This window comes from Furipterus horrens, unplaced genomic scaffold (genome assembly GCF_987537825.1).
Source record: "Furipterus horrens unplaced genomic scaffold, mFurHor1.1.pri manual_scaffold_3, whole genome shotgun sequence".
NCBI classification, from domain to species: Eukaryota; Metazoa; Chordata; class Mammalia; order Chiroptera; family Furipteridae; genus Furipterus; species Furipterus horrens.
Genome location: NW_028327173.1, coordinates 20,915,148 through 21,181,480, shown reverse-complemented (window position 1 = coordinate 21,181,480; position 266,333 = coordinate 20,915,148). Strand labels below are relative to the sequence as shown.

Below are 266,333 nucleotides of genomic sequence, written 5' to 3'. Positions count from 1 at the left end.
ACTGGAAATTGAACCATGGACCTTTTAATTTGAAGAATGACACCCAACCCACTGAGCCATGCCAGTCAGGGCTAGAATAGCCTTGTGCAGATTGGAGACTGTGGTACATGATGAAGGCAGAATTTTAAATCAGTGGGGCCAAAGGGTTTTTGGTCTAACATATGTGTTCCTGTTCCTGATCAGGCAGTAGTCTACTTGAAAGGCAGAGGTACTTCTAGTCCTGCCTCAGTATCCACTTAGGACACTCTGCACAACCTAATCAGATAATATAGAACAGTGACCATGGAGTCTGGAAGAGCCAGTTTCTGCTACCCATCCAATCTGACCACAAGACTGCTGGTGTACGTGGCTGGGTCATCTTGCTTAGAGTCATTTCTGCCTGGCTTGAGTTCAGACTGAATAATTTCTCTGGGCCCTTCTGCCTGGAAACATCTTGCTTTCTATGCATAGGAACAGTGTCTCAGGATGCAGTCAGCTTTACAGAAGGGGTCATTTGCAGGTCCATGCTTTGAGAGATTTGTAGTCATTTGTACCATAGTATGATTTAGTGACTGTGGTCCTCCTGAGAACAAGCATCTACTGACTGGGAGTAGGTAGACCAGGACAGCCATGAATGCAACCTCAAAGGGAGCCCTCAAGAAAAAATGATAGTAAGAGAAGGGAAGGCGCACCCAAATAATGTCTGGCTCTACTTTTTCTTTATTTAATCATCACCTGTGGACATATTCATTGAGTTTAGAGAGAGGGGAAGGGAAGGAGAGAGAGAGGGAGAGAAACATTGATCAGCTGCCTCCCATATACCCCCAACTGGGGACCAAACCTGCAACCTAGGCATATGCTCTGACCAGGAATGAACCCACAGCCTCTTGGTTTACAGGATGACACTCCAACAAAGTGAGCCATACTGGCCAGGGATCTACTGTTTTGAAACCATTTTTTTGAGCTGGCTGTATTTGGATGCCATGGTCTAAGTCTACTTCACTAGCTCTTTTTGTTCCCTGGTACAGAGGAGGCACATAGTAGGCACATTCAGATGCCTACTGAATGAATCAATAAGGGTAAGAAGGAACAAACCACAATCCAGTCTGTCAATTTGTTCTCTGTCAAGGGTTAGTGGAATGGATACAGATAAACTGGATTTATCTTTTTCCCTACTGGGTATGTTATAATCACTAAATCTCCATGACAACCCTATGTCACAGGGGCTATAATTGTTCCCATTTTACAAATGGAAAATCTGAGTTCAGTAATTTGCCAAGGGTCACACAGCAAGTAAAGGTGGAACCTAAATTTAAATTTATCTGTCCGACTCAACCTTTATGATTAACTGTCAAGCACTGGCTGAGTATTCTGGCCCTCGCTCAACAAAAAGCACCCAGTCATCCTGCTGGCAGCCAGCCCAAAGGTTGACAGCCCCTCTCCTGCTTGTTTCTCATGCCACTGTTATCCATGGATGCTGTGCAGAGCCCTCGGTAATATGTTTCTGAAGCAGGACAGAGAGCCTCTGATCTCTGGCCAGGATCATGTCAGTCAATTTCAACCTATTTTCCTAAACCAATCATAATCATTGTCATAAACACTGCAATAAGAAAAATGTCTCATGTTTGCCTAGAGATGGAAGGTTTGCAAAATACTTTCATGTTGATCATTTCAGGATTCCTAATACTTCATGGGGTTGGATGTCAGGTAAATTTAGGTTTGGCCGAAGAAAATAGAAAATCCAAAAATAACAGAGTCATAAACAAACATAGGTTTATTCCATGAATTATGTAGTATATAACACTGGAGGTAAGCAGTTCAAGTCTGGTGTGGCAGCTCCACAAAGTCATCAGAAACAAGGGACCTCCTCTCACCTCTGCCATCCTCTGCTCCTAGCTTCTAGCCGTATGGTCCAAAATGGCTGCTGGAGCTCCAGCCACATTCCCATGGCTAATATTTAACCAGTATACACAAGCATGACTAGACAAATTGTTCTTGGTCCATGTCCTGTTTGATTGATCAGTGCCATCTCCATACTGATTGTTAAATATTTTAAACACTAACCCTATACATTCCAAGCATCAGGGACTCAGAGTGAGACACCAGATGAACTGGCAGAAAGAGCATCGACCTGAAGTCAGCACAGTAAACTCCCTGAAGGCATCAGTTAGATGGAGACCCTGAAGTAACCAAACCCAGAAGCTGAAAGCAGCCTTAGGCATTGCAGGGTCAGAGCTGTCTTCAAGTATGGAAACTAATAATAACAACAGCCACCATTTACTGAGCATCTACTACATTCCAGGCACTGAGTTACATGCTTAACATTAATAATAGCTAAAAATGGTGTGGCTCAGTGAATTGAGTGCCAGTCTGCACACCAAGAGGTTGCTAGTTTGACTCCCAGTCAGGGCAAATGCCTGGGTTGTGGGCCAGGTCCCCAGCTGGGGGTACATGAGAGGCAACCACACATTGGTGTTTCTCTCCTTCTCTTTTTCTCTCCCTTCCCCTCGCTCTAAAAGTAAATAACATCTTTTTTTTAAAGCTAGCATTAAAATTAATAAAGATGTATTTGATCTTGAAAAAATAGCTAAAAATAATAATAATAATAATAGCTTACATTACCAGAGTACTTAGTATCATGCAGTGTTATAAGATTTATATAACCTTTAACCTTACAACAATCCTATGAGGTTTGTGCTATTAATATTACAAGGGAGGAAACAAGCTAGAGAGTCTAACTGACCTGCTCAAGGACACATAGCTAGTAAATGGCGCCCCTATGTTACATACATTTCCTCCATCCTCACAATCCTGCAAGGTGGGAATTATTACTCTCATTTCACAATTCAGGAATCTGAGGCCCAGAGAGGCCAAGTTATTTGCCCAAGATCACACAGCTGGCAAGTGACAGAGCCAGGCCTCAAACTCGGGGCTGTGCAATGGTAGGAACTTGAAATGGTGCAGCTCAGGGTCATGTTGGAGTAGATTCTGGACCCCAACCCTTGGGACCTCAAATTCTAGTTATTAGTAAGATGTCTGTCCCCTGACACAGAGGCAGGCAAGTCAGGACTGGTCTGTGCCTCCAAACCCAGCCCTGGACCTGACACCAAGCTGGGCCTCTTTCTAAACTCAAGTGTGTCGACTGTGTGATTAGAGTCACAACCCTTCCCTAGACAGATAAGATGCTAAGCTGCTGAATTGGGTAGTTTGGATTTATGTTTACTTTCACTCTCTTTTAGGCTGAATGCAAATGTGAAAAAATAGCAGTGTGCAAAAAATTAAGTAATCCACACACTTCTTCTCAAGCCAGACCCAAGTCATTTCTGACAAATGTGATGAGAATACAACCACCACCACCAAATTAAAAAATACTCAGCTGGAAATTCTCACTTTCTCCTGATGCTGTCTCCAGAGCCACCTGGGAGTGGAATGGAAAAAGGCTGTTGACTCACAGTCTCCAATGGTTCTCAGGTGGGTGGGCATCAGAATCATCTGGACAGCTAGTTAAAACAGATTTCTTCCCCCTTCCCCCAGAGTTTCTGATTCAGTAAGCCTAAGAACGTACATTTCTGAAAAATCCCCTGGTGATGCTGATGCTCCTGGCCCAGAAACCACACTTTGAGAACCCCTGACCTAAATGAACTTGAAGCACTGCAGATGAAGAGTTCAAAGCTGTGTACCCTTGAAAGAAAGCATCTGGCTCTCACCCCAGCCCCTCTCTGACAGGGAGGCTAGGTGGGACAAAAACTGGCCTGGACTGGATGGCTGTGCCTTCTCTAGATAGTAGGAGGACGGACTTCAGGGGTATGTAAACTTCAGTTTGTCTCCTGGGGCAACCGACATTGGCTGTGTAACCTTGGCAAAGTTACTTGTGTGAGCCGCATTCTATGCATTTGTACAATGGGCATAAAAGAGTGCCTACTTTCTAGAATTGGTGTAAGGAGGTCACAGGCATGTAAAAGCTCTTACCTAGTGCCTGGCACATACATTAATAAATGCATTCTAAGTAGTAGCTATTGGTATTATTACCCTGAGCCAGAGGTGCAGGGGTCCAGACGGAAAAAATCCAGCAATGGGTCAGGGGATACTACTGAGGAAGGATGGGAGAAGCAGGCCCACAGGGAGGTTTGGGAACCTGAGCTGAGGAATGCCCAGCAGGGGTCAGAGGCTTGGAAAGAGTGTCAGTGCCCTTTGATGGGGTGGATGGTGCAATTCCATTCCTTTCCCAGTGGTATTTCACAGGGCAGAGGCCAATGTGCTGAGCACTGAGTCATGCAAAGCTGACCCAAGCTGGACCTCTTTCGAAGTTGCTATAGTAGTCATGTTCACCTCTTGAAAACTGCTCACTCACCTCAAGGAAAAGTGGGGCCATCCAGCCATGTCTGTGCCTCTGGGCTCTCTTCTCCCTCGCCCTCCTCTCCCACTACTGACTGAACCATGTGCCTCCAGTTAACTGACCAATCAGAGACACAGAGACTGTGTTTGGGTGATAAGTCAGAACCAGGGTAAGTGGAATCCACTCCAGAGAGAGCCAAAGAGTGTTTGCCTCTGTCTCAGGCTTCTGGCCATTCCTGATATCTGTGAGAGACCCAGGGCCTTTGGATAAGCCCCTTCACAGGTCGTATAGCAGAATCCTCAATAGCATGGACACCAGACCTTCTTCCTTTGAAAGGCACAGCATTACTGCCTCTGCATTCTATTGGTAAAGTAGTCACAGAGCTGTTCCAGTCTCAACATGAGATGTGACCACACAAGGCATGAATGTTTGGAGCCTAGGTTCATTGGAGGCCATCATGGGAAACTAGCTGCCAAAAACCGATTTATTCTCTACATATCTGCTGCGCCCACTCTGTCTGAATCAATGTTATCATCTCTAACCCAGAGGTCTGCAATAACCTTCTAAGTAGTCTCCCTGCATACTCTTACCTCTTGCCAATCTAGTTCCCACACTACCACCAGTGTTCTCATTAAAATGCAAATAATGTCAAAATGCGAATTAAGTCAATCCTTATTTAAAAACCTGCAATGACTTCCCATTGCCCTTGGGATGAAGTCCAGATTCTTTATATTTTGTTTTGTTTTGTTTTAATTATATTTTACTAATTATGCTATTACAGGTGTTCCAATTTTCCCCCTTTGCCCCCACCCAGCAACCCCCACTCCCTCAGGCAACCCCCCAAACACTGTTCATGACCATGGGTCATGTGTAGGTTCCTTAGCTACTTCATCTCCTATACTGTACTTTACATCCCCATGGCTATTCTGTAATTACCAATTTGTATTTCTTAATCTCTTCATCTCTTTATCCTTTCACCCACAACATCCTCCCATCTGGCAACCATCAAAATCCTCTCTGTGTCCATGATTCTGTCTCTGTTCTTCTCATTTGCTTAGTTTGTTTTTTAGATTCAGTTGTTGATAGATATGTATTTATTGCCATTTTATTGTTCATATTTTTTATCTTCTTTTTCTTAAATAAGTCCCTTTAACATTTCATATAATAAGGGCTTGGTGATGATGAATTCCTTTAGCTTTACCTTGTCTGAGGAGCTCTTTATTTGCCCTTCCATTCTAAATGCTAGCTTTGCTGGATAAAGCAATTTTGGCTGTAGGTCCCTACTCCTCATTACTTTGAATATTTCTTGCCATTTCCTTCTAACCTGCAACGTTTCTTTTTCTTTTTTTTTTTTTTAAACTTTCATAAATTTTATTGCAGGGCAGTGCATAGTAAATGTGGCAAAATATCCCTTATAAAAGTATAAAAGTCAGCTTACAAAATTAGGCACTCTTGCCTGTCAACTAAAATGAACTAGTCCATAACTGCAACATTTCTTTTGACAAATAAGCTGACAGTCTTATGGGGACTCTCCTGTAGGTAACTAAATGCTTTTCTTTTGCTGCTTTTAAGATTCTCTCTTTATCTTTAATATTTAGCATTTTCATTATGATGTGTCTTGAAGTAGGCCTCTTTGCATCCATCTTGTTTGGGACTCTGTGCTTCTGGGACTTGCATTTTCTTCACCAAATTAGGGAAGTTTACTTTCATTATTTTTTCAAATAGATTTCCAATTTCTTGCTCTTTTTCTTCTCCTTCCAGTGTCCCTACGATGTGAACATTGAAATGCTTAAAGTTGTCCCAGAGGCTGCTTACACTATCCTCATTTTTTTGGATTCTTTTTTCTTCTTGTTCTGATTGGTTGTTTTTTTGTTTCCTTATGTTCCAAATAATTGATTTGATTCTCACCTTCATTCATTCTACTGTTATTTCCCATAAATTATTCTTTATTTTAATTAGTATAGCTTTCATTTCTGACTGGATTTTTTTAATGCTGTTGAGGCCCTCACTAAGTTCATTGAGCATTCTTATAACCAGTATTTTGAACTCTGCATCTGATAGATTGCTTATCTCCATTTTGTTTAGCTCTTTCTCTGGAGTTTTGATTTGTTCTTTCATTTGGGCCATATTTCTTTGTCTCCTCACTTTGGCAGCCTCTCTGTGTTTGTTTCTATGTAATAGGTAGAGCTGCTATGACTTCTTGTCTTGGTAGTGTGGCCTAACGTAGTAGGGGTTCTGTAGGGTCCAGTGGCACAGCCTCCCCTATCACCCAAGCTGGGTACTTGATGTGCACCCTTCATGTGAGCTGAGTACATCCTTCTCTTGTAGCTGAGCCTTGATTGCTATTGGCAAACCAATGGGAGGAATTTACCCAGGCCAGTCAGCTGCAAGGACTGGCTGTGACCACTGACCACCAACCTCCACCCTCTGTGGAGGATCAGCTGTGCAGGGGCAGGGTGGTGGTGCTCCAACATGGTCTGTAGCTTTCCACTGGGAGCACAGGCTCTGGGGTTTCCTGGGTGGTTCAGGCCAAGGTCAGCCCCAACCTGTGTTTTGCCCAGGGCACCCTGCCTGAGCTATAAAGCAATCTGAGATGGCTGCTATTTGTGCTGAGCTTGGGTATTCCCAGGAGAACCCAAGCTGTGAATCTAGGCTGGCTGCTGCTAGTGCCAGGTCTGGGACCACTTAGCAAGAGGTACGGGGGCTGGGGACTCGCTAAGGCTGGCTGTTGCTTGTTTATGAGGATTTAGGAAGTTCTGAATCATGAGCCAAGACCAGCCATTCATATGGAAAAGCAGCTTGGGTTTGACAGTATCTGGGGATCTCCAGGGCAAGGCAAACAGTGTTAGCCAGGTTGATAGAGTCTCAGGTATGGCACCTGCCTGCTGGATCTGTGGCTCTGTGGCTCTATGGGGGTAAGGTTCAGAAAAGGGACAGTGGCCTCTGCCCACCTTACTGTCTGGAAGATGCCAAACACTTCAGATCCTCCCGGTATGCCATGGGTGTTTTCAAGCTACTACCCCAGTGCTGGAGCTCAGAGGGAGTGAGCCTGTGTAAGTCCGTGGTGAGTTCTCTAAGAGAAACTGCTTGGGACTCTAGTAGTTTCTTCCACCGACTCAATTCCCACTGATTTTTGCAGCCAGAAATTGTGGGGACTTACCTTCCTGGCACTAGAACCCTGGGCTGGGGGTGCCTGGTGTGGGGCTGGGACTTCTCACTCCCAAGATAGTTCTCCCAAATTTTTATCTATCCGATATGGATGTGGGATCAGCCTATTGCATGTCTCCACCCCTTCTACCAGTCTTGATGGATGTGGTTTCTTTAAATCTGTAGTTGTCAGACTTCCATTCAACTCAATGGTTGATGGTTCTGATGGTTGTTCTATATTTTAGTTGTAAGTTTGATGTGGTTACGTGAGGAGGCAAGTCATGTTTATGTATGCCACCATCTTGACCAGAAGTCCCAGATTCTTAAAAAGCCTGTACGGCCCTCCATCAGGGACGCAAGTCCAGCTTCATCTCCGTGGGCTCCTCCTTTGCCCTGCTGCCACCATCAGGCCTCCCAGCAGCTCCTCAAACCTGCTACACTCTTTCGTTTCCTGGGACCTTCCCATTTGCTAGTCCCTTGGCCTCTTCAACTGACCCAACTTCTATTCGTCCTTCAGGTCTCTGCTTATGTCCTTCCTCAGAGAGGCTGTCCTGATGCTTTGCGTAAGTCAACACATTGTTTTTTGTTTGGTTGGTTTTTTTTTTTTTTTTTTTTTTTGCTGGGAATAAGAGAAAATCCAACTCAAACTGGCTCTAGCACAAAGTGAATTTATTGCCTCATGTATGAAGTTACTGAAGAGTCAAACTTCAGACACAGACTTTGCTTCAGCTCTCAGCTCTGCCTTTCACGGGGTTGGCTTCCCTCTCAGGCAGCTCTGGACCCCTGAACTATGTCTTCTTGGCCTTGTTGCTTGATGTGAACATCTGTGATTGGCCAGGCCTGAGTCTCCCGTCACCCACTCCCTGGCTGCCAGATGGGATCAGTATGGAAGAAATGTGGGGAAGGGGTATTGTTACCTGAAGAAGGGAGGCACGTTGTAGGCAGGTGAGAGGCACCGAAGCATTCCTTCATTCTCTTCGCCAGCACCCTGAATGTTTCCTTCATACACCCGGCACTCTCTTGTCTAAGGATCTTTGCACAGGCTGCTGCCTCTGCCTGGAATGCTTTTAAAAATAATAATAATAGTTAATAATAATAATAATATCAATCTTCTCAAAAACGTTTTATTCTGAAATTTCATACAGAAAAGTTCTAAAATAGTACATACTCTTCACCCAGATTCTCCAAATGTTAACATTTAACACTACTTGCTTTATCATTCTTTTTCTCTCTATACAAATATTTACATATGTCTATATACACATACATAAATCTCCCTATCTCTGTCTCTACCTATTTATGTAATTTATTTTTTCTGAACTGTTAGAATAAGTTGCCAACACAATTCTCCTTTACTCCAAATACGTACATTAGTGTGTAATCTACCTGGAACGTCTTTCCTCCAGATATCCATATGGCTCGTTCTGGATCTGGCACCCTCTCACCTCCATCAAGCCTTTGTTCAAAAGAAACCTTCTCAAGGAGGTCTACCTGATCACCCTTGTAAAATTTCAACCCACCCCCTTCATATGCACTGTTGTCACTCCTGGTCCTCTCATCCCACTTTACTTTTTCTTGTCTTACAGCACCTTTCACTTTCTAGGATACTTTAGAACCTATGTATGAAATTTATATATTTTAGGCTTCATAAGGACAAGGACCTTATGTTTACTGAAATATCCCAAGTTTCTAAAACAGCACATAGCAGATGGCCAATAACAATCAATCGATTGATTAATTGATTAATTAATTAGGCAACCCAAGGTCATGGCAAATGAATGGCACAGTGCTTTTCATCAGGCCCTGCCATGGCCTAGGCACTGCCCTCAGAGCTTTTCTCTGGTGTCCTTAGGGCTGCCTAGGCTCTCACTTGGCCCATCTGTGTGATACTGGTTTATGTAGACCCTACCCATTGTGGGCTGACCCAAATTATGAGATCTCAAGTTTGTTATTGTTACCTTCAACTTCCCTTTTTCCCTCCCTCCTCTACCCCAAAGCCACCCTTGGATGGGAGCCCTTGGAAAAGTCACTTCCCTCTGTGGAACTCACTTCCTTCTTCCATGACTCCCATGATCTCTGAGACTCTTGGTCACTTGGATATCATCCTCTAGTCTCTTTATATCATCACTTTAGGGAATCTGGGTTGAGACTGTGGCCTTTTCTCTGATGGCAGAAGGTGTGACTTGTTCTCACAGGGAAGAGATGAGAAAAGTATTCTCAGGTCTGGGGTTGCTGCTTGCCTGCCTCTCCATTTAGGAATCAGACAAATCTGGGTTTGAATCTAAAGCTGCCACACCCTGGTAGGTCTATGACCTTAGCAGTTTGCCCCAGTTTTCTGAGTCTCAGTTTTCTGCCCTGTAAAATAGGTTTAATAATATCTTCTTCAGAAGTTTGCTGGGAAGAATTAGTTAGAGCACTCTGCATACCACCTGACACATAGAAAGGGTTCTCAAAATAGTAGTTATTCTTAACTTCTGAGCCCTAAGTGCATGCCTGCAGGTTCACATGGGCGGGGGCAGGGGGTGTATTTCTAGAGTCCTCTCTGCACATAGGTGTGTGCCTGGGCACTGTGTGTAGCTGTTGTGGGGCTGTGGGTACTTAGGAGACCCCAGCTCCTGACTTTTAGACAGAGCTCCAGGCCCCTCGTTTCTGCATTTTGGAGACTGAGCCCAGAAGTCTGAGTCACAGAAAGCACTTGAAGGTTCCTGGGAAAGCCGTCCGGGCCAGGAGCACTTAGAAGATGTTTTCCCCACATGTTTAGTTTATTGAAATACTGTATGTGTCATTTGTAACTGCCAAAGAAATAACTCCCACAAGTGAATGGCTTAAAACAACAAATGTAATGTCTCCAGATCCAGAATCAGGAAACAGCTCAGCTGGGTGGCCTGGCTCAAGGTCTTTCATGAGTTGGTGGTCAAGCAGTTGGCCGAGGCTGCAGATCCCTGAAGGTGTTCCCTGGAACTGGAGAATCAACTTACTGTAAGCTCACTCACATAGCTGTTGGCAGGAGGCTTCAGTTCCTCGCCGCGTGTAGTTCTCAATGGGATGTTCAACACATAGCCTCTTCCAGAACAAGCTATCCTGAGAGAAAGAAAGACCAAGACAGAACAGTATCCATTATAACCTAATCTCAGCAGTGACATACCATCACTTCTGCCACATTCTATCAGCCACACAGACCAACCTGATACATTGGGGGGGGGGGGGGCGGTGTTATTGCACAAGGGTGAGCACACCAGGAGGCAAGGGTTGCAGAGGATTATTTTATTTTTATTTTTTTAGATAGAGAGGAAGGGAAGAAGAAAGAGAGGGAGAGAAACATCAGTGTGAGAAGCATTGATCGGCTACCTCTCACATGCAGCCCAATCAGGCCCCAAACCTGCAACCCAGGCATATGTCCTGACCAGGAATTGAACCTGTGGCCTCTTGCCCTGCAGAACGACGCCCAACCAACTGAGCCACACCAGTCAGGGCACTGAGGACTACTTTGAATGTAATTTACATGTGGTAAAATTCACATATGGTAAAATTCACAGATCTTAGGTGTACAGTTTGGTCAGTTTTAACTATCAGATATTCTCCTATAACCCATACTCCCAACCAGGTTTAGACCATTTTCATCCCTTCAGAATATTCCTCATTCTCAGAATATCCATCACCTCATGTCCCTTAGCAGTCCATCCGCCTTTATCCCAAGCAACTACTGATCTTATTTCTATCTATATATAATCCACAGTTTTGCCAGGTCTAGAACTTCATAAAAATGGAATCACACAGCCTGTGCTCTTTTGTGTCTGGCTTCTTTGCTCTGCATAATGATTCTGAGGTTCATCCATGCTGTTACTGGTATCAATGGTTCATTCCTTTTTATTGCTGAGTTAGGCCCTTCCATCTCTGTGTGATTCTGAACCCTCTTCAATGTGCCCTGAACCTGACAGCTCGTAGTTAACTCCTCATGTTTCTCCTTCTACTGAACTGTGACCTGCTTCAGGACAGAGGCTCTATCTCATTTAATTCTGGGTCTCCAACATGAGCTCAGTGCCTGGCAGGCAATAAGGTGCTGGGAGCTGTCACATCTGAGACTTGGAAGTGCAGCATGATGGGAAATAGCAGTGGAGAGGAAGGTGAGGGGGAGCAGGGCAGGCCAGGCCGGTTCACCAGGGCTGGAAATCACTCCAAGACCCAGCATCCACAGACCCCAGGAGCTCAGAAGGCTCTCCAATCAAACATTCTAAGACAGAGACGGAGTTTTGTTCTGACAAACACAGACGGACAGTGAGTCCAAGGCTGTTACCCTGGACATTACCCCCTGACCGCTAAAAAGCTCATTGACTGGGAACAGGCCTGAAAAGAAAGTAAAAATGGATTCTCCCTCTCTTGCTTCTCCTTCCCTTTCACCCAAACAATGTTTGAGCCCCGACCCTCAGACAGGGGTTTGGAGCCCCAGCCTCATGTGAGTACCTCTCCCCAGCCCTTCCCACTCACACTGGCCTCTCCCTTGGCAGGCCGTGAGAGACCAAGGCTGAGGCTCCAGCACCCAGTAGGCTTTCAGGAATCTCAAGGCCCCCTAGAGCACAAACTTAGGGATCAGAGTCCTGAGTCCTTGTTCTGCCACCTCTGGCTTTGTGACCTTGATTGGGTGACTTCCTCCTCTGTAAAAGGAGATTGTAACTTATAGCTACTGGGGTGAGTGCAGGACTGACTGAGGTAAAATGGCAGAGAAAGGGTGATGTGCCTTGGTGGGACAAGGTGTCAGTTAGACCTTTCCTTTTTGCTCAGGAAGGTAGAATTAGCACCAGAATCTGGGGCTGAGGACAAAAAGCACGAAGTGTTCCATCTTCCAAGCTCAGAGGACAGCTGGCTCCCCTCAGGGCTTGATAGGACATGACATTGCAGTAGAACCAGCATTACTCACGGGGCTGGAGGTATGAAAAGAAGCCACCTGTCCCTCTCTTCCTAAGGGACAATGCAGGGAGCAATGGATTGTTTCCTCTCCCTGAAGCAGGGCAGGTATATCCAGCTGTATTTTGCAAAGATAACCACCTTCCCACTTGCTCCTCTGCAATGTGACCCTATTGCTCCTTCATCAAGAGGACCAATCAAATTCCCTCCCCTTGATCCTGGGCTGGCCTTGGTGACTCACTTAAAATAACAGAATGCAGCAGTGGTTACCCCACGTGACTTCCAGACTTCTGAGGCAAGGCCAAAAGGAACCTTATCACTCCCTCCTTGGTCTGTTGGAAAACTCACTTTATAGATGCTCTCCCTTAAGACACTCCCTCTCAGAGTGCAGCTGCTATGCTGTGAGAAGCCAAGCCACGGGGACAGGCCACGTGCAGGTGCTCCAGGTGACGGTGCCAGCTCAGGCACTGGCCATGTGAATGAAGCAGCCTCCCAGGTGATTTTCGCCCCAGCCATTCAAGCACCCAGTTAATCACCCAGACGTCATGGAGCGGTGTGCTAGTTATCTATTGCCGCATAACACATTACTCCCAAATATAACAGCTTAAAACAACGAACATTTATCATCTCATGCCGTTTCTGACAGCCAGGAATAGGAGGGCAGCATATCTGCGTGATTCTGACTCAGGATCCGTCTCATGAAATTACAGTTAAGCTGTTGACCAGGGCTGTGGTCACCTAAGACTTCCCCTGGGGCTAGAGGATCCACTTCCAAGCTCATTCATGCAGCCGTTGGAAGGAGGCCTCAGTTCCTTTCCAGATGGGCCTCTCCATACTGAGTGTGCTCAAGATATGGCAGCTGGCTTCCCCCAGAGTGGGTGGTTCGAAAGACAGAGAGGCAGAAACCACATCTTTTATAACCTACTCGGAAGTACATACTACCACTTCTGCCATATTCTATTGACCACTCAGACCAACCCTGATACAAAGCAGGAGCGGGCTGTACAAAGGCAATGAATAATGAAAGGCTTGGATCATTGGAAACTATCTTGGAGGCTGCCTACCACAAGCAGAGCTCAGCCATTTGTGCCCCGTCGAATTCCTGATCCGCAGAATCCATGAGCATGATAAAATGGTGGTTGTTTCAGGCTGTTTAATTTGGGGTGTTCTGTTTCCCACGTTAACTAGAGCAGAGTCAAGGGAATAATTCACCCGATTTGCCACCAGAGGGCGACCGAGCTCTCCTTCCTGGTGGATGTGTGCTGAGCCACGGCACCTGCGGCCCCGCCCTGGTGCTACTGATATAAGGGAAAGGGCACTGGAGAGAGAGGGCCAAGGGTGTGACCAGGTGGTGAGTGAGCAAGAAGAAAGACAGAGCCTGCCCGTGTCCGCAGGCCCTGGGACTGGAGCTGCAGAGGGTAAAAGTGATGAAGGCAGCAGGCCTGCTGGGGGCACAGACATGAGCTGTGAAAGATCAGTCCACCGCCACCAACAGAGAGCTGTTTGGCACAAAGGCCTTCATCAGCATGACCTGTAGGACTCCCCCCCCCCACACACACACCATGTCTGTAGATAATGAGTTGAACAGCCGTGATGACCAAGAGGACAGGAGGAGAGCCACATTACAAGCAGTAGAGAAGGGGGTCATCCAAGGGCCAGCAGGGGTTACCTAAGGAAACGAGCCCTTTATTCCTTTCTGTTCCTCCTCACCAGAGGGCAGGAAAGCATACCACACTCACCTTCTCTTCTGCCACAAGTCTGCCTTCTGGGACTTTGAATCCAATAGCGATTAACCTTTGAAAATGAAAAGAATAAGTGAATGCCCAAAACAAGAGACTTCATTAATAACTAAAAGGGACTGAGTTTTGGGACCAGGTGGAGATGTCATCAAGGGGACCAAAGGGGAAAGAATTGCAGCTTACAGCTGGTAGACGTTATGTTTTTAAAAACTGTTAGCTTTACCTTTAAATGTTGATATTTCTCAATCAAACTAGTCCCAGGAGTCATTATTATTATTATTGTTATTATCCTTGACTCCTCCTCTTTCACCTTGTTCATTCACTCCTCTCTCATATCATACATTCATTTATTCATAAGCACTTACTGTATGCCAAGCACTCTGCTAAGCACAGCACTATGATAAGTACAGCAAATTAGAAATGCAGTCAATTGGTCATCATATCCTGTCCATTCAACTTCCAAATATTTCCCAAGTCTTAGTCCACTTCCCCGCCCCAAATGTCTCTGCCTTGGTTCAGGCCTCAGGAGCTCTCATTTGAATTATTTCCTTGGCTCTGATCTCTTACTATCCAGTCCATTCTCCATCCTTTTCCAGAGATCTTTCCAAAATACAAACAGTATCATCACTCCCTGTGGAAGATGACTAGCTGCTCCCCAGCATCCATCCTTCCTTTAGTAATAGAGCCTCTACATTTTAGCATGTCTGGAAAATTACATTTTCTAGCACCTTGGCTGCTAGTGATGGCCATGTGACTAAATTCTAGACAGTGCAATGTTGATGAAAGTGATGTGTGCAGGTCCTAGGTTATGCCACTAAAGGGATGAGGTATGTTTTCCATGACCCCTTTACCCCTCCCTGCTGGCTGAAATGCAGAAGTAATGAAAGAAGCTGGACCACAAGAAGGAAGCAATGTGCTGAAGATGTCAGAACAATATGCCAGAAGGACCCAGGATTGCTAATGATTGTGGAGCTGCCATGCCCACTCCAACTTCACTACCCAGGTTCTTTCACATATGAGAAGTAAATTTCTATCTTGTTTAAGTCATTGTTATTTTGGAGCCTTTGTGATAGTAGTTGAGCCTGTTTTCTAACTCATAAATATTATAACTCAAAACTTTTCCAGTGGCTCCTACTGTCTTCAATTAAGTCCTAGCACCTAAACCCAGTACCTAAGATCCTTTAAGATGTAGCCCTGTCAGCCTGATCTCATGTCTCTCTGTCGTTCAAACTCCATGCTTTAGTCCTACCAGACTACTTGCGCTTACCAAATGCACCAAGCTCATTCATGCTTCCAGGCCTTTGCTTTAACTATTTCCTCTGCCTAGAATACTCTTCCCCCTTCTTCTTTGCTGTTTCCTTTCTGCTCACCCTCCAGGACTCAGTTCTGGAGTCACATCCTTTATAAAGTTATCCCAAAAGCCCATTCCTCTCCACCCCAGATTAAGTTATGGGCTCTTGCTAAATGCTCCCATAGCACTTTGTGTTCCTGTCTTGTAGACACTAAATTTCCAGTCCCTAGCTTATCAGGAGAGCTTAACAAATATGCATCAACTGAATGAATGACGAAATTAACCAACCAACTTCATTTATAACACTGTATTATCCCCCTCTGCTCACTCAGTTGTCTGCCTCCACAATCATCTGAGTTCCCTGACACAGGTACCACAGAGTTCTGACTGCCAGGCATAGTAGGTACTCAATAAATGTTGTTCCAGGAGCACTTTCAACCCAGTGCCCTTTGCTCTGCATCATCGTTTTCCAATAGAATTTCTGTTTCATCCCACAAGGGTGTTCTCACAGTGTCCAGTGTGCAACATTTTCCAACAAAGTGTGTATTTGTTGCTGTTAATAGCATAAGCCTTTTCTTAGAAGGCTGGTAGCTTTTATGAAAATCAGCATTTGGCCACAGTGACCTCAAAACAATAGCTGAAAGGATCTGCTTTTTCAGATGGGTTGGGCTTAGCCAATTCTTTAGAAAACCATATCTAGTGTTGTGGTTTGGGTGTCAAAGGGACAGGAAGCATGTCACAGAGATTGGGAAGTGGGTTCCAGGTCAGGTGGGGCTGTGAAGCCCCCAAAGGGCACACGGAAAGGGGTGTGTTCTGCAGGTGGGATGGGATTGATCTGTGTAAGAACCTGGAACTCAAAGTCCATAGTAAGTAGGTCTTGGCCCACTTGGCAAGAGCCTCCTATCCAGCTTCAGTGAGGGATTGATCAGTTAGGATGGGCTAGGTTTTCCTACAGTAAGAAACAACTTGGCCCTGGCCAGATGGCTCGGTTGGTTGGACCACCATCCAGTACACCAAAAGGTTGTGGGTTCAATCCCAGATCAAGACACATAACTAGGCTGTGGGTTCCATCCCCAGTCAGGGTGCATACAGGAGCAACCAATCAGTGTTTCTCCCTCACATTGATGTTTTTCTCTCCAGCCTGCCTTTTCCTTTCTCTCCAAAATCAATAAAAACATATCCTCAGGTGAAAATAAAAAATAAAAAAGAATTTGGCAAGTCTCAGTAGCTTAAAACATCAAAATAAATTTCTTATTCATACAATATGTTCATTTGAATCAACTAGGGGTCTCTGACCAAGGGAGGCTCTTAGATACATAGGTCGATGGAAACTCCATCTTAACACAAGCTTCCATGATTGCAAATATTGAGGGAAAGATGAATCCTGCACTGTCTGTCAAAAGCTTCTAGCTTGAAGTGACATACATGTCATTTCTGTTCACATTTCATTGGCCAAAGCAAGTCATATCCTCTTGCCTAAGTTTAACAGGGCAAGGATATGTAACAGGAAGGGACATCAAATATCTGTGATCAGTACAGTCAACCACAAAAGACAATACTGTGTGGTGGGAGCTTTCACTAACTGTATAATTTCAAGCAAGCCAGCTGGGCTCCGTTTTCCCATTCAGAACATACAGATAATAAATAGTTCTGACATAGCAGAGTATTGTTACGACTCAGTGAGATTGTATGTAGAAAGCTGAACACAGAGCCTGGTATAAAAAGCTGTTCAATAAGTGGTAACTTTTAAAAAGATTTTATTTATTTGTTTTTAGAGAGAGTGGAAGGGAGGGAGAAAGAGAGGGAGAGAAACATCATTGTGAGAGAGAGACATTGATTGGTTGCCTCTCGCACATGCCCTGACTGGGGACCAGACTGCAACCTGGGCATGTGCCCTGGCCAGGACTCAAACCAGTGACTTTTTACTTTGCGGGATGACACCCAACCAACTGAGCCACACTGGTCAGGGCAAAGTGGTGACTTTTTGAAAATTAAATTATGATTTGCCTTGATTGTCAAAATGCAAGAGTAAAATGGAAACCCTGTGGCTATTTTCTTCATTGAGGCTAAAACAGTAAGAACCCTGGAGCTGCCATTTCTTTCTCCTACATGCAGAAGCTGAGGTCAGGGTTGCTTCTGTGGCTTCTCAGGCCAGGAATTTTGTTGGGCACAAACAGACAGAGCTGATCTCCTGGCCTGCTTTGGTTCTTGACAGCCAAGACCAATGTAGCGTATGAAGCAGAGCCACGAATGTGGCCAGCCAGGCTCTCTGGGGGCCAGCATTGGATTTGGGGGTTGCAAGGAGACCTCTCAGGCAGACTGATGCCTGGTCCTCCTTTGCCTAAGAAATCCATTCTGGGATGTGTGTTTTCTATTTGGAGCTGATGAGCAGGCAGGCATTTAACCAGCTCCTGCCTGAGTGATCAGAAGGAGCCAGGAGGGAACCAGACTCCTGAGAATGGGAGGTGGGAGCTTCTAACACCCAGAAGAACCTTCCTTCTGTGGGGCAGCAGCAGCTTACGTCTCCGTGTGGGACTTTGGAAGGCCTGAGCTACCTGTACCTCCATCTGGGAGCAAGCACATTGTCTCCTGCTTATCCAAACAGGTAAGTACAAGGCCATTCGTTAATTCTGTTATTTTTCAAAAAAGTTAAGCATACCAGTATCCTGATGGGACACCCACCAGGTTTATATTCTAGAGTAACTCCTCTGGGTGCAGAAGGGAGGAGAAACTGGAGACTGCAGGTCAGCCAGGACTGTTGTGATAATCCTGGTGAGAGGAGGAGGTGGCCTGAGCCAGTGTTGTAGCAGGAGGGATGGAAGAAGAAAACAGACAGGAGAGGTGCTGAGGGGACACAGTGGGTGGAACTCGCTGACCATGTGGATCTGGGGGAGAGCAAGGGGGGAAAAGAAGGAGTCAGGCTGACTCTCAGGACTGATCTAGGAAAGTTTTTTGTTTTTATTACTATGACATCAAAAGTAACTTGTCAGCAAATCTGACCGGAAAGACATTCCAATTTGAAAGATAAAGACTCTATTAATGCCTTTTATTACATGGGGCTGCCCCAAGCCATACTAAGCAGCGTTACCTAATATGCTGCATGCAGGTGCCCTGTATTCTTGTGTCCAAAGTCCAAACGAATTCCCAGTTTTGAATTACACCTGGTTCGAGATAAGGGCCTGAGGCAATTGGCAGCAGTGGATGCAGCAGCTAACCGCTGCACTGAGCTCCTCCCAAGGGGACCTGCAGGATGCCCTAGACCCCATTTGCTTTCCAGGCAGGATGTTACCAGAAGGGGACCTGGCCCTGTGTGGGTCTGCCTAGGGCCAGCCGGAAGTATGTGGGTTCTTGACTTCGCTTAAGAAAGATTTCACAACACAAGTCCAGGTGACTATGAGGCTGCTTATTAAAGCTGGGGACAGTGAAACAAGGACAGGCCTAACACAGAAGAAGCAACAGGAGAGCCCAGGCTGGGCTGCCTCAGCTCACTGGGAATTCAGAGAAAAGGGGGTCTTCAAGACAGATTCAGGGAGTTAGCCTGGGCGAAGCTGCCGCTGCCCATTTCTCCCCTCATTGCGAGTCTCGGGGTCCCTTAGAGTTCAGGAGATGTGTGTCTGTGGGGGAAGAAGAGAGGGAAGAAAAGGGGAAAGGGAATGAAGCAGCCTGTTTGTTCCCCAGAGGAAGGGCAAGAGGCTTTGTCTTGAGGCTTTTGTTTCTTGCAGGCAGTAATCTTAGGGGAGGTCTCAGGGGAGGGTTTCCGTAGAACATTCATTGGTTTTCCAGGTGTGCCCTTTCAGGGTCATGGTGTCCACTGATTGGTCAGTGATGGGGCAGGGAATCATCAGTCATTGCATTAGTCCTGGGAGCTGATCCTGGTGTTGCTCACCTGGTTTTGCTGCTTTTCTGGGCCTGGAACTGAAATACAACTGAGACCTAGATGTTATCTCTAAGGAGGTAAACTTTTGTATCTGGCTGTAAATTGCTTGGCCAGTTTGTTCAGCTATCTGTCTGTTTCCCTATTCCACTTGCCAAGGAATTTTCCTAGCTTCTAACTACCCTGCCTCAATCAGTCCACAGACATCCCCCTGAAGGCCCCTTTTAGTACACAGGTCGCTGGCACCCATCATTCCCCAACCCACAACGGGCAGCAAGACGTTCTGCTACCCCTTGCAGCACACCGGGTCATGAGGGGACCCATGGGGGTGTCTCAGGCCCTTGCTCTGCATCATGGGGTAGCGGAGGGTCTCTGAGGTCCTGTGCTTTCTTGGGCCCTTCCACCGACCCCTTGCCTCCAGAAAAGTGATAGATTCTCTTCTCTTCTAGGATGTCCCATACCTGCCTGGGAATCCTATCATTGCCACTCCACATACTATCCACCCTCAGGGCAGGAACAAGCAAGCCCCCAGGACCCACTTCTCATTCACCCAAAATAGTTCAGCCCTTTGCTTTCCTGGAGCCCTGTCTCCACTCTGAGCAAAGGAGTTTCCTTTCTGGCCACTGAGAACTGATTGTTTCTTCTGTTTTTCTTTTCTTTAAGTCAGGGCTTTAGCCTTGGGAACCCACAGATAAGGCTCTTTCTTGTACATTCTTCGCATTTTCTAGTGTCATTCCTGGCACAAAGGTGAAAAAACAGTATCTGCAGAAAGAGGTTAGTTAATACTAAAAGTGACATTCCAGCCCACAGGTAAACAGGCTGCTTCTTTCTAGAAGACACCTTGCCTTCCACATGGCTACCCCGATAGGTTACCAGCTCACCTCTCTCCCTCCTTCCCCTGAATAGCCCCAAGAATGAGGGATCTCGACTCATACCTTGCCTACCTCAGTCCACCCCCCACCCCAACCTCCAACTGAAACAGCTCCCTTGTCAAAGGTCACAGACAAACCCCTTGAGGCCAATTCCAAGGGGCCTTCCTCAGTCCTCTCTTTGACTGCAGATTGTGTTATCATTCAGAAATATTCACTGCTTCTTCACCTGGGCCCCTCCCAGTGGAAGTACATTCCAGGTCCCATTGGTTGCAGTTTGGCCTTGAGACTTGCTTAGGCACTGCCATGACCTGTGACATTTTGCAGCAGAAGCTTTAAGGGCTAACGTCATTGTCCTTTTTCAGTGCTGTGCTGGTAAATGTTTAACAAAACATTCTCTAGTTCACCACTTCCTACAATATGAACACTCCCACCATGACTGATTTCAAGTTACTAATATAACATCATTGAGCATGGCGTTGGGAAAAGATACACATCATAAACTCTTGCTAGTGTAAGCAGACACTATACCCATGAATCTTTCCCCTCTCCCCTGAGAACAACATTGTCCTAGCTAGGAGCTGCTCCTTCAGCCAGCATCCCTGATATATAGCGGTACCATAGCTGACCTGCCATTGACATGGAACCTTTTCATGTGAGCTGATACTTCGGGGGTTATTTGTCATTACGGTATGACTTGACTGACCACCTCTTTCCCCTCAAGTGCTTGTTCCCCAGATTTTGTCCTCACTCTCCTCTTCTCTCTCTACCCTCTCCTAGGACAAACTCATTTTCTCCATGGTTTTGACACAAGTAGCAAGAGGGAACATTTACTGAGGGCTTACTGTAAGTAAGGCACTGTGCTAAATACTTTACATCCATTATCGCACTCACTGTTCACTGTGATGCTGTGGGGCAGGTATCACCACTCTTGCTTTGCAACAAGAAGCTGAAGCCCTGAGGGGTTAGGTGACTTGCAGCATCACATAAGGTGCTTTTAGCAGAGGGTACCAGGATACCCAAATCAATGTGGCCTGAACATTAGGTGTTTGGTTCCCATCACAAAACCCTAGGGGAAAGTGATATCCAGGTTAGTGCAGCAGCTCAGTGAAGCCAGACTCTGGGTCAGCTTCTTGGCTCTCCCCTCATGGTCCCAGATGGCTGTTCCATGCAATGACTAAACATTGCATCCTCCCTCAACATCTGAAGGCAGGCAGGAAGAAAGCTTTTCCCCCAGGCATCTCTCTTTTTATTGGAGGGGAAACCTCCCCTAAAAGCCCCCAGGAAAATTCCCATGGTCCTTGCCTCCCCAGCCTCTTTTTTCTTCCCTTACCCTCCCTGTAGCTTCAACCAGGATGACCCTCTCCCAGCTCTGTACCAATCGGGGTTCTCAGTGGAATTTATTGAGTACAGGTATCCTCCACTTTCTGCAAGTTCATATACCGCCACTAAACTTTTATCAAAGTACCTGTTCCGCCAACTAAAAGGTATATGAAGAGGATTTTTGCTTTTATGGGAAAAAAGGTGAAAAGTAGAGGTAGTGCTGAGTGTTTGTTTTGCAACAAGCTGTTAGAGGCATCCTTCACCGCAGGTGGCTGTGCCATGCTCCTTCCCAGGCCCCCTGCTCTGCATCAAGCTGTCAGAGCTTTGAACTGTGTCTGTGAGCATCTGAGACTCATTTTTGGGTCTTGGTATGCTAAAAAAATTTTCCAAATATTGAATATTATAAATGAATGGTAATTGTTTCTTCGCTTTATGCCATGTTGGCTCACAAAAGTTCCCATATGAACAGTTCACTTTTGGGTAGCCAGGGAAACCTACAATATGGGGCGCTCACAAATTTCTCACATGGATAGGAACCAAAAGCAATGAGGCACTAGAGAACCTTTGTTGGACAGCCACTAATGACCACTGGCCACCTACAGCTGCTGGACTCTCCCCTCCCCTCCAAGAACAGGCTCTGCCACTTCTCCTCTCTCCCTCGAAGGGCAAAGTCCTGGGCAGGAACATCCCACTGGTCAGGCCTGGTCATGCATTCACTCCCCAGTTTTGAGGAAAGCAGGCAGGATTCTGTTCTTTCAGCTGCTATAGGATGAAATGTGGCTGTTTGCCCCCAAGTCCTTTGCAGTATAAGGTTTTCACAATATAAGAGGTATTCCTTTGTTGAGTACAGTGGCTTCTCCCAATTTGCCAGTCTTTCTTGCCCCCAGGCTTTTACACACACAGTTCCCTTTGTGTGGAATTCCCTTCCCTCTCCCTCTTCTCTAGGCAAATCCTCCTCATCTCTTTTAGATATCACTTCCCCTCAAATCTGGGCTGGGTGCCCCTCCATTGTGTTCTCACTGCAGCATGGTCTCCATCATTGGATTGTAATCGCCCAAGTTCTTGACTGCAGGTTCTAAAAGGGTAGACACTCTGACCTTGTTTACCACTGGATCCCTATCACCAAGCACAATACTGGGCACATAACATAAGCTCACTATATGCATGTTGAATAAATCGATTAAAGAATGAATGGTACCCCCAACCCCACCCCAGTCACCTATCCCTAAGACTCAGATATCCTTATTCTCAACTGGTTTGGTGTCAAGTTTCATTAATTCTTCCTCCATAGTCCAGGCCCTCCTTACCCTCCTCCTGGACCTTTGTAATAGCTCCCTGCATGGACATCTGTCATTTCTTTCTGCTCATGAGCTTGTCCCTCTTATTTTGGAAACTCATTTCCTTTTAGGGAACTACTTTCCATTCCAACCAGTCTTGAGGGAATCCTACTTGTCCAAGGTGTGTACATGGGATCCAAGCCAAGCCAGTGCTTTGAGTCTTGAGTAGAATGACACTGATCTAGAAAAGAGTCATTCCAATCAGAGCATTCATAAGAAATTCTTTGTTGGGTTTTGGGGTAGCCTCACCCAACTGAGGGATACCTATAGAAGTAAGACTGAGGGAGATCAAAATACCACCTTTATTTCTAAGAAAGCTGTCGGAGACATATCTTTAGGTCTGATAGTTAAATGAGCTTACTTATACTAAACCGTAAAGTTAACCTTCTCCACCTGGTGCCAGGAAACACTGGAAAATCTTAGTCTTCCCTGGGAAATTGAGAGCATGGAAGAATGGAACTAAAAACCCTGGTTCTTGTTGGTTCTTGTAGCCAGGCAGATCTAAAGGAGAAAGAGGGAAGAAAAGCTGAGTTGAGCTCCATCCATTTTCCCCAAACTCACCAATAAGAGAAGTCACTCCTCCTCTTCTCTGGGGAGGATAGATGGGTGAGGGGATTATTCAACAGGCAAGAGTGTTACTCTAAAAGATATCCCTCCACATGCAAAAAGCTGAAAGAAGGAATAAAAATTCCCCTCGGCACTGTCCTGAAAGCACCTGTGGCTCCTATGATTCCTAAGGCTGCTAGTTGTACAGCTGTGCCCTCCCAGTGAATTCCTAGTTTGCTTGCATCTGAACAGCATGTATTAGTTTCTTATTGCTGCTGTAACGAATACAAAGTTGGGAGTTTAGAACAACACAAATTTATCTTACAATTCCAGAGTTCAAAAGTCCAAAATGGGTTTTATGGGGCTAAAATCAAGGTGTCAGCAGAAAGCATGTTCCTTCTGGAAGCTTTAGCAGAGAATGTTTCCTTGCCTTTCCACTTCAGAGACTGCCATTGTTTATTGATCTGTGGTCCCCAGCCAGCAATCCCACTATTCTGAGATCCATTTATGTCATCACATCTCCTTCTCTGGTTCTCCTGCTTCCCTTACATCCTTATGAGGACCTTTGTGATTATATTGGGCCCATCCAGATCATCCAGGATAATCTCTCCATCTCAAAATCCTTAACTTAATCATATCTGCAAAGTCCCTTTTGTCACATAAGGTAACATGGTCACAAGCTCCAGGGATTGGGTCGTGGACATCTTTGAGTGGGGAGGGAAGGCTGGCTAACAGAAATTTTCTTTTATTTTTTTATTCATTGATGAGGGGAGGAAGAGAGAGAGAGACATCTGTTTGTTCTTCCACTCACTGATGCATTCATTTGTTGATTCTTCTATGTGTCCTGACTGGGGATTGGACCCACAACCTTGGCCTATTGAGATGATGCTCTAATCAACTGAGCTACCCAGCCAGGACTAACAGAAATGTTTCTTAACTTATCTTGCATTCATCTCTTTCTCTCCTCTCCAGTCTGTCCTGCAAGTGATCTTCACAAAATGTGAATCTGGTCCTTACTGTCCTACCTAAGAAACTTCCCAATTCTCCAAAGCCCACTGAATAGAAACCACAGCATGCCCTACTCTCTCTCACCTCTAAGGGTTTGCGCCCCATGTTCTCTCAGCCTGAAATTGCTCCCCACCCCAAAGCCAAATACTCTATCCTTCAAGGTCCTTCTCTTTCACAGAAACCTCCATGATCCCTCTAGCTGGAACCCAGCCGCACTGTGAGTCCCATGTGTGTAGAAACCGCCTATTTTGTTACCTGCACCAGCCAGTCAGACAGACCAGAGCTCAAATCTGCTCTGCCACAGGCTAACCAATCTGTGCCTGTCTTTTCTTTAAAAAAAAAAAAAAGTAGATAATAAAGAAGTTGCCTCATATGTAGTTGGTTTGCTGTGAGAATAAGATGAAACAGTGCAGGTAAAGTACTTAACACAGCACTGGTATGCAGTACCTAATAACAGGTAGATGGTAGCAATTGTTACTAAAATTAATAGTTGAGCCCTGGCTGGTATGGCTCAGTGGATTGGGCACCGACCTGCAAACTGAAAGGTTGCTGGTTGGATTCCTCGTCAGGGCACATGCCTGGGGAGCGGGCCAGGTCCCTGGTTGGGGACATGTGAGAGGCAACCAATTGAGATTTTTCTCTCACATCAATGTTTCTCTCTCTCTCTTTCTCCTTCCCTTCCCTTCTCTCTGGAAGCGAATAAATAAAATCTTTTTTAAAAAATAGTTGAACCACCCTGGCTGCTGTAGCTCAGTGGATTGAGCATCGGCCTGCGAGCCAAGTGTCGCTGGTTCGATTCCCAGTCAGGGCACATGACTAGGTTGCATGCTAGGTCCCCAGTTGGGGGCATGAGTTAGAGGCAACCCACACAGTGATATTTCTCTCCCTCTCTTTCTCCTTTCCCCTCTCTCTAAAAATAAAATAAATAAACAAACAAACAAATTTAAAAAAAAAAATAGTTGAGCCCTGATCAGTGTGGCTCAGTTAGTTTGGGTGTTGTCCCACAAAGCAAAAGGTCACTGGTTCGATTCCTGGTCAGGGCACATGCCTGGGTTGGCGTGTACGAGAAGCAACCAATCGATGTTTCTCTCTCACATCAATATTTCTCTCCCTCTTTCTTCCTCCCTTCCCCTCCCTCTAAAAATAAATAAATAAATAAAATCTTTTAAAAATTAATAGTTGAGTAAAAAAATGAATGAGGTACTCCTTCCCCTGGGCTCTCAATCTTCCCTTTATGGTCTTTAGTATGCCCCAAAGCCTAGAACATTTTTACGAATGAAGAAATAAACCTTTCACTGTGTGTATTTATGTGTAGTCTTAGTTGCTTTTCTCCTCAGGAGGTCAACATCTGGTAAGTATCACTGCAGGGATTGCTGGTAGAAAGGATAGGCTGCTCCTATGCCCCTTGCCTGGTGCCCTGAACAAACCTTCATAAACTCTGATCTTCTTGGATTGAAGTGAATTTTGGCTACATAAAAGCTTTGTTCAGCCAATATATGCTTGCTTTCCCATCCTCACCCTCACCCCCATGAACCCTGTGCTCGCTGGGACACCACCTTCTCGTTCCCAGTCCTGTGACTCTGCTACTGTGTGGCTTTGGGCTGGCACTGCATAACTTCCTGAAAAAGGGACATAACAAGCGCTGTCTCCTTCAAGGTCATGCATCCTTATAGATGTCCAGTGTGGAGAAGAAGAGTGAATGTTAGTTTCTTTTGTGAGGTAAAATAGAAGAGATCAAGCTAAAGGGATAACAAATTCATTAGCAGGATGTAGAAAATGAGTTACTATGAGCCTGTGAGGAAACGCAATTGTTTCATAATCACACTCTGGACTAGAGGTCCAAAGGGGCCCTTGGGGCTGGTCTTGCCAGAGTTCCAGTGCTTGCTCCATAGGAGGTGTGGATGAAACTTTCACACACCAAAGAGCTATAGAATTATTTCTCTGTCAAAGAAGGGTCATCTCTTTTGAGAAAAACTACCTTTTCCTGACTTAAAAAGTTCATTTTCTGGTTATAAAAGTAATATCTGTTTATTATAGAATTCATTCTAGAACTTTTTGAAAATATAAAAATGCAGCTGACATAATGACACTATACAGAGACCATCACTTGTAACTATCAAACAAGATTGGAGTTTTGTTGTAACTGCAATTTTGTATCCTGCTTGGTGAACGTTTTCCCATGTGATTAAATATCTTGGGGGTGGGGGGATTCGAGTATACAACTTTTTTACTATTTATTTAAACAATCTCTTATCGTTGAACATTTGGGATATAACCTTTAGGTTTTTTTTTTTTTTTTTTTGGTTTTCTTGTTTAGGCTTTTTGGCTGTTATAAATCGTACATTAAATACTTTGTTACACAAATCTTTACACATATCTTTGATTACGTCCGTTTAAGTTCCTGAAGTGAAATTGCTGGACCAAAGGTATTTGATACATATTGCCAATTTATTACTAAAACTGATTTCACCCATCTACACTCTCACAGGCAATTTCAGAGGGATCACAGGAGTTGCCGCTGTCATTAACTGTCAAAATGTGGGACTAGAACTCCCAGAGCGCTTCTTGTGTGGCTTCACTTATTCCTGCCCACTCCACACACCCGCCACGAGCCCCACCCCCACTCCGGATTATGATTCCCCACCCCTTCCTTACTCCCGCTGCGTGGTTGGTAAATTGAAGTGTCCGTCGCGCTCAGGGGCGGGAAAAGGAAACTGACAGGCGTGGCAAGGGACCAGTGTGAGCAGCAAGCGGGGAGTGCGTAGGTGCGTGGCGGTGGCCCGGAAGCTCTGGACCTGAGGGGTGTGCTAGCAGCTTACACAGTGAGAGGCTTCGGCAGCCATGGCTCCCAACGTACCCGCGGCTGAACCGGCCCCAGACAGTCCTAAAGGCATCCGGGCCGTGCTGCTGGGGCCGCCCGGGGCTGGCAAGGGTACCCAGGTGAGCTGCAGGGCCGGGCTTGAGGGCGGAGCCCATGGAACTCTCAAGGTCAGGGCGTCTGGAGGTCCAGATCGCCTCAGAGCAGGCTGATATCTGGGTTCCCCTGCCGGCGTCTGGGGTTTGACAGGGCGTTTGGGGGAGGGTCCAAATTGGAGGTCGGGGAAGTGTGAGTTCTGGAGGGGTCCAGGCTTGAGGTGCCGTGTTAGGAGATCTAAGGACTGATTAGATCTCTTAAGGAGTTAGAAGCGGAGCGGTTTTGAACTGAAGGGTGAGCACTGGACTGAGACATACAGGTTACAGCCTGAGTGGCGGCAGGGACCCCAGATTCCCTGCTATTTGGGAGAGAACTGCCCAGGGTTACATTCCAGGCACTCGGGGTGGGGGAAGCGTTTCTTACAATGATTAATGACTGAAGGGGGCGAAGCGTCTCCAGCGCGTGGAACAGAGTGGGAGCTGACGTGTGCTGAGTAGTACGATACTACTGCTAAGAGAAGTAAGGTATGACCTGCATGATCCAGTTGAGATAGGGGGTTGGGGGCTGGGAGTGGGTACTTAAATCTACAGTTAAGAAAATACGCCCAGAGAAGTTAGGTGGCTTTTCCAGTTTAGCGAAATTGACTTGATGGAGCCTGGAACCTCAGGACCCGTGGGCTCCGAGAAATTGGAGTCTGAGGTTACCTTCTGCATTAGCAGACTGTGGGGCCTCTCTTGGTGTCTGGAATGGAATGTGCCCATGATTAAGGTTGGGATTTGGAAACCCATAGGTTGGATTATCAACCTTTCCTGCCTAGTGTCTGACTTTGCCCCCAGGCCCCAGACTCTTGCTTGTTAGATTCTAAAGAGGGAATTCCTGAAAGTCTGAGCTGCTAAGTGAATGGGGTTCTGGGAACTGCTCTGTGCCCACTCTTTTCTTCCTACATTTGCAAAGATTGCAAAGTGTTGGCAAACAATCCATCTTTTGGCACCTGGTACATTACTTGCCCCTTGATGGGGTTCCTGGAAATGGATGGATACAGATTCATGTGGATGATGAGAAGGGATGTCTGGGAGAGTCTGTTCATTCCTTTTTTAGCTCTGGGTACAAGGTCAAGAAGGACCGTTACCCTTTATTCTCTTTAACCAGAGCTGATTCTTCCTTGGAGCTCGGTGTTACCTAATCCCCCTGTCCTTGGCAACACTGAGTCTCCTCTTTCCTGTTGCTTCCACCCTCAGTTATTAGGTAACCTGTAGCCTTAGACCTTGCAGACTTGCTGTGAGAATAAACAGGGTAGCTCAAAGGCATTGATTATTTTGTCTTAGTTCATATTGAAATTAATAATTTCAGTAGTTGTGAAGTGGACAGCCCAGCCCAGTGCTGGGACAATGGCTTTATAGTCTAGCAAACTCTGTAATTTCGAAGCCTGTGTTCTCTCCTGAAATATAGGTCCCCTGCCTTACTCATACAAGATAAGGTTGTCCCCTACCTTACTCATTCAGATAAAGTAGTGCCTGTTTAGACCAAAAGTTCACAAGGATGTTGGAAAATAATGTAATATGTGTGTGTAAAGCACCTGTAGGTATCTAGATGACAACCTGGCACATAGTAGGTGTTCAATAATTATTGATTCCCTCATCTTAGTAATACATCTCCATCTCCCTTCACCCCACCCCCAGCTTAGATGTATTTCAGTGTAGGATGATGTAGTTGGAAAGATTTGAAGTAAATTATGAGCTGATTTCTAAGGATTCAGATATGGCGGGACTTGATCAGAGGCTTTGTGGAAGTAGAGATGTGACTAGAGCTGGGACTTGAAGGAAGGGTAATATTTCCACAAGTCGCTTAACCTCAATACAGCTTTTTTAAAAAATATTTTAATTATTTTGTTTTTAGAGAGAAGGGAAGGGAGAAAGAGAGGGAGAGAAACATCAGTGTATGGTTGCCTCTCCCACGCCCCCAACTGGGGACCTGGCATGCAACCTAGGCATGTGCCCTGACTGGGAATTGAACCAGCGATACTTGGTTCACAGGCCGATGCTCAATCCACTGAGCCACAGCAGCCAGGAGTCAATACAGCTTTTAATAATTGGAACAATAGGAATACTGGAAGTTGTAGTTTTATGAAGTTAAAATAAAAGAAGTGCTCATGAATCAGAGGTTACAAAGTGGCAGCCTAAAGCAGCATTTAGCTTGCAGACGCTCCCTAACTTATTATGAAGAGTTTGAATACACAAAAGATGGGATGGTGACTTCCAGTTAAGATGCAGGTGTAGGTAGACACGCTTCACTGTCTTGTGCAACTGTAGAAAGAATTACAACTAGATCTCAATAAATAAATAACACTCAGAATCATCATAAAATCAAGCTATATGGAAGTCTAACAACCAAGAATTTAAAGAAGCCACATTCATCCACGTGGGTTGGAAAGGTGGAGTCGTGGAGATGAGGCAGAAAGGTGATGAGTGTGGCAGAAAGGTGGTGTGTGTGGCGCTGAGAGGAGGCAGCAGTGGCGGTGGTGGCAGAATGGATAGTCCCACATTTGCGTGTTATGGATAAAAATTGGGAGGGAGGGATACCTTGGCTGTGAGCAATCCCAGCCCCAGGCCAGAACTCACCACCCTGGATTCCAGCACTGGGAAGATAAACTCCCATTACTTCTGGCTATAAAAACTGGTGGGGATTGGGGCAGTAAAAGAAACTGCTGGATTTTCACATCTTAAAGGACCATCAAACCCCACTGCAGCAGCTGGAACGGTGCCTATCGCATATGGGATGTGGGTGAGGTGACTAGAAGTGGAGCAAGTGCCAAGCAGGCCTCCAGAAGCAAGGAGCAGCATTGTCCCCTCTCCTAGCCCCCTGCCCCACCACACACACACAGAGCTGCAAAGCAGTAAAGCAGATTGCCCTGCCCTGGCAACTACCTAAGGCTCTGACCACACACAATTTACATGTGCCTGTTCTACATAGACCACGCTATGCTAAGACAGGGAGTAAAAGCAGCTCTACCTAATACACAGAAACAAACAAAGGGAGACTGCCAAATTGAGAAGGCAAAGAAATATGGCCCAAATAAAAGGAAAAAAAAAAAAAAAAAAAAAACAGAAAGAGGAGTAAACAAAAAGAGATAGCCAACCTGTCAGATGTAGAGTTCAAAACATTGGTGATCAGGATGCTCAGAGAACTCATTGAGTATAACCACAAAATAAAGGAAGAAATGAAGGAAACACTAAGTGAAATAAAGAAAAATATATAGGGAAACAGTAGTAATGGGAAGGAAGCTGGGATTCAAATAAACGATTTGGAACAAAAGGAAGAACTAAACAACCAGAACAGAAAGAAGAAACAAGAAGTCAAAAAAATGAGGAGAGGTTTAGGAACAGTTGGGGCAACTTTAAACATACCAACCTCCAAATCATAGAGGTGTCAGAAGGAGAAAAGGAAGAGCAAGAAATTGGAAACTTATTTGAAAAAAGAATAAAAGAAAACTTCCCTAATTTGGTGAAGGAAATAGACATGCAAGTCAAGGAAGCACAGAGAGTTCCAAACAAGTTGGACCCAAGGAGGACCACACCAAGACACATCATAATTAAAAAGCTAAAGGTTAAAGGTAAAGAGAGAATCTTAAAGTTAGCAAGGGAAAAGCAGAGAGTTACCATAAGACTATCAGCTGATTTCTCAAAAAAAAAACTTTTCAGGCAAGAAGGGGCTGGCAAGAAGTATTCAAGGTGATGAAAAGCAAGGACCTATAACCAAGATTACACTATCCAGCAAAGCTATCATTTAGAATGGAAGGCCAGATAAAGTGCTTCCCAGACAAGTTAAAGTTAAAGGAATTCATCATCACCAAGCCATTATTACATGAAATGTAAAGGGGCTTATTTAAGAAAAAGAAGATCAAAACTATGAACATTAAAATGACAACAAACAACTATCAACAACTGAATCTAAAAACAAAAAAAACTAAGCAAACAACTAGAACAGGAACAGAATCATAGGATGGGAATCATTTGGAGGGTTATCAGCTGGGAGGGGGAAGGTGCAGGGATTAGGAAGTATAATTGATAGATACAAAATAGACAGGGATATTAATAATAGTATAGGACGTGGAGAAGCCAAAGAACTTATATGCACAACCCATGAACATGAACTAAGGGGGGTGGGATTGCTGGAGGGAAGTGGGGTATTTGATGGAGTGGGCAAAGGGGGAGAAATTGGGACAACTGTAATAGCATAATCAATAAAATATTTTTAGAAGAAGAATATGGGATGGTATAATGGGCCCCTGTATACCAATTATCCAGCCCCAACCAGCATCAGCTGGTGGCCACTTTCCCCATTCACTCCCTCTTTCACAAATTATTTTAAAGCAGCACCCAGACATTATAACATTTCATTTGTAAATATTTCAATGTGTATCTCTAAAAGATAAATTCTGTTTTGTAAACAAGCACAATATTCCCTAAAAAATCAACAATTTTTAATAGTGTTCACATTTCCCTTTGTCTCACAAATGAGACAAAGTGATCACTGTAAGTTTCTTAATTAACAGCTATCCCCTAGTTTTTATGCATGTGTGTGTGAAACTGGGTTATTTGTCCTGGTAGTCTCCCTCTTTCTGGGAATTTTTTATTGTAGCAACATGGCATATTTAACATCTTCCCCTTTCTTCTCTTATTTCCTATAAATTGGTAGTTTGATCATATATAGTTAAGAGATCTGAGTTCAATTTCGTGACCCACCCATGTCCCAGGTGGTGCTGGGCTGTCCATTAGGAGGCACATCAGGTCTGCTTGTCTCTGGTGTTCAGTGCCTGGTCCAGGAATTCATCGTGGGTAGCAAAATGGTGGTCTAATTATATCATTCTCTTTTTATTCGCTGAAATATTTCTATAAAGAGAAACTCTCATCTGCTATTTGGTATGGTTTGTATAGAAAAGGCAGGATAAATGCTTCAGTTGTTCCTTTTATTTGGCGGCTTTCAAAATAATAAGTTGAGCCCTGGCTGCTGTGGCTCAGTGGAGTGAGTGCTGGCCTGTGAACCAAAAGGTGGCTGGTTTAGTTCCCAGTCAGGGCTAATGCCTGGGTTGTAGGCCAGGTCCCTAGTTGGGGGTGTGTGAGGGGCAGCCAACTGATGTTTCTCTCTCACATCAACGTTTTTCTCCCTCTGCTTCTCTCTCCCTTCCCCTCTCTGTGAAATTAAATAAATTTAAAAATAATAATAATAATAAGTTGACCACACAGTTTTCAGTTGTGAGATTTCACTTAAAAATCTTGAGCTCCAGTTTCTCTTGAGAAGTCACATCTGGTGGCTCTGGGCCTCGATTCTGGCCTGACATGCCGTTGAGTGGCAAGACCACTTTGGATGGCGCATATGCTCTCCTGTACCCTGCATAGCCCTCTTTGGTGCCTGCTGCTTACATTTGACCCACTTCATTCATTTGCATTGCCTGCCTGGCCCCTGTTGGTAAATGTTTGCAATCTTTAATGTAAAATCCCTAGCCTAGGTTTGTGCCTAGTACCTGCTCAGTAATGTTTGATTTCTTCCCACTAGTATGCCTTTTTTTTACCTGCATAACTCATTTTATGTTGGTGTGACTGAAGTAAAATCTGTTTCTTATTAAACTTCTCATTTTTAACTAAAAATGTTTAAGCATTTTTAAACCACCTGCTTTTTCATCAACATAACGGTGTTTAAAACATTCAGAATATGTGGGTTTGTTATTTTATGTAAATGACCTTACTTTTCTGTCTGCCTTTTGGGGTTGGATGTTCCTACAGTGTGGCCAAAACGTAGGTTTGTTTTTGTGTTGTATTTGTCAGCCCTTCTTCACGTTTTCTTTCATGTGTCCAATCTATACCAACTCAAGGCCAGGCACACGTAGGCAGTTACCTGCCATCTTGCGGGTCAGGCTCTGTCAGTTCTGTCAGTGCAGTGACACTCAACATTGTGAGGCCCACACTCACATACCTCCTTTTACAGTTAGAAACAAAGTTCAAAGGGCTTGTTCTGTAGGTTACATAGCAAGTCATTGGCAGATCTTGCACCTGAATGACTCCAAAGCTCCTGCTCTTTCTGCTGCTATCTGCTACCTTGGTTAGATTTTTCTCCCACCCTATGCATGTTTTGCTGGGTAAGTTAGGGTGCTGGAGATGCAGAGAGCAGCCCTTGCCCTCAAGGAAGGGATGTAATATGCAAAACAGTTACCTTTTGCCAGTTATGTGACAGACCCCCAGCCAAAGACTTGGCATGTGTCCTCTTATTTAAGCCTACAATCCTAGGGGGTAGGTGCTATTGTTATCCATGCCTTTTTACTGGCAAACTGAAGCCCAGAGGCTGTGTCTTGCCCCAGGATTCACATAAAGTAGCAAAGGAAAGATTTGAACTCATGACTGATTTTTGAGTAGCAGAGTCACCATCTTACACTGTTGCTATTAATTAAGGTACAGAGGCAGAAATGAACATGTATGGAAACAATACATACTAGTACAAAGTACCGAGTGGGAAGTGGCAGGTGAGTGACTGAGATGCTAGGGTTTTCACAATTAGATCAAGAACTATAATTTGTTACAGTCTTTTGTTCTTCCTCCTACCCAGCCAGTGATTTTAGTAATAATATCCCCAATTTATAGATGAGGAAATAGTCTCAAAAAATCTGTGGCCTAAGGTTACATGGTAAATTAAGAGGCATTTTATCCTCACAACAGCTCTAAGAAGTAGAGGTTATTCCATAATCCCACTTGACGGGTGAGGGAACTGAGATTCTGAGAAGTTGAGTAACTAGCTCAAGGTCACACATCTATTTAGTGCTTTGGCCAGGATATCCATGTGCAAATCTGTCTGATTCCAAAGTCGGAGCTCTTTACAGCCCATCACACTGAAACCCTAACCCTTGCAGCCAGCAGGGAACGAAGAGTTAGCCTTCTGCCATGTCATATCTTCTCTACTGGAGCGTTCTTCCATGTAGCTGTAGAATCCAATCACCTGGGACAGCACAAGAGTCCTGTGGTTTGCGGGGGATACAAATAGAACAGTTAGGTTCTGTGCTGCTGACAGCACTTCTCTGGTGCTTTAAGCAGCCCTTCCCCTTGAACAGGCATGACCTCCAAATTTTTCACCCATGTTCATTTCAACAACCAAGGAGAAAGATTGCCAGAAAAGCACAGTTCCCTGGGTGTGTGGCCCCTGGGCCAGCCTGAAGGACCAGAAGGTTTACCATTGCCAGAGGGTTCTGAGCTTCATTGGTTTCCCAAAGTTTTTAAGGCCTTATCTGGGTTCTGTTTCACTATGAAGTCATGTCTTCGCTGGAACTGAACTATTCCATGAATCACAAACCAGAATTTGCTGGATCGAGCCCCATCTATTAAGTTTTTATTGTGTGCACCTAAGAAAACTCCCAAAGAACTGGTTTGAACAAGGATCCAACCCTATTTTTTTAATAAAACAAGTGAGCCAGAAAGCTAAGTATTAAGCTCCTTGAACTGATTCTGTTCCTCATGTGTTCTGCAGTCTTTTTGTTTGTCTTGGGGACGGGAGGTTGCCAGTACAAAACCAGTGTGGAGCTGTCCAGGATTTCTTCTTGTTCTAGTCTTCATTCTGATGTCTAGTCCACCAGACTATGAGCTCATAGAGGACAGTATCTCCATCTCCTATTCATCTGTTTCCCTGACTCCCACAAGGGTTCTTGAAAGAGAGATCAGTATGATAAATGAATAAATTCATTTCTGTATGAATGAATCTGGACTTAGGGCAAGGGTTACAGTAACAGCTAATGTTCACTGAGCACATACTATGTGCCTGGCCCTGCATAGGCTGAATTCAGTATAATCTCATCAACTCAATGTAACCTCCTCCATTTTACTTGGAGGAAATTTGAAACTTCGAAAGGTAATAAAATTTTTCTCAAGTCACATATCTATCTAGTCATTAGTAAACCTGAAGTCTGAAACTCAGTTTGATTCTGAAGCCCATGCTCTTAACTGAAAGGCTATATGCCTCTTAAAACTAATATTAAGTGCTTAGTGTTTGCCAAGTGTTCTTCACATATATCTCATCTGATCCTCACAGCTCCCTTCCCTGATGGAGCCTTTTTGCCTTCATTTTAAACAGATGAGGAAACCGAGCCTCTGAGAGGTTATGTGATTTGGCCAAAATAATGCAGCTGCCTAGGGACAGGAAGAAGAACTGTCTGTCTGTGGAAAACCCGTGTTCTTCACCTTGTCTCAGCTGCTTCTCAGGCCACTGGCCACAGCACTTGACAATCACACATTCAGTCCTTTCGCAGATATTCATTCAACACATTATATGCCAGGCATTGTGCTTTATATACATGAACTCACTGAAACTTCACAGCAACCTTTTATAATGGGGAAACAGAGGCTTATGTGTCACTAATGTGTCTAGTGGAAGTAGTGACAACAGCTAATATTTATGACAGCTTCCTGTGTGTTAGATGCTTTACATGTATTATCTCATGTCATTCTTATTATAACTTTATAATTGTTATATGTTAGAATATAATATAAGGTACTTTTATCCCTGTTATAGGTAAGGAAATAGGCATTTGCCAAAATTCACACAGCCAATAAGCAGCAGGGCCAGTTCACACCCACAAAGTCTGACTCCAGGGCCTGTGGTCATAACTGTATTTTGGTTTTTGTTTCCCCCTCACAGGCACCCAAATTGGCCAAAAACTTCTGTGTCTGCCATCTGGCCACTGGGGACATGCTGAGGGCCATGGTGGCTTCTGGCTCAGAACTGGGGAAAAAGCTGAAGGCAACTATGGATGCCGGGAAACTGGTAGGTCTCATGGTACCAGTGAATGTTGATATTCCTCAGAGTCTAGATCTGACTGCCTACAATGGTAGCCACTAGCCACATGGAGCTATGGAAATGAATTTAAATTCCTCAGTCTCACTTGCCATGTTTCAAGTGTGTGCTGGCCAGCACAGATACAGAACATTTCCATTACTGCATCTAGTTCTATTTGACAGCCCTGTGCTACGGGGTGTTTTAACAAACTGGCACGTTATATGAACTTTTAGAGTAGCAGGTCACTTGGTTTGTTCTGAATTTATGGCACTTACTTTATTCATAGTATTCTTGAAGTTCCTTTGTGCTGATGCATTTAGTATTATACCCAATTTTTAAGGCCAAAAATGAAATTCCCTTCCCTAGGCAAAAATTCAAGGATGTGTTAAAGAAAGGACTCAGGGAGCCACAGTGTTTTTGACCTATTTTGTGACTGTTCTGTGTCTCTAACAGAGGAATTGCTTTTGACAGACATAACTCTTCTTGTTTGGGGGATATAATAGTATTTTCTCTTGTTCCTAGTCCAGTTAATCTGATTAAACAAATGCAATCTATTATCTACTAAATCTTCTTTGATTAGTGCCAGAGCTTAATTGTAACGGAGTTGGTCTGGGACTGGGCCTCTGCAAATCACCTTTAGAAGTCATTTTTTGCTTGGCCCTCTAGCCTTTTTATATCTTACTCAGCATGTTGGTTAGGGAAGGTTCTGGGCTTTGCCTCCATTCCTGTTAATACTTCCTGTCAGGCTTTGAAATTCAGTACCTATGTGGAATGGTACCCCTGCCTGCCTGTGCTTTTCCTCCAGCTTTCCCTTCATGTCAGTGAGGCCTTGAGTCAAGCCAGAAAGTTAGATATTCTGGACTTTGGGTCTTGGCAAAAGATCCTTTACTGAGAAGAACTTGGGATGTGGCAATGAGATTACTTATCTCCAGCCCTCACTTCGTTACAGAGCTTATACTTTGTCCCCAAGTTCACAGCTGGTCCCAGGAGATAAGAGCATTAGCTACCTAGATGGGCAGCCTTCACTGTAATACTAGCAGGAAACTTTTTTCTCTCTGAAGGCCCAGGAGGAAAACCAGTTTTTGAAAGCTGGGAAGGGCCCCATTGGGGTTTTTGGAGAGACTCAAGGTGTGTTGGGCTGGCTCCTCAGTTCCTTAGTTCTAACCCAGTCTTGCCAATTCAGTGAAATTCTCTGTGGCCTCTTGTCCAGGGTGTCCTGGGTCACTTTACTGTGAGCCGAATCAAAATTGTGAAACAGGGAAAGTTGGAGCCTTTCTACATTCCAGTCAACCCCCACTGTCTCCTGCAGCAGTCAGGTTATACGGACACGAACTTGTGACCCAATGTCACCTAGTTAGTTGATTTAAACCCAAGGCTGTTCTGTTCTTGACTTCCAGGTGAGTGATGAAATGGTAGTGGAGCTTATTGAGAAGAATTTGGACACCCCTCCATGTAAAAATGGTTTTCTTCTAGATGGCTTCCCTCGGACTGTGAGACAGGCAGAAATGGTGAGTGAGTTGGTTTTGTATCACCATTGCATGATAATGAACTCTGACCCTTAATCTCTTAATTCCTTTGAGGGAAATGGGTCTGATCAAGCTCTGGTAGCTTAGGTGGGACACACACTCTTTTACAGCTTGACGACCTCATGGAGAAGAGGAAAGAGAAGCTTGATTCTGTGATTGAATTCAGCATCCCAGACTCTCTGCTGATCCGGAGAATCACAGGAAGGTACTTGTCCCCAGAAGGTCCCTTCTTTTCATGCTTCTTCAGAGATCAGTCAGAACATGCTCTTGCCTAGTCCTAATCATGAAGCTTAGTGCCATTTCAACATGGATTGATTTTATCGGTGGCATCTGCTGAAGTGGTGACATGGGTGGGGATGTGGAAAGAAGAACAAGGGATTTGAAGTCCGACAGTATCTCAGGTCTGTCGCTTTTTTACTCTGACTCTAGGCAAGTGACTGAACTTCTCTAAGGCTGTTTCCTCATATTTAGAATAAGGTTAATAATACCTGTTTGAGGAACTGTTATGCATGTTAGATAACAAAGTGCATGATTCGGAGCCTTGCTTTTTGTATGTGCTTAAGAAATGTTAAATTCTTTACATGTGTGCCTCTTTATTTTTTCTATATTTTTTCTTTTTTTAATTCTATTTTTATTGTTGTGTACCTCTGTTTTAGTGCTTTTTAAAATCTGATTTAAGTTGGCATTGCCATACTTAGCTGTAGGCTTTTTATTAATTATAAAAACAATATGACCATCTATACCAACTTTAGAAAATGAAGGAAAATTTGTTCATGATACAGCCACCTTAGCCAAAACCACTGTGGGGTTTTTTGGGGGAGTGGGGAGGAGCGGTTTGCATGTTTTGTTTTAAAGTGCTTGTTTCTAGCTCTGACTGGTGTGGCTGAATGGGTTGAGCAATGTGCCACAAACTGAAAGGTCACTGGTTCAATTCCTGTTCAGCGCACATAACATGCCTGGGTTGTAGGCCAGGCCGCCTGTTGGGGTGTGCAAGAGGCAACCAATCAATGTTTCTCTTGCACATTATGTTTCTCTCCCTCTCTTTCTCCCTCCCTTCCCCTCTCTCTAAAAATAAATAAGTAAAATCTTTTGGAAAATAAAATAAAGTGCTTGTATAGCAGTCAACAGTGAACACAGAAATGCTTCTGCATCTGAACAAATTTGTTCTGAAGCTCTCCTCTGCTTTAGCCGTGTTTCCTTTACCATATTTTACCAATCACTCTACCATCTGCTTTGAACCTTTCAAGAATGTGTTGAAAGCTCTCAGCCACTAATAGATCATCCCAGTCTCTTTTTTATTGTGGGCTTTAGTTTTTTTATTCCTTAGTCATTTTCATGGAATCTTATGAAGGTAGTCAGCCTATGTCATGGAACCAGACATCTATGACCATAATTTTTAATTGCTGTATGATTTTTCACAGATGAACCATTACTTACTTAATCGTTCCATTATTGTTCTACATTTGTGTTTCTTCCAGTTTTCACTGTTAAATTGATGCTTTGACCATCATAGTACATGTAAAATTTTGGATTTAATTAGGGGAAAACTGCTTTCTTATTGTAAATTTTATGACTTTAATTTCCTAATGAGGTTGAACATTTTTTCCATGTGTCCACAGTCTATATCTTCACGGAGAGAGGCAGGCATATAAACAGACAGCAGAGTATTAGAGGCCTTTTCCTATATGACTGTATTAGATACAGTGGAATCATCGTACATTAATTTTCTTTTCAAATGTCCAGATTTCATGTTTCTAGCTATTCCATGGCTTCTTCAGTCAGGAACTTTTATTTCTTTGCATCCCCATTGGCACAAAGTAGACAAAGTTGGTGTAGGCTGAGAAGTAGTAGGGTTGACAGGATGGGACATCACCAGGGCCGGAGTCCCTGGTGTGCAAAGCAGATGTTAACAGTACTAGGTGACACTGGGGGCCGCCTTTGATTCAATAGGCCCAGCTTCTTGAAGACCTGCTTTGTGCTCAGCACAGCACTCTGGGGCAGGGAGCAGGAGACGATAAAGAAGAGCAATATGATGCCCATCTCTGACCTCAGAGATACATAAAACATGGGCTGTTTAGTGTAGTGGCAAGTCCAAGAAGAGAGTCTGGGGGAGAGAGGGAAAGCCACCTAGAAGAGGTGTAATGTCTACCTTAACCTTCCTAGATAGAGAGGATTTTGGTGGCTTGCCCAGAAGGGAGTAGAGGCCAGAATGAATGTTGGTTGGGGGAGGGGTTCTAGCCAGGGCTAGTAGAAGGATGTCTGTCCAGAGTTGGAGGAATGGTCTGGGGGCTGGGCAGTAGAATGAGTGCTTTTGGGAAGGTAGGATGGGAGCTAGACTGGGGAAGGTCTGCCAAGGTAAAGAGGATAGATGTGACAGACTCAGGAGTCATGGCATATTCTTAGCCACTAGGTGTAGCAAAAACAACATTCTAGAAACATTAGCTTGGTCCTGGCATACAGACTAAATTAAGGGAAAGGAGAAACAGACAAGGACCCCACCTAGTAGCCTGACTGACCCCCCACGTGAAGTGAAGGAAGCTGTAACTGGGGTTGGCTGGTAGGGAACAGGAGATTCTGAAAAACAAAATGCAGGATTACTGTAGAGGGTAGAAGAGAGAAGACTCAGTCTCTTGCTTTGGAAGTGAGTGGTTTAGTGTGACTCCCCTCCCTCTTAGTGGAGGAAATGGGACAGCCAGACTGGTGTTTTCCAGGTTCATTCTGCAAACCAGCAACAGAGCTGGCACCAGAAGTCTGCTTTCTGCCTCCTGGTCCACAGTGCTGGAACTAAAAGTCAGGAACTAGCAGTTTACTGTGGATCTTACTTAAATCTGACAGGACAAGGGCCCCACTGTAGATATCTTCTGAATTAGCTCAGATATCAGTTCTAATAATTTTGAGTCATTATTTTATTTCTTGAATAAGTATGGTTGGTGGTTTGGGGTTTTAACTTATTCAGTGTTGGCTTTCTAGTATCCTAGAACCCGTTGGTTCTCCGGTATCATTAGCCTAATGTCTCATCGCCATTTTGTGGGTAAGAATACAGGTGTCTGGAGTGTCACAGTCAAGGTAGCAGCGGCTGTAGATTCCTGGCCCTTATCCCTCCATATTTTCATCTCCACCTCTAGGCCAGGCTCAGTGACTCATAGAGCTGTTTTGGTTGGTGCTTGACCAATTCCATTTTGAGAACTTGGAGACTGGGCTTTCTTTCTTTTCCTTTCCTTTTAAGGAATGAGCCTTGCATTCCTCTTAAAATGACGTTTGTGAGTGGCGAAGGAGCACTGTTGTAACTGGAGGGCTGAGGGAATCTGGGAGTGAGCAAGAGATGTAGAGAAGTGAAGAAGGGAGAGTCATGTTTACTGCCACCGGGCTGCTATGTGCCCTGCGGTCTCCAGAGAGTGACGCCCTCGCCATTCCCAAAGGGAAAGCTATAGCTGAGCCCAATGGCCTATGCTCTTCCTCCCCCTGGGTCTCCCAATGGTGCACCAGATGAACCCCTCCAACGACTGAAGTAAAGGAGGACCCATCCTTGCGTTACATGCTTGTACTCAGTGTAGCTAATGTGCTCTGCCATTACCTCACCCCCTCCCCAGTGCTGTAAATGGACGCACCTTTGCTATAAACAGACTACTTGACCCCTGAAAAATGCACTCTTGTTAAAACACATCACATTTTACACAGTTGTGGCTTTGTTAGTCTAACGCAGACTTTCCTAACTGATGAGCTGAGATATTGATCCCTTCAGTCACCAGAGCAGCTGAGCAGGCCTAGAGGAGCAAGAACCTTGAATACTCTGTTTCTGTGCCTGCAAAGAAGTGAAAAGTGTTGGGATGCTCTGGTCTAATAGACCTTGAGAGCTGCCATCAATGAAATAGGCAGACCTTGGTTGGCACGAAATTGGGAAATCACACAAACCTGAGCAAGGTTGCTGTGTTTGGCCTGCCTTCTTCCATTCTTAGGATTCTGGGCTCCTGTGGCCTGGCTTCATCCAGTCAGGGACATAGGCTTGTTGCCTAAGGGGCATGGCAGCCAGGCAGCCATGCGTGACCAGCTACATTGTCAGTGCCTACCTAATAAGTGCTTCTCCTTGGGCTCCTTATTCCGTGACGTTCCCATCGCCTTGAGTATTGCCCTTTAGTGGTTGGGCTCTCTTTCATTTATGTGATCACAAACATGTGCTGCATTGTCTCGTGGTGTTTGCTTCCATCCATAGGACATGTTTTTCCAGGAGCACCTTTCTGGATTTATAACTGAACTAGGTTAGAAAATAAGGTTGGTTTCTCTGTCCTCTGTCCCCCATAGCATTTTGTACAAATCTCTGTTAAAGAATTATCAGGTTTCTTGTAGTTATTTATTTCTACATCTGTCTTCCACACTGAATTAAGCACTGCTTGTGAGCTGGGAACTTGGCTCGTTGCTCTGTAGCCCCTGGATTCAGTTTAAGGCCTGAGTCAGACTAGGCACTTAGTAAATACTTGTGGAATAAATGGGTGAGTAGAATGAATGGCTGTGTGAGACCAGTACCAGAATTCCTCTTTCAAGTCCTGAATTAGGTACTTCTGTCAGCCTCTTCAGCCAGACACATGTTTTAATGTTGGGTCAAAATAGAAAACATATTCAGGCATAAGGCCAGTTATCTTCTTAAGCAAGAGGTGCCCATTGCTATGTTCTCTGCCAGGTTAAGGTCCTTGCATCCAGCCCCTCTTTCTCTGCATGTCATCTTGGAGACCGCTGTGGTTAGGGATACTTTCAGGCCACCTGACGTGTGTTCATTTGCTGTCTTGCAGATTGATTCACCCTATGAGTGGCCGTTCCTACCACAAGGAGTTCAACCCACCAAAGGAGCCCATGAAAGATGACGTATGTAAACTCAGGACAGGAAATTTCCTTTTCCTTCCTTCCCCTTTCTTCCTTTGCTTTTTCTTTTTTTCCATCTTCCCTTTATTCTACCAGTATTACTAACTTAACCATAAGAAATATTACTATCATGTAAATCACATGGGCTGTGGCTCATCTATATAGTGTGTCTCCAGGTGGTTTATTGCTTGACCTTGTGGTGGCTACCGGTGCCAGCTACTTCCCATTGCCCAGTTTGTACCTGTCTTTTGTCCAGAGCAGCACCTTTCTGACATCATGGTAACCTAAATGGTCAAGTAGTCAGGAGAAGGCTACTTGGAAGCTGAGAATTAGAGCCAGGATGGAGAAGATAGTACTAACGAGAAGTTTGTTGACCTGCTTCAGGAGAATGTCGTCTCTCTGTAGTGACTCTACTTTGCCCTACAAATTCAGAATATTTTGACTAGATCAACATTGCCAAATTCTTATGGCAATCTTCAATTGATTGCAGGTGTAAAAAGGAGGACCTCGTACGTGTTCACTATAACATTTGCCATAAATAGTCCATTTCCTATGTTTAGAGCATGCAGACAATGATAAGAATTTCCTGGATTTACCTTTGTCTATGAGACAAGTTCAGCAGGTCATACAGGTTCCAAAGCCATCATGTTAATTTAGTCACATTTCACCAAGTGAGTCATTCTACCATTCAGAATTCTTCTGCACTTCACTTGCTACTTTCAGAATGTTAATGGCCGACACCCTAGTAAAAACAAAATAACCTTAGACAGCTAATATTATAATTTCTAATGCAGCTCTGATTTAGAGGTACTGTCCTGGTCTAAGGGGCATTTAGCTTTCTTGCTTCGGTACCTAGAAATGTTCCTCTTAGAAGCTGAACAGCCTGAGCAAAAGCTGAGAGAAAGGCATTGTTTGGTCTCTCACAAGCCCCTTCCCTCAGGATTACTGTGTCAGGCTCCCTGACTTCTCTGGACCAGTTGGTCTGCTCCTGGGACCAACTTGCTGGGAGTGGTGAAGCTCTTTATAGTTCGTTATTGGAGAGGGTCTAGATTGTCTGTCTTTCCCTCTGATGGACTTTGGGATCAGACACCATCTCAAATCTGCATCTGGCATTAGATAAAGGAACCTTTGCTAACAGTCCTGGTCTCTCCTTGTCCTCTTCCTGTTCTCAGATCACTGGGGAACCCTTGGTCCACCGATCTGATGATAATGAGAAGGCCTTGAAAGTCCGCCTGGAGGGCTACCACACTCAGACTACCCCACTGGTGGAGTACTACAAGAAGCGGGGGATCCACTCTGCCATCGACGCATCCCAGACCCCTGATGTCGTGTTTGCAAGCATCCTAGCAGCCTTCTCCAAAGCCACATGTAAAGACTTGGTTATGTTTATCTAATGTTGGGTCTAAAAAGGCATTTCTTTCTTCTTCCTGTCCTTGTTGAGGAAATGAGTGGGAATGGCAGAGCAGACAGAAGGAAGCTTCCTCAGGCCAGCAAGAATATCATTTGATGTATTGATTAAAAAAGCACTTGCTTGATGTATCTTTGGTGTGTGTGCAACTCTCATCTCATCTGTGTATGTGGCCTGGTATAGGTATGTGTACACTCTCCTACTCTCCAAGTTACAGGCGAGGTTGCTTTACTAGCTGTTTACTTCTTTAGACATACCCGCGATTTTATTTTTTGACCAAAAGGAACCAACTCAGGTATCTGCTAGGCACCCCAATCCCCTGGTATTTATTCTATCTCCAACAGCTGATTAGAAATCCAGGTCAAGTGTAGTCAGGCAGGGCCAAAGTTCCTGGTGGCCGGTTGTTGGCAGGGAATTCCGCTTGTTTCTTAACCCGCAATGAAAAGCCACATGAGTCAGTGAGTGGACAGGGAACATTGATTTTTTTTTCCCCCCCTAAATGGGAGTCAAAAAGTACGTACATTAGAGATCCCAGAAATTACTGGAAGAGGTATCATAGAAAAATCCAGGCCGAGTTGGAATATGTCTGTGATCTCCATCACGGTTCTATAAAGTAGGAAATCATTGGGACCTGTGTTTGAAAACTGAATTGTGGCCAAAGAATTAAACCAGATGAGAGATCCTTTTAAGTTCAGACTGTCTTCTGAACCTGCAGGCTGAGATCTGAGAACAACCAATCCACATCCCCAAAGTAGATTTTGTTTTTATTTTTAATATTGCCTCTGTTTTCCAAGGATAAACAAAACAGTGACTTAAAGGAAATTTATTCTTGGATTTGTTTTGTTTAGAATCTATTCAAACCCGGTCACTCTCCAGGATATGAAACCCAAATGAGATGTATACCTTTTAAACTCAAACCCTCTCCCTTCCAGATCCAGTCCTCCACCCTTTCCTTCATGATGATGGTGGCCACAGACTCCCCAAGAAAAGATCACCCAAAAATAAAATTACCTATGACAGTAATCAACTTTTATGCCTAACCTCAGCTCCCCAGCTATAAAGCATTTCCTGGGTTCTCTGCTGGACCTTCTGGTCTCTGGTTTGATTTGTGGCAAACAGATGAATTAAATAGGCTGCTGTAAGGAGCCACAAAAGCAACAGCCTCTGGAAAAACCATTAGAAAATCTGTGGCAGATCCAGTAAATAATGCCTCCTGCCCTGGCGTAATCTGCTGACTCAATGCAGTGACTCTAAAGTACCCAGTCTCCACTTGACCTGAGCTCTCCTGCTGTCTATGGGACTACCAGAAGGCTTGTCCTCTGGCTGCCTGGAAGCTGGGCATGGGTATGTGGCCGTCTTGCCTTTCTCTTTGTCTGGTTCAAGTGAGTGTCTGCTGGCTCTGCTCTGCCTTCTATCCCTGGCTGTAAACTAACTCCGCCCAGTCTGGTGTGGTGTGTTTCTGGGAAGCACATGACTTCTGGGAATGGGCAAAGAAAAGGAGTGAAACCAAAACTGTCGGCTCTGTCTGCGGGGATCTAGGAATCTTCTCTGGATGAGGACACCCTCATGTATCTTAGAATCTACTCCCCTTTGACTGGGGACAGTTATAGGCACTTGACCTCAAAGTTGAGAGCCTTGAATGTTTGCTAACTGAATGTGCATGATCCTTGCTTAAATATTTGTCATCCATCCATATACATTCACATGTGCGCACCCGCACACACACGTGTGTGTGTGATATTCAGGCTGTGGGTGAAAACTAGATTGTGGGGGATGCATATGCCTTTTGGGGGGTAGTTAGGATTTGATTTTTGCTTCATTTAATTCCAGAGCCTCAACCTCAACAAGCATGAGAGTTTTCACCTGGCAGAGAAATCTCCAGTGTTTAATGCATTTGGTTGCTGGGGCAAGCATGCCAGCCTTCTCTGATGTTTACTTGGTATTTAAAAACCCATTTTGTTCTCTCTTGTCTTCCTCTCTATTTCAGCCTAGTAGCAGAAGGCCAGGCGAGACTGCACCACTGCTCATCACCCCGCGGCGTGATCCCTGCTCTTAGGTGCTGGGCAGAGGGGAGGGGTGGCCAGGGTAAGGATGGAGAGTCAAGAATGGTGAGGGGCTCAAGAAAAATATTGGAAGAGCAGCAGTGTTGTAGTGAAGCGATTGCTTTTACATATAGTAAGAGTCTTAAAAAGTATGAGTACTTAATTTTTTTTAAAGACTAATTGAAGGGTATAAGTAGAAATAGGGAGGTGTAGTACTATTTCTAAAAAATCAAGTTCTTGTTTACTCTGGACTGGTGACAGTATTTTTAAAGCCAGTGTCCCGAGTCCTCAGCTTTTATCTCAGAACCTCATGGGTTGCCAGGCCAGGAATGCAGATCAAACTGTTGTCCTGTCTGCCCAATAGCTTGGGACAGAGAGGGTTTGACTACTGACGCTGGTTCCCCACTCTATGAGATCAGAAATCATCTCTACATTTGAAAGAGATACAGGGTGTGCTCATGGGGGTAGTGGGTCAGGAAATCAAGTTTACAGGAGCCATAGGGAGGGTGGGACAGGATGGTCTCCCTCCCTTCCCGACTTACCACTGATTTACCAGTCCACCTGACCTCATGGGGAAGCGCTCAGCAACCACCCAGTGTGTGCCACAGCCCTACGCTCTTGCCTTCTTTCATCCGTGATGTGTGAAGGGACCTTTAAATAAATGAGCAAGTGTCCTAAGCAACATCATCCAAAGATTGCCTTTCCTGTCCTCAAATCCTGTGACTGGGATCACTCGACAGCACTGTGATGTATTTTCAATCAGGTGCCTTTCTTAACTGACCAAGTGCTGCCTTGTTTGGCCCCTAAATCAATAAAATATGTAAAAGTTTGTATCCCCTGTTGTGGTATTTTTTGAGGGGATCTGGGCTAGTAAAACAATATTGAATTCTGGCTCTGGCTTGGAAGCCCTTTCCTGTGGTCACTAGAGGCTGTAAGGTAGGAAGGCCCAAGCATGTGCTCATAAGACAAGCGTGCACCCTCTTGACCTTCAGTTCATATGCAGGTTTTTCTTGAGCCTGAGGACAAGGCAGCTTGGTCTAGTGGAGACAGCGCTGTGCTTGGAGTTCAGGGTGTGTACAACAAATCCCAGCCAGTCATTTACTCTCCTGTTTTCTTGTCTGAAAAGACTGGTGATACTGCCTTCTCAGGCAGCATCTTTTTATAAATGAAGTTTATAAGGAGAAGCTTTGCCCTGGCCAGTGTGGCTCAGTTTGTTGGAGCATCATCCCATAATCAAAGGGTTGCAGGTTCAATTCCAGGTCAGGGCACACGCTTCTGTTGCAATTTGGTTTCCAGTCTGGGCTAATACAAGAGTCAACCAGGCTCGATGCTTTTCTCTTGCATCAATGTTTCTCTCCCTTCCTCTCTCTCTAAAAGCAATGAAAAAATGTCCACAGGTGAGGGTAAAAAATAATTTAAAAAAAATTTTAAAGGAGAAGCTTTTTGCTTGGCACACAACAGACACAGGATAAGTGTTAGTTGGGTCCAAATACACACAGAAAAATATCTGTTTCCTGCCGGGCTGTGTAATTGTTGAGCGGACAGTTTCCACAGCCGAGAAGGCCAGTGCTTCTAATCCCTAAGCCAGATTTTTGGCTGCCTTTTCAGATGCCTCCTTAACACCCTTGGTTGCTTCTTTAAAAACCCATTTCTTCCCCTGGCAAAAATGAGCTTACATTTTTTGTCCAAACTGACATGCACTTTGGAAGGACTGCCTGTGCCAGTGAGGCTTCTGGGAAGCAACGGTGCTCCCTGAGCCCAGGGGCAGCTGGGCCGGCAGTGCCGCCATTCTTCCAGGCTCTTCTGGAGAGCAGCAGAGTCGTCACTGGCATATTAAGTCCTGCTCCCCAAGCCCACTCCTCCCTCTCTGCTTCCCCGCTTCCCCACCTCCACAGTCATTTTCAGGTGACCTCATGACTTACTTGCCCTGGCCTTTTCATTCCCTCAGCTTCTATTTATTTATTTATTTGTTTTTAATTAATTGATTTTGAGAGAGAGAGAAACATCAATCTGTCGCTCCACCTGTCCATACAGTCACTGGTTGACTCCTGCACATCCCCCAACCAGGGGTCAAATGCATAACCCTGGTGCATTGGGACTAACCAACTGAACCACCCGGCCTGGCCTCCGGAGCTATTTAAATGCCCCATGAAAGTTTTCTTCCCTTCCTTGATCATCGTGCAACAAACGGAGGGAAATATTTGTCATACCAGCCTGGGAGTCCTCATAGTATGATGAAAGTATAAGCTGAAAGAAGACCCACTGAGCTTGTTATTCTTTGGCCTTGGTTTCTGCATCTGGGAACCGAGATTGGATGAGCTAACTGCTACCGATCCCGCAGGGCCAGCGTGCCAGGGACTGCGATGGCTTCACACCCATGACCTCTCCTGACCCTCACAAAGCACCCAAAGCAGTCAGGACTGTCATTCTCCTCTTTTACAGGGGAGGAAACCAAGACTCAGAGCAGTGAAGTGACTCCTGAGGTCAGACACGGGCACAGTCAGGACTCAGACTGTCCCCGTGATTTGGTTGCCGAAGTGATTTAGTGACTTGCATAGCTCTATAGCAGAAAGGGCCTGTCCAGATGAGAGTTCTTTTTCATGGGTACACACACTGCCAAAAGGGATTTTGAAGACATCACTGGCAGTCTGAGGACCCAGGGTGTGCATCTTAGGTTCTCTCACGTGCACAGAGTGTCGCAGACAGAACAGAGCTGGATGGGGAGCAGCCCTTGGCCTCGTGAAGACAGATTTCAGCAGCAGCTCCTCCACCATGAGACCTTGGCCAAATCATCCCACCTCATCAGCAGAATGGAAATGGTTTCTGCCCCTCAGGTGTGCTGACAACACTAGTGACCAATTACTCACATGGGCCAGAAGTCCTTGTACACAGCTGGTGCTCAGTATATGCTGCTGGAGAAAATGTAGGCATTGGCAACACCTCTTCTCTCACTGACTTAAGAACCAGGCTAATGATTCTTAACCTGAAGATCTTCTAGAAGTCCATGGACTTATGAACTTGTGTGCAGAGTTCTGTATTTTTGTGTTTTCATAATTAATAATAGCTTAACATATATTTAATGCTTACTGTGTAGTAGGTTCTATATATGTTATCTCATTTATTCTCAATAACCTTGTGGAAGTCAGAACTATTAGCTCCTTGTTATGTGTGTGCATTTTGAGGTTCATACACCTAGGAATGGCAGAACCCGTGTAAGCCCATCTGTGGCTCCGCACTCCAGGCTCTTATCACTGTGTCAGTTGTTTTGACACCTGGCTGAGAGATGAAAGATTCTCAAGGCAATTGTGACACAGGGAAGTCTATGAGCCATGGATCTGAATGAGAGAAGAAATCCTAATAGGCTTGCTATGTCACAGGGAAGGACCTGAGTTGGGAGTGCTACCTCAGGTAAGGCCTTTTCTATTTCGGGATTCTTTCTTGCTATGAGTGCTAAAGCTCCAATGTACTGGATTTGCAAAGCTCTTGGAACCGCCCCTATCCCAGAAGGGGCAGGGGGGCGAATTCCTGTGGGAGAGAGGAGAGGAGAGGAGAGGAGTTGGTCCCCCTGTCACCCTCCCCACCCCCAAGCCTGGTTCCAGAAAGGGTGGCAACAGGAGTGTGTGTAGCTGGCTCTGCTTCCCCATATGCCTAGTGGCATTGCATTGTCCGTATCCCCAGGGGGGAATGCTGTCCCGCTCATGGAATGCAGCTGCTCTGGGTTTAGAATTGTCCCCAGCAATGGACAGTGAGCACCTCTCAGTCTGGGTGAGGTGCTCCTAGCAGAGAAGAGATGGGAGGAGAAAGAGAAGGTATCAGAGGGTGAGGTCTAGACAAGACTTAGTTAGGCCCAGGTCCTGTCCAAGCCACCCTCGGGTCACACAGATCTGCCCTTTTGGGTAAAACTGCTATAGAGCAAATCATTACGTTGTATGGTGTCCCTTATATAAAGACTTTGGGGACAAATCTCGCTGAGCTTCATGCTAGGAGATGATTTTGCTTCCCAGTTAGTTGGTCTGCATTCTTAGACTAGGTAAGAACTGCTCCCTTTTCTACCGTGTTTCCCTTTTTGCCCTGGCTGCGAGGAAACGCCCCTTGTGTTCAGTTGCTATTCTGTCCTCTGCCAGGGTTTCTTAATAAAGTCCTTACCCCAACTCACCCAACCTCATTTGTTTTATGTTTGGTGTTTTTGTGTTTTTATGTGTGCTGTAAACTGCCTTGAGTCTATTTTGGAAAACAAACAGTGTAAAGAAAGGGCTCATTATGTGGTACAGGAGGTCAGACTGCAGAGAGGAGGGTGGAGGAGGTGGGGTCAGGGCGGTTCCCCGTGGAAGATGGGGCATTCCAGGCAGAGGGCACAGCCCCCTAGGGAAGGTCCAGAGGCTGCGGGCACTGAGGGCTGCTTTAGTCTATATTTGGCTGGAAACAGTATTTTTCAAATTAAGCACAGGGACAACAGAAGAGAAGCTTTTCAGCTCAAGAGTAATGTCAAGAACCCAGAAGAGCAGGATACCAGGGTATGTACGCATAGAGCTGACAGCCCACCTTAAGCCCTGCCACGTGCCATAACTTCCCTCCTCCCAAACATGCCACCGCATCCAGGCTTGACCATGAACTAAGGGACCCTCTTCTGTGAGACTCAAGAAAGGAAGCCGTCCGTGTTTTTGTGCGCTCTGTATTCAGTCATGTGCCTAGTGATGCAGGCATGAGTTCTGGAGTGACAAATGACTTGATTAGGTCTTGGCGCTGATACTAGCTCACTGGTACCTCTAAGCCTCAGTAAACTCATCTGTAAATAAAATGAGGGTCATAGCACACACCTATGGGTGGCAGAGTGATGGCCAGTACATGTTCGCTAGCCAGCAGCTCTGGCTCAGCAATTCCACTTTGTCACTCTATCCTAAGGAAATGACTAAGTTATGTGCAGCATTTTTTATTACAGAGTAAGGATTGGAAACAACCTAAATTTCAAACAATGGGGGAGATCAGCTATGATTCATTCATGGGATAAATAGTATGCAATCATGAAATTCTGTAAATGATTTCAAGACAAAAGAACTTCATGATTAACTTGTGTAAGTAAATCGGTTATAAAACAATAGAGAATGGTCCATTTTTAAAAGTAAACTTTTTATTTTGGAATAATTTTAAGTTTACAAGGAACTACTAAAGATAATACAGAGGTTTTCTGTGTATATTAGTAGACTCTATTTGTTTTTTACCAGTTCTTCCATTAATATTCTTTTTTCTGTTCCCAGACCTACCCCACATTGTATTTAGTATTTTTATGGTTTTGCTTTTTTTTTTTTTTTAAGTTTAGGTACATAGGAAAGCAGCTGGAAAGTTATAGATGAAAATATTAACTGGGATCATAGCTGGCTGGTGAAACTAAGGGAGATGTTACTTTAAATTTTTTCTTGAGTCTTCTAATTTTCCTGTTTAATGTGTCCCACACTAACAAACAATAAAAATGAATGCCTTCAGGCTGTGCTGGTGCCCTCTGCAATTGCACCTGGTATGGCTACGCGGCATGGTGATTACTTATTCATTTGTCCTTTTCAGATAGAAGGAGGGGCCGTGTCTGCTTCATCTCTTTCCCCATCTTGACGCACAGAGTCAGGAGGAGGCACTGACACCTGACTTGACTGTGTGAATGAGTGAAGTCAGAGAAGTTTATTGCTACCAGCTTTCAGACACCAGCAGCATTCCTTCAGCTCAAGGAACCCCCAGGCTAATGTTTCCCATACCTCTCCCTCAAACCCCCCACCTCTGGGAACTCTTGGCCAGGGGATGGGTTTCTGGGGCATTTATTTTCCCACAGGAACAAGGTGCATTCAGATAGTAGCCTAGCAGGTAAAGGCAGCCCAATTTTTAAAATATTTATTTGATACAAAAGCTGTCCCCAGTGACTTGCCTTGGCAAACTCCTAGTCATCTTTCAAGGTGTTGCTTAGCTGCCCCCTCTTCGGAAGCCTCCCCCTACCCACCTGAGCTAAGTTGGTCACTCCCTGCTCTGTTGTTACTGTTCTCCATGTGTCTAATTTTACATGTCTCCACCCCTAGAGGGGAGGTCCTTGAAGGCAGGCACCATCTCATTCATCTTCGTGTCTGGGTTCCCAGGGCCCAGGACACACACAAGAATAAACTTTTCAAGTCAATAAATGTAGGGTTAGTGTGCCTAGTTTGCAGATGAGGAAACGGGCTCATAGAGTGTGAGTGATGCCAAAAGGCCACCTAGTTGAGGGGCAGAACCAGGACTGAGCCCAGGTTTTGAGAGTCCTTCTGGTGAATACAGAAGGCATGATGTCCATCTGAGATGGCTAAGGTCAGAGCATGGCAGACTTTCAAAGGAATCGTGCCTCAGTTCTGATCCCTGCTGCCCTGGTCATGGCCCAGCTGAGAGAGCACCTAATGGGTGAAGAGCTAACATGTGATACAGGATTCTGTTTAATTTAGAAGAAGGCATCATTATCCCCGTTGTACAAGGGACAAAACAAGCTCACAGGAGTGGAGTGACTTGTCCACCACCCCCCAGTCAGGCTAGGATCTGAACTCCAGCCTAGGTGCCTTCCCACCTGGGGTCAGGGTCTCATAGGAGCAGGGGCTGGGTGGGGACTCTCAAAGGGGACAACCTGCTAAGGCTTTTGGATGGCATAGGAGGCCCTGTCCTGGAATCGTGCCATCTGGCCCCAGAGCATCTCCACCCCAAAAACAAAGGACTTTGCATTCTGGGTGTCTGCCCAGTGCTGTCAATCCTGCTGCTGTCCTGGTCTGGCCCAGGGGGTGTGAGGGACTACACTGCTGTCCTCAAGGCTGTGGCTCTGGCCTGGCTCCAGCCCAAGCCCTCCCAGGTCTGCAGCTTCCCCACTCCTGTGCCAGCAGGAGCCAGAAATGGGGGCGACCCAAGGTCTGGCCTTGGTGGCTTCAGGCCAGTTGGGCACCAGGGTGAGGTTGGGGATGCCCTGACCTACAAAGGAGTCCTATTAGCCCAAGCCAGGACCCCAAGGGAGAGGACTCTTGCTTACCCTCATCCCAAGGTCACAGTGACTTCCTTTTTGCCTCGGCTGCTCGGAAGGGAAGGCATGTGGACTGGAATGTGGAAGTGGAGGGGACCCAGTGTCCCTACTGGGAAGGGCTGGCGTGACTATGTCTTGTAGTCATAACTGATAGGATTCCTGAAGAACCGTCAAGTGCCAGGTTCTGTGCTGGGAGCTCTTTCAGGACTGATTCATTTATTTCTCGCCACAGCCCTGGGAGGTAGGCTCCATTACAACCCCTCTACTCAAATGCGGGAACAGGAGTTCAGAGAGGTTAAGTCACTTGCCCCGGTCACACAGCCAGGGCATAGGGAAGCTAGAATTTGAACTCATTCTGGCTCTAGAGCTAACAATGTTCTAGCCACATTATTTTGGGAGTCCAGACTCCAGGGCTCTAGACTGCTACTTCCTTGAGCAAGTGTCAACCTCTCTGAGCCTCAGTTTCTCCTCCTGTAAAGTGAAATTAGACCAGGTAAACTCTGAGGGCACTAAAATTCTGCGTTATGGAGGTCACCACCATAGCGACTGTAAAGGTCACTGTGTCGGGCCCCAGAGGTACCAAGATGAAGTGCAGTATGTAAGGAGCTCACAGAAGTCTAGTGGGAACAGTCCCATATGCAATTCAACACTGCTGGGTGTTATAATGTGCTGTGGGGCTCAGGCCTTGAGCAGGACCATGAAGAGGCAGGATTTGGATTAGGTGGGTGGAAAAGGAGTTCCACGTCAAGGGGGCAGCATGAACTCAGGCTGGGTGCTGAGACTCTGGAACCTAGCTTCACACTCTCAACTGCCTCTGGGGTGACCTTTGAGGTCAGACCACTGACAAACTTCCCAAGCAACCCCCTTCACTCACCAGCATCATAGCTCCAGAGCAGGGCAAGCTGGGTCCAAGTTCCAACTTCAGTACTTCTGTGCTGGGTTTCATCTTCTCATCTGTAAAATGGAGATGATGACATTAACCTCACAGGTCGCTGTAAGGATTCACTGAGATAATACATACAGAAGGTTTAGCATGAAGTTTGGCACATGGAACATGCTCAATACATCATGGGATGTCCTTTCATCCTCTCTACCCACACCATACTCCCCACTGCCTAAATCTGTCATCTCCTCAAGGTTTAATTCAGACTCTTGTCCCCGCACCCCATGAAGCCACCCTTCTCTGGCTGCTGCAACCCTTACTCATTGCCTTCTCCTCTAAACTCCTGCAGCCCTTGTCTATGCCACACAATTCAGTGTATTCAGTTGAGTAAGATTCCTATTGGTCACCTCCCCCAGATCTAGACTGCTTTTTTCTCAAGGACTCCAAAGTCTCATTTCCCACTGGGCATGCACATGGTTTTAGGGAAGCTGCTTCTAATCCCTCCTGCCCCTCATTCAGAGGGTGAGGCACACATGGTTTCAGCAGAGCCAGTAAACAACTCCTGTCACTAATAGTTGGTTCACAGATGGGCCAATGACCTTACTCAGTCCACAGTGAATCCCAGGACTTGGGAATTCTGGAATACAGATTCTCCCTATTCTCTCTCCAGCTCTAAATGGTATAGCATGCAGATGTGAGGTCTGGAACTGCTGTAGCTATTTTGCTACCATGAGGGAAGCCAGCCTGAGGCTGATACTGAGGGTGCAGAGCTAGGAGAACAGCAGAGGAATGAAATGAAATGGTGCCTAACTGCCAGGCTCCACCAGACTTTCCAGTTGCATGAGCCAACAAATTTCCTTTATTGTTAAGCTGGTGTTCTGTTATTTGCAACCAAAATCATCCTGATTCAAGCTATCTAGTTAAACTATTTTGTTTACCAATAGATGTATTTATTCACTTAAATATTGATTAGGCCCCTGCTACATACCAAGCACTATACTAAGTGTTAGGGGTTTATCAATGAATAGTATTGATATGGTCATGTCCTCCTCAAGTTAATAGTCTTGTGGAAAGAATCAGAGATTAAAATGCCTGCTTTGTGTGTTGGCTCTGATGTTGTATTTAACCTGCTCAGCATCTATCTCTCCTCCTTTGGATATCAGACCCCTGACTTTCCTTTGGACACCATCTAAAGGGCTGGTCACTTGAAATAGGCCTGGCCAGTTGGCATATCCCATGTGCCTAGCCACAGTGACTCATTCAGTGATGGGCATGAGAGTCAGGCCTGAGACTACAAACTTTAAAAACAGGTGCTGCAGGGTAAAGTCTAGACTCTCACTCTACCACACATCACCCTGTGCAGCTTCGTCTCTTCCTTGTATTTTACTCTCTGGCATAGCTACCACTTAGAGGCCCTGGAAATTAGCACCGACTTCCTCCTCCCTGTCTCCTCTGCATGCCTACCTGGCAACCTCCAGTTATTCTCCCGGAAACATGATTGGGCCCAGATGCCACTCAAGCCACCTGGGCACCTTTTTTTGGTAACTACATGGACTCATGCTACTTCCCCAAATGACTGGGGATTCTTCAAGGACAAAGAGTAGGTCTCAGACTCCTCTGCTCTCCCAGTGCCTAGCTGAGGGACTGACCCAGAGCTGCATGTCTGGACAGATGGTTGGAAGGCCTTTACGTCTTCAGCAAACGTCAGGCTTCTGCCTCTGGCCTGCTGGTGCTGAACCAGACAGAGAATACAAGAAGCACAGGGTATAGTCAAGAGAGACTCCCATGCTAACAGATAATTGCGGTGTTAGTTGGTACGATGGGATGGCAGGAGAGAACAGCTTCTTTGGGTGCACTGGGGAAAGCTTGCTCGAGTCACCATCTGAACTGAGCCTTGAAACTAGACCAGGAAATTAAAAGAAGGAAGGACTCTAGCTGTACAAGGCACAGAGGCATGAGAAAGTACAGCGTGGTCCGGGACAGCAAGTACTTGTTATGGTTGGAGCCTGGAAAGAATGGTAGGGGCTGGGAGATGGGGCTGGGCAGTAGGCGGGCCCAAGAAGGGGCAGACTTTACGCTCATGCCAAACTGGTATGAGAGCCAGTGATTGAAGCCTTGCAAACAGAAAAGAAATGATGTGGTCAGTTTGTGTTTTAATGCTGAGGAGAGCTGGGATAGAGAGGCCAGAGTGGAGGCTGCTCTATTAGTCCTTGGATTTGGGCTACTTAATAGTAACAGCAGCCAGTAACACTTATTCAGTTATCAATCTATATGGGCCCCATTCTAATTTCCTTATACACAGTAATTGATTTAATTCTCCCAGGACCCTATTTTAAATATTCAAACACTGAGGCGGAACAAAGTTGAGTACCTTGCTCTACCTGGTAGGTGGTGAAGCCTGGATTTGTACCCTGACTGGCCCATTTCAGGGCCTGTGCTTTTAGTTACTGTGCTATATGGGTTCTCATCATCATCACGGTAATAATAATGATGTTATGCTAATGACTGTTGAGTGCATAGGCCATGCTGGGCCTTGCTCTGTGCGGTTCACACTGTTACCTCAAGTTTAATAGGGTTCTAATCAGGTTGACAAGGACACTGTCCAGCTGGAAGGCCAGCTTCAGAGCCCATAGTCCAGTGGAGACACTTCTCCAGGCCTTGTTGTCTGTGAGCCATCCATAGAGAAGTGGTCTGGCCACCTCCCCAAACTGCTGACAGTGACCTTTGGCAGTGGCAGCCAGAGCCTCGTGCTACAGTTGGCTGAGAGCCTGGCCAGAAGGGCTGAGCCAGGGGGGAGTGAGCAGCTGCAGGGCCTGAGCGCCTGGTTTAATGCAGGGATACTGTGCAAGGCTACTACATCCTAGAGCTGGGGACCAAGCATCAGGACCCCTGGGGTTTGGGCCCAGCTTGGTCACTGACGTGATATGGGATCTTGGGCAAATCCCTACCCCTCTATGGGACTCAATTTCCTGGATGGTGAGAGCCCTGGTCTTTGATCTTTCTTCCTCATAGTGCTTGTAATAGGTGGGGCACTGTACAAACCACAAAGCAGTCTCTCCTGCCAGGAAAACCAGGCCCCGGCCTGCTTAGGATCTCTCTTTGGTGCCAGGCCCTGTGCTGTACGCTGGGGCCCCAGAGGGAGTCCTGAGCTGATTGATCCCTGCCTTCAAGTAGTTCCCAGCCAGTTGTCGGGCTGGGGAACAAACAGGGAAAGTAATCACAGCCCAGTGGTTGGTACTGCAGTGCGTAAAGAGAAGGACACCCAAGGGGGCATTGTGGGCTCCAAGGAGGAAGCAACTGACTCCGCCTGCTCTGGCCTGGAGGCTTCTGGATAGGAAGAACATGGAGCTGAACTGTGTCTTGCATCTTCCAGGTAGAGAATGGGGTGTGCATTCCCGCTGAGGGAGCAACCTGTGCAAAGGCCTGGAGGCAGAAAAGACCAGGCCTGTTGAAAAAAAGGTGCACTCCATGTGGCAGATGGTGGGGAGGAGAGTATGTATGTGAGTGCAAGGAGCAGGGCTGGAGAGGCAGGTGGGAGTCAGCAAGGGCCTGAGTTGAGCACCAAGTTGCTGAGCCACAGCCAAAGGCTCTAAGCTAGAAAGAGCAGGGTCCGTACAACAAGCCTCACAGGGAGGGCCCGGAGCCTCTCAAGTTCCAAGTGGTCCCACCTCACCTCCAATCTCAGATAAAGCTCTTCACAAAAAAATAGCCCATTTATTGCAGACACCTCACACTTGGAGGCCTCATCCTCTATCTTCAGGAAAACCAGCAACCAGGGAGACAACTGAGACTCAAAAGAAGTGGCCAAGTGATGCAGAAAGAGTTATTGGGCATCTATGGGTCAAGCCCCGTGTTGGCCTCTGGAGAACAGACCAGACAGGATTCCTACAAGGACCCCACAATCTGGCTGCAAAGGCAGATGCTGAACATGTGAACATCACACTTCCACTCCCATCAGTATTTTTCAACCATCGCTCACATGTCAACAGTGAAGAATTTCCACATCTTTGACCTTGCTGGACCCTCTGAGGGAGGGCCCTTGTTCCTGTTCAGAAACAAACTGAAACCCAGGAAGTCCTAATGACTCACCCACGTCCACACAGCAAATCAGATGCAAGACAAGAACTTATCTCTGGACTCAGATATCTGGTGAGACCATGGAGGAAAACTGCCATTGTCTTTGCCAGCTTTGCCTTAGGCCAGACCATCCCTGGGAAATTAGAAACCCAAGAGACTTTCCTGGGAAACAACTTCCTGGAGGGACAGGAGAGCGGCCCAAGAGATATTTTCAACTTGGGGACAGCCCCGTGCTGAACCTGAGGGTGCCTAGGAGCCCCAAGCAATTCTCCCAGCCTTGCAGGTAGTTCAGAGCCCTTGAGGTTGCAAGCAGGACTGCTTTTGAATGAAATGGAGCATAAGCCCCACACAACGGCTGGACTGGCCTCTCCAGGGCATATGGGCACGACCATCAGAAAGACCTGTGAACTGTAGGAAGCTCCAAGCCCTTTGCACTGGGTCTGCAAGCCTGAAAGTGGGATGGTTATCTTTTGATCCTAAGCGGGTCTTGACCCCATTCAGGAGCTTCTGGGTCCCCTAGTAGAAGGTTCTCTAAGCCCTTTGGAGAGGATCTTTGGATTCTGATGAGGAGGCTTTGGATGCAATGGACCTGGGAAGGGGGTTCTAACAACAGATCACTTGTCAGAAAGATGGGAACAGTTGAAATGTTTGAATATATTTAGGTTCATATATTTGTTGTATCTATGGACTTTCTTCAGTCCATTTCATTCTCAGGGCACTCACCCCTTGATTATCTTATTTGCTCCACGTTGGCCCTCAGAGCTACACTTTATGGAGGTAATGAGACTGAAGATGGAGAAATGAGGAGAACTGATCAAAACACCACAGGACATCTGGAATCAGACCTGACCCTCTCCTGTGGCCTCCATCTGCCTTTGCACCCTCTGCCAATCTGGGGTCTACCCTCTCCAAACCCAGCTGGCCTTGCCTTTTTAACCTTTGCTGAGCTGCAGGCCTTAGAAGCCAAAAACCAAGCCCTCCCCAACTGAGCTCTCCTTTCTGAAAAAGCCTTGTGTGGGGAGGTGGAATGAACTGGAGGCTTTAATCATGGCTCTGTTCCCTCCCTGTGAGTTTAAGTGAAATAACGAGTCTGAAAGTGCTCTATAAACTGAATAATGCTGAACCAGCGCAAAGAGGGGAAACCACCACTCTTTCTTTTTTTAATCTTCACACAAGGATATGGTTGTTAATTTTACAGGGAGAGGGAGAGAAACGATGTGAAAGAGAAACATTGATAGGTTGCCTCCCATACGCGCCCCAACCAGGGATCAAACTCACAAACTAGGTATATGTTCTGACTGGGAATTGAACCCACAACCTTTGGTGTACAGGACAATGCTCCCACCAACTGAGCCACCCAGCCAGGGCAAACCACCACTCTTATGGACAGAGCTGAGTGATTGGAGTCAGGCTTTCAAGGGGCTCACAGTCTGGGAAGACGGATGCACAGGCCCATAGCCCCAACATGGCATGGATAATGTGACATCCAAGGGGTGTGCCAGGCACAATGAGGGCACAAACAACTCCTAAGGGAGTCAGGGAAGGCCCTGAGAGGACACCTTGGAGATGGGCACTGGGATGTATGACAGTTTGCCAAGCAGACAAAAAAGAAGGCATGCATTTCAAAGGAGGGAGCAGTTGGTGTGAAGGATAAGGGTTGGAAAGGGAGTGGTCCAGCTAGAGCGTTCAGTAAGTGATGGAGGAAACAAGGTTTAGCAGGCCTGGATAGGGCAGAAGAAAGCATTGAAATGCTTGCAAAAAAGGTTTCGAGTTCTTTTTGGTAAATAATGAGAATTCTAAAGCAGGGAAGTAGGACTTATGCAAGAAATTATAATTTTCATTCTCTACAAGTTTCAAAATAGAGGCTCAGAGTGAGCAAGCAAATTGCCCAAAGCCTCTGTATTAGTCAGGAAAACAAAACTAATAGGGTGGAGATATTTTATATATACACACCCACACATTTATATAAATGTATATAAATTATATCATCATACATATATGCTTATATTTATATTTTATATACTGACATTTACTATTCTACCAATAAGAGATTTGTTATTAAGAAGTTACTTACACGATTATGATGGCCAGCAAGTCGCAAGATCTGCAGGGTGAGTCGGCAACTGGAAACCCAGGAGAACCGATGGTTTAGGTTCAGCCCAAGTCCAAAATTATCTGGGAACGCTGTGAACCAGTCAAACTGGCATATAAAACTAATTGCCACAGCCTCAGAGCTAAAAAGTGGCAGATCTGGAGTTTGAACCCAGGTCTATCCAACGCGAGAGCCCTCTGCTGCTGCAGCCACTGGCCCTCCTCTCCCAGCCTGGACGCCAGCTTCCTTGCCAGCTGGAGAAAAGCAGCCAGTCCCCAGCCAGGTCAGGCTGCGGGGCTAGTCAGAAAGCCCAGCCGGGCTTACGGATAGAGCTGACCAGCAGCCTCTCTGTTTTACACAGGGCTTTACAGCCCTCGTGGGAGGAGAGGTAAGGGCAAGGGAGTTGAAGCTCGCTGGGCAGAAGCAGGGCCTCCTCCTCCTTAGGCATCTGAGCAGTTGTGCCTCTGTCTCCCTTCTCCCCCAACCTCCTGGCCTGGAGAATCATTGCTTTCAAGATTGTTGGAACTGGGAAAGCCCCCAACCTTCCCTTCTTCGAATCAATTCCACACCATTATGCAGATGGCAAAACAGAGGTCCACTGGGGGAAAAAGCTTCTCCATGGTGACTCAGTCAGTCCAGTTCTCTTCAGCCTATGTCTATGGGTCTTAATATATTATGCTGTATAGAGGCTTAAAATGTAAAGGGATTGAACAGGCAAGTCCAGGAGTGAGGTTATAGGACCCTCTCCTCGCCAGCCTGGTGCCCCTAGGGAATAAAGATTGGCCCATCCCTGTTCCTCCAGTGTCAGAACAGGGCCTAAAAGAGAGAAGGCGTGTGGCTGTTTAATAATGTCCTCACATGTTCCACAAGGTCCTGGGGTACATACGAGAGACGCAGAGGATGGATTCTCAGAGAACACAGCTTCACGACTTGCGACTAGTATAAATGTGGGGAGTGAGGGGAAAGGAGTTGAGGATAACACATCCCAGGTTCCAGGTTTCAGCTCCTGCGTACAGGGGAGATATCCTTCCCTAATCTTGAGAGACAGTTGGAAGAAGAGCAGATCTGGAGGGAAGATGGCAAATACAGTTCGGACTGTGAAATTCCTAAAGATCTGAAGAGGAAAAATCCAAGTCTTGTTTGAGGAAGGTTGTTGGTGTGTCTTGGAGAGTGGGAAGAATTATATATGAGTGGCAGAGGCTTTGAATGGAGGCTTAGGTTGGTCCTTGATCCCTTTTGGGCAGTGGAGAGCCACTGAATGTCTTTATGCAGATCCCCAGGGAGATGACTCTAAAGGTCACTCCCAGCAAGCCACATGGGAACGCCACACCCGATTCCTCAGGGAGCTGGGGGAGATGAAGCCAGGCCATGTCCACTTTTTTCCCTGCTCACCCCATTTGAGCTCAGCAGCCCTGAGAGTGCGGAGAAGTAAAAGCCCACGGGGCAGATGGAGAAACTAAGACATGGAGAGCTGAAGTGGCTTGGCCAGGGTCACAGCAGGGAAGCGGAATCACAGGCTTAGAGCCCAGCCTCTTCTTGTTTTACAGAGAAAGAATGAGAAGTCCAAAGGGGAATGTCCCCATTTTGCTGATGAGGAAGTAGAAACAGAGGAAGGCTGGATCTTCCCCAAGCCATTCAGTGAATAATGATCAAGTCCTCCAACTGTCCTGGCTGTTTATTCATCTCTCCACAGGACTCAGTCATTATACCAACCCCAGAGTTTACAAAATACTTGTCTTGGCCACAGTATCTTGCATTCAAGGTCATGCCACTGCAGGGCCAGGAGCAACTTCACTCTCATTTAGCACGGAGATCCAGGGAGGGGAAACAACCTCCCATGACACACAGCACATCAGAAGCTAACCCCAAAGGCTATTTCCCTGGGCTGTCCCTTCAAGTAGCAGAACAGAGACTATACTGGTGAGAATCAACCTCTGGGTGACCCTGGGAAACCTTTCTGGGGAAAGGGAGGTTTTGTGGCCCAGAGCTGGCAAGTGGCTTGCTTGAGGCCCCACAAGCTAAGACTTGTTGAACACCAGGTACTTTTTGATGCTGATGGAGGATGGGAAGGGCACCTGCCCCACATCCCACTACAGGAACACACCAGGAGCGAGGGGCTTTCCACCGAGATCCCCAAGAAGTTGCTCCATCATTCTGTCTCACCACAGCCATTTCCTTCTCTAAAAACGCCCTTCCCAGAAGGCCCTGAGATCAGCCAGGTTCTCAGCAGAGAACCCAGATTAGTTTCACCAGGCTCAGGAATGTCCCAGGAGGCCCTCCTGCCTTTGCCACAACCACAAGCTGAGGGTGTGTATGGGGTTGGCAGGAGAAAGGGCTGGGTCTGAGAGTAACAGTAACGACAGCTCTCTTAATGGTCACAGCCAGCCTGTGGGGGTGGGAACAGTTGTCAATGGTCATTTTACAGGTAAAGAAGCTGTAGGCAGGGAAGGAGGGTAACACAGCTCTTCTGTCTGATTCTGAGCTCTCTGTCCTCCTAAGGTTCTGCTCAGTGGTGTCGATTACCAGGTTTTGGTTTTTGTTTTGCTTTTGGAGATTTTTTTGGAGGTTGCCTGGGAAAGAGTTAAGACTCCCAATCGTGCCAAAGACAGAAGGGTCCCTGGGATGGGGAAACTAGAGAGGGGAAAGGGATGTCTTAGTGAAGATCACACAGCAAAAGAAATAACTGGCTGGGCTCAGACTTGGTGGTGGGAAGCACCTGCCAGGCTTGTATCCTGACACCCCTGCTGCTGCCACCTCCTATCCCTAAGGTCTCAGTTTCTCCTCTACCTAGGCGAAGGTGGGGCTGTCTTCCAGAGCTCACTCCTCGGGTGGGGCTGTAGACTGTGGGAGCTGCGTTTCCAGAAACTGGTTTGGCTATGTGGGTGCATAGATTCCGGCCCTCTTCAGCCCCACCCCCTCCCCAACATAACACCTTTCAGCTGACGCTTTGAAAGGTTCGGCCCCCAGCGACGCTCCCGCTGTGAGGGGCGGGGCCTATCCAGCCCTCGCCCAGCAGGAGCCCTGGACCTCTACCTGTCAAGGCCCACCTGGGGAGATGGAGGGTTGGCTCCCCAGGAAAGAATTGGGCTGGTGACGCACACCAGCTACTACTGACTCATTCATCCACTCATCCATTCACTCGTGAAACCTCCCAATGTTTAGTCATCTATCAGCGCGTTCTTATCCAGCACCTGACAATTCCCTCACTCAACACTTCCTGACAGCCACAGTGGGTCACCCCTACTGCTGGGCGCTGGGACACAGAAATGAACAAGGTGGGCATGGTCTCTGCTCTAGAGGACTTTAAGAGTGTAGGGGACACAGCAGTAGCATGTGTCTAATGCTCTACAGAAGTATGGCCTTGGGACAGCAGCAAGACAGCCAGGACAGCCAGGGAAGGCTACGAAGGGAGTGGCACCTGACCTGGATCAGTAAGGGAGCACCAGTTGGCCAGGTGAAGACTAATAGTAATAACAGCCACAATATGAGCTCTTTGTAGGCTCTGTGTGCTTTATTCCCATCAATTTTTATCTTTACCACAATCCTGGGATGTATTGAATGGGAAGATATTATCACCCCCATTTTACAGATGAGGAAACTGAGACTCCAAGAGGTTAAGTAAATTGTCTAAAGTAATACAACCAATAAACAAGGAAGCCAGAATTTGAACCAGATCTGTCTATCTCCAAATCCAGTGCTCAGTTTGGACCTAGCTTTAAGTTTAAAAATACAGGATATTAACTGTAAAGGTGTGGAGGCTATACCCAAAATATTAGCAATATTAGCCTCTGAGAGATGAGTTCAAATGCTGTACATTCACATACATTTGAATTCTGTATGAGACAAGATATATATATAATATATATATCTTAACCAACATATATATATCTTATCTAACATATACATATATATGTTAGAATTCACAATTATCCCTGTTACCTTAACTTTGCTTTCTCCAATTCTTTTTCTTCTTCCAGAAATGGAAATTGCTTGAGTATGAGTTTTTTCTTTTCTTGATTACAAAAATATAGAATCATTTTTTGAAATTTTCAAAAACGACCATTACTAGTCATTCTTTCCCTTTGTGTTTTTCTAACTGGCTGCACTGAACATGTATAACCTTTGTAATTTGAAAGCACATGTTATTTTTAAGAAATGAATTGCACACGTCAAGGACTGGGGTGACCCGACTAACCAGAGCTCAGGCACTTCCCAAGAAAAAGGCCTGTGGGTTTTAGTTGACTTCAGACCAGAGTGAGTCAGCAGGATGAAGTAGCTGCCAAGCTGACAAATAGAGACATGAGTCCCAGATTAGAGAAGGAAAACTTCGTGCTGAACCTCAGCGCTGGTCAGACCTCATCTGAGGCTCAGGCATGCTGGAGAGCTGCCCTGCAGCTGGGGAGAGACGAAAGCACAGCTGAGGGACCTTGCAGAAGAGCTGTGTGGGTGGAGGTCTTCACAATGCATGCACAGCTGGCATGCAGTTATGGGCAGGGTTTGACCAGAGGCCGTGACCTGCCTGGAGAAATAGTGAGCAAGGAGAAGTTGGAAGACCGCCTCATTAAAGGGCAGCTTTGTGGGTGTTAGACTGTAATAGGACACTTCCTAATACATACAGTGTTTATAGAATATGATGGGGGAAGAGATATACACCCAACTTAAAATCTCAAAGGGAATGTGCTATAAGTATCAGTAGTAAACAATGGTGATAGCAGTAATGAGAGTTGTTTGTTGAGTGCTTATTGTGTGCCAGGCTCTTTATGCCTAGTATATGTTATATAATATATAATTATATTAATTAGGTTAAATATTATAGATAATATATGATATGTTATATAATTATGTTATACATACTATGTGTGTGTGTGTGTGTGTGTGTATATATATATCTGTCTTAAGCTGGTTGTGACAAATAAGTAAGAGAAGGTACATTATGGTTCTCAAAGTGTGGTTTATATATATGGTGCTAGGCATAAAGAACCTGATATATGTATCAAAGGCTTTCAAACTTGAGCTACTCCAGAATCCTCTGGAAGGTTTGTTGCAAGACAGATCGCTGGGCCCCACCCTAAGAGTCTCTGATTTAGGATGTCAGGGGCCAGGTTAATTCATGGGTTATGTTAACACAGCTGGCCTGGGAACCACACTTTTTGAGAACCACAATGTACATTGTCTAATTTATTAGTCACAACCACCATAAGATAGAGGTTCTGTCATTATCCCCATTTTACAGACCAAAAAACAAACAAAGCAAAACATTACCTGGGGCTCTTCACAGAGGTAAAATGATTGTTTACATTTAGTACCCTGTGGAGCCTTGGTTTGAATCCAGGTCTTTCAGACTCCAAAGTTTGTGCATAACCAAAACAATTAGTTTTTATTTTCAATTAACTTGGTAACAGGAGTGATTCCAGGGGCAGAGAAACAGCAATTCACTGTGGGGAAAGAGGATAATGACTCAGCTCCCACCACCACCACCATGTTGGTACATTATGGCCAATATTTCTCAGCCCTTGCAACTTCAGGATCTCATGTTGTGGCCTATCTGCTGGGAGAGAAATATTTCTTATAATGCAATTCATCAAACATGTATTGAGCATCTTGCTCAATAGAGCAAGGCAGGCTGAACAATGCCCAGCCAAAGACATCAGGTCCTAATCCCCAGAACCTGCAAAGGCTACCTTATGTGGCAAAAGAGATTTTACAGGTGCGATTACATTAAATACCTTCAAATGGGGAGATCATCCTGGACAATCAGAGTGGACCCAATGTAATCACAAGGGTCCTTTTAAGAGAGAGGGCAATGTGTGAAGACAGAAGCAGAGAGAGAAAAATTTGAAGATGCTATGCTGCTGGCTTTGAACTTGGAGGAAGGACCACAAGCCAAGGAGGGCAGCTGTAGAAGCTGAAAAGTCAAGGAAACCAGTCCTTCCCTAGAACTTCCAGAATAAATGCAAGTAAACCCTGTCAACCCCTTGATTTTAGCTCCTTAAGATGCATTTAGGACTTCTGACTTCCAACTGTGAGATAATAAAGTTGTCTTGTTTTAAGCCACTAAATTTATAGTGATTTGTTACAGTTTCTATAGGAAACTCATAAGAGTGTAACTGCCAAAAATAGAAAACTGCCTCTGACCATCACATTGGTCTGTGAGCAAATAAAATATACACACATTCATACTCACACTGCTTCTGGCCTTGTGCATGCAGGGGAGCAGATGTATACAGACACATGGGTGGCTTCCACCTTGAAGAATAAGAGCACCTGTAGCCACTTAGACCCACACAGACCACGCTGGTCTTATTTCCACAAGTAAGCAAATGTGACTTATTCCCTTAGTTAACATTGACTGAGCATCTGCTCTATCTATGCCCAGCATGGTACTGGGTGTGGGTACACAGAGATGAGTCAAACAGACCCTCATGGGGCTTCTGGGGAAGAGGGGGTCCGAAGTTCAATACTTCTTCATGTTTATAATTATAGTGAGGGTGTCTCTAAAGGAAGTTCAGTTCTAAAGCCAGCCATTCAGCCAGAAAGGCCCTATCATTCAAAATTACATTTGGAAGTCCTTAAATTACCTCTAATGCACAATAATTCTTTTGCATGCTAGGTCTGAAAACTGGGCTGCAGAAACTAACTAAATGAAAGGCTATCTTGAGATATCTGGATGTTGAAGCTGCTCTGCCTTTGAGAAAAAGACCCCATCTCTCAGGGTGAACTGATTTGGGCAGAGAATCTGGGAATGCTCCTGGTAGCTGCAAGGGTGATTCCAATCTACCAAGGGTGATTCCAATCTACTTCTATACAAAGCATCTATCATCTTAGTGCATGTTAAAAGGTTAGTTTGTCTTCTTGAGGGTAATACCAAATTCTGGAGTCACATCTTTGGAGGTCAGTGGTTGGAGAGTGAGTTCTAAAGTTGGTGTTGGTTAAATTTGCCTGTGATGGGAGCCCACGGGGCAAACTGTGGTCAGTGCTGTTATAGAAAAGAGCTGGACCCACAAAACTATGGTTGGAGGAACTTTGGGACTCCCAGAGGCCTTTCGAGAGGAAGTGATATTGAAGAACTGTTACCTGAGGCACAGGTGAGCATTAACCAGGCCAGGTGACTGTGGGGGAGAATATTCTGGGCGCACAAACCACCTCAGCAAGCATCTAGAGTTGAGGCCTCCTCTGTATGCCCAAATGAATGACACTCACATCCCCACTGCTACCCAGGGGACAGCTGGGACTCTGTCTTAACGAGAGATCTCCAGGAGATCCTTCTTTGTGAACCCTGTTCCACTTCCTAGTAAATGCTGGGGATTTCTTCAGACAGTTTCTTGTTTATGCCCAGGGCACTTTTTGTTTCCTGGAATGTATAGTGAGGTTTTTGGAGCCACTGGTTTTGGGGATCCAAGAATCTGCTCTAACTATGACTTTCTATGTGACTTCAGGCCACTCACTTCTCTCTGGGCCTTGACTTATGCATCTGTAAAGTGGTGGAGGTTGAGCCCTTCCAGCTCGGACTCATTTCTGGGACTTGGGGAAAAAGCACCCTATCGTGGTTTGAAACCCCAGGCCGTGGCACTAGCTCTGAATGTGAGTCCTGACTCCACCATTTACTGGGATCTTGGGCCAATCATTTTACTTCTCTGAGCTTCCATTTTCTCATTTGTGAAACAGGGGCCTTTGTTCCCATTCCTCTGGATTGGATTATATGAGGATTAAATGAGATCACACACATAAAGCATTTGTCGCTGTGCCAAGCCCAGCAAATTGCAACCACTGTCATGTTTTGTAATGGTTGTGAAATGGAACGGGTTGGCTCTGCTGATTGCTGTGAAATGCACACCCTCAGGGTTTGCCATTAGTGCAGTCTCTACACACAGCCTGAAAGGTCCTCTGATGGATGTTCAGGGAAACACCCAGAGCAGCGTAGCTTCATTTTTGTAGGAACTGAGGAAACTCCCCACAGGAAAGAGTCTGCTGGGAAGGCCATGGCTGTACTAACTTCTGGGTTAATAGGTTAGACTGAGCTGCAAGAGTGGGCCTGGGATGGAGTCTGGGTGGTCCAAATTAGCTCCGGATGGGAAAGAAAACGTCCCTGCCCTCAGCTGGTAACCAGGGCCAGGACAGGCTGGGGCAGGATGGAGAGGAGGACAAATGAATCTTTCCTAACCCATGACTGGCCCCTGGGCTTCTAGCCCTGCCCACCATCACTCTGATTCTGAGCATCTGGTAGCTACTCACTTTGTAACTTAGTCTGACCAATTTTTATACAAGGGATGGGAAATGAATCCCAGAAAGGGGTAGGGACTTGCCTGAGATCACTCAACAAATCAGAACCAGAGTCGGGGTCTCCATGGCTCAGATCCAAGAACCTCTGACAACAGGCAGTCTTCTTGACTCTGTCAAATGAGTGAGTAGCTGGTTGTTGCCTGGCAACCACAGCAGCTCCAGATGTTTTCTATCTCCACATTTCCATGGGAATCAAGCCACCCAGTGACGGTTGGTCTCAGACCTCAGAGAGAAAATGTCTCTGGCGTAAGGGGTAGTAGGGAGGAGGGCTTCTCCTTTTGAAGCATTGACCCCAGCGAGGCACAGTATGTTCCCCTCTGGGTCCCAGAGTTCCTCCCAGGCAGCTCAGATCATCAATCTTTCTGGCTTAGGGAGAGACTCACGTGGTTCCTACTCTCCAAGCAGAGCTGAGCTATGGGCTGTCATCATTAGACAGCAACAAGTGCTGGAGGAGAAAACCCTGCCGGGGTCTTTTAGTCACCATTGGGAGGCACCTTGAGAGAGTCATTTGGAGTCACACCTTGGCCTGAACCCTGGCTCTGCCACTCATTGGCTATGCTACCTTAGTCAAGTCACTCACCTCTCTAGTTGGTTCCATCATTTGTAAAATGGGGTTAATCATATCTACCCCTCAGTTCTGTATAAGGAATAAATGAAATAAAGACTGTAAAATAGAAGTAGGTTAGGTACTCAGGACAGGCATACACCATTTTAATGCCCTTTGTTTTATTGTGCTTCACAAATGTTAAACTTTTTACAAATTGAAGGCAAGACCCTCTACCAGCAAAAAGTTTCTACCTTGCTTTATTGTAGTGGTCTGTAACGGAACCTGTAATATCTCTGCGGTATGCTTGTGTTGATATCCGTATCTGTTAGCTTTCTCAATAGTAAGCAAGAGTCCATTCTAAGTCATCTAGCAGAAAAGGGCTAGAGAATCAGGCTGGGAGGCTACACAGTAAATTAACTATCCCTAGAATGCTACTCCAGTAGAGACCCTAGAGGCCCTCCTGCCCCCCTCCCCGCCTCCACCCCTGCTACACTTACCCCAGCTGCTAGCACACAGCACAGATATGGCAGCATGCACCAGGAATGCTCCGCAGGCTCACTTCCTCCCTGGCACCCCTTGCCCTTCTCACTTCCCTTTTAGGATCTGGTATAAGGGGAAAGAAGCATAGTCCTGGCTCCTGTGACTGCGCTGCAGAGGGGAAAACACGAATCACCAGCACACATATAAGCGCTATACACCTGACACTGCTCTGAGTGCTTACAACCCTTGGAGAGGGATACTATTATGATGCCAGTTTATAGATTTGGAAACTGAAGCAGAGAGGTGTTTGTTTTTGTTTTTTTTCTCCTAAATTGCCTGAGATGACGCAGCTAGTAAGTAGAAGAACAGGATCAGCCATGGAGTCTGGCTCCAGAACCTGTTCTCTTAACTACAACCTATGTTTTTATTATTCTGAACTGGAACTCAGAATGAGCTAGCTACCTGAGAAATAGTGTTATATGTGACGGGGAGGTTCTATCATAAATATGACCTGATGGATGGATGAATGGATTTAATTCATTCATTCAACTAATATTAAGCACTTCCTATGTCCTCTGTGATCAGCACTGAACAAGACTCGTGTGGCTTCTGCCTATAAGAAGCTTAGGGATAATGGAGGAAGAAGTAAGCAAACACCCACATAAATAAAACAGTCATAAATTATGATCAGACTGATGAAGGAAGCACAAAGCGTGGTATGAGAAATAATGACTGGGGCGGTGTTGGGGGCAGGCAGGACTCTTCCTGGCTTATTCTGAAGCAGTCTTACTGGCCTCTGTGCTGTTCTTTGAAGCCACCAGGCACACTAGGGCTCTTGCATTGGCTGTTTCTTCTGCTTAGAAAAGATTTCCCCCAGTTACCTACATGGCTTCCTCCCTCACCTCTGTAGGGCTTTGTATAAGCATCACTTTCTCAGTGTGGCTTTACAATTTGTCTGCTTCTCCTTATAAAACCACAAGAGCAACGCCTTTCATTCTGTTCACTGAATAATATGTGGCACATAGCAGGTGATCAAAAATATTTGTTGAATGAACGTAAATAACTTTTCCAAGGTCACACAGCTGGAAGACAGCATGGCTGTGATTTAAATCCAATTTTACTTGGCTCCAAAGCTATAGAAGCTTCTTTCTGGGGCTGTTATGAGGTGCCAATGAGTTCATGTGTGTCAGCCAGTTAACCCAGTGCCTAGTCCAGAGGTTAATGTACCATACATGTGAGTAGTTTATTATTATTATTATTAGCCCCTCTCTCCTCCTGAGCTCATTTTTCTATATTAGATAATAGTCCAGGCAACTCTTTTGAGTAGGACTTCAAGCCTGACTTGGGCAGACAGTGATGTAACTTTTAGGAAGGAAAAGTGTACCTGCTTCTGAATAGCCCAAGTTGCAGGGAACCCTGATCGCTGGAGGACCCAATCCTTTATGTGGCCCCACTTTGTAAGTGACCTAAAATTTTTCTCCCAAGATTGCAAACGACACAGACTTCCTGTCTTATGAGAAAGGGGAAGTCAGCCAGCAATTTACCTTGAGTCATTTGTTTCGAGAAGGAAGCCTGAGCAGTTGGCAGAAGGTGGTGGAAGGAGGAGGGCTGCTGGAAGAGAGAAAGACGACCTGGATTCTGGAAGGAGTACTACCACTTCTCAATGACTGCCCTGAACAAGTCCCCTCCCTGGCCTTACTTTTCTCATTTGGGAAGTGGGACCCTAACCTTCACTTCACCTGCTTCTCTGCATAGAACTAGTATGTGGATGAGTGCCTGTGTGAGAAGAGCTGGGAAAATGTAAGCACATTTAACTGAGAGCAATTGGAATGGCCTCTAAATCCACAAGTTAAACACACAGAGATCTGAATTTAAATCCTCTCCCTATTTTTCTAGCTGCGTGTTCCTGGGCAAGTAATGGAACCTTTCTGAGTCTTCGTTCCTTTTCCTATAAAATGGACCCTTGGTTTTCTCAGCTGTGAAATAAGAGCTTATCTCCTGAACAGGTTTTGATTGTTAACTAAAATATGCACATCAGGCCTAGGAAGAACCTAGGCTCAGAGCAAGCTCTCAGGAATGGTGGCTCTTGTTTTCAATCTTTGATGACCTCTTACTTCCTCACGTCTCCTGTGTGCTGTCTTTTCCAGACCCAGCTGTGCTTAGGACAAAGCCCCTTCTGAGATTGCTTCTAACAGACCTTATTCCACATTTGTGAGGCCACAAATACTGGTTAAAATAGAGGATAGTATTTTATTTATCTTTTTACTCGTTATAAAACTATTATGTTCATGGAAAAAAAAATTTAAGTACAAGAGTAAAAAGAAGAAAATAGAGATTACACATAACGTCACCACCCAGAGATAATCACTATTGACAGTTGGGTGACTTTCCTTCCTGATTTCTCTTTAATGCATGTGTAACAGGATATTAAATGCAAGTTTCCTTTGGTTTTGGCTTTGGGGCAGAGGCAACAAATGCCAGGGACCACCCAAGCAGGGCACCAGCATTAACCCATCACCCATCTCTGGTCATCATGGAGCATGTGAGTGTGTGTGTGTGTGTGTGTGTGTGTGTGTGTGAGAGAGAGAGAGAGAGAGGGAGAGAGAGAGAGAGGGGAGAGGCTGGTTGGGAGGGATTCTTTTGGAGAGGATTGTTGGTTATGGTTTGGTCCCCACTGCAAGACCCCAGAGAGGAGGGGTAAGGATATGTCTCTTCCTTCATTTTTGGGTAGGGGGTTTAAAGGAAACTTGGTGAGTTTGCAATGTGCCTCAGGGGTCTGGACCAAGGAGAAAGGGAAGTCTAAGGCAATGACCCACTCTTCTATCACCCACACTTCCACCAACAAAAAGCTTATGGTGCTGAATTGTTAATGCCCATTGAGCTGTTTGCCTCCTCAACCTGACCTGAAACAATCTTTTAGATAGTCAGGGTGTTGTATCCCCTGCCTCTGTAGAAGACCTAGTACTTAATCGATTTTTAAAAAATGTTCTGGTGAATAAAGGGAAGACTTAGAAAGCTGTGGAATAGAAAACAGAAAGAACAAGTGTGAGGTCAAAATTCTTCTCAATTCTCCTGGCTGGGCTAATAATCAAATTAACATGAGAGAGATTAGCAGAAAAATGTCCAGAATTTATTATGGTTGTACAAGCTGGGGGTACGATAAGAATGAGATCCCAGGATGCATTGGACAGTTGAGGTTTATATGCCAATCTAGACTAAGCAGAGGAAGACAGTCTGGAATTTGAAAGGGGAAGCAAGCAATTTACAGGTACTGTAGATGGGAAAAGAGCAAACATGTGATAAATAACTTCTTGCTGGGCCACCCAGGAACAAAGAGACACAGAAAGAAACAGGTTTGGCTACATTTCTCCTTGTTTGCCACATTCAGTTCATATTATGATGCTAAGGTGATGCTCCCTTCCTTTAAGCAGGTTTTTCTATCTGAATTCCTTTAAACAAGTAAGGAAGAGGCTCCAAGGTTCTTTCTGAGCCTTTTATTTCTTAATAACCAGCTGAAAATCAGTATCTCAAAAGATATATTTTGGGATGGCAACTTTTGGTCCCCTTTACTATACAGATCTAAGTTCCAGTCCAGCCTCTGACACTTTCCAGCTATGTTCCCCTCGGGGGAGTCACGTCATCTCTCTAACGTCATTTTTCTCACTTGTAAAACAAAGATTATTTGGGTGTCTGTTCTACAGAGTTTTGAATGAAATGAGATCAAGCACTGGCACATAGTAGGTGTTTCAGCAATCATAAATGCATGAAGACAGTGGTCTTGGAAACTGCAAACTGGCTGGGCCTCCTGAGAATTTCCTGTCTGAGCTGATATGGTCCTGGAGTTTCCAGATTCTGGCTTTCTTCTCTTTCCCTCCCTCAGTCCCTTATCAGCATCATCATCTATATAGGAGAAACAACAGCTGCAGATTATAGGGCAATTTATAGAAATTCCATGGCCTGGTCTCACTGAAATCTCACAATAATCCTGTGAGGTCTAGATTATAATCACCATTTCATAGATGAGGAAATTGAGGCCCAGAGTGGGTAAGTGACTTGCCCAAGGGCACAAAGGTCTGAGACTCAAGAGCACTGCTTGTGGCTTTCCTTAAAGGAATTGATTTAATATGTATTCAGCACCCACTGTGTGCCAGGCACTTAAAATTAGTGGTGTTACACAAAAACTTCCATTGTTGAAAGTCTTTTTAAAGGAAAGGGTTTATTAGGCCACTGCTAGCAAAAGAGAAGATGGTCTTGGAGCACGGAGTTCAAACTACCAGTAGCGTGGCTAGGTAGGAAAGAACACATGTCCATGGTCTGGAATGCTGCGGGCATGTTTATACGTCAGATACTGTGGAGAAGAGGTAAACCATTCTGAAAGAATTTTCATTAGCTATAAACAAAGGACATGGTTGAAGGTGAAGTGGGGCTAGTGCTGGGATAGGCACAGCAGTCCACAGCTGAGTCTGTAGAGCTCCAGGGTAAACAAGAAGTGGAGGAGGCTCCTGGACTTCAAGGGCACCTGGCTATTCTCGTTTTAGATAATCTGGAAAAGAGCCACCTGGAAGTTAATTTAATTCCAACATACACTAAGCAGTGCAAGCAATCTGTTGTTGGTTTTACACTGCAGTTATATTAACTGATTAGCTCCTCTTTGTCTCTACCTTCTGGCCTGCTATAATTTAATTTAGGATGGTTCAGAATGTTCTCTTTGCCAGCGGCATGGCACCTGTCCCCTTGTAGATGAGTGAGGAGGACAGATGTGCATGTCAAAACAATACCTATAAGTCTGCATGGTAAGTGCTGTCTATGAAAACCCCAGATGGGATGACAATTTCTTCTGCTGGAGACAATCAGCTGGAGAGGAGGTCCAGTCCACTGTTCTCTGTCTCTGTGGCTTTGGGCAAGTCACCTCACTTCTCTGGGCCTTTATTTCCGCATCTGTAAAATGGGAGTACCTCTCTCATACAATCACTGTGGGGATAACAGAGATTGCGTATATGTAGCACAGTGTTCGGCACAAGTAAGCACTAAGCAAATTATTACTGTAACCTAGATGTCAATCAGGGGGCCCCTGACTCCTTGAGATCATGGGGGCCTGGCCCTGAGCGGGTCTGCCTAGGGCCAACTGTAGTGTGTGGCTTCTTGACTTCACATAGGAAAGATTTCACATCATGAGTTCAGGTGACAATGAGGATACATTTATTAAAGCTGGGGTCAGTGAAAGAACAAAGGGCTTAGTACAGAAGAAGCAACAGGAGAGCCCAGGCTGGGCTGCCTTAGCTCACTGGGAAGTCACAGAAAAGGGGGCTCTGGGGACAGGTTCAGGGGATCATCCTGGGACAAGCTGCCAGGTGCCCATTGCCTTAGAGTTTAGGAGATGTGTGTCTGTGGAGAAAGAAGTGGGAGAAGAAGGGAAAGGAAATGGCAAGGGCTGCTCCCCAGAGGGAGAGCAAGAGCATGGGTCCTTTGTCTTGAGGCTTTTATCTCTTCTTGCAGGTGGGAATGTTAGGGGAGGTCTCAGGGAAGGATTTCAGTAGAATAGTCATCAGTTCTCCAGGTGTGCCCTTTCAGGGTCATCATCTCTGCTGATTCGTCAGTGACAGGGCACGGGGTCTTTAGTCATTGCAGTTGGTTCTGGTATCGCTCACCTGGTTTTACTGCTTTTCTGGGCCTGGAGCTGAAATACCATGGAGGCTTAGACATTATCTTCAGAGAGGCAAGGCCAAGGGAGAAGAGATTGCTCTTAGTGGGGAGTCCTGTTTTCCCAGTTTTGCCCCTGTCAGGGACTGGGGCCTTCGACCCTGGTGACAATCCGCACCTGGCTGTGACTTGGTCAGATGTTGTGTTCAGCTATCTGTCTCAGTTAGGTAGCCAAGGAATTTTCCTAGCTTCTCCCTATCCTCTCTCCAGATAAGCCCAAGAACCCATTTCAAAACCCTCTCCAAGATTACTGTGTATTCCTGGGAGGTTTTATCAATCCTGGTTCAGCTCCTGCTTCAGACTGTACTGTACTGTCTTTGGTCGGCACTACACCAACACAAATGTAAAATTTGTCCCCTTCAGCCATTTTCACGAACACCCCAGTCAGGGCAGCCTCAGTGTGTATAGGAGAATTTTTTGAAGATTTCCAGGGATGGGAGACAGAAGGAGATAACACCATAGCTACAAAAAACCTCAGAGTGAACTAAAAATACCCTGGTTCCCAGTACAGCCTCAGCTGGCTCTTCTGTTTCTACACTGTCTGTCCCCAGTCGCTCAGCCCTGGGCCAGCCCCTGTCTCCTGGTCATGGACATCTGCCTTTGCTTGGCTATTGTCTCCACAATCACTTTCTAAGGAGCTGTCCATTTTCCACTCCAGGTATTATCCCATTTTGGTGTTGGCTTCCCTTCCTATCTTACTCTCCCCCTACTCCTCACCCTCCGCCCAACCCCCAGCAAGGCAAAACACTAGAGGTTTCCTCAGAGGCCTTCATGAAACTCCCACAAGGATGGGAGGAAATATTTGCTAACATTTATGGTTGTTGATGCTGGTGGTTGAGCCCCACTGGCTAGCTTCCTGAACCCTCCCCCAACCTCCCCATCCCTACCTACCCCTCAGCCTCCAGCCTTTTTTCCTGCGCATTTCCCAAGTCCAGCCCTCCAGTTCCTGGTAGATTCTGTAGTAGCTTAAAACATCCAAATCCGAGTCCTCTTCCTTGTTGCCTCCACAAAGATGCCTCTCAGAGCTTCAAAACACGCCTTCACCTTAAACAGTTTTTCAGTTATTTTCTCAGTGAAAGTCACCCTCTTCCCTAAGAGAGGGGTCATGCACTGAGGATCTCCAACCTGCATCTGGCCCACAGGGATGTTTTAAAAATCAAGTCAACATTTAAAAATTGAGGTATTGCACAGAAAAATCTGGAGTTGGCATCATAGGACCCATATTCCCCACTAAAGAGCATGTTGGCTTGAATGTAGAGTAGGGTCCCTGTCCTTTATGCTTCTATCCATTGGCCTTATTTATTTCTCCTGCTTGACCCCTGTAGGCTTTCAATTTTGTGACCTTTGCTAAGAGGCACTTCAGTGCCAGCTTCTACCTTCCATTGCATTATGATAAAGTTGGGTCTATGAATTTGCTAAGTTCACAAAGGGCACCTTAGGCAGCAGGTACATCAAGAGTAGTCACTTAAGCCCTGGTCAGAAAGGTGGCAGGTTCGATTCCTGGTCAGGGCACATGCCTAGGTTGCAGGTTCCATCTGATCATCCTTGTAAGGTCGCATAAAAGAGACAACCCATGATGTTTCTCTCTCATCGATATTTTTCTCCCTCTCTCTCTCCCTCCCTTCCCCTCTCTCTAAAATCAGTAAGCATGTCCTCGGGTGAAGATTAAAAAAAAAATGAGTAGTCGCTTAAGTATGCAAGTGATGGCTGTTTTTGGAAGGGTAAGGGGGGTCCAGAGGGACTGATCTCTGGTGCAAGGGGGCGGTAGGGCTGCAAAGGGTTAAGCTGGGACTTGTATGAAATACATTAATGCTCTCTTATGGGGTAATGGTAGCCAGAGTGGGGTTTAGAGCATGGCATCATGGCATGAGAAAAGTATAATAGCCGGGAAGCCCGTGGAACGAGATAGATTGGAACCCTCCCATCCTCCCTCCCCTCTGTTCCTACAGGAAACCCAACAAGAGAGGCTATGTCAGTGGCCCAGGACGGCCAGAAATGCTGCCGCCAGACGCGTGGCATAGGCCGTGGGAATGGCTGGGAGAACCATGGCAAGGGAGGGATTCGGAGACAGCCTTGCTGGGAATGGGTATGCTTGACCTTGACGCAAAATATTGCAGGCGCTGCAGCTGCAACTCACTTGCCCCCTCTTCCCTCCCTCCCGCCCTGCGCTGCGGCGGACTGCGGTGGAATCCCGGCCATTCACGGAGCGCCCTCCCGGAGGCTGGCGCACACGAGGGGCGGGGGCGGGATCACGGGGATTCCGGTCTTCCCTGGAAGGCTGGGGATGGGAGAGGAGGGGGAGGCTTGCTCATCACGTGGTGCCGCCACCAGGCGCAGCTGGATTGGCCAGCCGCGCAGCCCAGACTGCCGGGGCTGCTCGGGTTTCTCGGCATAGAGGTGGGGAGGGTAGCGCGGAGCTAGTCTTGCTCTCTCTGTAACCTGTACTCGTGTCCCTGGCTGCCCGCCACGGTCCTCACTGCTGCTTGGGAGGTCTGATTGTCTCCGTGAATACATCCTTTCCCCGCTTCTCCCCTGCATTCCCAGACCTGTCCCTTTTCCTACCGCGCTACCGGGAGGCCAGCTTTCTTTGATCTGACTGAAGCAGGTTTCTGTTACATGCCACAATTTTGCAGTTTTGAACAAATTAGTTAACCTGGGTGGAGGTGGGAAAGATTAAAGCAGAAACCCCACAGATACCTCAAGCCCCACACATCCAAACCGACTTGATTAGTCCCCGAGCTGCTCCTTCTTCGTGTCCCCATTTGTGTTAAGCAGAAACCCCAGACATCGCCATCTCACTGTCGGCCACCAAATCTATGCCCCAAACCTATTAAATTTACCTCCAAAATATTTCTTAAACCGCAGTACTCAGTTTTTCCCCCCCCTTGGCATTTATCCTGATTTGTAACTGTGTTTATTTGTGGTTGTTTTTTGTATGGTTTTCCCCCTGGGCTGTGAGTTCATGGAGAACAGAGACCTGGTCTATTTTGTTCACCAACATACTATCAGGCACATAACAGGTGCTTAATAAACGTTAATGAATAATAAATAGATGCATAGCAAGTCCTGTGCTAGGTATTAGGTGCACAAGGGGGTGCACAGATTTTAAGATGAAACATACAGTTCTGTCCTCAAGAAATCATCTATCCAGCAAACATGCCCTGAGCCTTTTCTCCACTGGGCCCTGGGAGGTGCCCGTGTGCAAAATAAGCAAGACTCCATTTCTACTTTCCCCTTCTCTGAGGGGGCCACACATGACTAACCTGGACAATAAGGCTCTGTGGTATTGGATGGGTCGGGTGGGGTGGTCATACCAACTTCTAGAGTCAGAGGAGTCCAGGATTTGGAACCCACTAAGTTGGCTTCCTGGGCTAGTTTTGCCACCTTCCAGCTGTGGGACCACAAGTCTCCACTCTCTTTCTGAGGCTTCATCTTCACATCTTAAAAATGGGAATAATAATGCTATCTTAAAGGGCTGAAAGAAATGGATGAGATAAATGGAATTACCAAATGTAATTTGACAATGTTGAATGTAGGTGGTTGACTGTACCTTCTAATTTTCCTGGAACAGACCAATTGGTAACTTTTGAACCAGAACAATTAATAATAGCATTCTCTTTCATTCTCAAGAGTGTCCTGGGTTTGCACAGTAAATTATGTGATCATCCTTGTAATAGGTGTGACACTAGAGTTATCCACACCGTGCCCTGGGAACACAAAAAAGGGCAGTGACCATGGAAATAAGCCTGCAAGTATGCATGGATTACACTAAATTGAGCAGGATAGGAAGAGCATAACAGGCAGAGAAACTAGTATTTGCAAAGAATCAGGCTTGATCATTGTGGTCATGTTTAGACAACATCAAGAAGCTCAAATGGCTCAATTCCAGGGTGCATGGAAGGAGATGAGGCTGGCTGTGGGAACTGTAGAAAGTTTTTAAGTAGAGGAAAGTAGGAAAGTTCCTTGGCAAGTGGAATAGGGAAACTGAGACAGATAGCTGAGCAAATTGGCCAAGCAATTTACAGCTAGATACACCACACAAGATCACCTCCCTAGAAATAACAACTAGGCTTCAATTGTATTTCAGCTCCAGGTCCAGAAAAGCAGCAAAATCAGGTGGGAAATGCCATAGAGACCAGGACCCTGAAAGAGCACACCTGGAAAACTGATGAATATTCTGCTGAAACCCTCCCCTGAGACCACCCCTAAGATTACCACCTGCAAGGAAGAGATAAAAGCCTCAAGATAAAAGATCCATGCTCTTGCTCTCCCTCTGGGGAGCAACCCACACCATTCACTTTCCCCTCATCTTCCCTCTCTTCTTCCCCCACAGACACACATTTCCTAAACTCTAAGGTACCCTGAGACTTGCAATCAGGGGAGAAATGGGCAGCGGTAGCTTCTCCCAGGCTAACTCCCTGAACCTGTCTTGAAGGCCCCCTTTTCTCTGAATTCCCAGTGAGCTAAGGCAGCCCAGCCTGGGGTCTCCTATTGCTTATTCTGTACTAGGCTCTTCCTTGTTTTACTGTCCCCAGCTTTAATAAACAGCCTCATAGTTACCTGGATTCATGTTGTGAAATCTTTCCTACACAAAGTCAAGAACCCACACACTAACAGCTGACTCTAAGCAGGCCCGCTCAGGGTCAGGCATCCTGTCTGGTAACAACATGAGCTGATGCCTTCACAAAAGAAACCCATTAAGGAGCAGCAGCCAAGTCCAGACAAAAGAGACAATAAGGCCTGAACGAGGGAAATGTTCTGTAAACACTTTGGAGGTTCCATAAGCACTTTGGAGAGGAATAAGACTTGGACTTTGGGGTCAAAGGCAGGAGGACTAACAAATGGATGAGGATGCCATTTACCAAGGCAGGTGGCAAGGAGAAAGTGCCTGCAGGTCCAGGAGACAGGAACCCAGACCAGACTCCTGATCCAGAGGGAAAAAGCAGGGATCACAACAGGTAAAGATCACTCCTAAACCCAGTAGTGGCAGCTGGGCCCAGTCCTATTCAGGTGATATCTGATTAAAATTAGCATTTTTTTCTCTTGCCTTGGAAGGCAAGAGAAAACCCAGAAGTAGAGCCTTGAGTAAAGACAGGCAGGCTTTGCAGAACAACTTCATTGTACATATGACTCTTCTTGAGCAAATATTGCCACAATGTCCCACTACCTAACAAAATAAAGGCTGAGATCCTAAGCCTCGTGTTCCAAGCACCTGGTGACCTGTTCCCAATCCATCCCTGGTGAACATTTCATATTTCACCTGCTCATGTTTGGCCCCTCCCTTCCTGTGAAAACAAGAATCACTCCTGCCCCTGCTCCAACGATATGGTCCAGGTGGGGAGTATCAGTGGCATCCCATACCCATGACCACGGGCCAATTGCCATAGTAGTTGTCTTAAGAGTTACATGACCCAAAAAGTATTCTTTTGTCTTAGGCTAGTGTGGAGACATTTTTTAAAAAATTACTTTCTTACCACCTCCTAAGTTCTTTTTTTTTTTAATTATATTTTATTGATTATGTTGTTACAGTAGTTCCAATTATTTTCCCTTTGCTCCCCTCTGCCTAGTACCTCCTCTTCCCTCCAGCAATCCCACCCCCCCTTAGTTCATGTCCATGGGTCGTGCATATAAGTTCTTTGGCTTCACCCTTTCCTATATTATTCTTAACTTCCCTTTGTCTATTTTGTACCAACCAATTATGCTTCTTAATCCCTGCACCATTTCCCCATTTCTTCACCTTCCCCCTCCCAGCTAATAACCCTCCAAATGATCCCTATATCTATGATTCTGTTCCTATTCTGGTTTGCTTAGTTGGATTTAATTTTTATTTTGTAGGTTCAGTTGTTGATAGGTGTGAGTTTGTTGTCATTTTAGTGTTCATAGTTTTGATCTTTTTCTTAAGTAAGTCATTTCATATAATAATGGCTTGGTGATGATGAACTCCTTTAGCTTTACCTTGTCTGGGAAGCACTTTATCTGCCCTTCCATTCTAAATGATAGTTTTTCTGGATAGAGTAATCTTGGTTGTAAGTTGCTTTTCATAACATTGAATATTACTTGCCAGTCCCTTCTTGCCTGCAAAATTTCTTTTGAGAAATCAGTTGATAGTCTTATAGGCATCCCTTTGTAGGTAACTCTCTGCTTTTCTCTTGCTGCTTTTAAGATTCTCTCTTTATCTTGAAACTTCAGCATTTTAATTATTGTATGTCTTGGTGTGGTCCTCTTTGGGTCTAGCTTGTTTGGGACTCTCTGTGCTTCCTGGACTTGTATGTCTATTTCCTTTGCCAAATTTGGAAAGTTTTCCTTTATTATTTTTCACATAAGTTTTCAATTTCTTGCTCTTCCTCTTCTCCTTCTGGCACCCCTATGGTTCGGATGTTGGCATGTTTAAAGTTGTCCCAGAGGTTCCTAAGCCTCTCTTCATTTTTTTCAATTCTTGTTTCCTCCTTCTGTAGTAATTGACTGTTTATTTCTTCCTTATGTTCCAAATCATTGACTTGAACCCCAGTTTCCTTCTCTTCACCATTGGTTTTCTGTAGATTTTCCTTCGTTTCACTTAGCATAGGCTTCACCTCTTTCCTTATGTGTTTGCCATACGTAAGCATATCTCTCAACCCTGTGAGCATCATTATCACCAGTGTTTTGAACTTTTCATCCATTAGATTGATTATCTCCTCATCTGTTAGGTTTGCTATCTCCTCGTCGCTTAGTTCTCCCACTGGAACCTTGATCTGTTCCCTCTTTTGGGCCATACTTCTCTGTCTCCTCATCTTGACAAGCTCCTGTGTTTGTTTGCCTCTGTGTCTTAGAACGTCGCACCTGTTACATTTAAGGGGCGGAGCCTTAGGTGTTTATCAGTACAGGGCGACCCGTTTCACCACGTTGCGGCTCTGTATGTGGGGGAGGGGGCTGAGAGGGAAAAATGCTGCTTGCTCAGCACTTGCCCCCTTTCCAGGCACTTCTCCCACTTCTGTATGGGACTGGCACCTCTCTAGCTGTTGCCCTAGCCATCGTTCCCAGAGTGGGTGGGTCTGCAGATGTTCTAGGACCTTGGGGGGGCCTTTAAACAAGCAAACTCTACTGAGACACCAGAAGTTTCTTCCTCTGCTCCAACCCCCACTGATTTGCACATTCAGAAGCAATGAGGCTTTATCTTCCCCAGCGCTAGGACTGTGAGCTGTGAGGTCTGGTCTAGTGCTAGGAGTACTCCCCAGGTGTCCCTCCTGACTTTTTAAAATGTGTGACTGTGCTTTTTGTCAACCTGCCACTGCCACTGTTGCTGCTGGCTACCACACCACGTCCTCTCTGCCCCGGTTCTGCCCCTCCTACCTGTCTGGGTGAGTATTTCTTCTTTACATCTTTGTTTGTTGGACTTCTATGCAACTCAATTTTCTGGAACTTCTGATTGTCTCTAGTTTTGAGGTAGTTGTATTCCTTCTTAGTTGTGGAGGGAGACACAGCATGTCTGTCTAGTCCTCCATCTTGACCGGAAGTCCCACCTTCTAAGTTCTTGTACGTGGACTAATAAATTAATATGAGACACAGTAACAGGAAAAAATGTCCAAATTTTATTATTACATATGTGGTGGTATCATAAGAATATGAGACCCATAGAGTCATTGGGCAGTTATGTTTATATGGTATTCTGGGCAAAGGAAAGGGAGGCAGGGGTCTGAGATTTCAATAATAAAGCAAGCAGTTTACGGGAAGATGAGAAAGAGCAAATGTGGTAAAGTTTGGCAGCCCACCTAGAAACAACAGGACAGAGAGAAACAGGCCTTGCTAGATTTGTCCTTTTCTGCTACACTTAGTTTACGTTATGATGCTAAGGTGATGCTCCCTTCCTTTGAGCAGGGTTTTCTATCTGAATTCCTTTAAGCAGGTAAAGGAGAGGGTCCAAGGTTCTTTCTGAGCCTTTTATTTCTTAATAACCAGCTTAAAATCAATACCCCAAAAGACATATTTTGGCCCTCTTCACCTGTCCATGTCTTGGCTATTCTCTCTTCTCTTGTGCATCCTTCCAGATTTTTCTCCTCCTGTCATACCCGACTGTTCACATTCCTTCAGACTGATCCTGTGTTTATACCCCTATGCCTTCCCTCCAGACTCCCTCAATTTAGAATAACTTGTCAACTCCTACTCATCCTTTGAGATCCAACTCAAAGAGCTCTTCCTCAGGAAAGCCATCCCTGACCACCCTGAGCAAGGCTTGCCATGCCCTCCTCTGGCCTGTCATAGCTTTTTGTACATGTCCTCATCACCTAGTATCCCAGTGACCTGCTTTTCTTGTCCGTAACCCACCTTAAGCTATGTTTTGTTTTGTTTTTTTATTTCCATGACCCCACTGCCTAGCAAAGGGCCTAGCACAAAGCATAATAAATGTTTACTGAGTGAGGGAATAGATGAGTAAGAATCTTTCTCTCTTTCATGCCATCTCCCTGAATCACTACTTGGTTTCTATCAAGTGGAAACACAGAAGAAAAACTAAGAGGAACTTCTCTACTCCCTTGATTCAAGGGTGATGGGTTCACAAGAGAGAAAAAAACAGTAGAAATGGGGCCATTGAAAAGTCCAGTGGCCTTTATCAGAGGTCACTTTTCTGCCGAAGCACTGATGGTGGCAGCTTTGAGCTGAGCAGAGTTTGTTTGGGAGCCAGAGCCAAAATTAGCATTCTGTATGCTGAGCTTTTCAGCAAGCTACGATTCAGACAGCTATTCCTGTCAGCTATATAGGGAAAGCATCTAAAAGTCATCTGGGTCTGCCTACAGTCAGGGGTCCCCCTTTCCTTTGGTAGCAAGGCATCCCTCTTCCCCATCCTTCATCCCCACCACAAGCACACACTTCCCCAAAGGGAGCTCTTCAACTGACGAGGTACTAAGAACAGAGTAAAAAATGGCTAAAGGGAACTTGGGCCTGTATGACAAGCTCTGGCCAATAGTCTATGAGTAGAAGGAATGTGTTATTTCCATGCTGAAGTATTTAATTGCTGGTGCACAACTCTCCAGCTCTCTTTCCACTATTGAGTCAATCCAGAAAGTCTTATGATGAGGTGGTGGAGCCCAGGATGGAAGTGGTCTGGATCTCTGAGTTACCCAGTGGAGTGGATCAGAGCTACCCTGGAAAATGCCTTAATCCACAGCAGATTTTGTATGAGTAGGCAAAAATATACCATTGTTGTCTTAAGCTATTGAGCTATTTGGATTCCTTAGTACTACACCAGAGCATAGCCTATTCTGACCGAGGTATAGAAATTAATTGTTTTAGCCATTCAACATCAGACCACCTTCCTCCTTGAGAAGAAATATTCCTCCTTATATAAGTCTCTTTGGTATTGCCAAAATCAGCAGTCACGTCTTTGTTTTGTCTATCTTGATTTCTCAGTAGCTTTTGTCACAATTGACAACTCCAACCCTGGAAACATTTTATCTTGGTGTCTATGACATCATAACTGCTTGGTTTGCTTGTTTGTTTGTGGTTTTGTTGTTGTTGTTGTTTTGCTGTCGCTTCTACTGTTTCACCTTAAAATTTTTAAGTTTTTCAGGGCTTATTCCTAGGGACCTTTTTTTATTAATTTACTGATTTGAGAGAGAAAGAGAGAGAGAGAGAGACATCAACTTGTTGTTCTACTTATTTGTTCATTCATTGGTTGATTCATGTGTGTGCCCTGACCAGACACTGAACCCACAACCTTGGCATATCGGGTCATTGCTCTAACCAACTGAACTAACCTGCCAGAGCTCTAGGGACCTTTCTCATGGCCTTAAATACCACCCATGAAAAAGACAGATGGTTACCTTCCAATATTCATTCTACCATTCCTTAATCATAATACAGTATTCCCTCACTTATCGCGGGTATTACGTTCTAGACACCCCTGCGATAGGTGAATATCCGCCAAGTAGGAACCTTACATTTATTTTAGTATTTATATATATTTTAAGGCTTTATAAACCCTTCCCACACACTTATAAAGTGTTCCCAGTCCCTTATTAACCTTTCCCACTCCCTTATTAACCTTTTCCACACTTTGATAAACACTACTTATGTTCTTAAACATATTCTACACTCTTAAACTTACGTAACTTTAACAACATATGTATACAGTACCTCAAAATCCCACGATATAGCAAAAAATCTGCGATAAATAATTAAATATATTTTTTAAAATCTCACAATACAGTGAGACCATGATAAGAGAACCGCGATATAGAGAGGGACTGCTGTAAAGCCCTATTTTTAGGGCACATTGTGCCATTAAAAAACTACGTTTCCCAGTATGGCCATGTGATTGTTTTCTTAAAAGAAAAAGGTGGACCTTTCTTTCCTTTTTCCTCCTTACTGTCTGGAATGTGAACTATATGAGGTAACCTTAAGATTGGAAACCAAGTGCTGAGAATGGTCTACAGAGGTGTGGGGAACCAGCAAAAGAAATGCACTTCCAGCCCCCACACCCCCGCCCAAATGCTGGGCCTCCTTTCACAAGTTCTAAATAACCAAGCTACCAGGAAGACAGAATGGGAGGTGGACCTAGGAATAAAGTTTATTAGCTCACAAAGAGCATTAAATGCTAAAGGAATTTGTACTTTATTCTGCACATCCTTTGCAGATAGGGAGATGCTGTCTGTCTTATCTAGTAATGCTTCTGCTTTGCAGATGTTCAGTGAATGACTATATTCTTTATTAAGTTATGGTGTTTGCTTAATAAGCAACAACAAAAGAAATGTTGGAAGGCAGACCAGCTGGGAATCACCATTTAATCTACCCTCTACTGCTTTTTACAGATGAAGTAACTCAAGCATCAGTTGCTGGAAGTGGCATTCATACTATCCATGAGGCAGGGCGATCCGGGCAGGAGTGATAAATCTGCGGGAGAAGGCCAAGAAAGAACGTTGGATGGTATCTGCCCAAGATGGCTGTCCCGGAATCACATGACCGCGAGGAGGTGAAGCTCCGCCCCAGAATGTCCGGCTCCTCCCCATTTGACCCCGCCCAGCGCCCCTCTGCCTGCGCGTTGCGGGTTGTGAGGTGTCTCAGCAAAGCGCCTGCGCACTGCGCAGCGGCGCGAGGGGTGGAGGCTTTATAACCGCTTGGTTGACGCTGCACGGTTTCTATCTCGGGGAGGGCGGCAGCAGCAGCAGCAGCGGTGGCCGCTGGGGCGCCGGCTGAGGGGGCCGCTGAGGCGGGAGCTGTGGCAGCGCTGGGCGCTGCTCGCCCCTCGGCCTCTGGGGGCCATGGGCTCCGAGAAGGACTCCGAGTCGCCGCGCTCTACATCCCTACACGCGGCTGCACCGGACCCCAAGTGCCGCAGCGGCGGCAGGCGCCGGCGCCTTACCTTCCACAGCGTCTTCTCCGCCTCGGCCCGCGGCCGCCGCGCCCGGGCCAAGCCGCAGGCCGAACCGCCACCCCCGGCCGCTCCGCTGCTGCCACCCGCCCCGGCCGCGGCCCAGGCCCCGCTGCCCGAGGCGCTTCCCGCTGAGCCGGCCACTGAGGCCGAGGAGGAGGCCGAAGCAGCGGCGGGGCCCGGGTTCGATGAGGAGGAGGCGGCGGAGGGCGACAGCCCGGGCTCGGAGGAGGTGGAGTGTCCGCTGTGCCTGGTGCGGCTGCCGCCTGAGCGGGCCCCGCGCTTGCTCAGCTGTCCGCACCGTTCGTGCAGGGACTGCCTCCGCCACTACCTGCGCCTGGAGATCAGCGAGAGCCGGGTACCCATCAGCTGCCCTGAGTGCAGCGAGCGACTCAACCCGCACGACATCCGCCTGCTGCTCGCGGACCCGCCTCTCATGCACAAGTATGAGGAGTTCATGCTGCGCCGCTACCTTGCTTCGGACCCCGACTGCCGCTGGTGCCCGGCACCAGACTGCGGGTGAGCGCGGGGGCGTGGCCGCCGCCGGGGTGGCAGCTGCGACCCGAACCCGGTGCCTGAGGACTGGACCCGCCCCTATAAGTGGCTCTCGGCGCTGTGTTGGGGGTGTGTGTGTGTGTGTGTGTGTGTGTGTCCGTCCGTGTGTCCGTCCGTGTCCAGACGTGGAGGGAGAGGTGAGGGATGACCTATGGGACGGAAAGAAGGCGGTAACCCTCCGTAAGCGCAGACGAGTGCGGTGGAGGCACCAGCACCCCACCCCTGCCCAAGAGCGTGAGGTGGAGACTGAGTAGCCGTGGAGGAAGGGAGCTATCCATCAAGGCAGGAGGCAGGGCAGTTTTTTGTCGGGTAAACGCCCCTCTGTCCAGAGGTAAGGAACGTCTCTTAATGGGAAGATAGATGGCAAAAGATGGAACGAGAATATCATTCTGAGGGGGCAACGCTTGGGAGGGGTGTGTCCATTCGGCTAGGGCCAGGCTTACTAGCATTGCAGCAGAGGGTGTGTTCTTCCTGACCACCCCTGGTGAAAGTTGGGATGGCGGTGACGAGACTGGCACTAGGGGGAAGGACACTCGCTGACAGAGCTCCGGGCGCACCGTGGGCATTGTGTGTCGTCTGTGCTAAACTGTTGGGAGGCCCCCTCTGGTTCTTCCACTGCTGCCTTGGGCAGGGTGAGGAGTGGACCCTTTGTTTGTCCAGGAAGCAAAGGGGCACTCAGAAGAAGGATGCCCAGAGGATTGGTACCTGAGGGGAAAATGTGCCTCCCAGCCCCTCTGATCCTGAGTTTTTGATGATGGTCTTCTTAATGCGCCATGTATGTTGAATGTTTAAGGTCAGTGAGAAAATATGCTGTGACTGCAGAGACATAATACCACCAGATTTAGCCGTCTGGAGCATTCAGTGGAGACCCTCCTTCCTCCACTTTTTAAAATCCGATTGTGTGTTACTCTCAGTACATCCCATGAATGGGTACAAGCAGCGAAGAGGGGCTCAGCTCAGTGGCTGGGAGTCAGACTGTGCCCTTACCTGCAGATCATTTTATTCTGTGTGTCATGTTTTGGGGACAAAAAAAATGCTAGGGACTCTTTGCAGTGAGTAAATGTAATGCTAGTAAAAAGCTTCATGATCTTTGCTTCAAAGGAGTTATGAAGGGCTTTTAATTGTAGCCTGTATATCAAGGCTGTTTTAAGATTCCATGATGCCGCTGTTTGTCTCCTTCAAAAGAAGCCGACATAGACTGTCTAGGGGAGTAAGAAGAGTAAGCTTCTTCTATTTATCTATTCTGCCAAACTTGTTTATTTAACCTAACTGAGATGGGGTTTCTAAATTACTTTGAAGTGTTGTTGTCAAAGGAACTGTGTTTATCTATGGTAGATCACTTTCACTTTCAGTTAATAAGTATCAGAAAGAACCATGTAGGCTCTTAGGTGTTTTCACTTATATTTGGTGATCCAGCTGACCCTAAGAGCTTAATTTATCTGATATTCACATTTTACAGACACTATTGATCTGTTTTCTGAACCAAAAGAATTTAAGTGAACACTTAATTTTGGAATGGCATATTAACTCCTTTTTTGAGATGTGAGTTTCCTTGAATTTTAACTGAGAAATATGGGACCACTGATTATCTTTCTGGAAAAGCTCCCTTTTTGTTTTGTTATTCCTCTGAAGTCAACCTCTGACTCTGCTCACATCAATAAAAAGGGACAGGAATTAATTTACAGTCTTGATGACAACTCCAAACCATCGCTGATTTGGAAGTTATTAAAGAATTAGGCCATTTTCTATTTTAGCCAAATATTGCATCAGTCATCATCCAGAGTTGGGTTTTTTTTTCAATTAGTTAAAAGAATAACAATTTTATATATAATTTTTTTAATGTGTTATCTGTGGGTTTAAAGAAGGTGAATCTGGGGAAAGCAAGCAAGCTGGCATCTGAGTATCCATGTGCCAGGCATACAAAATTTAATTTGATCCTTTTAACATGGTAAGATAAATCTGATCTAGTTTTACAGGTGAGGGAACCAAAGTTTAAATAAATTTTGTGACTTGTTCAGAGTCATGTAACTAGTGGAAACACTGGTCTAAACTCCAGCTAAGTTCAGTATTCTTTCCTCTCAACCTCCTTTTAAAAAGCGTGGGCTTGTCAGCATTATTGGGGATGCTGCTGTCTGGGTCATTTCAAGTGTGGCCTAAGGACAACATTGGAAAAGCCAATTATTTTCTGATTCTTATTGTTAACAGCCTCTTACCTACTTTATTTTTCTTATCTGAAATAGGCCTAATTCCTTCCTGACTTGAGGGGCTTAATTAACGTTTGCAAAGTGTTTTGAGATCTTTAGTTGAAGGTGTTAGATAAATGAACAGGGAGTAACTTTAAAATTCTGTCACCTCCCAAGCAGGTGTCTGAATTCCCTGGGGATGTGGCCAGTGGTTTTGTCTCTTTAATGCCAGGAGAAAAAATAGCTTGTTTTGTTTTGTTTTGTTTTAATCAAACTGGTCTACTCTTCTGGGTCTGGTAAAAGTCACGGATGAGCACTAGAGCAGAAGCCTAAGCCCCAATTATCTCTTCTCATACCTGACCATATTTACTGTCCACAGATCAAGTTCTTACTGGCCAGGTTTATCAAGTCTTTCCTTTGCTCTTTGTGTGTCTATGTATGTGTATTTGGCAGGGTGAGGGGAGCATATAAATGATTCTACTGAGTTCTTATCACTAGTTTCACTGTGATTACTCAGGATGAGAACAGTATATATTAAAAGATTCATCAAAAACAATTTTTTAATTGACTGATTTTTTTTTTTTTTTTTGATAGAGAGAGAGAGAGAGAAGAAGGGTAGGGAGAAAGAAACAGAAATATCGGAGACTTCTTCCACGCATCCACGCACTCATTGATTGATTCCAATACACCTAGGTTGGGAGTTTGATCTTGTATGTGCCCTGACCCGGGATCAAACTCCCAACCTAGGTGTATTGGAATGTTCCTCTAACCAACTAAGCTACCCGGCCAGGGCCATATTCATTATTTGTTTACAGAATATTTGGAGAACAGCGCAAAGAGTTTTGAGTTTTTTACCATATTTGAAACAATTTTATTTGTAAATAAGGGAGCTGATTTTAGGAGGGAAAGATTGATATTATTATTCAATATTAAGTACAGTACCACCAAGTGTAATCTTTAAAACATACTTTTAAATGAGATAAAATTAACTCAAAATACAAAGTGACATTTTTATAGTTCTTCATAATCTTCAAACTCCAGCCTCATTCAGAAATCATTTCACTTTAGTTTCATACAGGCAGGTGGTGGTAAACTTATTTTGTAAGGGAGAAACCACTGCAGGGAAGTGTGTACGGGACCCAATGTCTCACAGCTTATAAACAGTGCAGTTGATCTGGTACTGCTTGGAGGCTCTGCTTAAATATGAGGTGTTTTCAGAGACCCACAACTAATGTAAATATTTAATGTCTTCCTCTCAAGTGCCCTGTTGTCAATCTTTAAACCCTTTCAGAATCTCTAGAAGACTGAGGGGCGAACAAAGGAGGCAATGGGGCAGATCTTACCTATAAATGAATAGGAGATAAGGCTGTCTTGACCTAAATTCTTTGTGCAGGTCCACCACTCCAGCCTCTCACTGGAGAGTCCCCTGCAGAGTGCCCTCTCCCACCTGACCACAGCAGGTAGTATCAGTTATTGGCCTTCCTTGACAACTGGACTGGACCATCTCATAAACAGGAAGCTTCTGCTTATCTCTAGCATATTTATGAGGGAAGAACAAGCTCCTTGACCAAGACAAATTTCTGAGTCAGTGAAGGAGTTTTCCTCCCTGAAGCCCTTCTGGGCTTCTTCTCTTAATTTATGCCGTACATTCTATATCACAACTCTTCACTCTATCTCCTCCCCTTTCCCCACCATCTGCATCATCCTGCAGCCCAATACATCTTTCTCATATTTGCCGAAGTACTCATTTTAAAGCGGAAATTTTTATATCACTCCTCTGCTTAAAACTGTTCATACCTGACCTATAAAATGACTTCTTTTAAAAAGATTTGTTTTAATTTATTGATTTTTTTTAAGAGAGAGAGGGAAACATCAGTTTGTTGTTCCACTTATTTATACACTCATTGTTTTTGTCTTCTATGTGCCCTGACCAGGGATCAAACCTGCGACCTTTGAGCATCAGGACAATGCTCTAACCAAATGAACCACCAGGCCAGGGCAAGATGATTTCTTATATCTTTAGTAACTTAGTACTTATATGATATATCCTTATAATTCAAGCCCCTTTACCGTATCATACTTCTTTTTCTTTTTTTCTTTTTTTAAGAAATCTATTGGTTTGCTTTTATTTTTAATTTATTATTATTATTTTTACTATTTGTTTATTTATTTATTTGTTTATTTATTTTTAGAGAGAAGGGAAAGGAGAAAGAGGAGGAGAGAAACATCACTGTGTGGTTGCCTTTCACGCACCCCCAACTGGGGACCTGATGTGCAACCTAGTCATGTGCCCTGACTGGGAATCGAACCAGCAACACTTGGTTTGCAGGCCGAAGCTCAATCCACTGAGCCACAGCAGCCTGGGCTACAGTATCAATCTTTTGATCTTATTTTCTATTTTTCATATATATCAATATTCCCCAAGGTATATTATAGACATTTCTGAAACAAGAAATATTTTGTGATTAAATAAGCTTGGGAAATACTGGATTAAAGAAAATAAAGCAAATGTATTTCTGAGCTTCTTTGACCCTTTACACATGCTAATATACACTGTAAATGTTGTTAATGCTAATAATGCAATATAAATCTTCAATCTGGTATAATCTTCCCAAATTTAGATCACCAGGAAGCATGTTGTATTCTGTGGCATCTTTAAGACATAGCTGAAACTTTCCCTGACTGTTTGCAGTTTTGCAAACTCCTTTAACAGTTATTCAGGCCTGCCTTCTGTCAGTGTCTTTTTTTTTTTTTTGAGAGAGAGAATCATCAATTTGTTCCACTTATGTATGTGCTCATTGGTTGCTTCTTGTATGTGCCCTAACCTGGGATTGAACCCACAATCTTGGGAGTATTGGATGATGCTCTAACTAACTGAGCTAATTTGGCAAGGCTGTTAGTGTCCTTATTTAACAATAAACCTTAATCTCTGAGTAGATAGAGCACCTCTAGACTAGGATATCTATCTATATTCCAACTCTTTCTACAACACTGTGAGCAGATTCTTTCAATTAGCTCCCAGAAGAATAGAATGAATAGTTGAATTTTGATAAGAAAGATAAGGAATACAAACAGCACAGTTTTTGGAGGAGAAACAGTTAACGAGAGGGTAGGTGAGAAGAGGACAGGTGGGTGATTATTCAACAGACCTTAGGTGTGTACTGGGTATTACAAAAAGGACTTTACAGAGTTTTACCTGGTAGATGAGATAGGTAGGTAGGTAGGTAGGTATATGGCTAGATAGATAATTATAAATGCAATATAACGAATACTAAAGAAAATATAAATCCTCTTAGAGGATAAGTGAAAGGTTTTGCACCACGGTATCAAGAAAGACTTCACAGAGGAGATAATGTTTGATGTGAGCCATGAAAATTATGGGCAGGAATTAGTATCAGCCAAAGAAGTAGATAGAGAAAAAAGGATCTTAAATGAATATGTTATAAGCCAATGCATGAAGGTGTAAAAATAAAAGACTAAGTCTTGAGTCTAGTTCTGTTAGCATCTGAATGTGTAATATTCAAGTCGATAGGCTAGTCTTAGGCCATGCAAAGATTTTTAGGTTTGAAGGACTTTTTTCTTTTTGGTTGAAGGATTTTAAGCAAAAGAGTAGCATGAAGGATAACCTTTTAGAATTAGAATTTGGATTGGAGTGGGGAATAAGGAGACCAGATAGTAGTCTCTTCCAGTTGTCTGGCCTGGAGGTAACATGGGTTTTAACTTGGGCAGGAAAAGGAAAGATAGTAAGGCTACAGCTCATTGTGACAACTTGGCCCACATCTGCCACCCTTACATGTGCTCAGGGTTGATTTTTGAATGAAATTACATGTCCTGGAGCTGGGAAGTATAGACATAATACAGGAACACATTTATTACCAGGGTCTGTTGGAACATAATTAAATTCATACTAAAGGAATTTTTCCCTCAGGGCTGAAGTAAGGTAATGCTCTCTGTGGTCTAGCCTGTCACACATTATGATGTTTCTGAAGACTTAGGAAATTAACAAAATTAGTAAAAGTTGTATGAACTTAAAGGGGGGAAAGTATGCATCTGTATACTTAGCAACATGTAATTTCCTGCATCTTCTATTTAGCTTCTAATTAAGCAAACCTGAATGCGTGGCTAAGCTAGGAGAGCAGGGTAGAGGAGAAGTGGCAGTGTGTGACATGAGACCGAAGAAACAAGATGGTCAAGGCGAATTTGGTCTCTCAGGGATGAGGTTTTTTTCAGCTATGTGGAGAATAAGATGGCCCTTTTTTTAAAAAAAAGATTTTATTTATTCTTTAGAGAGGGAAGAAGGGAGGGAGACAGAGAGGGAGAGAAATATCGATTTGTGAGACAAACATTGATTGGTTGCCTCTTGCATACCCCCAACTGGGGACCTGACCCACAACCCAGGCATGTGCCCTGACAGGGTAGACCTATACTCATAAATCCACTGTGTGACACCAGCCAGGGCAGATTGCCCTATTTAGAACTTAGAAGTTTACCTCTAAAGTGGTCTTACACAAAATTTTAGGATTAAGTTATAATACCTGACATATAGTAAGCCTGTTGGTACAAGAAAACGTTTAAAAGATTGCTTTAGGGCAGAGTAATGGCTCAGGAGAACTAGAATGCCCTGGAGAAAAGTAAAAGAACCTAAGCAGGAGAATATCTCTATCATTCATTCAACATAGGTACTTTAAACATAAATTAGTGTCCTATACCCTGGAGATTAAAAAATGAATGATACTTTTCCTTGAGTGTAGTCTGGTTAGTGTAGTACACATAGTAAACAGATGATTACTATTTAATGTGGTAAGTATTATAAAATAGTATATAAGTATTTTAAGTATTATTAATTGTGCACAGGCATAAAATAGGCAACCAGCTCTCTGGAGAAGTTAAGTAGATTTTATAGAGATGATGACATTTGATCTGATTCTTATGATTCTTACATGGATAAGTATTTGCTAGAGCAAGAAGTAAGGAAAGGACAATTCTAGGCAGAAGGAATAGAGTATGCGAAGGCTAGGAAGTAGGACCCTACCCCCCCCCCCCAAAAATAGTGCTGTGATTTTTATATCATTCCTGTCAAGGCAAGATCTCAAATGCAGTTTTAGAACATGTTTCGTAACACTTGAAAGTGGCAAGCACCTATACCTCCATTTTGGGGATAGAAGCTAAGGTTTGGAGATTTTAATTAGCAGTGTCATGCAGTATGAGTCAGGGGCAAGAAGCCCAGACCAGGCACCTAAAAACAGGAATGCCAGATCTCATGCCTTGAGTAACTTTGTGTCATGGTAATAGATTGCTTTGTGTTCATGAGTATTTGGGTTTATTTTACTTCCTTGGAACCAAATTCAACACCCAAAATTGACATTGTCAACCCTATCAAATGTTTTTATTTTTAAAGAAGGGGGGTTGAGGGAATCTGTTAATAAATATTTACTCCCACCGCATAAGGTAAAAATGGATCATGAAATGTTCAAAGCTTACTGACTTGCACACTATCTAATTTTTACCATTAGAAGTTGACAATATTTTTCTGAGATCATCCAGTACCTTTCCCATTTAACACACAATATCAAGCATTTCACTTTCTTCAGGAGAAACGTTGTTTATCTTTAGTAGTTATTTTGCAGCTAGATTTGCTCAGAACTCCTACAGGATATGAATCATTTGCATTCATACATTGATCTATTCTAACTTTGCTCTTTCTGAGAAGAGTTTTAATAGAGCGTATATTATATGACATAAATGACACCTTTTCATCAATATTTTCAGTGTCATTTTCAAATCAACTTGCAGAATCTATGATAAACCTGAGAGCTGGAGTTCTTCTGAACATATAATGTACATTCAAATAAACAAACCAACCATAGAATAAGTCTGAGAAAACATTATTAGCCTTTTGTATAAGTGTTTGAAGTCTTTGGTTACTGGAGGGGAGTGTAGAATAGGAGACAACAAAACCCAGATGGTAACACCTAATCCTGCACTCATTGATCTGTCTAAAAATTATGTGAAGTTTCACAACTACTGTCTTCTCTTCTTCGTTTGTTTTTTTAAATTACTTTCATTTTTAATTTTTAAACAAGTGTCCACTTGTTAGTGTAATCTGAGCACTTAGTTGACATATTTAGAATTAGAAAGGCTAATAGTTGTAAATATATTGGCTTGTTTGTGGGAGAGTAATTCTTGGTAAAAAAAAAACCCATGAATTATAAGAAACCGTTTGATTCTGGTACTGATAGATTCTGAATTGCCCATCTTTACTGAGAATATGGATCAGAATAGAGGGGAGGAGATATGGCCTTAATTCTATATTAATTAATGAGGTAAATGTGAGTGGTATTCTTGGATTCTGAAGCCTGTCAAGAAAGAAGATATTTCAAGGTAAAGATTTGAATTGAGAGAGGAGAGAGGGAAGAAGGAGGAAAATAAAGCTATTGTCTCTGAGGCTGTGGTCAGACCAGCTTCACTGTGGAACTTCAAAATGAAAAAGTATACATACTTGCTTTAGTTTTTACTATAGTTCTTTATTTTACAAATGTTCTGTCCCTTAATGTAAACAAATTCTAATCTCTCTAAATATAGCAGACCATCACAAGGAAATTTGTTTTGTACCTTGTTATTTATGAAACTTGCTATGGCAAACTGCTCCTAAAGCAGCTTTAACTGTGACTGGATACATGCTAGAAATTCAGGCTTAAATATATTTCCCCCTATTTTTTCAGGAAATAAATGATTTGTGATTTTAGAATCTCAGAAAGAAATTTACTTTCTCACACAGAATATGTTTAACAGTTTGTTAGGCATTCTTGTACGTGTGTGTTATGTGTGTGTTCTTTTCTCTACTTCATATGTGGTGGTGGGGAGTGCCAAATAGTGTTATCCCACTGGAAACGATGAATGTCTGTCTGTCCTGGTTAGATCATTCTTAACTTACTGATATTGCTTCCTATTTCCTTACCCAGTTACGCTGTTATTGCCTATGGCTGTGCGAGCTGCCCAAAGCTGACCTGTGAGAGGGAAGGCTGCCAGACTGAGTTCTGCTACCACTGCAAGCAAATATGGCATCCAAATCAGACATGCGATATGGCCCGTCAGCAGAGGGCACAGACTTTGCGAGTACGAACCAAGCACACTTCAGGTCTCAGTTATGGGCAAGAATCTGGACCAGGTATAAATTAGCACTGTCTCATTTAACTCTTTATTTTATACTTTATTATGTGAGCCCAAAGCTGGGAGGAATTACATTACTGTATAATCAAGTATCTTCTGGAATCAGAGATCAGAAACTATTTGGCAATACTTCCAATATTATAATTGATATGTAGCTTCCCCCTCTGACCATTATAGGTTATCCAACTCCAGTAAAATCAGAATACAAGAAATTGAATTTTCTAGTTTCTTTCTTTCTTTTTTTACTGAGTTTAGAGAGAAACATCGATTTATTGTTCACTTATTTCTGCCTTCATTGGTTGCTTGGTGCTCTCTTATGTGTGCCCTGATCAGAGTTCAAACCCGCAACCTTGGCATTATTGTGACAGTGTTCTAACCAACTGAGCTCTCCAGCCAGGGCTGAATTCTCTCATTTCTGCCTCCTTAGTAATATGTCTCAGGTTGACAAGCAATTAGGTTCTTTTGCTAGGGGGGTTTTAAAAACTAATTGTGAGCCGAAAGACATTAAATTAGTGTTTTAACCTGTACTGTTTTTCTACTAGCTTTAAGTGCATCACCACTTTTGGAAATAGGCTACAGATATAAGGAAAGGAAATATTAGTATGGATTAATGATTAACCTTAAAAGTAGGAATAGCACACATTCAGCTCCAACCTTTACAAGTCAGAGAAAACATATTTTAAAATGTCAGTGGATTTATTGCCTTTTACAAATATACTTATTTCACTGATGTCATTTGGGAGAGGCTAGTAGGAAAGATTTTACCGTTCACTTTTTCCTGGCACAGCATAATCTCCTAAAATTGTCATTTAATAGGATAGTTCCTAGCTTGCTGTGAAGATTACCAGGTGTATACTACATAGCATACCCAATTGTTTTTAGGTTTTGAATTTGAAAGAATCTTGGGAAAGGACCATGGTTTGCAGTAGATCATGTCACAATGATACTTGCTGAGTCTGAGAAATTAATTTCCTGAACTAAAGTTTTTTGAAACTTAAAGCCAATTCCAGTCTGTAGACTGTTCTTCCTGCTGGACTATGCTTTTAATTCTGCCAGCCTATTGGCTGGTGAAATTCCATTATTTTGGGGATCATCTTTCTCTAGGGAAGTCTTGCTCAGGGTGTGGCTCAAGTGGTATGTAACGTGCCTGTTTTTGAGATAAGCAGCTCGATTTGTACAAGCCAGGATCCATTTTATGAACTTCCCTGAAGTCTAGACACAGCCAGCCTTCCAGGGAAGTGGGTTGCACAATTTGGAATTCTCAGTCAAGAGTTCTTTACTGCCTCATTTTTTATACATACTCCTAGGAATAATAAAGTCTAACTAGGTTTTTCTGGAATTATTTTTCTGCCTATTCTTCCTCCCCTTACCCCCTTAGCAGATGACATCAAGCCATGCCCACGATGCAGTGCTTACATTATCAAGATGAATGATGGAAGCTGTAATCATATGACTTGTGCAGTATGTGGCTGTGAGTTCTGTTGGCTTTGTATGAAAGAGATCTCAGACTTGCATTACCTCAGGTGAGTTGAAAAATGTGTCCATTGCTTTTATAGTCTTATTCTCTTATTGATTTAGGGGAAAGAATGTCATAGTCTGTCTTGGCATTACAGGATGAAGAAACTATAAAAAAAAGTTCCTCTGAAGCACTCCTCTGATTATGTTTTTTTCCAGCTCTGCAATTTCTAGGGACTGTTTCCATTACCTTACAGATCAAGTTCAATTTCCCTAGCTTGGCTTTTAAGGCTTTGCACAGTCTGGTCCTAATCTACTTTTCTAACTTTTTCCATTTTGCTTTCATACCTGCTATATACCAGATACATAATCCAGGCTTGCTGTTCCCTGTTTCTCTTCTGTGCTATCTTATCCCTCCATACTTGTTTAGAAGTTCTTCACTTTGCCTGGAATGCTTTCTAATCACCTCATCCTCCCAACAATGCCCCCCGCCTGAGCTCTGCCTCCTGTCATCCCACCACCACCACCACCACCACCACCCATCTGTGGAAACACTGGTCCCTGGTGCCAAAAACATTGGGGACTGCTGATGTAGTGAATTTCCGAAGAATTTATTGAGTGAATATTAAAATATTGTCCCGAAGGAGTTAATATTTACAATTTTAATATTCGTTATGTAAATGAAACATTTTAATTCCCAATTTAGCAAACATTTGAATACTTATAGTCTACCAATTAATGGGGACACAAGTGTGCATAAAACATGATCCCTACTTTCAAAATTGCTTATCCCATCTGATAGAGGAGACAGGACAAAGAAAGTGAACAAAAATGGTTGGACTCAAAAAGACTGAGTATAAACGTAGCCAAACTAAGAGTATGAAACTGACATAAAGGCTGTGACAAGTCTTTTTATGTCCTTTCCCAGGAACATGATTTGTAGTATCTATTGAATGTGGTAGGACATATGCCAAGAAAACTTTGCAAATCAGTGTTCATGAGCTGCAAAGCACAATGCAGTTGGATGAGACATCATGTCTATAGGCTATGCAGGATTTCAAGTAGTATCAGTCAAGGAAGCTGGGTCAGTTTTGGTGGACTAGGGAGGACAGAGTTCAGCAGAAAAGAATAGAAAAGAGGTTTCAAGTCTTTACAAAAAAAGTAAAAAGCCCAGAGCTCCAGTAGTCTGGCTTTGTCCTTTGCTCTGCTTGTGTAGTATATTCATTTCCTGTAACTTCTTGTAATTGTTAACCACTCCTGTTGAAAAGAAGGTTCTTGCTCTTATCAAGCTCTCTGGTGACAACAGCTGCTTTTATTTGTAATATTGACATTAACTTCAACATGTTTCCTCTGTAGCCCCTCTGGCTGCACATTCTGGGGCAAGAAGCCATGGAGCCGTAAGAAGAAAATTCTTTGGCAGCTGGGCACATTGATTGGTGCTCCAGTGGGGATTTCCCTCATTGCTGGCATTGCCATTCCTGCCATGGTCATTGGCATTCCTGTATATGTTGGCAGGAAGGTAAGATACTGATTTCTGTGCATGTTCCATTTTCAGGTTGTTGGTAAAGGTTTGAAGGAAATGGGGAGAGCTTATGTTTCAGAGCTACCCGAAAACCAGCTGGTTCTTGGATAAAAATAACCTTAATTTCTTAAATGGATTTTCATAAACCCCCAAGAGATCTGAAAGTTCTTACTAACATCCTAGATTTGGTTTGTCTCAGTCAGTGACTTAAAGGTGAAATGTTTACCTCTCCCTCCTGAGTTATTTTGTCTCTTCTTGGTTTAACTTTTTTTATATTAGTTTATATCATCCTGGTCTGATGAGGTTAAAATTTAAGAAAGATGCTTTTTTGGGGTGTACAATATGTTTAATATAGATAACTTAATATGAGAATATTCACTTGTCCTTTTACTCCCTTGGCAAAAAGATTGATGTTCTAACCTGCTGACCTGGATTTTTTTATCTTATTTATAGATTCATAGCAGGTATGAAGGAAGGAAAACCTCCAAACATAAGAGGAATTTGGCTATCACAGGAGGAGTGACTTTGTCAGTCATTGCATCCCCAGTTATTGCAGCAGTTAGTGTTGGTAAGAAGCTGACCAGGACCACAACTTCACTCCTGCCTCTCCCCCTCTCATCCCCCTCCCCCAACAACTAGCTTTCTGGCTATAGCAATTTAGCCAGCTGACCAGATCTTTCATCCTGGAAACCCCTACATTTTCTACCAAACCCACCTTGGGAGTTATCTCTGTTAGGTACTATTATGATGATTATCAACCACACTAAATTATCAGAGTTAAGGGATCTTTACAGGAGGTTGAATTAAAGAATATTACTTTAAGGCCTAGTTTTTAAACTTTTATCTTCTTTTTTCTTCATTTGCAATGGAACCCACAAAACAAAATTACTTTTATTTTGATTTGCTTAGTGCCTCCCACTATTTTGAGGAAGCATGAGGGTTTGTTTCAGAATAATAGTAATATAACTAACATTTATTGAGGCTCTCCATGTGCCAGGAGCAGTTCTGAGTGTTTTGTGTATATTAATTTATTTAATGTTCACAGCAGCACAATTATAACAGAAAGGTGCAGTAATTTTCCCAAGGTCAGTTAACTGGGACATGAGTCAAGGCAAGCTGACTTCAGAGCCTGTGCTCTTAACAACTAAGCAATTCTGCCTCACATGGAGTAAGATTTTGGAATTAACGCTCTGGGGGGATCCTAACCCCAGGGGTCACTTATTTAATATTTGGTTATTGATTTGTTCTTAGATTAGCACTTCAGCAGTGAATAGAAGGGGAAAAATTAAAGCAACATAATACTTACTGTGTTAGACACTGGTATATATGTTCCCTTTTTATCGTTGACAACTTGGAAGGTATGTCCAAGGTCATATGGTTAGTAAGTTGGAGCCAAGACTCTAATCCAAGCCTTCCTGAGTCTAAGGCCATTTGTCATTGTTAGGACCAGTCTGTTTGGGATAGCCAGTCCTGTGTTTCCTTGGCCCTTTATAAAGTGGTTTGTCTGTGCTCAGGCTGGGAAGAATTCAGGGCAGTTTCAACCTGATGTGCTGCTGACATATTTCCTTCTCTTCCCCCAGGTATTGGCGTTCCCATTATGCTGGCTTATGTCTATGGGGTTGTGCCCATTTCTCTCTGTCGTGGAGGAGGCTGTGGAGTCAGCACAGCCAATGGAAAGGGAGTAAAAATTGAGTTTGATGAAGATGATGGACCAATCACAGGTAAAAGGGGGTTTTTAATTTCCTTTTGAATTTATGGAACACAAGATAAAAATCAGTAAAATTTAGCTCATTTTAAAGAGAGACTGCCATTGGATGACTTTTGATAATGAGCTTTGTAGGGGGTAAAGTATTTTTAGCTTTCCATTTCTTTGTTCCAGAGTTATTAGGTTAATTCCTCTGGTACCTGCCTCTGTGTGGCAGGTACAAACTCGTAGGATTCCAAGTATGCTGGTAATAGTAGTGCTTATAATAAAGTCTTAAATCTGCAGAGTACTTTATAATTTTCAGAGGACTTTACACAGTCATTATCTCACTGTTTTTTTTCATAACAGCTCTCTGAAGAGGAAGGGTGGGAGCTATTATTATTCCCCATTTAATGGGAACTTCTTTAAGCTTTAGTCTCAACATCTATGAAATGGGTTTAAGAGCTTCTGCAGAGCTGGGAGTAGAGCAAGCCCTCTGACTTCTACTTAGATGATATCATATTAACTCATCTGGGTCACAGAGATCTCTGGAGGTTTTCCAAGCTTCCTACTAAAATCAGCCCATAAACTAAATCATATTTTGAAATTTTCATGTTTGATTAGATGGCATCTAAAGTATATTGGAAAGAATAATGGACTTGGAATCAGAATTCTTGTTTTGTGTGGCTAGCCATGATTTGGACCAATCATTTAGTTCTAAGCTTTTGTTTCCTCATCTAAAATTGGGGCTATTAGTGCCTCGTTATTGGAAAGATTACATACAAATATATGGTAAAACCCTTGATGTGTGGTGGCTGCTTATAGTAGCTGTTCATTTACTGAATAGATGAGTATTTTCCTATATGAATGTTCTCCACTCTGAAGAGTCATTGCAGGAAAATGTCAGACTGTTTTGATGCTGTGCTCTCTTAAATTGAGATGTTTGGTTCCATTCCCAGTGGCAGATGCATGGCGAGCCCTCAAGAATCCCAGCATTGGAGAAAGTAGCATTGAAGGTCTGACTAGTGTCTTAAGCACCAGTGGAAGCCCTACAGATGGACTCAGTGTTATGCAGGGTCCATACAGCGAAACAGCCAGCTTTGCAGCCCTCTCTGGGGGCACACTGAGTGGTGGCATTCTTTCCAGTGGCAAGGGAAAATACAGCAGGTAAGCAAATAGACTACTTCTGAAAGAACCAGTTGGAATTATAACACACAATACCTATATGAGCCATTTCTCAGTGCCCAGCATGTCCTATGTATCATTTCACTTTGATTTAACCATCAGTGGGTTGTTTTTCTTTTGTAAGATTTTATTTATTTTTAGAGAGAGAGGGGAAGGAAGGGAGAAAGAGGTGGGAGAAACATTGATCAGTTGTTTCTAGCACGCCTCCAATGGGGACATGGCCCACAACCCAGGCATGTACCCTGACCAGGAATCAAACTGGTGACCTTTCGGTTTGCAGGATGATGCCCAACCCACTGAGCCACACCAGTCAGGGCTTCAGTGTTTGTTTTTTTCCTACTTTTACAATTTGAAAACAGGCTTAGAAAGGTTAAATGACTTATACAAAGTTCAGTGTTCTTTCCACTGTTCCATATAAAAGATAATATTTAGATCCTCCATCTACTATATTAAGCTGCCTGCTTCAGAAAGGAAAAGCACATATTTTTGTAGAGTTTCCGAGATGTGCTCTCTATTAGGCTTGTCACTGGCCTTCAGTTGAACAGCATTTATGCTGTATCTTGTTGGCTTGTTGGTGCTGTTATCCTCATTAGCTTCCTATTCCCATTTGGTAGAAAAAGAAAATGAATCCTGTGAACTTGTGTTGAGAGTATGTAAAGCTTTATGACTAAAGAGGTTGTGACTTGCTTGGTCATTTCATCAGTTAGATAAGTGACATACTCAGAGGAACTTAATAGATATTACATGAGAAGTAATTGAATACAGTAGAGACAGAGGCCTGGGAAGGACTGGGAGGGGTGGGAGGGGAGCAATACAAGTTAGGGAGGTAGGGGAGATGGGTTGCCTTCAGATATCTGAAGGGCCTTGAACTGGAGAAAAGAATTAAACATCTGACTCACGCCAAGAGGTAGATTAAGATGACTTGGCAGAAGCTAGAGGAAAACTTATTTTGATTCATTATAGAGAATATAGGGAAAATCTATATAAAAGTCCAAAGAAGGAATGTATTACCTTAGTAAATGTTCAGCTATGTATCATTGGAAGTGTCTAAAGTGAGACCAGATGGCCATTTGGCTATTAGAAGTCAAGCAACAGATGGCAGTTAGACTGGATCTCACACCTGAGTGCTTGTCAGTCACCTGGGAGCCTCTTAAAAATAGATTTCAGGGCCCTATCCCAGTATTAGTAAATTAGAATCTCCAGGAGTGGGATTTAGGGATCTGTATTTCGAAAAGGCTTCCCAAGTGATTCTATCATAGTGAGTGCACGAGCAAGCATCTGGGAACCCCCCAAGTAAATGGTCTTTGTGAAAAGCCTCTTCCAATTCTGAGAGTGGTTCTGTGGTAGAGCTGAAACTAGAGCCCAGGCTCTGACTTGATTCACTTTTTCATTGCACTGCCTCCTTTTCCTGGGCTGTGGCACATTCTTGAAGGGCATCTGAGACTGAAGCAGCACAGCAGAGGTGCAGGTGGCAGGCTGGAGGTTGTTTGAATGTGCGGCTGCGGGCTGCTGCTGACCCGTCTGCGTCTCCAGTTGTCTCTTTATTAGGGGATTCCTCCCCCACTTTATGGAGAATTCACTGCTGTGCTTTTTTAAAACCAATACCCCTGTAAATAAGCAGACAGACATAATTGGATACTGACTTGCTGAAACTACAGCTTAGCCAATCCTGCTGTTCCTGTTCTGGGAAAGCCTTCTATTGGAAGTAAATGAGTCAGATGGATTTCACTGTAAAACCCATTATGAGGAAATGCTTAAGTGTACAACAAAATGGGGTTAGAGCCACAAAGGAAATAGTTACAGATTCTTAGCTCTGAGACACCATTGGAAAAGTTTGTTGCTCTTGTAGGAAATTGGCTTCTGTATGTCCTTCAATTTCATAGCTTGGGGGCAATTTGATTGCTAAATGTTTGAGTTCCTAGCATGCGCAAGACATGGAGGGTAAAGTGAATGAGATGTCTTTCCTTTTTTGGAACTCAGATGAGTGGGAGAGAGATGTGTAAATTGATTAATAAATAGGTAGGTGCTGTAGGAGCACTTAGGAAGTGACTGGTGTGCTGGAAGATTGAGGGGAGGTGATAATTTCTTTGTTAAGGACTGAGTATGGGTTTGTCATAGAGAGAAAGGAAACTTTCAGAGAATGGGAATACCATGTCCAAAGTCATGGAGGTATAAAATGTGTATAGGTGTGTAAGGAAAGAAAAGATTCAGAGTGATTATGACTTCGGACCTATGGTGAGAGAGAAACTGGAGAGAGCTTGGAGGCAGATTAGGAAGACCTTAAATGCCAGTTGTCAATAGGAAGCCAAGAGAGGACTGTTAGAGGGATCATATCTTCATTGACATTGGCACTGATCTAGAAGTGCTTTAACTTGGACATAAGGCTACAGCAGAGAGAGTCCAATGGCAGTTATCCAGGCAGGAGATCTAGAGAGACTGAAGTTAAGCAGTAACAGTAGGGATAGAAAGGAGGGGACGATTTCAGTAAATACTTAAGAGAGAAAATGTGGGCATCTACTTGACAATTGGTGATCAGCTCAACTCAGTTTGCAAGAGAATAATGGAAGAGATGTGTGCCAGGAAGCAGACTTTCTTGGAAACCCAGGTCTCATATTAACTTGAACGTCCCCTCTTTACACAGGTTAGAAGTCCAAGCCGATGTCCAAAAGGAAATTTTCCCCAAAGACACAGCCAGTCTTGGTGCAATTAGTGACAACGCAAGTACTCGTGCTATGGCCGGTTCCATAATCAGTTCCTACAACCCACAGGACAGGTATGTGACCAGTCAGATGCCCAGGAGAGGTTGCATTTTTTGGTTAGGTACTAGACCTTCGGAAACTCAATGCCTTATATTAGAGCTCTGTGTACCATGTAGTGGGATATATAGTGTGTGTACTCTGTGACTTCATTGAGCAAGTTCTTGGCAGCTTGTGATTGATTCTTTTTGTTAGCACTTGATTTTTAGATGGTGTTTTTCTTTCTTTTTTTATTTTCCTTTTTTTTTTCTTTTTCTTGGCTTTTGCAACAGTAATTATTCGCATGGAACTGAGAGAGCTAGATAGGTATTCATTGATATCTATGGGTCTGTGGCTTCTGTTCTCATGTTGCCCTTTGCTTGATGTGGCTCCTGTAGCCTATTTCTCTTTATTTTTGAGAAACTAGTGTATCTGGTATGGTGCAGCACTTCCTTCTGGAGAGTTTCTGGTTTCTTCTAATTGTGATACAGAAGTAAAAAGCTATGACTCTTCTTTCACTTTCATATTTGGGTAAGATAGTGTGAGGCTCTGACACTTAGTTGAATTTTGGAAGCTCTTTTTTAGTTTAAAGAAATAGGCAGAGGTGTGTGTATGTTTAAATGAACAAAAGGATCTAATTGTTCTTCTCCATTCTAATTCAGTGTTAGGTTAAATTTTATTTTCACTAAAAGTGAGCTCTAATCTATTTACCTATGTTTTGGGGCTTTCTAACCCTGAACCCACAAACTGCTTTTACCAACAGGTATAGCATGACCCATGCATGACTCAGCATAGTGGATTTTGTTTCTACAGAGAATGCAACAATATGGAAATCCAAGTGGACATTGAAGCCAAACCAAGCCACTATCAGCTGGTGAGTGGAAGCAGCACAGAGGACTCGCTCCATGTTCATGCTCAGATGGCGGAGAATGAAGAAGAAAGTGGTAGCGGCAGCAGTGGCAGCAATGAAGAAGATCCCCTCTGCAAACACCAAAGCTGTGAACGGAAAGACTGCCTGGCCAGCAAACCTTGGGACATCAGCCTGGCCCAGCCGGAGAGCATCCGCAGTGACCTGGAGAGCTCAGACACACAGTCAGATGATGTGCCAGACATCACTTCAGATGAGTGTGGCTCCCCTCACTCCCATACTGCAGTCTGCCCCTCGACTCCCAGAGCACAAGGTGCACCGAGCCCAAGTGCCCATATGAACCTCTCTGCCCCAGCTGAGGGGAAGACTGTCTTGAAGCCAGAAGGTGCAGAAGCCAGAGTATGAAGGGGAATGAATGCTCCTGTTCTGAGAAGCACACTTGTAACTGCATCTTTTGGAATTTTTTTGTTTGTTTGTGGGGGTGGGGGTGAAGATTTATGTATTTTACTTCAAATATTCTCTGGTCACAGGTTTCCCCAGGGAAACTGATAAATTTGCAATTTCTTACAGATAAAATGTGGGAAATTTTGCCCTTAGTCCCACACCCGATACCCTTTCCTTCTTTTTTTTAAGTTTTAATTTATTGGTTAAACTGATGGTGGCAATCCGTGAGATGTGTCAAAGAGTGTACAGATGTATGTGTGTATATTGTATGTATGCTAACATTACTGAAGGACACATTTTAATAAAGATTTCTGTTGTAATTCAGCTCATGTCATTTTCCGTAGCTTGGGTAGTCCTGCAGAGCCAAGGGTTTGAAACAGACCACTATGTCTTTAACAGTCTCTAGACCTGAGGTTCCTAATCCCGGGGAAGAAGGATTGTATTCTGATCTGACTGCAGTGGAGTCATCTATAAACCAGGGATTTCTAGCATAACAGGAAGCAAAGCCAGGCTTGTTTTGGACTGTAGTCAAACTGAAGAATTAGCTGAATCAGCCAAAGAGAAGCTATAGATTAAAATGAACCTCGTTTGCCCTCTAGAGGCAGCTGTGCAGTTTTCCTGTTAAAGTTTTATTTAACGTTTTCTGCATTGTAGTCACTATCAGAAGTGTGTTCCCAGAGGAGGGAAGGAAGGTGTTATAGTTCAGTGGCTTTTTAGAGCGATCCCAGTGAATATTGCAGGGTTATAAATTGGGGAACATAGTATTCTTACTGGAGGAAGAAATGTACTGATTCTGCATAACCTGATCATTAAGCAATAATAACCTGAGTGTTTTTGTTATACTCTGAGGTACATATTCCCTGTTCCAAAAAGCTTTTTCAGTTTTGCTGATTTAGTTTAAGAGTGACTAAGGAATCTGACTAAAATTTGTAATGAAAAGAGAAGAAATGCAGTTAAAATCTCAACATACTTAATTTTATCTGATCTTAGAAATTGGTCAGAATTGAGCTAAGTTACTACTTGGGTTTTTGGCTCTGTCTAGAATAATGGTCTAAGAAATGAACACATACATAGTGTAGCAGAAAAAGTAAAAGATTTATGAGACATGCTTTAAGATTTCAAATCTGGCAGTCAGTTACTTTGAAACTTTAAGTTAGTTACTCTCCTGCCACCTAATTTCTCTAACTCAGACAGTATTTAAGAAGCTTCCAGTGCCAAACTTCTCTATCACCTTAGCCCTGGGCCCAAAGGAAGAATTGAAAACATCCTTTCCCTGAGGACCAGATGGCTTTCTGTTTCCTTTCACAGATGCACTTGCTCTTTGTCTTCTTGGCCTGTGCTTTTCTACAATGAGGATGATGAGTCTGGACAACAGCAAACTTGAAAGATTCTTATCTCTTGGGCACTGCAGCCAGACTTAGCACATTTCCCTACACCTGGGAAAGGAACTGCTTAGTGGACTCTGGGTCTCTTGAAAAAGGCACCCTCGAGGATGTCCACATGTGAAAAAGGGAGCCTGTTGGGAAAAGGGGCAGGCAGTCTGGAAATCTCTGAAATGCAAATTATCAACTTTAGACCTGTAATTCTCTTGAAGCCTCAAAAGAGCAGTTAACTTGGACAAAATCAAGGAAGTCTGTTGGAGGGGCAGGAGTTTGCAGCCAAACCTGTATTCTTATCTAGACTCTACTTAGTGCTGTGAGATTTGGGCATCTTACTATGAGTCTGTTTTCACTTAGCTAAAACGGGGATAATAATCTTAATTATGGGGCTGTAAAGATAGAGGTGGTGTACTAAAAATGCTTTCAGTAAGGCCCTTGTTTTTTCCTCTTGCAGAAATAAGAGATAAGGAAAGGGAATTATGGATGTCATCTAAGAAAAGCCCAGAACTCTAGACCAGAGGCCACGGAAAACTAAATTTATTCTTATCCTTTGCAACACTACTATTGTATCTCCTAGACATTAGCGGATGAAAGATTCTTCACCACTACCTGGAGATCGTAATGCATCAGAAAAGTTGGTCAGTTTAGAATTTGGGAAACATTTACTTTCCTCTTGGTAGAGCTTTCATTTATTCTAAAATACCTACTATGTTTCAGGTATAGGATGCATTAATAAGGAAAACAGACGTTCTGTCCCTGTGGAAATAAAGTAACATCGAAGTGGGGAAAGGTGACCAGGTACATAATCTGGATGAGGGTAAGTGTGCTAAAGAAAACAGCAGGGAAAATGAAGAGTTGCAGATGGTGCTACTTTAGATGGATAGTATAAGCCTCTTTGATAAGGTAACATTTTATTAGAATCCTGAGTATAGTGAGAATCATAAGATACCAGGCTTGAGGGATAAAGTACAAAGGCCCTTTGGTAGAGCATCCCTAATCTATTTAAATACACACACAACCATACAGGCCTATATTGCTGGAACAAAAGGGACCAAGGAGGAGAGTAGTAGATCAGGTAGAAGAGGTGGCTGGGATAAAGATTGTGTAGATTAGCAAAACATCTCTCAAGACAAGGAACTTTAGGCTCCTCCCAAGCCAGGAAGAGAGAATCTTCAAAGCCAGACAGATGGGTGCTTGTGGTCAACCTCGAAGGGTGAAAACTGAAAGGGTGTATCTGGCCATAAGTCCTACTTGGGCCAGTGGAAAGAAACTTCTGGATATGATAAATATGTACTTATTCATTCCAACCACTTTCTAATGTAATGTACTTTCGTGTACTCCACAGGCTAGAAAACTAGAAACTATAGTACCTATCTTAAACTTCCTTGAAACCAAGGTTCTGAGTGTAATTTCAGTTTTCCCAATTAGGTGCACAAACAAGATGTGAAAGGAAAAGTGAATCAGGGATCATCTTCAGCTACTATGACTTGCTCCTTGCAAGGATGTAAAGACCTTAGGTTTCTCTTCAGTGGTGTCCCACTGTCCACCAGGAGCTTTGGGAGTGTTGCAGGGCTTCCTGATCCCTAAATAACAATGATATGTGTTCTTGTAGTCAGCCTGTGGTGGCCTCTTGATTCCTCATCGTCCTGATGGTGGCAGAGGTAGCAGCTCCCATGGTGGATCAATATGAGGCTCTTTCTTGGACACTCAGCCTAGAGATCACTCTCCCAGGCTTTTCCAACTCTTGTGAGCACCTAGTTTACCTGTACGTATTGAATCCTGTTCTACTTAGAATAGGTAGAGGGATTTGTTTCCTTCAACTACTGAACCCTGACTGATAAAGGTATTTGGTTCCAAAAGTGGTTATAGGCAATAGGTCCTCAAAGATGGGACTCAGGTTAGTTATGACTGAGTTGGATTTGAAGGAAATGAAAATCTAATTGCCACTGGAAAACGGTGAACTAGTAGACACAGATTATTTATATCTATGGTCACCTGAAATGAAATGTCTTGGAAGATTAGCAGACTTGGATGGTAGTGACTATGCTAGAGAGGTTAAAGAAAATGAAAGGCTCAATAGTTTTACATTTTCAACTCAAGGTAAGTATAGGAGAGCCCCCAAAGAATTTTGTCTCCTGTAGCCACAAGGCTGATGTACATGAAACTCAGGTGGAGATTCTGGGTTATTGAATTGCAATATAAGTTAAAATTTCAGCCTTACTAGATCTGTTATGTGAAAATTAGGGTATTGCTTGGGGAAGAGTGGGATTCTGAAATAAGCTATGGGAAAATTTGAATGGATTTGGGTAAATCCTATTGTTGTGAATCTACAGACTCCACGTGACTTTTTTCTCTGTCTTACTTGGAGACCTTCAGGTAGTTACCTTGAAAGCAAATGCTAATACTTCTCATTGCCCCTAGTACTTTTCAGTGCTAGTACTACTTCTCTTTGCCCCCTACCCCTTATTGCCACCAGGTCCATAATTACAATCAGATGCTGTTATGCATCTGGAAGGCAAACACAGTCTGATCTGAGAGGCTTACAGAAGAATTGTAAAATTTTGTTAATTTGCATCAGCAGAAACCTGAGGAATGTTTGTAAACTTCATTCAAAAGGTATTAGACCAGGAAGAAAAGAACATGATTTTATTTTCATTTGGGTAGAATTTATTAATCTGGACATTCTAGAGATCTGGCTTTAGCAGCTACGAGTGCCTCTTAACTGGTTGGTTGGTTGGATGAAACTTGGACTTAACAATGGTCTATACTCACAATTGAACTGCCAAAAATTCCTTAGAATAGCATTGGCAGACAAAGCCAAAAGCATGAAGATAGAAATGTTGATGCAGATTTATCATATGTGTGACCTTATTTCCTAATTTTGCCCTTCAGAACTTCTCAGAGGTTATTCCTTCTACTAGGGAGTTGGAAAGTACATAAATAAGGGGACACCTTATCTTAAAAAGTACTGCATGTCTATTCTCCAAAGGCTGGGAATGAAGCTAAGAGATGCTGCCATTGAAATGGAATCCCTGATATCAGTAGGGATGATGGGGTCCTGGAGTGACAGGCCAAGGGGCAGTACCAAGGCAATAGAGCTAGCTGGATGATGAAATATAACCCACTAAGTTTCTATTTGGTCTGTATAACAGAAACAAAACTCCAGGTCTGACAGAGAAGCCTGTTTTGAGTCACCAAAATGGAGAGTTATAGACACTCAGTTCTCAGATCCAAGGCTCTTGAATAAAGGGATGCTGGGTACCCTGAAGGACGCACCCAGCATATCATCATAACCAAATTGTAAATCTTCTAGTCTTCCCCCAAAGAATCTTAAGTCGTTTAACCTACGTTTCTATGCTTGAGGAAATGGAAACACCCAGGCCTTTTAGGGAATATTTGGAAACTGACCCTAAGCCAACACTAATCCCAAGGAACCTAAAAGGTCTCTGTGGTCTACTAGTTAGAAGAGAGGCATATGGGGTGTTGTGGATAGAATCGTGTTCCCCAAAATTCATATGTTGTAGTCCTAACCCCCAATACCTCAGAATGTGAGCTTATCTGGGAATGGAGTTGTTGCAGATGTAATTAAGATGAGGTCATAGTGGAGTAATCTATATGATTAGTGCCATATAAGAAGGGGAACTTTGGACACAAAAACACTCACAGGGAGAACACCATGTGAAGATGAAGGCAGAGATTGAGCTGATATAGCAGAAGCCAAGACATGCCTAAGATTGCTGCAAAATGTCCAGAAGCTAGGAGAGAGGCATGGAACAGATTCTCCTGTATAGCTCTCAGATGGAACCAACCCTGCAGACACCTTGATCTCAGACTTCTAACCTCCGGAATTGTGAGAATAAAGTAGTGTTTAAACCACCTAGTTTGTGGTGCTTTGTTACAGCATACCTATCAAACTAATACATGGGGGCCAAGTAATTTAAAAGGAATTTTGCCCTGGGTCTATCCCACATATCCATACTGTGGTTATTTCCCAGTTTCTGTGGTTTCAGTTGTAATAGGCATACTTGGCAACTGGCAGAATCTTCACATTGACCCATAGTATGAAAGCTATCACACTGTATAAAAAGAACAAAGGGAAGTCCACGGAATCGTTCTTCCCCAACGAAAAGCCAAAAGCAGCAGTGCATCCCTGAGGGAATGGTAGACATTACCACCACCATCAAAGACAGAAGTTCAAGAGTTGTACCCCCATCTATTCCCAATTAAGTCATTTGTCTTGTACAGGACTTGGCTATAGCTGTCATTTCAGATATCTCTTTATAAAGCAAATGAAACCTGCCCCTGGCACCTGCAGCCATGTAATTATTGACCTGGAATATGCTTTTTTCCCCTCTAGCCCAAAGAGCAGAAAACATGGAAAGCAGATTACTTTCACCTGTCAGGGTCAACAGTACATCTTGCTGTCCTACATCTGGGTTATATCAGCTCTCCAGCTCTGTTGAAATCTCATCTGAGGCACTTTAATCATCTCATGTTTCCCAGCAGAACTTAGCTTGACATGTGATGACATCATGTTTTCGGACCGAATAAGCAAGAAATAGCAAGTATGTATCTAAATGCCTTGGTTAAAAAAAAGGAAGGATGGAAGGAAAGGAAGGAAGGAAGGAAGGAAGGAAGGAAGGAAGGAAGGAAGGAAGGAAAAAAGAAACAAATATGTTTTAGAGGGTGGGCAATAATCCTGTGGAAATTAAGGGTATTTTCATCATAGAGTAGTAGTCAGGAGCATGGCAAGTAATCTAAAGTGAAGGATGAACTCTTGCACTGTACACTCCGCACAACTAAGAAAAAGTCTGAGCATTTGATGGATCACTTTTGTTTTAAGATTTTATATTTTATTTTTAGAAAGAAGGGAAGGGAGAAAGAGAGGAAGAGAAACATCAGTCTGTGGTTGCCTCTTACATACCCCCATGCAGGGACCTGGCCAGCGGCTCAGGCATGTACCCTGACCAGGGATCAAACCAGTGACCTTTTGCTCTGCCAGATGATGCCCAACCAACTGAGCCACACTGGCCAGGGAGGATCGCTTTTTTTTTTTTTAAGTATATTTTATTGATTATGTTGTTACAGTAGTTTCAATTTTTCCCCCCTTTGTTCCCCTCTGCCCACTACCCCCCTTCCCTCCAGAAATCCCACCGCTCTTAGTTCATGTCCATGGGCCATGCATTTAATTTCTTTGGCTTCACCCTTTCCTATATTATTATTAACATCTCCCTGTCTATTTTGTACCAACCGATTATGCTTCTTAGTCCCTGCACCAATTCCCCATTTCTCCCCCTTCCCCCTCCCAGCTGACAACCTTCCAAATGATCCCCATACCTATGGTTCTGTTCCTATTCTGGTTTGCTTAGTTGGATTTTGTTTTTATTTTGTAGATTCAGTTGTTGATACTTGTGAGTTTGTTGTCATTTTAGTGTTCATAGTTTTGGTCTTTTTCTTAAGTCCCTTTGACAATTCATATAATAATGGCTTGGTGATGATGAACTCCTTTAGCTTCACCTTGTCTGGGAAGCACTTCATCTGCTCTTCCATTCCAAATGATAGCTTTTCTGGATAGAGTAATCTTGGTTGTAAGTTGCTTTTCATTACATTGAATACTGCTTTTGCCATTCCCTTCCTGCCTGTGAAGTGTCCTCTGAGAAATGAGCTGATAGTCCTATAGGCACCCCCCTGTAGGCAACTCTCCGCCTCTCTCTTGCTGCCCCCAGGACTGTCTTATCTTTCACCTTTGGCGTCTCAGTCATGATGCGTCCTGGTGTGGTCCCCTCTGGGTCCAGCTCTCCCGGGACCCTCCATGCTTCCTGGACCTGTATGTCCATCTCCTTCACAAAATTTGGAAAGTTTTCCTCATTTTTTTCAATTTTTGCTTCCTCATTCTGCACTGGTTGACTGGGTTTTTTCTTCCTTATGTTCCAGATCATTGATTTGAACCCCGATTTCCATCCCTTCACCATTGGTTTTGTGTGGATTTTCCTTCGTTTCACTTAGCATAGCCTTCACTTCTTCTCTTATGTGTTTGCCATACTCAAGCATATCTGTCAAGCCTGTGAGCATCTTTATCACCAGTGTTTTGAATTCTTCATCTGTTAGGTTGTCTATCTCCTCATCTGTTAGGTTGGCTATCTCCTCGTCGCTTAGTTCTCCCACTGGAACCTTGATCTGTTTCTCCTTTTGGGGCATACTTCTCTGTCTCCTCATTCTGACAGGCACTTGTGTTTGTTTCCTCTGTGTCCCAGGTAGAGCTGTTGCATCTGTTACATTGTAAGGGGCAGAGCCTTAGGGATTCATCAGTACAGGGTGACCCGTTTCACCACGTTGTGGTGCTGTATGTGGGGGAGGTGTCTGAGAGGGAACAATGCCGCTTGCTCAGCACTCGCCTCTTTTTCAGGCACTTATTCCCCTTCCGTATGGGACTGGCGCCTCTCTAGCTGTTACCCTGGCTGTTGTTCCCGGATTGGGTGGGTCTGCAGGCGTTCTAGAACCATGGGGCCCTTTAAACAAGGAGACTCTGCTGAGAGACCAGGAGTTTCTGCCTCCACCCCAACCCCCACTGGTTTGCACAGTCAGAAGCAATGAGGCTTGATTTAACCCGGTGCTGGGACTGTGGGCTGTGAGGTCTGGTGAGGAGCTGGGAACGCTCCCCAGGTGTCCCTCCTGACTTTTTAAAACGTGTGACTGTGCTTTCTGCCAGCCTGCTGCTGCTGCTGCCACCACACCATGTCCTCTCCACCCTGGCTCCACCACTCCTCCCTGTCTGGATGAGTATTTCTTCTTCATATCTTTGTTTGCTGGACTTCCGTGCAGTTTGATTTTCTGGAACTTCTGGTTGTTACTAGTTTTGAGGTAGTTGTATTCCTTCTTAGTTGTGGAGGGAGACACAGCACATCTGTCTACACCTCCATCTTGACCAGAAGTCTGAGGAGAATCACTTTTGAATTTAGAGGTAACATACCACATTTGGTTATGCCGCACTGACATGTTTACCAAGTAACCCATAAGACTACCAGCTTTGATGGGCCCCCCAAAAGAGAATGGTCAGCAGTGGGTACAGGCTGCTATGTAAAGCAGTTTAGTTTTAAAACCTCACAGATCCAGTGGTGTGCAAAATCCCTTGGCAAATGAGGATACAGAATACACACTGTGGCTAGCTTCCATAAGAGGATCACAGCACAGGGCCTTATGATTTTGGAGTGAAGCCATGCTATTTGTGGCAATGGCTATTCTTTTACTACTGAGCCCTGCTCCATGGTCTGGGGGGACAAGCTAGGCATTTAATAGCAGTTAGGTTACATCAGATCCCTTTCATCATAGAGAAAGCAGCAATTTGTCCTCACTGGAAAAGACATTCATTCATTCAAGATATGGATTGTTTCCATGCATGCCAAGCCTAAAATATTCACAAAGAAATTTTAAACTGAGCAAAATCCCAATTATAAAACCAGACATTTCCCCCATCCTCTGTTATTCTAAATTTGATTATATGTTCCCGTTGAAAAGTGCAATGGCTAAGAGGATAGACTCCAGAGCCAAAAAGCCTGGGTAGGAATTCTAACTCCACCATTTAAGTATCTTATTACCTTGGGCAAATTATTTAACCTCTCTATTTCAGTTTCTTCAGTGGGGACTGTGAGGATTAAATGAATACATATAATAGTGCCTGGCCTGTAATAAGTGCTATATGTATTAGCGAGTTTCATTTTCACTTAGTATCATGATCATCATCAGTCTTATTATCTATAAACTTACTAAATGCCTTATTCAGCCTGTGATATTCCACACAACACTGCTTCTCATCAAACAGGCAAGGGGCCAAGACCCATGGAATCATCATCCCAAAGCAGCTGGCTGGCTGTACAGAATAGTCAAATGGCTTACAAATGGCTTACAATTCTCAACACCCACAAGAGGGCACATAATGAGCACATCAACTAGAAGTTTTCTGGCCAGTGTGGGTTCTTCATTCACTGAACCAGTAGCCTAAAAGGGGCAACTGTGTTAGGTGGAGTGATTGATCCTGATTACCAAGGGAAATAGGTTTACTGTTGCTCAATGGAGGATGGGAAGAGGTGTGCCTGGAACCTAAAGGACTCTCTGGGGCTACTTCTAGTATTACCATATTTAAGAGTAAAAGTTCTATAAGGCTAAAACACAAAAGGCTTGATTCCTTTAGGAATAAAGACTTGGGTCACCACACCAGATAAAGAACCTCATCCAGGTGAGGTAATGGCTCGGAGAAAAGGAACTTAGAATGGGTAGTAGAGAAAGAGAGTTATGAATATGAATAATTCATGTAAACTTGAGAAATAAGGACTATATTAGCATTTCATTTTTTTCCTTGCTGTACTATGTATGTGTTTTATAACTATTAACCCATTTTTTCCCCACCTCCCACATTTTCCTTAGTGTTATAAGGTGTGTTATTGTTGGTAACTTGATAATATAGTTCTTTGGTTACAACTGTTGAGGGAAAATTGTGACTGAGCTAGAATAGATATCACCCTTAAATGGATACATGACTAATAAAATTCTTAATCTCTCCTTTTAGGGGAGGTGTAGATCCCTAAAGAGCCAAAGAATAAATTGATGTAGATATGGTGAATTGGCTGTCAGCATCCATTCCACTATCTTTCTCATAACGCCAAGGCTGCAAAGTTGAACACTACATTTCCCAGAATTACTTGCAGTTAATATTCTGCATAAAAATTAGTGTCTATAAATTGCATTCATTTATATAAGAGTTGGGAGGAGAAAGTGGACCAAGGCTATCTCCCAGCAGCATTCCAAAGTCCAATTAACTTTTAAAAAAGCAGTGGTGACAGTATCAGAAGTGGCTTTCTGATCCTTAGATTGCAACTACAGTGATGTATTTTTTTTAATTGATTTTGAGAGAGAGAGAGAGAGAAACATTGATTTGCTGCTCTACCCATCCATGCACTCATTGGTTGCCTCGTGCACGTGCCCTTGCTGGAGACTGAACCTGCAACCCTGTTGCACCAGGACAATGCTCCAACCCACTGAGCCACCTGGGCAGGGCATGCTGTGTGTATTTTTTAATCATCCCATTTTTTATTGAGGTATAGCTCACATAACATAAAGTTCGTCATTTTAAAATGTACAACTCAGATTTTAAGTGTATTCACAAAGTTGTGCAACTATCACCACTATCTAATTCCACAACATTTTCATCACCTCCAAAGAAACCTATTCCCTCCTCCCCTCAGCACTGGCAACCACTGATCTAATTTCTGTCCCTATTCATTAGCCTATTCTGGACATTTCATGAGTGGAATCATACAGTATGTAGCATTTTGTGTCTGACTTCTTTCATTTGGCATAAGTTTTTCAAGTTCCATTCTTATTATAGCACGTAATAATATTCCATTGTATATTGTATGGATATACCACATTTTGTTTATATATTCATTAATTGATGGGCAGATAGGTTATTTCCACCTTTGGCTGTTGTGAATAATACTATATGAATATTAGTATACAAATATCTTTTCAAGTCTGTGCTTTCAGTTATTTTGGGTATATATCCAAAAATAGAATTGCTGGGTTATATAGAAATTCTGTTTAATTTTTTGAGGAACCACCATCCTTTTTCACAGAGGTTATACCATTTTACTTACCAGCAATACACAAGAGTTCCATTTTCTTCACATCCTTGTCAACACTTGTTATGGTCTGTCTTTATCATTACGTGTAGCCATCCTAGTGGGCAGAAAGTGGTATTTCATTGTAGTTTCAATTTACATTTCCCTAATGACTAATGATGTTGAGCGTCTTTTCATGTACTCCTTGGCTATTTGTATATCTTCTTTGAAGAAATACCTATTCAAATGCTTTGCTCATTTTAAAATTAGGTTATTTGCCTTTTTTATGGTTGAGCTATAAGACTTCTTTATATATTCTAGTTACAAGTTTCTTAACAGATAAATAATTTACAAATACTTTCTCCCATTCTGTGGGTTGTCTCTTCACTTGTTGTGTTTTTCAATGCCAGAATTCTAGTAGTGGCCTCCTGACTCCTGATGCTATCAGAGTTAGCAGCTATTCTGTGGTCTTGTTCTGAGAGTCATTTTTGATGCCCGTCCTAGAGACCACTTCTTTAGCCCTTCTAACTCTATTTTTAAACACCTGATTCCTTATATTAAGTCATTTTCTGTTTAAAAATGAAGTGATTTATCTTTCATGTGAATGATCTCTGACTCAGAAAGAGGACAACTTGAAACCTTCAGGCCAGGATATGACATGTCATTTTACTAGAGCTGATGTGCAGCCAAACTAGTAATAATAAATTCCTGGAAAGTCAGATTTGAAGACCAACTGGTTCAACCCCTTCATTTTTGAAATGAAGGGAAGAAATTGAGCCACAGCTAGGAAGACAAAAAAAAAGGATCATGAAGCTGAGTGCCTGCCACTCCCTGAGCCCCTTCCTGAGGCCAGTGGCCATGAACTGATCTTCATGAAATCACTGTGATCTGGGTCATGTAAATCCAGTGAGACCAGCCTTGCCAACCTTACTGCAGCTGAAGGACACAGAGTTTGGGCCCAAGCCAAATGCTGCTGTGAACAACCTAGATGTGACGGAAGCCAGCCGCCTGTGTGAGACTATCTGGTATGGGAGACGTAAGTGCTAGGAGCACACCCAGAGCATGTCACCAGATCATTATTCCTGTTCTCCAGGGACTTGCTTGAACAATTGTTATGGCTTCCCCTGATAATCTCACTTCCTTTGTGTCCCTACCATAGCTCCCAATACCAAAAGTCATCTGAACATGGCTGCATTGGACCTCTGTGGTCTGCCTTTGTGAGTAGCTTGGGATATAGTTCCAGATCTGGATACTGCTTTGCCATTCCTTAAGCACCTGCCTTGGAAGAAATTCATCCGTTGCTTACTATATATAGACAGCTGTTCTCTTCAGGCTCTGCACTGGGGCACAGAAACTGACACCCAGAAACAGACCCAGGCCTTGGAGGTGCGGGACCACCAATGGAAAAATGGAACTTGAAACCATAGTTGTGAAAGAAAGGAGAAATGGCTTTCTCATCTCATGATCCTTTAAACAAAAGTGCAGGGAAAGGAGCAACCAGAAAAGGGAACAGGAGAACCAGGAATAAACAAAACCTGGAAGCCAAGTGGGATGAGAATTCAGCGAGGAAAGCATGATTATGGTACCAGAATGGAGACTGGGCCCAGAGCCGGCCTGCCTAAGGCCAGCTGGTAGCATGTGGGTTCTTGACTTTGTGTAGGAAAGATTTCACAACAGGTCCAGGTGATTTTGAGAGTATGTTTATTAAAGCTGGGGACAGTGAAACAAAAGAAGGGCTTAGGGTAGAAGAAGCAACAGAGAGAGCCAAGGCGGGGCTGCTGTCAGCTCACTGGAGTGTCAGAGAAAAGGTTAACCCAGGACCAGCTGCCGCTGCCCATTGCTCCCCTGGTGAGGTCCCTTAGAGTTTAGGAGATGCACAACTTGTTGAGGAAGAAGAGGTGCAATGAAAAGGCGTGGGCCTGCTACTGGGAGGGAGAGCTGCCCTGAGGACTTCATCTTGAGGGTTTTAAAGGCTGGAGGTTTAGGGGAGGTCTTAGTGGGATCTCAATAGAATATTCATCAACTTTTCCAGGTGTTCCCTTTCAGGGTCGTGGTCTCCACTGATTGGTCAGCACCAGGGCAGGGGGTCTAAACCACATGGCCAGCAATACACCAAGGGAGGAAAGGCCACCCTGGGGGCAAGGTCTGGCACCAGTTTTGCCCATTGCTAGGCATCCAGCGCTTACTGCCCTGGTGACCTTCTGTATCTGGCTGTAAATTGCTCCGCCAGTTTGTTCAGCTGTCTCAGTTTCCCCATTCCACTTGTGAACAAATTTTCCTAGCTTCTTACTAACCTGCTTCAGCTGGCATGTGAGATGGGAAATAATTGGTAACTTTGGAGAGAGCAACTTCAGCAACAGAAAACAAATCCCATTTAGTTGAGATGCGAGTGAAAGGTAAGGAGGTAGAGATGGTAGTCAGCTCTCTTCTAAGAAGGAGAGATTTGGTTTTTTTCGTAGAAGATACTTAAGCCTGCTTGGAGGCTCAGGAGATAAAATGAGTAGAGAGGGGGAGAGTGAAAATATAAAAGTGAGGAAGGGACTTGATGGTGCTTTTTCTCTAAGAAGATAGATGAATAGGATCAAAGGTACAGCAAAGGGGATGGCAGTGGATACAAGAAGGGGCCCCTCCCCTCAGCTTGAAGGGAGTTGGAGATGACCATGAGATTTAGTGCCCTTCCCAAACAGGGATAATCTTCACCATGAGAAGATATAAAACACCTACTACAGAATAGATAGTTGGTAAATATCAGTCCTTCCCTCCCCTCCCTGGCAGTGCAGATTCTGTCCTCTGGGGCCACATGTGATGTCACTCTGGGATGTCACAAAGCTAGAGCTAGAGAAATTAAAGGCAATCCCAAGCTTTTCTAGAATCCAGGGAGTAGAGGCTGCTTTCTCCTGAGGTTCCTAAGCTGAGAAGATGTAAGCATGGATCTTCCACTACATGGACAGAGACTGCCTGATATTGAAACCAAGACAGGAAGGCAGACCTAAGAAATGGAGAGAGGGCAAGAGACAGAAACACCATTAGAACACACAGGATAACATGGTCTTAATGCCAGGAATTTTCTGTGCCTGAAGCACCTGAACTTTCCTGTAATCCCAACAAATCCCTCCTGCCACCCAAAGTCCATGTCTGTTAGGATTCTGTCACCTGTAACTAAAGAAGCTCTGACTGTATGGGGTGTTGCCAGTGCTGTCTCTAACACGTGCAATTAGCTGAGTTGAAGGAGACAGAGAAGGGTGAAGGTTTCCCCACCCAGGCCAGGGGATCAGCATTCCCCCATGTTGCAGCTGCATAGCCAGGGTCTCCTGCAGCTCAGATCATGTGCCTAACATAGACGGAAACTTGGGGACTTCGTAGAAATATGTCAGGAGGTTGTGTTGGCTACTTTCCCAGGCCTTCAGAGTCAAAGAGACAAATTTTGCTGAGAGAATAACAAATGATACAAGCTAACATATATTTTGTGCGTATGTATTTAAACTATTTTTAATTTTTAAAATATGTTTTAATGATTATGCTATTATAGTAGTCACAATTTTCCCTCTTTGACCCCCTTCACCCGGTACCCCCCTTCCCTCCAGCAATGCCCCCCTTTAGTTCATGGGTCATACATATAAGTTCTTTGGCTTCTGTGTGCCCTTTAATATTCTTAACATCCCTCTGTCTATTTTGTACCAACCAATTATGCTTCTTAATCCCTGTACCATTTCCCCTATTCTACCCCTACCTGCTCCCAGCTGATAACCCTCCATATGATCTCCATACCTATTATTCTGTTCCTGCTCTGGTTGTTTACTTAATTTGTTTTTGTTTTTGTTTTTTAGATTTATTTGTTGATAGTTGTTTGTTGTCATTTTAGTGTTCATAGTTTTGATCTTCTTCTTTTTCTTAAATAAGTCCCTTTAACATTTCATATAATAATGGCTTGGTGATGATGAACTCCTTTAGCTTTACCTTGTCTGGGAAGCACTTTATCTGCCCTTCCATTCTAAATGATAGCTTTGCTGGATAGAGTAATCTAGGTTGTAGGTCCTTGATTTCATCACTTCAAATACTTCTTGCCAGCCCCTTCTTGCCTGCAAAGTTTCCCTTGAGAAATCAGCTAATAACTCCTTTGTAGGTAACTCTCTGCTATTCTCTTGCTGCTTTTAAGATTCTCTCTTGAACTGTTTTTAAAGATTTTATTTATTTGTTTTTAGAGGGAGGAGAAGGGAGAGAGAAATATCAATGTGTGGTAGCCTCTTGCACACACCCAGCTGGGGGCCTGGCCCACAACCCAGGCATGTTCCCTGACTGGGAATTGAACATGTGACTCTTTGGTTCACTGGCCAGCATTTAATCCACTGAGCCCCACCAGCTAGGGCTCTCTATCTTTAAACTTTGGCATTTTATTATGATGTGTCTTGGTGTGATCCTCTTTGGGACTCTCTGTGCTTCCTGGACTTCTATATCTATGTTCTTCACCAAATTGGGAAAGTTTTCCTTCATTATTTTTTCAAGTAAGTTTTCAATTCCTTGCTCTTCCTCTTTTCCTTCTGGCAGCCTTATGATTTGGATGTTGATATGTTTGAAGATCTCCTAAAGGCTTCTTATACTACCCTAGTTTTTTTTTTTTTTAATTCTTGTTTTTTCTTGCTGTTTTGGTTGAATGCTTATTTCTTCCTTATGTTCTAAATCATTGATTTTAATTCCAGCTTCCTCCCCTTTACTGTTGGTTCCCCATAGATTTTTCTTTTTTTCACTTAGTGCAACCTTCATTTCTTCCTTTATGTTGTTGCTGTACTCAGTGAGTTCTCTGAGCATTCTGATCACCAGTGTTTTGAACTCTACATCTCATAGGTTGGGTATCTCCATTTCATTTATTTATTTTTCTGGGGTTTTGTTCTGTTCTTTCATTTGGGCCATACTTCTTTGTCTCCTCAATTCGATGGCCTCCCTGTGTTTATTTCTGTGTACTAGGTAGAGCTGCTTTGAATGCCTGTCTTAGTAGCATAGCCTATTGTAGAAAAGGCACCTGGAGATTGTGTGGGGCAGAACCTTAGGTAATCGCCAGGGCAGGGTAATTAGCTTCACAGCTTTGTGGGGGGAGGGCTCGGAGAGGGGACAGTGTTACTCCCTGGTTTCTGGAGGCCTGTTCAGCACTCGCCCCATTTCCAGTCACTTCACCCTCTCCTCATGTGCTACTGGCATACTTCCAGCTGTTGCCCTGGTGCTGAACCCCAGAGTGGGTTGGTGTGTGTATGTTTTAAGACTGTGCGGGCCCTTTAAGTAGAGTCTCCTGAAAATCCAGCATTTTCTTCCACTGCCCCACCCCCTACTGATTTTTACAGCCAGAAGTTATGGGTATTTATCTTCCCAATGCTGGAACCGTGGGCTGTGTGGTCTGGCTTGGGGCTGGGATCACTCCCAACTTTTATCCACCACACATAAATGTGAGACAGCCCATTCCACTGCTGTCGCCACCTTTCCTCGTCACACCACGTCACCTCACCTCTCCACCCATCTCCACATCTCCGTCCCTCCTACCTGTCTGGATAATGTGGCTTCTTTAAATCCTTGGTTTTCGGAGTTCCATACAGTGTGATTTTCTGATGGTTCTGGGTGTTATTTGTTTTGAGGTTTCATTGTAATTCCCTCTGTGGTTGTGTGAGGAGGCAAAGCATGTATACCTGTGCCTCCATCTTGACCAGAAGTTACAAGATAACATTTCTGAGGCATTCACCATATGCCAGGTTCTAATTGCTTTACACATGTTAACTCATTTAATGTCCACAATAACACAAGGAATTGGGTGCTATTGTTATTCCTCAGTTTACATTTGAGGAACTGAGGTACAAAATGACTTGCCCAAGGTCACAAAGCTAGACAGGTAGAGCTATGACTTGAATCAGGTAGCCTGGTCACTACAGCTTTGCTAAGAAAGACTGCCTGTAGCCCGCAAACCAAGCTGATGCAGAGTCTGATGGTCAAGACAGGCATGGTAGCATCTCTTACGTCAATAACTCCTTGCTATTCTTGATCCACAGGATATGATCCACACTGCAGACCGTTGGGCATCATTTCAACTCCTCTCCTTTTCCAAATGGGGTTGCTTATTTATAATTAAGTATCTTGCTTTTCTCTCCACCAATGCACCAAAATATCAGGGGTTGATTAACTTTGTTATTGATTTATAGCAGTGTTTCCTAAACTTTTGGTCTCAGGACCCCTTTACACTGAAAAATTGAAGACTTAAAAGACCTTTCTTTTATGTCAGCTACATTGTCAACACTTGTAATGTTAGAAGCTAAAATAAATAATTTTAAAATATTTAAAATTAATAAACTCATTAATGTTAACATAAATAACACCTTTTTCAATGAAAAAAATAACTCCATTTTCCAAATCAAAATAGTAAAGAAAATGACATTGTTTGAGATTTTTGCAAATCTCTTTAATGTCTGGCTTTATAAAAGGTATCTAGATTCCCATCTGCTTCTTTATTTACTCTTTTGAAATACGTTGTTTTGGTTGAAGTATATGAAAAAAATTCAGCCTCATACAAATATGTAATTGAAAAAAAAATGTATGAGTATTTTAAAGCCTTTGCAGATAATTGTCAGTATTCCTCCTCGATACTATACCAAAGCTTGACAACTGATAATTTTGTAAAACTTAGTTTCAGTATGGAACGTGAAACCATATCAATCAACTTTTCATTAAATGCATCCATTATTCATTTGCAATTTTGTAACATCATGTATTGGTCACTTGGAAAATATTAGCTCACTGAGTTGTACAGATCTTCCAAATGTTAAATTTTTCAAAAATCTATTTTCACTCAAAGCTCAAATTTTCTCATTTGCAGCAAATATTTTCTTTTTTAATTTATTTATTGATTTTAGAGAAAGAGAGAAACATCAATTTGTAGTTCCGTTTATTTATGCATTCACTGATTGCTTCTCATATGTGCCCTGACCAGGGATTGAACCTACAACCTTGGTGTACCAGGACAATACTCTAAACAACTGAGCTGCCCAGCCAGGGTGGCAGCAAATATTTTCAGTTTTTTCGCTTGAATTGAAGGCTCATTTCCTTTATTTTAGAGAAAATGTCTGCAAAAACTCACATTTGCATAACTCTAGTAAGTCTTTCAATCAGTAGAAATGGTATTCATGAAAAAAAGCTGCTAGTTCAGCTTGCAACTCAAACAATGGCACAAGTGCTTTTCCTGGAGACAACCACAGTACTTAAGCATCCAGCAGAATGCTTTTCATTCTGTCAAAATATTTAAAAGAAGTATGTTCAAGGGTAGAGATTTAATAATGTTAATAATTTTTACTGTTTTATCAAGTCATTCTTAAGTGATTTCTCTTACTGTGTGCACATGGTGGTGACTTTGCAATGCCTACTAGTATACCTTGTGCGAAGGGGCCAGCTGTTTTACCCACCATTGACCTTTCACTACCAAAAAAGCAAAATAACATTTATGTATGATTATGAAAATAATTTTGACTTCATAGACCTTCTGAAAGGTTCTTGAGGACCTTCATGGGTTCCAGACCATACTTGGAGAACCCCTGATCTAATGCTCTATTCATCAGTTAACGCCTACCATGTGACTACTCTAGGCACTGAGTATTAAGTAGTGAGCTATGTATGAGATCCTTAAGGCCTCTTCTCTTAATGTTCTTGTCATATTATTTGAAGCACGAAAGTTTTTCATTTTGATGAAGTAAAATTTATCCGTGGTTGCTTGTGCTTTTAGTGTCATACCTAAGAAACCATTGCTTAATCCAAGGTTACAAGGATTTATGCCTGTTTCCTTCTAAGAATTTTATAATTTTGGTTCTTAAATTTAGGTTTTTGATTCATTTTGAGTTAATTTTTGTGTATGGTGTGAGGTAGGGGTCCACCTTCATTCTTCTGCATGTGGATACCCAGTTGTCCAAGCTACATTTGTTGAAAAGACTATTTTTCTCCCTTGAATCATGTTGGTACCATTGTTAAAAATCAATTGACTGTGTGTGTATTTTTATTTCTGGTTTCTTTACTTTTGGATTCTTAATTCTGTTCCATTGATCTATATGTCTGTCCTTATGCCAGTACTACATTGTCTTGATTACTGAAGTATGATTGGTTCTTTTTAACGTTGTTTTGACTATTCTGATCTTTTGCATTTCCATGTGAATTTTAGTATCAGCTTGTCAATTTCTGCAACAACAACAACAAAAAAACAATAGGCATCTTGTAATTTGATAGAGTTTACATTGAATTTGTAGATGAGTTTGGGGAGAATTGTCATCCTAACAACATTAAGCCTTACAATCCATGAACCCAGGATACCTTTCCGTTTATTTGTCTTCTTTAATTTCTTTTATGTTACTTTTGATGTTAAGCTGAAGAGTAATGTGAGGCAGGCCGCTCCCAATGCTCAGCTCGGTGGAAACTCCCTGTCCAGGAGAGGTCTTGAGATCATGGATGAAAAGCAATGAAGTAATCTGGACACTGTCTTTTGTCTGAGAGGAGGAAAGATGGCAAATCTCTCTAGAGGAGAAGAACCCCGAATGTTACCTCCTAGTTTCTTTTTTTGTGGAAGGTATTTGGGAGATTCAAGGTCAGGATTCATAAATCACCAATCAGCTTCAAACACTTGGATTACAGTTAACATTACTGATTACAGGTAACAATGTAAAGAACACAGTGACCATTCTGGGTCAGGGTTTGTTAGACATCCTGGTGCCATACTGACACTAGGTGCAAGGCTTCATACATTTTTCCGGGCATTTAATGCTACACACTGTTTATAGTTAACTAAGAGATAAGAAAAACAGCAAGCTTCAAAGCTTAATATGCATTCTTTAAGTCTAATTCCCACGGGAACCCTCTGAGTGGCCTTTGAATCATGCCTGCCTCTGGTCTTCCTGGTTTTCCAATCAAGTCTTACAGGCCTCTTAAGGGCCTGGTTCACAGCTGGGCTACAGTTCCCGAAACTACACAAAGTGGTCCCCTACAGTAATGTGATCTGATTTATACTTTAGGAAGATTCCTTTGTAGTGTAGAAAAATGACTGAGGGAGCAAGAGATGCTACATCAACAAGGGCAGTAATAGCAAAGAGGAAGGTATTTGTTATAGAAATATTTATGATGTAAATTAACAAGACTTGAAAATTGACTTTATATAGAAAGTCAGGGAAGAGTAAAGAATGGCTCCCAGGTTTTCGCTTGTGATGCCACCAACTGAGACAGAAAAACATGAGAAACAGTTTGGGAGAAAAGATGAAGCCATCAGCTGGTACTGTTGAGCTTGAGGTGACTGTGAGACACACAGGTGGAGAGATAAGGTAATTGGATATTTGAGTCTGATGCTCAAAGGAGCTATCTAGTCTGGGGAATCATCGTATAAAAGGGGAACTATGACAGTGCATGAACCAACCAATGGGAACAACAAAGGAAGCAGATAGGATGCAAAGGAATACTAATGTTTAAAGGTTGAGCTGATGACAAAGGAGACTGAGAAAGAACAACCAAAGAGGTAGGAGGAAAAACCAGGAAAGAAGTGTGCAGGTGGAGTGGACTGAAATACTTCCATGGGATTCAGCAGAGTTAGACGTCACTGGTGACCTCGACAAGGGCTCTGCCAGCAGAGGGCTGAACCACACTGCTGTGGACTGAGGAGGTGGGAGTTGAGAAGGTAGAGACAGCATGTAAAGATAATCCACTTTGGAAGTTTGGAAGGGAGTGGAAAGAAAGTGAAAAAGGAGTAACTAAAGATGTAGAGGGAATTGAGAGGAAGGTGTGTTTTTGTAGGCTGAAGAGACTTGGGCATGTTTATAGGCTGGTAGGAAGGACTTAGCAGAAAGAAGGAGGATGGGGGATAGAGTCATGTCTACATCGGGCTGGAGGAGCGACTGGGAGAAGTAAGGAGATGAGTGGGTTTAGAATAGTGTTTTCAAATTTTAGTGTACGTTCAAATCACATATCTCAAATCTCCCCTCTGCTCTCCATCTTTATAGCCACTATCCTAGTCCAAGTCCAAGTCCCCTAGACTTCTCATATCTCACCTAAACAACTGAACTGGCCTTCAGATGCTCACCCTTGTGGTGTAGGTTTGGTGGTGAAGAGGCCAGCAGGGAGCTAACTGAACAACAGAAGGCAGAATGGGGCCAGTGGCCTCTGTGAAGTCAGAGGATGAGGCAGTGGGAGTCAAGAGATGGGAATGCTATGGGAGAGGCCTTTAGGGATACTTGGGGTTGGGATGTCAGAGGGGGTTGTTCAAGACGTGGCCCCAGAGAGGACGGCTAGGGTCATGAAGAAGGTCACTGAGGAGGTCAAGAAAGAGTATTAGAGGGTCATTCACATGAAAGAGCAGGACTGTAACACAGATTGACTGATGGAAATCTGAAAATCCAAGTTTTTGATGGGTGGAAGTGGGTGACAGGGAGGGAGACAGGTAAGGTGACAAGAAAGGATGGCAGAGTAGAGCCTGGTGGTAAGAGTCTCAAGAATAATATGATAATCCTGGCTGCTGTGGCTCAGTGGATTGAGCGTTGGCCTTCGAGCCAAGTGTCACTGGTTCGATTCCCAGTCAGGGCACATGATTAGGTTGCATGTCAGGTCCCCAGTTGGGGGCGCAAGTGGGAGGCAACCACACAGTGATGTTCCTCTCCCTCTCTTTCTCCTTTCCCCTCTCTCTAAAAATAAATAAATGAACAGGCAAACAAATAAATAAAAAGATTCTCTCTTTAAAAAAAAAAAGGCAATGTTAAAAAAAAAGAATAATATGATAAATGCACATAGGAAACACCTTGCAAATGTGAAAGGTGGTTTTCTATGGGGGCAGAGAGGACTGTGGGTAGTTCTGATTTTTTTCTTTTACTTTCCTGTTTGCCCCTCAAATTTTCTACAATGAGCTTTTTTTTTTTAGAAATGTAAAAGATAGAAAAATACAAAGAATAATAAACGCCCCCATTCACACCATCTAGAATTTGTCTTTGTAAACAAACAAAGCCCCCTTTAACTGTCTCTCCTTCTCAGACAAGCATGGTCAGTTGCCTTTAGTTTTGTGTACATATATATATATATATACATATATATATATATATATATACATATACATACCCCTCCCAACTGGCAACCATAAAAATGCTCTCTGTATCCATGATTCTGTCTATGTTCTTGTTTGCCTAGTTTGTTTCTGGATTCAATTGTTGATAGAAATGTGCTTATTGCCATTTTACTATTCCTAGTTTTGATCTTCTTTTTCTTAAAAAAAGCCCTTTAATATTTCATGTAATAATGGTTTGGTGATGATGAACTGGGCCCTGGCTGGTTTGGCTCAGTGGATTGAGCGTCGGTCTGCGAGCTAAGTGTCGCTGGTTCGATCTTCCAGTCAGAGCACATCAGAGAAGGAAAACTCTGACTCCAAAAAACCTCCGCTGCCTTGCGGCATACCTCTTCAGGGGAAAGGCTAAGGGAGTAAACCCCGACAGAAAATCTGGAGCCGGAGTCCCTAAGGCGGTTTGACGTTGTAGTCAACACCGGCAACTCCTGCGGCGCACCTGAAGCCAAGCTGTATTGACTCCATCTTTCCCTTGGACCCTTCAGCTGCGAAGAGAGGGGGGGTCTGCTGCATGGGCAACAGCAGACCCTCCATATCACCCTGCCCAGGCTCTGTAGCTTCAGCTTCACTGGAGAGGACACTCCAGCGTCATCGCAAGATGTCGATTCAACACGGGAGGAGACAGATACCGTGTCACTCCCGAGTCGGACTGCACAACCATTCTCGGCGGTGCAGATAGACTCTTAAGAAGCTACATCATCGTCTCTCGAGACGGACGGCTGCCGACAATGATATATATATATATATATAAAGAATATACAGGGTTTGTGTGTGATTGTTTTATTCACGTGGAGGAACTGTTCTTGTAATGGGGGCGGGTAGTTAAGGTGAGGAGGGGCTGCATAGGGAAAGAAGCCTGAACCACCATCCCCACTATCCCCAGCTGAGCAGCTCTGGGAAGACCCAGCCTCCAGTTTAGTGCTGCACTTGGTTGTTAAATGTCCCAGGAAGAGAGAGAATTACTACTTGTATTCTCTGGCTAGGTTTCAACCTGCCCTCATCTCCCTTAAGTTGGTTATGCCTCGGAATATGGGAAGCAAGGAAGGCAATCATTATCCCTATTTGACATATGGGGAAACTGAGGCCCAGGAAATGACTGAGCTGCCAGGATATCACAATGAGTTTGGTGGAGGACAAGTGACTAGAGCTTTGGCCTGGGGTTCTTCCTGGAACCTAAGGACAGTGTGCAGAGGGGTGGGGCAGAGGCAGGGAACACTGGCTGGCTTGGACTAATGGACTTCGGCCGATTGGCAATAAGGAAGAGAAACGTCAATAACTTCAGGCTTCTAAGGCTAGGCCCTGACCAGGAAACTGTTTCTGGAGGGAAATAGGTGGGCAGTTCTCCCTCCTCAGAGGCCCCAAAAAGCAGGCCCACTCCCTGAGGTCTGTGGGTCCCACTGTCCCCAACCACATGCATATACACACATGAGATTCAAAATCAGCTTTGCAGTGACCACATGTGCTCTCCAGGACAGCCCCTGGAAGATGGCCTTTGTGATCATAAAATTGTTGGTGGAGTGGGGGCAGGGTAGTGGTGAGGAGGAGGGTTCTTTTTTTCCTTTTTTCCTTTCTTACAAAAGCAAGACATGAATGAATGCTTATTGTCAGACTTCAACAATACAGCCATGTGTAAAACAAAAAACAAAACTCTCCCTCTTGCTCCCCTCCAGCCCATACCTCCCTTGGTTGTCATTTTTGGTGCTATTGCTTGCTATTAGGAACAGCTCATCCATAAACATCATTAAAGGCACGTGGATGTTTGCATTGTTTAGTGTGTAGGGTAAAGGCCTAGAAATGGAATTGCTGGGTCACATATACAAGTGTTTGGCCATTTACAATATGGATGAGTCCTGCCCAGTTGCCCTACTAAAAGGTTGTCCACATGGACATCAACACTCAAATGGCAGCCGATGGCTTGAGGAACTGTCCCTACCTTGCCTTTTACCTTATAAGTTTTTCTTCCCATCCTGCACCTGTTACACATTATCCCCCCTTCAGACAGCATATGGTAGGGAAGCATGTCTGCCTGGGGGTTACTAGACCAGTCTGCCTAATGGTGGTGGTCTGCCAATGTCACAGGGGGCTTCCAGACCCAGTTCCAGATGGTTTCATTTCTTTCTTTGGTGTCAATGTGTTCCATTAACACTCCAGAGGCTCTGTGTGTGCTGACCCAGGGGCCCAACACACAAGACACACAGTAGGCACGAGTATAGTTGTGCAGAAAGGCACACATTCAGTGGATATCTGGTATGCCAGGCTAGACTGAGCACCCAGATACCATCAACACCAGCCCCTGCCCTCCAGGGCATGAACCAGTGAGGTGAAGAACAAGGGCATGGAGACCTGGGTGGGAACCTCCACCACTTCCATCTAGCTGGCCACTCTTGGGCAAGTGCACCTCTGGATGCTGAGGCTGGAACAAGGGAGGGCACTGGTCCATCCTGGAACACTAAAGGGGTTCAGTAACCAATCACAGATTCGTAAAGCTCCTACTATGTGCTCCTGCCAGATCTACACTTTGTATAGATACTAGAGAGTTTTCAAAGCGTTTTCTTATTTTATCTCACCTCGATATTAGGGGGCAGAAATTATCCCTGATTTTCCAATGAGGGACCAGAGCCACCTCCCCCCACCCCCCACCGAGGTAAATCTCAGGCCAGGAACAGGAGAGAAAGCAGGTTAACCCAGCGGGTTAAGGACAGACCCTGGTCCCCCAGGCAGTGGTCCTTTACCAGCCACTCCTGCCTCTCCCCATCTTCTAGAAAGAAGTGGCTTCCCAGCCTTCACCGTGGGGATTTCCGCCCAGTTGCCCACCAGGTCACATTAACTGCAGCTAATATGAATACTATGCCGCCGCCGCCGCCGCCGCTCCCTCCCCCCCCGCCCCCCAACAACTCCCTAGCCTGGATGATAAGCTCCTGTGAGCCCCAGTTTCCATTTGTAAAATGGGTACCACTGAAGTGGGGATGGACTGAGAGTGTGTGTGGGGGGGTGCCGGCCGGGATCCTTGGCGGGCGTGGGAGGGTGGGGCCGGCGCTGTGACTCAGCCGGTCAGACCAGGAAGGGCTGCCCAGCCGGTCTGACCGGCTCCGGATGCAAGCAAACCGCCAGGGCCCTCCCGGGGCAGGGCCGCCCGGGGGGTGACGGGAAGGGAGGCCGGCCGGCCGCCCGAGAGCCCGGGCGGGCTCCGGGCGGGAAGTGGGCGCGGCGCGGCTGCGGGGCGCGCCACGGCTGCGGACCAGGATGGGAGCGGGGCCCCCATGCCGCCCGCCGCCTCTGGAGCCCCGCTGAGCCGGCCTCGGAGACCCTGCGTGGAAAACAAGATGTGTCTGCGCCTTGGTGAGCCGCAGGGGTGCGCTGCGGGAGGCAGGAACACACCCAACTCCGCCAGCAGGGGCGGAGCACTGTGGGGAGACCCCCGAACCCGGGGTCCAGGCCGCCTTCTCTGCAGGTCATTTTCCGCTCTGGGCCTCAGTTTCCTCAGCAGTGACATGGAGGGAGGAGGGCTGCTGATACCTTCTCCGTGTCTCTCCACCCCTCTTCCCCACTTTCCTTTCTTGCGGAGGTGGGACCCTCAGGCAGGAGAAGAAATGCTGGAGAGAGCAGCCCCCACCTTGCCCAGAAGAAAGAGCAGAGGAGGGGGTCAGGGCCCCGAGAGTTCTGAGCCAGAGGCTACCTGCCTTATGCTTCCTCAGCCTGGCAAAGGGTTCCCACTTCCATACTCTCCACTCATCCAAACAGGCCAGGAGAGAATAACCATTGGCAAACAGGACCCAGCAGAGAAATGGGGTGGATGTGTCCCCTTCCCCTCTCTCCCTGGGCACAGCGAAGCTGCTCTTGGGCATCAGACAGACCTGGAGAGTTCCCACTCTCTAGCTAAGAGACCTGGTGAGCCTCAGTTTCCTCAACTGTAAAATGGGGGTGACAGCCCCACTGCCTTGGGACTACTGTGAGGATGAAGTTAGCTCTAAGAAAAAAAGCTTACCACGGTGCCAGTCACACTGCTAAGTGTCCAAGAATGTGCTTAGAAACAAAGAAGTCAGCGACTGCCCTCAGACTCTCTGTCCAGTGCTCCAGGCACAGCCTCACGCTGGCTCAGGGCCTCCAGTTTGCCCAGTCGTGGCCCTGGTATACTGCTTGCTTTTCCTGAGCCCAGTCAACCTTGAGCCAGCTGATGGCTGGGTTGCCAGGTGGGTGGGTGGATGGGGCAAGGTGGGTCAGGCCCCTGGGACGAAGCTGCCATGCCCCTTCCTGTTGGGCTAGCAGTTCATCTTCACAGTGCCATTCCGGTTCCACATGCCTGTCCAGCCTGTCATCTGCCCTTTCATTCTCCACATCTGGTCCAGCTCCAGTTCCAGAGAGTCCTGTAGGCTCCACGTTCTCAGAACAGCCAGACCAAACCCTCCCCATTTCCCATTGGATGAATCTGGGCCTCAGAAAGGAAAGAAACTGGTACAAGGTCACACACAGTGTCTGTGGCTGGATGGTCCCATCCCTCCCTGATCCCTAGGAACTGCCTCTTGGCACAGGGTCCCCAAGAACACTTAAACTACAATTTCTTTTTTTTTTTTAAGTTGCAAAGCTCCCATGTATGAAATATGATCTACAGATGGGGAGACTGAGGTCTAGGAAGGGACTCAGTCAGGTCCCACCAGGTGCAGCTAAAGGAAGAAGGGACTGTTTAGTTATGGGGACCTGGCCTTCCAGTGTCACAGAGCTGGCTAGATTAAGGGGTCCCACAGGGCCAGGGGACCAGCATGGTGTGCCTACAGTGTAGAGCCAGGACCCATGGGGGAGATTCCAGAGAGCAGATCTGGAACAGCCTGAGCTGCCCAAGCAGGAGGTTCCCTGCTCCTGGGGGTGTGCAGCTAGGGGCTGGACAGCCACTTGGCCACAGGGAATTTGCTTGAGCCCCTGACGTTCCTTTGACCCCAGCCCCTCCCACCACCGCTACCACTTGCTAGTCCCTGCTTAGCGTCCCTGCACCAAGAGCTTGTTTTTCCCAGCACCCCCACTTTCCTATCCATCTTCCCAGGTATGTCCCTCCTTTCCCACTGGGAGACAAGATATTTTTTTTTCTTTCCACTTTACAGATGAGGAAATGGAGACTCAGAGGCTTGGGTTTCTGGCCTTCGCTCTCTGGGCACATGATGCTGTGCCCACCTCTGGGTGGTCAGTTCAGCAGTTGTGAGCTGAGTATCTACTGTGTGCCAGGCCTTATCCACCAGATTGAATCCCAAGCAGGACCTGATCCCTGCCCAATGATCCAGGACAGTGACTCACAAGTTCACTGTGGTACTTCAGGGCCTGGCACAGAGCAGTCACTCCATGAACATTTTGTCTAATGAACACATGAAAAAACCAAATCAGTGAATGGGAGCTAAGTGGAAGGATCATGGGTCTAGAGCTTGAAACCTGGGTTCAAATCCTAACCTGGCCACTCATGACCTTGAGAACTGACAAGGACTACCTTCCTTTATTAAGTACCACCTGGTGCTTTTCCAGCCTTAGAGTTCCAAGGACTCTCATGAAGGTATTGTGAACCCCTTTTCTGGGTGAGGAAATTGAGGCTCAGAGAAGACAACCTAATGGCCCCAAGTTCTCCAGAAATATTTAGAACCCAATGTCCATCACTCCTACCAAGGCCTTAGTTTTCTCCTCTGTCCAGCAGAATGAGCCCACTCCTGGCCCTGACACAGTTGTCCCCCACAGGTGGCCTGAGTGTGTGTGACTTCCGGAAGGTGTTGATGAAGACAGGGCTGGTGCTGGTGGTACTGGGCCATGTGAACTTCATCGCAGCCGCTTTACTCCATGGCACTGTGCTGCGCTATGTGGCTGCCCCCCACGATGCTGTGGCTCTGCAGTACTGCGTAGTCAACATCCTCTCTGTCACTTCTGCCATCGTGGTATGACCAGGCTGGGAGGGTGGCTGGTGGGAGCTGGAGGGGACTTGAAAGGTATTTGATGAGTCTCCACCCAGAGCCTGGACTGGGCAAAAGTAGAGAGCTGGAGCACTAACTCCTGCTCCATGCTTAACCGCCACACGAGCCACTCAACCTCTCTGCCTCAGCTGCCTCGTCTGTACAGTGGGGATCATAACAGTGTCCACTTTAGAGGGTCCTGATGAGTATTGAATGAGATCACTCACATAAAGTGCTTGGCACAGTGTCTGGCACATGCTCAGTGCTCACTACTCTGAGCTAGGATTATTATTATAATAGGGAAATAGGCAAGGCACCATTGGGCAGAAGGAAGGAGCATCAGCTCTGCTTGGGAGGGTTCATGAGGGTTCACAGAGGTAGAGTCCCCTGAGTTGGGAATTGATGGATGAGTAGAAATTCAAAGACAAGCTGCAATTACCATAACCCAGGTATGTGGCATGCTGGGGCCAACAGGTAATGAAGGAAGCTGGGATAGCATTCCAAGTACTGAGAATGGCAGATGCAAAGGTGTGGAGGCGGGAGTGGCTAAGATCTGTTCTGGAGACACTGCAAAAAACAATTCATCAGGAGCTTAGCATTAGGCCTGGTCTACAGTAAGTACAGAATAAATGGTGGCCATGGTTATAGCTAGATGTCAGTACCCGTTTGATGAATACATGAATGAAGGGGCCTGATATTCTCAAGTTCATGAATTTCTTTCCCACCTGTTAGCAGAGGTGGCCACAGCTTTTGGGCAACATCTGCACATCACTGTCTGAGTTCCTCCCCTGCCACCTCCTGGCTAAGGGACTTATTTCTCTCTCTAAGCCTGTTCCTCCCCCTGCTTATTGAAGCTCAGCCAGCCTGCTGGGCTCCAAGGCTTGGATAAGGAGGCTCACAGGCCCCAGCAAATAAGGGAGCCTCAGTCAGTGGGACAGGGCTGGGCCACGCAGATGTGTGTGGTGTCCCTTGGAGTTACTATCGCTGTTGTTTGTTCCTCTCACCAGCCTGGATAGAAGGCAGGGAAGACAGCGAGCTCAAGGGTAGGAGATCCACCAGGGATGGGCTTCAAGCTGGACCACTTCTGCTTTACCCTCATTTTCTCATTTAATTTTTATTGTTCGCAGCAACATGGGCCATAATTAGGGGAACACTGAGCCTCAGGGACTCAGCCTCCTGCAGATACAAAGAAGCCAAGCTGGATTTGAAATGTTGTGTCTGACACCAAAGCCAGTGTGTTTGCCATAGGCTCATCCTGCAGCGCGGGACTTAGCCCAGAGAGATAGAGCACCTGCTTGTGGCTGCACAGTGAATTAAAGACGTGGTGGGGCTCCTGTTGCACCATCTGCCTCCTGTGGGTTCAGCCTATGCCTGATAGAATGAGGGAGCTCAGGGAGGAAGCATAGATTAATGGAGCCCAAAAATCCATGGGGCAGCTAGTGGGTTAGACAACCACCTCTTGGGGCTGAGAGTGGCCAGGGGGTCCTGCAGGAGGAAGAACCCAAACAGGTGAAGAGGAGCAGGGAGGGTGTTCCTGAAAGGGCACTGCGTGGGCAGCGTCATAAGCAGGCTGTGTGTGGGTGTCCATATCCAGGACAATGAGGGTAGGGACTGGCCAAGGTGGGGTTGAGAAGCTGATGGGACTGAGGCCAGGTCACTGAGAACCTGAGATGATTTACTCCTAAGATTTTTACTTCTATTCCATAAAATTGTCCTGATTTGTTTATTTTGTTTTTAGCTCCTTGCCACCTAAGTTACTTAGTTTCTTCCCAAATCTCTTCCACGCCAGAGGCAAGTCATATATCCTGGTACCTGGCCCTGTGGTCCTGCGATACACAGGTCATTGTTTGAGATACACAGCTGTAGGCACTGGGGAGTCATGGAAGGTTGTAGGCAGGAAGTGACTGTTTTAGAAACATCACTTCGAGGCTGGACCATGGAGAGGTAATGAGGCCTAGGCTAAGCTGGGGAGAAGGAGGTAGTTTGCAGGACTCCAGTGGGCACTGGTGGAATCCTTATCCCAGAGTCCCCCTGACTACCCGCCCCTTGCCCACTCTCCTCAGCAGGGGTGGCAGGGCTGACTTGAGCCTTCCCACAGGTCATCACCTCGGGCATCGCAGCCATCGTGTTGTCACGCTACCTCCCCAGCATCCCCCTGGTATGTCGCACCTCCTGGGATGGGGCTTAGGGGTAGGAAGGGCCTGGCCTGCTTGGAGGGGGTGAGCTGACCCCATGGGGGCCAGCACTGCCCACGGGGGTCAAGCCTGACATCCATTGACCAGTGGCCTCTCCTATCCAGCGATGGGCAGTGTTTAGCTCGAGCGTGGCCTGTGCCCTTCTCTCTCTGACCTGTGCTCTTGGCCTCTTGGCCTCGATCGCCGTGACCTTTGCCACCCAGGGCCAGGCACTGCTGGCTGCCTGCACTTTTGAGAGCCCTGAACTACTGGCGCTGGCACCCGACTGTCCCTTCGACCCCACACGCATTTATGTGAGTGTTTAGGCCTGGGATGGGCGTGGGTCATCCAGGTGCTCATCAGAGGTGGGAAGGGTTCTCGGAGTCAGTGCTGCTCTCCACCCTCAACCCCTGCGGCCATCTGTGCCCCCTGTGCCCCCGCAGAGCTCCAGCCTGTGCCTTTGGGGCATCTCACTTGTGTTCTGCGTGGCAGAGAGTGTGTTTGCTGTGCGGTGCGCCCAGCTTGCCCACCAGCTGCTGCAACTGAGGCCCTGGTGGGGGAAAAGCAGCCACCATATGGTAAGGCCTATCATCCCCTCCACAACCTTAACTCCCCATATTTTGGGGGAACCCCTGCTAGGCAGCCCCCACCCCTCTGCATGGGGCTTCCATTTGAGAACTAGGGCAATAGTTCTCTCCCCAGGACCAACATGAAAGGCTTGGAGGCTCAGAGAGGTCAAATCTCCCGGCTAAGTCACACAGTTGACACCTGGTTCCCCCAGGGCCCAGAATCTGAGGGAGGGGGAAGGATATCTGGGTTCAAATTGGGGGCACTCCAAGGGTATGGCCTGGCTCTTGCCTGGTGGGAGGACGCAGTGATGTCCCTTTGCCTCAGAGATCCTCCCAGCCGTCCCCTCCTCCCATTTCCCTGGGTGTCCTGGAGGAGGGGACCCAGATACAGATCCCACAGCGGGGCAGCCTCCTGTGTCTCCACAGATGCAGGAGATCCTAGAGCCCGTGGAGGGCCATGACCTGATGAGTTGCTCCAGCTCTGGGCCACTGACCCTCTGACAGCTGATGCTTCACCTAAACCTCATGGCCCCTGGGGCCCTGCAACCAAGTCTGCACTGCGACCAGGCCAGGATTCCTGGAACCAACCCATGAGGACTCAGTGGCCATTCCTGGACCTGGGTGGGGATTTTACCCACCACCCCTGGCCACCCAGCCCACTGCACTGAAAGGAGACTTTATTCTGAAGTTATTAAAAAGAACAGAGATGCGCCACAGGGATGCATGCAGCGGGGGAGGGACTCGGCCAGGGGGCCTGTGCTTCTTTCCCGCGCAGGATGCAGTTGGGGCGGGGAGGGGGGGCGGCAGGGCTGTAGGGTGGTCTGCCCATCTATCTGTGGGCCTGTGTGTATGTATCTGAGGGAGGCAAAATGCACAGAGGGGTCCGTGGGTCTGTGTTCATCCAAGTGCTGAAAGGCAGGCAGGGGTTCATGGGACTTACAACTGGGTGCTGAATTGGGAGGTTTTCCTTTTGCAGCATGACCTCCAGACCAGCAAAGGCTGAGCAGGTAGGATGGCTCAAGCTTTTTCCTTACCCCTTCACCCCCACCCCCAATCGCCTCCTCCAAATAAAAAGACCTCCCCTCACCTGTGCTTCGTTTCTCCCCTCTCCAACCGGCTGAGATCTACAAGGGTGAGGAGCTTGCCTGGTGATTGGGGGAGGGAAGTCGGGCCTCCTGGCTGTGCTTGTTGGTGGGGAGGCAGGACGGCTGAAACTCTGATATTTAGGAAGCGGAAGACTAACTCGGAGGGGAGGACCAAGCCAGAGCCTGTGTCTCCGTATCATTGCGGAAGGGAGATACTGCCTCTTGGATTGGGGGGTACTAACCGCTTGCTTAGGCCTTGGGGGCGCGGCAGGGTTCCCTTTTCCGTAGGCTCCCCGCAGAGTGCAGACCCTGGGGGGAGGTCCAGTCTGACTCCCAGCCTGGATGGACACAGGGAGAGGAAGCTGAGAGCCGGGAGAGGGCCAGTGGAGGCAGGGAGGAGGGGGAACCGGGCTCCTCGCTCAGAACTGGGAGGCGCTGCTGGGGTCGCACTGCAGCAGACGCACGATGGACGGGTCGCTCTTGGCTCCGCGGATGAACTCCTCCAGGGACAGCTTGCCTGCAGGGCGAGGGGAAAGTGAAGGGGGAGAAGGCAGCCCCGAAGCAAGGGGAGACAAAGCAGAGCGACAGGAGGGGAAGGAGAGTGGCGCCCGCCCGTCCGCCCCTGCACATGACCCTCACCGTCGTTGTTTGTGTCCATTTGGCGGAAGATTTTCTCAGTCCTCTTTTCCGGGGTCGACTCGTCATCCGGCATCTTCATCACAGACGAAACCATTTTGTAAATGGCCTGGGGATCGGGAAGGGAGGCGAGGGAGTGAGACGAGACTGCCCGAGCCCCTCACCCCCACCACCTTCAAAAACACCCCCCTCCCCCCCCCCGGGTACGCTGACGATTGTCGCTCCAGCCAGGGTGAGGTGGGGAGGGGGCCACGGAGGCGTAGGGAACCGGGAGATTCAGGAAAGAGTGTCTGGGAAAGCTTCCCAGAAAGGTGGTGGGGGCTATAGGGGTGAGCCCTGACCAAGTAGCGCTATGTGGGAAAGGAGTTGCTGACAGAGGGATCTGCATATACAGAGACCCGCAGCGGGAAGCTCTGAGTGGGCGCCGAAACTTTGGGGGTAGCTGAGTGCAGGGGACATTGGGGCCGAAGGTTCCGAGGTCATTACGGAGTTAGCATTGCTTCCCAGAAACTCCCTGCGGCCCGCGCAGGTGACTGACTAGGGACGTTGGGCTGCTGTGTTGCTGTGGCCGGCAGGGGGCGCTGGGCAGCACCCAGGGCTGGAAGGCCTGAGGCAGCTGGGCCTAGAGGGGGCGGGGAACATTATGCAAATAAACGCAAATGAGCACCTGCCAGGGATGGGGACAACCTGGGCTTTGCTGGGCCCAAGGCTGCTGTCGCCACTTGCTGGAGCTCTGTAGGCAACATTAAGGAAGGTTTTTGGCGCTAAATGAATACAGAGCACATGGGGCTTGGCCTATAGGATACGCTGCGTCCTGGAGCTCAAGGACCGAACCGACCCATCGTCTCAATCTTCCAGCTTTTCGCTACTGAAACCACCTCCAAGAAGCCTGCCTCTCTTCTCCCATACCATACATTTACCCTACCTCAGATCCAGCTTTAGCCTTCACACTGGTCTCTTCCAGCATCATTTCCTTGGGTCTGTCCCCCAAGTTCTCTGCCTTTGAAAGTTCTTTCCAAACACAGATCTCCACCACCACGTCCCCAGCCCAGCGGGCCGCCTCCTTCTTCCAGTTATACACAGGCCTCCCTGCAGGCCTGCCATGCACTCAGCTCCTTCTGGATTCTGCCCCACGCTTCTTCTGCTGCCTCCCACTCCTCCTTGTGGCTCAGCTTACATGGTGCTTTCTTAGGGAGTCCTTCTCTGAGCCAAGCTGGGTCAGGGCCCATATGCTGGCACAGAGCCTCCTGGGCTTTTCCTTTGGGGACACCTCTCTGGAAGTAATTATGCCTTTGTTGGATTGTTCCTAGTCCCCAGCATACAAATAAGGACCATAGACGTCTAGCTAGTGTCCATATCCCCAGAACTTAGCAGAGTGCCAGATATCTGGCAGGAACGTCCCTTTTGAAAGCTGTTGGCACCTCCCGCAAGTCCAAACCATTTGGCCCTTGGCATTCAAAGTACTTCACATTCTGGTCCCTCTGACCTCTTCACCATCAGGCCTCCCCTGGGAGGTGATTCTGTCACAACCAAATACTCTGCACTGTTCAGATTTCCTGGCATGTACAGCCTCTGCCTGAAACAATGGTACTAGCTACCATTTACCAGGTGCTTACTATCTGTCGGGTACTTTACATGCATTATTTCTAACCATCACAACAGCCCTGAAAAGTAGGTATCACAATCCCCATTTTCCAGATAAAAAATAGAGGCTCAGAAAGGGAATTGATAACAAAGACCAGATTAGAACATGCTCCCTCTTCATTGCTGGATAGATGCTTGTGAGGTGGACCTGAAGTGGCATCCTGGTTCCACTACTCACTTGCTGTGTAGCCTTGGACAAGTACTTAACCTCTGTGAACCTCAGTTTCCTCATCTGTAAAATGGGAGTAATAGCTACCTCCTGAGGATTCTCTAGAGGATTAAATAAGATCATGTGTGCGGAACAGTGACTGGCTAAGGTGAGTGGTCAGTAAACAGCAGCTTGTATATAATTATTACTCTTCCACCATAGCCTCAATTCTTCCCTGACCTCATTCTCTCAAACTCCCAGACATCACATTTACGCTCCTGTCATCAAGCTGGTCAGTGTGGCCTGCGCACTGGCATGGAAGCCCCAAGCAGCCAAGGTGCAACTTCTTCCCTTCTAGTGTACTCACCTCTTGAAAAGGACTGAGTGAGTGACTTAGACAGTAATTTCTCCCCTTGTGACAACTGTACTCCTGAGCATCCTAATTAATTGTCTGGAATTGCTGCTCATTCATTGGAGCCGACTTGTAATTAATCAGTCACTGGGGTTTGCAGAGCTGTGTCTGCACTGGTTGGCTGGAGCTGACTGATGGGCTGTGGTGAGGGACACCAGGGCCCAGAGAGCAGAGGCCAGCCTGGGAGTCTTAAAGATGCCCAAGGAATGGGACTGGCTGGCGCCTCTAGCAGGCCTGAGATTTACCAGCATATACCAGTGCAACCACACTGAGTGGTAAAACATGAACACCCCATTCACACTGGCTGGAACCCAGCTGCTGCCCAATCTCTGAGTAATCCTCTACTCCCCTGGCTACCCCAGCCCTTCCACCAGGACCCCCAGAACTCCCCAATATGCATCAACCAGAGATTTAATGCCTGGCCCAAAGGAGTTGTTGACCATCATAAAAACTTTCCCCTAGAAATAGGCATACAGAGGGCACCACATCCCAAGGCAGCCTATTCTACTCTAACTGGAGAGGACAGTCCCAGACCCTTATTGGGAGAGAAGCCACAGAGTCCAGTAGGGGTTGGATTAGTTGGGAGTGGGGAACAGTCAGCAGCACTGAGGGACAAAAAGAGAAAGGATTCAGAGAGGCAGAAGGAAAGGGAGCAAGAGCTTGTGCAAAGCTGTGCAGAGGATTACTCAAGGCACATTCCAAGGATGTGGAAAGGCCATTCTGGCTAGGGCATAGAATGTGCCGATTATATACTGGGCCTTCTGCTAGAGTTCCTATCCCACTTTATGCCTGTAGAAGCCTTGAGGGTTAGTTAACATCCTCACTTTACAGAAGCTCAGGAAAGGAATGAACCAGGAACTGGATAGGTGAAAACAGAAACAGAGCCTTGATGGTCTTTATGTTAGCCTGAGGGGATGGATGCTTTAGAAGCTTTTTGAGATAAAGCTAACATGTCACATTTAAATTTGTATTAAAATGGCATTCATATCAGGTCCTTAAACCTGTATGATCAGAATCATAGTCCCCATTTTTCAGGGGGGCAATCTAAAAGTTGAGCCAACTCCAGAATTGGAAGCCAGACCCCTTTCAAGAGGCAGCTCTGAGTGGTGGTTAGCTTGAGCCTGACCCCACTTATTTACTGTGTGACCTTGGATACATCACTTTACCTCTCTGAGCTTGACAAGGTTTTTGTAAAAATGCACTGAGCTCACGGCTCTAAGTATCTCACTCAGCATGAATCTATTACTGGGCCTTCCATTAGTTGGTCTATGGTTGAGTATCCAGATGGAATGTGGACTGTGGATGTGGGTGGCTCACTCAGAGGCTGTGTGGCCTCAAGCAAATGTCTTTACCTCTCTGAGCATCTGTTTTCTCTTGAGTGAATGAGGAGTGATAAAATACAACTGGCCTGTACTCTACAGAAATGTCAAATCTTGAAAGACAAAGAAAGGCTGAGGAACTGTTATGGACTAAAGGGGACTAAAGAGACATGAAAACGAAATGCAATGTGTGATCCTAGATCAGGACAAAAAGAACATTATGAAGACAGTTGGCGAAATTGGAATATGGTCTGTAAGTTAGATAATAACAGTGTTTCTATGTTAAATGTCCTGACTTTGATAATCATATTATAGGTTAAGTAAGAGAATGTCCCTATTCTTAGGAAACATATCCTGATATGTTCAGGGTAAAGGTCTTGTTCAGAACAACAACAAAACATGTGCGCGCACACAATGACAAAACAAAAGTGGTCAAATGTTAATTGGTGAATCTGGGTAAAGTATATACAGGAGTTTACTCAACTTTTCTTTAAATTAGAAAGTATTTCCCAGTAAAGGGTTTTATAAATGAGTTATAAGAATAGCACCTGCCACTACCTACCCACAAGGGCTGTCAAGAGGATAAAAAACAGTTGGTGGGTCCAAGCTGCTAGGCCCCACACCTGGCATTCTGAGGGGCCCAGGGGCCCACCTGCACAATCTCAAGCATCTCCTCGCGGCTGATGTAGCCATTGCCATCCAGGTCGTACATGCTGAAGGCCCACATGAGCTTCTGCTCCAGGCGGCCACGTGAGGTCACACTCAGCGCGATGATGAACTCCCGGAAGTCAATGGTGCCATCACTGTTGGTGTCAAAGGTGCGGAAGACATGCTCAGCAAACTTGGAGGCATCACCATAGGGGAAGAAGTTGGCGTAGATCTTCTTGAACTCATCCACGTTGAGGATGCCTGTGGGACAGTCCTTGAGGAAGCCCTTGTACCACTCCTGCAGCTCCAGCTCTGAGAACTCCGTGTTCTCCCGCAGGTCCTGCAGCATCTCCGGCCTCAGCTTGCTGTTCTGCTTGCCCATGGCCACTGAGCTGATCCCACCTGGGTCCCCGAGAGGGTCAATGAATGGAGAGGAGAGGTCAGGCCCTCCTGGTCCCTTAACACCACTCCAGGAGAGCCCCCAGACACCAGACACCCCAGCCTCTGTTTTGACCCAGTGAGAGAGAGGAGTTGGCTCAAGGTCACACAGCCTGCATCCAGGCATCCTGCCGCTGTGACAGGCTCCATACAAGTTCCCCAGACCCTACACTTCCCCAGAGGACAGGCCTGGAGACCGAGGAAGGGAAGGGGGCCTACATTTACTAAGGCCCTTCTCAGGGCCAGCCACTGAGCCTTCACAGGAATACACGATTTCACCCTCACAGAGTGAAGCTTGGGAATTAGTCCCATTTTATAGATGAGAAGACAGGATCAAGGAAGTGAGGTGATCTGGTTCAAGTTACACAGCGATGGAGTGACAAGGCTGACTCCCAGAGTTGTCCAGGGAGGTGCAGAAAGGTTTCTGGTCCTCATCCCTCCTGTGCACTGCCCCCTCATTATCTCATATATGCCTGATTACCACGAGGTACACTTGCAGCCCAGACACTGGCTGTTCTCCCACACACTTGTACCTGACAAGAGGCAGCATAAGGTAGGTGTTAGCCTGGGCTCCCGAGCCAGACCTCCCAGGTTTAAATCCCAGGTCTTCCTCTTACCAGCTATGTGACCTTGGGCAATTTCCATAAACTCTCTCTGCCTCGTCTGTAAAGTGGACGTAATAGTACTGACCTCATTATAATTGTGGAATTAAATTAGTTAATACATATAAAGCATTTAGAACTATGCCTGCACATATAAGTGTTACATAAGTATTAAATAAGTAGATGTCACAGGACTCATGCACAATACACACATGAATACATACTGACATATATGCTACACAGCTCACCAAATCCACACACTGGGTCCCATGCTACTCACATACTAGCCCACACCCACCCATGGGTCACCATGCCTTCACACATGACAACATTCCCTCTGCTCTACAACTCACATGTACTGACACAGGGCACTACACATGCACAACTCCCATACTCTGTGCATCAAGACACATCAGCCCACAACCCCACATGTCCCACATATGCCATCACGCTCCCACGCCAACACCTCTCACATGGCCATCTGCACGTGGGACCCTCAGGCACCCTTGCCATCTTTCTCTTCCAGGGGTACTCTCTCTTCCGAAAGGAGCTGCAGCCCTTCACAGACCTATGAGGGGCCCATCTTCCTGGGAGACCTGGAGCCAGCCAACCCTCCGCCAACACTTACCTTTCCTCTAGTCCATCCAGAAAGGTCCCCTCAGTGCAGGAGCTTAGAGTGTGGAGGGCTAAGGGGACAGCAACGGAGAGGAGACAGCCAGACAGTTCTGGGCAAGGATGTGGGGATGTGTGCAGGTGAATCTCCCCTCAGCTTGGGTCTGTGAGACTGGGCAAGGGGGGTTCCTTGTGCGTGCATTTGCACAAAGCTCTGTGCACATGTGGGTGAGCTAATGTGCTCAAGTGTGAATGAGTGTCTCTGGTTTCTGCATTGCATTTGGCTCCCCATGTGTTTCAATACATATCTGTGCATGTGACTAGGTATGCACTCAGTACAGTGTGAGGGGGATGTGCCTGTGTGGCCCTTCGGGGGACCTGTGTGTGTCCTCAGCAGTGTCTCATATGCATGTTTCTGTAAGCTGGTCACCCTCCTTTCTAAATCAGCCTCTTCTGCCCCAAGCTGAGGACCCACGGAACAAGTGTGTGGGAGGGGCTGAGGAAATGCATGGGACTAGGGTGGCAGAGTGTGTCCCTTAGTCCCTTCCTCAAGGTCCAAGGAACTGGGTCATCAGGGAGGGGGCACAGAGATGTGCTGAGCAGGAGAGATTTCCAGTGCCCCTTCTTCCCTGCCACCCTCAGAGTTGCCCCTCCCAGTGGAAGACTTGGAAACGAGGGTGGTAGAAAATTCTGTTGTCTTGCAAAGACCCTCCTCTCTCCCCAGTCTCCCAAATGGGAAGGGCCAACTGCTCGACCTGAGAAACCTGCCTCTAGGACCTCCCCTGAACCTCTCCCCAGCTCTCGCCCTGAGCTTCTGTCTCAGTCCTTTCAGCACTGGAAGAGCGCCCGGCAAGTGGCCCCTCCTGGAGGGGGCGCTCTGAGTGGCTGAAGCAAGACTCCTCCGCGCTGGCCACTCGAAGGTCAGGACCCTGGAGAGCTCCACGCGTTTTTCCCCCAGGGATCCCCCATACCCTGAGCAACCGAAGGGAGGATTCCTGGGAGGCGCGAGAGCGGCAGGGTTGGGGAACCCTGGACGTGGCCCCCTACCTCCGGCATATCCCCTCCCCGCATCCCCCAGCCCCGGCCAGAGCGGCCCCCACTCACCCAGAGACGCGGAGACACCGACTGCGCAGGGAAGGCGGCGCTGCTGCGGCGCGCGGCGGCAGAGGCGGCCAGAGGGGCGGGCGGGTGGGGTGGGGGGGAGGAGGGAGGGACTGAGAAGGAGACGCCCCGCAGCGTTCGCCCCGAGTTCCTCCTCTCGGGGTGGGGTGTGGGGGTCCTTGTTCCTTCCTTTTCCTTCTAGTTCTGCGGGTGGAGGGAGTTATGACTAGGCTCCGCCCCTGCCCAGGAGAGCGAAGGGGGTGCCCTCACTTCCCCGCCCCCCTCACGAGGGAGCACCCGCGGGTGGAAGCTGGCTGAGGTCCCATGTTTTCAGCATCTCGACTCAGGTAGCCTGAATGGGTGGCGGGAGATCAGCGCCCAGACACCTCTTTTCTAAGCCGAGGCACCCAACACCCGGCCACTTCACTGCCTTCTTCCCCCACCCCTACCCTGGCGCGGGCCGCACGTCGAATCCTGATCCTGGCTGTGCGCTAATCGCCATCCCTGCCCCCACGCCTCAACTCCGGGACTTAAGCGGGGGGTGGGGGTGGGGGTGGCTCTTTGAGGAGGAGGCAGCGCCCACTCCTCCAGTCCTTGAGTTCTTCTGGGGCCAGGCACGCCCCTATCCCACCTCCGCCTTAGAGAGCAGAGTGCACCCCCATATCCTGACCGCCACTAAGGATCTCACTCTTGGAACCCCTCTTGAAAATGAATCCCACCTCCCAACATTGATCTAAAGTGCCCCCCTCAATCTAAGAAACCCCGTGCCTCCCTCCTCTGTCTCTGCCTATGACGGCTGGGAAGCACCTATCTCCAGCCTGAGGGGGGCGTTCTGAGGGGCATGGAGGTCCAGCCTCAGCAACAACCCCCTCTCCTGAACTCGAACTTTGTCCTTCCTCCATCTCTTGGAGGTGGTCCTATTGTCCCCACTTCACAGATGAGGAAACAGGCTCACAGGGGTTAAATGTCTGATAGCTAGTGCGCAGAAGCCTTGGACTTGAACCCATGTGCCCTCAACCATGCATTACATACATATTTATCAAGTAGGAGGTCCATGCCCAGCAGGGGTCTAGGCAGTGAGGTTACAGGAGTAGGCAGTAAACAAAGGACACAATACACAAGCCAGATCAAGTGTATTTGTTAAGGGTGTTTGGAAAAATTGAGATTGGTCTGCAGAGGCTGGGATGGCATAAGTGCTTAGGACCATGCCAAGGACTTTATGTTTTATTCCAGGTGGGATGGGAAGCTCTTGGGGCTTTAAGCAGAGTAAGGGCCTGACTTCCAGGTCAAGCTTACTTAGACATTCTGCCAAGAACAAACTGAGGACTGGGGGCCAGGGTGGGACCAGGGGACCAACTCCAGGTGAGAGATGACCAGGGCAGCATAGATGGGTCTAGTTCCCGGAGGGACTTTGATGGTGGGCAAACTGCATTGGTCTGCCTGGATAGCTCCTACCAATTCTGTGACAGCTGCTGGGAACCTCCTGGCTCCCCAGGGCTCAGAACAAAGCTCCACCTGCAGGTTCCCAGACCAAGCTGCTCAGGAGGTCCAAGTCCCTCCTGAAGTACCTCTTGCTTGAGGGCAGGCAAGGAGGGGAGGTCTCCGCTGGAGGAGCTGTGGGCCAGGCTGCGGAAGATGGGGAAGGCAGTTGGACCCTGCAGAACACCAGTTCCAACATGTGCCTTGGCGCTGGTATTGGGACCCCCGGTGGAGGCGTGAGAGACGCCAGACATGCGTGGGTGGTTCCCAGCTGCCTCCTGCGTGAGGACCTGGGAGTGGGAAGAGACTTGCTACTCAGCCTCCACGTCAGGCCCTTTGAGTGACAAGCTCTCTCCCCTCTCCCTACCAGGCCTGGAGGGCCTGCTTCAGGCCCTCCTCTCCTTCCTCCCTCTCCCACCTGCCTGAAGCCAGAGTCCTCCCAGTCTGTTCTAGGTCCTCTCCCCAACCTGTGGGTCTCAGTTTACCCTCCTGTGGGCTGCTCAGCCACCCTCTTTGCTTCCTCCCACTTTCTCGCCCCAGCTTTGCCTCCTCCAGCCTGAGTCCTCAGCTCAGCCCTCAGGAGCCTACTTCTGCTAGCCCCACTGTTTTTCTTCTCTGTGAGGGGGGCTCTGATGCCCTGCCCTCAGGACCCCCATCGTCATCCTGTCTCTTCTCTCTTGATGGGGCTTCTGGAGGCAGAACCTTAGCTTTCCCTCCTCTCCCTTTGACTTTCCCTGCACCTCAAGCGAGTAGGTAGATCTGGAGGCAAAGTTTGGGTCCTGGTAGGTTCTGCTGGTTACTTCCCATCAGCAACCTCTCCCCTCCCAGAAGCCTAAGAAGCTCTAGGAGACCCCTGTGAGCAAAAGCAGAAGGCTCGGGGTTCCCCACACTGCACAGCAAGGTCTCAAGGTCATGCCCTGAGATAGAGTCCAGAAAGGGGGGGGGTGCAGAGGGACAGTCTTCAGGAGGCCTGGGTCCCTCCCTTCTAGATGATTTGGAGCAGGTGTCTTCCTCTGTCAGAGCAGAAAGATTAGACAGGTGACTTGGGTCCCTTGACATTTTCCAAGATCAGAGCAGTGACAAGACTGGCCTCATTCACTGCCTCACTGGCCCCCTCAGGCTTGATATTCTGGACAGGAGCAAACACAGATGAGGTCCCAGCGGCCCTGGGACCCTGCCAATGTGCCTCCCATGAAGACCTTTTGCAGGGGTGAGTTGTTCTTGCTGATGACACACAGCCCCTCCCACCCCAGACTGAGGCATCTAGAAGGGAGAGAAGACATGTCTTAGGGTAACTGTAGAGGGTGGCTGTGAAAAGAACCAAGCAGCCGGCAGTGGGCAGGGTCAATGGGAGATGGACGAGAGGGCAAGTCCCAGGGGAGGGGAGGTCCCCAGCACCTGGCGAGGGTAGCCACCCCGCACCCCCACCCCGAGCACTAAAAGAACAGCCAGCTCCCAGGATGCTGAAGAGAAAAACAGTAGGGGATGAGTGGAGAGAGGACCACACAGCTCTGGAGCACCTACTGTATGCAGAGCACTTTGCCTGTGTCACCTCATTTGATCAGCACTAATCCTGAGGAGTCAATAATATTACTGCCATTTTACAGATGTGGAGACTGAGGCTTCAGAGAAGTGAAGTCACCTGCCTGAGGTACCACAGCAAGAAAGGAAGTGTCAGCATTTGAACCCAGTTCTGTCTGAGTCAGGAGCCCTTGCCCCTCCCTAGAAGCCTTTCATTGAGGTAGGTGGAGGTAGCTCCACCCCAACCCCTCAGAGGCCCAGCCCCCACCATCCCCTCTTTGGTCCCAAAGAGTTTGGAAAATCCCGATGGGAGCAGATGGTGGGGACAGATGGAGGGAAAAGCATCTCGGGACTGAATTACACAAACAAACATTAATAAAGTGATTAAAACCTCAAACCACCCTTTTCCAAAGGGCCCTGCCTACCCCAACCTGGAGCACAGTGGATCCTGAGGTGGAGGCCTGGGGGTCTCCGGATGCCTGGCATCTTAGCCCAACTGATCCCAGCTTCTGCCTGCCCCCTTCACTGCTCGGGACCACCCCCGGACCAGAGCCCAGGGTGGCAGAACTGCCAGGAGCACAGCCTGGGCTTGGCTGTTCCCAAGGAAGCTGGGCCAGGAGGAACAGAACAAGGCAGTGGCCGGGGGTGTTGGGAAAATCCTGGGAGCTGGGACTGCAGACCTGTAGTCAGGGGTAACAGGGATGCTGTGGTGGAGCTGGGGTCCCTTGAGTAAACTTACTTACGGGGTTCAGAGAGATGTCATGCCTACCCAGGTCACATGGCAGCCTTGTAGCTCCCACTGAGCAGTGCGAACCCTGACCCACCACTCACCCCCACGATGGACAGTAGAAAGGCCCTGGAAACTTCAGTTGGTTCCTTCATTTGTAAAATGGAAAGGATAACAACATAATAATAGTGCCCCACTCTGGCAAGGGTCATTGTGAGGATCGCGAGAAAACCTGGGCCTGCGCACAGTCTCTGCCCAATAAATGTGGGTTCCTAGTGGATAATAAGGAATCCTTGGTGTCAGCGGGTTGGGAAGATGGTTGGAGATGGTCCCCCTACAGAGCAGAAGTTTGGGCCTGCAGAGCCTCAGAGGCTGCCAGGCTCTGCAGCAAAGAGATGCCTGCAATGTCCCCTAAGAAGAGCACTGAACCCCAAGAAGGCAGCTGATCCCTCAGCCGAACCCAGAATCCAGGAGTGAGAAAGGGGCTGCATCTTTGCTGGTCCCTCAATATGAGAGTACAGACTCCACAGGACGATGGACCCAAGTGAAGATCCCGGGGTGGCCCCTTCCCAGCTTTGCAAACATTGGCAGAAACAACTCCTCTGAACCTCTGGCTCCTCAATAAAACCTGCATTTCCAGCTGCCTCTGGACTTGCTCCCAGAAGCCCACAGATCCCTTGGACCCAAGTCAGCCAGTATCACACTCATCACCTTCCACCCCAGACTGTCCTGTGCCTCTTCACCTATTAAACAAACCTGAGGCTCCACCCCATCCAGGACCCCTCACCTCTGCACCTGCTTCTTTCCCAAGTCAGCCCTTTTCACTAGAGGATGTCTCTCAGGCCTGCCCCGTCCTCTCCCCACCACCTCCCCTGCCCCTCTGCCTTGTCAGATCGCCCTGTGTTATCACTCTGGTCCTCTCACAGCTCTGCCCACTTTCAGTTTCTCTAAATCAAGTCTCCTTCCTCTCTGTTAATAACCTTCCATGGCTCCCCATTGCCTACCAGAGTAAGTAGACAGTCGAGACTCTATGCCATGCCCCAACCCTCACCTCCCACCTCGGGCTTACCCTCCTCCTGCCTTTAAGCTCCCCACCAGTCCAGCATCAGCCACGCCCTCTGGTCTCTCTGGCCATTTGAAAATTGTTTCCAGGTTCACAGCAAATGGAAGTGAAACAAAGGGCAGGAGGCTGCGTATTCACTTGTAACCTTGTACCCAATTCTGTCTGATGTGTTACAGCCTGCATACAGGACATCTGAGACTTCAGTCAAAATCTGAAAGCCTTCTGGCAGCCCAGCTCTGCCCTGGGGGTTTGCCCAGGCTCAAAGCGGCACCAGAGAAGTGGTTGGATTCCCCAGTCCCCTCTGTGCTCATGTGGTGCAGGGCTGGGCCAGGGGGACGGGGGTACAGACCTGACCCACTGCTTACCAACTGTGTCCTCCAGGAGCTTCAGTTATTCTGTGAAATGCCTCCTTCCCAGGGCTGCTGCAAGGGCCCTGGAAGACTCTATGGAGGGCAGTGCACTTGAAGGAGGCTGCTCTATGACCCTTTAGGGCTCAGAGGGGGACCCTCATACAGCCTTGAGGGCAGGTGACTTCAGAGAGAGGAAAGGTAACAAACATCCCAGCTCAAGGCTTCTGCTGGCACCTGCTATTATGCCCATTTTACAGAGGGGGAAACTGAGGCAAAGAGAGATCAAGTTCCCTGTGTGAGACTGCAGGGGGTTAGAGCCAGATCCAAGATGGGACCCAGCTCTGTTTCTCGAGCCCTTCCCAGTGGGCCAGGTTGCCTTGAAGAAGCAAAGGCTTCCCTGAGAATTCAGAGTCCTGGGACCCAGAGTCCCAGATTCCCAAACCCTAGAGGCCAAGGTTGCCTTATCCCAGGGGCCTCATGCTCCGGACCTCTCTCTTTTCCTGGGAAGACTGGGTCAGCTTCTCATTTCTGGCACCTTAGGTTCTCCCTGAAACTGGGGATTGCCTCTTTGTTTCCATAGTAACAGTGAACAGAGGGGCCTCCTGAATCAGTGCAGAATACCGCACAGGGACCTGCAAGTATGCATGTGCCCAGGGAATCCCTGGGTGGGCAGCCTTGGATACATGAATGCATGCACATGCATATTCATGCATGCCTTTGCACATATGTGCATGCCCAATGCACATGTGTGCATACCCATGCCCCTTTGTGAACACACATGCACACTCTTGCTCATGCAGGCACATGCACAATGTGCCTGCTAACCGAAAAGTGGGTCAGGACATGATCCTGCCTGACATGACCCACTCCCACAGCCACACACTGGCTTGCTTGATGTAGGAAAGGTCTTGGGGAAATGAGGGACTTGGATTTTATAATAATCTAACTGCTACATTTATAGATACTATGTACCCACTACTTCATTTTCCTTTTCACATATAACATCTGCTCTACCCACCACAACGCCACTTTAAGATAGATGCCCAGTGAGGAAACAGGTTCAGAGAGGTAGAGTGATTTGTCTGAGGTCACAAAGTAGGCCAAGCCAAGATTTGAGCCCAGGAGTGTTTGGCTCCTGCCTTCTCCACCAGACCCCTCAATGCCAGACCCTCAGACACAGTAGGGGAGGCCTAGCACAGGCGAGTTGGAGCTGAGTGTTCCTGGGTGTGTGACTCTGGATCCTCAGATTCCCTCTCCGGCCTCCAACCATTCCTGAGACTGAGGAGTGCAGGGAGCTCCAGAGGATAGCAGGGGGCTTTCCTTCCACTTATTTCTTCCCAGTTAGCAGAAAAGGAACTTTGAATAGCAAGAACAAGACCCACTGGGAATTTCCTGCTGGTGAAGCCAGCTGAGGTCACTCGTGAGCTCCCTGCCCTTCTTGAAAAAGCAAGAATCCAGCTGCTGGGGGCTTGGCTCTCCAACCTAATGGGCCTTTCAGGTAGACCCTGGGGAAATAAGGGGCCTGAAGGCAGAAGCTAGGCCAGGGGTCACTCTGAACCAGGAATTAAGCAGGGGTATGCCTTTCAGGAGGCAGCTTTCAGCAAGAGGATGATCTGACAGTGAAAACATGCTGCTGGGAGGTACTGAACTCCCTGTCACTGGAGGCATCCCAGGTTATTAGGCCCTGGATACTTCTGGGTTACAAAATTCAAAATAAACAATGACTGAGTCCTGCATCACTATTATTGTCATTGTCGTTGTCATCATAGCTACCCTGATTGGACACCCTTTGTGTGAGGCACTTTAAGATACATTACAACTATTAAAAATAGCAGCTCCGAGACTTCTAGCCAAGATGGAGGCCTAGACAGACACACTGCGTTTCCCTCCACAACTAAGAAGGAATACAACTACCTCAAAACTAGGGACAACCACAAGTTCCAGAAAATTGAGCTGCATGGAAGTCCAACAAAGATATAAAAAAGAAATACTCATCCAGACAGGTAGAAGGGGCAGAGCCAAGTGGACAGGACACAGTGTACTGGCAGCAGCGGCGGCGGCAGTGGCAAGCCAGCAGAAAGTGCAGTCACACATTTTAAAAAGCCAGGAGGGACACCTGGGGAGCACTCCCAGAACCAGACCAGACCACACAGCTCATGCCCCAGCACCGGGGAAAATAAAGACTCATTATTCCTGACTGTGCAAACCTGTGGGGGTTGGGGCGGAGGCAGAAACTCCTGTTCTCTCAGCAGAGTCTCCTTGTTTAAAGGGCCCCATGGTTCTAGAACGCCTGCAGACCCACCCAACCCAGGAACAACAGCCAGGGTAACAGCTAGAGAGGCACCAGTCCCATACGGAAGGGGAATAAGTGCCTGAAAAAGAGGCGAGTGCTGAGCAAGCGGCATTTTTCCCTCTCAGACACCTCCCCTACATACAGCACCACAACGTGGTGAAACGGGTCGCCCTGTACTGATGAATACCTAAGGCTCCACCCCTTACAATGTAACATATGCGACAGCTCTACCTAAGACACAGAGGCAAACAAACACAGGAGCCTGTCAAGATGAGGAGACAGAGAAGTATGGCCCAAAAGAGGGAACAGATCAAGGTTCCAGTGGGAGAACTAAGCGATAAGGAGACAGCCAACCTAACGAACGAGGAGATTGCCAACCTAACAGATGTAGAGTTCGAAACACTGGTGATAAAGATGCTCACAGGCTTGACAGATATACTTAAGTATGGCAAACGCATAAGGAAAGAAGTAAAGGCTATGCTAAATGAAACAAAGGAAAATCCACACAAAACCAATGGTGAAGGGAAGAAAACTGGGGTTCAAGTCAATGATTTGGAATATAAGGAAGAAAGAAACAGTCAACCAGTACAGAATAAGGAAGCAAGAATTGAAAAAAATGAGGAGAGGCTTAGAAACTTCTGGGACAACTTTAAACATGCCAACATCTGAACCATAGGGATACCAGAAGGAGAAGAGGAAGAGCAAGAAATTGAAAACTTGTGTGAAAAAATAATGAAGGAAAACTTCCCAAATTTGGCAAAGGAAATAGACATACAAGTCCAGGAAGCACGGAGAGTCCCAAACAAGCTAGACCCAAAGAGGACAACACCGAGACACATCATAATTAAAATGCCAAAGGTTCAAGATAAAGAAAGAATCTTAAAAGCAGCAAGAGAAAATCAGAGAGTTACCTACAAAGGTAACTATCAGCTGATTTATCAAAAGAAACTTTGCAGGCAAGAAGGGACTGGCAAGAAGTATTCAATGTGATGAAAAGCAAGGACTTACAACCAAGATTACTCTATCCAGCAAAGCTATCATTTAGAATGGAAGGGCAGATAAAGTGCTTCCCAGACAAGGTAAAGCTAAAGGAGTTCATCATGAAAAAGCTATAATTATATGAAATTTCCAAGGGACTTATTTAGGAAAAAGAAAATAAAAATATATGAACATTAAAATGACAACAAACTCACAACTATCAACAAGTGAATCTAAAAAATAAAAGCAAAATCCAACTAAGTAAACCAGAATAGGAACAGAATCATAGATATGGGGATCAATGGAGGGTTATCAGCTGGGAGGGGGAAGGGGGAGAAATGGGGATATGGTGCAGGGATTAAGAAGCATAATTGGTTGGTACAAAATAGACAGGGGGATGTTAAGAATAATATAAGAAAGGGTGAAGCCAAAGAACCTATATGCATGACACATGGACATGAACTAAGTGAGGTGGGATTCCTGGAGGGAAGGGAGGTACTGGGCAGAGGGGAGCAAAAGGGAAAAAAACTGGGATTACTATAACAACATAATCAGTAAAATATACTTTAAAAAAAATAGCAGCTCCAGCCCGGCTGAGTGGTTCAGTTGGTTGGAGCGTCATCCCATACTCCAAAGCGTTGAGGGTTCTGTCCCTGATCGGGGCACATACCTAGGTTGTGGGTCCAATCCCCGGTCGAGACACATACAGGAGGCAGCAGATCAATGTTTCTTTCTCACATCGATGCTGCTCTCTCTCTTCCTCTCTCTCTAAAATCAATAGACATATGCTCCAGTGAGGGATTTTTAAAAATAGCAGCTCCCATATATTCAGCCCCATATGTGGTCAATCTTCATTGACTCCTCACAGAAGGAGGCTCGTCTACAGATGAGAAAACTGAGGCTCTGAGAGGCTCAGTGACTTGTGCTCAGTGCAGCAGCAGCAGCAAGATTTAGGCTCTGCCTGGGTGCTGAATCTGTGGTCTGCCCACCTAGGACCAGGCTAAGGGAGCAAAGCAGGAGGCAGGGCCTCCTGTCCCAGCTGGGCGCTCAGTCCCTGCAGCCTTCCCTGTTCTGGGCAACAGTGGCTTCACCATGACCAAGGTGGACGCCCTCTGCTGGCCGTCTCCTGGCTCTGCAGAACCCTGTTCCTTCAGAGTAAAGATCCTCCTGTACCTAGGATGTGGGAGGTGGTCGGTCCCTGGAGCCTTGGACCCTACTTCAGACGGCGGCACCTGAGGTCACCCAGCCACTCATGGGCTAAGCCGATGTTTGAGCCTAATGGCTGTCTGATTCCCATGTTCTTGGCCTTCCATTCCTCCCTGGTGGGGAAGAGATTTGACTTCAGTTGCCTTCACTTCCTGCCACGCCCCCCTCCACATCTTGGAGACTGGTTTGTAGCTGAGAATCCCTCTCCAAAAGCAAAGCTGGAGTCCAAGGCTTGAGGCAATTTGAGACATGGAGCTGCCACTGACAGACTGAGAGGCACTGGGAAAGATTCTCAGCCTTTCTGAGCGCTATCAGATGGGAGTCAGTTCCTTTGTAGATTCTGATGAACTGAAGAGATCTGAGGAGGTCTCCTTTACCCAGTTAGAAGGCCCCCTTCTCCCCCTTCCCCTTCTCCCTCCTCCTCTCTCTACTCCCTTTCTTCCTCTCTTACCTCCTCTTTTCCAACCCCCATCACCACTTCCACCACTCTGTGGTATGGATATTATTATTACCTTCATTTCCAACAGGAGGCATTTGAGGCTCACAGAGGTTAAGTAACTGGCCCAGAGACGCTGAACCAGGTGTTTCTGGCTTAGAATTCAGGCTTTGGAGAGCCAGCCTCTGCCCTGTTTCCTCTTCATCTTTTCTCTTCTCATTCACCGCATCTCGTCCATCAGGTCCTCCTACAGAAAGTATTCCAAAGCCTCTATCGACGTCTCTCCCTGTCCTTTGCCACCACCCAGGCCAAGATCCATGGTTTCTAGCCAGGCAACTGTAGCAGCTCCCTTGCCTCCTCACAGGTCATCTGGCCCTGTTTTCTACAGTCCAGTCTACACAATGGATTAGGCACAGTGAACTTTGTATTTTATGTAAATCAGATCACATTGCATCTCTCTTTAAAGCTCCCCATTGCAAGTGGAATTAACCTAAATTCTTCCACAACCCTCCCCACCTCAGGCCCTGTGCTATCTACCCAGCCACCTTATTTCCTCCTTCTTGCCCATGAAGCCCCAGTCTCACTGGCTTCAAGTTTTCTGAACATACTAAGCTTGCTCTTGCCCCAGGGCCTTTGCATTTGTGGTTCCTGTGGCTGGAGCATCTTTCCTGCCTCCTTTTCATTCTTCCAGTCTTAGCTCAGTTGTCACCTCCTCGGACCACACTACCTAACATTACCCTATCCATTCTCTACCACATTATCCCATTTTTTCATAACCTCTGTGAGTCTCTGAAGATATTTTATTTAATTATTATCTCATTCATTTATTGTCTGTTTCTCCCACCAGAACGTGAAATCCATAGGGGTGGGGGACCTTGGTTCACAGCTGTGTACCCAGGACCTAGCCTAGCACCTGAAACTTTGTAGGTGCTCAATAAGTATTTGTTGAATGAATAAAGCCCTCCCTAGCCTTGACTTCTTTTGTAAGCTTGGATCAGTATTTCAAATCAATCCTATTTTCTCACTGTCATTGTCACAGACCAAGTGTCTGTAGCAATCCTTCCCACCCACCATCTGCCCTCCTCTGTTTTCTCTCCACATAAACGCTGCCCTCCCAGGCCTCAGGATCAACTATTTTTTTCCCCTCTACCCTTTTTCTCTCATTTCACCAATTCTTACCTGATTGTCAGTAGTAATTTAGCTCACGTGTCACTTCCTCCCAGAAGTTCTCCTTGCTTTCCTTTCAAGTTAATGCTTACTTCTGGCCCCTGTAGATTATTGGTGCCTCCTGGTCCAGAGGGCAGTCCCCTCTCTGTTTTTTAGGAGTGTTTCTCCTTCTTTACCATGGGAGCTCCTCAAGGGCTAAGACCAATTTGGCTCCTCAATATGTCCTCAGCACTCATCCCCAGCTGGCCTGGCACAGGTAAACATTGAGCCGGGCTGATCTCATCACTGCTGTGACAGGGCCGTTGGGGATTAGACAGGTCACACCAGTGTCTCCCAGCCGTATGACCCATGCAAACCACTTCCTCTCTTTGAGCCACATTTTCCTCATCTGTAAAATGGATATAACAATCTTGACTTCTTGGGGTTGAGAGGATTCAAAAGTTTCTCTCATGTATGTAATGTGCTGGCACGTGGATGAGGTTGGGGGAGTGGTGGGTCCCTTCTCAGGTGTGGTCTGAACCCTGGGCTTAGCAACTGCTTCTGTGAGCAGCAAGCCTCCTCAAGCCCTCCAGGGAAGGAAAATGTATGTCTTTGAGTGAGCCCTGGCCCTGGGCCTCTGCCCTGAGACACCTCAGAGGTGAAGGAAGGAGGTAGGCAGACTGGATTGAACCCTAAACGTGGAGCCACATAACTGAATTTGAGACATGGCTCTATAATTCACTGGCTATGGACCCAGAGCAAGTCCCCACACATCTGAGCTTCAGCTGCATGATCTGGAATGGGAGCTAATAACACTTATAGCCTAAGAATCAAAATTACATGGACAAATAGCCAAGTTCTTAGTGGGTGCTTGATTATTATATTCCCAAAGCAATGTCTTGCCCTTCTTCTGATTCTTCCTGTGGTTTTGGGTGTGTATATTTAGGGGTCCTCTACATAGGGTCATGGCCATTCTAGCGGCAAAGAGGAGCCTTCCCATAGTGACCTGGAATCTGGCTGAGGTACCTGCAGTCTGGGTTAGGTGCTGGAACTCTGGGAAGCTCTAGACACTCAGGAGGATCCGAATGCTCAGGACCCCACCAGGTGCCAATGTGTAAGTGGCCAGTCAGCCCCCTCAGAGATGTCTATGGAGCTTTCCAAATGGAGACCAGTGCAGTGTGGGAGGACAGAGGCCCATCCTCCAGCCCCCACTCAGATCCTCATTCTTCCACTGCTGTATTTCCAGAATAGGTGTTAAATAAATTTATGTTGGGAGAACAAAACTGTTCCATACATTCAACAAACACTTGTGAACACATATTTCTCTTAGCTTTCTGTTAAGAGATCAGCCAGGGTGCTTCTAAATCTTCCCAGTTCTTCTCACTCCCAAGCTAGCTTCCACTGGTTGCCACACTATAAGCGTCAGGACTTTTCCCAGTACCAAGGTAATGCCCAAGCACCCCATGTATCATGGGGTCTGGGAAGGTTGTGCCCCCACGTCCACAACTCTCCAAATCCTCGCCATCTTTCATGTCCTAATTCCAGCAACCCTTCCCCATCCCTCTCAAAACCAGACGCAGCCGTCTCCCCGCTCCCAATGCCCTACATCTACCTGGGGTTATACCTGAAGATACCAGCAGGTGGCGCCGAGGCTCCTTTTTCCCCAGCGCTGGACTGGACTTCAGACCCTCCTAGGACCCAGTCCCTGCCTCCTTTTCTCCCCAGCAGACAGGAGTGGGCTCTGTGCCCTCTAGCTGGCCTCTCTCCTGTTGGGTCCTGAAAGGAGACCTAAGGAGACACCAGTTGCTCCTGCAGGCCCTGGGTTGTCCTTTCCAGCCTGGTGGGTGAGGGGGGGTCCCTAGGGGCCAAGCTGCAGCTGGTGGGGCGGGGCCTGGTAGGCTGGGGCGGAAAGCAGCTGCCTGAGAAAGGGAAAGGAGACAGAGAGAGAGGGGGAGGGAGACAGAGAGAGAGAGGGCGAGGGCGAGAGCGAGAACGAAAGAGAAAGAAAAGATAAAGGACAGAGAGAGGTGCTCTGGTTCCCAGGTTCCCATCCCAAATAGGTGGACCAGGGGTACTGCCCTCTGGACCAGGGCCCCAACTGAAACTCACTCCAGGACAAGGTATGTGGCTGTGGAAACAGATGGGTCTGGGAGACTGACTGTCAGCCTGCCAAGCAGAGCAGGCCTGGGGGTAATGAGGGGCTGGCCAATTAAATTCCGCTCTTCAACAAGAACCCCTGAGTCCCCTCCCATCTCACCCCTTCCAAGGCGACCAAATAGAAACTTGGGATGCAGCGTCAGGAGTCCTTGAGATGGACGGTAGGAGATGAGGGCTCTATTGTTGCTCTTGACTCGCTGTGCAAATTTGCACCAAGCTCTTTCCATCTGTGGACCTCCGTTTCTTAATCTAAAAGGGACAATGCGGAGATCTTGAAGACGGTTCTGTGGGGTAACTTTGCAAGGGATCTCCTTGCAAAAGATTAACCCTCCCACGGGCCTCTGGAAGACCAGAAGGCTTTTAAGATGCAAAGGAATGCCTTCCTCATGGTGGAATTTCAGACAGTGGGGAGAGGGGCTCATTTGGAGAGGTGGGCGGCCCCTCCATGTCACAGGCCCTGGGGCCCTGGGCTGTGCCTCTCTCCTCAACCTGTTTCTCAGGGACTTGGGGTGGAGAGTGTCACAGGGATGGGGTAGGGATTTTCCCTAGCTGTCTGGTTGATGTTCAGAGATCCTCATTTGGGAGATGGCAGGTGCAGGATGAAGGCATTTTTCTTGCACTCCAAGATCAGAAAAGAAGTGGATTGCGTAGAATTGGGTGTGGGACTGAGGTAGGGACAATGGTAGGTATATGGATGTCCCAAGGTAATGAGGGAGGGGTCATCCAAGCCCTTTTATGAACTGTGGCTGCTTGCCCTGGCTCCAAAGCACTTTAGTCATTAAGTCATTCACAGCTCAGAGTTCATCCCTGCCAGAATGGGAGGAGTGGGGGACTGGAGCCCCTTCTCCCTCACCCTGCTCTTGGGAATAGATTGTTCCAGATTATTCTCTGGGTAGGAAGGAGCTGGCACAATATCCTAGGATCTCAGGGATCCCAGGGTGACTGAGTTTACTTTAGGTGGGTGAAAGTCGCCTCAAGCACAGGTTTGGGAATCAGATCATCCTGTGTTCAAATCCTGGCTCTGCTGTGTGTCCTTGCAAGTCAGGTAACCTCTTCAAGCTGCAGTCTCCTCCTGTGCAAAATTCCAAGAGCAGAGCAGGGCCTTATAGGTGAGAAGCAAGTGGCATAATGCAAGTAAAGCCCTTCCCACACTACCTAGCAGATGCTCATTGTTACTCTCCTTATGGAGATAAAAAGAGAGGTCCCCCAAAGGAGGACTGGCCAGAGGTCACAGAGCTAGATCCTCCAGTGAGTCAGAGCCCCTACTGTGTGCACCCAACACCTACCCTGCACTCTATAGTCACCCAGCCCTATTGTGATTACTCCCCTCAGCTCACTCCTGCCCCAGCCAGCAAGGCCTCGGGTTTGGGGTGGAGTGAGGGGTGAGGACCCCCAAAGCAGAAGGATGAAAGAGGCAAAGAGAAGCATTTCCGTAGCACTTGTTCTCCGTCTCCCTTGGGAAAGGGCAGAGATGGGGTCCAGGTCCGGACTCCGTGCGGGGAGAGGGGCAGCGAGGTTGAGGCTGAGCACAGTGGGGCGCGGAGAACCCAGTTTGCGCTCCTGCGCGGCCGAGAGGGTGGGAGCGGTCAGTTGTCGAGCCCCGCGGACCCAGCGCCTGGCCGAGTGAGAAGCGGAGTGGGTGGGGGGGGCCCTCAGCCCTCACTCCGCCCCGCGCCTCTCCCCGCAGCGGGGGCGCCCCGCCCCCCGGGCGCCCGACGTGGACGCGGCCGCCGCCGCCGCTGCGCGGGAGTCGCTGTCCGCGGAGCCGACATGCAAGCGGCGCGGGGCGGCGCGGGGCGGCCGGGCTGGCCGGGCCGCGGGCCGGAGCGCGAGCGCCAGCGGCCGCTGAGCACCGGAGCCGCGTCCCCCTGCGCCGCCCCGGGCCGGCCGGCCGGAGCCGCCGCCATGCACCCCGGGTCGCCCCGCGCTGCGCTCCGCCTGTGGCTGGGCTGCGTCTGCCTCGCGCTCGTGCAGGCGGGTAAGGGGGCCTGGGCGGGGGCTCGGCATGCGCCGGGCGGCGGGAGTCCTCAGTTCCCTCCCCTGCTTCCTGGGCACCCGTCTCTGCCCCCCCACTGCTCCCTGACGCCACCCTCAGCCTCTTCCCTGCCTTTTTGACCCCTGTTCCGTTCCTCCAACCCTTCCCCATCCCTTCCAGCCACCCCAGCCCTGGGGTGTAGGGTCTTGTGATCCTGAAGCCCCTCATACCGTTGCCCTGAGCCCAGGCCTTTTGCCTCAGGAGCCCTAGCTCCCTTCTCTGGCCCCGGGAGCAGCTGAGGACACCAGTCCCCCTACCTTGGGCCTCCCTCCCTGTCCCCAAAGGCTACAGGCCAACTCTGCAGGTCAGAGAGGAATGGGGTCCCAGTGAGGTCCCAGTGTACGTGAGCATGTGTGTGAGGACTGGCCCCTCAGCCTGGTGCAGCCAGTGTCTGGCCTGTCCCATGAGGCCCGGCCTCATCCTCGCCAGGCTCCCTGAGGCCCCGTCTCTGTCCCTTCTGGCTGCCGTTCCCTACTTCATGTCTCCCTCTCTCCGTGGCCCGGTGCTGTCTCTCTGCTTCCATCTGTCTCTGACTGTGCTCTGGATCTGTGTATGCCGCCACCTGTCTGTGTCCCTCTGTCTCCTAGTCCACGTCTGGCTTTGTCTCCTCTTGGATCTCGGGTCCACTCATCTGTGGGTTGAGGGGTGCGGCTCAGGCCCAGTTCTTCCCCTGCCGGCACCTGCCCCTGGTGAGATATAGAGGCTCTGTGACTCCACTGACCTTCTCCTAGAAGGTTCTTCCTTCCCCGACCCCCACTGCCCCACAACTTTCTCCTACCCCCTTCTCAACTGACACCCATCCATCCTCTTCCCACATTCAGAAGGCCCTACCTACCCTGCATTCTTGATTCTCTGCTGAGGGGCCCTACTCTTGAGAGACCCCGTCTCCCCTGCCACCTCCCTGCCTGCCCCTTGGAGCTCACAGAGGCCCTTCCACCGGCTTCATTCTGCCTGGGTCACCACGATCTGAGGGTTCCTCTCTTGATCCTCATTCCCAGCCCAGGGCTCCCCCCATCCTGCTGCTTCTCGACCCATAGTCTTCCCTGTGTCCTCAAGGTCACTCACTTGACAGTGCAGAACTATAGAAAGAGCACTGGACTGGGATTCTTTTTGACTGCTTTTCATCAGACCAACCTTCAGCTCCTGCAACCCTGGCTACCTAGGTCTCCCCCCAGACCTGTCCCCCCCACCTCTTAGCACCCCTCCATTAGTTCTGGCCTTGGCCCAAGCCCCTCTATTTCAGCCTGGACCCTTAGTAGGGCCTGCTGTGGCCATCTGAGGCTCCCATCCTGAACACAAGGAGCCTGGGGCCTCTCAGGCCTGGCCCTGCACCCCACTAAGGAACTGAGGCCCATGTGCTTTGGTTTCTTCTTCCCCTACTGCATGTCCTTCCCAGGTTTCCACTCATGAGACAGTGGGCCTGGGCCTCCAAAGGGGGTGCTCAGGCTCAGGTGCCTTCCCCACCCCCAGAAAGCCCCTCTGCCCCAGTGAATGTCACTGTCAGGCACCTCAAGGCCAATTCTGCAGTGGTGAGCTGGGATGTCCTGGAAGATGAGGTTGTCATCGGATTTGCCATCTCTCAGCAGGTAACCCTCTGGGAGGGGAGAACACATCAAGATAGCAGTGGTTGATGGGGGAGGAAAAAGGAAAAGGACCGAGGAGCAAGCCAGACAGGCAGGAAGTTACACATATGGCTTGCAAGGGGGCCCCGGAAGGGCTCAGTTGGTGAGGAAGGGCTCTGGAGCCTTCATCTGGAACCTGAGAATGAAGAAGGTGGTTTTGATGTTAAACAGACCTGAGATTTGGACCTGGCTCCAGTTCTCAGAAACGTATGGCTTTAGGCACCTTCCTTAACCTGTCTGACCCGTCTCCTCGGCTGTAAAGTGGAGGCAATGATACCTGCAGAGATGATGGGATGCAGAAGGAAGATTAGGTATGCAAAGGGCTTAGCATGGTAGCCAGGTGAGCCCATTATCACCACTGAAGAGGTGGCAGAGTGGCAGTGGTGACTGGGCACTGGAAACAGTGGGCTGGCTCTTGCCTTGGCAGAAGAAGGACGTGCGGATGCTGCGCTTCATCCAGGAGGTGAACACCACCACCCGCTCATGCGCCCTCTGGGACCTGGAAGAGGACACGGAATACATTGTGCACGTGCAAGCCATCTCCATTCAGGGCCAGAGTCCTGCTAGCGAGCCAGTGCTCTTCAAGACACCGCGGGAGGCTGAGAAGATGACCTCCAAGAACAAAGGCAGGCCCCTTCACTGTTAGGACTGGGGGTTGGTGGGAGGGGAGGCGGTCAGGGCCTGATGTAGGACGTTGAAGAAAGCTCTAACTTCCCATCTCCCCCCACCCCTCCCCTGCTGCCTAGTAAAGCAGTACCTGAGAGAGGAAGTCATTCCAGTGACCCAGTGCAATGGATATATAAAAACTTAATTTTGAACTGTCTTATCACTGCAAGCCCAAGTAGCCAGCAGCACATTCTAGAACCTCTTTTTGTTAGATGTGTGGACACCTATAGAAATAAGTACTTAATATCTTGGGCTTGGCCACAGAGGAGTGGCTGGGGGAGGAAAGGAGCCCAGACTCAGTGTCTCTCTCCCTACAGATGAGGTGACCATGAAAGAGATGGGGAGGAACCAGGAGCTGCAGACAGGCGAGGTGCTGATCATCGTTGTGGTCCTGTTCATGTGGGCCGGTGAGTCTGGCCTCTGAGTCCTTCTTCACTTACTCTCTGGGAAGTGGAGGACCCTGACCAGATCCCTTCTCTCCCAAAAACAAAAGGCAAGGGGCTTGGAGGTAGCTAAGAGATCAGAAGTTTCTAAGTCCTGCCTGGGACAGCTCTGGGGACCAGATCTGATCCCTTCTCTAACTCAGCCCTCACCAAATAAATAGCACATGGAGAGCTACCTTGTGGTGACATATCACAGCCCCTCTGCCTTCTGGCCCCTGCACCACAGCCTCTCTTCCTCCTCCTCCTGGGTTCCTGGGCCTCCAGGCACTGCAGGCCGGGGCAGCTCAGGCTTGGGACACACTCTTACCTTCTCATCCTGGGCTGGCTCTGAGACTGCCTCCATAAAACCCCAGTCCGTACACTAGACTGTCACTCCTGCCTCAATACCTCCACAGCACACTGTTTGCCCACCTCGCTCTTTTTTTTAATCCTCACCCAAGGATATGTTTATTGATTTTAGAGAAAGAGGAAGGGAGAGAGACAGAAACATCGATGTGAGAAACATCGATGTGAGAGAGAAACATCGATCGGTTGCCTCCCGTATGCGCCCCGACCGGGGATCAAACCCACAACCTAGGTATGTGCCCTGACCGGGAATCGAACCCACAACCTTTTGGTGTACGGGACGACGCTCCAGCCAACTGAGCCACCCGGCCAGGGTTGTTTGCCCCTCTTTTCTGCCTGTCTTAGATAAGTTAGTTGGGTTTATATCTCTTTTTCCACTTATCTGTCAGCTCCCTGAGGATGAAGATCAAATTTCATTTTTGTACTCAGCCAGCATTTTCTGAACAGCCACTTCATTCCATATAGTGCTACATTCCAGACAGTGCATTCCAGGTAGTGCTACAGCTATGACTAAGAGAGCCTTGTGTTCCGAAGCAGCTCAGTCTGGGAGAAGCCAGGCCTGTACTTACCTGTAATTCAATGAGATGAGTGCTAAACAGAAATATGTATGGGAGCAGAGAAGAGGGAATCAATTCTGAGGCTAGGCGTAGAACACAGAAAAAACACAAAGAGCGGTAACACAGGGTTTGAGCTTCGAAGGGTGAATAGGAGTTCACCAGGCAGCCAAAGAGAGAAAGAAAGGGTGTTCTGGGCACAGTGTGTTCAAGAAACAAATCAAGCCCAGTCTGGCTCAGTGCAGCTGGGACCCAAGAAAAAAAGTAGAAAGTAGGGGAGGAAAGGATGGTGAGGCTGTGAAGTGGACTGGAGTCTGCTTTGAGGGAATTGAACACTGTGCCAAAGCTGTATTAGCACGGGGGCGAGAGGGCAGGCTCCCTCAGGTAGAAGGATTTGGAAAAAGATGTTCCATAGGCACATAGAAAAACAGGCACTTGGGAAAAAGCAGTAAAAAACAAAGGTTTATACAAAAGAGGAGGTTTGCTTATGGTGCATTATTAGACTTGGCACAGATAGTACCAAATCATCATAATACAAACATAGTGAATTAACCCAAAATTGTCACATAATTCTGTTAGGATGATGGGGAAGGAAGCAGAGGGAGTTGTTAGGCTTTGTAAACATTTAGCGGAGTGCAGGCCCTGGGGTGCACATCCCAGCTCCACCTCTGAGCAACCTTGAGTGACTTCTCTCAGCTCTGCCACCCCTAACCTGGGGATGATAGAGACCCTCGTTGTGCTGTGAGGAGTGAGCGAGCTAGAATAGTTCCTTGCACAGCACGTAGCTTGGCACGTGCTCAACAAACGCTACTGTCTCTGTTTTCCCCTGAAAGAAAAGGGGAGAATTCAGCGATTTAAAAGAAGGGAAGAGGAAACATGATCAAATGCGTGTTGTAGAGGACCAGCACAGCAGCAGTGAAGGGGGTGGTCGGTAAGGGGACAGGTGGACACAGAAGCCAGAGGCCAGAGGCAGACCTGCAGTTGTGCAGGGAGAGACCATCTGGAGCTCGGTACCTAACAGGAGCTCAGCAAGTGCTCATGGGAGTGAAGCAGGTGGGCAAGGACCCTGACTGCTCTCCCTTGTCCCCCCAGGCGTCATTGTTCTCTTCTGCCGCCAGTATGACATTATCAAGGACAATGAACCCAATAACAACAAGGAAAAAACCAAGAGTGCGTCAGAAACCAGCACACCAGAGCACCAAGGCGGGGGTCTTCTCCGCAGCAAGGTGAGGGCAGGACTTGGAACTGCCTGGGGAGGTGGCCCCAGGGCTCATGTATTGGGAGGCCCTGGACTGCAGAAGGGGTCAGCTCAGGGCCTGGCCTGGCCACAGCTGGGCAGGGCCCAGCTTGGCTGCTGCTTTGTAACCCAGGGGATGCTGCAAATTGATTTTGGATCCTCTCCCTTTGCAGGGTGCCAGGGGAGTGTGGGCATTAGAGGGGGAGGGGGGCAGCGAATGGGGAGGGCAGAACTCTTGATTGGTGTGGGACAAGAAGAGGGGCTTCTGAGCTCCTTTCTTCTCCTGCTGTGACCTTGGGCAGGTGCTTCATTTCTTTGTACCTTCATTTTCTCTTGTGTAAAACAGATATGAAACCTTTTCAGTGCTGGCTCTGAGCAGCTCAGAAGACAGACAGTAGAGAATGTGAGAGGATCTCATGGTTCTGACGATGATTACCAACAAACATCTGGCCCTCTCTACATTTCCTCCTCCCTGCGTCTCCTCACACCCTCTGGCTTACCGTCCTCTCTCTCGGCTTCTCTCTTTCTGGCGCATTTTCCTGAAGCCTCTGATTAACCCCCATCTCCAGAAGCACCTCAACAACGTCTGTGGCAGAGGCTGTACTGAGAGGCAGATTGGCAGGATGTGAGAACCAGCCAGAGGGATGGCTCTGCTGGGGGCGGAGTGGGTACCAGGGGCGGTGGGTCCAGGACCCAGACTTGGCCGTTCAGCCAAGTGAGGCCGAAGGCCGGGTTGAGGAGGCAGAGACAAGATGTCCAGGCAGGGACACTCCTTTCCTTCCACACGGGGCCAAAGTCTGGCTTTTAGGCTGCAGCCCTGCTGCCCCCTTCCTTCCGGGGGTCTCTCTGTTTCGAACCTCACAAGAAGTCTGTCCAATTAGCCCTGGCCGCTCTTCTCACTTTTTTCCTCCCAGTTTCCAAACAAGCTCTCAGTGAACACCATCGAAGCGTGACTACCTGTCTGCAGGGAGAAGGATGTCATTTTTCTTCTCTGCTGGTCCCCAGGTCCAGAGGCACAGGGAGGGAAGGCTGCAGTGGAGGGAGGTGCAGCTAGCTGTGTAGTTCTCTCCGCCCCACATGTCCTAGTCTGGGAAAGGAGGCTGAACCACAAACCCGAATTCTGCAAAAAATAAGCCACACTACTCAGAGGCCTGGCCCCATTCTGGAAAAGGCAAAGCTGCATGAGACGCGGCCTTCTCTCTGCCTCCCCTCGTCTCCTGGACTGGCTTCCTCACTGAGAAGGTGACAGGAACCTGGGCTGGCTGACACTGTCTTTGAGACCAAGAACCATCAGGGAAGCCATGGGGCTGCCTGCTGGGCAGGGTTGTGGCTGCCATGAAGCCTTTTCTGGATCCAGCCATCAAAGACTTGCTTGCGGTGTGATGCACAACTTTGTGAGTGTGTGAGGTGTTACATGTTTTGTATCTTGGAAAACACAACCGAAGGGCTCCGCTCCAGAGGACGGAGGGATTCCCCGAGCTGGCTGCCTGCATCCTGTCTTGATTGGCCCTTATTTTGACTGTAAAACCATCAGTCCGGAGTTTTAAGAAGGAAAAATAGGAAAGACACCTGGAAGGTATTGACCCCATTTCTTTTTAGGAAAAGTCTTGTGAAGAGGTATGTTCCCTTGGGATGTCCTGAGGGCTGCTAAATCACTCACGCTGTAGTGGAAGTTGCTGGAAGGCAGGCCCGGACTCTGGGGTCCCCATATCTTGACATCTCATCCAGGGTTCTATGAAAGCTACCCAGGGTCCTCATGTTCTTCCCTAGAGCCTGTGTAGTGTGAGGTGACAGGTGTCTCTCTCCACTGCCCCTTTCTGGTTAAAAAAAAAAAAATGGTGCTTGATAAGGGAAGACAGACACTTCCCTAGGACTGACAAGTTACGGCTGCTGAATGCCTGCACGGGAAGAGGTGGACCTCTGCACCTTCCAGTAGTGGCTAAGGACAGTGTGGGAGGACTGCGCCTAGCACAAGCCTGGCACACAGTAGGTGCTCCATGAATACCTGTTGAACTGAATAAGCAATAGCCCCCACGCCAGAGAGCTGAAAGCCATCACCAGTGACCACCCCTTCCTTCTGGTCTCCAAAAGCTCTCCTGGCTGGGTCAGCCACCACTCTGCTTGGCCCGGGTGTGGCACATAGGGAGGGAGGAGAGACAGGGTACAAGGCAGATGTCAGCAATACTAAGGGCTTCCTCATGGGAGGGCATGAGGCTTCACTCATTGTCTTGTGACTTCCATCCCTGCTGAATGGGGCTGCAAGGCCAAGGCTCCTTAGGGGAGAGGTCCTTACCTCTGATCCAGTTAGAGCAATAACCACTTTTTAAACGTAAAATAAAAAGACAAATGAAAAGGCACATCCTTGTCGTCTGGTATATGCCCAAACGTTGCCCTCTTTTTCTGGCAGTTGGCAGCCAGTCAGTTCTCTCTCCATTTTGGCCTGCAGCTTCCTAGGGACAAGCCTGCCAGCCAAGCTGCAGTTGGAAGGGAAATCTTGAACAGATGGGGGTGCACGTGTAGGAGGAGAAGATAGCTGCTCCATCATCCTATCACTGAGCCCCACCCCCGCCCCCCAAACCAAGCTTGGGCTGCCTCACCACGTAGGTATGCAAGCTGACGCTCAGTTTTTCAAACAAAGGGTTTTCCCCTCGGATGGGGTTGCATGCTTTCCCTGGCCAAAGGAATGCAGCTCTGTTTCTCCCAGGGGTGAGGAGGGACATGAAGAGGAACTGCCAAAGTTGCCTTCTGCGTGCGGCTCAGTGTGCGCAGCCCGCTGTTCTGGGCTATGAAAGGAACATCATTACCATCCCAACAGCAGGCTGCAAGGTAGAGTGATGGTGCTTTAGCCAGTGAGCAAACCAGTCAACGGGGCACCTCGAACATCTCGGTCAGAACCAGCAAGGGCTTGGACAGAGTGTGCCAGGCGAGCGGGGCTAGGGAAGGCTGTTCTGCTGGTGCTGAGAGCAGAAGGAAAGCAGGTCTTCGAGGCTGAGTGGGAAATCTGATAGCACACACAACTCGGAGCCGAGTCTCAGAGAGGTATTTCCCAGGTCCTCTGCGTCTGTCTGCACAGTGCCACATGACGGAGAAGCCCCCAAGCCCGCCTCAGGTATCCACAGCTGTCAGTGGGATTCAGGAAGCACTGCTCATGGGAGTTGCCTGTCTCAAACTCCATCGCCCTGAATTACCTCCCTGCACCCCCCACCCCGAGTTCTTTAACGATGGAGCTTTTCCTGAATCAACCTAGTGGCACAGAACCCTACAGCTGTGACTTGGGAAATGGTCCTTTCTTCACCGCTCTCTTAGATCTGCAGACTCCTCAGGCAAATTCTTTGGGACTTGACTTTCTGCAGACTCCTCAGGCAAATTCTTTGGGACTTGACTTTCTGCAGACTCCTCAGGCAAATTCTTTGGGACCTGACTTGCTGACCACAGTAGGCCTGTGTGAGGAACGCAGGGCTGAAAGGCAGGAGCCCGCATGTTGTGATGCACGGAACACCTCAGGCCAGTTCCTTGTGTGTGGGGGCGGGGGGGGGGGGGTGAGGGGGGTTTCCTCTGTCAAAAACAAAGGGTAAGAACAGAGGATTCCCAGACTCCACTGCCACCAAGACTGGGGGCCTACACAGGAACAAGAGAGAAAGCCCAGGGTGCGGGGAGGGGCCGTGCAGTGTTTCTGTGGGGGACAGAGTTCTTTCCTCCTAATCCTGTGCCCTCAAGCACTAGCTTTTCGGTATGGGCCTCCTCTAGAATCCATTTTAAGATCTCTTAAATATGCAGAAATATGTAACAGACTTATACTTTCTCGCCTTCCTTAAACCTATTTCATAGTTTTTGGATTTTGCTTTTTAGAAGCAGCCTCCAAGAACAAATTGTTTACATAAATAGGACCGCCCTCCCTGCCCAGCCCCAACTCCACCAAACTTCATCAGCATAATATTCCCAAACTCTTTAGTTACTTGAAGCTAAACTGAAGACCTTTGCATAAAGATAGTTCCTTAATGATACATTTCAGGACTAACACATGGACTATTTTGAAGATTATCCAAATGATTACATTCCACCCCATTCTTTTTCTTTTTCACCCCCTCCACCCCATTCTTAATGGGTGCTACGGAGGGTCAGATTTCGTCTGTGGCATGTTCCAGTTGTCACAGGGGGCGGACAGGTGGGGAGGATTGAAGAGGAAGGAGCTTGTTCACTGAGGAATTCCACCACTCACCAGCTGACACTTCCTGTGACAAGTGGAAATTTTTCCCCCCCGACAGGTGCTCTGGAATACAAAGCAAGCATACCTTGGAATCAGTGTAGGAATAATTGTTTTCTCTTAGAAAAGTGGAATAACACTCAGAAGAGCAGGCAACTGTTTTCTAGATTCAGGGGTTTGGGGTTTTTTGTCCTTAAAAGCTCAAAGCAGGAGAATGTTTTAAAGAACGGTTACAAGAATGAGCCCATTCCTTTTAGAGAAGGTCTGTTTCTCCTCACTTTTTCATAACATGAAACTAAGGGTAAGGGACGCCACCACTTCAGAGAATCCAGCCTGGTCTCTGAAGCCTACGGTGCTGAAAAGGAAATAAGCAATTACTGGACAAAGGATCATCTACCTAGCTGGAGCAAAACAGGTATGTACAGATCAGAAGCACCTCAGAGTCAGACAAGAATATCAAATAGTATTTAGCAAATTTAAACTGAACCTTTTGCTTGGACTGTAAAATATATACTAGACAAAATTTATAGAACAGCAGTACAGAAAGCCTGTGCAAACATGCTGCCACTTATTTTCTCAGCAAGAGCTGAGATTTAAAAAGCGTTGGCTAATATAGGTGCCGGGCTATTATCGCCTTCCCTTTCATCCTTGCTCCTGGGGGGTAAGTCTAAGAAGCTTAGGTTCACAAAAGGGATCTAAGGAACACTGTGTCTCCCACATCTACCCGTACTTATCCAGCCTTCACCCCAGATTCTAGGAGCAGTCGATTTCTAGAGAAGAACCATAAATTTTGTACCATCAGTTCCGACTTCACATCGCTTCCCAAGGGAGAATGTCCCAGGATAGCTTCTTCCTTTATCAGTGCTAACTCTGGAGAGGCAGACAGAGGTCAACCACACAAACATGGGAAGGAATGCAAGGCAATGCCTGTCTGATCAGGCTGAGCCATCTCTCCCCTCTGCAGAAACAGCAGCACAGTGATATTTCAGGCTCTCCCTATGTCAGGCTCCTGGCATGCCCTATATGTAGCTGCAAATCCCAATCAATTTCAACATGTCTTCACTGCTGCAACGCCCTTCTCAACACTGTAATTTACCCTGAAAAGAATAGGGAGCATGCACCCTTGCCTCCCCAGTCCCACATTCTACTAATTGCCACCCCCTCCCACATCCCACTAACCTACCTACGCAGAGGAAGGAACCCTCCATCAAAGCCTGCAGCAGACGGTCACAGTACATATGCCACTAACGAGAACTTTTATTTCTTTTTAATGACATTAAACACAACTGCTACAAGGGAAAAAACATGATAAAGAAGAGGCACCAAACTTGTTTCATAATTGATCCTAACAACAACTCAAGTAAAGCAGGGCCTGCATTCGAGGCAAAACAACAGGTAAACCATACAAACAGCACATTTTTACTCTGCTTTATCAATACCCCTGTGGTGAGAATGTCTTCATGGATGAAGAAAGCTAGGTAGGCAGTTAAATGTACCTAACATAAAATATAGCAAGAATTCCACATGAAATACTAGACTTAGAGGCTAACACCAAATACAAGATACGCATCTTTAAAACATTGAAACTCCAGATTTTACCCACTACCACCTTTAAGGCGAGCATGCCTGATAATGAGTTTTCTTTGGCTTTTTTTTCTCCTTAAAGAATATCATGTTAACTGTTCGAGAACAGTTCTCTCCTCCTCCAGTCCAACAGATTTAATTAAGCTGCTAAAGCTTTGGAAAAACAGAATTACTTGAGCAAAGAGGAAATGTGATTGTCACATTTTATAGCTACCCCGTCATTCATTTGATTTGGCAAAGGCGATGCTCCCATAATACATTCAGTCTTAAACCTTTTTGTACTAAGAAGGCAGAAACATGCATCTTACATTTTTGCCGAAGCAAAACACTGTCCCTTCACTCCCTGGGTTATCTGTGGGGAACTGGACAGCTGCAATGAAAGCTATTCCAGCTATAATTAATTTAGCTATGCTGTGGTTCCAAAGGTAGATATTTCCTTGTCTCACTCTCTCAAGCTAATTTAGGGAAACCTGGAGAAGTGACTGATGTAGTAAATGACAACTGAAAAAGTAGATTTGACTCTTGCCTTTGAACAGAACTTTTTAGCATTTTGATCTCAGAATTAAACCAAATGTCCAAGAAATAGACTCTTTAACTGGATAAAAACAGTAAATACTTGGGGCATCCACCTAAATTTATTGTTGGCTTGAATGACCAAGCTTTTCCCAAGTCAGTTTCTAAAGCAGGGAGGGATGTTTAAGATGGGTTCTCACATACAAAGACGGGGCTGATGAAACAGCAAAACCACAGAGGCAGGCAGCCCAACGGCACAGGCTGCGCTGCAGCAACTGTGTGCAGTGGTCACAGAACGTGAACAGCATGAATGTGGGACTGCAAAATCCCCCGAAAGATGTCTAGAGCTGTCTGTGAAGAAAGAACAGCAAACTGCCAAGGCAGGCATTACGATGGCTGCACAAAGTCTGCCAGCTTGGGTTAGAGCACCCAACTCTAAGGTCAGGTAATGAGTGCTTCATCACAACTTTATTAGACCCACATTAGCCGTTTTGTGAAACGTGCTGGGGAAGGACGGTGGAGTGTTTCTGGGGGGGCAGGAGTCCTTTTCTCCTAATCCTGTCCCCTCAACCACTAGCTTTTCAGTATGGGCCTCCTCTAGAATCCCCTTTTAAGGTCTCTTAATTCAACCCGTTACAAAAATATGTAACATCTCACCAAACATCATGTTACATTTCAGAGGTTTGACCAAATGGGTAGATAACATCCAGGTCTAAAGGCACATTTTGTTGACTAACAATGGACACAAGAGTGCCTCTCCAAAGTCTCTCCCATAGGAGGGAGGTTTACTAACACATGACCTCATACTTAAAGCAGTGTTCAGCAGACGACATTGAAGACCAACTGACACCTCAATAGCACTGGCTTTCTGGCCTGTCCTGAAGTCAAGACCTTAGGTGAGCAGCTCTTCAATAAAGAGAGTAGGGAGACTGTTCTTAAGCGGCATATCCATATTTAACAGGAATATGCCAGTCAAACCCTAGAGCACAGTGGTCAATGGGATAAAAGGAAAATCCTTGAAGGAAGGCAGAGAAGGCAGCTACAAGACCACAAATCAGCATGGGTTATTAAGTCAGCAGTCTTCTTCTGTCAGTTAAGATGTATAAGATTTGCAAACATTACTGTGCAAAGTAAATCTGATGAATGAAATAAAAGCCAAAAAATAAAAGAAGATTAGTTACAAAAAAAGATTTACACTTTCAATTTGTCTTTTCAACAGGACTTTTGTCCTGACCTATCCTACTTCAAATTTCTTGGATTACCAACTTTAAAATTTTGACAGGTATTTAGATTCAAATAAAAAATGTAAGAAGAGTCTTTAAAAGTGACTTATACCCACTTATGTCATGAGCAATAATGAATACTAGCTTGCAGCCTGATAAAGAATCTCTTCCTTAGAAATTAAAAGATGATTTCTTTTGGACATCAGTAAACTTTACTTCTGCACTGAAGTGGGTGTTTTGCTTGAGCCAGGTTGTTTTGGCTTAATGTTGGCTTTCAGGACGTGGCCACCTTCATTTTAAAGAAAAAAAAAAACTATTATCAACTAAACACTGCTTAAATACACACACACACACACGCACACACACACACATATGAACTTTATACAAAAAATTCAAGTCAGTAATGGGCATTTCCAAAAGGTGACAAGTTCTTTAAATAAAAATATTGTGAAAAATAAAATTCAAAATCTGTAAAGCACAGAACAGCAGCAGCAGATGAGTTGCTGCTGTGGACAGGACCCTGGACAGGGCCTTCCACTGTCGATGGCATGAGACAAATGAACTTGTACTGGATATCTATCCTAGAGACTCTGGAACCGCTGGTGGCTTCGCTTATTCCTGTCAACCCACTCAGTCAGACTGTATCTTTCCAGAGGTTTCTGTCGGAACCGGGCATAGTTTCTATCAGGAGAGAGGGAAAGTAAAAACAGAAAAATTGAAGGTTTCAGCTGGTATGGCTATTTGTATACAACTACTGCAAAAATAGCATTACTTTAAGAAATCAAATATTAACTTTATATTTCAATTCTCAATTTTAGGAATTTTATGTGAAAGTCACATTATAACTGCTACTTCCTTCCAAATTCCAAAGCTACCTAATTCCCAGACAGGTAATATGGTAAGTGCCATATACAAAAATGTCCCAAGAAAACCCAATGTATAATATATAATAATGATTAAGTAGGAAAAAAAAATTTCTCCCTCCAGAACCATTTAGAACAGGATCTACATTTCATTGCTTGCATGAGATCTGTACTTCCAACAGGACCTCATTGGCTGACACAGCTCAAGGTTACTCAGGACACAGTAGTTAAAATTAGAATAAAATTCCCAGAGAAGGTAAGTCATCATGTGAGTATCACACTGCAAGTTTCGAGACTGAACAATTAACAGCACAGACTTAAAAGAGTTTCCTGAGTCTCCTCTAGTCATGTGCTAGGCTGGGATTCTGAACTGAACGTGACCCACTGAGATGTGAGCCCATTCTCAGCTCCAGCATTCCTAACGACCACCTGGAAAGTTTTTTAAAGGCATAGATTCTTGGCCCCTGTCTCACTACCAGACTTAATGATTTAGAATCCCTATAATCAGAGCCTGGACATCTGTATTTTTAGACATCTCCACAGTTGATTACAAGGAATAGCCAGGACTGAAAATAATTACAACAGTACCTGACATTTACCTAGCCCTCTACGTAAGCATCTGCTGAATTTTATGAACACCTCATCTTATTTAATGCTAATGACAAGCCTAAGAGAAAAGCACTGCCATTAACATCTTGTACAGATAAGGAAACTGATCCTCAGGGTAAATAACTTGCTCAAGGTCATATAGAGAAACAGAAGAGCCTGGATTTGAATTCACATCTGACTCCAGAATTTATCCAGTAACCATTAAACTATACTGTCTTTCTGACAACTACAGAGGTAACAATGATATAAAGGCTGAGGAAGAAGAGTGTCTGACACACCTGAAAAACAGCAAGTTAGCCAGTGTGACTACAGCAGAGTGAACAAAGCACCAAGTAGGCGGTGAGGCTGCTGAGCTAACTATCAGCCTAGGCCACCATCCTTACAGGAGATGTAGGGGGTCATGCAGATGGGAAGATGGGAGATGAAAAGCCCCTGGAAAATTCTGAGCAAGGAAGAGAATCTGACTTATGACTTATGCTTTGAAAAAATCTCTTTGACTGCTGAGCTGAGAACAGTAGACAGGCAAGTGCAGAAGCAGGGAGGCCATTTTAGGAGACTTGCAATAATCCAAGTGAAAATGATGCAAAATGGTCAAGTTTTAGATATATTTTGTAAGTGGAACTAATAGGATTTGCTAATGGACTGAATATAGGGTAAGAGAGGAAAGGAGTCTGTGTAACTGGATTGAAGTAACTAAATAAATGTGTAAAATCATACTGCATCAAGAATCAAGATTTCAAAACTGGAAAGGCCCTGTGACATCAATTAGTTCAATATCTTAATTTTACTGATGCAAGGACCAGAGAAGTAAAGTGATTAGATCAAAATATAACTAACCCTGACTGGTGTAGCTCAGTGGGTTAGGGGTCATCCCACAAACTAGAAGGCTGCCAGTTTGATTCCCAGTCAGGGCACATGCCTGGGTTGCAGGCCTGGTCTGTACTTGGGGGCATGTGAGGGGCTACCGAATGATGTTTCCCTCACACATTGATGTTTCCTCCTCCCTCTCTTTTTCCCTCCCTTACCCTCTTTCTAAAAAAAAAAAATTTTTAAATCTTAAAACAAAAACCATATAGCTAATTAAAAACTGCAAGGGTAGTATTAGAACCCAGGTTTCCTGAATTTCAATCCAGTTCTTATTCCATTATATTGTATTGCTTCTTTTTCCATCTCTGAAATTAAACAAAAATTATAACCCAACTCCCCACCACATTCCTCCTATAGCCAAATTCTACCCTCTCCTCTTTCTAATCGCCTACTCACCGAATAGTGAGGTCCGAAGGGTGCGAATGGTTATGCATATGATGAACTTGATCCATCAAAGAATACAGTTCCACCAAGGCACCTGTGATACAGAGAGATCAGTGGTTAGGAAGCCACTCAGCAAACTTCATTTCAGCCTAGGTCAAAGCTTTCAGAAAAAGAGAAAACATCACTGGTCCTAATACTGTCTATTCATGATTATCACAAGCACTCAGCACAAAAACTACAAGCCAGAGAGGAAAGCTTGTTCTTGGATGATGATGATAAAGAAAAATAAGAAACAATGACAGCCACTGTTCATTCATTTTTTATTAGCTCCCACAATGTGCGAGGGACTTTATTGGCCCCTAAAATACAGTGGTACATAAGACACTGTATCTGCCCTCAGGTCATTCCAAAATCTGTGATACGTTTAGTGACAAAAAATACAGGCTGCGATATGAGCACAGAGACTGGGAAGTGGGGGTTAGAGAAAGTCCCCTCCAAGGGAAGTGAACTATAAGCAGGGATTTAAAAGATGTAAGAAGTTAGTGAGATAAAGAAAGGCAGAAGGTGGGGGTGTCCAAGAAAGACAGCTAATACAAAGGCCTGGAGACACAAGACAGCAACATACATTCAAGAAAAGAGAAACTGGGAATAGAAGGGAATGGGGGCTTTTTGCTCAAGAAAAATTGCTGAAGGCAATTTCTCAAATACTTGGGAGTTTGGCAAGGTGCTAGTAAGCACTTCACACATTACCTTAATTCTTAAAAATATCTTAATATGGAGAAAGATGCTATTAATATCATTTTAGAGATGGAAAACTATAGCTCAGGGAGGTAGATCTGCTTTAAGTGCTTATTAAACTGGACTCAAAACTAGCTCCTGTTTAAGTCCAGTTTTGCCACTTGTCAATGACACTAATTTTGCACTTAAGGGTTGAGACGTAGGCTGAGGCTCACAAGAGCAGAAATTATAATTAGAATAAAATAAAATAAAATAAAATAATTTCCCTAGACCAGTGGCTCTCAAATTTTAACATGCATCAGAATCAGCTGGAGGTATTATAAAATAGATGGCTGGGCCCCAGCCCCAGAGTTTCTGATGCAAATGCCCAAGTGATGCTGATGCTGCTGGTCTGGGAATCACACTTTGAAAACTACTACCAATGACAGTGGAGATCTTTCTTTCAGCTAGTTTACATATTTCTCATTATCTTATCTACTGTGCTCTGAGAAACCAAGCAAGGATGGTGAACTATTAGACTATAGAAATGCCAAAATCTCTCCGTTGATGGAAGATAATAGTAGTCTTGAAAAGCAGACTTTCACTCTGTTGGACTCCTCAAACCAAGTCCTTGAATACCTAAGTTAGTAAATACCAAAATTCATTTACAGTGCTTGTTTAAAATGTGTATCTCCTTGAATCTTGATATTTTTCCATCAAAAAAAGGTCGTATAGAAGTGTCTGGACACACTTTTTAATGACTCAATTCTGAGTGTTTATTTTTATAACTATTTATTGATCAAAAGTTGTACCATGTTTAAATGTCAGTGCATATATATACAAAGGCAAAGGAAGCATATAATACAAGGGTGGACTCCCCAAATCTGGAAAAAAATTAAAAAAAAAAAAGGCTACAGACCATCTTTTCAAGTTCTGGTAAAAAACTATTTACTTCACTTTTAGGACCAATTTAATTTATCTGAAGGCTCAAGGAGCCGAGCTTTATAGAAAAAGTATATACTTTGGAGTTAGGCAGATGAATTAAAATTCCAATCCAGTTACTAACCATCTCTTTGACCCTGGGAAAATCATTTCATTTCTTCTAGCCCTACTTTTATTCATCAAGGAACTGTGAGCAGTAATATTTACCTTGAAGCTGAGTATTAAAAACATAGGACATAAGAGACCTAGCATATTGCCTGGCACACAGCCCATGTGCAGTGAGTAGGAGCTATTTCTATGGTGTTACATACAGTCTCAGGGCTATGTTAGTTTACAGTGAGTCTTTAAATGTTATGACAATCTATCACCTATTTGTAAGGAAAAATGCTTATTAAATGTATCAGTCTGCATATAAACTATGACACTCAGCAGCACTTGGCAAAAATCCTCTAACCATATGAGATAATACTTTTCAGGAAATATTTATAGATTCATTACATAAAAAGTTTCTGTGCAATTAAAATAGAAAAGCACAACCAAGGGTAAAAGAAGACAACTGACAGAATGAAAAATATATCTGAAACATACTTGGCAAGGGTTTGATGTCATTTTTCTACAAAGATAAGTCTCCTCATAAAACAAAATAGGTCAAGGACATGAATAGGCAATTCACAAAAGAAACATAAGTGATCAATTATCATAATGAAAAGATGTTCAATATCACTAATATGGAAAGAAAACATATTAATCTCACTTCATAAGGAAATGTAAATCAGGAACAAATTTCCCCTTTAAGGGAAGTAACTTAATTAGAAAATTCCTTGCCTGCTTGATTTGTTCAGCTAAAATCAAAGGTCTTGATTCAAACTGCTCCGTTCCTATGTATCCTACTTCTATATCACTGACACCCATTCCCTCTAGCACCAACCAAAGGACGTTGTACTGGGCAAAAACCAGCTCTGTATCACCAGAAGAGGCCTGGGGAGACATGGAAATCCTGGCATCCAATCTCAAAATGAAACAAGATCTATAGACCATGTCCTTCAGTTCACTCATCTCTTACCACCTAGATTCTATAAAGTTGCCCAAAAGTCTATACTCTTTAAACTAAAAGAAGAAAAAGAGGGCCCTAGCTGGCTCAGTAGATTGAGTGCCAGCCTGTGAACCCAAGGGTCACCGGTTTGATTCCCAGTCAAGCCACATGCCTGAGTGGCGGGCCAGGTCCCTGGTTGGGGGTGTGAGAGAGGCAACCAATAGAGCTATCTCTTGCACATCAAATGTTTCTCTTCCTCTTTTTCTCTCTCCCTTCCCTCTCTCTAAAAATAAGTAAATAAAAATTTTTTTTAAAAAAAAGAAGAAAAAGACTAGTCAGTGAGGCCAAGGATGCTTCAAGTATCCAACTGCTAGGTATCATAATCTAGCAGCAGCAACTTACATATCACACTGTTCTACCTATTATATACATATTAACTCATTTATTCCTTATACAATCATATGTGATATATTTTCCCCATTTTACAGAGGGAATAAACTGAGACACAGAGAAGTAATATGTCCAAAGTTACACAGCTGGTGACAGAGCCCAAATTTCAACAATATCATGGGTTGAGTTTCCTTAAAAACTTTCCTAGGATTGCCCTGACCAGTGTGACTCAGTTGGTTGCACACTGTACCACAAAGCAAAAGGTCGCTTCTTCGATTCCCAATCAGGGCACACGCCTGAGTTGCAGGTTTGGTCCCTGGTCAGGGAGCATAAGAGGAAACTCATCGATGTTTCTCTCTCATATCGATGTTTTCCTCCCTCTCTCTCCCTCCCTTCCCCCTCCTTAAAAATAAATAAAATCTTTTTAAAAATTGGAAATTAAAAAAAAAAGAAAGACAGATAACACAATATAGCACTTGTACACCCAGCTGGTACCTGGTACAGCACTGTGTAAACAAGGGCTCAATAATTAGGTCTCAGCTCATGTACCAAAAAATGTTAGTTTTCATTAGCACTAAGAACTTACTGATGAACTCTGGTAACCCTCATTATTAATAAGACTTAATGATCTAGAAATAATGGGCGCTAACATTTATCAAGCATTTATTATGTGCCAGGTACTTTGCTGACTGCTTGGCATATATCCTATCATTTAATCCTAAAAACCACATGAGGCAAATACCATAATCTCCATTTTATTCATGAAGCTTAGAAAAAGACACTCATCTCTCATCTAGTAAATGGGAAAGCCAGGGTTCAAACCCAGCTGGAGTTAATAATACAAAAACCTTATTTCACTGCAGAGCTTCAATCTCTTCTTCCTCCAAATTTAGAGATGCTAACAAGAATGGAAACATTTTTGTTTTGAATTTTGAATTTTCTCTTCCCTTCGTAGTCTCTAACAGATGGGCTTTCTTGAACCAACAATCAGTACCACGAGTTTATTTTAAGTTGTGGCTAAAAGGTGGTGAAGGCTGTCTTTTGTTTCATGGCTAAGAATGAAATTCACCTAAGAATGAAATTAGAAGCAAAAAAACCCCTCAACATTTCATGAATGAAATCAGCAATTCTTCTAAACCGTAATCTATAAATATGTAGCTGACCAGTCTGGAGGCAAATTCAGTCTAGTGACTGTCCTTAATAAGTTAGAAGTGAATCAACTGTTATACAGGAGGAGGAATGATAATGCTGAGTGCTTGCTCTGCCAATGGCCCTTCTGACAAGTTTTATATGGCACCATACTTTGTACCACATGACCCTCCTCAATCGGCTGTGACAGACTCTCTCAGCTGGCTTTTGACTTACAAGCTGGCCTGGCACCAACAAGTCATCAAATGAATCAATTAGATACTCTCTTTTGTAATGTGAATGTGAGCTTTAGTAATGAGAACAAGAGAGAGAGGAGAACACAGCCAGGAATCTAGGGAACAGACACTTGAGATAACTAAGAGAGAGCAGAAGCAGCACTAAATCAGCAGGGAAAACTGAGTAGGAAACAAAGGAATCTGTTTCTGAGGGGGCCAGGTTCTATGGCTGATTCTTTTTGCTATGAGGTCTGGCTATGTGTTGAGCATCTATAATCTCCATTTTTCCTATAAGTCCTTAAACTTAAGTTACTTAAAGACAAACACACTGTCTCTGTGCCATGCAATCAAAAAAATACCAAGTACAGGGGAGGGGATGAAGAGGGAAGGAAAGAAAAAATGTGCTATAGGAGAGTAGGCTACTGCTTTAATGAATGAATTAATAAAACTGGAATAAAAAGGAAAAAAAGATTAAGTAGAAAGCAAGCAGTGTTGCTTATAGGTCAACAAACCTGCACTGATCTAGCACAAATCTTCTTGCAGACAAAAAGCAACAGGACTTACAATAAAACTCATTTCTGAAGTAATATATTATATAGGGGATATTGAGTGATTTATGTAAGTTCTCAACAGTAATGGTAAATGCAGAATAAGAATTTACATAACTATTGTTTCTTTTGATCTTCAGTAAAAATCAAAGCAGAGACTTCCACTTCTAGTCACAATGAATGGGCTTACATCCCATTCTAAGTAACTAGAAACTAGGCAAAATAAGACAATAAAATAAAAAGTATCCAAATTAGAAAGGAATAAGTAAAAATTCACCTTTTTACCTTTAAAAAAAAAAAGAAATTCTCAGAGGATGTGTGCCACTAAAATAAAAGATCAAGAAGAAATGGGATCCAGAAAAGAGGATTCCACCCAGGAGGGTAGCAAAGGTAAATACCAGGAGAATAGTTTTGCAGCAGGCCTAGACAACAAGTAGTACAGATTGGAGAAAAAAAGAAGACTCTAGAAAGGTCTCCAAAAAATTAAAAGGAACTGATAGATTACTGTGTATGTTTAAGCATTTTTAAAAAGTGAGGTAATTAAAAACGTCAGAAAAACAAATAATTCAAGAAAGAAAATAGGACCATAGTGTACCACTGACATTGTAGTGAACAGTATTTACTTAGGTGCAACAGCAAAAATGAATAATTGATTGAACAACCATTAGGATAACTACTACCAGAAAACAGAAAATAACGAGTGTTGGCAGGGATGTAGACATACTGGAACCTGTTCATTGTTAGTGGGGTTGTAAAATAGTGCAACAAATGTGTTAAACAGTATGGAGTCTCCTCAAAAAATTAAAAGTAAAGCCCTGGCCAGGTAGCTCAGTAGGTTAGAGCATCATCCCAATATGCATGCCTGTAGGTTCAATCCCCAATGTGGGCACATATAAGAATGAACTGATGAATGCATAAATTAGTGAAACAACAAATAGGTGTTTCTCTTTCTCTCTCTCCCTTCCTCTCCTTCTCGAATCAATAAAAATTTTTTTAAAAAATCCATATAAAAAAAGAATGTAATTAGAAATTTTAAAAAATGAAAAGCAAAACTACTGTATGCTCCAGCAATCCCACTTCCGGTTACATAGCCAAAACAACTGAAAGCAGGATCTCTAAGAGGTACCGCCACACGCAGGTTCATAGCAGCACTCTTCACAATAGACAAGAGATTAAAGCAGCCCAAATGTCCATTGAAGAATGAGTGGAAAACAAAATGTGGTATATTTTGGAATATTATTCTGCCATAAAAAGGAAGAAAATTCTGGCACATGCTACACAATGGATAAAACTTGAGAACATTACACTAAGTGAAATAAGTCAACCACAAAAAGACAAGTACTATATGGTTCCACTTATGAGAGTTACCTAAATTAGTAAAATTCATAGAAACAAAGTAAAATGGTGGTTACCAGGGGCTTCCAGATGGGGAAGACTAGTTGTTTTTTTAATGGGTAGAGCTTAAGATTTGCACAATTCAAAATGTGGGAAAATCTACAGAACAAGTGACCTGGATTAAGAGAGACTAAGGAGGGAGACACGCATGGGTTGGTTCCTGTGTCCCAGCCCTCGCTGGCCCCGTGCCGATGTCCATGGTGAACAACAACGTGCCCAGCGCCTGTGTGCCGGATGGGTTCCTCTGTAAGCTCACCCAGCAGCTGGTGCAGGCCCAGCTGGGCTGAGCTGGCCCAGTATATTGCAGTGCACGTGGTTCTGGACCAGCTCATCAGAAGCTGCTCCATGGCCTGCCCGGCCAAGCAGGAAAAATAAACGGTTGGAGGTGGGGAGAGGGGAACACGAAGACATACACTAAAGAAACAGCTAAACATTGATTAGGTCCTGTTGTAACAATTTACAAGACATTTTGGAACAACTGGGGAAACTGGAATATAATGTGGATATTAGATGATTTTAAGAAATTTGGATTAAATGTAAGTTGTCAATAAACATGAAAAATGTTTAAGCTAATTATTAAAAACAAAATGTTAGAATTTACCTATCAAATTGGTGACAATAAAAATTAATATAATTGAGAGGGGCAGGTAACATGTATCAAAAGGTTTGAAAATGTTTTACCCAGCAATTTCACTTCTAGGCATTCATCCTATAGAAATAAAAGTTATACATAAACATTTCTTGACCAGAATGTTTACTGCAGCATTACTAATAAAAATTAATATAACCCAATTATCCAAGAGGTAATTACTTTGTAATCATTAAAAATCTTAATTTGAGATATTTAACATAAAAAGGTCCTTAAAATACATTAAGTAAATGGAAGAGAGCAGTTATTTTTTGTGATTCCAGAGGGTAGGACTAGGAACTACCACTGGAAATTACAGGAATTCACAGTTTGGCTTAAGGTAAAGAATAACTTTCTAACTATCAGAATTTTCTAAGCAATGAATGGCCTGCTTCATGAGGTAATCAGTTTTACGTTATTACAACTCTAAGCAAAGGCTAAATGGTCACTTGACAAAACACAGAAGAAGAGAATTGTGTTTGGAGATTAAAGAGAAGATCTTAATGGTCCTTTATACTCTAAGAACTTATAATTTCACATAAAGTTTTCCATTAGCTGGGATGTCAGAAAGTGGTTGATGTTTCTTTGTAAATGCTACTAAAGAACCAGGTGGCACTAAACTAAAAAGAAATTATACCTATATTAGAATAATGGAATTGAAGGATGATTTATATTATATTCTCTATCAATAACATATACATTACTGATAAAACGAAAGAAGATGATTAACACAATGGAGAGGATTCAAACAGAATTGGCAGGAACTATACTGGAATCTGCCCTACTAATTTCTGTGTCTGATAAAGAACCTAAGATATATTTTTCCAAGGTGAAATAGCACTAAACATCTCAAAAAGAAAAACAGGAGGCACTATACTACCTCTTTTTGTTCTGGCTGCTCTGTAATTCATATGCAAACACAGAAGAAATGAAAACTATGCCCCTGTCCCCACTACAATATAGTATATAAAATCTTTAAATTTTGGATGTCAGAATACTGGGCAGTGGGAAGTGACAAAAGACCTTCGTATCACACTGGGTTCCTGGAAGGCAGAAGCAAGTGCTGGAGGCCTGTGAAATTTTAACTGGTAATGTTAAATACTCTTGGATGTCAGAAAGGAATTCCCTAGAAACTGAATTTTTTACAAGATTTTATTTATTTTTTTAGAGAGAGGGGAAGGGAGGGAGAAAGATAAGGAGAGAAATATCGATGCAAGAAACACTGATCAGCTGCTTCTTAAATGCACGACGACCAGAGACTGAACCTGCAACTCAGGCATGTGCCCCGACTGGGAATTAAATCAGAGATCCTTTGCTTTGTGGTATGATGCCCAACCAACTGGTCAGGGCAAAAGATGCACTTTTTAAAAAACAACTTTTTATTATAATTCTCAAATAAATACAAAAATATATAACAGTATAATGAAACCCCACATACCCATCACTCAGCTAGCTACATTTATCAACATTTTGTTAAAAGCTATTTTCTCTAATTTTCCAGGGTTTTGGTTTTGTTTTTCTTTTTTTTTGAGATTCAGAAACAAACACTTGAGATCATACTATTTTACCTATAAAGATTTCAGTATGAAAAAATACATGTTCTTGCTAATACCAAGTATTCAATACATGTTGTCAGCTGCTATGGCTAGGTCCTGTTCTATGCATTATTCTTGTACTTACACGTAACACAATTTTTACATAAGCTAAGCCTCATTATTATCCTCATTATAAAAATGAGAAAACTGAACTTTTATTGGTTCAAGGTCACACAGTCAGTAAACAGTGGTGCTAGGATATAAACCCAGAGGTTAACTTTAGACTAGACTTTATTCTCTCAACCACTAAAATACGCTGTCTTTCCTCTATACCAGTTATTCTAGCTCAGTGGTTCTCAACCTGTGGGTTGCGACTCCTTTAGGGGTCAAACAACCCTTTCACAGGGGTCGCCTAAGACCATTGGAAAACACATATATAATTACATATTGTTTTTGGGATTAACCATTATAATTATGTTCAATTTGTAACAATGAAAATACATCCTGCATATCAGATATTTACATTACGATTCATAACAGTAGCAAAATTACAGTTATGAAGTAGCAACGAAAATAATTTTATGGTTGGGGGTCACCACAACATGAGAAACTGTATTAAAGGGTCGCGGCATTAGGAAGGTTGAGAACCACTGTTCTAGCTGTTCCTTATGGGATATAGATTGTTGTGATAAAATGGGAGAGGGACTGCTGATTGGGGGAAGAGAATGGAAAGGATGCTATAAAAATGAGCAGCTGCTCATTGCTTTTCTTGTGTAATTTCTTTTCTAAATGCCCCATTTGAAAGAAAATGTATAACTGAATATATCAGTATTAACCATCTAGGATATAAAAGAAAACTCATCTCGCCCTAACCAGTGTAGCTCAGTTGGATATCATCCTGCAAAGCCAAAGGCACCGGTTCAATTCCCAGTCAGGGCACATGGTTGGGTTGCAGGTACAGTCCCTGGTCGGGGCATGTTTAAGGGGCAACCTCTTGGTGTTCCTCTCTCATATCAATGCTTCTCTCTCTTTCCCCCTCCCTTCCCCTCTCCCCAAAAAATAAATCTTTTTTAAAAAGAAAAAAGAAAAACCACTTCATGGAGGGAAAAGCAAGGGTCAAGTCTCTTCCACAGAGGCCGAATATAAATAAACTTCTTTTAATGTGCTCCTCTAGTGACTTAGGGAGTGGTGCAGAGGGAGGGAAACTTCGATTCGAGAGAGAAGCATCAATTGGCTGCTTCCCATATGTGCCCAGACCCAGGATTGAACCTACAACCTGAGTTCCACCAGACCTTTAAAATAATTCAAGTAAAGGGATCTCACAACCAGAGGGCTCAGCAATCGGTATTAGCAGTATTTGATTGTTAAATGAAATCTTTTGACCAAAAAAATAAAAGGACCTGGTAGAAAAATTCTTCTGACTGATGTTTCAAGAATTCTAAATCTTTTCACTCACAGATAGCCTTACAAAACAAAAAAGAAAAAAAACCACTAATTAATTCAAGATTTGTCAAAGAAAGGGGAGACTCCTCTGATCTTTGACCAAAAATTCTTCTAAAACCCTCTCTAGTAATCTTGAGTAACTGAACTAATTATCTTCTCTCTGGAGCCCACCTAGGGCATCCTCCTTCCCCATCTTCCACTCTCCTGAAACAAACAGAAGAGCTCTTTCCCTGCTCCTACTGCACTTTATACATAATTATTTTAGAGCACTGATCAATATTGCAGTGTAATTACCTTTCTTTCTCTGGGCTATCAAGTTCTCAAAGGGCCAAGACTACCTCACTTCTCTTTATGTTTACAACCCCTAAACTTCAAACCTAGTACCGCTGATAGTACTTGTGAAAGATTTGCTGAATAAACAGAGACACTAAAAATGACAGAATATAGAGTTATCTTTATGAGAAGGAATTCTTTTATCAGTATCTCTCTAACCTCTGCACCCTCAGTACAGCCCACATGTTTCCTTTAAAAGTTTTCCCATCAGCCAATAGTTCAGGATGAATGATAACATGAACTATAGTCTCTTGAGGGCTAGAGAAGGATTCTAGCAATTTTGGTTTGCAATAGGTTTTAATGAATGAGGAATGATTCAGCTTGAAGTATCTGTAAGGTAGTCAAAGCCTTTCAAGAGCTTTTACACAGATAGCAAGATACAGGATGAAATTTGAAATGCTTATTTTTTAAATATTTAAATGCTAAAGGCAAAAGGGAAAATAAATAACTCCAAATAAAAATCAATAATTACTAAGCACTGCCTGGGCATCCACTTCTACTATTTTTCAGACAAAAAAATCCCTAGCAAAAAGTACCGATCTGGTTACAGCGCTCAGCCATAGGGAAGATACTGTTCACATACTGGTATGAGTTTCTTTGGACCCCTCTCTAACACTGGTTAGCCCAGCCACTTTGAGGCTTATCTACTTAGGCAATCCCTTTAAGTAAAAATTTTTGGGTAAGGAAGTTATCTTTCTCACTAAGAAAATTCAAAACAATCTCCCAATTTAAGGTAAATTACATTGGAAATAAAAGTCCCATCACATCTTTACATGTAATTCTTTGGTTCCCATGTTACCTTGGTTAGAGTCCCCTGAATCTTTTATATGAGCAAAGACACTCCTGACATAAGTTTGCTTCTTCCGTTCTAGATCTGATTGTGAAAATGCCGGAGCAGTGGTCCTGGAATAAAACAAAGCAGGAGAAACAGTCCATTAGAATCATAAGTATAATGTTTTGTTGACAGAAGTTATATAGTGCTCATCAATTAGGACAACTAACTTTCAAAGGTAAAATACTCTCAAAGATTTAATGACAGAAAATTATTTTAGTCACATACCACGAAGCTGAAATCAAGTATGGAGTTGGGAGAAAAAAGAAGAGAATATAGACAAGCACCCATTAACAAGGCATAGGGAAGTGAAGACTACCTAGTCCCTAGAGAAGAAAGTATTAGTTGAGTAACTCAAGTTTGGTCAGGAAATAACTGTTCATAGAACCACAGAAAAATTAAATGAGATAAAGACAGAAAAGAACCAGGTGGATCTGGCAATTAGAACACTGGAGATCTTGGCAAGAACCATGGCTGGCCCTTGCTCAGACTAACTGCTCTATACTGAGGAGTCTGCGGATGAAAATATTGAGTCAATTCATTACTGTTCCAAGGAGCCTGACTTACATTCTCTGGTATAACTTCCACTGTCAGCAATTAACAAAGTTTCCAAATTATGCAAACAAAAGAAAAAAAAGAAAAGGGACTTTAACCTTATTTGTAATATTTTAAATTTTCAAAAGCAGAATAAATATCTGTGTAATTAAAAAAAACTTTTTAATATCATTGTAAGGAAGTCAATTTGACTCAACCTAAAAAGCAGCTTTGCTAATTGAGAAGGCCCATGTGGAGACACTGCCATCTCCTGGCAACAAAAACATAGATTGAAAAGGTGACCCAAACCTGCAACCTCTGTAAGAATTTTTCCCCAAAACAGCTGTATACAAGTTGGGAGAGATGACTAATTATTTTCTATATTGTTATGGGAGAGATGATTAAATTATTTTCTATATTGTTATAAAATTATTCTAACCTCCTATCATATCTGTGACCAGGCTTGCCCATACACAGGAAAAGAAACCTCACATTTATACAGTGCTTTCACTAATGTCTTTTTCTCTTCATTGCTTTTAGAAAAAGGGAGAGAAACTTCGATGTGAGAGAGAAGCATCAATTGGCTGCTTCCCATATGCGCCTGGACCCAGGATTGACCTGCAATGTAGGTATGTGTCGTGATCAAGAACTGAAACTACAACCTTTCAGTTATGGGACAATACTTGAACCAACTGAGCAGCACCTGCCAGGACACTAATATATCTCTTTCACTCTTCAAAACTACTACTGTGAGGCAGCACAGAAGGCATCATTAGCCTCATTTTCTTGACAAACTGAGGTCAGAGGTTATTTGACTTGCCTAAGGTCACATCAATAGATGTTCCAGAACTTCAAGTATGCTTATTCCTTGGGCAGGGTTCCCCCACCTCACACACACAGTACAGGGAAACTGAGAAGAGAAACTGAGGAAGAAACCAGAATACTTCATTATACTGTTACCTTGTTTTGGCTTGCAGAACTGGAATGACTTTGCCTATTCTCTCAGGAACTTTCGGCTTCCCAGAATCCTTGTCAAGAACATCCTTTTTTTCAGAACAGAAGAAATGCAGAAAAGATGGTTCTTAGTTATAAGAAAATAACTGAGCACAATATGGAAAAATGCTTAAACTAAAGGCCTCAGAGTCATATCCTTGACCATCACTGTATACCAGGCACTGTGATAGCTGCTTTAAATGAGATAGTGACTGTAATCTTAAGGAAAAAAAGACAGGGATTATTAAACTCACTTGGGAGAAAGGGAATCAGTTTTAAAGTAGTTAAGTAAATTGCCCAAGATTTTTCAGCTCTTCTGAGGCTGACTTAGAGCTGGTGCTATATCTAACATGGCAATATAACCAAAGATTGAGACTTAGGCTGAAGCCCAAAGAAAGAAAAAATTGTAGTAAAATCATCATCAACTTAGTAATTATCCAATAAATGGTAATTTAATATCATGTATGTTACTGTAAGTGCATTACTTTATGAATCTTTACTATACCATGAAATAGTATTTACTCCAATTTATAAATAAGAAATGTAAGGAAACAGAGAGGCTAAATAATTTGTCCAGGGTCATAGTGCTAGACAGGATTCAAACCCCAGTTTGCCTGAATACAAAGCTCTGCTATACAGCTTCTGAATGAAAACTTTATTTTTCTCTTCACCTTGAAAAAATACACTTACTTTGTTTGATGAACTGGAAACAACTGGAAACCTCGTTTCACAACTTGATTTATGTGATCCATTTTTCCAGGATGACCCTGTATGAGGAGTCCCTGAATGGTCCAAGATCTGAGAGCATAAAAGTGTAGGTTTCTTACTATCAGGCATACTTTTATCAGGGACAGTTTGTTGACAGTTATTATTTGAAGGAGAAGGGAGCAGGGGCCCATCCCAGGCAGAGTTACTGGGAATGATCCCTTCAGAATTAGTGCCAAGTTTGCTCTTATTTGGGCTAAGGCCATCTTCTCCCATCTGTTCTCCAAGGGAGGAGGGTCTTTCAACATCTTTGGATGTATCAATCTTGTCCTTATCAAGCACAGCATCACAAACTGTTGGATTAAATGGTGCAACAACTGTTAATTTTACACAATTTTTTTCTAGTGCAAAGGATCTGTTTACTGGTTTTGTAGGAGTTGGTTCCTGACCAACTGATGTACTTAGTTGAGGTAATTCAGAGAGACTAGGGGTCTCAGCTACTGGTCCACAGCTATCCAATAAATTTTCCTCGTCCTCATCTGCCTTCAATAACTTCTCTTCCTCCTCATCTGACTTCAATAACTCCTCCTCCTCTTCCTCTGTGACACTGATAAGGCCATCATCTTCTTCTCCTTCACTTGGGTCCAGCAAGGCATCGTCCAATGCATCCTCATCCAAGGAACCCCTAGAGGGCACTAGTGAGCACATCATATCTGGAAAAATGAGAGGCAGTTTTGCTGAGGAACAGGAACCCTTATACCAACTCCCATCTGCTCTATAGAGTGGTGGTGTCCTATCATTTCAAATTCTTTACACTGTGACTTGTGACATGAAAAATAATAAATTTACAATATTTAACTTTGTCAAAATCACGATATTTTGAGAATGAGATTTTTTTTTTCCCTATCAGAAATGGTAAAAATTAAGATGACATAATAATCCAGGATGGTGAGGATGTGAGAAAAAGTACCCTCACCCTGTCAATGAGAGTGTAAGTCAGCACAATATTTTGTGGACAGTAATTTGGCAATACCATTTGATCCAGGTATTTCACTTCTGGAAGTTTATCCTATCGAAATACCTATACAACAAGTACACAGATACATTTACAAGGATGTCCAAAGCAGCATTATTCAAAATTGCGAAATACTGGAGACACCTGAATGTTCATCACCAGGATAACGGTTAAATAAAATCACGATACATTCATGCTATGGAATATTTTAAACTACAGTAGTCTCCCCTTATCTGCAGTTTCACTTCCCAGTTTCAGTTACACCTGAGGTCAACCAAGGTTCAAAAATATTAAATGGCAAGTTCCAGAAATAATTCGTAAGTTTCAAAACAAATACCATTCTGAGTAGTGTGATGAAATCTTATGCCTTCCCACTCTGTCCTTTCTAGGATGTAAATTATCCCTTTGTCCAGCATACCCACACTATACATGCCACCCATTCATTAGTCACTTAGTATCCATCTTGGTATTCAGGACAACTGTGGTAGTATCGCAGTGCTTGTGTTCAAGTGACCCTTATTTTACTTAATAATGGCCCCAAAGTGCAATAGTAGTGATGCTGGCAATTCATATATGCCAAAGAGAAGCTGTAAAGTGCTTCCCATTAAGTTAAAAAGTATGTATATATAGGTAAAAACATAGTATATATAGCGTCATTACTCTTTACAGTTTTAGGCATCCACTGGGGTGTCTTAGGACATATCACCTGCAGACAAGTGGGGACTTACTGTATTTAAAAAATCACAATGAGATCTGTATAAACTATAATGGAATAATATCCACAACATAAAACAAAACAAATATATATTATGTAAAATGTTTGGATTTTCACGGTTTACACTTTTTAAAAAACAAACATACTACTTTTGAAATTTCAAAAAAAAAAAATCTATTTTAAGAATACAAGAAGAAATGTCTTCCATACTGTGTGGAGCTGCTGCTGTGATCTCTGCCTTTGTCATGAGACCAAATGGAAAAAGATTTCAGCTCCTGCTAGCTGTTCCTTTCAGGAGACTTGTCAAAATGATTGACTCCCACCTTCCTGCAGGTACAAAGAAAATTAGAGATCATCTCGTCACTTTCAGCTCTGGTAATTACAAAGTGAACTGTGTTATGCTTTTAAGGTGCTCCATCTATTAATTTTATCTTGATTTTTTTTTTAAATACCAGAAAGTTGGATTTTGAGTCAAGAACATAAAAAAAAAAAAAAAACCTTTAAAGGAAAAATTATGCAACCAAGGAACTAGTTTTTGTTCAACAATTTGTACTTTCTTAAGGATATCATTTGCTCTAATAGGATGAATATTGGCTTAGGAGTCCAAAGACCTGGGTTATAGTGCTGGTTCTGTCACTAACCAGCTATAATAATTTGGGCAAGCCACTTTACCATTTGGACTTGTTTCCTCATTTATAAAATGGAGAAAGAATGGAAAAAGGGGGACCAGGCAATGTCTAAGTTAATGTTTTATATATTGCATGTCAATATCTGAGAAGCTATAAGAAATGATTAAACCTGGGCAAGGCACTTAACCATCTGGACTTGTTTCCTACATATTGCATGTCAATATCTGAGAAGCTATAAGAAATGATTAAACACTAAACTCAATAATTTGGAAAACTCATTATAGCCTTTTAATTGTGAATTTTGCCTACCCCACTTGCCTCCATACCACACCTGGAATTTTAGCTTTAGTTCATGCAGTTTTACAGAAAAAATTTTCTGTGCTACTATCCTCACCCAACACTGTGCTAGATAATGTCTCTATATAATTCCTAAGCAATCAAGATATGATTTCCACTCCCAAAGAATGTACAATCTTTCCAGGGAGATAACAATTTAAAATTACACACCACTATGAGAAAATATAAAATGGTATGGGCAATACAGTACTATAGAAAGTTAGGAAGAAAGGGGGATGACAAAATTTTAGAATTAAAAGGGACCCAAATAATACACAGCATGATGATTATAGTTAACAATATTGTATTTTATACTCGAAAGTTACTGAGAAAATAGATCCCTATGTTGAACACCTTACACTAATTATGTGTCAATTATATCTCAATAAAACTGGGATGGTAATAAATAAAAGAAAGAAGGAAGATAATTAAACTTACTCATCTTAGAAATGAGGTGGGACAGAAAGAAATATGAAATAACTATTATAAATCAGGCATTGTGAGACACTTTACAACTCTTAATTTAACCCCTCAACTTAACTCTGTAACACAGATCTTACCAAAGAAACTAAAATTTGAAGATGGTGGCATAGGTAGACAGGCTTTGCCTCTTTCCACAACCATAAGAAACTACATTTTCTGTTGTATTTAATCTAAGAGGTGCTAAGACTTTTTCTCTTATTTTACCAGCAACTGTTGTGAGAGTTCCAGGCACTGAAGCAGGTTCCTCCACGAAGAGAAAAGTAATTTTTCTGCCCAATGACTGAGTTATTTTTATAGTTATTTCTTTAGGCAGAAGTAATAAAAGTTTACTTTTGGAAATTTCTTTTTCACTTAAAAGTTTGTGGCTGTCAAGTACAAGTACCACAGGCACAGGGGTTAAGCAGCTCCACTTCTGAGAAGCCCTTCCTGAGCCCCTACCCCTCCCTGCTCTCACTTCAACTCCTTCCAAAAGGCCTAGTTCAGCACCTGACTGACCAAATGAAGAGTTCCGTAGATTTTCACTCTTGGGGAACCAAAGTTCAGAGGCATAAAGTAGCTTAACCAAATATATACAGAAGTAATAATGCTAGAACAAGGATCCAAACACAGGTCTAATTCCAAAGGCAATGTTTTTTCTTTTTTCTTTCACCCTGTGATAAAGATTTGCCCAGGGTCAGTCAAGAAATGGCAAAACCTTCTAAATTCATTACACCTTCTAATATACATGAAAGATGTGAACACCAACGAGTTTCTGGTGCCTTAGCAAAAATAATTTAAGCTACTTGATTAGGCACAGGCTTCCAGGTGGAATGGAAGAACATGAGAAATACCCCCGCATGTGGCCAAAACTCACTGAAGAAAAACATCACTACTTTACTGGACACACATAGGACCAATATCCTTCACAACCACTGCAAACACCAATTCCTGTGCCATACGACATCCAGAGCCACAGAGCTGGCTCTTCTGAGCTTCTCTCACAGAAATGTTCCAAAATGGCTGGGACTGAAAGCATGCAAAACACCACCATATACATATAATTTTTAACTTGCATAAATCATTCTAATTTTATTTCATTTAAAAATACTCATAACTTAAAATATACAAAAACAACATAACAGCATAATGAACCACCACATACCCATCACCTAACAACTATCATTAACATAGAGCTAATCTTACCCCATCTACCTCACCACTTTACTAAATTATTCTGAAGCAAACCCCAGGCATCACATCATTTCATTTGTAACTTACAAGAAGTCCTTATAAAATATCTGGTTTAGATTTCCAATTATTCTATAAATGTCCCACATTTTTAAAGATTCTTAAAAATCAGTACTCAAATAAAGTCCATGCATTGCAATTGGCCGATATGTCTTGTATCTTAATCTAGATTCCCCGTTTTTCTTGTTATTTGTTAAAGAAACAATACCATAAATTATATATGCATATATACATATATCATTAAATTATAAAAACATGCATACAAATAAGAAACACCAAATTCAGAACAGTGGTTACCTCTGGTTGTGGGGAGGGAAGAGGGTTGGCAAGGGGGCATAAGAGTTTCAATTCCACCTGTAATGTTTTCTTTCCTAAACAAAACACAGCCCTAAAACAAATGTGGCAACATAAGATAAAGCTAAATGGTGGGTATCATGGTATTCATTATCGTTGGTATTCATTCCTATAATTTTTATATGCTTGAAATATTTAATGACATTTTAAATTAGATGTCAGTGGGAATACAATGATTACATTTTGAAGTTTCAAACACCCTCTCCTGCAAAAGAGGGTCCATCATAATACCTACCTCATGTGGTTGTTGGAAGAATTAAATAAGATCATGAATATAAAGCACTTAGCATACCACAGGCACAATGTTAAAGCTAAGTGAATAGTGGCTATAGATATTATTTCACTGTACCCTCATCACCTCCCTGACCCCTTAAGTCCTAAGAGAAGCATACAAATGGTAGGAAAGAAGAAAAGTGCTAAACTGGTGAGAACGTCTCCTAGTCCTAGCTTGTTAAGAAATTACCCAGTATGCTCTAATCTCTTCTACTTTAATCCAGCATTCAACCTTTTTGTCACTAAATTAAAGACCAGGCCATATGGATATCTGAACTATCAGGCAAAATCTGCAAACTAATAATGAAGAATCTTATAGAAAGGAACTAAACTAAAATTCAGGAACTTCAGCAATTCACTTGAAGTCTCTGATCCTCAATACAGATGAGAATACTCATCTGTAAAATGGGAATTATTCACTGTTAACGTCAAACCCAGATTATCATGAGAATCAAATGAGAGCAAGTTTAGGAAAGCAGTCTAAACCTAAAAGCCCTATACTAATGTAAGTTGGTATTTAATGAATTTGCAAGGGGGTGGAATCTCAGATAAAATTCAAGTTCTAAAGTGAAGTTCCACCTTAGTACTTCTCTGCCATTGTACCATCACCTGCTTTCCTTGGCACTTACTTTGTAACTTCCACCAAAAATAAGGATCTCTTTATTTTTAAAGGAAGACTCTTTTTTCCCATCTCCCAAGTCTCTCTCTTAATTCCTCTCCTCCCCATCCCTTCTGTGACCCTATTCTGTCCTTTCATGTCTCTCACCTGTCCACCCCCTTCTTCACACTTCAATTTTTTACCACCCCGCCCCGCTGTTCTCTAACCTCCTGGTTGCAACCTCAGAAACTGGTTCCCTTTCTATTTTTTATCATACCTAAGAAACCTACTGCTTTAGAGCACAAAGCTTTATTTTATTCAGGCCACTAAAATGGCACCACCAGACACAACCCCACATCCCTCTTTCAAGGCTCTAAAACCAAGAGCATTACCAAGCCGGATCGGGCAGATACGGGCAAGGATTATTTTCAAGGAACAGGGCTTCCCCACTGGCCTTTCATTTCCAACCCTCCCCTAGGCCTTGCAGTGCCCTTGAGGCGCACTACACAAAAGGCTACCTCCATAGGTTTTATCACTCCACAAAAGGGACAGACAGAACGTTTAAACGAAATCAAAATGAACTGCAATTATCTGCAAGAATTGTGCAACTCCCTCTGAGGTAACTGAAAAAGCTGTAGGGCAGAAAAACAACCGGGAGCTGGAAATCTCTGCTTGATGTAACATTTCACTAGCTAAGGGCCTCAAACCTCAAGGGCTCTCCTCCCACATAGGCATGGGAGACTGATATCTGAGCTGCAGCAACAGGTTTCTTTAAAAAAAAAAAAAATTTTTTTTTAAATTTAGGTTTGCTAAAGCCTTGAGCCTCTAACACATCCACAAGAAACTACGTCAGGTGGGGGCAGCAGGTGGGCAATTCAATCACTTTCTGGGTCCCCCAGCCCAGGAAGGATATGGTGGGGCACCTCCAGTTCTTGAAAGCCAGGAGGAAGGGTAGCCCAAATCCACCCTTCGGAGGTTGCCGCTAGACCTTCCCCCCGGCACTCCCTCAGAAATGCCAAGGCCGCCCGCAAAGCGTCGCCCCGGGACATGGCCTTCGCGCTTCCCTCCTCCCGGCTCGAACCAGACCAATAATTCCCGCCTCCCCGCGGAAGGCGGGAGAAGCGCGAGCTTGATCTCCGCCCCTCCCCCAGTAAGGGCAAAACCTGACCGTCTAAAAGCTAGCACCGGCACCCCTCTTTCTGAGGATGGCTACCCACACACCCCGCAGCGGGACCAAGGCCCCCGCTCCCCCGAGTGGCAGGTCACCTCTCCTTCCCCCACCCGCCAGGCGCGGCAGAAAGACCACACTCCTCCACAGCTACAACCACCCACAGTGGAGCAGGGAGCAGCGACACAGTGGCATCGCCCACCAACCTACACTTCCATCCCTCCCCATCCCTACTGGGCTGAGAGAACCGACGTCACTCCCCGCCTCTCAGGCCGCCAAACAGCCTCCCTTTTCCTCAGCAGGGTGAGGGGCACCTATGGCCCGCCGACGTGGAGGTGGGGGCAGGGACACTCCCCTCCATTTCCCTCCCGCCGCCATCACCTCAGGAACGAAAACGAGCCCTTTTCCCAGCAAAGCGAAGGCCTCCCAACCCCCTCAACGGGGCGGACGCCGTACGTGGTCCCCTGAAGAAGCAACAGGCGCCCCCATCCTCCTTCCAGCCAGGGAACGCCGACCCCCTCGCCCCTGCCGCTCTTCACCTCAGGAAGCCGGGCCGAAACCTGGACGAAAGACCTCGCCTTACTCCGCCCCCTGCGCCATTTTATCGCCCCTCTCCCCGACCTCCCCCACCCAGAAGCAGCCCAAGCAGCTCCAGGGGGCGGGCAAACAGGCAGTGATTGACAGAGAGCGCCCCGCCTCTCAGAGGGTGGAGCCCCACGCAGGCGGTGCAACCCCGCCCACCCCAACTACTAGCTCCACCTCTTCTCGTTTCATCGAGCCGTTCGACTTTCTGCTGCCCTTGTCTTCGGACACTTCCAGACGAAGGGTCCAGGCCTAGCAAGCCGAGCGACGAGCTCAGCTGATGCAACCTTACTAGTCCCGCAGTCCATTTCTCATCACGCGGCGGCCACCGAGGAAAGGGCTGAGGGTGCCGGACGCAGCACGGGGAGACCAGGGCGACGGAGCCATGGGGGATGCTCCGAGCCCGGAAGAGAAGCTGAACCTTATCACACGGAACCTGCAGGTCGGGCCTTGGAATTGAAAACGCGTTGCTGGAAACTGGGGACCCAAGGTTCAGAGATCCTGAGCCCCACTACTAACTGTATGGGGCTAGGGCTCCGCGCCAAGGCAGCTGGGAGACTGCCGGCAGTCCTCACTGTTGGTCGGTCGGTCAGTCAGTCAATTATCTGGGTACCACACAAGTCACATTGGGCTTAACTCCCACCCCACCCACTATGTTATGTGTCAGGTGCTGTGCTAGGCGCTGGGGATGGGGATACGTCAAGGCCCTGCCTTCCCAGAACTTGTCTGGAGGGAATCAGACGTTAAAAATGGCCATGCAATTAATTACAGTTGAAGAAAGTACTGGAAGTTCCTATACATGGAACTTTGAAAGGAAATTAGTAGGGAGGGCTGGAGTGAGTGCCAGGGAAGGTTGAGGAAGTGACCTCTAAACTGCTCCCTGAAAGCTCTGAAGGATGCCGATCACCTCTTCATTCCATAAAGTTCCTGCTGTTTCAGGAACAGCAGGAGTTGAAGTTAACCAGAGCAAGAATAGGGGGGAGGTACATTTCAGGTAGAAGGAACCAAGATCAAGACTCAGGAGAGAAAGAACACTGGTTCAGAGAGAAGGTTTAATTTGGCTGGAGTAGAGTGAACAAATTGCATATCAAGCACTTAATTATTTATATGTGTCGCTTATTCCCTTGCCTCCTTCAGGCCTCCGACTGTTGTCACCTTTATCTGGAAGGCCTTTCCTGAACCATACATTTACATAACAAATCCCCTTGCTCTACCTTTTTTGTTGTTGTTTCTTCATTGAATTTATCACCATACATTGTACCCGTTTGTTTAGGAGAGGTAGCAGAGACCAGGTCATGAGAGCCTTGTAGACTGTTTAAAATTGGGGTTTTATTCTAAGAGCAATGACTAGGCCACAGTTTTGTTTTTGTTTTTTGCGATACAATTCACATACCATAAAATTCACCTTTTAAAGTGTAAAAGTCAGTGGATTTTATTGTAGTTACAAGGTTGTGCAATTATCTAGTTCGAGAACATTTTCATCACCCTCAAAAAAATCTATATCCATTAGCAATCGCTTTCCATTTCTGCCCCCCTACCCCAATCCTTGGGAAACACTAATCTACTTTGTCTCTGTGTTTGCCTATTCTGAACATTTCATATGAGTGGAATCATACAAAATGTGGCCTTTGTGTCTGAAGTCTTTCATTTAGCATAACGTTTTCAAAGTTCATCCATGCTACTATACCTGTCAGAACTGCATTCCTTTTCAATGGCTGAATAATATTCCATTATATGGATAAACCATATTTTGTTTATCCATTCATCAGTTGATGGACATTTGGGTTATTTCCACTCATAACTTGATCTTAACCAGAGATTCTTGCATGCTTCCCCTTAGCCAGATCCTTTGTTTCCTAGCTTTTCTCCATAAAACAGTGCTGGTTGGGAATAGAGGATACTGTATACAAAGCTAATGGCATTGACTCACTCAGATTTTAAAGGGTAAATGATATAACCTTTCCTTGGGTAGTGAGAACCTCCAAGTATCCAAATAGGGGCTTGGAGGATGCAGAACAACCTCCAACCAACTCGGAACACAGCATTTTAATACGTCCTGCTAATAGATCATTCAAACCAGCAGAAGTTTTTGTTACCATGACTTCCAATGGCCTCCCTGAGCATCGCTTGAAGAAACACTAAAAGCTCTTTTTATCTGCAGTATACTGGCCTTAGGATTTTTCCAATATATCTTAGGGCAAAAGAAAATTATTAATGTATTTTAACAGGTAAATGGGTTCATCAAATTTTGGGTTTTAAAGATCTCTCTGGCTGCCTTTTGGAGCATGGATGGAAGAGAGCAAGAGTAGATATGGGGCACCTATTAGGAGGCTGCTATGATCACCTTGGTGTAATCTGATGGTGACCTAGGCTAGGGTGCTGGACAGGGGCAGAGAGAAGTAGGAGGGTTTAAGAGCTGTGTTGGAATAACTTAAGTGGATTGATAACAGGATGGAGCCCCAAATAATGGAAGTTATTTGTAAAAAATTGTGCATGTATTCTTACATGTTTAAACTTCAGTCACCTTCAAAGTACTCTCCATTTGATGCAATACATCTATTGAGGTGTTTTTTCCACTGCTCGAAACAGATATTTTTTTTTTTTTTGGTATGTTTTATCAGTTATGCTGTTAACAGTTGTCCCAATTTCTTTTCCCTTTGCTCCCCTCTGCCCAGCACCATCCCTGCCCCCAGTAGTCCCATCCCTTTTAGTTCATGTCCATGGGTCGTGCATATAGTTCTTTGACTTTACCCTTTCCTGTACTATTCTTAACATCCCTCCCATCTATTCTGTACCCTCCTACTATGCTTCTTAAATCCTGCACCATTTCCCTCCCTCTCCCCACTTTCTCTTCCCAGCTGACACCCCTCCACATGCTCCCCATACCTATGATTCTGTTCACACTCTGGTTGTCTGCTCAGTTTTCCTTTTTATTTTTTAGATTCAGTTGTTGATAGTTGTGATTTTGTTGTCATTTTAATGTTCATAGCTTTGATCTTCTTTTTCTTAAGTAAGTCCCTTTAACATTTCATATAATAATGACTTGGTGATGATGAACTCCTTTAGCTTTACCTTGTCTGGGAAGCACTTTATCTGCCCTTCCATTCTAAATGATAGTTTTGCTGGATAGAGTAACCTTGGTTGTAGGTCCTTGCCTCTCATCACTTTGAATATTTCCTGCAAATCCCCTCTTGCCTGCAAAGTGTCTTTTGAGAAGCCAGCCATTAGTCTTATAGGCACCCCTTTGTAGGGAACTCTCTGCTTTTCTTCTGCTGCTTTTAAGATTCTTTATCTTGAACCTTTGGCATTTTAATTATGATGTGTCTTGGTGTGGTCCTCTCTGAGTCCAGTTCGTTTAGGACTCTCTGTGCTTCCTGGGCTTGTATGTCTATTCCCTTTGCCAAATTAGGGAAATTTTCCTTCATTATTTTTTCATTAAGTTTTCAATTTCTTGCTCTTCCTCTTCTCCTTCTGGCACCCCTATGATTCAGATGTTGGCACATTTAAGTTGTCCCAGAGGTTCCTAAGCCTCTCCTCACTTTTTTCAATTCTTGTTTCCTCCTTACTGGTTGATTGTTTATTTCTTCCTTATGTTCCAATTCGTTGATTTGAACCCTGGTTTCCTTTCCTCACCACTAGTTCCATGTGGGTTTTCCTTCATTTCTCTCAGTATAGCCTTCATTTATTCCCTGTCATGCTTAATTGTTTCTGTTACCAGTGCTTTGAACTGTGTGTCTGTTAGGTTGGCTATCTCCTTGTCACTCAGTTCTCCCACTGAAACCTTGGTCTGCCCCCCTGGTGGGCCGTACTTCTCTGTCTCCTTATCTTGACAGCCTCCTGTGTTTGCCTCTGTGTAGGGTCCAGTGGCACAGCCTCCCCTATCCCCCAAGCTGGGTACTCAAGGTTGTGCCCTTCACATGGGCTGAGTATACCCTCTTCTTGTAGTTGAGCCTTGATTGCTATTGGCAGGTCAATGGGAGGGATCTACCCAGGCCAGTCAGCTACAGCTACTGGCTGTGACCACTGACCACCAACCTCTGCCCTCCATGGAGGATCATCTGTTCAGGGGCAGGGTGGTGGTGCTCTAATGTGGTCTGTAGCTGGGTGCACAAGCTCTGGGGATTCCTGGGTAGTGCAGGCCAAAGCCAGCCCCTACCTTTGTTCTGCCTGGAGCCACCCTGAATGAACTACAAAGCAATATGCAGATGGCTGCTACTTGTGCTGGGCTTGGAGGTTCCCAGGTGAAGCCAAGCTGTGAACCTAGGCTGGCTGCTACTAGTGTCGGGCCTGGGGCCACTTAGCAAGAGGTACAAGGGCTGGGGGCTCCCTGAGGCCAGCTGTTGCTCACTTAAAAGAATTTAGGAAGATGTGAAACATGAGCCGAGACCAGCCATTCATATGGAAAAGCCACTGTTAACAGCGTGGGTGGGCTATAAGTTGGGTGAGGTGGAACCTCAGTGGCTCTCCAAGGTGGGGCAAACAGTGATAGCCAGGTTGATGGAGTCTCAGATATGCCCCCGACTGCCTGCCCTATGGCTCTGTAGCTCTGTGGGGGGAAGTTTCAGAAAAGGAACAATGGCTTCTGCCTACCTTTCTGTCTGAGAGAAAGCTGTCCCCCAGCTCTTGTCTTGATGCTACCAGACACTTCAGTTCTTCCCCTGGTACCTTTCAAGCAGAGACAGTGAGTCTAAGTAAGTCCGTGTGCAGGTTCTTTAAGAGGAACTGCTTCGGACTCTAGAAGACTCTTCCACTGACTGAATCCTTGCTGGGTTTTGCACCCAGAAGTTATGGGGGCTTCTCTTCCTGGCACTGGAACCTTGGGCTGGGCGGCCTGGTGTGGGGCTGGGACTCCTTGCTCCCAAGGAATTTCTCCCAAATTTTTATGCACCATACATGGACGTGGGACCAGCCCATTCTGTCCCTGAGGTTTGCCCCTCCTACCAGTCTGGATGGATGTGGTTTCTTTAATTCTGTAGTTGTCAGACTTCCATTCAACTCAATTTCTTACAGACCTGAGTGATGGTTGTTCTATAGTTTAGTGTAATTTTGATGTGTTTGTGCTAGGTGAGCTGTGTTTTACCTATGCCTCCGTCATTTATTTATTTTTTTAAGATTTTAGAGAGAGGGGAAGGGAGGGAGAGAGAGAGGGAGGAAACATAAATGTGTTGGTTACCTCTTGCACACCCCCGGCTGGGGACCCGGTCCGCAACCCAGGCATGTGCGCTGCCTGGGAATCAAATCAGCGACCCTTTGGTTCGCAGGCCTGTGGTCAATCCATTGAGCCACACCAGCCACGGCTATGCCTCCATCTTGACTGGAAGTTCACCTCCACTGCTCAAAACAGTTTTTTAACTCTCCATTTTGATGCCTTTTAGTGCTTCTGCCATTTTTGTTTCCTCTCTTCCACATCAGCAAAACATTTCCCTTTGAGGACTTTTTTCATCCAGAGAAACAAAAAAAAAGTCACTTCGGGATGAATAGAGAGGGTGGGGCATGTGGATCATGCTGTTTTTTGGTCAAAAACTGCTCAACACCCTGCATAGTATGGGCAGGTGCACTCAAATCACCCATCATGAAACGGGCAAACACATTGAGTCTTCAAAAAAAGTTCACTGAAGCTGAACACAGCCTCTCACAACATTGCCACCTGGTTTCCTAGAACACTCACCTAGTGGGATAAGTCTGTGCTACATGGGGCCCACCCTCCAGAAGACTGTTCTTTTGGGGTGCCCCCTCATACACAGTTCTATATATGGTGTGATCAGGAGATTTGAGAGTTACTCGCTCATAAGCAGTAATTGAAGCCACTGAAGGGGATCAAGGAGAATTTAGAGTAAGAAGAGGTAAGGCTGCAAGAATTGCTAATATTTGATGATTAGGGAGAAGAACAGATGCAAAAAAATCTGAGACCCAGCAGCCAGAGAAGTAGGAGGAAAACTAAGAGAATGGAATAGAGGAGACCAAAAGAAGAAAGTGTTTCAGGAAAGGAGTAAAAATTTTAAAGTATTAATTGAATTTAGCAACACAGAGACCATCTGTGATCTTAGCAAGAGCATATTTAATGGTGCGATGCTGTATGGAATTCAAACTCAAATGGAAGATGAAGAATGAAGACCAGAAGAAGAGGTAACTATTTCAAGAAGTTGGCTTTGAAAGGAAGGAGTGTAAGTTAGAAGTAGTTGGACAGGAAGACATGATTAGAGAAATACCCCAATCCTCTAATGTCAGTGTTATTTCACTGTAGTGGTACAAGTAACAATGCCTACATAGATTGGCTCTCATTCTGCACTAAGAGCATGGCTAGATGCCCCACTGCTGGCCTTGAACCTGGACCCCCAGTGACACATGCCTTTGTTTTCCTTGTCACAGGGTAAAGGATGAGCAAGGTGGGGCACCAGCATTAAACCAGGTCTTCTGCTTCCACAACAGGAGGTTCTGGGGGAAGAGAAGCTGAAGGAGATACTGAAGGAGCGGGAACTTAAAGTTTACTGGGGGACAGCAACCACAGGCAAGCCACATGTGGCTTACTTCGTGCCTATGTCAAAGATCGCAGACTTCCTGAAAGCAGGATGTGAGGTAAGGAGTAATGTTTTAAACCAAGCAGTTGCCCTTGGGGTATTGCCAGAAGAAAGACTTAATAAGGGCAGGACAGGTAGGAGTTTTTGGAGGTACTTGGACAAGTTCACATTTTGGTGGCCCCTTATCTCTTACGTCCAGGTAACAATTCTGTTTGCGGACCTTCACGCATACCTGGATAACATGAAAGCCCCTTGGGAACTGCTAGAACTCCGAACCAGCTACTATGAGAATGTGATCAAGGCAATGCTGGAGAGCATTGGTGTGCCCTTGGAGAAGCTCAAGTTCATCAAAGGCACTGATTACCAGCTCAGCAAGTAAGTGCTTGATCATCCACTGTCCTCCTGGCTCTCGTGCTCCTAGCTAATTATTGGCCTTTGAAGTCTAGGCACCCTTCAATTTGGATGAGAAGCCGTTTGGCTCTGCCTATTAACCATTTAAAAATTTATACCCTTTGTCCTTTTAATTCATCCATCAAAAATTTACTGACTAGTAAATGCCTAGGTACTCTCCTATTTGCTGGAGATATAAATGTAACCAAAACAGAGTCCTTGGCCTTGTAGAGTCACACACAGCGTGTGGGAGAGTAATGATGAGCAATTCAGCCTCCCTTTTTCCCTCCAGTCTCAGCAAATACTGATAAAAGAAATGTATAAGAAAAATATTTCACTTGTTTTTCACCTTCCCAACAACTTTCATTGCTTCTTTGTCATTTTTATTCGCATTTATAATGTTAACATACATATAATTTTGCGTCCTACTTTTTTTAACTTGACAATTTCCTAAGTAATTCTCCCCCTGCTGCCTCAGAGTCTCCACATTTTTTAAATTTTTTAAAACCTCTCAAATAAGCCATGTATCAATCACTCTACTAGTCACTTTCCTTAAGAACAATTTCTTAAGGTAAACATTGTTTTATCCTATTTCACAAATAAGGAAATTAATTCTGACCTAAGTTCATACAGCCAGTAGTACATAGAGTCAGGATGTGAACTCATATCTCTTGCTTACAAGTTAATGTCTCCTTTTACTTTATCTAAACAATTTTATTTACCATTCCCCACTATTGGACTTTCAGTTTTAAATAAAGCATATAACCATCCTATATAAATAAATGTCTGAATCTACAGCCTCAGTAGAGTGCCTGAGATTTCATCCATTTTTACATTTATTCTACAAATACTTAGGGAGCACTTACTATATGGTGACAGGTGCTACAAAGCAGGCAGATGGGAATAAAGTTCTCGGGAAGTGGAGCATTTCTGTTTAGAGTGGTTAGAGATCTCTGTAATATAAAGATACTAGACAGAAACCTGACAAAGGTGAGAGAGCAAGTCATGCAAATATTTTATTGAGTTCTTAGTGTATGCCAGACACTGTTATCTACGAACTCAGGCAGGTTTTTATTCTCCCAGAATAAAGGTGGGACACATAAAACTATCTTGCTTCCAAGTCACTTGGGTTTTTTTTATATATAAAAGTGACTTCAAAGGAAGATGTCTTTGTAAGTGCACACTTTGATGCACTGCCTCTATTCCAAACACAGCAATGAAGGATAAAAATAAAAACCAAATGACATAGCCAGGTTCAAAAACAAGCTAACCATCTATTTGGTAAGAGAAAGGATTGACCTGCAAATTGGTGAATTGGGCAGAAGTTACAGGTTTACTGGGATCTTCTGGAAAGGGGCTGTGGGGCAAACCAGGCTTACTACGTAAAGTCAAAGTGTAAAGTAGGGCTCTTCCTTTTTCCATTCTCACACCTATCCCTCAAGGAAAGTGGAGCCGGTATGTGTGGCACTATTGGCCACCTGCCTGGGTCTTTAGGGACGTTTATGAACAATTGAACCAGCCCTGACTGGTGGTGTGGCGCAATGGGTTGGGCATCATCCCGCAAACCAAAAGGTTGCTAGTTCAGTTCTGGACACATGCCTGGGTTGCCCGCCAGGTCCCCATTTGAGGCAACCAACTGATGTTTCTCTCCCTCTCTTCCCCTCTCTCTCAAGATAAATAAATAAAATAATGACAATATTAAGTAAAAACAATTGATAAAAGCCACTTCGGGAAATAGTTTGGCATTACCCACTAAAGTTCAAAGTGCAAATCCCATGATCCAGAGAGATTCCACTCCTAGGCAAATATAAAGGAACTTGCCCATGTACACATATAAGAACTTGCACAGGATACACATATGAGAATATTTACAACACATTGTTTAGTGATACAAACAGTATAAAACTAGAAAAAGACAAAAGTTAAGGATAGTGGTTCCTGTGGAGGAGGAAAAAATGAAATAGGATTAGGGGGTGGTGGAAAGAAGGGGAAGGGACCAGTCAAAGAACATCTGTGAATGACCCACGGATGTGGACAACGGTGGGGGTGGGGGCAGAGGAGGGCAAAGGGGGAAGAATTGGGACAACTGTAATAGAATAAACGAGCAAAAAAAAAGAAGTAACTAGGTTCTTTTTCTTAAACTGCGTGATTGGTACACTATCCTTAAGACATGGAAGATAAATTGAGAAATTCTGATGTTCGTTTAATAGGCAATCCAGAAGAAGAGAATGGAGGGGAAGGACTGAAAAGCAGTATTTCAAGAAATAAGTGAAGAAAAAGATAATTAAAGCCATCTTTAAAAAGGGGAAACACAAAAATGAAGTAGTGTTTTGAATGAAAGGATGAGTCACTCACATGTTAGAGCTACAAGTCAATGCTCTCTTGAAATGTGTTAATATTGCGAGAGTGAATTAATGAGCTTTAGGAGTGAACTGAGGCCTGGGCACAGTCTTAGCTGTCCCCTATTCCTTTCCTCCTCAGAGAATACACACTGGATGTGTACAGACTCTCCTCCGTGGTCACTCAGCACGATGCCAAGAAAGCTGGAGCTGAGGTGGTGAAGCAGGTGGAGCACCCTTTGCTGAGTGGTCTGCTGTACCCTGGACTGCAGGTACTTACGAGGGATGGAGTAGCCCAGTGACCTTTTTTGTTCTGTTTCCAACCACTGGTCCAACCTCTCTCAGCCCAGTTAAACTGATGCCCTTTCTGTTCCTTCACCATGCCGTAGGCTGTCCCTTCTGTCTCCCTCCTCCTCGCTGTGCCTGCATTTCCTAGAATGCTCTCTGACATTTTCCAGTTGTAAGTCTCCCTTACCTGCCTGTCCTTTAAAACACTGTTCATCCCCACAAGCCTTCTTTAAGTTGATCTCAGTCTCTTCATTGAAAATTAATTTCAGAGCAATGTGTGAAAAATAAATTTTAGGCATGATCCTATTTTCCATTAAACAAAACAAGCAGCCCTATTTCATGTGTGTGCATACTTGTATGAGCAAGGAGAAAGATGGGAAAATACAGATCAAGCTGTTAATACTGGTTTCTTTAGGAAGGCAGGATTAAAATGTAGATAGACTTAACTTTTTCTTTGTATATTTCTGTAATGTTTGATATAAGAAAATTATTCTTCCCTTGTCATCTCTGTACAATCTTTCCAAAGGTTAAACCTGGAGACATTCTAGACCTACACTGTCCACTGTCTCTAGTCATAGCCATATGTGGCTATTAAAAGTAATTAAAATTAAATATTTTAGTTCTTCAATCACGTTGGCTATATGTCAGCTGTTCGTGAGCCGCATGTGGCTAGTGGCTAGGTGTTGGACAGCGCAGATAAAGAACATACTCATTATCACAGATAGGTTAATAGGACAGTGCTGTTCTACATTCTTCCTGCTTGCTCATCCTTCTGTAGCTCTCCTTCCACTTCCCCCCATCCAGTCAGACACTAAATTTTATCAATTCTACTTCCTAAAAATCTCTTAAAGTCAATCTTGCTCTGTATCCCCACTGACTTGACTTATCACTATTTTTCACCTGGACTCTCACAGTAACCTTCCGGATATTTTCTTTGTCTCCAGCTCACAGGCCTCCACTCCATGCTCTGCCCGCTTACTGGTGTGATCTCTCTAGAGTGTGGGTCATGTTTCTGCCCTCCTTAAAGCCACTCGCTGACTGGGATAATGCTAGGCACCCTCGCATGACATTCAGGGTCCTTACCTACTTTTCTAAGCTCATTATCACTAACCACTTCCCACATCCCTTGAAGTTGTGCTTTTGCAGACTGAATCACTCATAATTTCCCTAAACACTTCACACTTCTGTGCCTTCTCACATTCTGTTTCCTCTGCATAGTGAAAACCATCTAGAGGTTCTTCCAAACCAAGTTCAGCCCACAGTCTGATTCCAGGAAACCTTCACCACCCGCTGTCTGACCAGATCCAGATAATCATTTCTTTCTTTGTGTTAGCATTGTTCTTTAAATGAACATCGAGGTTAGCCCTCAGCACACCGTATTGAAATCATCTGTTTACATGTCTCTCTCCTCAGTTGGGTAATCGGCTTCTTGAAGGCAGAGTCTGGGTTTGATTCTTGTCTGCATCCACAGGGCTGGCACTAGGCCTGACACATAGGGACAGTAACTCTTGGTTGACGAGTTTAGCCCTGCCTTGTTCCTGAGCGCCCTCAGCACCTTTTTCTGCCACTTAGTCAACATTTTTCATAGGCTGCATTATTCAGTGAGTACCTTTGACATGACCGTGGTTTGTTGTCTTCTCTCTCTTCCTCACTGGACTGTGAACTTCCTGAGGGCAGAGACTACTGCTTTACCCCATGACATCCACATGGTGTACTGTTCACTGAAGGCACTCAGCAAATGTTTATGCAGCTCTTGAGGCCAACATGGGGACTTACTGCTGCTTACTGGCTTTCTACCTCTACCTTCTGAAAGATGTAGTGATTTTCAAAAGTTTCTGAGTACTCAGATGCATATGGAAGAAATACAATAGGAGTTCACGCTCCTGTGTTTCTCTCCACAGGCCTTGGATGAAGAGTATTTGAAAGTAGATGCACAATTCGGAGGCGTTGATCAGAGAAAGATTTTCACCTTTGCCGAGAAGGTTAGTATCCTCTTTTCCTATCTTTTTTCCTCTTGAGCCTCAGCGTTATGCATTTAAAGGTTATTGAAAATGCCAGTCCCACCACTCATAATCATATTGTATAGTAAGTATTATTTTCCTTCGTTTTGCAGATGAGAAAACTGAGGATAGAAAGAGTAAGAAAGTTGTCCAGTATATCAGTTAGTGACCGAGCAGGAATAAGCACCCAGATCTGTGTGACTCAGAGCTCGCGTGCTTTTGCTTCTGCCAGGACGCTGCCCCTAGGCCTGTGTGATAGGCACCTTTCCTAATAGCTCAGTTTCCAGGGAAAGGCACTGCTGTTCTTTCCCAGGGTGTTTGGTCTGTTTGCTCTGGACCTTACATAAACCACTCATCTCTAAGATGAGGTTTGGCAGGGTTTAAAGGAGGAAATTAGCACAAGCCCATAATAATTTTTTTCTGGGAAAGAACTTGAGTAGGTTGAGAAGGGCTTTTGAGAAGTGGTTGGTGTTTTTGAAAACATCTCAAAACCTCACACTGGCAAGGCTGAAGAGAAAACACTGCTAGCGGAAATTCCTGGAGGGTGGTTTGAAACTGCAACTTGAATTATAAAAGTATGTATCATATTGTCAATTTAAAGCAAAAATCTGGAATAAACTTATATCAAATGACAAGGAACTGATTAAATACATTATGATAAAGCCTCACAATGGAATATTATATAATATTTTTAAGTGGTTTTTGGATATATTTAGTGAATGGAGAAATGTTTGCAATGTAAATTTTTTGAATAATCAAGTATTCCTTGTTCCATTGCATCTCTTCTATTAACCTTTTAGTTGAACCTGCTTTTATTATTCTAGCAGAGATATGGCAGGGCTTGCTCATGTATGACTCAGATGCTCTAAGATTGGTTTTTATATTTTTTAAGGGTTATAAAAGAACAAAAAGTTTGCAAGAGACTACATGTGTGACCCACAAAGCTTAAAATATGTATTATCTTGCTCTTTACAGAAGTTTTGCTCATCCCTGCCCTAGAGATGACATGTACCTTTGTAATTTACTACAGTTTAAGTTAGATATTTTTACCACTTCCCAACAATCAAGAGTATACCATTTTACTCTTGTTTAATGCCTTCCTGCCCTTTGTGCTATTGTTGTCATATATTTCACTTTTGTATATATTTTAATTCCCAAAGACTATTATAGTTGTTTTTAAACAGTTTTCACATTTACTTATTGTTACTTACCCTTTCTGTTACTCTTGTTTTCTTCCTGCAATTCGATGTCTCTGTGCTTCCATCTGGGATCATTTTCCTTAGCCCAAGGAGCCCCACTTAGTATTTTGTGTTTGTAGTGCAGGTCTCTTGATAATGAGTTTTTTCAGCATTCTTTTGTCCGAAAACATCTTACCTTTGATTTCAGTGGGTATAAAATTCTAGGTTGGCAATTATTTTTCCTTTAGCATGTTAAAGAGTTGACCCATTGCTTCTAGCTTCCATAGTTTTCATTGAAAATCACCTGTAGGTATTATTGTTTCTCTTTATAGATAATATATCTTCTCTGGCTGGTTATTTTTTGTTTTTGTTTTTGTTTTGCCTTTTTTCAACTATTATATTTTTTCCAAGTAGTTAATAAAGCATGAAAAACAAGACCAGGAGCCTGTATTAAAAACTCAGCATTGACCCTCCTCTTCTTGGCGGGGGTCGGGCGTGCGGTCCCGGTCCCCGTAATGTATGGAGGCAGGGAAAGGGCTCCGGCCCCCTCGGCATCATGTCTTCGATGCCGAAGGTTTCCAATCTGCCAGTTCCTGGGCTCAAGCAGAGGGAAGGCAGAGAGGACCGGAGACACCCAGGGAGAGCCTGGCGCAGTGGCCCCGAGGGGAGAATTGGGGGAGCAGCCGACCGGGTCCCAGTGCCGACCTATCCCCAGTCTCTCTGGCTTTTTAAAGTTACCTCTTTGTCTCTGGTTTCCAACAATTTGACTATGATATTTTTAAATATATTTTCCTGCTTGCATTTTGCTGAGCTTCTTGAATGTATGGGTTGATGTTTTCATCAAATTTGGTTAATTGTCCTCTATTATTTCCTTAAATAGTCCTTCTGTCCTATTCTCTCTCTCTTCTCCTGGGACCCTAATTGTATATAGGTTAGACCTCTTGGTCATGTCCTGCATGTCTCTTGTATTCTGTTGTTTTCCTTTCTTTGTTTTCTCTGTGCTTTAGTTTGGATATTCTATTTGATTTTTCTTCAAGTTTATTAAATCTGTCTTCTGTTGAATCCATTCAATATTATGTTTTGCCATTTTACAACTTCCACTGGATTCTTTTTTATAGATTCCTGTTTTGTTTACAGTTCTCTGTTATTTATCCATCCTGTCCATCTTTTCCTCTATTCCCTTTAACTCACCAGTCATAAGCATTTTGACACCCTGCTCTGTTTATTCTATATGTGGATGGTTTCTGGCTCTGCTTTTGTTGATTGTTTTAATTATCAGTCACTTTTTTCTGCTTTCCATTTCTAGTACTTTTTATTTTTTATTGAATTTATTGAGATGACACTAGTTAATAAAATTATACAGGTTTCAGGTACACAATTCCACAACACATCATCTGTACACTGTATTGTGTGTTCACCACCCCAAGTCAAGTCTCCTTCCATCACCATTAATCCCCCGCATACCCTCTTCCCCCTCCCCCCATTCCCGGCAATCCCCATCTAATACCTTTTTTTAATGTATCAGAGTCATTGTAGATATGTTATAGAGGCTCTGGATTGTGTTTATAGAGCGCGTTGTTTTCTGTAGACTGTTAAATTACTTACACATCACCTTGATCCTGTCAGGGGTTGGTTTTAGGCTTTGTTAGCACAGGTCTATTACAATTTTGCCCTTATTCCCATGATGTGCTTTTTATTCTTAGGCTGTGGCCTTTTTGGAGTCTCATACTGCAACTTGAAGATGTTCACAAAACTCTCTCTACTTTGGGCCTAAATTTCAACTTTGGTCTCCCCAGCACCATGCAGCCTCTGAAATCTCTGTTCAGGTCTCCAGCCTCCCGGAGCCTGTTCTCTGCTGGGCTCCCTGGATTCTCATCATAAGCATGCGCAGCTATGAGTCAGTTGTTAAGTCAATGGCCAATTTTGACTTGGTTTTTAGAGGGGGGAGTCCCTTCTCTCTAGAACCCTTCCCAAATCTTAGCCTCCTGATAGCCCTAAACTTCACTGTCTCCTCTGCTTAGTCAGACTGCTGCTTTCTGCTTAGTCTTTTTCTCAGAACCTGGTTTGGAAAATGCCCTCAAGGAGAAAGCCAGGGTAATATGTGTGATCACCTTTGCTTTCCTTTCTCTCAAGATTTGTCAATGCCTGCAAATGGTTATTTTATGTATTGCCGGATTTTACAGTTCTTTATGGTGGGAGGGTAAATCCAGTGGTATAATAATAATAGAAAAGCTTTAGGGGGTGGAAATAACTTGGTTTACATTATGATCACCATTGAAAGTTATATATTCAGTATAAAAAAAAGATTGGAAGGAATATATGAAACAGGTTAGACGAGATCAGGGTACTGAGGAGGAATTTATACTAACATCTGCCTTGCGTGTTCCTTTCTAATCTCTCAGTATCTCCCTGCACTTGGCTACTCAAAACGGATCCATCTGATGAATCCTATGGTTCCAGGATTAACTGGTAGCAAAATGAGTTCTTCAGAAGAGGTAGGTTGCCAACTCTGACTTGAATTGAGAGATCTTCAGCAAGAGATAGAGAGATTAAGGACTCAAAAAAAGAGTAACCTAACTAGAATTCTCAAAAATTTGAGTTGTAAGTAATCTTAAATCATGCAATTAATTCCAGTGACTCTTGAGTATTGAAGGATTCAGAAGCAGTCCTGATGATTTTAAGAGTTTTGCTGCTGTTGATAAAAAGAACAAGCAAAAGTCATTTCTCTGTTCCTAGAACTGAGATAAAATTCAGCCTTATTAATGAGAAGGCTGTGGTTGCATTTCACCAACCAGCGTCTTGTTGCTTAGGGCGATGTTTCCTACGACTAACATGATATATATGCTGTTCTGTTCCAGGAATGTATGCTTTTGTTTTTTCCACTGGGAGTACAGAATAGAGGACTCAGTGGAACCTAAAATAGTGAAAGGTTGAGTTCAGAGTTCCCAAACATGGCTTATCTTCAGAATCACCTAGGAATTTTTTTTTTTTTTTTTATGGTGATTAGACCTTGTCCTTAGGTTCTGATAAAGTGGTTCTTACAACTCAGGAATCTGTATTTTCTTTCAAATCCTACTAGGTGATTCTGTTTAAATCATGTTTGGGCACTCATCTAATTCTTTAAGTCTGACATCTTGATCTTTGATCAGAGATTAATAAATATATGCATGGAAACTGTTACTGTTATTTTTAAAAGAATATACTCATTACTTTTTCTCTCAAATTAAAATGCTCCATGTGTCATTTATTTCTGTGACAAAGTATCACATTACTCATCTATTTGGTAACTATTTGGTAACATTCACTATATCTTAATCCTGGAAATCAGTGCTGACAGCAGTTCCCAAACATGAATGCATCAGAATTACTCAGAGAGCGTTTTAAAAATGCAATACCTGGCCTGATCCCAGGAGATTTTGACTCATGAGGGTTGGGTGGAGCCCAGTAATTTATAATTTTTTAAGAGCACCCCAGGTGATTCATATATAGTCATATATATATATATATATATATATGACTATATAGTCATATATATATGACTATATAGTCATATAGTCAAAGGAGCATGAGCTCACTCACTCCAAAATACGAAACATTCCATTACCCTAAAAAGGAGAAATGGCTCTAGATAATTCATAATACCCGGTGTTGGTGATTGCCATGAAACAGGTACCCTCACACATTGCCGATGGCAGTGTTAATTTGTACATGCCTTTCAGGTGCCTAGCAATTGTTTTGGTAGTTTAAGGAAACAATCCTAGAGAAAGTAAAAAAGAGCCTCTGCTAGGCTGTTCATTGAAGCATGATATATAATTTATAACAATTAGAGCATAATATGAAAGTTTAGAAATTGTCATATAAATTGTGTTGTCACTAATTATTGGGACTATAATACACCATAAAAATGAGAAGTGAAGACTAAGTAGCCACTCAGAAATACTTATTGTAAGAACGAAGTTGCTCAGAGAACCATCAGGAGGCAGCGAGCAGAAGAAAAGAAGTTTATTGAGGGAATTAGCAAGCGGGGAGGAAGCCATGCCGCGCATGGCCCGACTCCAGACTCTTAGGGAGGGAGGGGGCTGTTTTATAGGGGGAAGAAAAAAGAAACTATTGAATTTAGTCGTCTTACCTTGCAGCTGTGAGTCTGAGGGCTGATCAAGGCCCAACGGAGCTCGGGTTGACGGACCCCACTATCATGGGAAACTCCAAGGCAGCTGCAAGCAGGTGGAGGGAGAGACCATGGCCTGGGAACCGAGGCTGTCACTTATGGCATAGCCTGAAGTGAAAAATCACAGGACCTTTATTCTCTAACTACTAATTTGTAATGATTCCATATGCCGTAGGCATGGCCTTCGAAGAACACAGAAAATTTTAAATAGTTTTATTTATTGGCTGCCAATATTGTTAGTGGTCCTTCACTCTGATTAATTATGCTTTTGTTAAAGTTGTTTAATGTTTAAATCTTTGTTTTAAAAAATTAAAATATGGAAAAGTAAAATGAAAAAATAGTAATAAAATAGAAAAAAATAAAATAAAATTAATAAATAAAAAGAAAAAACTAAACATCTGACCCTTGAATATGCACAGGTTAGGGGCAACAACCTCCCACACACACACAGTTGAAAATCTAAATATAACTTTTGACTTAACTACTAATAGTTAAGGAACTTAACTACTAATAGTCTCCTGTTGACTGGGGAGCCTTACCAGTAACATAAACAGTCAGTCGATCAACACATATTTTGTGCTATGTGTATTACATACTGTATTCTGAAAATAAAATAAGCTAGAGAAAAGAAAATGATAAAGAAGAGAAAATAGATTTACAGTACTGTACATATTTTTCAAAATTTACGTATAAGTGGATCCACTCAGTTCACACCTGTGTTGTTCAAGGATCAACTACAGATTAGTAGAGCATATTCTCATTTTCAACCACAAGAGGTCCTCTTTCCCCCCTTGGCTTCTAGGAATCCAAGATTGATCTCCTTGATCGGAAGGAGGATGTTAAGAAAAAACTGAAGAAGGCCTTCTGTGAGCCAGGGAATGTGGAGAGCAATGGTGTTCTGTCCTTCATTAAGCATGTCCTTTTCCCCCTCAAGTCTGGTAAGACACTCCCTGTTTCTTCCCAGAGGCCAGGCTGAAGTAGCAAAATTAGTAGTGCTAGTATTTGTGACCATACACTGTATCACACTTGTGATTTGTCACTGTCTTCCTCCAGGGATGACTTCCCTGGTTCTCTGTTCTGAATTCGGATATATTAATGTGTGATTAGAGTTGAGATACCATTTAGTTGTGATTGCGCTGTTATCAGGTTAAGTTCTGAGTAGGCTTCAGGGGTGGGCAGGGATGGTAGAAATGAGGGTGGGGGGCAGGCATGAAGTAGAGGGAAAAAAATAAATGTAAGACACAATCCTTCCCCCTTGAGTTTGGATGCTAGCTGGGTGTACAGCATGGCCACACATCCAATTAAAAAATAATAATAAAACATCATATAATAATGTTCAAAATACATATATGGCAGAAACAGATACCCATATATTTGAGCTAGGAATGCTGACTCTGCTATTAGCAGTGAGTTTATTGGTGTGGATCCTTTTTATTACAGAGTTTGTGATCCTTCGAGATGAAAAATGGGGTGGAAATAAAACCTACACAGCTTACTTGGACCTGGAAAAAGACTTTGCTGATGAGGTAATACCAGAGGAGGCATAACCCTCACTGAACTCATTCTGACAAACCTCTCTGTCTTGTCCTAGCCGGGTTTCTGGTTCTGTACCACAGGACTTTGTCTTGATGCTCTCCAGGGTTATTTTAATGGTTAAGATGAGGATTCAGATGGTTCACAGATTAGATAGGCAAATAGCACAAAGCTAATATTGGTGTCCTAATCACTCTCCAAAGGACTTAACCTGTAGTGAAGGACCAAACCCAACCCAAAATGAAGCATTTCAATGACAGATGCAAAATCAGGGTTTTAATAAGAGACACAAATATAAAAGGAAAAAATAGAGAGCCCTGGCCAGGTGGCTCAGTTGGTTGGAGCATTACCCTGTGCACCAAAATGTTGTGGGTTTGATTCCTAGTCAGGGCACATACCTAGGTTGCGGGTTCAATCCCCAGCCAGGGCATGTACAGGAGGCAACTGATTGATGTTTTTCTCTCTCCCTCTGTCTCTCCTCCCCCACTTCCTCTCTCTCTAAAATCAATAAACACATATCCTCAGGTGAGGATTTTTTTTTTTTGTTTTTTAATAAAAATTTAATTAAAGGGACGGAATAGAGGATACTATTCATTTCAACAAACAGTTTAACAAGACTTACTTGGTGGCCAAGTTAGGGGCTGGCAATACAAAGAGAACTATATCCTCATGAAGTTCATAATCCAGCAGGAGAAGCAGACATATAAACGAATATTTCCTGTCTTACTGCAAAATGAAGGTACATACATGCTCTAGACATAAAATGGGAAGAAGTCATTAACTGGCTGCCTGGGAAGCTTTGTAGAGGGGATAGCATCCACTGTTTCACTTGAGTAGGCGTTCATGAGAAAGTCTGTGAGGGAATCAGCTGCAGAGACTTGGTAAGATGGAACAGCGTGGTATACAAGGAATCATTAGTGGCTTGGTCTGACTAGAGTCTAAAAGGTGAGGTGGGGCATTGTGGGATATGTAGGCAGGGCCAGATCATAAGGAGAAGACTTAATGACAGTGTGTATGGGAAGTGAAATGAGTTTTGATTGACTCTGAATTTGAGTTGAGTCAGCAATGTCAGAAATATTAATGAAGTCTTGGCCTAAGTCATCAGAAATGTAGATCCTACAACGAGGGAGTTGATAGTTGGTTCATTCAGTTCTCCATTGTTCTGAGTCCCTTTGGGGTTGTGCATGGAGCCCTGAACTTTAATTTTATGAGGTTTATTTGACAATCTGGGATCTGTTGGTGGGTAGAGAAAAGACACCACTCTAGGCAACAGACTGCAAACCATGTCACAAAAGCCCAGTTGAAAGACCTGAGCATGTTTAGCTAAGAAGCAAGTATGTGTTCAGTCATCCTTGAATACATGAAGGACTCTCATGGGAGAGGAGTTAGGTTTCTCCTTGTGGCACCAGAAGGCTAAACCTGGCCCGCGAATGGGGACCACAGGGAGGCATGTTTAGGTTCAGCTTCAGGAAAAACTTTCTAATGATCACGACTATGTGGGGGTACACAGGGCAGCTTCACTTGGACCTGCATCCCCACCACTGAGCTGTTCAGGCAGAGGCCAGAGGACCACTGGAGACAGAGTTGTATGAGGGTTTGGGCATCAGACGGAGGAAAGGACTCAGTGACCTCTGAGATCTGTGGGCCCTTAAGGCCCATTTTCTGGAATTTGACAGCCGTTGCTCTGAAACCCTTCTCTCTGCAGTCTGAGGCAGGCCACAGAACCCATACTCCCCTCCTCAACCTGTGAACAGTCCTCTGTGGGAACAGTGGAAATAAGCAGAAATGCTTAAGAATAAAAAGCCTGGAGCAATGAAAAGCGATAGCACCTTCTGGGAGGGGGGATGTGTTCTACCCGTACTGCCTAACACAGCCACCACTGGTCACATGTGACCAGTGCAACTGAGTACCTGAATCTTAATTTACATTAAAATATCCACATGAGGCTAGTGGCTGCCATGTTGGACATTGCAGGTCTAAAGCTTTTGAGTTGTTAAAAATTAAACATTTTCAAGGAAATGAAGGAACAGCATCAGAAATAAAAATTTTTGTAGGTGTTGTATTACAGGTATTCATACCTAAGGGATATCCCCTCAGAATATCTAGAAGATCGTTTCAGGACAGATTTGGGATATAAAAGTGAATTATATCCCAGGTAATTGAAACTGAGTTATGACCCCCCCACACACACACACACGTACTAACACTATCCACCATTTTCACCCACATTATGTGATTTAGTCCTCATTTTGACTATGAGATAAAGGTATTACCTTCATTTTTTAAGCAAAGAATCTAAAAGTTAGAGGGTGCCTGGTTCAGGGTCATACAGCTAGGTGGGACTCAACTCCAAAGCTCTTGTTCTTCTTACTCAGCTCCCCTTTGGGCTTTTAGTCCTGCCATTGCCTATGTGAATGCTTCTCTTCCTGTAAATGTCGCGACTTTCAAGTTAGTATAGACTTCAGAGTTAAAAGACCTGGATCCCAGACAGGTTAGATGACCTTTCTGAACATGCTCCCCCTTCTCTGCCCTACCAGCTTCACAAGGTGGTTCTGACTTGCTGGGGAAACACCCCGCATCCTGTATGCATATAATTCTTAGTAGATTCAGGTGTCCTGTGCCTTATCCCACCAGGCCTCGTACACTTTCAGGTTGTACACCCTGGAGACCTAAAGAATTCTGTTGAAGTCGCCCTGAACAAGTTGCTGGATCCCATCCGAGAAAAGTTTAATACCCCGGCACTGAAGAAGCTGTCCAGTGCTGCCTACCCAGATCCTTCAAAGCAGAGTAAGGCCAGTGGGGGAGGAGAAGGGCCAGGGAGGGGGGATGACATCATCATGATAGATAGCCTGTTAGCAGGCCTCCAAAAAAGGTCTATCCTACCCTGAGGACCCAAGAAGCCAGGGGGTCTGAAGTGCAAGAATGTCATCCCCTGTCGACTCCTGGAATGGGACTTGAGTCATCTTGATTTTGGTTTGGTGGGTACTATGCAGTGATTATGTCCTGCTGTACCAGCACTGCTGGGAGATGCTGGTGTAAGACATGTATGTGGATACTGTAACTAAATCCTCTTCAGTGCAGGAGACCAGTTAGGCTAGACCATGAGGGTGACACAGCTTCTCAGGGAAGCTCATCTCTAGATTCTCTCAGCTCCCCTCCACGTGCCTTTGACTGGCTCTTACTGGCCCCACCCCTCCCAGATAGGACTCAGTAAATATATGTAGAATGCATGAATGGAAGCACCTAAAGGTGGCAGCACTACTCCTGTCCCGTTCCCTTCCCCTCCTGTCTAATAACTGAAGGGAAGAATAGGTAAAAATCTAGTGTGTCACTTCTCAAAGCTTGCCAACCCTGTTTTAAAGAAGATATAACTCAGAAGTAGAATTCATGGTAAGGTAAATTTTAATTAATCAGTAGAAGTCTGAACCTCTGTAAAATAGAGGTCAGAATTCCCATGTTCCATAAAACTTAATAATATTAATGGTGTTTCCTGTTCAGGTCCTCAGTTTGCTCCTTCCACAATGAAATCCTACATGACTAATATATAATTCTATAAATCTTTTCAGTAAAGGTAAATAAGGAAGAAGGATTAGATGATGATAGATAGCTAGATGAAGGAAGGTATAATCAGTGGGTAGATTCTGGGGATTCTACATGAAAACCTGGTGGTGTCCTCATTTGGTGGGATCAGCAGTTGACCTCTCATGGGGAAGGAGAACAGTTCTTACTCTTGAGGTTCTTCTCATTCCCAGAGCCAACTGCCAGAGGACCTGCCAAGAATTCAGAACCAGAGGAGGTCATACCGTCCCGGCTGGATATCCGTGTGGGGAAAGTCATCAGTGTGGACAAGGTACTCGTTTGCACCACATCCCAGAGAGGCAGATAGGGGTCAAGTTTGTCTCTTTCCATGTGGAGGAAACCTGGCCTGGAATGGGAAGTAACATCCCCAAGGTCATATTGCAGGTCAGAACCCAGGTGTCTAATTCCAGGCCTCAGGCTTTTCCCTTTGCTGCCTCTGGACCTTATGCAACTAAACAGAGCCAGGAACTCATAGTGGGGCTGACAGGATGTCAGTCGCAGGGAACTTGTTTATTCATTAAATCCAGTCCAATGGACTCACCTGGTCTCTACCAGCTTGTCTGGACTAGCTCCAGGCCTTATCTTGGATCAGCTGCTTTGTCTCCCAACACACACATATGCACACATGCATACACACAGAAAATGGCGAAGGGAGAAGGACTTTCTCAGAGACAGAAGGTTATGCAACCAGTGGCTGGAGTCATTGTTACGAGCTCACTCGCTTGCTCTCTCCCCCTCTCTCTCTCTCTAAATTTTTTAAGATTTATTTTTAGAGAGGAATAAGGGAGGGAGAAAGAGAAGAGGGAAAAATCAATTGGTTGCCTCTTGCACACCCCGAACTGGCACGCAACCCAGGCATGTGTCCCGACAGGGAATCAAACCGGCAACTCTTCAGTCTGGGGGCAATGCCCAATCCAGTGAGCCACACCAATCAGGGCATTGTGGGCTTTTTCTACACCCAGCATTGATTGGCTTTTCACTATATAGACCCAGCCACCAAAACTGCTTTGAGAGCTGCTGGTGCTTTCAGATGGTGACACCAGTAGTTGTCCTTTTTCATCTTCTTGTGCCTAGGACTGAGCTGGTGCAGCTGTGGTCGTGATGATAATCACCCAGATAGTCCAGGCCGTTTAATCTCTCTTAGATATTACTTCCACCTCTTACACAAGTATTTAGGCTCATTTAAATCCCACCTCTTAAGCCCTGGCTGCTGTGGTTCAGTGGGTTGAGCATCGGCCTGCGAGCCAAGTGTCACTGGTTCGATTCCCAGTCAGGGCACATGACTAGGTTGCACGTCAGGTCCCCAGTTGGGGGTGCGAGTGAGAGGCAACCACACAGTGATGTTTCTCCCCCTCTCTTTCTCCTGTCCCCTCTCTCTAAAAATAAAATAAATAACAAATAAATAAATTATTTAAAAAAAAATAAAAAAATAAATCCCACCTCTTGGTTAAGAGTAAAATGTACCTTCAAGACCCAGTCTCCTGTGTGCTGAGACCTAGAAAGTTAGTTTAGAGGGCCTCTCGGGAGCTTCTCTAGGGAGGAGATACCTCTTTCTGAAGTCAAGAGTTCACTAGGTGCCGTGATCTATTCCATTATGACACTGGGTCTGACATCTTGCTGGCAGCACCCGGATGCAGACAGCCTGTATGTGGAGAAGATTGATGTGGGGGAAGCTGAGCCACGGACTGTGGTGAGCGGCCTGGTGCAGTTCGTGCCCAAGGAGGAACTGCAGGACAGGCTGGTGGTGGTGCTGTGCAACCTGAAACCGCAGAAGATGAGAGGAGTCGAGTCTCAAGGCATGCTTCTGTGTGCTTCTATGTGAGTGAGGGCTTGCGGAGGGGCACGGGACCCGGGAGGCCAAGAGTGGGGAAATGGCCCATGTGATGGCCCTCCACGAGCCAGGTGGAGGCCCTGAGAACACTGGGCAAAAGCTAGTGCATGAAGGAATTATTTATTGTACATGTACTATGAATGATGCGCTTTACCTACAGTTAAAATAAATCGAAGGCTCAGAGCAGTGTGTATGTGCCCACCACTGACAAGGTGGAGCCAGGATTCATCTCACAAGCTATTAAGGCCTTGTTCTCTCTGCTCAGACAAGATTGGGCGTGTTCAGGGTAGTATGGCCGTAGACTGCTCTCTGTTCGATGTCATACTTCCTTCCCTAAGAGCCCAGATTTTGGTTTCTCCTGACATAGGATTTCAGTTTATCCCTGACTAACCCAACCCTGATGATGGGCAGACATGTCACATAGCAGTGAGGGCCTCCTGGGGCTCTGGAGGGTGAAGGCGACCTAAGTCCCAATAGGGCCTCCGTGTGGGGCTCTAAAGCCTTGGCATCCATGGCAGCTGGAAGCAGTTGGTAGCCTTACTTTCTTTGTCCTGTGTGTCTTCCCAGAGAAGGGGTCAGCCGCAAGGTTGAGCCTTTAGACGCCCCTGCAGGCTCTGCGCCAGGTGAGCGAGTGTTTGTGAAGGGCTATGAAAAGGGCCAACCAGATGAAGAGCTCAAGCCCAAGAAGAAAGTCTTTGAGAAGTTGCAGGTAAAAAGCGGTGGTGGTTCTCCTCTTACCTGGGCTGCCTGGACTGTGTCTATTACTTGAATCCAAACAGACTGCTCTGTTATTGAATCCAGACCTGCCCTCTTCCCAACTGGGCCTTTCTGCATTTAAGGCCCTCTTTCTTCATTCTAGACCTTTCTAAATGAGGCACCTAAGGAACATTGGGACACTTGCAGGTACTGAGGACCAACAGGCTACTTGAGGCACTGTGCGAGGGACTTGACAGTTCCTCATTTAATCTAAAATCTGTGATAGATGATCCCCATTTTACCTGGCCTGGTGCCTGCCAAGACCACACAGGGTGACCAGAAGTGGTGGAGCTAGGATCAAAACCCTCCCAGGATCACTGTCACCCACCTTGATCTTGGAGCAGTCATTCTCTTGCTCTGGGACACTGACTCACAAATGGCCTGCCCCTGTGACCCCTGAATTCATTCATTCAAGAAGTACTGGGTCCCTACTATACATCAGACATTGATCTGGGTGTTCAGGCTCATCAGTGAATAAAGCAGCAAAAATTCACTCGCCTCATGGAACTGACAATACATGTGTGACTTTCTAGTTAACAACTTTTCTCACTTGGAGGTTTTCTAGAGGGCATTTCAAGTGATTTCTACCTCTCCATCCTCCTGGATGTGCCAAGTGGCTTTGTCCCCTCCCTCCTTTCCTGGTTTTCCAGGATGGTTTTATGAATTTTTTTTTTTCTGGCTATAAATTTTCATTGTAGATATGTGTAAAATATAGAAGAAAATGAAGAAATAAAAAATTCATAGTCCCATCACCTAGAGATACTGAAAAATGTCATTAGTGATTATTTTCTTCTGGACTTTTTCTATACAGAGATGTTTACAATTTGAGTCATACTATATATATATATTTCAACTTTATTCCTGAAAAACTTCCCTATCTTCCTAAGTATTGGGGGGGGTGGGGGGGCGGGTCTCATTATATAGTAGTGTATCATTATTATTATTTTTAACAAAATTGTTTGCCTTACTAGGCATTAAGGTGGTTCTCAGTTTTTCACTATTAGAATGCTACAATGGATGTCCTGGTACATAGGTCTTTGCACTTACTCGTGATTATTTTCTTAAGTGAGGCCCCTAAAATGAACTTTGTGCCATTGAGTCAGCTCAGACTCCTAGTAACCCTATGAATGAGTGACGTCCACAATGTACTGTCCTCAACAGCCCTGCTCAACTCCTGTAGAATCATGCCTTCGGCTTCCTTTATGGAGTCAGTCAGCTCATACTTGGGCTTCCTCTTGTCCTGCTGCTTCCCTTTTTCCCAGCATTACTGTCTTCCAAGGAACCCTGCCTTCTCATGAGGTGCCCAAAGTTAGACAGTTTCTTCAGTTTGGTCATTTTTGCCTCCAGCAATGTTTTGGGTTTACCTGAGTCAAAAGATGTGAAACAAAACACATACACACACACACACACACACACACACACACAATGAACTAAAAAAAGATGTGAACATGGAATCTTTTGACCAACTGCTCTCAGAGAAGTTGTGTCCGTTTGCACACAGGTGGTGTAAGATATTTTCTCACAGTCCCGTCACCATCACTATAATCTTTTTTTTTTTTTTCTTGCCCAGGCTGACTTTAAAATCTCTGAGGAGTGCATCGCACAGTGGAAGCAAGCCAACTTCATGACCAAGCTGGGTTACATCTCCTGTAAATCACTGAAAGGGGGGAACATTAGCTAGCAAACCCAGCATCCTCACCCTTCTCCCATTATCCTGAGTCATCTGCTGGCTCCTCAGTTTGCTCCGTCTATCATCTGTTTACCCATCTCCCAGGACACTGAAGCAAGAAGTTTGGGACTTTATTAGGTGCAGAACTTGGTAAGAGGAGGCTCAATCTCCCCAGATCCAGGATCATCCCAGTCTGGCTACAGGGGGGAGACTGACCTCCCAGGTAGTAACAAGGGCTGGGGAGCCGCAGGGAGTCCAGCTCTACCTTCTTCCCTTGGCAGCTGACTTGAGAAATCTGGTTTTAATATAATGCACAGAAAAAAAAGTTCATGCCACAGTTCTTCTAATTGGAAAAATACTGGTTTCCTGGTTTTCCTAGATTTATCCCAGCAGCTCTGCCTCTGCTTGGGATCTGGTGCCTGAACTGGGTTAATTACAGCTTCTCCCCAACAGGAAATTGTGGGATTTGAAAAGGAAAGGGAAGGGGAAACCAGAGAACCTAATGGTCTACCACTTGGGTGGCAGCACTCAAGGGTGCCTGCCGGCCCTAGGGCTTGGCTTCAGAGGCAGGATCTGCCTCAGGGCTCCTGGAATTTCCCTCGATTCTGCTAGGTTGGGACAGCTGTGTTGTTAACATCAGGAGTAGGGTAGTTCCTGCGGCCTGGTTCTTAATTCATAGAGGTTGGGTACTTCTCCATAAGGCATCTCAATCAGTGTCATGAATTCAAATAAAACGTCTGAAAGGGAGTGTCTGAATGAGGCCTATCTGAATGGGACCACCTCAGGGAGAGGAACCCAAGTGTGTGGCAGCTGCTGAGCCCCTCACCCAGCCTGGGGCTGCCTGTATCTTGTACTTTTGACCCTGTAGTGGGTGGGGGCAGGGAGGGAGGCATAGAGGATGGAGGGTGGACACCTGACTTTCCCTTTGGCAGTGCTAAGCAGCAGAGGTCCACTTTGGGGGGCCAGTGCTTGCAGCAAGAACATTTTCCCTTCTAAATATGGGCCCCAAACGCTGCTCTACCCCTCTCCCATTAAGAAGCAGGAGCCACAGCCAAGTTTTAATCATTTAATTAACCTGTGAAACACATAGCTTCAGGGGAGAGGGAATGTTTACACAGATATATCAAAGACTCAAAAATTTAAAGAAATATATATACTTCTCTCTCTAATATTTTTGTGGAAATTAAAAATCAGAGGCTTTTGGTCTCTCCATTTGCACTAGATCAAGCTCATTTACCCCAGAGGACAAAGAAGGGTTGTTTCTGGATCCTCCCTTCTTCGCACTCTGTCCCACCCAGTGGGGAAATAAACTCAAAAGATTCAAACTGAGGAAAAGGAGCTTGAGTAACATTGAGAGGAGCAGGGAGGGAAGAATTTTGGGCTCCCTCCCACCTCCAGCAGCTCCAAGGCTGCTGCCAGGACCTGGTTTCACGGAGGCACTGGCTTGGTTCTGGTTCCCAGGGGTTTGGATCAGGAGCTCTGAGCAGAGCAGTGCTTATTCACCATCTTTTTGCCCCAGCTCGGTGGGCAGGCACAACACATTACCCAGCTGCAGCTCTCCATTACCCAAAGGGCAAGGGAAGAACATTGGTTTATAGCTACAGGAAGGAAGCGGTGAGAGGGCCAGAGGAACCTGGGCTCTCTACCGCACCCCGTGTTCCCAGCTCTGGTTCTGGGAGGAGGAGGTCGATCTTTCCTTGGTGGAGGAGGAACAGCTAATGATAAGGTTCCTTGCCAGACTCAAGCCTGAGTCACTGTGGAGCCACAGGAGCCACCGGGGAAGCCAGCTTACCTAGATAGGTGGCACGAGCTGCAAACAGGTCATTAAAATTCCTGGAGGAGAGATCAGTAGCAGAGACTGATTTCTGAGGGGGCAACCACCCATCCTGCTCCCTTGGAGCACGGAGTGCCCCCCTCCACTGACTAGGGAAGAGGCTGGAATAGGAGGCACCTTTAGCTTCCCATGCTTGTCACTGTCAGCTCCCTGCAGTGGAACCACCTGTGCTGAAAGGCAGCTGCACAACGGCCGTGAACAGAGGCGAGGAAAGGAAGGTCAGAGAATGAACTCTGTAGGGCTAGGGCTGGGCCTGCTGCCCACATAAGCTCTCCCATGCTAGAATCTCCATTCCCTCCACTTCCTCAGTACTGCCCGGCTGAGGACACGGCTTTGCTACAGCCCATGGGCTCCTGTCTGAAGTGCTGTGCCTGCCCACCCCCAACCTGATCAGGGGAAACGAGGAACAGATGCTTGGCATTGCCAAGTGCCCCGCAAGAGGACTCCCTTTACTGTTCTGCTCTGAGGACAGAGCCTATGGGCCTCCTCCCTCTCTGGTTCTTTCCCCACCCATTTGGGCCCTAGCAGCCTCCCACTTCTTGTTTCCTGGATGGAGTACCTGGCATAACTGGAAGGCAGGAGGGTGCTTGGTGGTAAGTTGAGGCACAGGAAGGCTAACCCTTGCTGCACCGTTTGTGCTTTGGAATTCCACAGCCTCACTCCTGCCTCTAGCCTGTGAGAAGATGATGACTTGCCCACCTCCAAGAACTAAGGAGCAAACCGGATGGGAAGGGACAGTCCCAGCTATGGGCCGGCCACCAGGGATTGATGCTGCTGCCATGTAAACAGGCCCTTGGAATATGGCTCCATGGGCCCTGGAGGATGGACATGCAGTCTCTCTTTAAAAGTGCTTTGACTCTGGACTACAGGATGTGCATGATTTAGACATGGGGAAAAAAAATTAAACTCAAGTGAGGTGTTCTCCCGACTCTGGCCTCAGGGCCAGCAGGGGGCGCAACCACCCACTCCCACCAGCAACCCCCTTCAAGATGAGGCTAAGGCCGTAGACTGAAGTGGCAGCCGCCAGAGGTGACTCCATTAGGGAACAGGCATGAGAGCTGGATGACTCGGAGGGCAGGGTCAAGATCAGGCTTGCATAAATATTGAAGGCCGTGGAGGTTAAGGCTGCAGGCATCCTCTCTTATTAGCTTAAGTGTCTGCCGTACCCTCTCATCCTTGGAACTGCTCAGGTCCCTGAGATTGTATTCCTGGGATGGGTCAGCAGCGCCAGCAAGGTGCCTGGTGGTTAGACCAGCTCCTTCTGTGGGTCTGTGGGGGGAAAAAAAAACACTCAGCAAGGGACCTCCCCACTTGTTTCAGGACACAAAAACCCAAGGCACATTCTTACCCCTTTAATTTACTGACCATGCTAGCAGCACACTAGACACTTTACAAACATTATCTCTGACACTATAATGTGGGCACCCTTGTCCACACTTGACAGTGAGAAGCTTGAGGCTAGGATGGGTAGATAAAACAGCAAAGTTGGAATTCAAACTCAGTTAATTCTGATAACAAAGCACCACACAGCATGCTTCTTCACTTCACCCTGCCCAGGTATCCTGAGAGCGTTAAGTTTTAAAAGATCCAAGAGCAACCCCTAATGGTGAGGCTTAGCTATCCAGTCCCATCAACAGCAAAAGGACTCACACACTGCCCCCACCCACTGTACCTGAGCCAGGCAGATCCAGCTTCTCCAGGCCCACCAGCTTCACAACACCTCCATTCTCGGCCGGCTCCCCCTTAGTCCTGCCCTCGGCATGAGGGAGCCCATTGGTCGGAGGAGCAGTAAGGGGCTCAGCCTGAGGACAGCTGGGAGAGGTGGGTGGAGGCACCCCCACAGAGGGCTTGCGGGCCACAGGCGGGGGAGCCTTGGATGGCTTCTTTGAGGTCTGGGGTGGTCGCTGCTCTGAGATGCTCCTAAGTTCAGCCACCAGATTCCGCTGGAGGTCTGCCTGGTTCTCAGGGGATGTGGGCCTCTCCAACTGCAGCTTCTTTGTGCCCTTGGAGAAGATGAAGCTGGCCGTAGAGGCAGGGGACTGGGGGGATCGTGGCTCTCCCTCAGGTGGCCCATTGGGCTGGGCACTCACAGGGCCCTCGCTGGCAGCCAGACTAGAGGCCTTGAGTCGGATGGCAGCATGCAACCCTGGGGAGGGAGCAGGTGCTGGGCTGGCCCGCCCTGACAGGGCCCTTCGTAGTGGCTTCTGGGGGGCTGATGGCCCCAATGCTGGGGTTGGAGCCACTGTGGGAGCACCCACAGAACGCAGCCGAACCATCTGCAGAAGCGAGGGCGTGACCAGGGGGGCTCCGGCATCCTCTCTGGGAACCCCATTGCCCTTGCTGCAGCCCACTGGTTCCTTCCGAGGGAGCTGGGCTAGAAGCCCTGTGACAGAACCATCAGGTGGGGCTGGCGGAGCTGGAGGCTCGGGGTTGCCGTGGGGCTGGCTCTGAGATGAGACTGTAGCTGAGGGTGAAGCAGCCAGGGAGCTGACAGGAGCTGGAGAGGCTGCAAGGCCTGCAGGCTCAGAGAAAAAGGCCTCCTCTGGTGGGGGGAAGTCAGCCATAGACAGGTCCTGCTCCTCGGGTGTAGGAGGAGGTGGGGGTGGGGGCCAGTTGGGATCTTGGAGGGGCTCCTCAGCAGTCTCTGGAGCAGATGGGGCCTCCTCAACAACCTCTAGCTTCTTGGTGGGTGGTGGGGGTGGGTGATAAGATGGGGGTGGGGATGGTGGGGGTGACTGGTCTTTGGAAGCAATGGGAGACTCCTGTGGTGGGGTCAGTGATGTCTGGGGGGTGGGAGGGGACTCAGGACTGGCATCAATGGTAGAGACGGGCCCAGGGGCAAGAGCAGGGGCAGCTTGGTTAGGACTCTTGGACTTGGAGGGAGGTGGGGAGAAGGGGGCAAGCACCTTGGGGTGAGGAGGTATGACAAACCTATCACCAAGGGTGGTCGACACCTGTGGACCAGAACGGTCTGAGGGGGCTGGGTCAGAGAAGGAGGAACACAGAGAGGTAAGGGAAGAGGAGACAGAGGCCCCAGGAGACCGGAGGGAAGTGACACGCTCTGGTTTAGGGGGTTGGATCTTGCCTGGGGAAGCAGGTGCCCCAGCTAGACCCTTGGGAGGGAGAGTAGGGGTACCACTTTGGCTGGAGTACCCACTGGAGGGTGAGAGTGTCCGTTCTGGGGAGCGCGGGAGGTGCCGGGAGCCACCTGGAGACAAGCCAGGCACCCAGCTGCCTGCTGCGTTGGAGGAACAGGTTGCTGCCCCCGTCCCTTCTGACCCACCAGTGGTGGGCGGCCGAGGCAGCTGTGGCTGCTGCTTCCGCTCCGGCTTGGGAGGCAAGCCCAGGGGCCCATCAGAGGCTGCTGAGCCCCGCTGACGGAGTGAGTAGGTCCGGCGGGGAGGAGGCGGGGGCCGCTTCAGCTTACGTAAGGACACACTCCGGCCAGACAACTGCCCACTGCTCCGAATACTGACAGTGTCCGAAGCCTCAGCCGTGCTGCCCCCACTGGGAGAGCCCCTCCCACTGCCCCCCTGGGGCGGGGGTGCCACACTATTGCTAGCTACAGAGCCCTCTGGCTGGCCCTCAGAGCCACCCTTAGAGGATAGGGTGGAGCCATCAGACACGATGGTCTCAGAGGACTGAGAGTGGCTCCAGGTGTCACTGGAGGAGGATGGGTGGCGGCTGCGGGGCTGTGGGCTGGAGGCCGAGGAGAAGCGGCTCAGAGAGCGGACGGAGGCCGGGCTGGCCGAGAGCAGGCTACAGCGGCTCAGTGTGCGCAGGCTGCAACGGCCCAGGGCCACCACATCCACTGTGGGTGGCAGTACAGCATGTGGGATCAGTTTTGACAAGTAGGTGGCCTGGGGCGAGATGGACATGGCTGGGCTCAAAGGCTCTGGAGGCCCTGCCCCTCCTGTCAGTCCGGGCACTGCTAGGGACATGGGCCGGGTAATCGGTGGAGGCTGAGCCCCAGTGGACCGGCCAAGAAAGGTGTCATCCCGATAGATGCGGTCGATGTGGCGCTGCAGCATGGCCTCTGCCTTGGGCCCAGCCTCCGCCTCTGCCTCCAGTTCCTGCAGGGACACCCGGACTCCTGCTCCTGAGGCCAGACCTGCCGGGCGTCCATCCACCGTGGGGATTCGTACAGCATCCCGTGGACCAGGAGGCCGAGGAGTACCTGGTGCTTCGCGCTCATTCCGCAGGCCTGGAACGAACAGGAAGGACTTGGGAGTCAGCAGAGGGGTTGGCCAGGTCTCCCCACACGCCACTGCTGCCCCCCTCATCCAGGCTCACCGAGTTCCTTCTGCACGTGCTGTGGCAGTCCCAGCACAGTGCTCCGCCGTTCCCGCCGCCGACGCCCTGACTTCCCTGATTTGGAAAATGAGTCATGGGGTCGAAAGGTGGAGCCTAGGGGGCAGTACAGGGGAGAGAAACCATTGGAGCAGTTCTCAGGACATTCTGGAGAATATTAGTAACTGTGAAAAAAGGTTTCCGTAGTCAAGTAGGCATGGGCAAAGCTAGGTTAAACAAAGCTAGACACTTCTTTTCTGGAAGCCTTCCCCATTTACTAGGTAATGATAATTTCCAATTAGTGAACAATTATTATGTGTCAGCATGCTAAACACTTGGTATTCATTCCAATAATGTAAGTACTCTCGTCTTCACTTTTACAGAACATTAGAAGCTCAGAGAGGTTAAGAGTTGGCCCTAGGTTACATGGCTAATAAGTAGCAGTATCAGGCTCAAACCCAGGTTTCCCAACTCTTAATTGTCCTGCTCTGCAGTTAATGTGCATCAAGACTCTCCAAGAGCACACAAGGTACTGTTTCCTGAATTCACTGATTCACAGAGCCTTGAGAAACACTAGATCAGGAGGAGAGGGGGAAGGAAGCCACAGGTGCTGGGACCCAGATGGTGCCCACCACCCCTCTGCCCTGTCCAAGAATCCCAGCTGGTGGGCAGACACCTTTGCGCTGGATCATCTCAGAGCGGATGGAGAGAGCATCCTCGGCCGTGGAGCTCTCGGCCATGTAGGACGTGGTCTGGCTGCAGAAGGAGATGCTATCTTCATCTGGTCCTGTCCTGGAGGACTATCGAGGGAAAAAGGAGATCAGGCCCTGGCCTCAGACCCAGGACCACCCCCAGAGGCCTGGGTGGGGCTTACTGTTGCCTCTACAGGGCTCCCCCTTGGAATTTCTGACTCCGATTGCCCCCAGCATCTCCTAGCACTGAGCAGACACTTCATGGCACAGGGAGGAAACTGAGATCCAAAGGGTTCAGAGACATACTTGCCAGAGATCAAGCAGGGAGGGAAAGTAGTCAGACTGAGCTGGGGGCAGGGCTCACCTGGAGGCTCTGTGTGTCTCCATGGTCCCAGCCACCCTTGTTCAGTTTCTGTTTTTCTGGAAAATACCAGAAAGGTGTGTTGGGCTAGGCCTCTCACCTTTGGAGCTGAGAGTAGTCCTGGAGGGGAGTGGAGGGAGGGGAAGGTTACCTTGGTGCTGTAAGGAACGGAGCCCCTCCTGGGCCTGCGTGTGCAGCTCTTCCAGGTGAGGCAGTCGCCCACTGGGGAAGAAGACGTTGTCCTGGTGCTCATCCACTACAGACCCTGGCCCCTGGCCAGGTCCTACACTTAGACGTTTCTCACTCTCAGCCTTGGCTGAGCCTAGTGGGATGGAAGGGGAAGGGAAGTGAGGCCCAAAGGCATCTGGGCCCTCAGCCTGCACAGGCACTGCAACAAGGGTGCTCACAGCCTCCAGGCTGCACACGGCCCCTGCACATACATGCAGTGCCCACTCTGCCAATCTGTACAGAGCCCCCTGTACATATACAAACTATACCCACGCATACACAGATCTGAGTACCCACACCACACAAAAGGCCCCATGCAGGACACCACACCTAGGGTACACAAGCCCACCGTGTATGTACATGACACCTGCAGGCTACGGTATGTACACAAACAAAGCACCCAAGTATAAACACATCTGTGTATACACACTGCACAAAAGGGGCCCCGACAGAACACAGCCAGCTCCCACGTATACACACAACACCCACAGTCACTGTTCTATACATATACAAACAATACCCAAACATACACACAACTGTGTATCCACACGTCACTCAGGGCCCAATGCAAGACAGCAAATACACATACAGCCCAAAGCAACTACAGTTCTCTGATCTCCAGACCCCAACTCCATTTTACAGGAAAAAAGAAAAAAAAAACACCCACCCTTTTCATACACACTTCGGCCAGGATCCAGACAGAAGAGCCCATGGGACACTAGGAAGAGGTGAGGGCTAGCAGGGGTCATAACCAGATTACCAAGAAGTCTCAGGGAGGAGGGACAAAGCACGGACATGGCCTCTTGGATCCCCTACTCACCCATGTGGCTGTACTTTAGTGGAAGAATAAGCAAGGCAGGGGAGAAAAGGGGCCCAGAACCCTTCACCCCCAGGAAGGGAAGCTCCAGACTCTCTTGGGAGAACAGTCCCAAGGTACCCGCCTCTCCAGCAGCAGCCCCCTAGAGAGGAGCCAGGGATCCATTACAAATGATCCTGTTACAGGCCCCGCCCATTGGGAAGTTGGTCATCTAATCCTGGGAATGGGGGACTGTGTCAGCACTTTGCAGCCCCAGCCCCCCTTTAAATGGAACCCACAACACAAGCAAAAGCGCTGGGCGGGTCATGTGACCTTGGCAACACCTTGTAGAGGAGCAAGAACAAAACAAGCCCTTTAAAGGGCCACGCCCAAAGATCAGGGTCTTGAGTTGGGACACCTGCCCTTTCCCCCTTCCGCAGCCCATTCTGCAACAGCCAGCTCCAGCGCAGGGAGTCAGCAGGAGTCCCACAAGGTCAGAGCTAGGAGGTCTCTCAGCGATCCTTTAGCCTAATCCCAATCCCAATTTTATAAATCGGGGGAAAAGGCCCAAAGAGAAAAGATCTTGCCTAAGGTCACTCAACAAACCAGGGTCAAACTACACTACAGGACTAAATTCCAAGTCCCCAGAGGGAATCCCTGGTCACACTCAAACGGGGAACCCTCTGGCCCCCACGTCTTAATTCAGGCCTGAAAGATCAGTTCCTAAGACAAGTGGCATAGGTCCCTCCCTCCAAAATTTCACCCCACAAGCGTCTAAACAGAATTCCACCAATCATGCTCCCCAATTTCCAGTGGAACTGCTTTCCCCTCTACTCTGCTCCCCACATTCCTTCCTCCCAGACACACGGGCCCAGGAGGGCGTGCCCTTCCTCTGGGAATTGAGGTATTGGGATGTACCCAGTAAAGTGTGGGTACTCCTTGGAGGCAGTCCCGCCCCAGGGCTGCAGGCTCAAGGTCAGAGACACCTGGATCCATCCTACAGACACAGGCAGGGCCAGACAAAGGCAGCAGCAAAGCGGCTGGACAAAGGCATGGCAACGAGCAGGGGAGTCTGGCCTCGTTACTGGACCCCATCCCCCATTCATTACCCCTCCCAGGTCTTGAGCACCCCATTCTACATCAGGGTCTGGCAAATGGAGGTGTCGGGGATCCCTCCTCTCCCCCAACTCAGTCACATCCACTCACCCTTCTTCTTAAAGAGCCCGAGAAGCGAGGGGAGGTGGCGGCCCAGGAACACCACCATGACGGCGGGTGCCACCCAGGCCGTCCCTATCCCGACCTCCCCTGACCGCTCGGCGAGGCGACGCCTTTCCCCACAACCCAGCACTAAGGGATGCGGTCCGCAGGCCGGCCTAGCTGCACAGCACCAGATCCGGGCAGGGGAGGGGGAGGGGCTGTTCGCCAGGTCCTCCTCCCACCTTGGCCACTGGTCCCGCCCCTCTACCGACCCCGCCCCTCAAGTGAAGTGCAGGGGCAGGAACCCTCAGGCTAGCAGGACAAGTGGGGGCCGGAGCCTGTAGGTGCTGGGCTCTGGTGGACAGTAATAAACCTTGTCCCCAAGTCCTTTTCTAAATAGTCAGGAGCCAAAGCTACAGCAGGGCTCCCAGCTGCCAGATGGTAGGTAGAAGAGTCACTAGACTAGACCTGGCATGGTGCCCACCCCAGGTCCTTCTGCTGGTGAGGGTAATTCCCTGGGGAAGGAGTTCAGAGCATGGGGCAGCCAGGCAGAAGAGCAGAACTGCCTGAGGGGATGGCACCTGAGGGGATGGCAGTGGAGAGGCGCCCCGCAGAGGTGGAGCCAGCCCAGGGCGCAGTGCTGGGAAGCCAGGGAGACGCCCAGAGTGGAATCACACTGGCTGGTGGTAACCCTCATGTGTATGTTCAGCCCCACACTTTCCAAAAGACTCTTCCCATTTAGGTAATGTGACATCAGCAGCCCAGAGAAGCACTGTGAACTCCCTGAGGTCACAGAGCAGAGGCTGGCCTTCAGTGCAGACCTCCTTGCTCCTCCAGCCCAGGATTCTTTCCACTGGCCTCACTCTGTGACTCAGTGACTCTGCTGGATCACCAGGCAGGGAGAACAGAATTAGCCAAGAAAGCTCCTAAGTGAAAGCAGTAAGAGGAGCAGTACTTGGAGGGAAGTCAGGTCCAGGTTCAAATCCAGCTCCATCACACACAAGTCACGACTTCATATAAACACAAGGCCAATAGCTCCTCTTTATAAGATTATTCTATCCATTCATTCAATCAGCAAATATTTATTAAGCTAGTACTAGGGGCTCTACCTAATGGAAAACTTTATCCATCCTCTAAATTCAGTGCCTGGTTCATACTGTGAGCTCAAAAAATATTTGATGAATATATGAATGAGATAAACTAACAATATAATTTTAGATAGTAAAGACTGAAGAGCTGTAGCAGGAAGGGGTGACTTTAGGAGACATCAAGGAAAGCCTCTCCAAGGAAAGAACATTGGAACCAAGATCTAAAGAATGAGGAGCCAGCCAGCCAAAAGAGTCTTCTAGTCAGGGGCATCAGCAAGTAAAAAGACCTTGAGGCAGGAGTGGTAGGTTTCTCAGAACAGAGGCCAATGTGGCTGGAACAGGGTGAGCCAGGGAGACAATGGTGGGAGGTAGGAGGGGAGGGCAGGAGCCAGATCTGGTAGGGCCCCATAGGCCTTGGTAGAGCCTAAATTTCCCCCAGGAGGTTGGTCAGTAAAAATGAAAGTTAAGCTGCAGGTCCTATGCTGCAGGACAGCTCTGCAACCCCTTCCCCCTTTGCTGTCCCACCTCTCAGAGACCAGGCAAGCAGAGGGCTGAGCCCCTGCTCCCTGCAAAACAAACTTCTGTGAAGCTGGATAGGATACATCCACAAATCACTGAACTCTAAACAATCCTAAGAAGTTGGCACTTTAATCCCCATTTTACAGATGAAGAAATGGAGGCCAGAGAGGGCAAGCATTATAAAGCTGGTAGAGAGGGCAGGGCAGCTTCTGCACTCCAGACAACTTGAATCCAAAAGCCATCCTCTGTCCACACTGTCAGCTGTAAACCTGATCTCCCCTCTGCAGAAGGGCCAAGAGAACCCATCCCCATAAAGTCAAGGTTTCCTTTTTTCCTCTCTCTCTCTTTTTTAAAGATTTTATTTATTTAGAGTGAGGGGAAGCGTGGGAGAAAGAGAGGGAGAGAAACATTGATGTGAGAGAGAAACATGGATAAGTTAATTGCCTCTTGTATGTACCCTGACCAGGAATCAAACTGGCGCCAACCAACTGAGCCACACCAGTCAAAGCAATTCACGTTTTCTTGACCACATACTTTCTTCTTCCCTCTCTTAGGCCAGGCCCATCCACCCCTCTTATTAGTCCCACTCAACCAGAAAAGAGCAGCAGATCAACATTTGCAAGACAATTAATTCACGCTCTGTGCCACACCAGGTGCTGGTGGAAGGCAAACGGTCTTTGCCCTCATGGATCTTACAAGAGCCCTTCGAGGCAGGTACTCGAAGATACTCTCCTGGTAACTGGTCACCGATCTGTGAGGCTCAGAGAGCCAGGTGACTTCCCAAGCTCTGGCTGGCTCCAGAAGTGGAACCTTTAACCATGCCGTCACCATAAGCTTCCCCCTACTCGAAGAAACAGGGCTGAGCTCCTACTAAGTCAGGGACGGGAGCATGTCAGTTCCTCAAGGTCCCAAGCCCACAGCTGAGGGTCAGGGCCACAGCTGCAAATTCCCCAGCCAGATCCAAGGCTCTCACTCTTGATAACGCCTGGTTGCCCCAGCAACGCCCCTGCCTTCACCCACCCACAGCTTGGCCAGGGCCTGCGGCCTCTCTGAGCCACCCTAGTCACAGGTCTACGTATCTGTGGCTTGCTAGGGGAGGGGCTCAGCAACCTGAATCTCAGATAGAGGGCAGGTACCTCACAAAGAAATCCAGGCCTAGAGAGTAGAAGAACCCCTGCCAAGGGCACACTTAAGAGTCCATGTTCCAGAACCTTTTGCTCCAGGAGTCCAGAGGTGCAGCTAAAGCCTCCCCTCCTCCTCCACCTGCTTGAAGGAAGAGGCTTCCAGATCAGAGAAGACACCTTATTCCCGGTCACGCCCCCCAACACACAAGGCATGCCAGGAAGCACACATGCAAGTTCATGAGCTTAGATCTGTTCCACCAGCAGAGGCAGGTAGGCACATACCTCCAAAATGTCCCACTGGGGCCAATCCCACAGGTGGGTGCTCTCAGGACCACATCCACAAGCACACCTAAGCCACCCTCTTCATGCACGAGCTGGACTGCAGATGGCTTGTGTACATGAAAGTAGGTGTGCATGTAGCCACCACTCTGGGGCTTTCCTGAGCCTAGGGACAGGGAGAAATGGGGGAGAAAGCCCCAGCCCCCAAGGCCCTGCGCATGCGTATGCGTATGCACTGTCTTGGCAACATCCTCCATGGGGTGAGGCCTCAACCTGCCCCATTCCAGAGCAAGGGGCGGGGGTGGTGGCGCACCCACAGCCAGGCAGGAGTGACTCAGAGAAGAGGAATGAGGGGGGCGGGCACAACTGCCCAGGTGGCCTCGCTCAGGAGCTGGAACCCTCTAGACCTGACTTTGTTCCCCCTCCACATCTCCTCCACATTCTGACTGTGACTCTGGCCAGCCCAGGAGCCAGGACTGAGGGTGTTCAAAGGTTCTAAAGTCTCAACCCCTCGCTGTACCAGTGGAAAAAGCAAAGCCCAAGGGGGCTGGGGCCTTCCCAAGGGAACAGAACCCAGAGAATATGTAGATTTTATTCTCTTAGTGGCAAGACAAAGAGAAGTGAATATAACAAAAACTTCCAGGCAGAGACACTTTTACAGTTCTCAAAACACCTTCTCTTCTAGTCTTGTAAACACCTAACAAGAAACCTGAAAGGTGCTTGTGGCACTCCTTTTAAAAAAACAAGAGCAGCAGCCAAGGAAAGTGACTTGCTCAAGGTCACCCAACCAGGAAGTGGCCCAGCCCACAGCCCAACCTGGGTATCACTCCAAACGCCTTAGCAGTCCTATCTGAAGGAGTTAAGGGCTCGGGGACTGCAGCCTGGGTCTTTGCCCAAAGAGGGGGAGCCCTGCACCCTACCTCTGCATAAGGGGAATCCCCCTCCTTCCTTCCCTCAGTGGAAAGCCCCACCCAGCAGAGGCAGACCGGACAGGCAGGTTCTAAGGTAAATATTGGGGGGCAGGGAGTGCCCTGGACAGGGAGGAGAGGATCCCATCCCAAAGGTGCCTAGGGGAACAGCAGTAAAGCAGGGAGGAATTAGCTACAACAATATTAATAAATGTCATAATGAGTTTCCGGGTCAGTATCTGCTACCAACAATGATATAATAATCTCTTTCAGGCGGGGAGCAATTCTGACTTTCCAAAGCCCTTTCCTTTGTTCCTTCAAGGCATGATTATCCTCTTATAAATGTCAGAGAGGCCGATATTCAGCCACCATGAAGCCAGGAGAGGAAAAGGCTGGGGAGTCAGGAGGTCTGGATTCCAGGCCTTGGACAAATGAACCAGTATCTCTGGGCCTCAGTCTCTTCATCTGTAAAGTGGGACTAACTCACTTCACATAGTGCCTGGGAAAGTTAATGCCTCTTAGTGTGGGGTAGGTAAAGGGCCCTCTCAGGCCCTTTTGCCTCTCCACTTACAACACAAAGATTATAAACTAGCAGTTATAGAGTGCCAGTTAACTGAGACACACATGGTCTCACTAAATCCCCCTCATCATTCAGAGGCACTCCCCGAGGGTCAGTGACGTGCCCAAGGTCACACAGCTCACACAGCCAGTAATGGCAGAGTCAGGATGTGAGCCCTCTGACTGAAAAATCATGTTCTCTGCACCAGAGGCTTCCTATCCCACTCACTTCCAGAGCTCTCTTCGAATCTCAAGTGGAGTTAAGGACCATTAAGATAAGGTTTGATAAGGGACACTTAACATAAGCTCCCTACCAGGTCCTCAGTGCCTTAGCCCTATCTGGCAGCCCTGACCCACCGCCCACCCCGCCCCTTGGGAGGGAAGGGAATTCGAGCCCAGACCAGATATCCCCCTGCCCAGGAAGCCAGGAGTCCTGGCTCTGAACTCTCACCGCCCCTCAATTGCAGCAGGATCCCGGGCGAGGCTCTGCCCTTTTCTGGGCCTCATTTCTTCATCTGTGAGGTGGGAGGGTTGGGAAAATGCTTTCTCAAGAGCCTGCAGTATGTCTGACTTTGCCCCAGAAGGAAGGCAGGGGTCCCTCACTTGAGTTGGGGCCTGAGGCAGCACGGGAGTTCAGTTTATCTCAGATCTCTCAGACCCGAAAGGAAAGCCCAGGACTCCCACGCACAAGTTCAGACAAACAGTTGGTCACAAGTCTCCTGCAGGAAAGGGAAGGAGACGGAGAAGCGGGGTGGAGGGGTGGGGGTCAGGAGGAGCAAGCCTTCTCCTAGCTGAGGGGCCTCCCAAAGACCCCTGGTGCTCCTGGTCCAGGGGCTAGGATGGAAAGAATTTCAGGTGGTCTAACTCCACCAAAGGCTTAGTCATTCCCTCAATCTCCTCATCTGCAAGATGGGAACGATAAGCCCTGCCCAGCAGAGGGCCCCGTGGAAACCTGACAGGACGATGCCGTGGCACATGGGGGAAGTTCCCTGGGCTCCCTATTCCATTCTGCCAACAACCCCCCAAACTGTCCAGGACCCAGTGCCCAGTGGCCTGAGGACGTGAGTCGAGTCTGGGGTTGGACATTCCCAGCAGGTTACATGTCTCTCCAGCCGTGAGGAGGCCTCTCCCCTCCACCCTCACTCTCACTCTTCTCCTGGGGTTCAAGGGCCTTTGATCCACAGGAGCGGTCCTTCCTGGAATCCCTCCCTCTTTCCACCTGCTCCCTCTCTGAGCCCTAGGGGATTCCATGCTTAGTCCTAAACCCCTCCCCTCCCTCACAGCGCTTCCTCCACTTGTGTTCCTCAGAGTCCAAATTCCCCAGGGCCTCAGGCTTTCTTTGCCCAGAGGACTTGGGGAGGGGGGGGTTGGGGAGGGGGGCTGCTCAATCAAAAGAGGAAACCCATCTATCCCTAAACAGATTAAAGGTATAGGTTTTTGAATCTGACAGGTTTGGGTTTGAATCATGATTCAGCCACCTCCCTGCTGTCTGGTCTTGGCAAGTGACCTCACTTCTCTGAGATCCAGCTTCCTCATCTGTAAAATGGGGAGAATAACAGCTTCTAGCTTATAAGTTTCCTCATCTGTAAAATGGGTAGCGTAACGGCTTTTAGTTTGATGACAAATAATGAATGGATGTAAACATTTAGCACAGGGCCTCATTTTTATCTCTGCATTATTACCTCTGTTCCCATCCCCCAGCCATGCAGCCCCAAGCACAGAGCCTTCACAGCCCTTTCTGGCCTCTACTCCCAACATCTGATTAATCCCAGGTCCTAGCACTTCTGTCACCTCCTCTGCAGCGTCTCTGCACCTGCCACTCCTCTCCATTCCCACAGCCCCCACCCTGTCCCTAACCCTCACCTTGTCACCTCTCCCCTTGATTACTGCAACAGCCTACTGACTGCTCTCTCTAGCTTCCACTCTTACCACCCCACCCGCCAACCTGTCCTGCCTTGTACCTGCCTGCACACACAGCCGTCTTCCTAACACATCGCGTTCACAGGCTCCCTATGGCCTGTAGACTCCAGCCCTCTCTCCTTGCCTTGCCTTCTTTCTCCCTCATCCTCTCACAGACTAGTCAAATGGACAAGTACTCAAGTCTCAGTCCCATACCTGGGCCTGAGACAGCAGAAGCTGAATGAAGCCAGGGAGGCCTCAGAATCCTCAGCACAAGTAAAACCAAAGGAATTGACGTCTGCATTCACAATGGAACTTCTCCCAGGCACAAGGACAGAGCCTCAACTACTTTCTCTCCAACCTCCATGCTCAGTCTGAACTCATGCCTTTGCTCACACCATGCCCCAGAGAAGAAATTTATCTCTCATTTAATCAACAATTAGGACTCATTCCAACCCTGCAGTTACTTCAAAGACCAAATTAAGACCCTCTCCTCTGTTTTCGAAAACTGACCCAACCCCAAAGCTTTTTGATATGTGGCCTAGAATATTCCCCAGCCCCCACACTTACTTCTGTGTTGCCTTAACACTGCATTGGTTTTGGAGGAACACCTTGAAACCTGCTTGACCCCTGAGTTACAGCAGGAACTGGAAGAGCAGGCTGCTAGAAGCCCCTGGCCTCTGCCTTCAGGGCCAGCGGGCCGGAAACTGTAAACACAGCCCTCTTAATCTCTCTCCCCACCACAGACAGTCACAAGTCTGGACCTACAGTTGGTTCTCAGGAAACCATCAGTTTAGAATGGCCATAGGATGGCAGATGAAGAGCCCCAGCCCCACCCCTAGCCACTCCAAGCAGATCCCAAGAGGAGACAGGTGGGCAGAGCCTGGATTTCAGGATTGATGGGACAGAGCGTCTACTGGGAAGTCCTGGAGTCTCTCATCAACCCACCTTCTGAGGAATCCTCAGAGAGCCTTCCAGAACTTAACCTTTTTCCTACTGTTATTTTGATTATCATGATTAGTCTTCAAACCACAGCAGGCAAATGACCTCAGACAAGTCCACTTTCTCTAGACCTCAGTCTTTTTATCCATGAAATGGCTAGCCACACTGTAAGAGTCCCAAAAAGTCACCTAAGCTAAGCCCCCCCTAATTCCCAAGATAGACACTGCCATAGGAGCCAGGTTGGTCCAGAAAAGTGAAAGCAATCTGCTCAAGGTCACCAGAGCCACACTGAGAACCCAGACCCCAAATTCCCAGCCCAGGCTCTTTTCACAACCCCCTGCATGGAGGAATGAGATCATCAGGTTTAGTTCAGAACCTATAAGAATGTGGGCCATCCATGGGTGGATTTTCCCACTACAGCAGAGGGAGGCTCCCCACCCCACCCTCTTGGGGATTCTCTCACTCCCAAAGACCAGCTGATATCCACCTCTGTTGGAAACCCCTTATCTTCTTGGGAGATTGGAGGGGGGGAGCAGGGAATCCACTGTATCGCCCCTACCCCATCTCTAGATTCACTAGGTGGGGGAACTCGGCACCCATAACAGCCCCTCCTCCAACACCCCTTGGGACTCAAGGATACCCTGAACTGCCGCACCCACTGGGGAAAACCAGGAATCCCATCTCCCAGCTCTGGGGTGGGAGGCCTTCCCCGTTCTTCCCTCCTCCCCCCAACTTGGACGCTGGAATGTGACCTGAGGAGGGATCCCACAGCACGCCGGGAAAGGCTGTGTTCCAGCTCAGTGGCTGCACTGAAAGGGGGGAGATGCGGCAGCGACCATTGGGGCCGGTGGGGGAAAGGGAGACTGAAAGGCTGCGATGGTGCAAGTGGGGGTGGGGAGGGAGCCCAAAGAACCAGTCCGACTCCCGACTGTGCCAGATGGATGTGGCCCTGAGCCTCCAGCCCCTGGTTTCCTACTTCTCCCCTTCACCTTTGTCTCCCCTCCCTCCTGCAAACTTTCAGCCTGTTGGGGGCTAAAGCCTGGGAAACAAGTGTGTGTGTGTGTGTGTGTGTGTGTGTGTGGCGCGCACAAGTGCCTTCACGTCTGTCTTTAATCCTGAGTGTAAGTGTGGTTGGTTGTGCAGTTTTGAACCTGTGTGTACATCTGTGTACCTAACATGTTGGGCAACTGTATCTACATGACTAATGTGTGTGTACGACTTTAGGTCTGTATCTGTGCGTGTGATGTAGTTCGTGTGGCTGTGTAAGTCATACACATAGGTACATGTGCCTGTCTCAGGTTCTGTGCATCCTACAGCGATGATGTGGGTATGTGTGATTTTATGTCTGCACGTCCATACATCTGAGTGGTGGTGTGTGTGTGACTGTAAATTGTGAACATGTACATGTGCTTGCCCGTGGGTATTCGTGTGTACATGTGTCTATGTGCATGTGAGGAGTCGCGTTTATGCGGGGAATACCCGGTCCCCCACACTCACACCCGCCAAGCCCCAGGAGAGGGCAGCAGCGGTGGCGGCTGCTGCAGCAGAGACCCTCCTCCCTGCCTGCCCCGCCCCCACCCTCGGCCCCTACCTGCCGGCCGCTTCGCCAACCGCCCGAATCGCCAGAAGCTGCGGGCCCGGGGGCCGCTGGGGGCCTTCCTCTTGTGGTGCGAGTTGCCCATGGCGGGCACGGGAGCCAGCACAGGAAACCTAGCGCAGCTCAACCAGCCGGGCCACCGGGCCGCAGCCCCGGGAGGCAGGCAGAGAGACGCGCGCGGGTGGCCACCGCAGGCGCCCCCAGCCCCAGCTCGGCCACGCCCCCTGGCTCTGTGGCCAATGGCCGGGCCAAGGGCGGGGCAGGCGGAGGGGTGGGGCCTGGCGTGTTTCATAGGCTCCGCCCTCCAGGACCTGGGAGACCAGCTGAGCCACCCAACCCAGAGCGCTTCAGGAAAGGCATAGCCTGTCCACGTGAGGCATTTAGGTAGCTCGCTCTTCCAGCCCAGAGGCCGCCAACCTAAGGACTGCAGTGGAACGGAGAAAACTAGGAACCGGGCTTCAGACAGGAGGGGTCTGGAACTCTCCCGCTGCTAAGGTCCACTAAACCCCACAGGTGTCTGTATCTACAAATGTATCAATCTGACTGTATTTCTGTAGTAATGCTGTGCAAATAGTGTGTACTTTTACATAGTGTGTACTGTGTAACCGCTTTCATGCATTACTTTGTTTCATCCACAAAACAATTATCTAAGGTAAGTACTTGTATCATTCCCATTTTACAGATGAGGCAGTTGAGGTTCCCTGAAGTCAACTGACTAATCCAAAGTCAAACAGCATTACGATATAGAGCTAGGACTCAAACCTAGACTGACTCCAATGCCCACTGCTCCGTGCTGTACCACTCCTCCAGTTTATGCCCCTGCATGACCTTGAAGAAGGCATGTAATTGGGAATCTGTAACTGTGTGCTTGCACATGGCTGTGTAGTTGTGTACCTGTGTATATACCTGTGACCCTGAACATATTGTTTCCTTTCTATGTAATCATATATATGTGACTATTTGGCTATATTAATATCATTTAGTCTTTTTCAAAATGTTTAGATGTGTTTTGGGGCATGTGCCTATGTCATTGTGACTGTCTCTCTCAAGGTGGCTGGAATCAAGGGTTTTAAGGATTTGAGTGGATAACAACCTGTCTCTGTGCATGTAAGTATAAATATGTTTATCCATAAATTGTGTGATCACTTGTGCTTTTGTGTACTGGTATGACTGTGCAAGTATGTTTACTGAGTATATGCCCATAATTACATTTGTGTGCATAAATTTAAGTGATGGAGAGTATAATAGGTAGACATGTGAAACCAGCCATGTCTGTATTCATCTCCCCTTATACAAGTCTTTGTTTTTCAACCCAGGCCAAGCTTTCAAGTCTTCTGAAAGCCTTCCAGGCTATCAGGCTGCCCCTCACCTCTGTGTCCTCACAAGCACCCTTGTGCCCAGGGACCTTCCCAGAGCCCCAGAGCCTGGGAAATGCCTCTCCTTTATCATCACTCTGCCCTGTCTCTCCAACTAGGGGCAGCATGGTGTAGCAGAGAGAACACTGGGCTGGGAGTCCAGAGACCTCAGTTCTAATCCCCACATGGCTCATCCTTTCTGCCACCTGGGCAAGCCCATCCACTACACCATGCTGCCTCTTATGCCCAGTGGTTCCAGAACACCCTGTCACTTCTCTGCAAAATGGGAGAGTCAGAGATGTTCTCCCCCCCCTTCCCCGATGCCCATCTCTTGTTAAGAGTCTGAGGCTGACAACAGTGCAGTCTCTGAGGGGCTGTATTTTATCCATCCGTTCAGAAAATACTCATTGAGCATACACCATACACCAAACTGTGTGCACAAGACTCCTTGCTGCACACAGAGAAGAGGGTCCTAGTGTCAAAGCTGGAAGAGACCTCAGAGATCTGCTAGCCCAATTCCCTTAACTTACAGATGGGGAAACTGAGGCCCATAGGGGAAAGGTAGTGTGAGGGAGCAGAGGGAACACTCAAGGGTCAAGCCCAAATCCCTCAGCATGAATTGAGTGAGGACAGATATGCAAAGAGCCTCTGTGTAGCAGGTGTCCTGGCTTTCGCAGGAGGCCGTGCAGGAGCTGCCCACACCCACCAGTTTCAACCTCATCTCTAACCACACCCCTCTCATTCTCAGAACTCCAGCTACACAAAACTGCTTGGCATTCCCCAGTACACACTTCCAGGCCTTTACACATCTGCTTCCTCCACCTTTGCCTGGAAGATTCCCTGTTATCCTCAAGGCCCTACTCCACAATCTACTCCCCCATGAAGTTTTCCTTGCATGCTCTCCTCCCCCTGCCCAGTTCTCTGCTCCTACAGGCATTAGTGCTGCCTGCTAATGGAGACCTGATCATAACTCAGGACTCTCCAGCACTTGTCTCAACCAGAAAACAGGTTCCTCAAGGGCAGTGATGGTCTCACTTCTCTCAGTTAACTCCAGGCTCAGCCTAGGGTCTGGCACACACAGTAGGTGTGCCATACGTGTTGAACAGAAACTATGGAGGTGGAGATGGTGGGGCTTGCATACTAGTGGAGGTGGTAATGATAGCACTTAAGTACTGGTGGAGGTGAGGAGGTACGGGCAGAAGAGTCCAAGGCACTCTCCCAATCTGTATTGCATTCTTTCACAACAAAGGCTGTGCTTGCTCCATAACCAAGAACATGGGAAGAAGGAGGTGTTATGGAAGGAGTACACCCCTGAACTCCTGGAACCACAATACTGAGCCTGAGTGCCTCATGACCCTCTTGGAAAATGGTGGTGAAGGCCTCACCTGACAAGGCTTGGAGGAGAGGGTGTCCTAAGCAGACAGGAGGCCCTACTTGGAGCAGACCACACCTACTGGGAATCATGCACTTTGCTAGAAGATTTGGGGTTTAAACCTCTTTGCAAGCTGAGCTGTCTCCCATCCATACCAAGCACAAGTCTGGCACCCTGTGAGTGGAGCTGACAGCCTTTGATGAACAGGCCCCCGAGGACAGTGGGCACAAAAGCATGGAGTACAGTGGAATGTAATGAATGGAGAGGTGGGCAGTGGTTTTTCCCTCCTGTCCAAGGAATCTGTTTCCACCTGCTTCCTTCCCCAAGTCAGCCAAAGGGCTGGAGGTGGCCATGGGGTCTGCAGATGGAAGGTAGAGGTGTGTGCACCTGCTCTCCCCAACCACTATGTTCACTGTGGCCCACATAATAGACAATGCCTCTTCTCATTAGTTTTCAGCAGCATGTGACAGGCCAGGAGCAGCTGCGACAGCTTTTAGGGTTTGGGAAGAGGGGGATTTCCAAGGAGCAGGTGGGTGAGGGGAGGCTCAGTGTAAATTTTTCTTGCCACAGGATTTAGCTACCCCAGTTCAGCAAACCTTGCTGGCAGCCTTGATTCAGGGGCAGGAGGAAGAGAATAGTGGGGGGCGGGGCCCCCCAGCCCAAGGGGATTTCCAGAATGCTGGGATGTGTGCCATGGATGCAGATTCAGGGCCTCTGCAAAGAAGGAGAGGCAGCTGGAACCACCCGGTCCTAGAAGGTGTTGGAGGTAAGGGAGGGGATGGCGGCCTCCTTAGCCTCAGCTTCCTGCTCATCTTACCCCAGCCCTGCTAGAGGCACCTCTCTGGGGTGGGCTTTCCCATTTGACGTCTGACACAGGAGTGGGAAAGCTGTAAGCCTGGCAAGTGTGGGCCCCTGTTGAACCTCTAATGCTGGCTGGCTCTATGACCTTGAATAAGTCACTTCCTCCTCTCAGCCTCAGCTACCCACCTGCATGTTGCCATGAGGGCTCCCTGTGACATCTCAGGCCATCAGTTCTGAGCATCTATGATCTGGAGATGCTCAATCACTGGGCACCCATATCAGACCACCTGCCTATCACCCAAAGCCACTTAGTGCCAGGCCCTGTGCTGGGCAGAGGGAAAAAGATAATCAACCCAACTCCTGCCCTCAGGGTGTTCAGAATGGCAAGGTATGGTGACTTCTGCAGCCCACAGGACCCAGCCAGCCAGCGGGTCCCAGTCCCCAGCAGGTGCCTTGCCTGATGCCCGTGTTGCAAATTCCTCAACCCCAGCTTCTCCTCATCCTTCCGTTTATTTCATATGCCACCTCAGGGAAGCCATCCCTGATCTCCGCCTGGGATCACTGTGCTCCCTCTTTTATCACATTTTTTGACCTGTAATTGCCTCCTTGACCCTTGTTCCTGCCCCGCTCAAACTGTGAGATTCATGTGAACTGGATCTTGTCTCTCATTCATCCCCAAGACAGTGGCACATAGTAGGTACTTACACCCAGTATTAAATATTTAGTAAGTATTTGTGAAATATACAGTGAGGCTCCAGGCAGACAATGTGCACCCCTTCACAGGGGCCTGGAAGAAATGAACCCAGACTCCTCTATGGAAGTCACTACCCCACTGAATGATACACAAGGCCCTTTCCTCAACAGGGAGACATGCATTATTACACTGTACTCTCCTCATCCACTTCCCTATGATACCCAGGCCACTGGGTCCCTGTGACTTGTCCATGACCAAAGGGAGGCTCTCCTCTTCTGGACATAGTCTCACCCCTATATCCCCAGCCCCTACCAGCTTGCTCCTTCAGACCATTCTCAAACCGACAGAATTCTGGAACTAAAAAGGATCTCAGAGGCTATAAAACCCTACCTTTGTCAAGACAGGGCAGGTCTAGCCCAGAGTGTGGCAGGACCTGCCCAGGTCATACAGCAGAGCAAACTGCAACCTCAGGAATCTCTCCACAACCCCACGCCAAGGACAATTCTCCCTGAGTGAGTGGCCAGAGTTCCTCTGGTTAAATCTGCTGGGCCTGGCAGGATGGCTCCCTCCCCCTAGCCACTGCCCGTTCCCCAAGAGAAACCTTTGGGAAGGCTACAAACTCCCTTCCCCAAAGCTGGTCCTGCCTAAGTTGCTACAATGGTTATTCCTCTCCAGAGTCAGAAACACAACCAGCTTCATACCATTTGTTAGGCGAGTGTGGCATCTGGTAGTAGACTGAGTGCTTCTGTCACTGCCACGCTGTGAACATCACTTCCATGCAGGTGGGGACCTTGCCTGTCTTGGCCAGATATTCACATTACACTGAATAGTGCTTAACAGTATATAGTAAAGAATATATGTCTTTTTCAAATGAATGAAGCCGAGTGACCTTGATCAACCTCCTGCCCCACTCTGGGCCTATTTCCTCACCTATAAATGGTAATAAATACCTATCTCCCAGGTTGTCTTGAGGACAGGAAAAACATTCATGAAAATGCCTGGCCAGAGCCTGGCACATAGAACCTTCATATTACTTCTGTTCAAATTAGCCAGCACCCTGCTCTTCTTCTATACCCTGCTCACCACCTCCAGAAAGCCTCCCCTGATTATTGGGCTCCAGTCCTGGCATCTGGCCCAGAAATACTTCCTTCCCACACTTGTCTAGAGACCAGATGATATTTCTGGAAAATATGGATTCCTGTTTGTTTACCTTTTCTTATGCCTGCATCCTCCTGTTGGACAAAAGTAAGACCACTTTCTGTGGATTCCCCCTCAATAATCATCACCACCACCGGTATGTGAGGTATAACCAAGTGAGTTGTTTTCCAAACATGGTTCAGAATGAACTTAGCTATTACCAAGTCCTCAGTGTCACAACCACAAAAACCTGCTACCATCTGGACCATGCTCTACAGTTCAAAGCACTTACATTTCTGTTATCTAATTTGATCCTTGAAACAGTCCTATAAAGCCAGGATTTATTGTCTCTATTTTACAGATAAGGAAACTGAGGCTTGGAGGGGTTAATAACCTGCCAGTGTCTCTGTGTCTTGTGGCCTGGTGGGGGCAGACCAAGGCAGCAGAGTTATCCAGTCAGCCTCAGAGCCCATCCTTTTCAGACTGGGCCCTTAAATCACAGGTAATTAAACTTAAAAACACAATAATAGCAATCCCTTGCATTTCTATGGTGACTTCACTTTCATATAATCTTCAGATCCTGTCTTGTGAGAACTTTGGAGAGACGGAAAGGTTACACATCCATCAAGGCAATGTCCCTTCTTTTTCCAGAGACAGTAATGGACTCAGTGAGGCCACAGAGAAGTTGCTTCCCAGTGTCACGGGGCTTACTGTAAGCCCCTGCGCCAGAATTTGAACTCTCATTTGCCCAACTCTTCCCACTCTATCTAGTTCTGTCACTTTTCTCTGGGCCTTTCCTATCTGTAGAATGGGTTGGGTGAGAGGACCTTGAAGCCTTACCCACTGGTCCATGTCCTTGGGAGTGTTATGTAAACAGTACAGTGTGAGAGGCAGATGATTTAAGTTAAAACCCCAGTTAAGGCCAGCAATTTTTCAACCTTTTTTATCTCATGGCACACATAAACTAATTACTAAAGTTCTGTGGCACACCAAAAAATATATTTTTTGCTGATCTAACCAAAAACAAAAAATAGGTGTAATTTTGATTCATGTATACCAGAAAGCTATTGTGTTACCTGCTGTTTTTTTTTTTTTTTTTCTTTCTTTTTGTTGACAATCTGAGGGAAAAGAGATCAGTGCCCCTGACCAAACAGTCAGGTATTGCACGTTTTTAAAATTCTTACGACATACCAGTTGAAAATCACTGGTTTAGGCAAATCACTCACCTCACTGTCCCTGAGCCTCAATTTTTTCATCTACAAATGGATCCAAATGAGATAACAGATACAAGGTTCCTGGCACATTCAAAATAATTAATAAGTGTCAGATTGCCTCTCTTTTCTTTATAAGTCTGTGCAGGGCAGTGAGTAGGGCAGAGGGATTCTGGAAGACACGTGCTCAAGGGTTTAGTCAAAGAACCTGTATAAATGACTCATGGACATGGACAACGGGGAGGGATATGATTGCGGGAGAGGGGGTGGGCTGGGTGGGGGAGAGAAATGGGGGAAAATGGGACAACTGTAATTGAAAAACCAAAAATTAAAAAAAATAAAATAAAATAAAGGCGGAGGGGAAAGCTAACAAAAAAGAAAAAAAAAATTCTATTCCAAACTCAGTCTTCCCATCTTATACTAGGGGACTCAGATTAGGGGAGCCAAGACCTGCACTCTCGGTCTTTGGTTCAGAGAATGGGAGAGAGGAGATAATGGCCTTCCCAGCAAAAGCCAACTTCCCAGGAATTCTCTGCGTATCTCTCCTCCCCATCTCCCCCAATCTCCATTTGAACATTTTCCCCAGAAAGAGTTAAGCCTTCTTTGGTCTTCCCCTTCCGGACCAGTGGTGCCAGTGGAGATTAAAGAGATCAGGTTTATTTCTCTTAATAAACAGAAAAGAAGTAGAGCCAGGCAGGTGACCAGGAAACAATTGAATAATAGGAGGTTGGAGCAAAAGGGAGCAGGACTTCCTCCAGTTGTACCTGCGGCCACCCCCAGACCTGTGGAAACAACAGCCATGGGCAGGGGAGGTGTTTCCCACACGTGGGCTCAAATCAAGCTGACCTGCTGCCCAGAAAGCCCAGTGCTACCTGATATCAAAACACAAGGCAAGGGGAGGCCTGACTTCTGACCCAATGACCTCTAAACCAGGCTGTTGGAGCAGGGACCTACAGGTAGGCTTTTCCAGCCTCCGCCTCCAGGCTGGTCCACTCCTGTGGGGTACACAACCAGCCTCCTATCTACAATCCTGATAATCTGACAGCAATCCATTCAGTTGCCATCCTGACCCAAGCCTTCTTGAGTGAGACAGGAACAACTTCAGAGTGAGTCCCACTGGGCAGCCCTGGGACAAACCCCAGGCCCTGTTGGGACTACAGAGCCATTGGAAACACCCCTCACCAAATCCTCCCTCAGAACCTAGCCCAGCCATCCTAGCCCCAGCACCCTGGCTATTTGTGGCTGGGCTACAGGGGCGCAGGGCCCTTCCCCAAAAGATCAGGCCCGATGCCATCGCACAATAGACTTTTCACCCCCTTCCTGATCCCTAAAGTGTTCCTTTAATTCTCCTCTAGAGGAGATGGTTAAAGGACACTGGAAGGGTAAATAGAGGCAGAATGGGATGGGCCCATCACACTGCCATTTCCTCACCTCCAGTGCAGCAGGAGAAGCGAAGTAAAGGTATACTTGGGAGCATGGCAAGCCCCAAGGGAGCCCCACCCTCTTGCAGAGACTCATGCCCTCCCCCTCAAATGAGAGACAAAAACAGAAGGAGAAATGAGAGAAGAACCAAGCAAGTAGCCAAAAGAAAAGTGACCCCAGCAGGGATGGGCTAGGTCAGCCTCCCCTTGGGCTGCCCATCCACCAGGCCAGAGGGAGCTCAGAGGCAGAGAACTACCTCCTGTATTTTAAGCACCCACCCCAGCCCAGGTACAGCCTCTCAATTAACTTTGGCCTCAGTTTCCCCATCTGTAAGCACACATCCAACACAGGCATGTATCTATTAGGGCTGGAGAAAAGAGTGAAGGAAACGGGTGAATGGCTCACATGGGTGAGCTCAACACCCCAGAAGGTGGATGTTTGAGGTTTGGCTTCCATGAATGGAGAGAGGAACCAGGTGGGAAAAGCTACCACTTAGATTTTTAAAAATCTTTTTATTTTATTTTATTGATGATTGATTTGAGAGAGAGAGAGAGAGAGAGAGAGAGAGAGAGAGAGAAAGGAGGGAAGAAGGGAGAGAAAGAGAGAGAAGCAATGATTTGTTGTTCCACTTGTTTATTTGTGCCCTGACCAGAGATGGAATCCACAACCTTGGCTGATGGGGACAACGCTAACCAACTGAGCGACCTGGCTAGGCAACACTGTTAGCTTTAAAGAACCTAAAGCATATACTCCACGATGGGTCCTCTGTGGGGCTGGAAACCCAGATCTACCTAGCCAGCTGAAACACCTTTTGAATGCAGGTGACTTTCCAGACCCAGAGGGACACCCCCATCACCACCACCAAAGCTACAAGGCCACTAGCCTCTCCCTTTGGCTCCAGGCCAGATTCAACCTCTGACCCCCTGACTCAGCAGAGGGCAGAACCTGGGTGCCTTAGGGGATAGGGGATTGCCTTACCTTCCCTACAGCCAGACAGCCAGCACTTCCGGCTTATGGCAGGGATCCCGGCCCTAGCTGAGGGTCCCCTCTCCGCACCCCCCCCAACCCCCATCCTTAGAGTGAGGTAGGGCTGAGTCTAGGAAATGCTGGGGTTCGGTGTAGAATGGGGTTGCTTGAACTGAACCCTAGGCCTTTCCACTGCCCCAACACTGCACCTAGCCTCACCCCCTTCCAACAGCCGCGGACCCCCAGCGGAGCCACCCCGGCCGCCACCTGGGCGCCGTCCAGCGCGCAGCCCAGGTGCCCGGCGCCTTACCTCGGCCTTTGCCCTTGGCCCTCCTGGCCTTGTCGTCTGCCTTCGTGGCCCGGGGGGCGGCCGGTTCGGCGCCCTCAGCCCCCGCCGCCTTCTTCTTGCGCCTCTTGCCCCGCAGCCAGTTGAAGGCGCGGCGGAGGCCGGTCGCGCCCGAACGGGACTTCTTCCTGCGCGGGGGGTCGCCAGGGCTCCCCGGCTCCTCCGCCGCAGGTGCTGTGGGGGGCGCGCGGGCCGCCATGGCGCGGCTGGCGGACCCGGCGGCGGGGTCAGGCCCCCTGCGGCGGGGCGCCCATGCGTGGGTCGGGCGGCCGGCTGCCGCGGGAGACGCTCCCCGAGAAAAGTTTGGGCGGCGGAGGCCGAGCAAGCTGGGAGCGAGCGGCAGGAGGGGCCGACCGGAGGCGGGCGGGGCGCGGGGGACGCCCGGAGGGAAGGAGCCCGGAGAGGGAGCGGCCGTGGGGCGGGCGCGGCGCTGCCTGCTGCCCCTCCCCGCCGCCCCGGCCTGGGCGCTTCGGGGCTGGAGAAGGGCGAGGTCTGGTGCCGAGAGAGTGCGGCCCAGAGCCCCGGGAGTCGCGCGGACCACCAGGGACCGAGAAGGCGGGGTCGCGGGGCGGGTCCGGAGGGGGCGGTACTGAGGTTCTGTCCCGGAGGGGCCACTAAGGGTGTTCGGTTGGGTAGAGGGAGGCACTGGCGGTGGTTGGGGGGGCGGGGGGGTTGCTGGGGCTGGACCCCCAGAGAGCGTCGTGTTGAGTTTCGTTTGGGAAGAGATGAGAGAGTCTGGAGTTTTTTACCTGGAATAAGGGAATTCTGAGAATTCTTTCTAGGACCCAGACAGTATTGGAAGTTTTGCTCTGAGACTGAGGATTCATAAATGCCTCTCTCTACTCCTTTCCCTTACCACACTTTCCCCCAGCTTCCTACCATCTTTAGTGTGGAGCTGAGACCCAAGCCTCCGGACTAAGGGGGCTGAGAACTGTGTCTCAGTTTACCCCACAGCTAGGCTGTGAGGCCCCAAGGTACCCCTGCCTGGGTCTGTGTTTCCCATAGAGATGCTCAAAACCGATTAGGGCTGATCTGGGGCTTCATAAACTCACAACTTATAAAGTGCTCTCAGGTCGTCTGCAGGTGAGAAGTCTGACTGAGGAAACTGGTAGGGAGTTATGAAAAGGCTGTGCTCATTTCCTCCAGGCCTCTGGCTCTTTATTATAGCTGACCAAGCTCTTTTATATCTTTTAATCCCACAACAGGCCCTGACTGGGTAACTCAGTTGGTTAGAGCTTCGTCCCAATGTTCCAACATTATACTGAATGTACAAATTAGTGGAATAACAACATCTATCTCTCTCCGCCTCTCTTATTCTCTCTCAAATAAATAAATGAATATTTTAAAAAAATAATCCCACAGCAAGCTAGGAGGGACACATAGCAGGGAGTGTTAGCCCCATAGTACAGAAGGGAAACTGAAGCCAGGAGGGAACAGTGATTACCTGGGAGCACAGAAGTGGTCAGCAGCAGAGGAGCCAAGACCAGCAACTTCCATCTTATCTGTGCCTGGTCCAAGGGGCTAGAAATTGCCCTAGGGGCCAGTTGCTGGTTCAGCAGTCTTGGAATCCCTCCCTGGGTCCCCAAAAGGGTATCATGATCACCCCACCAGTTAGAGTTTATCTTAGTCACCCAACCTGACCCTGGTCAGGTAGCTCTCTTCTGGTCTGATCTCCATGAGTGCAAAGACCCATTTGTCTGGGGCACCCAGCCCAGTCCGCCCTGGCATAATGTAGACAGCACTCACTATGATAGTGCAGGATGAGTAGAGTGTAAAGTGTAACCTCCTTAACCTCCCTTAGCTCCCTAAGTGTCCCCAGGGGCCCAGCTGTGGCAAACCTGGGCCATTATTGACACTCTCCCCACCTGGGGAGTCTGGGGCAGATCACTATCTTTGCTGGGCCTCAGTTTTCCATCTAATAACCATTCATTCTGGCCCAGCCTACAACCCCAGAGCACCCATTCTGGCTCAAGCCCTGTCATGCACAGAAATCACACTAGGCCCTATTATGCTCTCTGCCCACCCCAGCACTAGCCCTAAGGACCCTGCCTCTCCCTCAGCTGATGAGTATCAAAGGAAAAGTGTTTTAAGCAGGGCTGAGACTTAGAAAGAGAGCAGTGTGTAGGGCCTTGGCCTGTTGCGTAGTCTGGATGCAGTGGGTAGGGAGGAGAGAGGAAGGTTCTTGGGAAGGGTGATCGGGAGAGGAATATTGGTTAGTCTTGCCCTTGTCAATCCTTTCAGGACCCTCTTCTTCCCAGCAGTCAAGACACCTACATAGTTTGCAGAGCCCAGTACAAAATGAAAATGCAGGGCCTTTTGTTCAATTTTCTTTTTTTTTTTTTAATTTCAAGAGGACAATAGCAGAGCATTCAACTAAACATGGGCCATTCCAAGAACAGGACAATAGGTGACTACACCCATGAAGTTGGCCCTGCCAGTGACTCAGATAAGTTTTTAAAATAATTTGTTTGTTTATTTACTTTTTGAGAGAGGGGAAAGAAGAAAGAGAGGGAAAGAAACATCACTGTGTGTGGTTGCCTCTCACACACCCCCAACTGGAGACATGACATGCAACCTAGTCATGTGCCCTGACTGGGAATCGAACCAGCAACACTTGGTCTGCAGGCCGACGCTCCATCCACTGAGCCACAACAGCCAGGACTGACTCAGATAATTTTTCACTGAAGGCTCACCTCAAACCAGAATGCACCTGTAGGTTAGGTCCCCTGATCTGGAGGTTAGGAGAGGAAGGTAGGAAGTGGAAAGAGGTCAAGGTTACATTCCTTTCACTGTTCTTAACTCCAACAGCCAGACATTCTCACCTCCCAGCTCCATCCTGGACCAACTTCAGGCCAGCATCTCCCCGCTTACCCTCTGGTCCCCTGACTTAGGGGGACAGATATGCTTATGAGACACCCAGAGAGCGCAAGCCTGGGAAGGGCTACCCTGCAACCCTGCTCTGGATTCATGAACGCTCTGCTCGGCTACATTTCTTTGCTGGCCCTATGAGCAGCTGAGGAACCTGACCTCCCAGCATCCCCATGGGCAGGGCCCAAAGTCCATTCTGGAGCTAGGCTGTCATCTGACCAGAAAGGAAGTGCCAGTTTGTCCCCAGGGTGGAACCACCAACAACCAGGTTTGAGGCAGCAGCCCCCTCCTCCTGCCCTCTAGCTTTGCCTCCTCTGTTTTTGGAAAACCCAGGACCACCCAGCTCTTGCCCTCACACCCACCCCAACTTTCCCTCACCCTCCACCTTGGGACACCTGCCTCCCACAGGCTCTGGCTTTATCCTTTGCTGGGGCCTGGCCTCTTCCCTACGGACTCCAGCCTGGGCAGCCAGGCCAAGGTGTGGCTGAGCCTCCCTCATTTTATAGGGACACCGGGAAGGGAAAGAGCCTGCAAATCACACAGCCAGGGGTGGGAGCACCTGTGGCTTCCCTCAGTGCTTAGATCAATTAGAGGGGCTGGAATTGTAGTGGAGGGTGGGGCAGTTCTGCAAAATTGAAGATGTTGAGAGAGTAATAGTATTCCTATTCCTTTCCATGATTCCCTGGACAAGAAAGCCTAAGAAGAGGTGGAGTGACTTGCCAGCAGTCACAGAGCCACCTCTGGGCAGAGGTGGAATTTAAAACTGATTGGTATTCAGGTGTGTTGTTTTTGTGTATGTGTGTGTTTCCTGAGCACCTGCCTTGTGCCCGGCACTCTCCCCCATGCAACACAAGCTGTTTTCGAGAGTTGGCAGTTAAGACCCTGGGAAAGGGAAGTGTTTATCCTGGGGCCACATCTGGGCCTCCAGAAACCTCCAGAAATGTTCTCCATCACTTTGAATGCACCTTCATATGTCTTTCTGGGGAAAGGGTGGAAGTTTTAACCAGCTTCTCAAAGGAGTTCTGTTTCAGAATGAAATCTAAGAATCTATCCTTTGATCCTTTTTAGTGGGAGAAGATAGATAGGGGCTCCTTGCATCAGATGCACCTCCCCCATCTCCTAGCCCAAGGGTGAGGGGAGAACCCTGCAGGTCCCATCTCTACAGTTGGCATTCCTGTGTCCCATACTGTGCGGCTCCTTTCATCTGTGACAGCACGTTAATGTCAAACAACCTCCCTGCTGGGGTCTTCTTTGATCTCCCCAGCATCTCTTAGAATCAGGCCCCAAGTCTAATTCCACCCATTTTCCCTGCTGGGTTGAGAGGTGAAATAACCCCAAGGTGTTGGTGGTGTATGGCTGGGATCAGTGGAGTGTGGTGGGCTCCCAGCTCTGAGTTGGAGCCAGCTCCCAGGAGGCAGAAGAGGGAAGGTGTGAGAGAGGAGGAGGGAGGAGGAAGGGGTGAGAGAGTAGTGGGGAAGATAAGACAGAAAGGGAAGGTAGCTGTTGCCACTGCCCAGACTCCAGTATGGAATGAATTCTTATTCCCTTCATTCTTTCAGTAATTATCTCCTGAGACCAGCTCTGTGCTCCAGGCGTCCGCCCTGACCAGACTCTGCGATCAGATTGTCTCTCTCCTAGTGTAGAAAAGTGGTTTTCAAACTTTTTCCTTTTGCGTTGGAAATTTTATCTTCCCCCTCAAACAAAAGCTGCCCGAATTTTATCTCATCGATAAAATGGATAAAAGCACTGTTTTACAGGTACAAATTTATTTTACAACTCAAAACTTATAACCTTTGCTTACCACAAAGTAAATGAGCAGGAACGATGATGACATTTTGATGGACTCAAAATTTGAAACCCCGAATTACAGGTCATGGATATGGTTTTAACTGAGAGCCAGCACTCCATTTATTTCCACAGCAGTTTGTTTTAGTCGGTAATTAGACAATATTGTGCATCACCAACAAGCAGGGGCAGATGGGAAGAGTTTTAACAACTTGGTAGAAATGTCAGGAGAAGCTTTAGTCTGAAGTCTGTGCAGATATGAGTTATCCAGCCAACCCAGCGTAATGGCTTGTCAAAAGTTAGCCTAAGCTGGTTCTCAGCTCAGTCCTGCCACTAACCTGCAGGGTGTTTTTGGGCAAGACACTTGCCCGCTGTGGACACCAATTTTCCCAGCTGAACACCGGATGGTTTCACCCAGGAAAAGAGAGTGTGTGGAGGTATCTGAGTGTGCTGTGGTGTGGTGTTGGGGGTGGGGCGCAATGCACATGTGCAGAAGCTTCATTACTCATCCTCACCATCCACCCCCATCTGAGCTCTGACCTCAAGAAGGGGCCACAAAACCACTGAACTGCCCAAGTTCTAAGACAGAGGTGGGTTTCCATGGAGACCTGCTTTGTTTCCCAACTGTCTGGCTGCATCTGACAAGCACAAAAAAAAAGCCGAGCCAGATGGGCACTGACCTTGGCGAGAGAGCAGGGATTTCCTGACCCCAAGATCCACAGGGCTCACTGCTCTCTTAAGGAAAGAGGTTTGGTGCTCAGTTCTCACCCCTAAAAATAGGGGGATGACCAGTCTGGCAGGCAAGCTGATAAGGCTTTATGCAGGGGGTTGCTGGGTGGAGCCCTCAAGGTGTTTGCGGACACCCACTCTACCATCCCTGGGCAGCAAGACTGGCCCTGTGCCAAGGGCAGGACTGGGAGGGAAACACCCACACTCAGGGCCTGCTGGAAGCTGGAGGAGGGGTGAAGATGTGTGGGCAGACCTCCCTGCCCGGGATCGGAGGGAAACAGCTGGATGTGGATTCTCAGAGACAACCTGCCCAGCATCCACACAAGGTCCCACACAAACCCAAAGAGCCGCAAACAGGTTGATATACCTACGTGTACACCAGTCAACGCTGGCACACCCGGACACACAGATACATACAGCAAAACAAACCCAGACACATACTGATACATATAGATAACTGGAAACATTAAGGTACACTAAGACTAGCTGATATCTAAAAACAAACACACGGATAGAGAAACATAATGAAACACAATCTCATGCACAGATGTACCCCTTACACACACACACAATTATACACAAATAGGCTGATCCACAGACATACATAGACATACAAATGCACACATTTCCCGATGTACACACTCTCACACACAGACATCCATTGATATATAAACACACACAGATACTCACTGGCCCATAAACCAGAGAGAGAGAGATAGAAGACCTTGTTACATAAATATAAAGAATCAAAGAGTTGCAAGTAGAAACACAGATACACAAATACACGACACAAATCCAGGAAAGGGGAAGAGAAAAAAATGGAACTAACACTTGGTTAGGGTCAATTCTGTACAAGCAGCATGAAAGGATTGTCATCTGTAGGCTCTTTTTAAAATCCTTCTAACAATCTGTGAAGGTGGTAGTATTATTAGCCCCCCTTTTTACCGAAGCAATATAAAAGGCCCAAACATGTAGAAGTTGGGTAAAATGTGAAAGTGCCTCTTTACACACGTTCCCCATCTCATCCCAACCGCTATTATTAGTGGGCAGTATACACTTTTTCTATGCAATTACATACAAACATTTAAAGATACAAGTTTGAACATTTTCCACAAAACCAACTCAGAGAGGTTAAGAAATGTGAGCAAGGTCATGCAACTAGTTATTAGCAGAATCAGGATTTGGATTTAGCCCTGGCTCACTCCAAAATGCTCTTTCTGCTGTCTCAGCCCACAGTCAACCACAGTTGCAAATTCACAAAGGGGAGGCCCAGGGGGAGAGGGAAGGGCTGCACCTCTAGGCAGGAGAGGGAGGGAAGCCCAACAAACAGGCTCTCTGCCTGATTGCCCTGCTCTGGGTCCCTTGGGTCAGTCCTCTGGCTAAAGGCGTTGTCCCTGTAAATTCCTGTTAAAGGGCAGGCCTGTTCCTGGGACTGGAACTTTGAATCATTGACCTCAGTTGAGCACCTGGCAGGTGATAAAGTGATACACACACTCCTAGCTCCAATCTCCAGAACTACCATATCAGCTTCCCCAGATCTCCTAAACCCCTCTTCCCCAGTCAATCCCTTCTCTACACGCCCCAGAGGGACCCTTCCTAGAGCTAAATGGAAACCTTGTCCTTCCACTGCTTAAATCTCTTCCTGTTATCTCCAGGATAAAAGTTCCAGCCTCCTGGACACACAGGGCCCTTCACTCTCTGACCTGACCTGCCTCTCCATTTTTCCATTTGGCAAAGGACTTCTCCTTTATAACCAGCTCAAATGCTCCTTTTGTTGAACATTCCTGACTTCCCCATGCAGAATCCCTCCCTGCTCCCACTCCTCACCACCCATTCCACTGAGTTTGTCCAGGAGACATCCACCCAGGACTTCTAGTCATTACCCTCTTGGCATCTTCACCAATAGACTGACTAGCTTCCAGGTCCTGTCCTAAGTACGTTACATAATCACCTCCCTTAAACTTTACAATAGCCCTGATTGGTGTGACTCAGTGGTCCCGCAAACCAAAAAGTGGCCAGTTCAATTCCGATTCCAGGTCAGGGTACATGTCTGGGTTGAGGGCCAGGTCCCTGGTTGGGGGAATGCGAGAGGCAACCGAGCGATGTTTCTCTCCCTCTCCTTCTCCCTCCTCTTCCCTCTCTCTAAAAATAAATAGATACAGTCTTTAAAAAAGAGAGAGACAGGTATTGTTCCCATTTCACAGATGGTTAAATGGAGGCCCAGAGAAGCTGAGTCCCTTCCTCAAGTTCTGAATTTCTCACGAATCAGTCCTTGGCCGAACCACATATATTCACATTATAGCACACATACTTCCATCGCTCTGCCAGCAGCTCAAGCAGATGCCCTGAGAATAGGGACTGGCACAGGCTTGGCATAGTGGAGAGAGGTTCAGTGAATGGTTGTTGATGCTTGTTGATTGGGGTGCCCATCCTTTTGCTGCTGTACGTGTGAGTGACAGAATAATAGAAGATAGGAGAGACATTTTGGGAGGTCGGGGTACCCTGGAAGAGCTTCTGCTAGCTGGGTTTCCCCAGGAAGTCACTAAAGGCAAAAGTTCCTTCAGGACCTGGCTGTGGTGCCCCTGGAGCCTAGCAGACCCTGCTGGGGGAGCCGGTATGCTCTGGCTCCTTCACATGTCCCTTCAGTCAGGAGCTCTCAGACAATCTGTTATTAAATATTTACAATTTCCCACTCTGCTCAGCTCAGTGCCAGGCTCTGGAGGAGGGGACCAGAGAGCAGGGGACAGGGAACTGTTTATAGTTAATGATCGCTGACCAGGTGTCACGAAATCCTCCCAGGAGCCTTATAGGTTGGAGTCTCAGCCCTATTTTTGCAGCTGGAGAAATGAGGCTCAGAGTGGGGAACACATTGGTCACAGAGCACACAGACAGTGAGCCGGGATCCAGAGTCAGGCATCCTTCCCCTGCATCCTGCTCCCCACCCCCAGCAGGGGAGGATGTGACCCAAGGAGGCCATTTTTGAGGTGGGGCGGTGGCTAGAACATGCCGCCTGGTCAGTTTCTACAATAACAGCAGCTTGCATTTGTCCGGCACTTCCCCTTCCATTAGCTCATTCAGCCCTCCCCAGCATCCCCGCCAGTGTCTGTTATTATCTCCGTTTGACAGATGAGGGATGGATGCTCAGTGAGGTGAAGTGACTTCCCCAAGTTTGCACAGCCTGTGCACAGCAAAGCAGGAGAAAACTTCTGGACCCTCCTCCTCGTCCTGGATCTCCCTGCTACCTCCCTTTCTCACTTTTACTTCCTCCCAGCAGTCCTGCATGCTGCCTTGAGGGAGCTCTCTCTAAAACACAAAGGTGAGCTTCTCCTAAAGACCAGGCCAGTCCCTGCCTTCCCATAGCTCACACTGCCACACCTTTGCTCATGGCTGATTGCTCAGCTCTCCCTGTCTTGTTCCCCCTTCAGGCTCCTACTCAGCCTACAAGTGCCTGCTCAAATGCTACCTTCTCTAGGAAGGCTTCCTGGGTTGGCTTTCTCCATACAAACCTCTAACATTATATTTAAGTGCTTGTCCCCCTCACAAGACTGTGAGCTCCTTAAGGGCAAAGACAATGATTTTTCAACCCTGTCTTCCCTGCACATAGCTTTGTGTTCTCAGTACTACTTGTTGAAAGAATGGAGGACACCTCTGGGGGGTGGGTCTGGTAGAAGATGGTGGGGCAGTAACAGAAATAGGGACATGAAGAAGAGAAACTAGCCCTGGCTGGTGTGGCTTAGTGGATTGAGTGCCAGCCTGCAAACTAAAAGTCTCCAGTTTGATTCCTGGTCAGGGCACATGCCTGGGTTGCAGGCTGGGTCCCCAGTTGGGGGCGTGCAAGAGGCAGCCAATCAGTGTTTCTCTCCCTCTCTTCTCTTCTGTCTAAAAATAAAATCTTTTTTAAAAGAAAGAAAAGAAACTAGTGTTTGGGAGGAAAGAGAAGGGCTGGGATTTTGCTCTTGGATATTTGTAGTCTGAGGTACCCCTAGGACATCCAGCTGGACATTTCCAATAGGCAGGAGGTGGGGGTGGGGAGGGGAGGAAAACTGACCAGGGAGAAAGGATAGTAATAGCAACTTAACCATGTGCCAGACCCAGGGCTAAATGTTTTATGTGCATTTTCCCACCCTATCACCAAGTGGTATATAGTAGCAACCCATTTGATGGAGGAGAATGTTGAGGCTCAGAGAAGTAAATTAAAGTATCCAAAGTTACAAAGCTAGTCAATGGCAGTCAGAATTTGAACCCAGGTTTATATGATGTCAAAGTCCATTCCTGTAATCCCTTTCCCATACAGCAGACTGGGAAAGACTGCGCTTACAGAACACATACCTTTAAGCGGGAGAGAGGAAGCTGAGCTCAGAGGGGGAACTATTTGTCCAAGACATGGAAGGGGAACTAGCAGGGTGGTGTTTGACGCCAAGAAAAGAGCTCCAGGTTGGGCCTGGGCAGCAGTGCCCGTTGTCCCTGAGAGATCAGACTGGGCTGGGTGAGGGATTTGGCAGCCAAGAGGCCGACTTCCAGGGAGTCAGTAACAGGACTTGCAGAGTGGGAGATGAGGAAGTGGGGGTGATTGGCTGGGGAGAGGAGAAAGCAGGGAAGGAAGGGAGCACCCAGTGTGTACGGGTATAGGGGTCTAGGAAGGCAGGGCCAACGACTTTGGACTGACCTGGAAATATTGGGGAAGGGATGCAAGCAGGTGGGAGGAGGAGAGGTGAGCAGTTGAGCATTTCAGGTTGAGTCAGTGACTACAACTGGACTCAAGAGCACTCTGTCCCTTCCTGAACAGCCCCAACATTGTCCCTCCTCTGTCCCATCCCCATCTTTCAAGGCAATCCAGCTATGCTCATTCCTCTTTCCCTACCTCCCTCACCCAGCCCCTATCATTCCCCAGAGGTCGTTTGGGACCAGCCACCCCACCTCCAATCTGCTGTCTCACCCTCCCTGGCCCAGCCTGGTGAAGCAGGCAGGGAGGAGTTTCCAGGCAGGAAAGGGCTGAGTCACTCGGCCACACATCTGGTCTCAGATCTTGATACCCAGCTGGAAGGGGCAGGAAGGAAGAGGGCTCCTGAGGGCTCCTCCTCCACAAAGCTCTCCTGGCCAGTCCTCAGCTACCAGCTGTGTGAGACAGGCTGGGAGAGTCCCTGTCTTATTAACAACCAGATTTTGCTGGGCTGCTTCACCCAGTCCAGCTGGGATCCTTTGCTTCTGTGATTGCCTTTAATGCTCAGAAAGTCCTGAAGAGTACGGTTTGTCACCTCCATTTCACAGGTGGGGAGACTCAGAGAAACAAACTGACTTGGGCAAGGTAACACAGATTTGGGAGTTGGTCCATTGGTGTTCCCATCCATCTGATGCTCTGTGCATGCAGGAGGGGGCGATGTTTGGAGACAGTGGACAAAGGGGCGGGGGAACTTAGGCATACCAGTGGGTGATGACTGCAAAAGCTGGGGCGGGGAGGAGGGGACACACACTCTGCCCATGCTGCTGCCATAGTGCTCTTTTCCCAAAGTACCAGTGGAGCAGGGCTCCCTTTCTCCCGCCACCCCCTTCTCTGCCCCTGCTGTTGTTGGCTTAGCTATGAGCCACCCCTACTGCCTTCCTCAGCGTCTCTCAGTCTCTCATCCTTGCCTCTCCCCTGCACGCTGAGGGGAATAGCAGGGACCTTGGCAGGAGGTGGCCTGCCATTCTGCATGCTGCTGGGGCACAGTGTTCCCATTGTCCTGAGCAGAGGGAGGTATGCAGGTCCTGGGGAGAGGAGGTGGCGATGGTGGTGATGGTGATGGATCATGCCAGGCCTCCGCTGTCTCCCAGGCTCCTCAGCAGGCTTCTCTGAGGCCCAGGCTGTTTTCTCACACCACATCCAGTAGGACCATGGGCAGGTCACATCCCCACTCCCAAATGGGGCTTCCCACATGTATTATACAGAAGAGCATACAAATCAGCATTCTTCGGCAGACCCAGGCCATCCCTGATACTAACTTTCGATTGATTTAATTATGTGTTATGTGCTTAGTCACAACTGTGCCCCTTGCTGTGTGACCTTGGGGCAAATTTCTGAACTTCCATAAATCTTGTTTTTTCCTCTTAAAAATGGGAATAACAGTACCACCCCTCTCCTAGAGTGGTTGCTAGGGTTGGTTTAGATGATGCCTAAAGCAGGTATCACATAGTGTTTATTTGTTTGTTTATTTTATCCTCGCTCAAGGACATTCTTTCATTGCCTTTATAGAGAGAAGGAAGGAGAGAGGAAGAGAGAGAAGCATCAATCAGTTACTTCCCGTATGCGCCTGGACCAGGGAATCAAATCCGCAAACTAGTTATGTGCCCTGACCAGGAATCAGACCCACAACCTTTCGGTTATGAGATGATGCTCCAACCAACTGAACCACACCGTCCAGGGCCCACATAGTGTTTTAAAAATAAAAATAAAAAGCTAGTGTTATTTTTGAGGGATTTCTGATTACAAAATAAATTCATGCTCAAAGAGAATATGGAAAATGCAGGAAAGCACAAAGTCATAAATAAAAACCACCTCTAATTCCACTCAGAAGGACCTTCTGAGGGTTTTCTTATGCAGAGTAGAACTGCCCACTTGCCCCTTCCAGGACAATGACCCATGTGCTTCTAGGCTGGACAGGTAGTGTTGGGGGTGAATATAATCTGCATTTTCTGCATCCTCTCTGGGCCTCACTTCCCTGTCTGGAAAGGAAAGGGTTGAACTAATCAGGGAAGACAAATAGATTTAATTTTGCATGCCAACTGCTGCCTCAGCTGAAGCGGCTTCAGGCTCAGAGAGCCACAATCAATTAATCATGTCTGCAATGGATGCAGAAAGGGATAGCATGTGTATCAGTGGAGCCAATGGGTGGAGTGTAAGAAATCCCTAAGAACCACTTTGGTTTTTAACATTCGAAGAACATTTCCCCCTTCTCATTGTACTCTCTGTTCCAGATCCTGGCTTCCTCTGAAAAATGGGGAGGATTCTTGCCTCTTCTCCCACCTCAGGTCTGTCCTCAACATACTTCTGGGATCTCGGACACAAGGGAGATCCTATTTAACCTTCTGCATTGTTGCACCTTCTGTGCAGAGCCCAACTCAGGCTCTCCTTAATTCAGGTCCTAAACAGGGAAGCTGGGGAGAGGGGAGGGTTTTCGTGTTTTCCTTACTAAAAAGGAAGTATGCAAATAGCATGCATACTAGCAGTCATTTCTTACCAAGCTTACTTAGCCCAAGCTAGGACATTTGAATACTAAATGCTGCCATGCAAACAAATGCAAATCAGCATCTTCTCTCTCATTAGCAGCCACTGCAGTTCTTTGGGCCACAAGGCCTTGTCCAAGCCTGAGTGAGCCAAGACAGCCCTGCCTGCAGGTGAGAAAGTGGTCTGAGGGCTCGGGGCGGGGGGGGGGGGGGGGGGGGACTGGACTCAGTGATGGGACAGAGAATCAGACAGAGATTGGGACTCTGTAGGGATAGGGATGTACTCAATCAAGGAGGAGGTCCTCTGTAAAAGAGATGGGGACTCAGTGATGAGGAGGATGCTGGTGAGGAGGTAAGAGGGAGGAAGTTCACTGAGGGGGAGAAGTCTCACTACTCATCCCCTTGTCCACCTCCCGGTCCTGGAGGCTTGCCAAGAAACAAATGGGGCATTCCCAAGACCTCTGGATAGGGCCATCCCAGGATACCTTTCTGGAAGCTGCCCCCAGCCTACAGGAACCCAGAGATGGGAGGAAACTCCTGGGAAATAAGAAAACCTTGGAGCCCTGGCTGGGTAGCTCATTTGGTTAGAGCATCACCCTAATTCACAAAGTTGAAGTTTGATCCCTAGGGCACATACAAGAAGCAACCAATAGTCCTGGATGGTGTGGCTCAGTGGACTGAGTTCCTGATCAGGGCACATGACTGGGTTGTGGGCTGGGTCCCCAGTTAGGAGCATGCAAGAGGCAACTGATTGATGTTTCTCTCACATATCGATGTTTCTCTCCCTCACTTTCTCCCTCCCTTCCACTCTCTGTACAAATAAATAAATAAAATCTTTAAAGAAAAAGAATCAACCAATAAATGCATAAATAAGGGGAACAACAAAATTGATCTTTCTCTCACCCTCCTTTCTCTTTCTAAAAATCAATAAATGAAAAAAAATTTTTAATCTCTAATTCTTAAAAAGAAAGAAAGAAAAAGAGAGAGAGAGAAAGAAAACCTGGGAAAGGCTCCCTTACCATTTATGGCCTCAGTCCAGACCAAGGTTTGAAACCCAGCAACCTTGGTGTATGGCAACGGTCCCCAACCTTTTTGGCACCAGGGACCGGTTTCGTGGAAGACAATTTTTTCCATGGATCAGGAGGGGGCTGGGGACAGGAAGCAGAGCTCAGGTGGTAATTCCAGCAAAACTTCCCCTGCTGCTCACCTGCTGCTGTGCAGCCCCTGGAATGTGGGGACCACACTCTAACCAACTGAGCTATCCGGCCAGGGATAGGCTTCCTTTTCGGTGGCTTCCTAGAGCTCACTCCCGGCCCCCATTCCGCTCACTGAGCCCCACCGCCTCACTGAGTCCCTGGGACCAGTGCTGTGTCCACCCAGTCCCTGGCCATAGCCATACCAGCCACAGCCTTGTCTTCAGCATGGCCCAGGGCACAGGTTGTGAGATGGAGGAGACAGTGGCAAAGGGATCAGTAATAGCCTGGAAGGAGTGCTCAGCTAAATGCCTTCTTCTTGGTCAGCTTCCACAGTGGCTCTGGGCCTGCTCTGTCAGCGGGACGAATGTTGAGATGATGCCGCGGGCAGAGAGGCAGCTCCCCCTCTGGCCTGCCAAGACTCAAGACAAGGGCTGGAACACAAGAGCAGGCATTAGTCCCACCCTGATCCCTTGAACAAGAGCTGCACTGTGCACACCCCTCCCATCCCCCCATCCCACCCCTCAGGCTAGAACAGGGTCAGGCAGGGCCACTCATGGAGGCCAGAAATAGGACACCCAGGCAGCAAGGGAGCAAGGGAGCAAGGGAGAGAGGCTGAGGGACATACAGTCAGACGTGCAGGCAGAGAGGCTGTGTGCTCACACCCCTGAGCATGGAGTGACAGGGGTGGCCAGCAGGTGTTCTAGGCATCTCCAGGACTCAGAGAAGCAGACCTGTTTGAGGGAGACCCAAGCCCACAGCCAATAGAAGCAGGGAGGTTCGAGGTGATGGTGATCCTGGAGTCTAGTACCCAAAAGACACAGGAATCACAGGCCCCTTTACATAGCCATGGCCTTCATCAAAGCCCCAAGGTTCCTTGGCTGACTCCACTCCCTTGTCCATCAACACAGTCATTGCAACCCAATTCTGCCAGCCCTTTGTTGGGCACAGGGACAAAGAGATGAAAAGATACTGTCCCCAACTTCATACAAGTGGCTAAAATCAGGGTCTGGATTCCAGGGAGCTGTTTATATTCTAAGTGCCTGCCTTGCCTAGAGTCCTTGCTACTGGTTTCTTAAGTCATCGTACTCTGAACCAAGTGACCCAACTATTCTGCCACTAACTGGACCAGAGGTGTGCCTGGCCCTCATTCAGTTGGCCAGAGGCCCATAAAGTGGTCCGGCTGGAACCTGTCCTCTAGGAATCAGGTTCACTAAACCACATAGATCCTCTCTCAGGGAGTAAGGGAGCAACCCAGAGACAGCTGTGAGCAGGAGCAAGAGGTCACAGGAGCCAAGCACAGCAAGGGCGCTACGCAGGCAGGTGGTGCAGGATGAAACAGAAGTGATGGCCCAGAATGATCTAAAACAGCGGTTCTCAACCTGTGGGTCGCGACCCCTTTGGGAGTCGAACGACCCTTTCACAGGGATCTCCTAAGACCATCGGAAAACACATATATAGTTACATATTGTTTTTGTGATTAATCACTATGCTTTAATTATGTTCAATTTGTAACAATGAAAATACATCCTGCATATCAGATATTTACATTACGATTCATAACAGTATCAAAATTACAGTTATGAAGTGGCAACAAAAATAATTTTATGGTTGGGGGTCACCACAACATGAGGAACTGTATTAAAGGGTCACGGCATTAGGAAGTTTGAGAACCATTGATCTAAAAGAAGAGCCTTGAGCCCTGGCTGGTGTGACAAAGTGGATTGAGTGCTGGCCTACAAACCTAAGGGTCGCCAGTTCAATTCCCAGTCAGGGCACATGCCTGGGTTGCCCCAATTGGGGGCATGATGTATCTCTCACACAATGTTTCTCTCCCTCTCTATCTCCCTCCCTTCCCTTTTCTCTGAAAATAAATAAATAATAATCTTAA

At 46.2% G+C, this 266,333-nt stretch overlaps 8 protein-coding genes and 1 non-coding gene across 19 annotated transcripts; 6 read left to right on the top strand and 3 right to left on the bottom strand.

Annotated features, from left to right (window-relative positions):
• Positions 1-27,084: 27,084 nt before the first annotated feature.
• Positions 27,085-46,739, top strand: AK2 (adenylate kinase 2). Of its 3 annotated transcripts, XM_090269052.1 has the most exons (7): positions 27,086-27,291; positions 35,939-36,064; positions 37,474-37,584; positions 37,713-37,807; positions 42,387-42,459; positions 43,629-43,824; positions 45,852-46,739. In XM_090269052.1, exons 1-7 carry the CDS (start codon positions 27,193-27,195, stop codon positions 45,854-45,856), a joined length of 705 nt encoding a protein of 234 aa, XP_090125178.1. In that variant the 5' UTR covers positions 27,086-27,192; the 3' UTR covers positions 45,857-46,739. The 3 variants fall into 3 exon arrangements, with proteins under 3 accessions (XP_090125177.1, XP_090125178.1, XP_090125179.1); XM_090269051.1 differs by lacking the exon at positions 45,852-46,739 and having other exon boundaries at positions 27,085-27,291; positions 43,629-43,995; XM_090269053.1 differs by lacking the exons at positions 37,713-37,807; positions 45,852-46,739 and having other exon boundaries at positions 43,629-43,693.
• Positions 46,740-86,081: 39,342 nt separating this feature from the next.
• On the top strand, positions 86,082-106,443 carry RNF19B (ring finger protein 19B). Of its 4 annotated transcripts, none has more exons than XM_090269050.1 (9): positions 86,082-86,837; positions 96,019-96,224; positions 97,605-97,749; positions 99,038-99,200; positions 99,657-99,771; positions 100,784-100,924; positions 101,847-102,054; positions 104,714-104,845; positions 105,571-105,634. In XM_090269050.1, exons 1-9 carry the CDS (start codon positions 86,209-86,211, stop codon positions 105,590-105,592), a joined length of 1,761 nt encoding a protein of 586 aa, XP_090125176.1. In that variant the 5' UTR covers positions 86,082-86,208; the 3' UTR covers positions 105,593-105,634. The 4 variants fall into 4 exon arrangements, with proteins under 4 accessions (XP_090125176.1, XP_090125175.1, XP_090125174.1 ...); XM_090269048.1 differs by having other exon boundaries at positions 86,086-86,837; positions 97,608-97,749; positions 105,621-106,443; XM_090269047.1 differs by having other exon boundaries at positions 86,086-86,837; positions 105,621-106,443.
• A 24,882-nt stretch (positions 106,444-131,325) lies between these two features.
• Positions 131,326-137,966, top strand: TMEM54 (transmembrane protein 54). Of its 2 annotated transcripts, none has more exons than XM_090269044.1 (6): positions 131,326-131,555; positions 133,929-134,122; positions 136,236-136,295; positions 136,437-136,625; positions 136,755-136,889; positions 137,289-137,966. In XM_090269044.1, exons 1-6 carry the CDS (start codon positions 131,477-131,479, stop codon positions 137,379-137,381), a joined length of 750 nt encoding a protein of 249 aa, XP_090125170.1. In that variant the 5' UTR covers positions 131,326-131,476; the 3' UTR covers positions 137,382-137,966. The 2 variants fall into 2 exon arrangements, with proteins under 2 accessions (XP_090125170.1, XP_090125171.1); XM_090269045.1 differs by having other exon boundaries at positions 131,335-131,555; positions 137,307-137,966.
• Positions 137,541-145,607, bottom strand: HPCA (hippocalcin). Its single transcript, XM_090269046.1, has 4 exons — positions 145,529-145,607; positions 142,777-143,174; positions 138,605-138,710; positions 137,541-138,482 (listed from the first exon to the last, which is right to left on the bottom strand). The coding sequence occupies exons 2-4, from the start codon at positions 143,152-143,154 to the stop codon at positions 138,385-138,387; spliced, it is 582 nt and encodes a 193-aa protein (XP_090125172.1). The 5' UTR covers positions 143,155-143,174; positions 145,529-145,607; the 3' UTR covers positions 137,541-138,384.
• A 15,044-nt stretch (positions 145,608-160,651) lies between these two features.
• FNDC5 (fibronectin type III domain containing 5) lies at positions 160,652-168,140 on the top strand. Its single transcript, XM_090269043.1, has 6 exons — positions 160,652-160,859; positions 162,387-162,502; positions 162,966-163,164; positions 163,522-163,611; positions 165,639-165,772; positions 166,130-168,140. The coding sequence occupies exons 1-6, from the start codon at positions 160,652-160,654 to the stop codon at positions 166,133-166,135; spliced, it is 753 nt and encodes a 250-aa protein (XP_090125169.1). The 3' UTR covers positions 166,136-168,140.
• Positions 168,141-173,244: 5,104 nt separating this feature from the next.
• On the bottom strand, positions 173,245-196,840 carry S100PBP (S100P binding protein). 3 transcript variants are annotated; one of them, XM_090269040.1, is made up of 8 exons: positions 196,760-196,840; positions 194,125-194,198; positions 191,363-191,479; positions 189,408-190,135; positions 188,685-188,767; positions 187,158-187,261; positions 176,043-176,124; positions 173,245-173,988 (listed from the first exon to the last, which is right to left on the bottom strand). In XM_090269040.1, exons 3-8 carry the CDS (start codon positions 191,397-191,399, stop codon positions 173,889-173,891), a joined length of 1,134 nt encoding a protein of 377 aa, XP_090125166.1. In that variant the 5' UTR covers positions 191,400-191,479; positions 194,125-194,198; positions 196,760-196,840; the 3' UTR covers positions 173,245-173,888. The 3 variants fall into 3 exon arrangements, with proteins under 3 accessions (XP_090125166.1, XP_090125167.1, XP_090125168.1); XM_090269041.1 differs by lacking the exon at positions 196,760-196,840 and adding an exon at positions 196,602-196,738; XM_090269042.1 differs by lacking the exon at positions 194,125-194,198 and having other exon boundaries at positions 196,760-196,838.
• Positions 196,841-197,025: 185 nt separating this feature from the next.
• On the top strand, positions 197,026-223,798 carry YARS1 (tyrosyl-tRNA synthetase 1). The gene is made up of 13 exons (XM_090269038.1): positions 197,026-197,244; positions 203,232-203,378; positions 203,520-203,695; positions 206,192-206,321; positions 208,239-208,319; positions 211,918-212,010; positions 214,486-214,621; positions 215,124-215,209; positions 217,868-218,003; positions 218,969-219,066; positions 220,420-220,613; positions 221,194-221,335; positions 222,953-223,798. Exons 1-13 carry the CDS (start codon positions 197,188-197,190, stop codon positions 223,061-223,063), a joined length of 1,587 nt encoding a protein of 528 aa, XP_090125164.1. The 5' UTR covers positions 197,026-197,187; the 3' UTR covers positions 223,064-223,798.
• On the top strand, positions 209,985-210,130 carry LOC150014550 (small nucleolar RNA SNORA57). Its single transcript, XR_016510278.1, has one exon. It is a non-coding gene; the product is annotated as a small nucleolar RNA SNORA57 (small nucleolar RNA).
• Positions 223,799-225,600: 1,802 nt separating the features above from the next.
• Positions 225,601-251,011, bottom strand: NHSL3 (NHS like 3). Of its 3 annotated transcripts, none has more exons than XM_090269035.1 (7): positions 250,632-251,011; positions 230,380-230,550; positions 230,232-230,287; positions 229,852-229,975; positions 229,179-229,292; positions 226,558-229,089; positions 225,601-226,154 (listed from the first exon to the last, which is right to left on the bottom strand). In XM_090269035.1, the coding sequence occupies exons 1-7, from the start codon at positions 250,864-250,866 to the stop codon at positions 226,132-226,134; spliced, it is 3,255 nt and encodes a 1,084-aa protein (XP_090125161.1). In that variant the 5' UTR covers positions 250,867-251,011; the 3' UTR covers positions 225,601-226,131. The 3 variants fall into 3 exon arrangements, with proteins under 3 accessions (XP_090125161.1, XP_090125162.1, XP_090125163.1); XM_090269036.1 differs by lacking the exon at positions 250,632-251,011 and adding an exon at positions 241,358-241,538; XM_090269037.1 differs by lacking the exon at positions 250,632-251,011 and adding an exon at positions 232,459-232,562.
• Positions 251,012-266,333: the final 15,322 nt, after the last annotated feature.

Excerpts from the sequence above, each read along its gene's own strand:
- AK2 (XM_090269051.1), top strand. The coding sequence starts at position 27,193 with ATGGCTCCCAACGTACCCGCGGCTGAACCGGCCCCAGACAGTCCTAAA. Across the intron at positions 27,292-35,938 it reads GGGCTGGCAAGGGTACCCAG|GCACCCAAATTGGCCAAAAA; the intron begins GTGAGCTGCAGG and ends TCCCCCTCACAG. Across the intron at positions 37,585-37,712 it reads CTGTGAGACAGGCAGAAATG|CTTGACGACCTCATGGAGAA; the intron begins GTGAGTGAGTTG and ends ACTCTTTTACAG.
- YARS1 (XM_090269038.1), top strand. The coding sequence starts at position 197,188 with ATGGGGGATGCTCCGAGCCCGGAAGAGAAGCTGAACCTTATCACACGG. Across the intron at positions 203,379-203,519 it reads TCCTGAAAGCAGGATGTGAG|GTAACAATTCTGTTTGCGGA; the intron begins GTAAGGAGTAAT and ends TCTTACGTCCAG. Across the intron at positions 221,336-222,952 it reads AAGTCTTTGAGAAGTTGCAG|GCTGACTTTAAAATCTCTGA; the intron begins GTAAAAAGCGGT and ends TTTCTTGCCCAG.
- TMEM54 (XM_090269044.1), top strand. The coding sequence starts at position 131,477 with ATGCCGCCCGCCGCCTCTGGAGCCCCGCTGAGCCGGCCTCGGAGACCC. Across the intron at positions 136,296-136,436 it reads ACCTCCCCAGCATCCCCCTG|CGATGGGCAGTGTTTAGCTC; the intron begins GTATGTCGCACC and ends TCTCCTATCCAG. Across the intron at positions 136,890-137,288 it reads GGAAAAGCAGCCACCATATG|CCTCCTGTGTCTCCACAGAT; the intron begins GTAAGGCCTATC and ends ACAGCGGGGCAG.
- FNDC5 (XM_090269043.1), top strand. The coding sequence starts at position 160,652 with ATGCAAGCGGCGCGGGGCGGCGCGGGGCGGCCGGGCTGGCCGGGCCGC. Across the intron at positions 162,503-162,965 it reads GATTTGCCATCTCTCAGCAG|AAGAAGGACGTGCGGATGCT; the intron begins GTAACCCTCTGG and ends TTGCCTTGGCAG. Across the intron at positions 163,612-165,638 it reads GGTCCTGTTCATGTGGGCCG|GCGTCATTGTTCTCTTCTGC; the intron begins GTGAGTCTGGCC and ends TTGTCCCCCCAG.
- HPCA (XM_090269046.1), bottom strand. The coding sequence starts at position 143,154 with ATGGGCAAGCAGAACAGCAAGCTGAGGCCGGAGATGCTGCAGGACCTG. Across the intron at positions 138,711-142,776 it reads AGATGCTTGAGATTGTGCAG|GCCATTTACAAAATGGTTTC; the intron begins GTGGGCCCCTGG and ends CCCGATCCCCAG. Across the intron at positions 138,483-138,604 it reads AATGGACACAAACAACGACG|GCAAGCTGTCCCTGGAGGAG; the intron begins GTGAGGGTCATG and ends CTCGCCCTGCAG.
- NHSL3 (XM_090269035.1), bottom strand. The coding sequence starts at position 250,866 with ATGGCGGCCCGCGCGCCCCCCACAGCACCTGCGGCGGAGGAGCCGGGG. Across the intron at positions 230,551-250,631 it reads GGCCAAGGGCAAAGGCCGAG|GCTCAGCCAAGGCTGAGAGT; the intron begins GTAAGGCGCCGG and ends CCATCCCACTAG. Across the intron at positions 230,288-230,379 it reads CCGTTCCTTACAGCACCAAG|AAAAACAGAAACTGAACAAG; the intron begins GTAACCTTCCCC and ends GGTATTTTCCAG.
- RNF19B (XM_090269047.1), top strand. The coding sequence starts at position 86,209 with ATGGGCTCCGAGAAGGACTCCGAGTCGCCGCGCTCTACATCCCTACAC. Across the intron at positions 99,201-99,656 it reads CTGTATATGTTGGCAGGAAG|ATTCATAGCAGGTATGAAGG; the intron begins GTAAGATACTGA and ends TCTTATTTATAG. Across the intron at positions 100,925-101,846 it reads AGATGATGGACCAATCACAG|TGGCAGATGCATGGCGAGCC; the intron begins GTAAAAGGGGGT and ends TTCCATTCCCAG.
- S100PBP (XM_090269040.1), bottom strand. The coding sequence starts at position 191,399 with ATGACAAAGGCAGAGATCACAGCAGCAGCTCCACACA. Across the intron at positions 190,136-191,362 it reads CACAGCAGCAGCTCCACACA|ATATGATGTGCTCACTAGTG; the intron begins GTATGGAAGACA and ends TCATTTTTCCAG. Across the intron at positions 176,125-187,157 it reads TTCAGGGGACTCTAACCAAG|GTGCCTTGGTGGAACTGTAT; the intron begins GTAACATGGGAA and ends TCTGTATCACAG.